Source organism: Diabrotica virgifera, chromosome 3 (assembly GCF_917563875.1).
Source record: "Diabrotica virgifera virgifera chromosome 3, PGI_DIABVI_V3a".
In the NCBI taxonomy this organism is placed as follows: domain Eukaryota; kingdom Metazoa; phylum Arthropoda; class Insecta; order Coleoptera; family Chrysomelidae; genus Diabrotica; species Diabrotica virgifera.
This window is the reverse complement of record NC_065445.1, coordinates 93,643,102-93,931,459: the sequence shown is the minus strand read 5'-3', so window position 1 is coordinate 93,931,459 and position 288,358 is coordinate 93,643,102. Positions and strand designations below refer to the sequence as shown.

At 33.2% G+C, this 288,358-nt stretch overlaps 7 protein-coding genes and 1 long non-coding RNA gene across 10 annotated transcripts; 5 read left to right on the top strand and 3 right to left on the bottom strand.

The window, feature by feature from the left end:
• The first annotated feature begins 2,913 nt into the window (after positions 1-2,913).
• LOC126882539 (uncharacterized) lies at positions 2,914-3,726 on the top strand. Its single transcript, XM_050647507.1, has one exon. The coding sequence runs from the start codon at positions 2,914-2,916 to the stop codon at positions 3,724-3,726; it is 813 nt and encodes a 270-aa protein (XP_050503464.1).
• A 59,374-nt stretch (positions 3,727-63,100) lies between these two features.
• On the top strand, positions 63,101-117,392 carry LOC126881941 (transcription factor ETV7). 2 transcript variants are annotated; one of them, XM_050646677.1, is made up of 3 exons: positions 63,101-63,273; positions 104,254-104,417; positions 112,426-117,392. In XM_050646677.1, the coding sequence occupies exons 2-3, from the start codon at positions 104,306-104,308 to the stop codon at positions 112,644-112,646; spliced, it is 333 nt and encodes a 110-aa protein (XP_050502634.1). In that variant the 5' UTR covers positions 63,101-63,273; positions 104,254-104,305; the 3' UTR covers positions 112,647-117,392. The 2 variants fall into 2 exon arrangements, with proteins under 2 accessions (XP_050502634.1, XP_050502635.1); XM_050646678.1 differs by lacking the exon at positions 63,101-63,273 and adding an exon at positions 70,776-70,896.
• Positions 117,393-123,185: 5,793 nt separating this feature from the next.
• LOC126881939 (zinc finger protein 227-like) lies at positions 123,186-186,827 on the bottom strand. Of its 2 annotated transcripts, XR_007697062.1 has the most exons (3): positions 186,152-186,827; positions 137,685-143,405; positions 123,186-123,479 (listed from the first exon to the last, which is right to left on the bottom strand). XR_007697062.1 is itself a non-coding variant. In XM_050646675.1 (2 exons), exons 1-2 carry the CDS (start codon positions 186,738-186,740, stop codon positions 142,675-142,677), a joined length of 1,320 nt encoding a protein of 439 aa, XP_050502632.1. In that variant the 5' UTR covers positions 186,741-186,827; the 3' UTR covers positions 137,395-142,674. The 2 variants fall into 2 exon arrangements, 1 of the variants encoding a protein (XP_050502632.1); XM_050646675.1 differs by lacking the exon at positions 123,186-123,479 and having other exon boundaries at positions 137,395-143,405.
• LOC126881940 (uncharacterized) lies at positions 125,160-131,185 on the bottom strand. The gene has a single exon (XM_050646676.1). The coding sequence runs from the start codon at positions 129,883-129,885 to the stop codon at positions 128,584-128,586; it is 1,302 nt and encodes a 433-aa protein (XP_050502633.1). The 5' UTR covers positions 129,886-131,185; the 3' UTR covers positions 125,160-128,583.
• Positions 186,828-188,381: 1,554 nt separating the features above from the next.
• On the top strand, positions 188,382-259,633 carry LOC126881936 (protein RFT1 homolog). The gene is made up of 10 exons (XM_050646672.1): positions 188,382-188,587; positions 200,593-200,795; positions 203,271-203,460; positions 207,469-207,774; positions 208,793-208,968; positions 217,335-217,422; positions 223,945-224,198; positions 246,532-246,660; positions 258,910-259,030; positions 259,400-259,633. Exons 1-10 carry the CDS (start codon positions 188,528-188,530, stop codon positions 259,553-259,555), a joined length of 1,683 nt encoding a protein of 560 aa, XP_050502629.1. The 5' UTR covers positions 188,382-188,527; the 3' UTR covers positions 259,556-259,633.
• Positions 188,603-192,239, top strand: LOC126881937 (uncharacterized). The gene is made up of 2 exons (XM_050646673.1): positions 188,603-190,237; positions 190,565-192,239. Exons 1-2 carry the CDS (start codon positions 190,080-190,082, stop codon positions 191,052-191,054), a joined length of 648 nt encoding a protein of 215 aa, XP_050502630.1. The 5' UTR covers positions 188,603-190,079; the 3' UTR covers positions 191,055-192,239.
• Positions 259,634-262,948: 3,315 nt separating the features above from the next.
• LOC126881938 (uncharacterized) lies at positions 262,949-275,887 on the bottom strand. Its single transcript, XM_050646674.1, has 3 exons — positions 275,492-275,887; positions 275,377-275,438; positions 262,949-263,706 (listed from the first exon to the last, which is right to left on the bottom strand). Exons 1-3 carry the CDS (start codon positions 275,524-275,526, stop codon positions 263,528-263,530), a joined length of 276 nt encoding a protein of 91 aa, XP_050502631.1. The 5' UTR covers positions 275,527-275,887; the 3' UTR covers positions 262,949-263,527.
• A 1,419-nt stretch (positions 275,888-277,306) lies between these two features.
• Positions 277,307-279,152, top strand: LOC126881935 (uncharacterized). Its single transcript, XR_007697061.1, has 2 exons — positions 277,307-277,994; positions 278,870-279,152. It is a non-coding gene; the product is annotated as an uncharacterized LOC126881935 (long non-coding RNA).
• The last annotated feature ends 9,206 nt before the right edge of the window (positions 279,153-288,358 follow it).

Sequence of the window (288,358 nt, the reverse complement as noted above, 5' to 3'; positions counted from 1 at the left end):
TGTATATAGTGACCAGGAAGTCTTATACGGACACGCCAAGCTACGAGAACATATGGCGTGCTCTAACTAATTTGAAGAAAATGGTCTGTAATTATGACATCAAAGATTTGGCTTTACCAAAAATTGGCCATGCAGTAGAAAATCTGGATTGGAAGATTGTGAGAAGCATGCTGGAAGTGATCTTCAGAGAAACTGGCGTACGGATTACTGTGTGTTGCATGAACCCGAAGATGTCATACCCTTCAAAGACAGTAGACTGTTACTTCTTTTCTAGGGGTGTATGCAGAGCTGGAGAATCCTGTAGATTCCGCCATCCTGGGCCATCTAGAGTTGCTGATCGGGACGCTCAGATCTTAAGAGGGGAGCAGTGTAACAAAATAATTATTGACCTACCCTCGTATACCAGCTCCCGTCTCCGCACAGACAGAACACTATCGATGTTTCGAGATACGCCGATGCAGCGCCGATGACGTGCAAGCGGTCACATGGACATAGCTGGAGATATATAGATATTTCTGGAATATCTGTATCGCATATATAAATAGGACATATTTGTAAATAGAGTTAGTCTTAAGCTAAAGTTTGTAAAGTAAACTTGTATAAATAAAAAAATAAAGTCGTATATAAATTACGAACCGCTAGTTTTATTGTAATTAGAAGTAATTACAGTAAATAACCGCTACAATAGTTTCATTCAGTTTCTCACTTTCAGGACATCTCATGACCTGGTTCTCCCTCTATCCCTCTATCAGTGAACCAGTATCAACACCTAGAACCTGATATTGTTTAATAATTTCATCCACTCAAATTATTCTTGAAAATAATACATGGTAGTATAAATAAAAAACTGGAAGAAGGAATAGATGAGTCAGTTTAGGTTCAGAAACGGACTAGAAACCAGAGAGGCGTTATTTGCTTTTAATGCGTTAGCTTAAAGATGCATGGATATGAATGTGGATGTGCATGTCTGTTACGTTGATTTTGAAAAGCATTTGACAAAGTAAGACATGAAATATTAGTCCAAATTCTAAAGACAAAAAACATAGACAAAAGGGACTTACGAATAATAACACACCTTTACTGGAATCAGAGCATAAATTGCAATAGATAACGAACCCAGTCAAAGAATTGAAATCAAGAGAGGAGTTAGGCAGGTGTATATTATGTCTCCTATTTAATGTATACAGTGAAGCCATTTTTGAAGAAGCACTACTATCTAAAAGTGGAGGAATAATAATTAACGGAAGATCTATTAACAACATAAGATATGTAGATGACAGCGTGTATTGGTAAGCTCTACTAAACAACTCCAATTACTGCTAAGCAAATCAAACAGTTTCTGTGAAAAATATGAACTAAAAACGGATATAAAAAAGACCAAATACATGATAATAGACAAGATAACAAAGATAATAACAAAGAAAACAAGATACAAACAAACATGCTTTTGGGAAATATACCGATATAAAGGATTGATAAATACATATACCTAGACTAGAGGGAAAGCATAGGCACAGCAAGAAAAGCGTTTGTAAAAATGAAAACAGTTCTCTGCAACACAGACCCTAGATTAGAACAGAGAGTAAGAGCTCTGAGATGCTACGTCTTTTCGATACCGCAATATGGACTTGAAAGCTGGACATTGAAGCAAGTACACATAAATAAGCTAGAGTCCTTTGAAATGTGGTGTTACAGGAGGATGCTTAAAATAGCATTGACACATAAGAAAACTAACACGGAATTTTTGCGAGAAATGGGCAAAGAATATGAAAATCATGAACACAATAATAAAAAAATATTGAAAAAAATATTTTTAATAAACGCGTTTTTATTTAGTTACGAGTGACTAAAATTAAACATATTATAAAAAAATCTAAGACATTCGTCAAAGAAAAGCGTGGCGCGTCTTCATCGAATAAACGGTTTTCGCCCCACGCTTTTCTTTAACGAATGTGTTAGATTTTTTCAATTTTGTTTATTTTTTGCTTTTTGGTTGATTTTTTTATAATATGTTTAATTTAATGTTATCGTTATGTTTATTAAAATATGTATAAAACATATATGATGTACAAAGATGAAAAGTAGTCGGAATCAGCAAAAAATTTGAAACTTTATTGTTTATTTATGAGGCATAACGTAAACAATTAACGTAAAAAGTGAAATTATGTATAGTTCATATCATTAGCTACAATCGGTAAAAATTTCAAGTTTCTACATTGTAAAAAAACAAGAGAATTTAAGAATTTTCCATTAAAGTAGTTTTTTTTATTTAAACAATTAATAAACATAAAAAACATGTATGTACTATAGCGATACGCTTTAATTACTATTTTTGCTAATTTTAATTTTAATATTTTTTCTCAAAAACGAAACAACGTTAGTCATTCGAAATGCACATTCAAATACAAATGTTAAGAGACATGGCTTTACCCTGTCACATCTGTTTTTCGTCTGTGCGGTGCAACAAGCTGCACCCTCATTAATTAAGTACTTTATCAGACAATTATTGTGTCAACAACTCACTTAATGCAGTCGAAATTGTTTTTCTTAAAACTGCAAAAGTAGACGCCAGACCTAGTGATTTATTTGCTCATCTGGTCAGGGGAAAAGGAACACAAACATTATTATCGTTTGTGGTTTTTTTTCTTCAGTCACTACACAGCACTTGAACGATTCACACACACACACACCGACTCGACCCTCTCCGAGAGACCTAAACGAAACACATTTTCGTTACAACAATAAAATTACCGTTCGTTTTATTATATTCATTTTTAATTAAATTCCGGCAACTCACCCATCGGAATATTGGTGACCCCCGCGAGTATTTTAAACCGCCGCGAAAATTAAAAAAAAAAAGTTAGTGTTAATAATATACTTTTGCCGGTTAATAATATACAGTGAACATCGAAAATGACGGACGCTAACACCAGTGCCAATACCAGTGCTTCAGTTGATCGGATTTCAGTTAAAATCCCACCTTTCTGGCCCAACGATCCTGAAATATGGTTCCTGCAAGTAGAAAACCAATTTACACTGGCAAATATAACAAGTGACGCAACCAAATTCAACTATATAGTTGCCAATTTAGACACAGCCTACATATTAGAAGTTAGGGACATCATTGTTTCACCACCAGCCACAGAGAGGTATGCAAAATTAAAATCAGAATTAATTAAGAGACTTAGTGCATCACAGCAACAAAAGATTAAAAGACTACTCGAGCATGAAGAACTGGGCGATAGAAGACCTTCGCAGTTCTTACGACATTTACACTCTTTAGCAGGCACAACGGTACCGGACAATATTGTAAGGTCTCTGTGGTTAGGTAGACTGCCAGCGTCTACACAGGCTATTCTAGCTACTCAAGCTAAAGCTAGTTTGGACGCCGTTGCCGAGCTAGCTGACACAATATCTGAAGCGATAGCTCCTAGGGCCCAAATTTCAGAAGCTTCTAACGCTCGTGAAAGTACCATAGAGAAATTGACAGCCGAATTAGCTGAAATGAAAATCCAGCTATCTAGCTTGGCAAATGCTCAAGCACAAGCTAACACATACCGTCGCAACCGCAGCAACTCAAGACGAAGACCATATCCTAGAGACAGTAGCTACAGTAGGGAACATAATAGTGACATATTATGTTGGTATCACTACCGTTTTGGTGACCAGGCTAAAAAGTGCTCTCCTCCGTGCAAGCATCAGGGAAACGTCGCGGGCAGTCGGTGAGCGCGGCATCCGATCTAAGCCCAAAGTCTCGCCGCCTTTACATAACAGACTATGATACAAAAAAAAACAGTTTTTAATCGACACCGGTGCCGATCTGTGCGTTTTCCCGCGGAAATATGTACGGGGTGCACGCGAAAAGACTTCATACGAACTATACGCGGCCAATGACACTAAAATCGCGACATACGGCCACCGATACGGCTATGTGAACTTCATTAAACATCGGACTACGGCGTGATTTTACGTGGCGATTCGTAGTGGCGGACATTTCAAAGCCCATTATCGGAGCTGATTTTCTTTCCCATTTCGCGCTCCTAGTGGACATTGCTAACCAGTGCTTAGTAGACAGTACGACAACCGTTAAATTAAAGAGAATTAAAAGAAATAATAAATAGAAAAAGACAAAATGAATGGGAAAATTCAACAAAATCTAGACGTTTATACAATTTTATACCAATATTAGAAAACATTCCAAATTATTTTAATCCAAAACAAGGTTTAGTACACTTTTTAACAGGACATGGACCGTACCCAACATATTTGGAAAGATTTAACTTAAAAGATTATGCATATTGTGAATGTGGAGAACTAGGTACACCAGAACATATAGTGTTACATTGTGAAAATACTATAGAATAGAAAATGAAGAACATAGAGAAATGAGAAGAAGATTAGAAAGAATTGAAATAAGAGATATATTACAAAATGAAGAATATTAAACGACCTAACAGAAATAATATCTAAAAAACAACAAGAAATTTATAATAATAGAAGAAGACAACAAATAATCCAACCCTGATGAAGTTGAGTAAGATAAAGTAAAATAAATAAAATAAAATATAAATTCAAAAATAGATATTCACAATTATAATAATAATAATTCAATATAAAATAAATAAATAAAAATAATAATTCAATAAATAATTCATTAAATTAAAAAAAAACTACCAACTCTCTTCTGAAAATAGAGGGACTGTCTTTATAACTTAGAAGGGAGTTGATAGTACCAAAAATATTTTAACAAATATATATTGTTTCTTTAAATTTGTTAAATATAATTAATAGATTATGGCAAATTATGAATTGTAAAAATAGATTTAGTAGTTTCGTGAAAAATGTAAAAATATAAAAAAAAATATCTGTAATCCCATCAGGAAAAAAACGACCTGGATTAGTCACTAGAGGCCAGGTCATATGTATGAACAATAAATAAAAAAATAAATAAAAATAAAAAAAAGTACGACAACCCTTCGAACAAAGGGACTCGTTAAAGAGTGTTTCGACGGCAGCGTAAAGACTATCGCGGAAGCGTCGCGTTACCACGAACTGCTGCTACGATTTCCGGAAATCACGCGACCCGCCGGTATCGTGAAAGACATTCAGCATCAAACCAAGCACCACATCGATACAACACCAGGTCCACCCGTTTTTTCGAAGCCGCGACGATTAGCACCTGACAAACTGCAATGGGCTAAAAAAGAGTTCGAAAATCTTCTACGACTAGGCATCATAAGACCATCGAAAAGTAACTGGTCTACTCCACTGCACATGGTCCCGAAGAAAGGTGAGGAATGGAGACCCTGCGGAGATTATCGACGTCTAAATCAAAAAACAGTTCCATATCGATATCCAATTCCGCACATCGAAGATTTCGGTCAGGCGCTAGCTGGTAAGACAATTTTCTCTACAATAGATTTAGTGAGAGCATACAACCAGATACCAGTAGCCACCGAAGACATACCAAAGACCGCCGTTACTACACCATTTGGGCTGTACGAATACTTATATATGCCTTTTGGTTTACGAAACGCAGTACAGACATTCCAGCGTTTCTTAGACGAGATTTTACGTGGTCTAGACTTCGCCTACGTCTACATCGATGACATTCTCATTGCATCAGAATCCGAAGAGCAGCATATGACGCATTTGGAAGAGATTTTCAAAAGGCTCAAGCAGTTTGGCGTTGTGATAAATCCAGCGAAGTGTCAATTCGGCAAAAACGAGATTACCTTTTTGGAATACACAGTATCAGACGGAGGACTCACACCTCCACAAGAAAAAGTAGCAGCTGTACAAAATTTCACTCAGCCAAAAACAGTGAAAGACCTACGCAGATTTCTAGGTATGTTAAACTTCTACCGAAGGTTCATACCCAATGCAGCTGAGCTACAAGCACCACTACATGATGCCCTAAAAGGTAATGTCAAAGGAAAAGCACCAATCGAATGGACACCACAGCGAATCCAAGCCTTTGAAGACTGCAAAAACAGTTTAGCTAACGCTGCTTTACTGAACCACCCTGTAAACGATGTTGATATCTCCATCACTTGTGACGCTTCTGATTTTTGTGCGGGAGCTGTACTACAACAAAAAGCGGATACAGGTATGAAACCTTTAGCTTTCTTTTCTAAGAAATTCTCACCTAGCGAAAAGAAATATAGTGCATACGACAGAGAACTATTAGCTACATATCTAGCCATAAAACACTTCAGACATATGATCGAAGGCAAGGACATAACGATATACACAGACCGGAAACCAATCACCTTCGCCTTTACTCAGAAGCTAGATAAATGTAGTCCTAGACAGTTTAGATATTTAGACTATATAGGACAGTTTTACAAATATTGTGGCAGACGCACTATCTCGAGTCGATAGCATCAAGAAAAATATCGACATCACTGACTTAGCTCTCGCACAAGAAACTGATCCAGAACTGCAAACTTTTTTAAGTGAGAAAACATCACTACAAATGAAGAAAATACGCTTTTCCGAACAAAACGTGAGTTTGTACTGTGACATATCAACATCTACAGCCAGACCATTTGTACCGAAACCACTTCGAATGGCAATTTTTCGCACCATACATAACCTAGCACAGGGCTTCCTAAACTTATTCGTACTGTGGCGCCCTTGAGACTTTGGAATTTTTTGCGACGCCCCTCAAGCCAACCCCCAATAAAATTTACTAATTTTAGTAAGTACTAGCCTAGTAACAGGTTATAGTTATAACAAATAAAAACTATTTGAACATTTATATTTTTATTAGAAATTAAGAACGAAATCAAAAAATAAGCCCAAAAATAAAAAGGGATATTTTTTATGTAACTGGCTGGTTAACGTGACGGATGTGCTTGCTTTTTTAAACACAGCTTATGAAACCGGGGCTCCAATTTGGAAATTGCCACTCTCATTTCTTTTTCTAAGTTTATGTTTGACCTGTACTTGTTTTTAATTACTGTCACTGCAGAAAATTCCGTTTCGCATAAGTACGAAGTCGCAAATGGTAATAAAACCTTTAATGTTGCAGTGCTGATGGCATGATATTCATGAGAAACTGAGCTCCAAAATTCAAACAGTGTGTCCTTGTCGTATTGAAGCTTTAGGCTGGAATCACAGGACAATTCTGGCAGTTGTTCTTCTTCCTCTGTTGAAAGTGTCGATAATGTGGATAACTGGAAAGGGTTTCTCACCCAGTCATATTTCTCAAAGTGTTCGCTCAATGATAACAAGTGTTGTGTAAACATATTTTTTAAAGAGGGATCTAGGATTTCTATCCAGTTTTCTTGTAGAATACCTTGTAAAGCAGGGAAACAGTCAATTTCTTGATCTTCTAATTTTCTCTTCCATAAGAGCAACTTATTCTGAAACCCAGTAATTTTATCTGCCAATTGCAGGATATGAGTATTGTAATAACTATATTTTCTGTATTAAAATCCGCTCTGACACGCGACGCCCCTGGGACAACTCGGCGACGCCCCAGGGCGCCGCGACGCACAGTTTGGGAAGCCCTGACCTAGCACATCCCGGAATCAACAGTTCTGTGAAGATGATCACACAGCGATATGTTTGGCCATCCATTAAATCAGATGTGAGGAAATGGACTCGAGTGTGTCTACAGTGCCAAAAATCGAAAATATCGCGCCACATTGTTTCACCTACTGGAAGTTTCCTACCACCTTCCAGCCGATTCGAACATGTCCACATAGACATTATAGTAATGCCGGTTTCAGAAGGAAACAGATACTGTTTAACATGTATCGATCGTTTCACACGTTAGCCAGAAGCTTTCCCGATGCCTAATCAAGAAGCAGACACAGTAGCCAGAACATTTTTTTCTGGTTGGATAGCTCGTTTCGGCACTCCCAAGCGCATCACAACAGATCAAGGCCGACAATTCGAATCGCATCTCTTCAAATCAATATGCAAATTAACTGGAACTACCCATTTAAGGACAACCGCCTATCATCCGCAAGCAAATGGTATGGTAGAAAGGTTTCATCGACAGTTAAAAGCAGCAATTCGATGTCATGAAAACATCCGATGGACCGAAAGCCTACCTTCAGTGTTACTGGGCATACGAGCAGCGTGGAGAGAAGATTTAGGTACTTCAGCTGCCGAACTCGTGTACGGAGAACCATTGTGTTTGCCAGGTGAACTATTGTTTTCGTCACAAAGAAACACCGACGACAATGCTCACATTTATTTAAAAACGCTTCGAAACCATTTCGAAAACCTCCGTCCTACGCAACCGTCGCATCATGGATCCAAAAGTACCTTCATTTTCAAAGACATGAAAACCACCTCTCACGTTTTCATCCGCCGTGATACAATCAAAAGCAGCTTAGAAAACCCATATCACGGTCCTTTTCCAGTTGTTAAGCGAGGTGACAAGACTTTTGTCGTCCGGGTAAATGGAAAAGAATCAACAATTTCCATAGACAGATTGAAACCAGCGTACGAGCTTCACGACTCTACCCATCACGAAACAAAAGAAATGACAGTATCCAGCAAAAGAAACAACAGAAGAGCAAGATTTACCGGAAGCTACCAAGAAAGTGTTAATTCACAGTGAATCAAGTGATTTTTTTTCTTTCTCCTCGTATAAACTTCGCATTATTATTTTTTTTCTTCCTATTTTCAATTTTCATTATATATAATGTGTATATATTATGTATTATCTATCGTCTTAGTCTCTCAGAGGGGGGTGTATAGCGACACGCTTTAATTACTATTTTTGCTAATTTTAATTTTAATATATTTTTTCTCAAAAATGAAACAACGTTAGTCATTCGAAATGCACATTCAAATACAAATGTTAAGAGACATGGCTTTACCCTGTCACATCTGTTTTTCGTCTGTGCGGTGCAACAAGCTGCACCCTCATTAATTAAGTACTTTATCAGACAATTATTTTGTCAACAACTCACTTAATGCAGTCGAAATTGTTTTTCTTAAAACTGCAAAAGTAGACGCCAGACCTAGTGATTTATTTGCTCATCTGGTCAGGGGAAAAGGAACACAAACATTATTATCGTTTGTGGTTTTTTTTCTTCAGTCACTACACAGCACGTGAACGATTCACACACACACACCGACTCGACCCTCTCCGAGAGACCTAAACGAAACACATTTTCGTTACAACAATAAAATTACCGTTCGTTTTATTATATTCATTTTTAATTAAATTCCGGCAACTCACCCACCGGAATATGACTATTCGTGTATTGTTCCCGCGAATGCATATGTCTGCAAATTTTCATTCATTTGCATTGAAGAAAAGTCAGTCAAATTAACGTCTAAAGATTTGCAAACTATTGAAGTAAAGAAAAGCGTTTAAAAATGAGCAAGTATAGAGGGTGTCCCGAAAAGATTGGTCATAAATTATACCGCACATTCTGGGGTCAAAAATAGTTCGATTGAACCTAACTTAATTTAGTACAAATGTGCTCATAAAAAAGTTACAGCCCTTTGAAGTTACAAAATGAAAATCGATTTTTTCAATAAATCGAAAACTATTAGAGATTTTTTATTGAAAACGGACGTGTATGATTCTTATGTCAGAAACATCTTAAAACAAAATTAGAGTGAAATTTGTCCACCCCATAAAAATTTTATGGGGGTTTTCTTCCCTTAAACCCCCCAAACTTTTGTGCACGTCCTAATTAATTTATTATTGTGGTACCATTAGTTAAACACAACGTTTTTAAAACTTTTTTGTCTCTCAGTATTTTTTCGATAAGCCAGTTTTTATCGAGATGCGGCTTCTTTTTTAATATATTTACATAAACATTTTCTGTGGGTTTTGCTCCTTTAAACCCCCCAAATGTTTGTGTACGTTCTAATTAAACTATTATTGTGGTACCATTAGTTAAACACAGTATTTTTAAAACTTTTTTGTCTCTTAGTCTTTTTTGATAAGTCACCTTTTATCGAGATGTGGCTTCTTTTTCAAAATATACATAAAAATGTAAATTATAAATAAATTTTCAGATTATTAACAGTTCTCTATAATCGTACTTAACCATATACAAATATGTGGTGGATTCGACAAATATTCAAAATATCTCGATAAACACTAGCTTATCGAAAAAGTACTAAGAGGCAAAAAAGTTTTAAAAATATTGTTTTTAACTAATGGTAATGCAATATTAATTTAATTCGAACGTACACAAAAGTTTGGGCGGGTTTAAGGGAACAAAACCCCCATAAAATTTTTATGGGGTGCACAAATTTCACTTTATTTTTTTTTTAAGATGTTGCTGCCATAAGAATGCCACATGTCCATTTTCAGTAAAAAATCTTAGAGAGTTTTCGATATATGAAAAAACATCGATTTTCATTTTGTAACTTCAAAGGGCTGTAACTTTTTTTGTGTGCACTATTGTATATAGGTACGTGAGGTTCAATCAACCTATTTTTGACCCCAGAATCTGTGGTATAATTTATGACCAATCTTTTCGGGACACCCTGTATATCTGGGACACATAATGAGGGGACAGCGATATGAACTGCTAAGACTGATAATACAGGGAAAGATAAGAGGAGGAAGAGGAAGGAGTATAGAAAGAGGGAGAGTTTCTTGGTTGAAGAATTTAACGGGCTGGTTCTAAAGAGTTAAATTCAGTTCTATAGAGCTCTTCAGAGCAGCGCTAGATAAAGTAAAGAAAGTGATGATGATATCCAACCTCCGATTGGGAGACGGCACTTTAGGAGAAGGGGTTTGTTTACAAGCCCCTGATGTCGCTGATAAGTCAAAAACTCATAAAATATGAAATATGAAATGTCAAATACAACGGGTTTTTTTATTCAAAACGTAAGTACAAAAAGATTTTTGCAGGTATGGCTTATTTGGAACAATAAATATTTAAACTAGTATCCCACAAGAAAACATTTATAAAAAATAGTGTGTATAACCTACCTATTTTATATTTTCAGCGGGCTGTTTTACAATTTTAAATAGTTTATTTTAGCTGGCTTTGTAATAAATTTGTTATATTTAGTACCTACTACGAGGTTACTTACTTGCGTCAGTTCAAATTTTAAATAAAAAGCAGTCGATTTTGTAAAATAAACGTTCTCATCTACTTAACGATTGTTTCTGTTACACAATCCGTTTGTTCACATTTCAGCTTTTGGCATATTTTATTGGTAATTACTACTTCCTCTACGAGCAATGGTAAATAATTTTACGAGTTATATCCGCTTCTGCCCACAGATAGCAAAACTCATTTCGTTTTCTTTATTCCTGTTTGAAAAACAGGAAATGTCGGCGTGACTTGGGTTCTTCCGTGGGAGGTCTTCCTTTCTTTCTTCTCTTCGTCGTTTGTGACTGACTGAAGAGCCTGCTGTAACGATGGTCTCTTTTAAAACAATGATTGTATAATATAACGAATTTAAGTATGTGTAACATAAAGAAATATTGGAAAGTCCAAATGGCGAGATATACAGTATGATGCAAAAGTATGGAATCCTAAATTCATTATTTCAAAAACAGATGACTTTCAAAATAAATTTTAGTTTTTGAATAGCCATAAATTGCTATAAGTTTTGGACATTACGTCATCAGTGTTGGCGTAAAGTTGATAGACGTCTATCAATTACTCTTTTCTATATTTTCATGGTGTGGTTAAGCAGTTTTATAGCCCTGTAGTTTGTACATTGTTGTATATCTCCCTTGTTTTTGTAAACAGGTACCAGTATACTGCTTCTCCATTCGTCTGGCATTTGTCCAACTTCCATAATTCTATTAAATAGACCTGCTAGTCACCTTGTCCCTGTCTCTCCCAATGCTCTTCATACTTCCCCAGGAATATCATCTGGAAGACGGATACGTGAAGAGACCGAAATATCCGAGAATCAATTTGGCTTTATGCAGGGCAGATCAACAACAGATGCAATTTTCATTATAAGGCAGGCAGTTGATGGAAAAATACAGGAGTAAAGAAACAAACGCTCATATGGTATTCATTGATCTTGAGAAAGCATATGATAGAGTTCCTCGAGAGATTCTGTGGTGGTCACTCAATAAGAAAGGAGTCCCTGGTGAATATGTAAATATTGTGAGGGATATGTATGAGGGAGTAACGACTAGTGTTAGGACAGGTGTGGGAGAGACTGATAAATTTCATGTGAAAGTAGGATTGCACCAAGGCTCTGTGCTTAGTCCGTATTTATTCTCATTAGTTTTGGACCAGATAACAGCGAAACTACAGGGTAATATTCAATGGTGCTTAATGTATGCTGATGATGTCGTGTTAGTAGGAAATAGTGAAAGAGACTTAGACAAAAACTGGAACAGTGGAGGCAAGCTCTGGAGGAAAAAGGTTTAAAACTTAGTAGGACAAAAACAGAGTATTTGGAATGTTCATTTAAAGATGGAGTTACTACAAATAAAATGGTATCTTTGGATGGTGAACTGATTGTAAAAAGCAATAGTTTTAAGTACCTGAGATCGGTATTACAGAGTAATGGAGAAATATATTGAGATGCATGCAGTAGAATTAGGGCTGGATGGATGAAGTGGAAAGAAGCGAGTGGTGTGTTGTGTGACAGAAAAATTCCAATGAAGCTGAAGGGAAAATTCTATAAAACAGCCACAAGACCGGCTATGATGTACGGAACTGAATGTTGGACAGTGAAGAAGAAAGAGGAACAACGAATGCATGTGGCGGAAATGAGAATGCTTAGATGGATGAGTGGAGTGACAAAGAAGGATAAAATTAGAAATGAGTATATTAGGGGAAGTCTAGGTGTGGCACCAATTGATGCTAAAATGAGATAGCATAGGTTAAGATGGTTTGGTCATGTTCAACGTCGAGACGTTAACCACCCAATACGAAGAATAGCTGAAGTGCAGATTCCTGGAAGGAGTAGGAGAGGAAGACTAAAGAAGACCTGGGGGAGACGATAAGGCAGGACATGTTGGTAAAGGGGATTGACATTGATATGACCCAAGATAGAACTGTGTGGAGAAATGCAATTAGGAAAGCCGACCCCGCATAGGGATAAGGCAAAGATAATGATGATGAACATCAGATCGAAAAACTGCAAAATACAGTTTCAAAATGTTTTTCAAAAATCTATTGAATGGTACCAAACACGACCCCCACGGAGGGAGGTGGGGTGGAGGGTTATATTAAAATCTTAAATGGAACCCCCAAATTTTTATTGCAGATTTGGATTCTTTACGTAAAAATAAGCAACTTTTATTCTAGACATTTTTTCGAATTATGGATAGATGGCGCTATAATCGGAAAAAACGATTGTTGGAAATGGAAAATTAAATCAAAAAATGGAAAGTCCCACTAAAATGGAAAATTTTACTGAACTTTTTTTGGTTTTAGGACCTAATAATCATAACCCAATGGTCCCCATAACGCTCGAGTGACTGCAAGCATACTTTGCTCCCCTTCCACAATGTAGAAACTTGAAACTTTTACAGATTGTAGCTAATTATATGAACTATACATAAGTTCACTTTTTACGTTAGGGACCGTTCAAGTATTACGTAACGCAGGTTGGGGGGGGTCAAGAATCTTCAAAAATTGCGTTACGCAATAGTTAAACTCCCATAAGAGTGCGTTACGTAGGGGGGGTTAAAACTCTTCAAAAATCGCGTTACACGATATTTGAACGCTCCCTTAATTGTTTACGTTATACTTCATAAATAAACAATAAAGTTTCAAATTTATCCAGTTTCTGTCCGGTTTCTATCCAGTTTTCAGCGAAAAAAAGTTATGGCACCGCAGAGAGACGAATGCTGCCCTTGTATTGTCATGGGCTTTGACTGTCCATAAAACGGAAGGTTCCACTGTTGACTACGCTGTCGTGAACAGGACCCCCGTAAGAGGTACTGGCGCCTGTGTGAAAAAAAGGATTTGGCGCCTCCTTAAGGCATTTTAAATCACGTTTTTTATTTATTTTTTGAAGGTAGGTAGGTGCTTGAAATAAACCAGCAAACTGAACTTTAGAATGTGAGTTTCGCCGCTTCTCGCGGGTGAAAAAACATACGTTCAAAAAAGTCCGGAATTGGATAAAATGACTAATTTTAAATAACTTTTCTTCTAGAAAGATTTTTCTCTGTCAATAGTTTTCAAGTTAGTCAATTTATGTTCATTTTTCAACAAAAAAAAAACAAGTTTTTAGACGGATTTTCGCAAATAACAAAGTAAGTATTTTATCAAAAAAACATAGCTTATAAAAAAGTGAAAAAAAAATGGTGTAAGTACCTATGAATTCTGCAGACCCAGTAGAAGCAGAGTTCTAGCTGATGAAAAGGAGGTCCTTATTCGTCAAATTACAAATCAAATATTTCAACATAAAATAACCAAAAAATCAAGCACTTCTCAGGGAAAAGTGCTATTTTTTTAACATCAAAAATAAGTATGTTAAAAATAATGTTGGTCCCTTTTTTTGGTAAAAAAATCATAAAAACCACCCCCTAATTAGCACTCCAAATTAAATTAATCGTTACCGCTTCACCACAAGTTAGTTTACTTATGTATTGTTTATATGATCTGAAGTATCATCGGTTCAAAGTGCTTATTTTTGAAAAGGCTGTAGTTAAAAGGCGAAAGGGCTGAACGAGTCACTAATAATGAGTGTATGCAAAATTTGAACCGCCATATCTTCCAATTTTCGTCTTGCAGGAAAACAAAACATCCAAAATATCCAGAAAAGCAAAATCTACATTTTTTTTCTGTTTGAGATTTTTGGTATCACTAATTAATTTTAAAGTTATTTGGAAAAAGAAATATTTTCAAGATTTAAAAAAAAAACTACTTAAAACCAAATTTTCTTAAAAATGAGCACTTTAAACCGATAAACTTACAGATCATATAAATAAAGCTCTTCTTAAACATTTTAAAGAAGTAGAGTTTTCCCCGAACAGTGCTTATTTTTTGGTTATTTCACATTGAAATATTCGATTTGGAATTTGACGAATAAGAACCTATTTTTCATTAGCTACAACTCTGCTTTCTATTGGGTTTTGCAAACTTCATATTATTATATGAATTATTATTTTCACTTTCTTGCAAGCTATATTTTTGGTAAGAGTATTTTTTCGATAAAATAATTAGTTTTTAATTGCGAAAAAGCCTCTAAAAACGGTTTGTTTTTGTTGAAAAATGAACATACTCGCTCGCAAATAACTCGAAAAGAATTGACTTAGTGAAAATCTCTATACAACAAAAATTGGCTAAGAAGTCAGTTTATCCAATTCTGGATTTATTTTGAACGACTGTTTTCTTACCCCCGAGAATACCCCCAGGTATTTTCGGGCATATTCCCCTGAGAATATCCCTTTTACCCCCAGAGTAAAAGCACACATCGGCACAGTAGGTAAAATCATTTTTTATCACTTCTTGTTAGCTATGTGTATGACAAATTTTATGTCAATATAAGCGGTCCTTTAAAATTTACAACAAAAACCGTGAGTAAATGGACTATTATTAGTAGGCTAAAATATAAAAATGGAACAAACAGAATTAAAGCATAATAAAATAAATTAAAATGCCTGACTTCTGATATGTTCTCGCAAATGGGAATCGGCAGTAGCTGGATGATATACTAATTAAATTTCCTGTGTGTTTAAACTGAATCCTATTTAATTTATCAACTTTTATTTTAAAATTAATTTTTGTTTTTTTTTTTGTTTCTTTGCTTTTTTGCAATTTTTGACCCCGGGTTTTGGCGCCCCTAAAGGATGGCGCCCGTGTGTATTGCACACTTTGCACATATGGTAGCGGGGGCCCTGGTCGTGAACTTGGGCCCGAGCCCGAAAATGTTTGCGTAAGGACAAGCTTGCGTTGCATTGAGCCGAGTGCGACCATTAAGGTACGTATCCATACAAGGGTGAACCCCGCTTGGTGTAGCTGCTCAAATGGATAGGGCATGCGCTCCCCTACATATAAACTGCAAACCGGTTGAATCGAAGAGGGTGAGCACCGAGCGGTGATCACCGACGTATCCACTATGTGGAGCTGCTACACCGAGCGAGGTTTAACCTTGTGTGCTTGTATGGATACGTACCTTTAGACGGCTTGCGCATCTAAGAACTGCATTGCGAGTAATTAACGTGGTCTACACCGTGCAATAGTAGGTAAAGCATTAGAAGAGATGGAAAGACTGCGAAAACTGTAATAGGTGTAAATAATGATTTTGATTTAAGAAATGTATGCAGAAATTGCAGAAAATGTACAATGTATGTATCAAAAGTTGAAAGAAAATGCAAAAAATGTGTCTATCATATACTTACATCCTTTTTTAACATGACGATAGGATTTTAATGTTTGAAAAGTGTAAGACTAAAAATTAAAAAATATGGAAAAAACAGTTTTAAGAAACGCTTTTCTTTAGTTATGACGTTATGAGTGACTAAAATTAAAAATATTATAAAAAAATCAACTAAAAAGCAAAAAATATCAAATTCGAAGAATTATTCGAAAAAAAACGTTCGTTAAAAAAATGAAAAATTCTAACACATTCGTTAAAGAAAAGCGTGGGGCGCTATCCTCAAACCGTTTATTCGATGAAGACTCGCCCCACGCTTTTCTTTAACGAATGTGTTAGATTTTTTACTTTTTTTAACGAACGTTTTTTTTTTCGAATAATCCTTCGAGTTTGATATTTTTTATTTTTTGCTTTTTAGTTGATTTTTTTATAATATTTTTAATTTTAGTCACTCATAACTAAAGAAAAGCGTTTCTTATATTTTTTTTTCATATTTTTTTATATCTATAATAGTTGACCGTTTTCGGGTTATAAAGAATTTAAAACTAAAAAAACCTGAAAAATAATCTCAAATCTCAAAAACGCAAGTAGAAAATATTATTTTGAAATCACCAGTGTCTACTAAATTCAAGTGCAAACCTTCTATCAGCTTCCGATAAGAATTTTTGGCAGTAAACTAAGTGAATCGGAATTTGATTAAGGTTTCCGTTTCATTTTTTAGCTGTAAAAATTCTTTCACAAATTCTATTGAGTAGACTTATTAGCATTCGATGATTCAACAGATAGGAAGGTCCCTTCCTTCCGGAAACATGTTTTATTATAAACTCATATACCAATAAAATTTCACAAAGAACTTCCTTTTCTTAGAAAACTTTTCGGGATACTTCCGTTCGTCAATAAGTCGTAACAGAATCTGTCAGTGTGTCACTAATTCGTTTACAACTCTGCTGTCTAGTTCAATATAAAGGTATTTTTATTTCTATTACCATTTTACGCTTGACACCTGCCGAAAAGAGCATGAACGTTCAAACTGAAGGCAAAGTGTTAAGTGTTGTGGCGTTTTGCGCCAGCGAGCATTTGTAATTCTGTATCACAAATACATCAGCATCAGCAAGTAGCTACTAGGCATGTATATACACAATTCATAAGCTTTTGTTTTTCAGTTTAGTTTTTTAATAATTCCAATTTCATGAATTTGTGAACAATTTAACTAACTGTAGAAAAACCTACAAAAAAGCTACAGTCATTGAAATGTGATGTTACAGGAGAATGCTTAGAATAGCATGGACACAGAAAAAAAACTAACACGGAAGTGTTGCGATAAATGGACAAACAATACGAAATTATAAACAAGATAAAAATAAAAAAGTTATCTAGGACACGTAATGAGGGGACAACGATATGAACTACTAAGACTGATCATACAGGGAAATATAAGAGGAGGAAGGAGTATAGGAAGGAGAGTGTCATGGTTGAAGAATTTAAGGGACTGGTTCAAGTGCAGTTCAATAGAATTCTTCAGAGTAGCGGTAGATACAGTAAAGATAGTGATGATAATATCCAACCTCCGGTTAGGAGACGGCACTTAAAGAAGAAGTAGAAAAACCAAAAAATGTTAAAAATTTACAACAACGCCCCTTGGGGCACCAGGACAAATCCCAAATCTCATTGGCTAAGTATGGCTCATTCTTCTTCGACTTTTTCTCATCATGAGTTCGCCGTTTTCATCCTCCACAGCACTCTTTTCTCCCAGTCACATTCTCTGAGGTCTCCATCTATCATAGCCTTGTCCCATGTACGGTTTCCATATCATGGCAGGTTTTCTTCTCAAATCGTCTTCCTGGCGGGTCGCAGTCCAATATTATATTTGGTCACCTGTGTTCTGGCATTCTTTGTACATGCCCGTACTACTATATATAGAGCTCTGTTTTTGAACTTTTTTGTAATTGAACATTTTACTTCCATTGAGTTCTGTATTTTCTCTGTTCTTATTCTATCCTACCTGGTAATTTGTAGACACCTTCTCATAAAGTTCAAAATTCAACTATTCATATTTTATTTCGTATTTTTATTGTCATTTGCCCATATAGTGTATGTGTGACGAACTCCAATTCAGTCGAATTCGGGACAAAGCGGAAAAAACACCTGAAATCCGTGACTTTCCAATGAAAATCGGGCCATTTTTTTTATTATAGAATTTTAATATCATTTTTTTATTGATTATTTAACATTTTTATGTTGACAACGATTATTTTTGATGGAATTAAGCCACAATTGGTTGTAATGATAATTACGTTTGTGTTAGCTTTTGGCGTTTCGACTTCCAATCCGGAAATCATTCTCAAAAAAGGAAAAATTTTAAAATCAACTGATGTTGGATTTCCATGTAAATATAATCTTACGTTAATATAAAAATGGAATTATCATTACTTCCAATTGTGGATTGATCCCATTAAAAATAATTGTCAAATATGCCACAAGAAAACAGCTTCAGAACATTTTTATGTTTACTTCTTACTATCATATTTGTCGAACGATTGAATTTGTTTAAAAATAAGAAGAAAACCTTTAAAAACTAATCAATCAAGTTATTGTTTTTGAATCGTTTTTTCAGAAGACGATAATTAAAATATAGAAAAGAAAAAAGTTCGAGTTTTCGTAGAACTATAGTACCACGAAATAAAATGCATGCATTTTAGAGGTGGTATTAGTATTACACTCTAGAAATTGTCGACTTTTTTCGTCCCACCAATTCAATTTGATGTGAATTCTTAGAAGAATAACGTATTCAAAATTTGTCTGGGACCCTTGTCTGGGACTCCGGCACACGACTTCGTAATTCGGGCCATGTCCCGGATTTTTCGAACTACATAGTTGGTCACAATACTGGGTAATATTCAGCACTATGCTCTGAAAGAACCTTTTTTATTTTCTTTGGCTAGAGTGTTGTTTCATATCACTCCATGGAGTGCTTTCGTGACCTGTCTTCGTTTCTATTGTCATTTCTATATCTTTCATACACATACCATCTCGGTTTATTATTGATCCTAAATACTTTAAAGTCTTACAACTCTTAACAGTATCTTCTAAACTTAAGCTCAAATCTGCAACATTGGATCCAATATTAAGTATTCGGACTTACACATATTTATCTTAAGTCCGCATAGCTCATACTCTTTCTTTAATTTCCTTATCATATATTCCATGTCCCCCTTGTCTTGTGCAAAAATGACTTTATCGTCAGCGAAAAGTTGTGAATATAATTATTATGTCCATAATTTAACCTACATAATTTACATAATTTAGAACCTGTATCAAAAATAAAAAAGTTTTGTTTGTCTTTCGTTTGGCCCCTAAAGACGACTAAAAATTCAACTTATACCAGCCACCCCAAAACGCGTCGTGACGTCACTGGGTTGTATGTTTACATTCTACACCAATTGTATAAATTTTGGATTAGACATTATAAACGTCAGTAGAAAATACAGTTATGTGACGTTACAAATGTTTTTGATCGTTTGAACTACATATTCATAGAAAATTTGTACTTTTACAAAATGGTTTTATTTTCAATAGTAAACCTTCTTTCCTTTCCTTCAAAAACTGTATCAAACTGCAATCTCAACAAACTGGTATGTTTTATTACAGTGACATACGATAAATGTCATTAGAATATAAATATTTTTCCTTTATTCCCCGACGACGATCTGGCTAAATACCCAAGTAGGTGGAGGCCAATAAACTAAAGAAGAAGAAGAAGAATATACGTAAATATAACCATAGACTGAACCACATAGTCAAACTCTGTGACGTCACGGGTCGTTTGAACTATTTTAAGATAAAGAAGACTTTAAATTTGTACTTCTAAGTTATTATGAATTTTTGAAGCGTGAAATTTTAAAAATCTCATTTTTATACAAAACGGAACATTATTATGTAATAAAAAAAATGTGCAAGTTCCCTATTATATGTGACCTTTTGGGTGTCCAAAAAACATTTTTTAATTACATAAATTAATTGATTACATTGTTTTTGTTGTTTGTTTGTTAAAATTTTTATTTGACAAATAAACACAGCTTTTCGCTTAAATTAAATGTTCAAGCTACCAAGAGGCAGGTGGGTGGCAGCTTGAACATTGAATTTAAGCGAAAAGCAATGTTATTTTTTCTTTTTACGGACAGCAGCAAAATGTATTTTCAATTAAATAAATTACAAACATTCTTCTTTTTGTATCAATTAATTTAATTCAAAAAACAATTTTTGAACACCTTTTATAAATAATTATGTTACTGTTGATATTACTGAACAATTTCATAACCTTTCAAATGAGCTAGCACACGACCCCTATTCTCATTTAAAAGATCATCGATAACATCATCACGCCCAGATGTATGATGTCATTAGTATGATATAAAGGCGCGTTTACATGTATCCAGTAACTGGCGCCAGTCGCACTGGAACGACAGTGCTGGCATCATGTAAACACTTTTTTGTTCCAGACCAGCGCTGTCTGCCAGCGCTGTCTCGAATAGAAGGCTGGTCTATTTTTCGTGCCAGTGGCACTCGTCCGCGTCCCCTCTAACCCCGTGCCAGTGGTTGTAGACACGTGTAAACACAGCGTTCCAGTCGCTGGCGCTGTCGTACCTGTGGTTTCAGTGGCCGTATTAGGATTTTTAATAAGAGTGCCAGTGAGATTGGCGCCAGTTACTGGATACGTGTAAACGAACCTATCCAGCGCTGTCTTAGTCAAGCACTCGCATTCCAGTGAGACTGGCGCCAGTTACTGGATACGTGTAAACGTTACTTAATGCCAGAAAATCGTAATTTAAAAATAAAATCGACCTGTTAAGAGTAAACAGTAGCAATCAACAGGTAGCAACAAAATATAACGTCGAGAGATAGTATCATAAACTTTGGCAACAGTGGTAATCTTTGACATTATCTAAGATTAATATTTTGACAATATCATAGTCGCGCTAAATGGAAGTATGTAATAGAAAACGATTTTATTATTAATAAATAGATATTTATAAAAATAAACCAACATGGGTGAAAATTTTATGTTAAGATAGGTATTTAGAAAGGTATTTGCATGAAATATCTAATAATAAAACAATAATAAATAATCATTGTTTGCTGTGAAGCGAAACAAATTTCGATTTTCGCATAATTTTGGCACGGTTTTTAATGGACTTTTTCTTGGAAGGTTTCACTTTATTTTTCGTTTGATTTACATTTTCCATTTTGTAAACTATTGATAATATTTTGAGAATAAAAAATCCTCCTAAAACTTTATATACTCGCATTAGAATTCGAAATATTTTTACGTAAAATATACTTACCTACCTACATATAACTAAAACTCACAATTAACAACTATCTATTCTTTCAAAGAGGCCAACAACTTATACAACAACAACAAGCTGAAAGTGGACAGCAAAATAATTCAGCAAGAAAGAAGTATCAGCTACGCGGGAGTGCTAATGCACAGTTATGGAGACACAGAAGCGGAAGTTGCCTAACAAGTAAACAAAGCCAACAAACACACTATAGGAGACAGAAACAAAGGTCAAGATCTGTAGGACAGTAGTTAGGCCAATTATGACTTACACTGCGGAAATAAGACCTGACACTGCAAGGACAAAAAGACTGATGGAAACGTGTGAAATGAAAATAGTCCGAGTCTCGGAGTCCGAGATATCACAGGAAAATCATTATGGGATAGACAACGTAGCACAGACTTCAGGCAAAGCTGTAATATAGAGAATATAAATGACAGCACACTGAAAAGAAAAAAAGAATGGTATAGCCATATAAGCAGAATGGGAGAAGGAAGACTGGTAAAGATTGCACGAGATAGATCGCCAAACGGCCGAAGGAGTATAGGAAGGCCAAGGAAGAGATGGAGTGACAACCTGGATATCTGATGAGGAGGCATCCGAAGATGGAACAGGCGCGAGCCTATTAAGGAATCAGGAAGAAGAAGAAAAAGAAGAAGAAGATTCCATTTGGATTTGCCACACTGGATAATAAAGCAAATACCTACTATCTTTAAATTGTATCTACTATCTTTAGAAAAATTATATTATCTGAAAAATGTTTGATCTATAAACGCCACAACACGAGTTTTTGCTGGAACCACTGGTGGAAAATATTATTTTTCAAACCCGAACAAGTTCCAGATGTTTCCGGCTAATAAAAGCCAAAAACATACAAAATATGACAAAAGATCTAAACATAAAATTATTGCGGCACGTTTACAGTTTGCGGCAAAGTGACATTTATAGAATCGGTATTCTGTTTAGCTGTCAATTGATGACATATTTACAATAATATGTTGGTATTTGAAATGGAAACAACTAATTTTATTGGTACTAGCTGCCGGCACTAATAAAAGTATTTAACAATAAAACACTGAAAACGTTTGTTTTCTATACTTCCACAAAATTTATTATAACTAAGTGACTACAGCTGTTTCGGCGGAGTGCCTTTCTCAAGTGATATAGTTTACAATGTGTTTGCCTTTTTAAGTCTTCAACTGAAGAGGTTGAGGAGTGGGGAGCTGTTTGTCTCGAGTTGGTCATTCAGAATTATATCTGTATTTTTCAGTTTATTAATTTCCATAGATTCTAAAAAAGATAGCTTAAGGCCTTTATTTTGAATATGTAGAATTTGAAACTCTTCATTGAAAGAATGATTATGATCTAGAAGGTGAAGTGCGTATGTAGAAGTGTCTGTTTTTGTATTGTTGAAAGCCCTTTTGTGTTCTGCTATCCGTTTGTCAAAAGTTCTGCCAGTTTGACCGATGTACGTTTTCGGACAGTCACCACAAGTTAGTTTGTACACACCACTCTGTAGTTGCTTTCTCTTTCGACTTTTATTGTTCTTAATATATTTGCTTAAGTTGTTGTTAGTTCTGAAAGCTGGTGTTATTCCTTTCTTTTTTATGTATCTGGCTATTTTTGTTGTTATCTTGCCAGTATATGTGAGAGAGCAGAAGGTACTGGGTTCTTTCTGTGGTGGTGGATACACTAATTTCAGGGCTTTCTTATGGAGTTTTTGGTTTAAAATTTTGTTAACTGTTTGTTCGTTATAGCCGTTGTTTACTGCTATTTGTTTAATGATGTTTAGTTCTATCTCGAAGTTATTTTTTGTCATGGGAATTTCTGTCAGTCTATGTATCATGCTATGGTAGGCTGCTAATTTGTGTTGTGTAGGATGGGATGATGAATTGTGTATAGTTGTGTCAGTATGGGTAGGTTTATGATATATGGAGAACTCATGTTTGTTGTGTAGTCTGGAAATCGTTACATCTAGAAAGTTTATGGAGTTATTCTGTTCTGTTTCTATTGTAAACTCAATATTATTATGAAGTGAATTAATATATGATAGGAATTGGTCAAGTTGTCTGTTAGTTCCTGTAAAGCATACTAGTATATCATCCACGTATCTCCACCAATATAAGAACTGTTTAAATACGGGATGTTTAGAAATTGTTGTTTCAAGTTGGTTCATAAATATATCTGATAGCAATGGGCTTAGAGGATTACCCATAATAAGTCCTGCACTGTTGTTTGTGTGTATTTGATTATTGAATTCAAAATAGTCTTGATTTATGCAAATTTCAAGAAGGTGTAAAATTTCAGATGCAATGATCGGATTTGTACTATTATGGTCTAAAAGATTCTTAACTAAAACAAAAGTTTCTTTAGGAGGAACACTAGGAAAAAGATTTTTTACGTCAAATGAAATTAGTCTGGAGTTGTTGGGCAATTGAAAATGTTGTATTTTATTAACTAGTTCTAGTGTATTTTTTACGGTGAATTTAGGTGAAAATTTAGTGTATTCTGTAATAATATCTGACAGTTTTTTTGAAAGTTTATATGACGGAGCTGTATAAAAAGAAACTACAGGTCTTATTGGGTGGTCAGGTTTGTGTAGTTTAATAAAAGAGTATAATTTAGGAGGTTGTGGGTTCATAATATTAAGGTATTTCTGTTCTGTTGGATTTAGTATTGATTTTGAATTTTCAATGGCTAGTTTAATTTGTTTTCGGTATTTTTCTGTGGGGTCTTTGTTTAGTTTTATACTGTTTTGGTTAGTTAAAAATTCCATTGTTTTGTTATTATAGTCTCGTTTGTCGATAGCAATAGTAGTGTTACCTTTGTCTGCTTTTGTAAATATTATGTCATGTTTTATTGATTTATTTTTAATTGAAACGGCTATTTGGTTTTCTTTGAAACAGGAATTATTAGTTTCACTACATACATCAGTAATAGATTTTGCAATGATGCTTTTTTCTATGTTTTTGGCAGTTTTGTTTAACGCTACTTCACATTCTACACCTAAATATTCTAAATTTTTTTGATTATTATGTTGAGGCAAGTTGTGTTTGAATCCTTTCTCTAAAAGTTCTATTTCACTATTATTGAATTTAGTATCTGTTAAGTTTATAAATCTATTGAAAAAACTATGATTTGAAAAATTTGTTGTATGAGTATTGAGTTTTTTACTATTGCAAATTAGATTATTCAGTTTTTTACATTGTGTATTAAATTTTTTGTCTAGTATATTATCTACTTCAGTTCTTACTTTAGAATCTAGGATGTCAAATTCTATATTATCTAATCTATAATGTAATTCTGAATGACATACCTTAAGATAAACAGCTATAATATCTCGTTTTCTGTATTGGGTGCTCCTATCCCGTTTCAGCCATCTGGTTTGACCCTGGTGGATACCTGCTATGGCAGCGGCACTGCGGTTGTCATATGTTGTATGACATAATATTTACAAAAGCAGACAAAGGTAACACTACTATTGCTATCGACAAACGAGACTATAATAACAAAACAATAGAATTTTTAACTAACCAAAACAGTATAAAACTAAACAAAGACCCCACAGAAAAATACCGAAAACAAATTAAACTAGCCATTGAAAATTCAAAATCAATACTAAATCCAACAGAACAGAAATACCTTAATATTATGAACCCACAACCTCCTAAATTATACTCTTTTATTAAACTACACAAACCTGACCACCCAATAAGACCTGTAGTTTCTTTTTATACAGCTCCGTCATATAAACTTAAAAAAAAACTGTCAGATATTATTACAGAATACACTAAATTTTCACCTAAATTCACCGTAAAAAATACACTAGAACTAGTTAATAAAATACAACATTTTCAATTGCCCAACAACTCCAGACTAATTTCATTTGACGTAAAAAATCTTTTTCCTAGTGTTCCTCCTAAAGAAACTTTTGTTTTAGTTAAGAATCTTTTAGACCATAATAGTACAAATCCGATCATTGCATCTGAAATTTTACACCTTCTTGAAATTTGCATAAATCAAGACTATTTTGAATTCAATAATCAAATATACACAAACAACAGTGCAGGACTTATTATGGGTAATCCTCTAAGCCCATTGCTATCAGATATATTTATGAACCAACTTGAAACAACAATTTCTAAACATCCCGTATTTAAACAGTTCTTATATTGGTGGAGATACGTGGATGATATACTAGTATGCTTTACAGGAACTAACAGACAACTTGACCAATTCCTATCATATATTAATTCACTTCATAATAATATTGAGTTTACAATAGAAACAGAACAGAATAACTCCATAAACTTTCTAGATGTAACGATTTCCAGACTACACAACAAACATGAGTTCTCCATATATCATAAACCTACCCATACTGACACAACTATACACAATTCATCATCCCATCCTACACAACACAAATTAGCAGCCTACCATAGCATGATACATAGACTGACAGAAATTCCCATGACAAAAAATAACTTCGAGATAGAACTAAACATCATTAAACAAATAGCAGTAAACAACGGCTATAACGAACAAACAGTTAACAAAATTTTAAACCAAAAACTCCATAAGAAAGCCCTGAAATTAGTGTATCCACCACCACAGAAAGAACCCAGTACCTTCTGCTCTCTCACATATACTGGCAAGATAACAACAAAAATAGCCAGATACATAAAAAAGAAAGGAATAACACCAGCTTTCAGAACTAACAACAACTTAAGCAAATATATTAAGAACAATAAAAGTCGAAAGAGAAAGCAACTACAGAGTGGTGTGTACAAACTAACTTGTGGTGACTGTCCGAAAACGTACATCGGTCAAACTGGCAGAACTTTTGACAAACGGATAGCAGAACACAAAAGGGCTTTCAACAATACAAAAACAGACACTTCTACATACGCACTTCACCTTCTAGATCAGCGATTCTCAATCTGTGGTACATGTACCACTGGTGGTACATTTCATTACTTGCGGTGGTACACAAAACACAAAAAAATTAAAATAGTAGTACTTAGTAAGTCTTCATAATACATTATAAAAATACAGGGTGTAACAAAAATACAGGTCATAAATTAAATCACATATTCTGGGACCAAAAATAGTTCGATTGAACCTAACTTACCTTAGTACAAATGGGCACATCAAAAAAGTTACAGCCCTTTGAAGTTACAAAATAAAAATCGATTTTTTCCAATATATCGAAAACTATTTGAGTTTTCTTATTGAAAACGGACATATGAAAATCTTAAAAAAATATATAGTGAAATTTTATGGGGGTTTTGTTCCTTTAAAGCCCCCCACCCCCCAAACTTTTGTGTACGTTCCAATTAAAGTATCATTGTGGCACCATTAGTTAAACACAATGTTTTTAAAACTTTTTTGCCTCTTAGTAATTTTTCGAAAAGCTAGTTTTTATCGAGATATTTCGAATATTTGTCAAATCCACCACATATTATTATTTGTATACTGTTAAGTAAGATTTATATAGAGACCCGATAATAATATGAAAATTTATTTGTAAATTACAGATTGAGGTATATTTTTAACCATGTTAAAAAAGAAGCCACATCTCGATAAAAGGTGCCTTATCGGAAAAATACTAAGAGGCAAAAAAGTTTTAAAACACGGTGTTCAACTAATGGTACCGCAATAATAGTTTAATTGGAACGTACACAAACATTTGGGGGGTTTAAAGACACAAAACCGCCATAAAATTGTTTTGTAAACATATTAAAAAAGAAGTCGCATCTTGATTAAAACTGGTTTATCGAAAAAATACTAAGAGGCAAAAAAAAGCTTCAAAAACATTGTGTTTAACTAACGGTACCACAATAATAATTTAATTGGAACGTACATAAAAGTTTGGGGGGGTTTAAGGGAACAAATCCCCCATAAAATTTTTATGGGTGCACAAATTTCACTATAATTTCCTGCCATAGTAATGCCACATGTTCATTTTCATTAAAAAATCTTCAATAGTTTTCGATATATCGGAAAAAATCGATTTTCATTTTGTAACTTCAGAGGGCTGTAACCATTTTTGTGTGCATATTTGTACTAGGGTAAGTTAGGTTCAATCGAACTATTTTTGGTTCCAGAATATGTGATTTAATTTATGACCTGTATTTTTGTTACACCCTGTATATGTGGTACCAAAAATAATAAAAAGAACTGTAGGTGGTACACGACTCAAAAAGTTTGAGAACCGCTGTTCTAGATCATAATCATTCTTTCAATGAAGAGTTTCAAATTCTACATATTCAAAATAAAGGCCTTAAGCTATCTTTTTTAGAATCTATGGAAATTAATAAACTGAAAAATACAGATATAATTCTGAATGACCAACTCGAGACAAACAGCTCCCCACTCCTCAACCTCTTCAGTTGAAGACTTAAAAAGGCAAACACATTGTAAACTATATCACTTGAGAAAGGCACTCCGCCGAAACAGCTGTAGTCACTTAGTTATAATAAATTTTGTGGAAGTATAGAAAACAAACGTTTTCAGTGTTTTATTGTTAGATAAAATGAACTTCCATCAAGTAACGGTCGAATCCATCAATAAAAGTATTGTTAGTGGATATGCATAGATGGTTTTTTGTAGTGATTATCTTTTACAACTTTGTTAATAATATATGTTTTGTTAATATATTATCTTGTTTTGAAAATGTCTACTGTGCAATTTTTACAGAAAAGAATATGTAGTACCTACCTACTGATGTGCAAGATTCATATAATTATTATTTAAATGAATATAGAAACATTCTGCACCAATTCCGATAAAAATGACAAAGGTCGTTTATAATCAAGATGAAATAAGAGATCTAGAGAAGATCGGCTAGAAAATCAAGGCTGGAATGCTTGAAAGAATACAAAATGATCAAATCAGAAATATATTGGGAGTCAACTGTCAACTCAACCATCAAAGACGAAATTCAAATGAGACAACTGATCTGATATGATCATGTAGAAAGAATGGACGACGACAAGTTGCCAAAACAAATTTTAAAATGGACGCAAAGGAAGAGAGGAAGGCCGGAACAATCCTGGCTAGGTGACATTCAGAAGGCAATGTCTGAAAGGAAGAAGGAAGCTTCACCCTGGAGAATAGGGATGTTCACTAATTTTTAAATATAGTTAAATTCAATAGATTACAAGGTATATAAAAACGTAACAATCATAAAACTGCTTAAAAATGTATATTTTTTAAGATAAATGAGTTCATAATGTTGATTTTCTTGGAGGCTAGAAAAACGGTACCCTGTAGCGAGGCTACGGTCTGTGACGTCAGCAGTCGTAACGTCTTTGATCGACGACTAGTTTTGTATACCTACTTATTTACGAAATGTATTTGAATGTGCGCAGTTTTTTACGTACTTGATTATTAAAAATGAAGCCAAATAAGTGGTGTTTTGTTCCTGGGTGTGTAAATACATCAAAAAACAGTTCTGACAAGATTTTTATGACCGTTCCAGACAATTTAAAACAGAAAAAGAAATGGTTTGTTGCAGCTATAACTTAAAATAACTAACTTAAAGAACTAACTTAATAAAATAAACACTATAGAAGTTTTCCAGAGACTTTCGGCCCTTAGTCCTGTCGCCAGGGGGTGTACAACGGCCTCCTTAATTCAGATGGACTTACCCAAGTTTTTTTTATATATTTTGACCCGTAGAATACGAATCTTTTGGGTAACAGTTGATCCGGATGTCGATAAGATTGTTATAGACAAAGAACTTGAGGAATTACATAACAGCGATTTCTCGCAAAACAAAACATCTTTTTGTATTTTTTGGGTCATTTTAAGCAAAAAATATTCCTACAAATTTTTTCGTAGAATGCATAGTTTTCGAGATAACCGCGGTTGAACTTACAAAAAATCGAAAAATTGCAATTTTTGAACCCTAATAACTTTTGATTAAAAAATGAAGTAGCAATTCTGCTTACCGCATTTGAAAGTTTAAGTCAAATTATATCGGTTTTGATTAGTTGAATTGCTAAAAATAATTTTTTTTATTGTTAAAGAAATCTATAAACACATAGTGTTTCCCGTACCTAATACATGCGTTTTAACGCATGCTACGTAGAAATTGCCTCGCTTGCACTTGTAGCTACTCTACCTACTCGTTCGATTTTAAATGAGAAATCATTGAAAACATCACTCACATACTAGGTGTTTATAACTTTGTTTAACAATAAAATAATAAATTTTTAGCAATGCAAATAATCAAAACCGATATAATTTGACTTAAACTTTCAAATGCGGTAAGCAGAATTGCTACTTTATTTTTTAATCAAAAGTTATTCGGGTTCAAAAATTACAATTTTTCGATTTTTTGAAAATTCAACCGCGGTTATCTCGAAAACTATGCATTCTACGAAAAAACTTGTAGGAATATTTTTTGCTTAAAATGACCCAAAAATACAAAAAGATATTTCGTTTTGCGAGAAATCGCTGTTATGTAATTCCTCAAGTTCTTTGTCTATAACAATCTTATCGACATCCGGATCAACTGTTACCCAAAAAATTCGTATTCTGCGGGTCAAAATATATAAAAAAAACTTGGGTAAGTCCATCTGAATTAAGGAGGCCGTTGTACCCCCCCTGGCGACAGGACTACCTTGGTAATAATGTAATTGTTCTTTCTGCATTTACATTTTTCAAAAATACTTATTAGTTTTCTCAGAATTCGAAAAAAATTAATGAATTTAAATAGAATTAGACCAAGATTTTGCACCTACCCCCTTAAGGAGTAAATGAAAAAGTTTCGGGACCTCAAATTTGTATTCCTTAAACTGGGATATTCCTAAAACGGGATTCTAATAATACATACAGTAAAAGTAAACCTTGAAATAACTACATGTGGATGTAGGTATGACTTTATATTATATTAAAATCATTAATAATTTAGTGAAAAGATTGGTTGAAATGAAAATGTATAATACCCAAGTTCAAAAATATTTTTTACCTTGGAACAGTTGTCAACTCGAAATACGAAACAACCGAAATAAGATCTAGAGTTGAAAAGGACAGAGCAACATTTAACAACATGCATGAGAAATATTTTCACCCATTGCGACATAATATCTCTTTCACTAAAAATGCGGCTGCTAAAATGTTATTATTTCCGGTCTTGCTATATGGCGCAGAGGCCTGGACAATAATGGAAACATTAATGAAAAAGCTAGAGGCATTCGAGATGTGTGTGTACCCACGTATCCTCAAAATATCCTGGCGACCCACACCAACGTACAGGTATTGCGTCGAATGAGAAAACAAAAAGAAATCTCTTTTACAATTAAGAAACGAAATCTTAAATATTTCGGTCATCTCATGAGGCATGATAAATATCGTATACTCCAACTGATAACGCAAGGTAAAATAGAGAGCAAACGCGGACCCGGAAGAAAATACACTCATGACTTAAAAACTTACGCCAATGATTTGGACAAAAATCGATCAAGTTATTCAGAAACGCCGCAAATGAAATTAAAATTGCCATGATGATAGCCAACGTCCACAACGGACAAGGCACATGAAGAAGAATAAAAATAGTTTTAATACACCTAACCAAGGTAAGGTAATAACCAGCCAATGTATGTATACAATATGCATGCATACAATGCATGCATACAACTTTCTCTATTTTTTTGTGGAGTATTAAGCATTTATTTTTTTAGCTTAAAGAAGACATGGAAAATTATATGGAATATATACTCAGTAAAGCTGTGGTAGATTTATTTTTTTACAAGATGCCAATAAATCATACACCATTGTTACATCTACACTACAGTCAGTAGTTTATACTAGTGATGTTGAAAAAGTAACTATTCGTTACAAAGTACTCGTTACTTACGAATACCGAAAGTAACGATTACTATACAGAGAGGCAAATCGTGATTACTTCGTTAGTTCGTACCAATCGTATCAGAGCGAGTAACGACTATTGTATCTACTTTGATTACTCTGATTACTTCCTTAGTTCGTACCAATCGTATCAGAGCGAGTAACGACTATTGTATCTACTTTGATTACTCTGATTATTTAGTTACTTCGTACCAATCGTATTAGAGCGAGTAACGACTATTGTATCTATTTTGATTACTTTGATTATTTCGTTACTTCGTACGAATCGTATCATAGCGAGTAACGACTATTGTATCTACTTTGATTACTCTGATTACTTCGTTAGTTCGTACCAATCGTATCAGAGCGAGTAACGACTATTGTATCTACTTTGATTACTCTGATTATTTAGTTACTTCGTACCAATCGTATTAGAGCGAGTAACGACTATTGTATCTATTTTGATTACTTTGATTACTTCGTTATTTCGTACGAATCGTATCATAGCGAGTAACGACTATTGTATCTACTTTGATTAGTCTGATTACTTCGTTAGTTCGTACCAATCGTATCAGAGCGAGTAACGACTATTGTATCTACTTTGATTACTCTGATTACTTCGTTAGTTCGTACCAATCGTATCAGAGCGAGTAACGACTGTTGTATCTACTTTGATTACTCTGATTATTTAGTTACTTCGTACCAATCGTATTAGAGCGAGTAACGACTATTGTATCTATTTTGATTACTTTGATTATTTCGTTACTTCGTACGAATCGTATTATAGCGAGTAACGACTATTGTATCTACTTTGATTACTCTGATTACTTCGTTAGTTCGTACCAATCGTATCAGAGCGAGTAACGACTATTGTATCTACTTTGATTACTCTGATTATTTAGTTACTTCGTACCAATCGTATTAGAGCGAGTAACGACTATTGTATCTATTTTGATTACTTTGATTACTTCGTTATTTCGTACGAATCGTATCATAGCGAGTAACGACTATTGTATCTACTTTGATTAGTCTGATTACTTCGTTACTTCGTACCAGTCGTATCAGAGCGAGTAACGACTATTGTATCTATAACCAGTACACTTGATTACTTTCTAGACTGACCGGAGAAATGTGGAAATGATAATGTTTCTACAATATGATCAACAACTTTAATTTTGTATGTATTGCATTGGTTTTATTAGAACTAGACCAGGGAATTTAGGGGGACATACAAAATACCTACCTATTGAGAAATACGATTTTCGATATGATTACCGGTACTCAAATACAAAAGTAACAAAAGTAATCATAGTAATCAAAGTAACGATTATTGTAAATGATTACTTGTTATATCGGAATACCTATACAAAATACCTACCTACTGAGAAATACGATTTTCGATAATATCATGATTATCTCATATTATGATTACCGGTACTCAAATACAAAAGTAATCATAGTAATCAAAGTAACGAATACTGTAAATGATTACTTTATACAGAAGTAACGATTTGTACTTTATACAGAAGTAATGAATACTCGAAAGTAACTATAATCAACATCACTAGTTTATACGAATCGGCTTTCTGAAAACCTTCTTCCATTTTATTTGTTTATTTTTGTACCACCCAAAATATGTTCTTACAAACAGTCTATCCACTTTAAACTAAACAAATTCACTATAAAACTCCACTTTAACCCTGATAAAGCAAGAAGAGAACAAAATAAAATGACCTGAAACGTCAAACAGGTAAACAATAACACTATGAGAATGGCGCGCGCTTGGGGTATGCAACTAGTGACGTCAGGCCAATAGAGAAGCGTTCTTGAAATTTAAAATAATGCTAGATTTCTAATAAAGATTTTTTATAGAAAGACTTTTTCAATTTTGTTGAAATTTTGGACAATTATTCCTAGGGTGTTTCTTAATCGTTTTACATGTTTGAAATGACTTTTTAATTTTTTGTGAACATCCCTATTGAACGACCGACGAAGCTGGAAACGGAACCGGAAGGCGAAGAACGCTATAAATAACTAGGATAATAATAATAAAATGAATAAGAGATATAAACGCCCTTTATTTTTTATTGTACATCTTCCATTCGTGTAACCTTCTGGCTCATGTTTTAGTGCTAGTGACTGTTTACGTAGCCAATAATAGTATTCTAAGCGCTATATCGCTTTATATACAAATAAAACATAATTTTGTAAAGTGCCACATATTCCACATATTTGTATGTGTATGTTAAGTTAGCAACCTGAATAGACCTAAAGCACTTGAAGAGTGAGTCTATCGAAGAATGTTTAGAATACCTTGGACTGCCCATACCATATCATACCACCAACGCGGGTTGATCAAAATCAATTGGGACCGGACCGTGCAAGTTCGGAAAAGCGACACCTGGTTTCATAGCTCAGCAACATTTTTCGCACTTTTAATTATATTGGCCAATCATATTGGTCCTGGTTACTGGACAATTGTCAAGGTCATAGTCCAAAAAAATTATAAGAAGAAAAAGTAATATTAAGGTTATGTTATTAAAATGTAAACAATTGCATGTAGTAAATAAAATTAATTATTAAAATGCACTACTACAAGCAAAATACGAGTACAATTAATTAAATTTACTTTTATATAATAATTGCATATCATATCAATATTGTGCAGCAACATATAATTTTTCTTCTTCATTGAGAGTTGATATGAAATATACGTGTCAATTTGACAATTTCAATTGACAATATGAATTATTTAAGAAAGTTGCAATATTTCTCCGCTATTCGCGCACGATCGTTTCTCGTATCCCCTCCAAGTACTTGCACACGGCGAATAATTATTAATAATTTAATGAGATACAATAGATATCACTTCCTTCAACTTATAATAGAGGGTAAGATCGAAGATAAACGAGGACCAAGGCATAAACCGTGATCGTGACTGAAGAACATTTACATACGAGATTAGACAGGCTTGGGTCTCACACCATGGTTGGGGAACCGCTGAGAACATTTAAGCTAGAAGAAATGGAAGACGTAGATGCAGGTCGGACAAAACTTGAGAACATGACATGTTATACATTGTGGCGGAAGAAACAATCGACAAAGAAAAGAAACATAAACGGGATGACTGACAAGAATATTGGACTAAGAGAAAAGAACAAAAAACATCACAAAAAAGAAAGTACACTTATTACCTAAATCGAAAAATGCAAGTAAAAAACCTTAACTTAAATATAAATTTTTTTATAGCGCAATGTCTCAGTGGGAGTGGTGAGCTAATACCAACCAACAAAATATATTACGAAACGATGGGTGGAATACTTTAAGACGTTATTAACCCTTAAGAGGAAATAGTAGCGATCAACAGGTAGCGAAAACGCGTTCCAAGATTGCGGCTGTAATTTTGAATATTTTTTCGAAATATTTGGCACACGTATTCGTAATATAATAAAGAATGGCGGTCAGAGCCCAATTTGAAAAATATATTAATATGTGGAAATTACTCTGTAATTAAATACAATATTAAAAAACGAGCCTGTACCGCCATTAAGAAGAACAAAAAAATACACTTTATTCAAATAAACTTTTTTATCCGATGCCTAGATTTTGTGTCATTTTGGAACTACTAATGAAATAAAAAATTTTAGTAGTTCCAAAATGACACAAAATCTAGACATCGGATAAAAAAGTTTATTTGAAGAAAGTGTATTTTTTTGTTCTTCTTAATGGCGGTACAGGCTCGTTTTTTAATATTGTATTTAATTACAGAGTAATTTCCACATATTAGGGACCGTTCAAGTATTACGTAACGCAGGATGAGGGGGGGGGTCAAAAATCTTTAAAAATTGCGTTACGCAATAGGTAAACTCCCATAAGAGTGCGTTACGTAGGGGGGAGAGGAGGGTTAAAAATCTTCAAAAATCGCGTTACGTAATACTTGAACGCTTCCTTAATATATTTTTCAAATTGGACTCTGTACCGCCATTCTTTATTATATTACGAATACGTGTGCCAAATATCTCGAAAAAATATTCAAAATTACAGCCGCAATCTTGGAACGCGTTTTTGCTACCTGTTCATCGCTACTGTATCACCTTAACTACTGACGTGGATGTTTCAGGACGTAGACTCTGACATGCGGTATGTCATAACGTTGCCTATTCTCCTTTGTTTTCAATATGAATTTGTCTTATATCCAGGGTCGGATATAATGGGGGCAGGCTGGGCACTCTGGGCAGTCCCCACAAAGCCCCAAACATAAGAGGTTCATTTAAACAGATATTGGCAGAAGATACAGGAACTCGACAATGTATGACAAGTATAAAATGAAGGAGCGTAGGAGTGATGATATTACATTGTTCATATTATAGTTATGTTTTTCACCTTCCACCGGGTGAGTGTATTGCTTCGTTTGTAAATTCTTATCAAGTGTTCGTACACATTTTAGCCACAGAGAATTTTGTGATTGGAAACATGCAGATAGTAGGCTTATGGATCACGAAATATCTAAAGCACACGAAAGAATTGGGCGTATTGATACTGAAATAGCAAAACAGGGCGAAGAAGTAAAGAATTATTGGAAAATGGTAACTCAAAGATTAATTATTTTAGTGTTATAAAGTTTATTTGTGAACGAGATTTAGCATTTCGCAGCGAAAATGAGTTGTCGAGTTCATCACAAAATGAAAATTATTTGGGAATACTTCAGTTATTAGCTGAATATGATCAATTTTTGAAGCACCATATTAATTTTAATAAATATTCAAATCCTGGAAGCGGACATGTCAACTATCTTTCATCAACCATATGTGAGGAAATTATACATCCGATGGGTCAAAACGTATTAAATGAAATAGTTTCAAGGATTAAGAAGTCAAAATATTATTCAGTTCATACAAATCAATTAACTGTGATATTTCGTTACATACAAGGTTTCACTTGAAAGGTTTACCATATTTTTGCCAAATCGCGGTCATAAAGCAGAAGATATATTTACCTAATTCTCTAATGACATTTTTGCAAGAACATGATATCGATTTGAAAAACTGCAGGAAACCGTCTTACGTTAATGCGTCAGTTATCAGTGGAAAATACAATGGTGTTCAGGCTGAAATTATAGAACAAAAAGGTACATATCCATACGTGGGTGCTCCGTGCTCGGTGTAGCTGCTTAAATGGATACGGCATGCGCTCCCCTACATATAAACAGCAAACCGGTTGAATCGAAGAGGGTGAGCGCCGAGCGGCGATCACCAACGTATCCACTATGTGGAGCTGCTACACCGAGCACGGAGCACCCATGTATGGATACGTACCTTAATATCTTGGAGTTGTGAATTCCTTGTGTCGCCCACTCTCTAAATTTAGTTTCAAAAGCTGCAACTGAGTGTTATCATGCATTAGCATAGCACCGCATTCTTTAATTTCTTAGAAGAACTAGCTACATAATATATGTATTTTCCACTTCCTCTACATATAGATACAACTTAACAGAATGTTTAAAAGCTGCGTCTTAAAGCGACAGCAATGCAGACCGTGGCAAAAATATTATTGTTCTTAAAAGAGCAAAAACTACTAGATGGTCATGGAGGTAATGCCGCAAAAGAACTAGTTAAAGGTTGTAATCAGATTAAAGGAGCATTATCCAAAATGTGGGAAGACTATGAGCAACAATTTAAAACTCGTAGCATTGCAAATGGTTTGTTGTACTTCGAATGTGTTTACTGGAAACAGAGAGGATATTAGGGAGGACAAACAGCACAAGTCGTATTCTTCAAGATCCAAATTTTGACCTTAATTTAGGAGTGGCAGCACTTAGATCACTTATATACATAAATTTCGAAAGATATAAGAACATCGGAGAAGTTTAGAACTCAAAATTTTATCACTATTATAGATCACTTCATTACGTCTAAGTCAGAGGCTTTCTGCATATGAATCCATCCATTCCAATTTTGGATTTTTACATAATTTTGGAAAATTGGAAAATTTAACTCTCAATGAAATTGAAGCTCACTCACTAAAGCTTACCAACATTTATAGCAATGATTTAGATGAAAACGTATGTGTCCATCTGGTACAGTTTGTAAGATTCTTCAATTCATTTAAAGATGAAATTGGCTCATCATATATAAGCAAAGAACTTCAAATGTACCAACTGAAAAAAAAGGAATATGAATGATGCTTTTCCAAATGTTGCGGTGACACTTTGTTTATATGTATTTAGTTCTGATGCTAAATAACTGCAGTGATTAGAGATCATTCTCAAAATTTAAGTTAATTAAAAATCGACTTCGGTCTATGATGGGCCAAGAGTGTTTGACTCATCTCTCTACAATGAGCATTGGCCACGATGTCTAAATTCAACTTATGTCCCACATAATCAAAAAATTTTCAATTAAAATATTTCGAAAAGTTCCTGGACTTTAACCATACATCTTACTATTATTTTTAATATTTTACTGTAACAAGCTACTTGTACTTGTACTCTTGTACTTTTTATTATTTAAAATTATATTTATAAAAGTAGATCAATATTTTTTTAATGTTAGGAGATAGGGCCCCCACACCAATTCTGCCCAGAGCCCATCAATTAAGCCCCCACTGGCTTAAATCCGGCTCTGCTTATATCACTGTTTTATTTGTTTTTTACATCAACTACGGAATGATTTTTCACACTGCTGTAGAATCAAATACTGCTCCAAATAAAATAAACTTTATTTTTCAAGAAAATCATGAACGCATGCATATTAAAAATTGGTGGAGGTTCTAACAAAATCCTTTATAATCTGAATTATAAAAAAAAGAATGTGTGTGTACTTTGTACGCACGTAAGAAGATATTCTTCTATTATATAATAGGTAATTTAAACGAAGTAAATATACTTAAAAGGTTATTTGTATTTTATTTAAAAATCAAACTAACTTTCTTATCTATCACTTTCAAAAAAATTTTATTAAAACAACCAAAAATATGAATCGTCCAGGAATTGAACCCGCCACCTTCCAATATCAGTGCTAACGCATTTCCCACTACTCCAGCGAGGCCCTGGAAATATACATGTAAGTTTCGGATATAATTACACAACACAGCGACATATAGTGTAAAAATGTTATGCTTACATAATATTTTATTATTTTACTACAGGGAAACACAAATCCAAAAACACAAGAATTATAATAGGTAAATAATACATTTCCTAAAACCACTAATATATTCTTTTAATGACTTATTTGCACGGTTACATATACATACATACCTATCTTGAAATATTAGCAATGAACTACATACTGTCAGAACTACATACTGTCAGTGTGCGCAGGCGCGCGGATCATGTACAATTTTACTCTCAATCGATTCGCCGCTAAAGAAGAATATCTTCAAAAACTTAAGTATTGGTAACTCATAGTAAAATAGTGCTTTAAACTTGAAGGTAGAACAACTGGATGAAGTTGCTGCCATACTAATAGCGAAAGAATACACTGGGCTGCTTTTAAGTATAGAAACATAAAAACTGACATGCAATACTTGATACCGCAAGAAAATTTTATGTCAAACGTAGCTCAAAAACTAAACCATACTAAAACTGCAGCAGTTGCAGGGAGCAGGTAGGGGAGAGTTGGACAAAACGGGATACCATTCTTGTTTATTTTTATTACGGAAAATATGTTAAAGAAATTAACATATTATTATTTTTTATAGGTATTATAACATTTACTGAAGCACACAAAAAACATATTTTTAGCTATTTTTAATGACTGGAAAATAGTAAAAAAAATATTTATTAAAATCCTACACGTCCCGTTTTATCATACCACGGTTGGATAAAACGGGATAGGTTCACAATATTTAATTTTTTGTATAAAATTTTCTAAAAAGTGCAATTAAGTAGATATAAAACTTCAAAGTCTGCAAAGCAAAATTTTCTCTTGAAAGAACAATATCTTCAGTATTCAGAAACTTAAAAATAGGAGTTTTTTGTGTTTTATTGCAAAATGGGAAATAAGGCCTTTTATTTAGGACTAGGTACGTATATCAGAACAAAAGTCACATAAAAATATGTTGTTCGTTTCGGTGGTATGAGAAAACGCTTCATATCGCTATTTAAAAAAATAATGGGCCAACAAATAAATCGGTGAGTAAAACGGGACATAAGAAACTATATCCCATTTTATCCAACTTATAAGTGACCCGTTTTGTCCAACTCAGTCATTTTTCAAAACAAAAATGGCTGCTGCCTAAATGTGAAAGTAAAATTAGAGAGACTATACATAAGAAGATTCGTTAATGAAAGCTTAATTAAATATAATAGTCACAGAAAGTATATGTTTATATATGTAGACAGTATAATGTAGAAAACAACGCTCTTAAAACTACAAAGTAGGGGAGAGTTGGACAAAACCGGGTAGGTTGATAAAACCGGGTACCCCTTAATTCTTCTAACTGTCTGCTGCTATTTATTAGACAATGTTAAAATTAGTCTCCCTTTACCACCAACAGTCGTGTGTATTCATTTCTACCTCATTTGAGTAATCCGTGCCGGAGCAGTAAGACCTCACCTGTTTTTTGATGGAGGAAACTCGATTTTTAAGGTAAGTTTAAGGTATTTTCTCCTCTAATGAATAACTAATGGCCATTTCAAAATTTAATACATGTACATAACTTAAAAATTTAAATAACATTTAATGTCTTGTTTACGAGTTTGACAAAACCGGGTAGTCCGAAAATCGACAAAACCGGGTACCCGATTTTATCAGACCTGTTGTTACTTCCAGTTTCTGCAGTGTTTTTTTGCTTTTAGTTAACTACAACATGTGGCTTCTTCTGTCGAAGAAGCTAGTAAGAAAGCTAGTAGGAGAAATTAAAAAATATCTCCAGTAGTAAACAGATTAAAATAAAATGAACTGGACAAAAAAAAAGAAAAAACGTGGTAAAAAGGGCTCCACCAAAAACAAAATTTTGGAGAGTTTGGAGGAAGAAGATAATAATGACAATGCGTGTCTATATTACAATTAACTATTTTCAAATTATAATGCGAAGGAAGGCTGGATAAAATTTGTGTCTTGCACCAAATGGGCTTATGACGCCTGTAGTGCCTATGATGATATAGATGAAGTTTTTATTTGTGACTTCTGTTCATAGATTTTCGATTTTTGTTCACATACTTTTAATAAATATTTTATTTTCTGCCCATTAGTCTTTTTACATGGTAATTAAGTTACTACCCGGTTTTATCATACCGGTTGGACAAAACCGGGTATTTTGCAATATTTTCATAAAAATTAAAAAAACTAAAAATCTAAGAATATTTTTAAAAATTGACATTGGCATATCAAACTTAAGTCATTTGAGAATATTTCAATCTGCAGCAAAAATTTGCTACTCTCACATAGCAAAAGATACAGACGGTTTTTGGAGTGGTACCCGGTTTTGTCCAACTCTCCCCTACCAAAAAAATAGAGCCAAACAATTCTAAACACAACAACTTTACATCAAATAGTGGCATCGAGGTAAAACCAACTGAGAATGTTAAAATGACGACTGATAACAAGTTTTCGTCGTTGTTCGATTGATAGCAGCACTAGTTGAGTCTCTATGCTAAGTATCCCGTTTTATCCGACTATCCCGTTTTATCCAACTCTCTCCTACAATTACACAACACTGTGTCACCATTTGAAGGTAAGTACACAGATTTTAAAAGAAGTGTTTTAAAAATCTTTTATCTACTCTATGTCATATTATGTATAAGTTTTTAGTTTGTGAAAACTGTCATTATAGATAGCAGTGCGTGAAGCATTTAAACTGTGTGTGAAGTAACAATGTATTTTAAATGGGACTTACTTTTTCGCACTGTTTTTAACTTTCGCGTTGTCATGGTGATGACAATATGAGCAATGACTTACAACAAAAGTTTTGACAGTTTTGTGGTTTGAAAGTAGTTAGAATTTTTAAATGTCATAGTTCAAAAAATTGTAGAATAGAAATGAATTCCAGTGACGAAGAGTTACAGCTTTTTTATTTGTTTATCGTAGATAAAATATTGTATGAAACTGTGCGTGAAGTACATTTTGCGAACTTACGCGATTTATAGCACTCACTCCGTTGTCGCTCGTGCTCTAAAAATCGCGTGCGTTCGCAAAAAGCATATTTCACGAACTGTTTCATAAATAACTATTATAAGACACATTTTACAACAAAATATATTTTCGGCAAAGTATGACATACACATACCGCATGTCAGTGGTTAGGGTTAAAATAAGAAAGTCACCTACAGATACCACAATATAGTGACTACCACCAACGTAAAGAAGAGATACAAATTATAAATTATGTTAAGAGCCTTCCATCCTTTGAATAAGTAAAACAAGCGACAAATAAAGTCGAAGTACAAGAGCAATAGACGACCAGCACGCTCACAAAATAAACGCTTATTTCTCGAGATACTGACCACGGTGTGGTGAATGGCTAATTTTGGTCATACTTTATGTTTTTGATGGTGCCGAAAACGAAAATGAGGTTTATTTTGAATTTTATCGGAGGGAATATTGCCAAAATTGCAATTTTACCATAAAAATAAATAATCACGTTTTTAGGTAGGTCAACGGTTATTTTATCGCATTATTTTTTTTGTCTTTAATTTTTAAAACATTTTTGGCACTAGATTAGTACTAAAAATTACTCTTTCTTTAAGTCGGTAAAATACACCTTTTTTTAATTTTTTCAAATTCAAAAAACGAAAAATTTTCAAATGGATTTTTCTAGCAAACGGTGTAGGTAGGTGTAGGTATACTATACCGACTTAAAGTGAATACCTCACAACAATAATCCAGTGTCAAAAATGCTTAAAAGTGAAAGAAAAAAAGTTATGCGATAAAATAACCGTTGCCCTATCCCAAAACGGACGGCCTATGACCGGTACTAGAAATTCGCAATTTATGGAATCGATTTATCTTTGGAAGATAAATAGGCGTATCAGTTTTCGTTTTTCTAAGTAGAAGTGTTCTGGGTTTTAAAAGAACTAATTACAAGACGTTATCTTCAAATGAGCCTTAGAAGGTCTCATTTTAAAGCTTTATTAAAAGGCTTCCAAACAGAGTTCATTAAATTACTTGATCTTCATTTGTTTTACCCATTTGAAGTAATAATTTTCTTAAAACAATTGTACATTCATTTGTTTATAAGGATTTCAAGCAAACTTAAGCTATAAACATTTATACTTTAATTAACAATAATGATAGAACTCAAAAAGAACATTTTGAGGTTACGAAAATGTTTGTATGTTTATTTTTGGCCAAGATATCGATATTTTAATAGTGCGCTCTGATGCGTAAGATCGGCTCACCGCGTAAAGGTTCACGCGCTAACTTCTCGATGCAAATTATAATTTCTATGTATATACAGGGTGAGTCATGAGGAATTGTACATACTTCTACCTCGTGTAGAGGCTCCTATGGGGAATAACAAATGATCTCTAAAAAGTGTCTGCTCCCATTGTTTAATAATATACAGGGCGAGTTTCGTATTTTGACAGAAATTTGTATTCGTCATAATTTTTGAACGGTCAGATCGATGTGTCTCTTATTTTGGTCAATCGTTACACTATTACCACCTAATCAACTGATTTATTTTAACTAGAAAAAAATAAGGTCCGGCTTCAAAAAAATAGATCGTTTGGGTCATAGAAAAAATTTCACCCTGTATACGCTTTTTGAATTTTTCCCCACACGATTACTTAATTTTTTATAAAAAAATCAAATTTAAGTATGAATTAAAAGTTTGGTAAAATGAACCATAGATTTAAAAAAATAACTTTTATTACAAAAATTAATTTTTTTGGAACAAATATTTAATTTATGTTACCACCCAATCAACTGATTTATACAAACCAGAAAAAAATCAGGCCCGGATTTAAAAAATTAGTTCGTTTTGGTCTTAGAAAAAATTTCACCCTGTATACGCTTTTTGAAAGCTCTAATATGAATTTTACAAATTAGACAAATAGGCAATTAAAATGGCATATTTATTTTTTCCCCACACGATTACTTAATTTTTTATAAAAAAAACAAATTTGACACTGAATAATTAAAAGTTTGGTAAAGTGAACCATAGATTTTAAAAAATTAACTTTTATTACAAAAATAATTTTTTTTTTGAACAAATATTTAACTTATGTTACCACCCAATCAACTGATTTATACAAACTAGAAAAAATCAGGCCCGGATTTAAAAAATTAGTTCGTTTTGGTCTTAGAAATAATTTCACCCTGTATACTCTTTCTGAAAACTCTAATATGAATTTTACAATTTAGATAAATTGATTTTTTATTAAAAAATCAATTTGTCAAAATCGGAATTTTAACCTAAAACTGAAAAAAAAAATGAAATCACGGTTTAACTCGCTACAACTCTGTTCCATTTTAATATTTTTTTTTCTGAAATTTTACAGCACATATCTCTTACCATTGTGAATATGAAAATTGTTGTAGACTTTCCGTCTTCTTCTCATAAAAGTTATGAATTTTTAAAAATAAAAGGTGCAGATTCGTGAATTGCAAAGTTAAATCGCAAAAATTAAGTGAAAAAATTTAAGATTTATCTATTTGATCACGTCTATGTTAAACTATGGAGTCCAAAGAGAAGTGTTAAGGGTTTTAGGTCTAGACGTGGTATAGAAAAACAAATGGTGAAGCTTGTAATTTTGAGAAAAACGTTGTTTAATTTTTTTTATTTTTATGGCAAAATTCCGATTTTGACAGATTTGATTTTTTTTTTATAAAAAATTAAGTATAGTCCTGTCGCCAGGGGGGGTACAACGGCCTACTTAATTCAGATGGACCTACCCAACTTTTTTTATGTATTTTGACCCGTAGAACACGAATTTTTTGGGAAACAGTTGATCCGGATGTCGATAAGATTGTTATGAACAAAGAAATTGAGGAATTACATAGCAGCCATTTTTCGCAAAACAAAACATTTTTTTGTATTTTTTGGGTGATTCTCAGCAAAAGTTACGTCTTACAAGTTTTTTCGTAGGATGCATAGTTTTCGAGATAAACGCGGTTGAACTTTCAAAAAATCGAAAAAGTGCAATTTTTGAACCGGAATAACTTTTGATTAAAAAATAAAATAGCAATTATGCTTACTGCATTTTAAAGTTCAAGTCAAATTCTATCGGTTTTGATTATTTACATTGCTAAAAATTAAGGTTTTATTTATTAAACAAAGCTATAAACACATAGTGTTTCCCGTGCCCATTGCATGCGTTTTAATGGACGTAATATACGTAGAAATTCTGTATGCGCGCCTACTAGCCCAATAAATGACCGTTTTGAAGTGTAATTTCCAGGGGCAACTCCGAATTGCATGAAAATTTGGATTTATCTTCTACTTACCCTTCACTTCAATGTTGAATTTGTGCCGTTGGTTGCTTTTACTTGGGGGGTGACATTTACCCCTTCCCGAGGGGTGAAAAACGCGTGTTTAAAATAAGGCCGGAAATGAATAAACTGGCTTATTTTAAGCACCTTTTGTTCTATAAAGTTTTTTACGTAAGTCAATACTTTTCGAGTTATTCGCGATTTGAAATGTTGATTTTTCGACAAAAGAACTACGTTTTCAGACCGTTTTTCCCAAATAACTCAAAAAGTAAATATTTTATCGAAAAAGATACTTTTAGTAAAACTGTAGCCTATAAAAAAACGAAAAAAATGGTGTACCTGTAAAGTATACAAATTGAGTAGAAGCAAAGTTGTAGCTCATGAAAAATACGTTCTTATTCGTCTAATTTCAAATCGAATAATTCAACGCGAAATCACCGAAGAAAGAAGCGTTTTTCGGGAAAACCTTATTAACACTTTTAAAGTATCGAAAAAAAGCTTATTATTTGTTTTTACAAAAGTTTATAGCATCAAAAATAAACGAGTTACACTGAAAAAAAAAGTTGGCCCCCTTTTTTTTGGTAAAAAAAATCTTGAAAACCTCCCTGTATTTAGCACCCTAAATGAAATTAATCGTTTGGCTTTACCATCTATTTTAACTGTATGTGTATTGTTTATATGATCTGTAAGTTTGACTGGTTTGAAGTGCTTATTTTTAAAAACATTTGGTTTTATATTAAAAAAAAAATTCTAAAAATTTTTGAAAAATTTTATTTTTTCAAAATAACTTAAAAAGTATTAGTGATAAGAAAAATCTTAAAGAGTAAAAAAATGTAGGTTTTGCTATTATAAATATGCTAGTTTCAGTTTGTTTCTCCGTAAGACAAAAATTGGTTAAGATATGGCTGTTCAAAATTTGCATACACTCGCGATTAGTCACCCATTCAAGCTTTCTCAATTATTACCCTTTCAAAAATAAACACTTTAAACCGGTGAGACTGATAGATCGTATAAAAAATAGATAGGTAAGTAAATTGTTTGTAAAGCGGTAGTGATTAATTTCATTTGGGGAGCTAAACACGGCGAGATTTTCATGACTTTTTACAAAAGAAAAAAACTTTATTTTGAGCTTAACTCGCTTATTCTTAATGCTAAAACTTTTGTTAACAATTAAAGCAAAGCTTTTTATAAACACTTTAAAAAAGTTTAAATGGGTTTTTCCCGACAAGTGCTTAATTTTTCGGTGATTTCACCTTGAAATATTCGATTTGGAATTAGACGAATAAGAACGTATTTTTCATGAGCTACAACTTTGTTTTTATTTGATTGATGTACTTGACTGATACACCATTTTTTTGGGTTTTTTATAAACTACACTTTGGCAAAAGATATTTTTTTCGATAAAATATTTAATTTTTGAGTTATTTGCGAAAAACCGTCTGAAAACATAGTTTTTTTGTCGAAAAATCAACATTTTCAATGGCAAATAACTTGAAAAGTATTGACTTACGTAAAAAACTGTATAGAACAAAAGTTGCTTAAAATCAGTAATTTATCCATTTCCAGTCTTACCTTGAACGTATGTTTTTCACCCCCGAGAAGGGGTGACTGTCACCCCCCAAGTAAAAGCAACCAACGGCACAATTTCAACTTTGAAGTGGAGGGTAAGTAGAACCTAAATACAAATTTTCATGCAATTCGGAGTTGCCCCTGAAAATTACACGGTATCGCCGAATTTCCCGTTCATTTACTGGGCTATACTCGTTCGATTTCAAATTAGAAATGCATTGAAAACATCATTCAATCACTACGTGTTTACAGCTTTGTTTAACAATAAAAAAATTAATTTTTAGCAATGAAAATAATCAAAATCGATATAATTTGACTTGAACTTTCAAATGCAGTAAGCAGAATTGCTATTTTATTTTTTAATCAAAAGTTATTCCGGTTAAAAAATTGCACTTTTTCGATTTTTTGAAAGTTCAACCGCGTTTATCTCGAAAACTATGCATCCTACGAAAAAACTTGTAAAAACATTTTTTGCTTAGAATGACCCAAACTATACAAAAAAATGTTTTGTTTTGCGAAAAATCGCTGTTATGTGATTCCTCAAGTTCTTTGTTTATAACAATCTTGTCGACATCCGGATCGACTGTTACCCAAAAAATTCGTGTTCTATGGGTCAAAATACATAAAGAAAACTTGGGTAAGTCCATCTGAATTAAGGAGGCCGTTGTACCCCTACTGGCGACAGGACTAGTAATCGTGTGGGGAAAAAATAAGTACGCCATTTTAATTGCCTATTTGTCTAATTTGTAAAATTCATACTAGAGTTTTCAAAAAGCGTATACAGGGTGAAAGACCAAAACGAACTAAGTTTTTAAATCCGGGCCTGATTTTTTTCTAGTTTGAATAAATCAGTTGATTGGGTGGTAACATAAATTAAATATTTGTTCAAAAAAAAAATTCATTTTTGTAATAAAAGTTAATTTTTTAAATCTGGTTTCTAGTAAATATTGTTCACTTATCAAACTTTTAAATTTTCATAGTCAAATTTGATTTTTTTATAAAAAATTAAGTAATCGTGTGAAGAAAAAATAAATATGCCATTTTAATTGCCTATTTGTCTAATCTGTAAAATTCATATTAGAGTTTTCAAAAAGCGTATACAGGGTGAAGTTTTTTTTAAGACCAAAACGAACAAATTTTTTAAATCCGGGCCTGATTTTTTTCTAGTTTGTATAAATCAGTTGATTGGGTGGTAACATTAGTTAAATATTTGTTCAAAAAAAATTAATTTTTGTAATAAAAGTTATTTTTTTTAATTTATGGTTCACTTTACCAAACTTTTAATTCATACTCAAATTTGATTTTTTTATAAAAAATTAAGTAATCGTGTGGGGAAAAAAATAAATATGTCATTTTAATTGCCTATTTGTCTAATTTGTAAAATTCATATTATAGTTTTCAAAAAGCTTATACAGGGTGAAATTTTTTCTAAGACCCAAACGAACTAATTTTTTTAAAGCCGGACCTGATTTTTTTCTAGTTTGAATAGATCAGTTGATTAGGTGGTAATAGTGTAACGATTGACCAAAATAAGAGACACCTCGATCTGACCGTTCAAAAATTACGACGAATACAAATTTCTGTCAAAATGTGAAACTCGCCCTGTATATTAATAAACAATGGGAGCAGACACTTTTTAATGGTCATTTGTTATTCCCCATAGGGGCCTCTATACGAGGTAGGAGTATGTACAGTTCCTCATGACTCACCCTGTATACGTTATCTTCATTTTTCATTTTTGAAGATCCTAATAAAATTTTATCATATAATTCTTATAATTAAATCGTCATACTGTACCTCGTATCACCTTTCATTCTATTTACATTGTCTTCTATTTTTTGTACTAAATGAGAAAAAAACATTAAGAACTAATATTTCAGAAATAGAACTAAAAAGTAAGTTGATATTATTTATTATTACTATTTTTACAAACTTTTTGTTTCATGCATCTGAATCGAGATATACAGGGAATCTCAACTTTTTTACATCTGCATAAGTTCTTAGAACAATTTTTATAGTTACATGGTGGTACTAACTCTGTTCTTGTAGGCAGTAAAACTAAGACTTTCTGTAGCTTCAGAGTCTAATTATCTATATGATATAGATATAATCTATATCATATAGATATCCAGTTAATAGTGGATAGTATCCATATAAAGTGGATCTAGTTCTTTTGCAGCATCATCAAGGCCCGACAATTGTGTGTATGCCGCCACAACCTAAATGCTCGTTTTATATGCAATGATGATGCTGCTAAATAAGTCGATCCATTTTATATGGATATCACCTATTGGCTCATTTGCATGCGTAGAAGCCGAGTTACGATCGATAAAGCGTCGAAAAATACTTGAATGTGAGCCGATGTTGCACCTCATAGCGCACCATTAAAATATCAATATCTTGACCAAAAATAAACTTACGAACAATTTCTTAAGCTCAAGTTATTCCTTTTGAGGTCTTCTATCATTATTGTTACCTGAAGTATAAATGTTTGCAGCTCAAATTTACTTGAAACCCTAATAAACAAATTAATGTATATTTTTTTTAAGAAAATTATAACTTCAAACTAGTATAATTTTAAAACAAATGAAGATAGAGAAATTTAACAAACTTTGTTTGGAAGCCTATTAATGAAGCTTTAAAATGAGACCTTCTAAGGCTCATTTACATGCGTAGAAGCCGAATTACGATCAATAAATCTTCGAAAAATACTTGTTTTGCAATTTGCAACTTGCATTGTGCACCAATTTTACCATATCTTGAGTTATAATTGTTTAATTTAAGTTTAGTAAACGTTTTTTTCTTCGTTTTTTATTAACGAACAAATTTTATTTAAAATATTCTTTTTTATCTCTTTTAGTTTATGAGCCAAAGCCTTATAAACAATTTATAAACAATTAATTAAATTGTTTACAACAATTTTTTGACCACTCGGATCGAAATCCACCCTCGAAATTCGTAATCAGCAGCCAAAAATCCATAAGAATCCATTGAGTTTGTCCATCAGAATTGAAAAGGACACGGTGACCCCTCTGGCGCCTAGACTATAGCTTGTAACGAGGTGAAATAAACTTGTACTTTCAGTCAAGTTCTACTTCGAGTTGTCCGATTGTAATAAGTACACGGCATATTAATTCCAACAACTTCAATGGTCGATTTTAACCTGTTTCACCTGCACCATTGTAAAACATTTTGTCTTAAAATTTCTCCATGAAGTCACCTCATTTTCTTTGCTTTTAAACCACAAAGCAGCTCCGTTTTTTAGATGGGCTCTTATAATTTCTTTGCAGTCTTCGAAGTTCTGCATATGTTGGAATTTGTTTTTTAATAATTTAATGGAAGGTATTGTACTGGATGTCGTTTTCTAATATACCCGCCAAATTGGATTCTGCTCTCATTAGAGCTGTATATAATTAGTTCTCGACGGTCTCCTCCTTTTTTAAATGTTCCTATCTTAAATTTTTCTTCCACTTTTTCCATATCGAATTTTAACGCATTCTCGAATTTTTCTTCCACCTTTTCAACTTTCTGCATCTTCTCAGCAATCTGGTTTACCTCTTCCTGCATTTTCTGCAAATAAAACTTCATATCTTCATATTTTTTCAACTCCCAACGAACAGTATCGTTCGTTGGGACGCACTGAAGTTCTCATACCAATCTGAAATATGTTCCTCGAAAGTCACTCTAAAACTTCTCAATCCAACATGCTGGGCTGGAATATTTAATGCAGTCAATACATTGAAACACAGATTTTGCGATGCTTTGAAGTGCCTTTCAAGTCTAGTTTTTACAAGTAACAAAAGAAATGAAAGAGACGAAGCAACACAACTGAAAAAAAGAAACGAGAATCATTCAAATTTGTTTTGTTACTAGTTGTGCAAAATAAAATCCTTGAAATCCTCAAAGTCTCGAAAACACGGCAATCAAAATCTTTGGGCCTTTTTATAGCTTACAGTTTACTTGAAGAGAGCCTCCTAAAACTAACTGAAATGAGAGGACAATTTGAAACCTTCTTTGAAGATGAAAGATTTCAAGATCACAAGTAATGCTTTAGAGTTATCGTGTTTTACTCAATGATCGACACATTATGCCATCAGCTAGACACTCTCTTTCAAAGAATGAAAGCAAAGTTAGACGTATCGAATTGTTCAACCTGATTTTATGTTGAATGCAAACGAACAAGACGTTCAAAACGAAGCAATCAACTTCATAAAACGTTTCCCAGATGATTCCAGATGAGAGATGGGGGTTTACCCCCCCTTCCGATGGGGGCAAACCCCCGACGAGAGCCCTCGGTAGGGGGCCCCCAGATCACGTTTGCCCCCAACATCGTACTTGGGCCTGTAAGAAATCTACAGTTAAAAGATTTCCAATTACTAATGGAACACCCTGTATACCTACGTAGAAAAAAAATCTAAATTTGTTTCAGACAGGACATCTTCCTACCCACATCCTCATTGACTCGCAAGGTGTCAAGTGTTTGGGCGTCAGTCCAAATCCCCAAATTAAAACGGGACCCAATTATGAGGAACAATTATAGTCTTTATTAACCGATATTTTATAACATCCTGTGCAGTGTGCGCAACGTCGTTCTGAATAGCTAATGCTAATGGTCTATTAATCAAACACGGTGTTCCTTCACGACGTTTTTAATAAACAGACAAAACGATGCCGGCCGGCCGCTTGCTTCACCGGATATATTCCACACGCTATAGTTGATCCGAATTCAGGATGCATCCAAGGTCAAGGACAAGTAGATATCCGAATCAGAGGAGATTCAAGTCGATATTTTCCTTATTTTATTAGGTATATTCCCAAGTACATATTATACAGGGTGTAACAAAAATACATGTCATAAATTAAACTACATATTCTAGGACTAAAAATAGTTCGAATGAACCTAACTTACCTTAGTACAAATATGCACAAATTCACATAAAAGAAGTTACAGCCCTTTGAAGTTACAAAATGAAAATCTATTTTTTCGAATATATCGAAAAATATTAGAGATTTATTATTGAAACTGGACATGTGGCATTCTTATAGCAGGAACATATTAAAGAAAAATTATAGTGAAATTTGTGCACCCCCTAAAAATTTTATGAGGTTTTGTTCCCTTAAACCCCCCCCCCAATACTATCGTGATAACATTAGTTAAATTCACTATTTTCAAAACTTTTTTGCCTCTTAGTATTTTTTCGATAAGGCAGTTTTTATCGAGATGTGGCTTCTTTTTTAATATGTTTACATAAACAATTTATGGGGGTTTTGTGCATTTAAACCCCCCAAATGTTTGTGTGCGTTCCAATTAAACTATTACTGCGGTACCATTAGTTAAACACAGTGTTTTTAAAACTTTTTCCTCTTTGTATTTTTTCGATAAGGCACCTTTTATTGAGATGTGGCTTCTTTTTTAATATGGTTCAAAATATATCTAAAAATGTAAATCATAAATAAATTTTCATATTATTACCAATACAGGGTGTTTGGTAAAGAATGGGCCATAGCTTAACCTTAGATTCCTGAGGTTAAAATAGGTCGATTTAAGCTAACTTACCCTAGTACAAAAGTTGATAATAACCTAAATTACAGGGTGTTAAAGTTAAACTTTTATTTTATTTATTATTGAATATTTCTGACAGGCATGAGAACAACAACACGAAATTTGGTAAGTGCTGCTGGCATTGTACAATTTACTAAATTATGTTAAACAAACGTTTCTGGCTACTACCAGAGGCGTACGACGGGGGAATATGAATGGTTGACCCTTCCCAAATTCTACGCCACTGGTGGAATTGCTATTTTAGTGCAACTTTTTGATTCTCCAATACTTTCTATGTAAAAAATATACTCTTTATTCGTAACGATAAAGCCATTAGTTTTTGAGATATTTGAAGCTAAAAACGAAGGAGCATAATACATTAATCAAAATACATAAGTGTGCCTTTTCATTTTTAACTTCAAATATCACGAAAACTAATGACTTTATCGTTACGAATGAAGAGTATATTATTTGCATAGAAAGTATTGGAGAATCTAAACATTATGGTAAAATAGCAGTTTCATCAGTGGCGTAGAATTTGGGAAGGGTCAGCCATTCACTTTCCCCTGTCGTACGCCTCTGGTATTAACCACAAACGATTATTTAACATAATTTAGTAGGGTGTACACTGTGTACAGTACCTACACTTTCTGCCAAGTATCATAAGGATATGTCAAATAGTTTTATAGTACCGGGCACACATAGTTCTTATAGTTTTAAATAAAGAATAAATTATTTAAAAAAAAAACTTTAAAATAATTTGACATATCCGTGTGATACTTGGCAGAAAGTGTAGGCACTGTACACCCTATTAAATTATGTTAAATAATCGTTTCTGGCTACTACCAGAGGCGTACGACAGGGGAAAGTGAATGGTTGCGCTTCCCAAATTCTACGCCAGTGATGAAACTGCTATTTTAGTATAATTTTTAGATTCTCCAATACTTTTTATGCAAATAATATAATCTTCATTCGTAACGATAAAGTCATTAGTTTTCGAGATATTTCAAGTTAAAAATGAAAAGGCACACTTATTTTGATTAATGCTCCTTCGTTTTTAGCTTCAAATATCTCGAAAACTAATGGCTTTATCGTTACGAATAAAGAGTATGTTATTTACACAGAAAGTATTGGAGAATCAAAAAATTGCATTAAAATAGCAATTCCGCCAGTGGCGTAGAATTTGGGAAGGGTCAACCATTCACGTTCCCCCGTCGTACGCCTCTGGTAGTAGCAAGAAACGTTTGTTTAACATAATTTAGTAGATTGTACAATACCAGCACCACTTACCAAATTTCGTGTTGTTGTCTCATGCCTGTCAGGAAATATTCAAAAATAAATAAAATAAAAGTTTAAATTTGACACCCTGTATTTCGGTTGTTATTAGCAACTTTTGTACTAAGGTAAGTTAGCTTAAATCGACCTATTTTAAGCTCAAGAATCTAAGGTTAAGCTATGGCCCATTCTTTACCAAACACCCTGTACAAGTCTCCATAATCGTACTTAAACCATATACAAATATGTGGTGGATTTGACAAATATTCAAAATATATCGATAAACACTGACTTTTCGAAAAACTACTAGGAGGCAAAAAAGTTTTTAAAACATTGTGTTTAACTAATGGTGCTACAATAATAATTAAATTGGAACGTACACAAAAGTTTGGGGGGGTTTAAAAGAACAAACCCCCCATAAAATTTTTAAGGGGTGTCCAAATTTCACTATATTTTTTTCTTAAGATACTACTGCCATAAGAATGCCACATGTCCATTTTCAATAAAAAAATCTCTAATAGATTTAGATATATTGGAAAAAATCGATTTTTATCTTGTAACTTCAAAGGGCTGTAACTTTTTTTATGTGCACATTTGTATTAAGGTAAGTTAGGGTCAATCGAACTATTTTTGGTCCCGGAATATGTGATTAAATTTATGACCTGTATTTTTGTTACACCCTGTATTATTTCAAGATTTCAAAACCACATTATAGTCCATGTTGTGAGGCTGCTCCCGTATGAAAAATTTTCTGATTCGGTTTCTTTGCGGGCTCCTGCTCAAAATGGAAAAATGTCCCTTTCTTTAGTCCATTCACTCTCGGTAGAATATTGCAAAACCTCCAAATTTTAAAGTACCGCTTGGATTGACATGAAATTTGATATACTCATTTAATACACACACAACATGTAATTTACACGTACAACAGTAGTTAACATGTCAAAGAAAAAAGTGATATTATGCTGATGTGTGCTTTTGTTCTAGGTGTGAAAAAATGTACGTTCAAAATAAGTCCGAAAGTGGATAAACTGACTAATTCTAAGCAACTTTTGTTCTATAGCGTTTTTTCACTAAGTCAATATTCTTCCAGCTATTTGCGAGTGTACAGGTATGTTCATTTGTCAACAAAAAAAAAACACGTTTTTAGATGGTTCTTCGCAAATTACTAAATAAGTAGGTAAGTACATATCTATATTATCTAAAAAACACGACGAGCAAAGATATAGCTTATAAAAAAGTGAAAAAATGGTGTATGTATGAGGTCTGTAGAAGAAGCAGAGTTGTAGCTCATGAAAAATAGGTTCGTCAAATATTCGTCAAATTCCAAATCGATTATTTCAACTTGAAATAACCAAAAAATGAAGCACTTTCGGGGAAGATACATTACAACTTCTTTAAAGTGTAAAATTTTATTTTTGCTTTTTTAAAAAGTTTCTAGCAACAAAAGTAAGCAAGTTACGCTCAATATATATCTTATTATGTTCTACATAGGTGTCTTCTTCTTCTTCTTAACTCAGGCGAGACTCGTTAGTCTCTGGCACTTGGTCATAAGACCTTTGTACCAAACCCTGTTCTTCTCCTTAAACTTTAATAAGTCCTGTGGCCTCAACGAAGGCCAACAGTTTTCTTATTGGTAGTTTTAGGATCTCTTCTGGTTCAAACCTCATTTGACCAGTGAAGTCCTGCCTTACATCACACCACCTAGCACACTGCAATGGCATAGTATGTGTATGGCAGTTTCTTCTTCTATTTCGCACTTTCTGCACCATGGTTCATTCACCTTAACTAGTTTGTATAAGGTGATTTCTTAAACGGCAATGTCCAGTCACCATTTCAGTGACCGTTTTGATCTCTCGTTTATTGAGGTTCATTAAACTGTTCGAGAGTTCTTTACCAATATTCTTGATTATTTTTTTAGTCTGGATTTGCCCTTGAGTGGTTCTCCATTTATTTTGATGATTCTTTATCAGCCATTTCTGAACCTCGTTTTCCATAGCATCTTTAGTGATGCCACAGAAAGGTTCTGGGCTTCAAAAGTTTCTCTCGAGCCTTGTTTCGCTAACATATCTGCTCGTTCGTTCCCATGCACCCCTTCATGACCCGGCACCCATATTAAAGACACTTTATTGTCTTTTTCCAGGTTATTGAGGAGATCTTTGCAGTTTCTCACCAGTTTTGATTTGGTGAGAGGGTTCTTTATAGCCAGAATAGCCGATTGACTATCTGTGTAAATGTTGATTCTCTTAGCTTTAGGGTCTTCATGAATGATTTCATCAATGCAGGCCACCAAAGCAAAAACTTCAGCCTGGAACACCGTTGTATGTTGACCTAGGCTGTAAGATTTATTATAGTTACACGTTTGCCCAAAGACTCATGATCCATCAGTGAACCATATTAAGTCCTCATTAATATTTGGGACTTTTTGTTCTCTAGATGGTATAATTGTGTTAATCTTCTCAGTGAAGATTAGTTCTGGTGTCATCATATCTAAGTTCATCATAAAGATGGATTCCTCAAGTATAGTCCCAGTAATGTTTGTGTAACTATTGAATACATAATTTGACCTCCAAGTATTGTTTGCTTTGAGTCTCAGGATGGTCATAAAGGCTACCGCCGAAATATATAATTACAGCGGAGGGAGACCTGTGATAGCCTCTAATGAAGCCGTTCCTGTACTATTCAAGGCTCCTGTTATATTAATACTAATACGCGCTTGTCTTTGTAGAGTGGTGAGAGTGGTCACACAAGATTGCAAAGCCGTCTTTCTCCACCAGAATTCTGACCCATAAGTGACTGTCGGTCGTATCACTGATGTGTACAACCAACATATCACCTTTGGTTCAATCCCCAGGTTTTACCTACAACTCGTCTGCAGTTCTAGAAGAGTCGCTTAGCCCTATTGGTTATATTGGTAATATGAGTATTCCAATTGAGTTTCGAATCCAGGGTTACCCCTAGATACTTAACCTCATTGGTTCTTTCCAGTACCTCTCCAAATAATTTCAGCTCACTCAGTCCAGTAAGCTTCCTCTTATTTGTAAAGGCTACCAGTTTAGTTTTAGAAGGGTTCACGGAGAGGTTCTCTTTCTACATAGGTGTCTATTTTATTTATATTTTTTTATCCTTAGTCTCAGCATCCGTTATGGCTTGCAAATTGTAGAAACCTCGGAGGTGTTACCAGAGAAGGTTCCTATTGTTTTCAGTCTGGTAGGATGTAGGATAACATTTTTGGATGTTGTTTTATGTGCTATTAGATTGAAAACTTAGTTTTTTTTTTGCTAGCAGTTGCCGCTAGGGCATAGACAGCAACATATGTGCCTCCTGATGAGAGACTAATAAGTTTCGAAACCGGTAGAGGTGCTTGCTGCACTCTCTGATTGAACTGGAATAATGATGCGGCTGTAGTTTCGTGTTGCAACGAAATTGAAAATGGTTATTCATTTTTGATTTATATTTTTTTATTAAAAATAATTGTGAAAAATTTTTTTCTCGAACATTCCATTTTTGTGAGTTTGAGAAATGTTTCCTAATGTGGGCTCCTAAAAAAATATTAGAGAAAATTTTAGGAAAAACTTAAAAATAATAACCCTAACAATTTAAATGAACCAAATTATAATTTTACATTCAAAATTTATTACTTGGCAGTCAAGTACAACAATAGTCGTATATGTAGTTGTCTTCTTCTGCCCCTGCACACTCAACGTGAGCCCAGAGGGAACACATAAGGCATTTAACTCAACGCTCTCCTTTGCAGTCATCTAACAATTTAACACAGCAAAACAAATACTCCGCATCCTCTTCAGCTGTGACGGAAGATACACCTGGTGGAATTTCTAACTCAGAAGAACCTAAGGATATTATGGTGTCGTTCGAGTTTCAACGGAGCTAGATTATCCTTTGAACTTAAGATTTTTGTTAGTTTTCTCTTTCCTTTCCAACAGGAGACATTTTGAACCACGACCTCTACCACGTGTCGGTTGTTTAGTGGCCTTAGTTACTTTCTCCTCTCTAATTGTTGCAACCTCTTCTAATGACAATTCGTAAGGAGAAGTTACAGTAGAACGTCAATAATCCGGATTAAGTGGGACCGGACCCCTTCCGGATTATCAAATTATCCGGATTATCGAAATTACCTCAAAAAAAAGGCCAGTATACACATTAAAGTACAAAAAACGTTTTAAAATTTTATGTTTTCTCTTGTACAGTAAAGTGTCTAGAGGTGAAATTAATCAAAACATTTTTTTATGTTTAAACACTGTATTGTACCTAATTAATTTATAATAGCACCATGTGTACATTAAAAACATCAGACACTATTTGGGCTTTTAAAAAAATGTGTAAAATATTTTTGAACTGCGGTAGAGGTTCGTTTTTCGCAGCGAAGTTCTTAATTTATTTTAAAAGAATCAGATATTTTTGCTAGATACAAATCCGGATTATTGACGGTCCGGATTTTTGACGTCCGGATTATCGACGTTCTACTGTATAAGTGCTGAACTTCTATCCTCTAGTAGAAGCTCGTTTCTCAATTCTTGGTATAGGGTTGATACGACATGATATCTGCAAAATATTATCTATCAATTTCAATTTTACAAGACAAAAAAGGCGGGTCCACATTAGGAAATTTTGGGGGGCCCGGATTAAGCAACGCTTAACTAAAATTTAAATATCAAATTTCTTATTTTAAAAGTTAAGCAAAGCCAATTGTTACATCGTAAATCAGTAGCTTGTAATGTCCTCTTTAAAATAATATAATGGTTAAATCACTTACCAATATAATATTAAATCCCGGCACGGCAACACAAGATTTAGCTTATTCACTAGACTAGATATACCTAAAACGAGTTACAAACAGCGACTGCAATGGTCGGCCCGCCGGCCGTGCTTTGGTCTCACAAGGGGCTTAATGTTTAACAGTGTTGCCGCTTTGCAACTGTACCGTACCTATATATCAACCTAGGGGCCCGCTATAGGATTGGGGCCCGGGTTTAGGCAAGTTCCTCTACTAAGAAACTATTTCCCGGCACAAAAATGGTGATGTTTTAACAATTTCTGCTCAAAAATTTCGCTCGGCCCCCTTCTTCCGATTTGTTTAAAAAAAATTGATCAAAAAGATTTGTTTCCGAAAATGTTCCATTGTGACAATGTTAGGTTTATTTTTGAACAGGAATCCGCAAAGAAACCGAATCATACGGGATCGGCCTCATAACATGGTCTAATACAACAAATCAAAATGAAAAAAATGTCTGGCTAATTGGCTCGGTCATAGGCCATCAAATTTACAAAATAAAATTAAAAACAAAACGTGTTTAAAAAAATCGGATATATTATGATAAATTTTCCGAGAACACAATTACCACACTTTAAATGCGAAATATACTGCGCCGCATAAGTTAGGGATAGTGTCAATAAACTATTATAAACAACTTTATTCACTATAATTTTTTAAATTAAACATATTTTATCGTTATTTACAAAAAATATTATTCCATACAAAAAATATCTATATAAAAAGAATTATTAAGTATCCATAAAAAATAAAAGTCAAATTTTGAATTGATAGACATTGTGCCCTACCTAATAAGTCGTACATCCGTCATCAGCATCAATTATTGCTTGACATCTACGTGGCATACTATTGGGACCGTGCAAGTTCGGAAAAGCGACACCTGGTTTCTACGCTCTGCACTTTTATTCGCACTTTTAATTATATTGGCCAATCATATGGTCCTGGTTACTGGATAATTGTCAAGGCCATAGTAAAAAAAATAATAAGAAGAAAAAATAAGATTTAGGTTATGTTATTAAAACGTAAACAATTGTATGTTGTAAATAAATTTAGTTATTAAACTGCAGTACCGCAAGCAAAATAAAATTAATTAAATTTACCTTTATATACCAGTTGCATATCATATCAATATTGTGGAGCAATATATAATTTTTGTCCTTCAATGACAGTAGTTATGAAATGTACGTCAATTTGACAATTTCAATTGACATGAATTATTTAAGAAAGTTGCAATATTTCTCCGCTATTCGCGCACGATCGTTTCGCGTATCCCTTCCAAGTACTTGCACACCACGAATACAGAGAACAGAGAGGTTCTAAATTATGAAATAAATTCATTTTTTCGACAATAGGCCACTTTGGAGAAAAATCCCGAGACAGGTCGATTTTTATTTTTAAATTATGATTTTTTGAATAGGGGTCGTGTGGCAGCTCATTTGAAAAGTTATTCAATTCTCTATTCAGTTCAGTAATATAAATATCAATATCAACAACACTATTTTAAGTTGCTGCAAAAAGGAGAATGTATGTAATTTATTTAAATAAAATTACATTTTACTGATGTCAGAAAAGAAAAAAAAAGGTTTATTTGACAAATAAACATTGCTTTTCGCTTAAATTAAATGTTCAAACTGCCAAAAGGAAAGTGGGTGACTATTTGACATTTAATTTAAGCGACAAGAAATGTTTATTGAAGTTATACTTCTTTAGGCGCGATTGGGAGTGAATTTTTATTATTCTGCGCGCATGCGCACACAGACAGTATGGCGTTAGTTGCTAAATCTTGCAAGTTATGTATATATCAGTGAAAAAAAAGGTGTGAAAAGAATATATTAGTGTTTTTAGTAAATATATTTATTATAATTTTTGTGTCATTGGATTTGTCTTCCTCCGGAGTAAGATAAGTATTATTAAAACATTTATATATTTATTATACTTCACTTCATCTGTTTGTTATCGTGAATTGTCATTATGTTCGAGAAACTATAAAAACAGAGAGGTTGTGGCGTTATTGGTAGAGCATTCGGCTACAGATCGAGAGGTCTTGGGTTCAAGTCCGGACCATTTCTATTATTTTTTTATTTTTGCAAAGTGGTGACTGGTAAGCATTAAAATTAGTTTAATATTTAAGTAAAATAAAAATAAACTGTTTAAAGTATATTTATTTCGTTGAAATCATATAATAGAAGTATAACTTCTTACGTGCGTACAAAGTATACACATTCTTTTTTAGGAAATAAACATTTTTTTTTATATTTTCTGACTTCAGTAAAATTTTGAGTTAGTTACATACATTCTTGTTTTTGCGTCAATTAATTTAATTCAAAATTTATTTTTTGGCAAAAATTTTTATGGCATATATGTAAAAAAAATCATAATTTGAAAATAAAAATCGACTTGTCTCGGTATTTTTCTCCAAAGTGACCAATTTTGAAACTCTGTATATAATAAATTATCAAGAGATTCTTGAGCAGTCTCTGCCCATGACTGTGGTAACAGTTTTTGAAGTTGCTGAAGGATCTGGCGAGGCGGTAGGTATGTGATCTGTAAGCCTGCTTTGTAGCATGTCCCAAGCATGTTTAATGGTATTAAGTTTATTTATTAATTAAGAGAGCGCGGGGAATTCCATGGAAAACTCTACTTTCTTCGACAACTAGTCCAGAGAAATAAGATTTTTCTCGTGACACATCCCCCTCAAGGCCGAAACCAAATTTTTTAGGGTAGTATGGACATCTATATTAATAATCTGTAAGTTGCCTGTAGCCGATTTTGATGATATACATAGTTATAAACAAATAAAGATCAAAAAACGGTAAATTTTCGCCTTTTTCGTCTATTACCAAAAAGTTAAGCATTTTAAACAAATTTGAGAGTAAGAAACTCATAAATCGTATAAAAAACTTCAATATGGCGTTCGCTAAATATGTCTATGTCTATCCTTATTGGTTGCTTAGAAAATTGCAAAATAAATCATAAATTTGACTTTTTATAAATATTCATAACTTATGTAAAAATCAACTAGAACCTTCTTATTACACGAAATGCTGAGACTTCTGGTGCTTAAATCATACACTAAATTTCAAAGCAATTGGTCAAATAGTTTAAAAGTTATTTAATTTGTTTATCCCAAATTCATTTTTTTTGCAACACTATAAGTCAGAAAATTATGAGGTTACAGTAATACTTCGGACAGTTTATAAGAGAAGATCATTTATACTATTACCTTAATTAAAAAAAAATGACAAAAAGTAATTTTAAACAGTGTAAAATTTTTTTTCTCTGATTTTGGCCTTGGTTTAGAACTAGAACCTTTAGCCACGTAATTGTATAACTTATCACTAGCTCAGGTGTAATGTGTAGTGTGTGTGTGTTGAGTAAGTGTCTTGTTACTTTGCAAAGTCGACGTCATTGTCTTTGCAAAGTCGACGTCATTGTCTTTGCAAAGAGACTCTAATTGTATCCGAACGTCTGCGGTCCCTCCGGTGAGTACCGATCCCACAAGGACAGAAACTATTTTCATTTATTAATTTATAATAAATGAAAAAAATCCTGACCCTGGTGAGATTCGAACTCACTACCATTCGGAACTTTCGATCCAAAGGTTAGGCGCTCTTCAGTGTAAAATTATTTTGCAAAAACATGTCGATTTTTTGCTTACGTAAAAACAATTAGAATAAATTTTTAACCGTTACCCGTAGAAAAATTATTTTTTCATATTTAGAAAGATTGAATTTTTATACACATTTAGAAAGAAAAGCAATTGTCCTAGGACAATTAGGGACGAAGTTAGCCTTCCCTTTTTTTAATTCACATGTTCTTGCAAAAGAATTTTGCAATATTTAGAATTATTTTGTGTCATATTTTTTTAAATAAATTATTAGTGTAAATCTTCTTCTTCCATAAACTATCCAAAGTATTACTGTAACTTCATCATTTCCTGACTTATAGTGTTGCAAAAAAATTAATTTGGGATAAACAAATTAAATAACTATTAAACTATTTGACCAATTGCTTTGAAATTTAGGGTATGATTTAAGAACCAAAAGTCTCACCATTCCGTGTAATAAGAAGGTTCTAGTAAGTTGATTTTTACATAAGTTATGAATATTTATAAAAACTCAAAATTTATTATTTATTTTGAACTTTTCTAAGCAACCAATAAGGATACGACATATTCAGCGAACGTTATATGTATTGAAGTTTTTTTATACGATTTATGAGTTTCTTACTATCAAATTTGTTTAAAATGCTTAACTTTTTGATAATAGACGAAAAAAGCGAAAATTTACCGTTTTTTGATCTTCATTTGTTTATAACTATGTATATCATCAAAATCGGCCGCAGGAAACATATTATAGATGTCCATACTACTCAAAAAATTTGGATTCGGCCTGGAGGGGATTGAGTCACCAACAGGATATTTTTTTCCTTATTTTTCTGAACTAAACTGCAGATCTATGTGGTCGAGCTTGATCGTACAATTTAGTACAAATTTGTTTTAGTACAAATTTTCTACAGTACAGTCACAACATGGACTAGCAGGCGAAAGAATGGCGCAAAAAGCAAAAATTTTCGATTGTTTTAGATATTGTTAAATACAAAATTAAGCATAAGGTTTACGACTAGTCTCCTATGGAAAATGTCAATTATTATAGTCTGCTTTTCGATAGATATCACCTGGACTACGATTTTGATTTTCCTATATATTTTTTATATGTTCTCGGAACCATTGATCAAGTTTCTGTTTTTTTTTTTAATCTATTCTTGGCAAAGAACTTAGTAAATACAAAATGAATTAATTTATTGTTAGAAAATAATGTTATTATGTATATTAGATAATATGTAAAAAGAATTAAATTGTAAAAGTACTTCAATCATTTCACGAACCGTACTGCTTGGCTTGGGGGTAAATTCCACCCCTATACAAATACAAACAACTTCCTCCTCCCATCGACTGAGTTGGTCATTCAAAAATCAACAAACACATTGCGCATTGCGTGCTGCGTGCGCCGTCAATTTCGAACGTTCGGCACAGATTAGGTTTGTTTACGCACCCTCGCACGCACCTGGCTGTTTAGACCGCACCGCGCGGCGCGCACCAATTCAGTTTTCATTTGTACCACGTGTAGAGAGGACTTCTTCTCTATACAGAGTGCGCGTTTGTATTTCGAAAAAAGTACAAAATAGTATTTTAATTTACATTCTCATCTATGAAAAGTAGTACAGTTTTTTACGTACTGAAAGTTAATGACTTGCTCTTAATTGGACTAGGAAAAAATTAAGGTAAGGAGAAATTGTTTACCTATATGTAATCATGTTTGTTTTTTTATTTCAAATTTACTTGTTAATTTGGTAAATTGATTACATTCAACGCAAACTTTTATTTATTTTGTTGACCTTATTAAAATACAAAGTGTTTGGTATTTGTAAGGTGATTCCGCAATCACGGTTTGCTATAGTCGGTTCGCTAAACTCAGAGACAACTCTCTAATGATTTTAGTAAATAATTTTTGGCAAAAAAATAATTACTAAATAGTTAATAATTACTAAGTAGTTAGTAATTTTGGCAAAATTGGCCAAAACCAAAAAAGTACCGACTAAAATCACTAGCCAGTTGTGTCTGAGTTTAGAGAACCGACTATACTAGACTATATTTCTGGTAAATGATTAAGAATCGTGTTGAAAATAACTTTCACTATTATATTGTTTTTAATAATTTTAACAGTTTGAACTATTAATAATAAAATGACTGTTTACTTGATTGATTTTCAACAATTACTATACTTACTTTTTCTTAAAATGTTCTCTCCTCAACGGAGTTTGGTTACTACAATTGCATGCAAACTCTTGTTTGTCTTCAGCTGTTCAAAATTTAGCCCTGATTGTCGAATGTTTGTTAGCAACGATAGTCTTTTCCTTCCTTTCCTAGTCTCTTTCCCTCGATCTTTCCTTTCACTATTAGTTGAGCATATTGGTAGGTACTTGGGTACTATATAGTATTTTATTATTTCTCAGTATGTGGCCTAGGTTAGGTATCATGTTCTCTGTGTTGTTCTGAAGCTATTTTCTTGTGGCATTCAATGGATTATAGATCTTGTGCTTGTGGCATCAATTACTTTTAATGGGAAATAAGCCACAATTTTACCAAAAAAATGATTTTATTAACGATTCGAAGCCCAAATCGGGTTTCGTTGTCAAAATACAAAATACTAGTAAAATAAACAAAAATGTTGTTGCTAAGAAAAAAAAATTCTTCTAATAATTTATTTAATCTGACTCATTTATATTGGCAATGGCAATTCAGACGTATATTATACATTTTGAAGTAGAAGACTTTAAAATGATATCGCCAATATTTATGAGTTGCGTTCCTGGGACGACTTTACTAAAAGATAGTTCATTCGATTTCATAAAATCAATCCCAACTCAAGAATATCCGTCACAAAAAAATCATAGCATGTGATCTCGTGATCTGTCTTTAAAAAGACAACCAAATGCAACGATTAAAAGTAAACGATACTAAAATTCTCGCGTTAGAGAGTCCATAGTAAATGCGAACAATTTTATTTAGGTGAAACATCAAGACCATTAAACGTTATAATAAGTGAACATCAGTCTTATATTAAAACTAGAGAATTTGATAGATCTCAAATATGTCAACATGCATGGGATAATGAACATAGAGTTCAGTGGAGAGATTCAAGTATAGTCCTGAAAGAATCAAATAGTAAAAAGAGAAAAATCAAAGAAGCGGCTCTAATTATGATAAATGAAACCAATTGTGTCACAAATTCCTCGGTAGAATGCAGTAAGATGTGGTTACCCATACTGAAAGAGGAAGTCAATAGAAAGAAAATACCACGATTAGTAAGTCAATAACATATCGAGTTAGTACAAATTTTATATTTAGTATGATTACTTATTGTATATCTATGTATTATTAATATTATTTATAATTTAAACATATTAAAGTCAGAATTTGGTATTAGTTTTTTGAAAGTAAATTAAATGTAAGACCAAATACTTACGATGTCGAGATAATATCACGAGGTTTTTTCCTGGTTTTCCCTCGTGATTTACTATGGAATCTCTAACGCGAGAATTTTACTGTCATCGTTGCATTTGGTTGTCTTTTTAAAGACAGATCACATGCTATGATTTTTTTGTGACGGATATTCTTGAGTTGGGATTGATTTCATGTAATCGAATGAACTATCTTTTAGTAAAGCCGTCCCAGGAACGCAACTCATAAATATTGGCGATATCATTGTAAAGTCTTCTACTTTAAAATGCATAATACACACACACCCAAACTTATATGGAATCATCTGATATTTCTTACTATTCCGTGCGAATTTAAAAAACGAACACACGAAGTCAAACAATATTTATTTTAAAGAATTTAATAATAAATACATAACAATTAAATGAAACAATAAAGTATTTAACAAACAAATTGCAAGTAGTTGTTTTAAAGTCAATAGCATACAAAATTTCAATGTAAAACGAATAATGTTTAACTTGTTTTTATTTTTTTTTTGTATTTTGTGGTAGTCAGTGTTATCACCTCTAGTCCTTATGCAAGCTTCAGTTTGCGTGGGCGCGCTCCTAATCAAATTATCAACATTTTGTTGTGGTAGGTTGCTCCACCCTTTAAAAGCAGCTTGTACTAGCCGCACGGTGTTTTGTGGATTATTCCGGCGAGCTCTAATTTTTCCTTTAGGCATATCCCTTAAATACTCTATAGGATTAAGCTCGGGTGAGCAAGCAGGCCACTCCAAACAAGGGATACCTTCTGCTTCGATGATGTTTGTAGTCACTCTAATGGTATGTAGAGGTCCATTATCATGCAATAAAATAAAATTTTCTTCTGTTGCACCTCTTCAGAGCCTGACTACAGGTTATCAACATACCTGTGAGCAGTTAAAGTTGATTGGATGAAAATTAAAGGAGTTTTTTTGCGGATCACAATTCCTCTCCAGAACATTACACTTCCCCTTGTATATTTGTGAACAGATCTGACAGTTTTCGTTCTTGCTTGTCTTCCTCGACCTCTAAGTACACGATTTCGTGGATCATCTGATTTTCCATCTGATTACATTAAATCCTGACTGGTTTTGAAAATAGCACATTTTGTCAATTCCCAATGTTCCAGTTTTGGTGGTAAAGACACCAATTTAGGCGATCAATCTTGTGCTGCCTGGATAACTCTGGAACCCATAACTGTCTCCTGCTGTATACTTCTTGGTACCAACTCTTCTTATCGTTTCAACTGAAACAATTAAACCTGTAGCTTCCAAAAGCTGCCTTTGGAGCTGCAGGTGAGAAATGGTTGGGTGTCTTCCAGCTGATTGGACAATTAAACGATCGTGGAGAGCCGTTATTACTTTTGGCGACTTTCCCTTGCTTTATTTTTGAGCTTTCCTAGTTCCTGTTACCTAGCATAGGTTTTTGACAGAACGCCCTGTGTTACGCATAGCTCCTGTGTTACAGCGGTGTCCCTATGAGAACATCCCCTATTCCTCGCAACAATAACAAGTATTTTCAAAAGAAATAAATATTACTTAGAAATACATGGTGATTCCATATAAGTTTGGGTGTGTGTACGTCTGAATTGCCATTATAAATGAGTCAGATTAAATAAATTATTAGAAGAGTTTTTTTACTTAGCAATAGCATTTTTGTTTATTTTAGTAGTATTTTGAGAACGAAACCCGATTTGGGCTTCGAAACGCTATTAAATCATTTTTTGGTAAAATTGTGGCTTATTTCCCATTAAAAGTAATTGATTATGTTCTCTGTGTTGAAAAGTTCTCGATCTTTGCCTATCCTAATATGCAGTATCGCAGTATGCACTAGTATGCAGCACTTCTTCGTTTGAGCGATGTTCATGAAATTTTGAAGATTCTCCGGTAGATCCACATTTCAAAGGCCTCCAATTTATTTACGGTTGATGTTTTAAAGGGTCCACGTTTCAACTGCATAGATAAGAGTCGACCAGACCAGACGTAGCATTTTGTTCGTTCACAGATTGAGTTGGTCCTGTCGATGAGTTAACAGACATGATATCGACTATACTTAGAAGAGAGAACAGGAATAACTTCTTTCTGTTTAGTAAGATAATACGCCTGTTTATTCAATCATTTCAGATGTTGTGATGCTTTTCATGTTTTCATACTACAAAACAGCTCAGGCCCCACTTGCCCCACTAGTGATTTTAAATCACAAACTTAAACGCTCAACTTATGACATTGTGCCCTACGCCCTACGTAATGACATCATACCTTCCCGTTCCTCATTGTATCTTCTTTCCAGTGGCGCACCGAGAATTTTCCTCTGGGAGGGGTTGGCTTGGACACCGATTTTTTTTGTATTGTTTGTGAATCACAAGTTACATTTTTCTGTAGACGAGGATATAAAGCATTACGTTATGCAACCTTTTGCGTTCGATTCGAGAGAGCATTAGGATTCTTGAATGCTCGGCATGAGGGACAAATGAAAATTGCATTGTTGTAAACGAAAAATGTATTTTCCAAAGTGCTTCTTAAAGTGTCAAAAAATAAAAATTCAAAACTCAGAAAATAATCATGGAAATGAGTTATATTTTTATATCGGGGGTTTTGAGCTCGCTAAACAGGAATATGGGTTCGGCGAAGCTGTAAGAGGTACCTGGTGCCCGGTATCACAGTAGGCACTATAGTAGTCTCCTGGAGTTTTATGGAAATTCATTATAAAAATCATTAAAACTAGTTCCGAGGTTTTTGAGGTCGCTGAACACGAATATTGCTTCGACGATGCTGTACGAGGTACCTGGTGCCCGGTATCTATATTATCTCCTGGAGCTTTGCAATAAATATTGCATGGAAGATGCTGTATGAGTATGAGTTACCTGGTGCCCGGACTCTACTTCGTCTTCTGGAGTGTTATAGAAATTCGTTATAAAATTCAACGGTGAGTAACAATAACAGTAAGTTATTTTATTTCAGAGCTCAAATTATGAAAAAAAATAATTCGATATTTTTTTTTCACTATTAATAAAATTTTTTTTAGATATAGGGATGTCAGAACCTCGAGTATATGATTAAAACTCTCAGTTACCTTAAAAACCCCGGAATAACAAGTTGCAACAAATTTTATTACGAATTTTCATACAATTCCCAGAGACGACGTAGATACAGGGTACCAAGTATATCGTACAGCATCTTCGTTGCAGTATTCGTGTTCAGCGATCTTAAAACCCCGAGATAATAAATTATTTTCAATAACGAATTTCTATAAAACTCCAGGAGATGACGTAGATTCCTGGCACCATGTACCTCTTACAGCTTCGCCGACCCTATATTCCTGTTTAGCAACCTCAAAATACTCCGAATATGAAAATTGAACTCATTCTCATGATTATTTTCCAAGTTGTGAATTTTTATTGTGTAAACACTTTGAGATGCGCTTTGTAAAATGGATTTTCCGCCTAAAAGAATGCAATTCTCATTTGTAATTATTCATGCCAAGTATTCAAAAATTTTCTCTGAAGCTCTCCCGAATCGAATGCCAAAGGTTTCATAATCCGTCTTACTTTAAAAAAGTTAGAGCTTAGGCGATTTTAGTGCTTTACTACTATTCTTTATATAAGTATCTTTGTTATATGTCCTGGGAGGGGTTTTAACCCCCAAAACCCCCCCTGGGTGCGCCACTGCTTCTTTCCATATCTAGTGCTTAGCTGGACCAAATTAACTACTTATTCTAAATTTTTGTGAGTACTTACTGTCGTTTGTCTTGTTCGCCTTCTTTTCATTTCTGATATTTGAATTCATATAGGTAATCTAATCTGTGTTTCTACAGTATGTCCCTGTAAGTTGTATCCATATGGAAAACTTTTTTATTATTAATTTTACGAAAAAAAGTTATTCTTGATAAAAAGCTCTGCATGGTCCAAAACCTAAGATTTAATCATCAAATATCAAATTTTTTAAATATTATACGAGGTATGTCAAAAAGTTTGAATTTCACTCAACAGTAAAGTAGCTTTATTTTTCGTAATACATATTGGAAATTGCTATTAGGAAAAGTTGTTTGAAATTAAAAACTATATTCTAATATGTAATTACATCTTTCTAATTGAAATTTTTTTTTGTGAAATTATGGATAACTATGATTATTTTTTCAGATATTTCAATTCTGATCACTCTTTTATTATTAATTTTACGAAAAAAGTGATTCTTAATAAAAAGTTCTGGATGGTCTAAAAACTTAAAATACAACCATCTTAATATCAAATTTTATCAATTTTATACGAGGTATGCCAAAAAAGATAAATTTAGATCAAAAGTAAAGTACCTTTATAGTTCAGAATATTTCAATTAGAAATGTAATTACATATTAAAACATAGTTTTTAATTCTAAATAACTTTTCATAATAACAATTTTCGATATTGTGAAAAATAAACGTATTTTACTCTTGAGCGAAATTCATATTTTTTGACATACCTCGTATAAAATTGATAAAATTTGACAAAAGATAGTTGTATTTTAGATTTTAGACCATGCAGAATTTTTTATTAGGAATCACTTTTTTTCGTAAAATTAATAATAAAAGAGTTATCTGAATTAAAATAACTGAAAATAATGTTACGTTATCCATAATTTTTCAAAAAAAAAAAATTTTCAATTAGAAGGATGTAATTGCATACTAGAATACAGTTTTTAATACCAAACAACTTTTCATAATAGAAATTTTCAATATTGTGAAAAATAAAGCTACTTTACTCTTGAGTGAAATTCAAACTTTTTGACATACGTCGTATAATATTTAAAAAATTTGATATTTGATGGTTACATCTTAGGTTTTGGACCATGCAGAGCTTTTTATAAAGAATAACTTTTTTTCGTAAAATTAATAATAAAAAAGTTTTCCATATGGATACAACTTACAGGGACATACTGTATATTTGTTCTTCCAGGTTAGTTAGGTATCCCTTCTACATATCTCAATATCCTGGCTGGTTTATTTGCATATTTTTTTTTCTTCTGCTTTTGTCTATTACCTACATGTTATATCTATTAAGGTAAAGTTCATGACTTGTTATATTTTATGTTTTTTGGTCATTATTTTAAACTTATTGGAGATCTGATGATTGGATCTTTTTAGTAAAATATTGACATATTTAACAGTTTTACTATTTTAGTAAATAAATGTAGAGTACAGTTGCGCACCTAGAATTTTGCTCTGGGGGGGGGGGAGCAATTTGATCTTGTAGATTAGGTGTATTTTATTGTTTAAATAAAAAAAATTTTGCATTAAAAGGTTTTACTACTACTTTAATGTTATCTTCGTCTATTAGCTTCAGCAACTCAGTTGGTGTGTCATCTGGACCACAGATTTTGTACAGTTGTAGGTAATATTCTGTCATGAAAACAACTATGCTATCATGCATTACCAAATCGAGTATAATAATATTGTAATAAACACCAGTATACTAACTTGTGCGGTATTATAGCAAGCTGGTTATATAAAAAATCAAATAAGTAAAAATCCGGACATATCATTACCCAATTGAATAATATAATTTTATAAACAAAACAGGAATTTTGTATTTAAATGAATAAAACGGAAAAATGATAATGGCAATTGAAAATCGGTGATAATATGTTTCCTTTTCCTGTTATATGGCTTTTATATGGACAAGGATACGGATATCCTGTCCTGACTACACCGACGTCCTTTATGTGTATGTTTATATTTTCGATGATGCTTTCGTTTGAATGTAAACAGACGAATATACAACGCTTAGCGATTCCACGCTACCGCTGAGGTCGCGAAATTCGTAGGTAGATACCAAAACTGTCATATTTTTTGTTATTTTTGCTGATAGCGCAGCGGAAGTGATATACCGATATTATTTTTTTGAGGTGAGTTATTTGTTCAACCTAATACAGACTGACAAACACTGGCTTATTTTTAATCTTCATTTTTTACACCTACAAATAAACTTCCTTTTTGTTCTATTATAGGCCAACGATATGGTAAAATTCCAGGAAAATCTTACATGGATTTAATTTTTTTTTAATATATCTTTAGATACCATTTCTTAGGTACCTACTTTTTAATTCTGTAGATATATAGGGTGAGCCAGATAACTGGCCTATTAGAAATATCTCGAGAACTAAAGGCAACAGAATCATGAAAATTGGAATAAAGGGGTTTTGAAGGATGATCTATTAAATGAAAATATTTTCATCTCTTTCCTCGACACCTAATGGTTAAAGAGGCAACCGATTATGTATGTATGTATTTTCATCTCTTTGCAACTTCCGGTTATACCGGAAGTTGCTTATACCTTCGTTTTTTTAAATGGGACACCCTGTATATTTTTACATTTTTGGATTCTCTTCGATGTCTTCTTTCTTAAAATATAAGGTTTTGTAATATTATACAGGGTATTTTAAAAGATAATTACGTTTTTTTTATTAATTTCGTAGCAACATTCACACCCTGTAGAATTGTAGTAGTTTAACATCTAAATCTCTACTTACGTTCAAATGATTTTTAATATACTCTACTATTGTTAAGAATCATTAGTATAGCTAAATTTTTAATTTTAGTATACAGGGTTGGTCGAAACTCGCAATGAGTATTTTCTGAGTTTTCTTAAATGGAACACCCTGTATTTTTGTATTGTAGTGAAATGATATTTTATAGTACTTTTTTATTTCTTAAGCATTCCCTATACCTAACTGCTTTAATTTGTGAGTTATTGGTGATTCAAGCTAAACATTAATTGCAACAAAAAATACGTAAAATTTTATTAGGTTGGCCGTGAAAATACTCAATCCCAAATAATTTTTCCGAAATAAATACATATTAATCCAGACTGGTCCTTAAAATTACCAATAATGGTTTAGCTATCGAAACACCTTCTTAGTTAAGATTGTTGGTGCGATTAACAATTAAGCAGAAATTAAAGCAGTTAGGTATAGGGAATGCTTAAGAAATAAAAAAGTACCATAAAATATCATTTCATTACAATACTAAAATACAGGGTGTTCCATTTAAGAAAACTCAGAAAATACTCATTCCGAGTTTCGACCAACCCTGTATACTAAAATTAAAAATTTAGCTATACTAATGATTCTTAACAATAGTAGAGTATATTAAAAATCATTTGAACGTAAGTAGAGTTTTAGATGTTAAACTACTACAATTCTACAGGGTGTGAATGTTGCTACGAAATTAATAAAAAAACGTAATTATCTTTTAAAATACCCTGTATAATATTACAAAACCTTATATTTTAAGAAAGAAGACATCGAAGAGAATCCAAAAATGTAAAAATATACAGGGTGTCCCATTTAAAAAAACGAAGTTATAAGCAACTTCCGGTATAACCGGAAGTTGCAAAGAGATGAAAATATTTTCATTTAATAGATCATCCTTCAAAACCCACTTATTCCAATTTACATGATTCTGTTGCCTTTAGTTCTCGAGATATTTCTAATAGGCCAGTTATCTGCCTCACCCTGTATACAGGGTGTTTGGTAGGGCCATAGCTTATTAACCTTAGATTCCTGAGCTTAAAATAGCTCGATTTAAGCTAACTTACCTTCGTACAAAAGTTGATAATAACCGAAATACAGGGTGTCGAATTTAAACTTTTATTTTTGAATATTTTCTGACAGGCATGGGACAAAAACACGAAATTTGGTAAGTGGTGCTGGTATTGTACAATCTATAAATTATGTTAAACATTAAACAAACGTTTCTGGCTACTGCCAGAGGCGTGCGACGGGGGAACGTAAATGGTTTACCCTTCCCAAATTCTACGCCACTGGTGGAAATGCCATTTTAGTGCAATTTTTTGATTCTCCAATACTTTCTATGTAAAAAACATAGGTACTCTTCATTCGTAACGATACAGCCATTAGTTTTCGAGATATTTAAAGTTAAAAACGAACTTAATACATTAACCAAAATAAGTGTGCCTTTTCATTTTTAACTTAAAATATCTCGAAAACTAATGACTTTATCGTTACGAATGAGGAGTATATTATTTGCATAGAAAGTATTAGAGAATCTAAAAATTATGCTAAAATAGCAGTTTCATCAGTGGCGTAGAATTTGGGAAGGGTCAACCATTCACTTTCCCCTGTCGCACGCCTCAGGTAGTAGCCAGAAACGATTATTTAACATAATTTAGTAGGCAGTACAGTGCCTACACTTTCTGCCAAGTATCACACGGATATGTCAAATTATTTTAAAATATTATTTTTTTTTAAATAATTTATTCTTTAAAAAAAAGATTAAGTTTTCACTCTAATGGCATATAAAACAACATAATGCTATTCTACATCCCACCAGAATGAAAACAGTGGGAACCTTCTCTGGTTACACCTCCGAGGCTTCTACAATTTGTAAGCCATACGGATGCTGAGACTAAGGAAGATGAGGGAATTCTACAATTTACAATTCACGTCCCATCTGCTCAGCGCGGTAAAGTTCCAACGAGAATGGTTCCCTTCATACTCCACAATTTATTCTTTATTTAAAACTTTAAGAACTATGTGTGCCCGGTACTATAAAACTATTTGACATATCCTTATGGTACTCGGCAGACTGTACACCCTACTAAATTATGTTAAATAATCGTTTGTGGTTAATACCAGAGGCGCACGACAGGGGAAAGTGAATGGTTGACCCTTCCCAAATTCTACGCCACTGTTGAAACTGCTATGCAATACAATACTTTCTATGCAAATAATATACTCTTCATTCGCAACGATAAAGTCATTAGTTTTCGAGATATTTGAAGTTAAAAATGAAAAGGCACACTTATTTTAATTAATGTATTATGCTCCTTCGTTTTTAGCTTCAAATATCTCGAAAACTAATGGCTTTATCGTTACGAATGAAGAGTATGTTCTATACATAGAAAGTATTGGAGAATCAACATATTGCACTAAAATAGTAATTCCGCCAGTGACATAGAATTTGGGAAGGGTCGACCATTCACGTTCCCCCGTCGTACGCCTCTGGTAGTAGCCAGAAACGTTTGTTTAACATAATTTAGTAGATTGTACAATACCAGCACCACTTACCAAATTTCGTGTTGTTGTCCCATGCCTGCCAGGAAATATTTAAAAATAAATAAAATAAAAGTTTAACTTTGACTTATTTAGGTTAATATTAATAAATACGTATTTAGGTTATTATCAACTTTTGTACTAAGGTAAGTTAGTTTAAATCGACCTATTTTAACCTTAAGAATCTAAGGTTAAGCTATGGCCCATTATTTACCAAACACCCTGTATATGAGGTGAGGCAGATAAACGGCCTATTAGAAATATCTCGAGAACTAAAAGCAACGGAATCATGAAAATTGGAATGAAATGGTTTTGAAGAGTGATCTATTTAACGAAAATATTTTCATATATTTTCTACTTCCGCTTAAACCGGAAGTTACTGATAACTTCGTTTTTTAAATGGGACACCCTGTATATTTTTACATTTTTGGATTCTCCTCGATGTCTTCCTTCTTAAAATATGAGGTTTGAGAATTAACATTTACACCCTGTAGAATTATAGTAGTTTGACGTCAAAAACTATGCTTACGTTCAAATGATTTTTAATATAGTCTACTTACTATTGTTAAGAATTATTAGTACATATAGCTAAATTTTTAATTTCACTAGGTATACAGAGTTGGTCGAAACTCGGAATGAATATTTTCTGAGTTTTCTTAAATGGAACACCCTGTATTTTAGTATTGTAATAAAATTATATTTTATGGTACTTTTTTATTTATTAAGCATACCATATACCGAACTGCTTTAATTTGTGTGTTATTGGTGATTTAAGCCAAAAAGTAATTGCAACAAAAAATACGTAAAATTTAATTACGTTATTTATTTTATTAGGCGAAAATAATTTTTCGGAAATAAATACATATTAATCTAGACTGATCCTTAAAATTACCAATAGGTAATGGTTGAGCTATCAAAATACCTACGTAGTTAATATTGTTGGTGCGACTAACAATTAAGCACAAATTAAAGCAGTTAGGTATAGGGAATGCTTAAGAAATAAAAAAGTACCATAAAATATCATTTCATTACAATACTAAAGACTAGAGGATGTTCCATTTAAGAAAACTCAGAAAATATTCATTCCGAAGTTCAACCAACCCTGTATACTGAAATTAAAAATTTAGCTATACCTACTAATAATTCTTAACAATAGTAGACTATACTTGAAATCATTTGAACGTAAGTATAGTTTTTGAGGTCAAACTACTACAATTCTACAGAGTGTGAATGTTGCTACGAAATTAAGAAAAGAACGTAATTATCTTTTAAACTACCCTGTATAACATTACAACTTACAACACCTCATATTTTAAGAAAGAAGACATCGAGGAGAATCCAAAAATGTAAAAATATACAGGGGGTCCCATTTAAAAAAAAACGAAGTTATAAGCAACTTCCGGTATAAACGGAAGTACCCTTTCATTCCAATTTTCATGATTCTGTTGCCTTTAGTTCTCGAGATATTTCTAATAGGCCGTTTATTTGCACATTATTTCTAATAGGGTTTCCACAGTTTTTTTAATATTCCTTCACTCAACCGTTCTCTTCAGTTCTTTCTGTTTTACCAGTCCCCTTCCTGCAGATTTCTGTTTTCCATTGCTTCGTCCACTTCATCTCTGAAAGATTCTTAGAAAGATCTAGAGAGTCTGCTCTTCTGCCTTCTGACATGTCCGTATAAGGTTAATCCCTTCTGTTCTATGTAGTATATTATATCTGAGTTCATTCCCATTCTTTTCTTAATCTCTAATTCCTTACATAAACAAATATATTTGTTTACATACCATTTTCAACGAGGCGCAAAAACACTTTGACTGAGAAGGCGCCTGACAACATTGAGACTAGTAGATGTGGCAAAATGCAAACTGTATGAAGTAGACTTCCCAAGGTTCCTTAGTGTTACCTTGGCAAGTCTACGTCCTGACCATTCTTCCCATCTTTTCAGGGTTTGCGTGTGGGAAATTGCCAAATCTAGGAAATTTGTCAATTTCCGTGATTGTTGTAGTTGACCAGCCAAAAAAATCACCAGGCCCTAAGAGTCTTAGGCTTACTGCCTTCCTAGATAGCTGATCAGTAATGCGGTTGCCTTTATTTCCTTTGTGTCCTTTAACTCATCTCAGGGTGCTGTTGTTATCATCCGAAGTTTTGACTAGTGACTCATGACACTCCATTACTAACCCTGCTCTGGCACGTGGTCTATTCAGAGCTAGTAGCTCTCGTCTGCTGTCTGTGCATATTATTATGGTTTTACCGGCTACACCTTTTCTGGTTATCTCCTTTGCGGCTATGGAGATACCAGCCAGTTCAGTTAGGACTACGCTGCCATTTTTGCCCATATCCCATTTTATATTAAGGTTCAGTGATCTGGAGTATATCCCGCATCCTGAGCCTTCTTCCATTTTGGAGCCACCGGTGTATATTATGCAATAGGTACGCATTTGCCACGTTTGACTCTCTATGTTGTCTTGTTTCGATTTTATAGGGTTTATCGAAGGCAAACGTAGGTTCAATTGAGTCGCAGCGCAGCCTACATGTAGCAGAAGTAATCCAGCTTACAAACAACGTCCAACGTCTCTTATTTTCATTACATTTTAACTGCTCGTCTTGGGATTTTCGTAGTTTTGATTTTATGTGATCCTTGCTTTTGTGCCAAGTAAGATAAATTTTTACGATTATTTCATTTATAGAAGATTCTGACGAATAGAAACCTACAAGAATAAAAATTACAGCGGTAATTTTTTTCCATAATTTCCCGCCGTCAAGTATGACGTCAGATGCCCTTCGTTGCTACACAAAAATGAAACTCCCCTTCGGATCGTGAAATGAAATCTGCCAAGGTGTCACCCGGGATACAAATCGATAATTTTAGAGTTCTCGTGTAATTACTACTGACATCTACAAAAACTTTTAATAAAACAGTTTTAATTTAGTCCTGAATTGTATTAGTATACTCAAATAAACTCCCAAAGTCAAGGATTTTTTTCAGCTCTATCCGTCTATTTTTAGCAAAAAAATAATATAATTTAATTCCTGTTGTTGACTTAACCTTTGTACGGCGTCGTGTAAGATATATACACTATCACTTCCGTTAAATGGCTCATCGTTATCTATAAAAAAAAACAGGTGGAAATTGCTCGATTTTCTATAACAAACACAGGATGTTTCGTATTTACAGAATTATTAATGTTACATGTATGTTTGTTTATACTGTCAATTCTAGGAAACTCACAATTGTACCATTGACAAATTTTAAGTTTTAAGCAATAATGAATATAAATACACTAGCCGACAAAAAAACGACCCATCAAAACTGTTTCCCAAAAAAATTGTAGGTAATATCTGTGTCACCGCTGCTTTTATGCTAATTGACAGTTTTTTATTTTTTGTTACCTAAACAAATCACAATTAAAATAAAACAAAATTTTTTCTGTGACAAACAAGTAGTAGGTATATTTCAATCCTTGGTCATTTAAAGAACTTTTGCACTTGACCCGTTTTTGCGTTAATATCTTATATGATCTACATTTTCTATTTTTGTAAGTATATCAGTCTGCTCATTCGTTCTGTTATTAGTATCTATTTTTGATTATGAGTAGTTTCCTTCGTATTTTATTTGTCTTTTAATTACCCTACTAGACTTAGTCTGGCATCTACAATATTATATTGACCATCGCTTAATCGGTATGCGTGGTCAGATTCCTTTATTACATCTCTACATAATTTTCTATCTTTGACCATGTCAATATTAATCCCCTTCATAGACATGTCTTCTCTAAGCATCTTCCACCTGGACCTATTTGGTGTTCATCTATTATTTCTTCAAGGAATATGATCCTTCATGTATATTCAACAATGTACAGCGTGTCTACTTAAGTTGGTCACATAATATGGGAAACATTTTTATTATTAATGGTGGTATTATAGGTTTTTTGGGTCGCTGAATTCCATGGAAGTGGTCTGGAAGCCCACATATGGTGCGTTTAATTATTATTAACAAATTATTGTAAAATTAGGTATTTTTCAGGAATTATTAAAAGCCCTGTAAATAAATTGACAGTGTTAAGGTCTTGTCTGGTATATTTTCGGTCGCTGAATCGAATGCGGCTAGTCGCGATTACTCAAAATATCAAAATATGTTCTTATTTTGTTAATAACAAAATAATTGTTTATTCGCCGAAAAGCTCGAAATAATGCGCTATCTACAGCAAATTTGTAGTCTTTTTCGTAGTACAGTAGACTCGCGATTCTCCGAGGTAACTGGGACCGTGACTACCTCGGATACGGAAAAACTCGGTTAACACTGAGATTGGTTATATTGATAGAAAAACACGTAAATAATCATAACTGTGGATATTTTAATGACAAAATTAATACAGTACTGTCTATAAAAGATAAAAACATTTACCTTATCAATATTACTGTTTAAAAAAGTATTTGATTTTGCATAAGCTTTATTCCTCTTTTTGATTTTGAATCGGCGATGTTGCGTCAAGGTTGAAAATTGTAACTCACCTGTTATTACTTTTGCCTCGGTTAACCGAGGGGCTCGGATGACCGAGACTCGGATAATCGCGAGTCTACTGTATTTTTATACGCTATTTCGATTGCCACTAGTCGTAATAGCTTAAACCACGTTGTAACTTTATTGTTAATAAATTATTGCAAAAATAGCGGTGTATAGTAAGTTTACTCACGGTTTTTGCTCTAAATTAAAAAAAAACCACTTGGTTTGACATCAAATTTGGCATACACGAAGCTAACATGTCAAAACAAGGGATATTGTGCCGATGTGTGATTTTACCCTGGGGGCTACTTTCACCCCTCTTCGGGGGTGGAAAAAGATACCTTTAAAGTAAGTCCGGAAGTGGATAAACCGATTAATTCTAAGCAACTTTTGTTCTATAGATTTTTTTACTAACTCAATACTTTTCGAGTTATTTGCGAGTGAATATGTCTCCATAAGTATTTTTTCAAAAAAAAATTTTCTTAGCAAAAATGTAGACTATAAAAAAGTGAAAAAAATGGTGTATGTGTGAGGTCCGTAGACCCAGTAGAAGCGGAGTTGTAGCTAATGAACAACAGGTTCATATTCGTCAAATTCCAAATCGAATATTTCAACATAAAATAACCATAAAATGAAGCACTTTTTGAGGAAAACTCATTACAACTCTTTTAAAGCTTTAAAAAAACTTTATTCTTGTTTTTTGAAAAAGTATCTAGTATCAAAAATAAGCTAGTTACGCTCAAAATAAAGTTGGTTCCTTTTTATTTGGTAAAAAAAAAAAAATAAAATCACCCCCTAATTGGCATCTCAAATGAAATTAATCATTACCGCTTCACAAGTTGCTTCTGATGTTGTATTTATATGATCTGTAAGTTTCATTGGTTCGAAACCCTATAAAACCACTAAAAAGGTGGTTTTTTGTTGAAAAATGAACATATTCACTCGCAAATAACTCAAAAAGTATTGACTTGGTGAAAAAACTCTATAAAACAAAAGTTGCTTAAAATTAATCAGTTTATCCACTTCCGGACTTATTTTAAAGGTATCTTTTTCACCCCCGAAAAGGGGTGAAAGTCGCCCCCAGGGTAAAATCACACATCGGCACAATATCACTTGTTTTGTTTGACATGTTAGCTACGTATAAGCCAAATTTCATGTCAAGCAAAGTGGTTTTTTTAAATTTAGAGCAAAAACCGTGAGTAAACGTACTATAAACGGTTATTTTTGCAATAATTTATTAATAACAAAGTCGGAACGTGGCTTAAGTTATCACGACTAGTGGAAATCGATTTAGCGTATAAAAACACTATGAAAAAGACTACTAACTTGCTGTAGATAGCGCATTATTTCGAGCTTTTCGGCGAATAAACAATTATTTTGTTGATAAAGGCATTTGATATTTAATTGCCTTCATCTAATACGGTTTTACTCACGTATTGAGTACTAGGAGACAGGTTTGTTGATCTTTGCCTCGTTGAATTGATGTGTTGTGGAGTGCAACTATATAGACTCCCCATATCTCTGCATTCATCACCCTTTATTCCTTGCAAATTTTAGAAGGATGAGGAATAGGTAGAAGAGAGAATCTGTTTCCGAATTAAGAAATCCAAAGATTTTATTTTTAAATTATTTATTTGTTTGAAAATGGAGTCGCTTGGGTTTCGTCGTTAAATTATTTTGTTATTAACAAAATAACAACACATTTTGAGTAATCGCGACTAGCCGCACTCGATTCAGCAATCAAAAATATACCAGACAAGACCTTAACACTGTCAATTTATTTACAGAGGGCTTTTAATAATTCCTGAAAAATACCTAATTTTACAATAATTTGTTAATAACAATTAAACGCACCATATTTGGGCTTCCATACCACTTCCATTGGATTCAGTGACCCAAAAAACCTATAATACCACCATCAAATCACAGTGAGCTAGAATTTCCCACGGGACCCCTATGTTGCGACTAGACCCATCATTTTTATTTATTACAAATATGGATAACTCTTATTATTAATTTTACGAAAACAGTTATTCTTTATAAAAAGCTCGTAAACAGATGCAGCCATTAGATATCAAATTTGATCAATTTTGTACGAGATAGTCAAAAAATATGAATTTAGCTCAAGAGAAAAGTGCCTTTATTTTTTGTAATATTGAAAATTAAGAAAAGTTGCTCAGAATTAAAAAATATGTTTCAATATTCAATTACATCCTTCTAACAATTGAAATATTGTGAAATATAAAGGTACTTTACTCTTAAGCGAAATTAATATTTTTTGGCATACCTCGTATAAAAAAATTGATAAAATTTTATATCTGATGGTTGCATCTTGGGTTTTAGACCATGCACAACTTATTATGAATAATAACTTCTTTCGTAAAATTAATAATAAAAAAGTTCCCCCGTATGTGGCCAATTTAAGTAGACACGCTGTATATAATATATACATTTGCACTCCATAATTGAAAGGTCAGTTGACTTATTGCGTTTCGAACAGTAATTACACGAGAGCTCTAAAATTATCGATTTGTATCCCGAGTGACACTTTGACAGTTTTAATTTCACGACCCGAAGGGGAATGAAATTACGTCAAAGTGTCACGAGGGCAAAACAAATCGGTAATTTTTAAGGGCTCGTGTGTAATTTGGTAAGATTATTTCATGAATAAAACTGTCTTTTTAAATCATTTAAACTAATATTTTATTGATATCTTTGCCTGAATATTTGCTAAACCTGTTCCTTATGTTCTTTGACAAGTTGTAAAACATTAATTGTCATTAATTTCACTGAATTTTCATTTTTTCGTAGCAACGAAGGGCATCTGACGTAATACTTGACGACAGGAAATTATCTAAAATTATCGTTGTAATTTTTATTCTTGTAGCTTTCTATTGGTCAGAATGTCTATGAATGAAATAATCAGTAGTAATTACACGAGAGCTCTAAAATTATCGATTTGTATCCTGAGTGACACTTAGTCAGTTTTAATTATGTCAAAGTGTCACGAGGGCAAAACAAATCGATAATTTGTAGGAGCTCGAAAGTAATTCGGTAAGATTATTTCATTAATAAAACTGTCGTTTTAAATCATTTTAACTAATATTTAACTGATATCTTCGTCTGAATATTTGCTAAACCTGTTTCTTGTTGTTCTCTGTGACAAGTTGTAAAACATTAATTGTTATTAATGCCACCGAATGTATTTTTGCGTAGCAACTAAGGGCATCTGACGTAAAATACTTGACGACGGGAAGTTATCAAAGATTATCGGGTATAATATCAAAAGAGAGTGAGAATAAATTGAAAATAATGCGACAGTTTTTCGAAAATTTGTTGTCTGGCAATAGACACGAGAGCCCGCAGGGCTCGAGTGGCTATTGCCCAATGACAACAAATTTAAGTAAAAATGAAGCATTATTTTCTTATTTAATCTTACTGTCGTGTGATATTCGTAAGATTATTTTTTAATACGTATATTATGGATATTTTCTTAAATATGACAGTTGTCAAAACTAGGAAACTGGTTGCCATTAAACAGAAACAATCTACTTAAAAAAATTCTATCGGTAATTTTCTACAGTAGATAATTCTCAGTATAATTTTAATCTGATTGGACAGTTCTGTAGCTTTCCATTGGCCAGAATCTCTATGAACAAAAAAATCGAAAAAATTTCCGCTGTAATTTTGATTCTTGTAGGTTTCTATTGGTCAGAATCTCTATGAATGAAATAATCACTCATATTTATTTATAATTTTTTCTGCAAATTTTATTTGATTGCGAATAATATGAGGTACCTACCTATATGAGTCAAAATAATCAAAATAATTCTTAAATTATTCTTAGGGAATTTTAAGTATGTAGTTAGTTTTTAATAAAATATTCTGCCACATCTTCGTATTCCGTCGATAATAATCAGGTAAACGGTAAACCAACATTATTGCGGATGTCGGCTTTTTAATACCAAAAGGGAAAAAGACCATTATGGCTTTACCAAAGAGCACCTTTTTACGAACGAGCGAAATTCGAGAAGGCCTTAATTCAACGTGCTTGTTTCCTCAAAATAGAAAAACAAAATTATGACCGGATTTCGGCAGAACTGACGGAAATAGCACTGTATCGAAGGAAACACCCCTTCCTGTCTATTTGAAGACGATAAGGGATGACGATTTAACCCCCGGTTGACAGACATATATCCTGTTGTAACCAATAATGGCCGTTTAGTTCTTGGGTTTTTATAATTGGACGGTAATTGGGGTGTTTCCTTCTTTTATATGTGTTTAAAAGTTTGAAAGGAATTCGCATCTTCTTGGCCCATTAAAGTTGTTCCGACACCGATATGAGTAAATTGGCACTTTTGTGATTTCTATCACTTCCATTTTAAGCTCGTAAATTTTGAGTCAAACTGGTGCTTACCTATTTACATAAATTGGAAATGGGAGGGTAATTTTTGTCTACTCAAATCAAATTGCTTCTTATTATCACCATTATGGCCGGTTTCACCAACGACAAAATTTGTCGTTTACTATTTAATAGTAGTTTATTCTATGAATAATGTTATTTGACCAATAAACTGACATTTTTCCATTTTACTAACGTCAAATAAGACTTATTTTATTAATTTATCAAATAAATACTTCCTCTTCGAATAGATTGGCAAGTTAATCTCGTTGTAAATATTTATAAGAAAGTAAATTCGCCAGTTTAACTTTAAATTATCAAAATTATATTGAAACAAAATATAAATATAAACTTCTAATAAATTATATTCGACGAATAACTATTCATTGATTTATTTGTTGTTGGTGAAACCGGACCTTTTTTTAATACATTTTAGAATAGTTTCGTATTCTTTTTTAGTTATTTTTCAATTGTTCGTCCCATGAATGCATTGGATTTATTTGTATTCTTTAACTTTCCATGTCTTCCGTGTTTTACTTTCATATACCATCATCATCAACATCAATCAGCCAATCGTGTCTACTGTTGGACATAGGCCTCCCTCGGTTCTTTCAAGTGTAATCTTTCAGATGTGAGCTAAATGAACAATGGGTCTGCAGCTTTGAAATAAAACCACGCATTGAGATGGTCAAAAGCGCTTTAAATTAGATGAAAGCAGTAGGTACCTACATATTAGGGAGCGTTCAAGTATTACGTAACGCGATTTTTGAAGATTTTTGACCCCTCCCTCCCTACGTAAACGTAACGCACTCTAATGGGCGTTTAACTATTGCGTAACGCAATTTTTGAAGATTTTTGACCCCCCCCCCCCCACCCCACCTGCGTTACGTAATACTTGAACGGTCCCTTATGTAATGGAAAACTGAGAATAGAAATTAGAACTAGAGTATTGAGATGCTACATGTTCTCTGTCCTTTTGTATTAAGTTAAAGCCTGGACAATTACGGACGCAACTGAAAAAAGACTTTGAGCTTTGATATGTTGTGTTATCGAAGAATGTGGAAAATATAATGGACACAACACGTAACAAAACACGGAGATATTAAGAAAGATGAAAGTGAAAAAAAGAAATACTCAACACGGGGAAGGAAAGAAAAATGAGGTACGTTGGTCATATAATAAGAAATGAAAAATATGAGTTGATGTGAATGGTTGTCCATAAAACATAAAACTCTACTCAACAATAAAACTCTTCATAAACACTGCAGACAGAGTAAATTGAGACGTGATGATCGTCAATGTCCTTAAAGGATGAGGCACACGAAAAGAAGAAGTCAATCGTAGGTTGGTAGAAGAAAACTTGGTAGATTTTTTTTTGCCCAAGGCAATCAAAAATACTAGAACGCAGAGAGAATGCAGAACAAACTTAGGTACTTCTTTCTTAGAAGTCTAAATCTTCTGAACTAAAAGGTAGATATAGAAAGTGGTTCCATGCCATCTCGTAACGCGACAGTTCGTAACCGGACAAATGGTAACGGAAAATTCGTAACAGCGACAGTTCGTAACGACGACACTTCCTAACGGCGACAGTTCGTAACTATACAAATTCGTAACGGACAATTCGTAACGTCCAAATTGAATTATTCTGTTTATTTTTGTTAACTTGGAAACAAACTGTAATTACAGTTATAAATGAAATTTCTTTATCAATTTAACGAATCAGTATCAGGATAAATATTTTAAAGGCATTTCATATTTTGTAAGGCATTTAGTAAGGTAATTATAATCTTTCCTTTACAAAATGTTTACTTAGAAAGTTGGGTGGGAATGTCTAAAGACGGTTGTCGGCTTAAAGATTTCACGAATTACTTCATAATTCTTTTGTCTAGGTATATGCAAATTTAAGGAACAATAAGAGGGATAAACTTTTAAAAATATTGTTAAAAGTTTTTATGTATTTAAATATTTTGTTTATGTTCAAAGATTTTTAATATATATTCTGAAACACGAAATATAAAATGTGTTAAACTTGTTTGTCCCGGTATTGATTCGTTAAATTGATCAACATAATTTCAATTATAACTGTAATAACAGTTAGTTTCCACGTTAACAAAAATAAACAGAATAACTAAAATTTTGACGTTACGAATTGTCCGTTACGAATTTGTGTAGTTACGAACTGTCGCCGTTACGAAGTGTCGCTGTTACGAACTGTCGCCGTTACGAGTTGTCCATTACCACTTGTCCGGTTACGAAAAGTACCTGCACAAAATATATTTTGTGGTCATAGTGTGGAAAAATCTACGAGGATGAAAATTTCAGAGCAGAGCAAACTTTCCTCTTTCTACTTTTTTAGAAGTCTAAATCTTCTGGACTAAAACGTAGATATAGAAAGTATACAAAATATTTTCTGGAATCATAGTGTGGAAAGATCTATAGTTTATGAAAAATACAGTATAGAAAAATACTTTTTATGTATGTACACTCTAATTTTTGTGATTTTCTATCCTCTTTGTCCCAACTTTTATTAACTAAAGATTTGAATGCGATGTTGATGTTCAGCTGTCATATCATCTCTTAGGAGGTATTCCCAGTGGTCTTTTTGTATTGTATCATCATACCCATACGATACATCTATTCCGAGGCAGTTGAAACTCATGACTTGCTCTATTATGCGTTCGTTAATCATCAGTTTACACCTGATGGAGCTCTTGGCCATTGACTGAATGACTGATGAACCATTGACTGGGTCTTATCATGGGATATTAACATGTTTAACCTGTGTGCTGTTATATCGAATCTGTAAAGAAGACTCTGGAGGTCATAGCAAATTATACTCGAAGCCCGATTTTCCATTTTCTATTATAGTGTAGGAAACAGAGGTTGAACCTTGCAAAATGGACACAAGTCCGGTTTTATTTTTTTTCTGGCATATCAAGGGGTGCTTATTATAAGACAAACTTTTTCTGAAAAAATTTCGCCCCGGAACCCCCCTTTTCACCCCTTTAAAGGGGGTAATTTATGGTTTTTGCAGAACGTAGCCCTTCCTGTACCTTTTACAAAAAATTTCTTTTATAGAAATATGAGGAGGACTATATTTTCTACGATTTATTTCCGACAGCATCTCTCTATCATCCGACGTTTAGCAAGGGTGGCGCCCCAAAGTTGACAAGTTTTTAAGAAAGATGTTTTTAAAAAATATATATTTTTCCCTAACTGCAACGGAAATTAAAAAGAAATGCTGCGGAGATTATTCACAAATAGATGATTGATTTTTTGGTATAGGTTTCACTTAAGGGTAATTGCCCTTTTTTTAATTACAGGGTGTTACATTTTAAAAAACCCCTCTTTATACCATCTGAACCGTTTATGCTAGAGTAAAAAGACTTTCAGCGATTACCCATGTACTGGTGTTATTTACAAATTTGTATAATGCACCCCATTTTTTCCCCGGAACCACCCAAACAAAAAGAAGAATTAATAAATAAAGTGATTTTCTTGGAATCCTTCACACACAATGCCCTTCATTAATATGCTTCATATATCATTTTGTGCAAGTTATTATTACCCATGCATGGACACTAAAAGCGATTTCCTAGTGCAACCACTGTAGCCAAAAACAATAAATAAAATGGGGGGTTGAAATTTTTTCTTTGTTTTTTGCTTTTTGATCCATATGGGCATATGCTTCATCAATAGTGCTTTTCAAAAATATATATGGTTATTGCAACATCCCTGCGCAAACCACCCCTATCCTTGAAAATATACTGCAGAAACTACCCCTATACCTTATCCAGCATGTTTTTACGATTTTCTCATTACCTATTCATTTTTTTTTTAAAAACTTATACAAGGTTAAAGACCACTATTTACTCTAAAAATTAGGTCCTATTCATTTTTTTCGTTTAAGCAACCGTTACGGCACAGTGGCGCCGTAAACCTCATATATGCTTTGACTGGCTCCAGTTTTTGTTGATTTTTTCGTCATCTGTTTGTTTTATTGATAAAGTACTTATGTAAAATAAAACAACACAGTGTAACCTACAAATCATGACCTATGCACATTTTACATTCTTTGCTCCCCAAAGCTACAGTGGTGGCCCAAAATAAATTTTTTCATATTTTCGCCACCTACACGCATTTTATTGCGTTAATGCTACCTTAATAGCACAATATTCACCCCTAAGTGGTCGCTAAGCAGTGGCGGATCCAGGGAGGGGTGATGGGGGCGATCACCCCCACCGCTCTCAAACCAAGTGATATTATATTTGAAGATTATAAAAATATTCATTTATTTTTATAGAAATACTTATATTATATTAATATTATTTTTATAAGAATGACTTTTTATGCTTTAGCGACAGTGGCGGATCCAGCATCGTTAAGAGGGGGGTGCCAATGGGTTAAATTTCTATAAAAATAAATGAATATTTTTATAATCTTTGAATATAATATCACTTGGTTTGAGAGGGGGGGAGGTGATCACCCCCATCACCCCTCCCTGGATCCGCCACTGCGTAGCGACCACCTAAGGGTAAACATTGTGCTGTTAAGGTAGCATTAATGCAATAAAATGCATGTAGGTGGCGAAAATATGCAAAAATTTATTTTGGGCCACCACTGTGGCTTTGGGGAGCAAAGAATGTAAAATGTGCATAAGTCATAATTTGTAGGTTACACTGTGTTGTTTTATTTTGCATAAGTACTTTATCAATAAAACGAACAGATGACGAAAAAAAAAACAAAAACTGGAGCCCGCCAAAGCATATATGAGGTTTACGGCGCCACTGTGCTGTAACGGTTGCTTATACGAAAAAATGAATAGGACATAATTTTTAGAGTAAATAGTGGTCTTTAACCCTGTATAAGTTTTGTTTAAAAAGAACACATAGGTAATAAGAAAATCGTAAAAACATGCTCGTCAAGGGATAGGGGTAGTTTCTGCAGTATATTTTCAAGGATAGGGGTGGTTTTCGCAGAGATGTTGCAATAACCATATATATTTTTGAAAAGCACTATTGATGAAGCATGTGCCCATATGGATCAAAAAGCAAAAAACCAAAAAAAATTTTCAATCCCCCATTTTATTTATTTTTTTTTGCTACAGGGGTTGCACTAGGAAATTGCTTTTGGTGTCCATGCATGGGTAATAATAACGTCCACAAAATGATATATTAAGCATATTAATAAAGGGCAATGTGTGTGAAGGATTCCAAGAAAATCAATTTATTTATTAATTCTTCTTTTTTTTGGGGTGGTTCCAGGGAAAAAATGGGGGTGCATTATACAAATTTATAAATAGCACCAGTACATGGGTAATCGCTGAAAGTCTTTTTACTCTAGCATAAACGGTTCAGATGGTATAAAAAGAGGTTTTTTAAAATGTAACACCCTGTAATTAAAAAACGGGCAATTACCCTTAAGTAAAAGCTATACCAAAAATCAGTCAATTATTTGTGAATAATTGTCGCAGGATTTCTTCCTAATTTCCGTTAAAGTTAGGGAAAAATATATTTTTTTTAAAAACATCTTTTTTAAAAACTTGTCAACTTTAGGGCGCCACCCCTGCTAAACGGTGGATGGTAGAGAGATGCTGTTGAAAATAAATCGTAGAAAATATAGTCTTCTTCATATTTCTATAAAAGAAATTTTTTGTAAAAGTTACAGGAAGGGCTACGTTCCGCAAAAACCACAAATTACCCCCTTTAAAGGGGTGAAAAGGGAGGTTCCGGGGCGAAATTTTTTCAGAAAAAGTTAGTCTTATAATAAGCACCCCTTGATATACCAGAAAAAAAATAAAACCGGACTTGTGTCCATTTTGCAAGGTTCAACCTTTGTTTCCTACACTATTAGTCAATTTTAGTTTCATTTACGCTTTCTATGTTCTTGCTGTTGTGTTAAATATCTTTAGCATATTAAAAATAAAACTTTGTAGACCAGTTTGGTCCTGGATTATAAAGAGGTTCCCTGTCGGATCATCCAAAAGAATCTATGTTATAACTTCTCGTAACACTACAACCCGGGGTGGGTCTTGGCTGACTGCACAACTGGCTTCCATCTCGATCTCGAATGATCTTCCATGGTATAGTCGGTTCGCTAAACTTGGACACAATTGGCCAGTGATTTTAGTAAGTAATTTTGCCAATTTGATAAAATTGGCAAAAAATTGGCAAAAAAATAATTACTAAATAGTTAATGAACAGGCCACATTCCACATCAAAATCAAAGAAGACGAAAAAACCGAAAAAATACGCCTTGGTAAAGGTATTAGACAAGGTGATACTATTTCACCAAAACTTTTTACCTTAGCATTGGAAAATGTATTCAAACAGCTCGACTGGGACGAAAAAGGTCTAAACATTGATGGTGTACGTTTGAGTCATTTAAGGTTTGCGGACGACATAGTATTATTCAGTACAGATATCAAGGAACTGGAGCAAACGATGAAGAAATTAAACCAGCAGTCAAATAAAATAGTACTCAAAATAAATCTTCAGAAAACAAAAATAATGAGTAATGTACAAACTAATCTCGTTATAGACAACGTCAGTCTTGAAAATGTAGACCACTATATATATATATCTTGGACATACCATTAAAATCGGCAAAGAAAACCAAATACCCGAAATAAAAAGACGCATACAATTGTCTTAGGTAGCTTTCGGCAAGATAAGAAGAATAAAGATATACCAATGTATCTAAAACGTAGAGTTTATGAAAAATGTATCTTGCCTGTAACTACATATGGACTGGAGACCATGGCCTTTACAAAGAAATCCTTAGAGCAGCTCAGTACAACCCAAAGAGCGATGGAGAGGGCCATGCTAGAGATTAGTTTGAGAGACAGAATTCGAAATATCGACATTCGTGAGAGAACAAAGATTACTGATGTCGCAGAACGTATAGCAAGGCTCAAGTGGCAATGAGTCGGACATGTTGCCCGCGATAATCCCGAAAAATGGACACAGAGACTAACAAACTGGAGACCAAGAGAGAACAGGCGAGGAGTAGGCAGAACTCAGAAGAGGTAAGATGATATCAAACAAGTCGCGGGCAAGCAGTGGATGAGAATTGCCAAGAGTAGAAATGGATGGAAGTAAATGGAAGAGGCAGTGGACGAACACAGGCTGAATAAGAAGAAGAAATAGTTAAGAATTACTATTGGCAAAAAACAAAAAAACACCTACTAAAATCACTAGCCAGTTGTGTCTGAGTTTAGCGAACCGACTATAGTTGGGTCAGTGGATAGTTCCATTGGTCTTAAATCTGACCATATATTGTCTCTCCATCGCATTCGTGGGCGTCCTAAGGGTCTTCTTCCTGTGGGGGCTTCCTCCCAGATTCACTTGGCACGGCGGTTATTAGGGAGTCTGCGGAGATGGCCAGCCCAACACATCTTAGACGTTGGGATTTAATTTCTTGGACTACGTCGCTCGCCCTATACACATCTGCTTGACAGCATAATGCATAAAAAATGCAAAAATTTCCAATTTCGCATATTTTTATAGAAGTGTGCATAAAGTGCATTATAATTTTAAATTTTGGTTGTAACTGTAGATATATTTTTATATTACTGTAACAAGTAGTTTGGAACTCTCAATATTTAATTTTGTTTTATAATCCCTTGGTACACATTCAAATTTTGGGTACCTGAATGTAGTAACTAATAAGAGCGGCTTATTATATACATATATTATGTACACAGTTCTGTCACGTTTTGGTTACAAAGGTTCTAAAATCAGCCAGTTTATATCTCTAGGTAAAAATTTTTATTTTGACGGCCCATTTCGCTTTTGTTGTAAAATAAGCCGTGAACACGTGTCTTTGTAATTGTGAATAATTATTGTGCTTGGAAAATGCCGAAAATAAACAGTTCAGTGTCGTGGTGTCATTCATAAAATCAAACTATAGTTTTGTTCAGAAAACTATTACTCAGTTAGAATCCTCCAAATAATTATTATTGTTAGACAGTACATTTTAAATAAAAGAATTTGAATCATTGTTTTAAAACGTTAAAAGTAATACATATCGGATAGGAAATTTTTCAAAAATTTAAAGCAACCATGGAAAAAAACAGTGGTTATTTTACCAGATTCTTTGTCAAGTGGTTCAAGCACTAGCTGGGACATTTTTCGAACCACTTAATTTAGAACCAATTATTATCGTAAATTTGAACAATGCCCCAATTACATCAGTTAATCTCGAAAGAAGTTTTTCTATGTAATCAGATAGAAGCCATAAGTATTTGTTAGAAAATTTTGAACAACATTGGATAATTATTTATTGTTACCACAATTCGAAATAATATCAATTATTTATTTGTTAAAATACTTAAATACTTAAATATTTAATTAATTAGCTTAGTTTGTAAAATACATACATGTTAATTAATACACCATGTGGAGATATTGTAAATAAAAAAATTCTGTAAATATTTTTTTTAATTACATGCATATTTTCTAGATAAACGTGCATATTTTTGGGTAAAATACTGCATATTTATGCGCATAGTTCATACCTTTTTATTTCATATTTGCCTAAGTCTAGTTATAACGAATTGATCTTATTTCTAAAGTACATACTAATAATACTAATATTATTTATGTCCGTCCGCTATAACTTTTCCCATGCGGTACGATTCATTTTCAATCAAATTAAGTCAAAACATAAATTGAAACGAACGTCGATGTGTATATACATTTTGTATACTGTATACTACTACACACATCGGCGTACGTTTCACTTTCTGTTTTGACTTAATTTGATTGAAAATGAATCGTACCGCATGGGGAAAGTTATAGCGGACGGACTATAGGTCTAAATCTGTTTTATTTCAGATTATTTTAAAATTTCTTCATTTCGCCACTGGTAAATTTTGTTTTAAGTGTTGCTCTGTACTTCCTCACTTTTTTCCTTGCCACATACCACACTTTTGAATCGTTTTAGTCTAATTAATTAACTGATAATGCCCTATATAGGGAATGGTAAAGACACTTTTGATACGTTTATTCCATTTTTGTCAAAGCAAATGTATGAATGAGTAAGTGCATACGCACACCTTGAATTATTACTATGTAAGTATATTAAGAACTACCATACATTTTGATATGACCGTGACACCAATCTGATTTATACCACACTTTTGAATCGTTTTAGTCTAATTAATTAACTGATAATGCCCTATATAGGGAATGGTAAAGACACTTTTGATACGTTTATTCCATTTTTGTCAAAGCAAATGTATGAATGAGTAAGTGCATAACGCACACCTTGAATTATTACTATGTAAGTATATTAAGAACTACCATACATTTTGATATGACCGTGACACCAATCTGATTTATCCATTTCCGGTATCTCTAAAAGCTTTTTTTATCACGCCGTTCATCCATCAAGACGCGAAACGAAAAATGATTTATTTCGGAAATTACGGGAAAAGAGGTAAAGCAGCTGTACATTGCATTAGTCTGTTACAGAGCAGCTGGTTATATTTTCAACCGTTATCTTCGATCCTCCACGGAGTTTCTTCCTGTTGAAAGAACGGCGGGCGGCGGTAGGCAATCGTACAAGGGTGTGCTAAAACGGTTATTGTCGATATTATTATAGTAAGGACGTGTGTTCTCAACCTACAGGGTCGTAATGGCAACGTGGTAGGTACCAAAAATTTATCGATCTTATCTAGAAAAAGTACACGGTGCTACTATAGTATGCGATCTACCCCGAGGATGATATAAACAAATAGAATATCTCGGGAAATATTAAATTAAATTATGAAAACGGTATTGGAAAGAACCTGGCAGTACACTTTTTTAAAAAGAAAAAACGTTTAATTACGATGAGTGGTTTCTGAGATACAACCGGTCAAAATTAACCGGCATGTACGGCGAAGGTATAAACAATAGGATGCTAATTTTCAAGCCATCACCTTTTTATTTCGGTCCTGTTTCTCCACACAAATTTTCATATCTTTAAAAGACTCATAACATTTTATATATTTATAATAAAAACTATCGGTATTACAAATGGAAAATACGAAAAATGCCAAAATTTCAATAAAAAATCAGGTTGGAGAAATTAGAATGTCAAAGTTCAAAATCGGTATATTTAAAAAAAATGCATTTTCTGGGCTTCCCATGGAGCAATTCTCTTCATTTTTTTTGTTCCCAAGTAACTTGAGTAGAGCCACCTAGCTAACGCATTATTAAACGTCAAATGCTTTTGTTTTGTTATAATAAATTAATTTATTTATTACAACCAAAATTTTAAATTTGTTTAAACAAAGATTATTTAAATAATTATACAGCTTTCAAATGAGAATATTTGTATTTTAAACGTTAAAAGGTACACTTGTGGTAAGAGTATCTAAAAAAAGTCTGCAACGGAAAAAAATATGTAGTTTTATTTTCTTATAAATAAATAAATTTATTATAACAAAACAAAAGCAACTGTGACATTTATTAATCCGTTAGTAAGATGGCTCTACTCGAGTTACTTGGGAACAAAAAAATATGAAGAAACTTGCTCCATGGAAAGCCGAGAAAATGCATTTTTTTAACGTATACCGATTTTGAACTTTGAGATTCTATTTTCTCCAACCTGATTTTTGATGGAAATTTTGGCATTTTTGGTATTTTTCACTCGTAATACCGATAGTTTTTATTATAATAATATATGTTGAGACTTTTAAAGATATGAAAATTTGTGTGGAGAAATAAGACCGAAATAAAAAGGTGCTGGTTCGAAAAGTACCATCCTATTGTTTATATCTTCGCCGTACATGCCCGTCAACTTTGATCGGTTGTATCTGAGGAACCATTGATCGTAATTTAACGTTTTTTTCTTGTAAAAAAGCGCCCTGTCGCGTTCTTTCCAATACTGTTTTCATAACTTAATTTAATTTAATATTTTACAAGATATTCTATTTGTTTATAAGCCAAAAAATTGTATATAATTTTAAAATATTCCCGAGGCCGCTTAAATAGTCCCATGTCAATTCTTTAAAGTACATTAGATATGTATAAGGCCTTTTTATACAAAAATCATAGATATTCTTCATCATCATCATCTTGGTGCTACAGCCCTTAGAGGTCCTCGACCTTCTCAAGCTTTCTACGCCATTCTGTTCTGTCCCTTGCTTGCATTTTCCAGTTGCCGACTCCAATCTTCTCGGCATCTTGTGTTACCCCGTCCATCCACCTCAGCTTTAGCCTACCCCGTCTTCTCATTCTCATAGACATTCTTATGCCTGCATCATAATTATTATGGTTATTACAGCGACCGTAAATTTTTAATTATCAGTAGTAATTGCACAAGAGCTCTGAAATTAGGTATTGAATTTTTCCCGAGTGACACTTTGACAGTTTTAATTTCACGAGCCGAAGATGAGTGAAATTATGTCAAAGTGTCACGAGAGCAAAAATTCTATATTAATTTCAGAGGTCGAGTGCAATTTGTTGCGATTATTTCATAAATAAAACTGTTCAAAACCAAAATTTTACTGTAATTTATTTATGTAAGTACCATTAAACACACAATTTTTATAAATATTTGACGATTGAAAGTCATCACTTTTATAATTTTTAAAACATTAATTGTCATTAATGTCACTGAATGTATTTTTTCGTAACAACGAAGGGCATCTGACGTAATATACTTAACGACGGGAGATTATCAAAAATTATCGATTTAATTCAGATTTCTGTTGCTTTCTATTGGTCAGAATCTCCTATGAATGAAATAATCAATTTAATTGTTGCTAAACTGTTCATTCAATTTCATCGGCTTCTGGAAATATAATCTATACCAAAAGAGCTTTAATATCACCAAGTTATTTAATTATTGAAAAATAATTACTTACCTAAAATTTTTGTTGAAAATTAAAGTTTTGTTGAAAAAACCTGCATTTCCCGGGAAAAATTTTCGTCGAAGTAAATCGGGAAAAACCCATCTCTATGCAGAAGTTAATTACGGTGAATTTTTATTTGAGTGTTTTTGGTGTAAAGTTAAAATCTTTGGAGTTATAGAGCAAAAATTGGAAAAAATACGATTTTCGTGCGCCATTTTGTTTATAAAAAAAGTAGCACACTATCTGCAGACTTTGCATACCTATATTATTAATACATAGAATCATAATATTCGATTCCAGCAAGAAAATTGCCGGTAAATAACTTTTCCCAAAAATGGCCTATTCTCCGATAATCTGCCCAGACTATGTTTGTAGTAGAGTTAGAGTCGAACCCACATCCTTCGCTACCAATGCTGACACTCAGCTATGACCTACTTGAGCCAGCAATTTGGTTATTTAAATTTTTCTGAGAGTTATTTTTCACTTTTACTAGAAGGTTCTGTCTTTGTTTTGTTTTTTTTTATATCGACTCAGTTAACTATTCTAAACTATTATGGCTGATTTATGTTAGGACGGGGCGTGCACGATACATGCCGTAGAACAATAGAAAACGCACGTCGCAGCCCGTCCCCGGAGTCATCCCGTTCCGTTGCATGAAAAACTAGACAATGCTTTTCACATCAGACGATTCTTCAACGTGCCTCGTAAGACAACCGTGTCGTCCACGTCCACGTCCCCGTCCTAACATAAATCAGCCTTTATAATCAATATAAATACTGTTGTTCATTTATTCAGTTGAAACATGAGTCTGCCTCTTTGATGAGGTTTTGGCACTTATTTTAAATGCTCCACTACTAGACAGGACGAAAACGGCGGGTTAGTTGGGAAAAATATTCCCATGAGATTTTTTTGCATAATTACATTCGTGAGACATCCCAGAATAAAGTTCAAGAAGTCGCCCACGTGAAAAGTGGCCCAAATTTTTTTTAACAATTTTTTTTAAATCAAATTGCAAAAATCAATATTTTTGGCCCGGGCCATTTTTTTGTAGGTTTTTTGGACAATTCTGGATAAAAAAGGTCTCTACTAATTTTTCTCTAAAGTTGATCGTTTTCGAGTTATAAGCAATTTAAAATTGAAAAAACGAAAAATGGCGATTTTCAAGGCTTAATAACTCGGTTAAAAGTTATTATTATGAAAGTCAGAAAGTGACTAAATCAAAGTTTAATGCCCCCCCCCCTTCAAGATCCCGAATTTTGTCATTATTTTATTACTAAGCTGTTATTTTTAAGTAATAATATTGAGCGCCATGCACGTGGTAGCCGGCCGTAAATGCTGAGTGCGAGAGAGATGCCATTCCGGCAGCCCAATTGTGCATCTTACTTACACTCACATTTACGGCCGCCTATTACCACGTGCATGGCGCTCAATATTATTACTTAAGAATAACAGCTTAGTAATAAAATAATGACAAAAATTTCTTTGGGATCTTGTAGGAGGGGCATTAAACTTTGATTTAAGCCTTGAAAATCGCCATTTTTGCTTTTTTTTCAATTTTAAATTGCTTATAACTCGAAAACGATCAACTTTGGAGAAAAATTATAAGATACCTTTTTTATCCAGAATGGTCCAAAAAACCTACAAAAAAATTGTCCGTGCCAAAAATTATGATTTTTGCAATTTGATTTAAAAAAAATTTGGCCCACTTTTCACGTGGGCGACTTCTTGAACCTTATTCTGAGATGCCTCACGAATGTAATTATGCAAAAAAATCTCATGGGAATATTTTTCCAACGAACCCGCCGTTTTCGTCTTGTCTATACGGCCCTGCTTATGCTGGTTCGCTCATTCATCAAACCGCATAATGCACACATACGGATCCATATGTTTCATGATTAAACAAAAGGCAGACTTCGTGTAAGAAACTTGTCAGTTTACGCAAAATGATTTTACTGTAAACAGAGTCAATGGGGAAGCAAACCGTGACGTATTTAAGATCCCGTTTTAGGTGTCATGAAGTTTGTGGACCAGAAAGTTCACAAAATCGGTAAAGGTCTTGTCAAAATGTGTACAACACGTATGAGGAGGATGCGACTTTGTGGACTTTAAAAAGTTTTTGAAATTTTGCCGAATATTTTAAAAATGTCAATGACATTGTTATATTAGTGCAAGGACTTGCTACCGCCAGATTGATGGAATAAGATAAATAGTCAGAAATATGTTAAGTTTGAGACACCCTGTAAGGTAAGGTGACCAACTGTACTCATTTACTGAGGTTTGTACTTTTTTTTCGCAAACCGTACTCTTTTCAAATCCTGTACTCTGAAAGTACTCATTTGTATAATTTTAAACTCATTGTGAACGGATAGAATGGATAGTGAACTTTAGAGCATTAATTTGTTTCAAATGGACCCTTCTAAACAGTAAAATTGAATGGAAAGAATTTTCTTCAGCAGTCGAATTTGTAATGAAGGAAGTAAAAGATATTGTTATTAATGACCATTTTCGCTTTGAAGAAATTCGAAGAGTAAATTTATATTTAAATGAAGAAAAATTGAAGAAATGGAACAATGAGAAAATAGAACTTGAAAAAAGATGGGCAGAAATCTTTCGGCATTTTAGAGTAGAACATATCCCACATGAAAATTTATAAATTTTAATAGAAATTTGCTTATGTTGTCCAGACCCAGACCCTAATTATAATGCTGTTGTTGAAAGGGCATTTTCACTAGGGAATGATTATTGGAGCAGTGAGAAGTCGCAACTCTCTGTAAAAACATTATCTGCCGTCTTAACAGTCAAATTTAATATGCAAAATAAAAGTTGTTCGGATGTGGCTACATTATTATAGGAACATCCTCATTTAGCAAAAAAATGCACTCCAAAGAAAATATGTTTTTAAAAGAAAATAAAGTTTTTATCCTTTTTTCTTCTTTTTTTGTTTCGCATATGAAATACAGTAGACTCCCTCTATAGCGAGAACTGAAATGGCGGCCTAATTACCTCGTTATACAAGGATCTCGTTATATCAGACAACAGTAATATTGAAATGTTTTGATATCTCTTACGTAGTTTATTAGGGGTCGATGGTGAACAATGAGACCTCGCCATCGTAAATTGTAAATTTCCTACAATAATCAATATCGGTCCATACACAGGAAGAAGTTTATGGTAGGCGGCGAAGCATATTACAGCACTTGCCTCGATAATAACACAGAGGTTAGGAATTTCTATATACAGCCAGTTGGGGTGTTTATTTAACGCCATTACTGCCCTAAAAACAGGTAAAAAACATATTCTTCGGTTTCATTTTTCCTCGTTATAACCAAATATTCCTCGTTATAGAGGGTTATAGTTCAATAGGAATTTCATGGGACACCTAATGTACCTCGTTATAAGCGAAACCTCGTAATATCCGTGTTCGTTATAGAGAGAGTCAACTGTAGTTGCAAAGTGTATACTCTTTTTGAACAAAAAATAGTTGGTCACCTTATGTAAGGACGAAGGACAAGGTACAGGTACAAATGTGAGTATACATCGGGATCGTGTATAATATGTACTTACTTATTATGTTTTGTAAACAGCAGTGGCGACGCGTGACTTTTTCTAAAGTGTTACCAAAACCAGATGCAAAAAATCTTATTTAAAAAAATGAAGATATGGCTAAATACAGTGCTGTTTTTGTGACGGTACGCCGTACCGGTACCTCTTGGGACAAAAAATAAAAAAACAACAAAATTATAGACAAATTCCTGAATTTTTGCCTTGCTCCCAAACAGCTTTAAAAACCCTTATTGAAGCTGAACTTAAAAAGATTTCCCGAAGGTGAACCCCCCTTATGAACACTCCACAGACCCCCCGGAACATTGCGTAGGTACCGGAACCTTAATTGTTCCAAAAACAGCACTGGCTAAATGTATATATAGCTTCAATAATATCATTTTGTATATCACTTGAAACTCTCGAAAAAACAGTTGATGTTTCTAGATGTTGGCAAAATTTTTGATCTTTTGTGGCAATTAATGTTAACAATTCCCTGTAATTGCCTGGATTGTCAGAGTGGTCGCCCTCAAAATGACCACGCAACTCTAATTATTGTTTGGCCAAAAAACATACGGTATCCATTATAAGTGTGCTAAGGATATACCTATCTATTTTTTCAACAAACTCATTATGTTTAGTAATATTTGCTTTAAAAGCTTGGTTAAGAGAACTTTCGATTCTTGTTTTGTCAAACTGAATCAAATTGGGTATACATCTTACATGTAGGTAACGGAGAAATTTCATGCCTCCTTATTAAAACTCTAAAACTATTTAAATCGTGAACCTGGTCCACCCATTTTTCTGTAGAAACCAGAAGACATGGCCAACAATAGTCTATTTTTCTTGCAACCACATAACCAAGGATTTTCACTGTACCAACTAAATTTAAAATATCGAACTACTTTTTTGATTCCTTTTTTAAATTGTTTAAAATAGGTCTTTCAGTTTCAATAATCTCATTTTTTTCTTCAAAATTATACAAGGAGAATTACTTTTCAAGTAGTTGATCGATTACGCAGCGACACTCATCCATGGTGAACTGCACGCACACTTTTTATAGGTACTGTTACTGTAACCAAATTTAAATCTGGTAACAGGGCTACTCATATACACAGCGCGCTTACGCCCGTCGCTCCTTCAAAATTTTCAGACACTAGCCGGTCCCGAGCGAGAGCGAGGATGTAGCCATTGTAACCACAAATGAGACTGGTAACAGAGTATAATAAAGTGCAAGTGAGTCACATAAACTCGCCAATATTTTCGTGTGTCTACGAGTAGTTGGCTATTTACTGAATTAGGTACTATTAACACATAATATAATAATATATTTCTATTGGTAAAAATATTGGTAAATGGAATTATTCATCGTCATAAAATATTTATTTGCAAGATTATTAACTGTTACCAATGGTAACAGTGGTTACATGGACGCTTCGCCAGTGGTGAACAGTGAACTAGTGAACATTTTGTTTTTTGAACGTCCCTGATATCTTTAGAAACAAAGAAAATAGACGGTTTTATTCGTTAACATGTGTTTAAGTTGAAACAAAAGGTTGACCTACCTATACATCGAAATTATGTTATAGTCTCATATTTTGCGATCATTATAATTATGTTATAGTCTCATTTATTTTTTTATTTTTCTGGCATCTTTAATAACGAAGAAGCTAGACGGTTTTACTCTTTAATATGTGTTTTAAGTTGTACGTGAGGAGGCCATGTCTTATCATACCACTAATAGCCAATTATTTCCTATATCTAGTGCGAAAGAATCGGAGTGTTCAAAGAAAAAAATCTGTGTTGTGCATCTCGCTATTTAAAGAATATCCGCGTAGACACCAAATCCTTACTTACTCTCAAGGAAATTCCACCCCAAAACATCACAGAGCCTTTATTAAACAATCTCGTCTCTCTTATGTTGCGCTGTGCATACCACTTACCTGGTCGACAAATAACTACTATTTGTCGATCAAAACTGTTTACGTTATCGCCTATCTGTTTTTAAAGTTTTGTTAACTGTTATTCATTCAAAAAGCAAAATGTTCAGAAAACATAATACTACAACACGATTTCGATTTATATTATAACTTATAACCTACACTTCTACCTTGTCCTCCCTACAGGGTGTCTCAAACTTAACAAAAGAAAAACATTTCTTGAAAGACATTTCTTTTCTTTCATCCGGTATAGGTTCAAAAAAACGTTTGAGTAAATGTTTGCCCAGCTGTGTAAGTACCAAAGAAAAATATAAAATAATAAAAAAAATTTAGCAGAATCCATTATTCTTTTCACGAAAAAAATCAAATATGAAAATGAACATAATTTTCTATATCCCAACTTATGCCTCGCAGTTTATGTATATGTATACAAGGTTCCTCCACTTGTTTTATTTTACAGTTTTCTGTAACAGTTCATAAACTATATTATTAAAAAAACTACTACAATATACCTAATGTTTCGTTGTTTTCTTTTTCTGAATGTATTTGTGAGAGTCGAACGCGGAATCGGCGGTTCTCAAGCACAACAGCAATTTTTTCAAAGACAATCTCAGGAAACGTATGACGTCCGCAAGCAATCGTCTTTTGTTAATTTTTCCTTAATGTAAACTGAGGAAGTAGTTAATGAACGACGGCATGTTTATAATGCCTTATTATCTCTAACAATGAACAAAAGAATACTGGGTACTACCTTGGTGAATATATTTAATAACTATATCTATTTGGAAATTCACATGATAGTATTTCGTTCGTTTTATTCTAAATGAGTTGAACCACTGAGAATTAGAGTAGATAATACAATGCGACTTTTTTCCTGATTGTTTTTGAGATAACCTAACTAAATGATTGGTAACCTAAGAAATATTTCTAGATAATATAAAAGTAGTAGGTATGTTCAATACCAAAAATATATTATTTTTATTTTTAACAATTACTATCTCCTTTACATGCAGGATATGTCATTATTGTGGTTTAACCCAAATCACCATATACCTAGCCCAGTAAATGACCGTTTTGGAGTGTCATTTTCAGGAGAATTTTTTGGAGAAAATTTGGATATAGGTTCTACTTACCATCCACTTCAAAGTTGAATTTGTGCCATTGGTTGCTTTTACTTGGGAGGTGACATTCACCCCTTCTCGGGGGTGAAAACGTGCGATTAAAGTAAATCCGGAAATGGATCAGTTGAGTAATTATAAGCAACTTTCGTTCTATAGAGTTTTTTACCTAAGTCAATACTTTTTGAGTTATTTGCGATTAAAAATACTAATTTTTCGACAAAAAACGTTTTCAGGCGATTTTTCGCAAGTAACTCAAAAAGTAAATATTTTATCGAAAAAAAATTTCAAAGCAAAAATGTAGCTTATAAAAAAACGAAAAAAATCGTGTATTAATGAAGTCTATCAACTCAGCAAAAGCAAAGTTGTAGCTTATGAAATATACATACGTTCTTATTCGTCAAATTCTAAATCGAATATTTGAACGTGAAATCACCAAAAAAAGGAAAAGTTTTCCTGTAGTTGGCTGTATACCATGTAATACAAAAAACAATAAAATCCTTTATAAAAGGTATATATTTAAAATCCCTAAAAAAGGCTAAATCACAGAACTAGTTTTCGATTGGTTGATCAATCATCATCAGTGCTTACGTGAAGTTTATATGCTAACCACCAAGATGTAAAACTATATCAAAAAATGAAGGAAAAACTCGATTTTTTCTTCGTTTTTTGATTATAACTTTAGAAGTATTCATTTCTGAGAAAAGTTGCACCAACATAAAAGTTGCGTAATTAAATTTCCTACAATATAGGTTTGGTTAAGAATTTTAAAAATTGTCACCCTTGTTGCAAAATAGCAGTAATTTCGAAAAAAACCATAAAAAAAACAAGTATTTGCCTTTTACGTTTTTCAACCATTTCTGCTACACTTAGGACCTTCATATTTCACCCAGAAAAACGTTATGATATAATAAAACAAAACTTATAAGTTTCATTAAGATCGGTTCAATAGATTTTACAAAATAAATTTTGCAATCCAGGTTTCGCAAAAAATGCATTTTTTTAATGTTGCAGGACTGAACATAAAGCAGATAGGAAGTTAAGTTGTTTTTTTACATATAGAAGAATACTGTACCTTTTATTTGCAATTTGCAGAATTAAAATCGGTTAACTACCACGAAGTCAGGATTTTTTTTAAATAAACATTAATTTTTGGTGCTACGAGCAGGACAGCGGATACGTTTGCTCTGATTGGGCATTCCAATGACCTGTCAAAAATTATCGAATATTGCGGTTGTAGACAAACAAATGTGTTGTTGTTAATAATTGTTAAGTTGGTGTTTTAGTTTTTATTGTTTTGAGAACAGAGACAAAAGTAAGTTGATACTTGTAGTGACTTTTTAAATAGTTTTTAAAAGCAACAGGTACTTAAGTGTAAATATTTTAGCATTGTAATGAAAAATTATATATTCTATTTGAAAAATGTTCGATCCACACAAGTTGATTTCCACCAAAATTTCGACTAATCTTTATCTAATATATTATTTTCTTACTCTATATTTTGTTGTATTTTAATTCCACAAAAATCAAACTAATTTGATTATTGTTTGTGAAATATTGTTTAAACAATTGCATATGTTTAAAAATAATAAACTTTTATTCTTTAAGTTAAAATATATGAAAAAAAAGTATTATTTCAAAGGACAGGGTATGTGTTTTTATTTTGCAATAAACAAATTTATTTATTTATATTGAAATGTACTGAAAATTAAAATTTATCAATCATTATCAAAGGTCATTGGAATGCCCAATCAGAGCAAACATATCCGCTGTCCTGCGCGTAGGAACAAAAATTAAGGTTTATTTAAAAAAATTCCTGACGCCGTGGTAGTTAACCGATTTTAATTTTGCAAATTGAAAATAAAAGGTACAGTATTCTTCTATATGTAAACAAAATTTAAACTTACTGTCTACTTTATTTTCAAACCTGCAACATTTTGAAAAAATGCATTTTTTTGCAAAAGCTGGATTGCAAAATTTATTTTGCAAAATCTATTGAACCAATCTTAATGAAATTTACAGTATTGTTTTATTATATCAGAGTTTTTCTGGGTGAAATATGAAGGTCCTAAGTGTAGCATAAATGGTTGAAAAACGTAAAATGTAAATACTTGTTTTTTTTTATGATTTTTTCGCAATTATTGCTATTTTGCAACAAGGGTGACAATTTTTACAATTTTTAACGAATCCTGTATTGTAGGAAATTTAATTATGGAACTTTTATGTCAGTGCAACTTTTCTCGGAAATGAATACTTTTAAAGTTATAATCAAAAAACGAAGAAAATATTCAAATTTTTTCCTTCATTTTTGGACATTTTGATTATTTAAACAATGTTTAGGGCCTTTTTGAGTGGGAAGATAACCCAAATATTATTATATGAGTTATTTTCAAGCAATTTCTGCAAAAAAATATGGAGTCCAAAGTATAAATCCAAATGTAAGTACTATTATTTTTACAGATGCGCCATGGTCTATTTTATATTGTCGGAAGACTTCTCATTGCTTTTAATATTTTTTCTTAGGATTAATACATGATTAAGGTGAAACCATCATATTTTGACATAGAAATTGTCCTATTTACCTACACATGATAATGAAACATCTTATGTAAATCCTCAAAATATATGTCTCATAAACTATGTATAATAAAAATATAAATACTACAAAGTGTGTAGACAGCTTTTCCGTTCCGGAAAAGACAGCTTTCCGAAAAGTTATATCCACCCTATATTATAATATCATAGAAATCGATACCTACTACTGCTACCAGCTGACTTAACCTAAAACAACATTCCACATACTCCTAAGATATCAAATTGATATTTATTTTTTCTTGCAGGTGTTGACCAAGTAACGTTATCAAAATAGGCTACTACGATAGAAACATAAAAATGACACTACAAGCATCAGGCGCACCTGTCAGATATGCTATCACTTCCGAATGGGAAAGGATACCCTATTACAGAAATGTACATCAGTCTTATGATGATGAACTACCAAGAGGTAAGATTCTGTGATACAGTTGATAAAAGAATATAACTACCATGTATATTTTTTTTTATTTAAAACAAAAATATTTTAAATCTTTTCTTCGATAGGTAATTTTTAGGTGTAATCTACATAATATACAGGGTGTTAGTAAATAAGTATGAAAAATTTTAAAGGATAATTCTACATGAAAAATTAATACCACTTTGCTCTATAAACATATGCCCGCAAATGCTTAGTTTCGGAGATACGGGGCGTTGAAATTTTTATTTCAAACTGCCAATTTATTTATTGCTCCAAGACCAGTTGAGCTATGAAAATGAAATTTGGTGAGTTTTAGGAAGTAGTTATTACGAATTTTTTGACATACAATTTAGAATTTTGTATTCATCATTGGCGCGCCTACGGGCAATGGTATGAATTTTTTTAAAGAAAAAAATAGTACGCCACTGAGATGTTTCGAATTAAAAATTATTTTTGAATTCCACGTCGAATTTATGATAAAAAACCTTTCTTGCCTTTTTTCATATGATGCACCGTTTTTATGCAGAAAAATAAAACATCTTGGGGCGTATTTTTCATTTCTTAATACATCATCAAGAACTATCCAATATAATAATACTAAACTAGAACAATAACAGAAAATATTACTAATAAGATTTCAACTAGCTGCAAGAAATGTTTAAAATGATCTCCTTTACAGATAGCAGAAGAATTTTATATTCATCATTGGCGCGCGTACGGGTAATGGTCTGAATTTTTTTAAGAAAAAAATAGTACGCCGCTGAGATATGTCAAACTAAAAATCATTTTTGAATTCCCCGTTCAATTTACGACAAAAAATCTTCCTTTCCTTTTTTTCATACGAGGCGCCGTTTTTATACAAAAAAATAAAACATCTTAACGCTTACCAAGTATTTGAGGTAGTTTCCATATGCATAGAAACTTAGTTCAAATACTTTGTAAACGTTAAGATGTTTAATTTTTTTGCATAAAAATGGCGCCGCATATGAAAAATAGGCAAGAAAGATTTTTTGTCGTAAATTGAACGAGGAATTCAAAAATGATTTTTAGTTTGACATATCTCAGTGGCGTACTATTTTTTTCTTCAAAAAATTCAGACCATTACCCGTACGCGCGCCAATGATGAATATAAAATTCTTCTGTTACCTGTAAAGGAGATCATTTTAAACGTTTCTTGCAGCTTTGCACCTAGCTGAAATTGTATAAGTAATATTTTCTGTTATTGTTCTAGTTTAGTATTATTATATTGGATAGTTTTTAATGATGTATTAAGAAATGAAAAATATGAGCCAAGATGTTTTATTTTTCTGCATAAAAACGGTGCATCATATGAAAAAAAGGCGAGAAAGGTTTTTTGTCATAAATTATACGTGAAATTTAAAAATAATTTCTAATTCGAATTATCTCAGTGGCGTACTATTTTTTCTTTAAAATAATTCAGACCATTGCCCGTAGGCGCGCCAATGATGAATACAAAATTCTTAATTGTATGTCATAAAATTCGTAATAACTACCTCCTAAAATTCACCAAATTTCATTTTCATAGCTCAACTGGTCTTAGAGCAATAAATAAATTGGCAGTTTGAAACAAAAATTTTAACACCCCGTATCTCCGAAACTAAGCATTTGCGGACATATGTTTATAGAGCAAACTGGCATTAATTTTTCATGCAGAATTAGCTCTTAAAATTTTTCATACTTATTTACTAACACCCTGTATATGTAGGCCTATATCCGTTTAATTTTTTCCATTTTTCTGTGTCGTTTTCTTGTCTTTGTCAATTCTTTATTTCTTCTTACTGACCTCTTGTACACACGCTCACCACCACCTTATTCTTGGGCTACCTTTGCATCTTAAATTAATGCAATAGTTTCTAAGAAAACTTTCTCTTTCCCTCACTTTCTTTCTTCCTCTATTACTTTTTCCACGTACACTTTTTCTCTATCTGTCTATCTCTCGTGAATTGTATTTAAATGTTTCATTTTACAAGGATCTGTGTTTTCTTTTATATGATCATATTTGTTTTTAATGTTGAAAGAATTGTATTTGTTAGTGAAAATGTTCTTCAATGTTCCAATTTTTTAGACTAGTGTATGTTTCTAATTTATTTATATTATACTTTATAACGTGTGCTGTTACCTGTTATAAATATCTCTATGTATATCTCCATGTTTATCATACCAGGATGAAACACAATTTGGCTTCAGAAATGGACTGGGAACCCGGGACGCACTCTTTGCACTAAATGTGTTATTGCAGAAATGCCGAGATCAAAGGAAAGACGTCTTTGCTGTATTTATTGACTATGAGAAGGCCTTTGATCGAGTACATCACAAATTAATTAAAATATTAAAGGATAAAGGAGTTGATAGTCAAGATGTGCGAATCATAGAAAAATTATACTGGCGTCAAACAGCGACAGCTTGCATAAATGGAAAATCAACAGAAATATGCAAAATACAAAGAGGTGTCAGACAGGGTTGTATACTGTCCCCACTGTTGTTCAATTTGTATTCAGATAGAATATTTAAGGAAGCGCTGCATAATTTGGAATGGGGTGTGAAGGTTAATGGAATTCTGATAAATACAATCAGATATGCAGTAGTGATGTAACGAATATTCGTATTCGCATTCGCGAATATTCGCATGTTTTTGCATATTCGCATCCGCATTCGCGAAAGTTGTGCGAATGTTTTGCGAATATGAAAACCAGAAAAAAAATTATTTTAAGATAATATTAGGTTAATAAAATCAAAATCTATTCACTTCTCATCTTTTTTTATTAAGAAAAGGAGAAAAGGAACCTCAAAGGAGAAAAGGTTTACTAAGAAAAGGTACCTCAAACATGCAGCTGCTCTCAAATAGAAATATGCAGGACACAACAGCAGACGAAAGATGGAATGAAGCGATAACTCACTGGAGACCTTAGGACTACAAAAGAGAAAGGGGCAGACCACAGACGAGATGGTTGAATGACCAATGACCTAAAAAGATACGCAGGGACCAGATCGACAGTATTAGCACTGAACCGAGAAGAGTGGAAAAATAAGGGGGAGGCCTACGTTCAACTTTGGACAAATGAAGGGCAATAGATAGATAGAACTCAACCTTGTATAATCACATTATCAGCCTTCACTTTTTTTATTTGGTATTATTTAATAAAGCTTAAGATTCAGATTGATTTACACTAAATATCAATTAACTTTTCATTATAAATTTAGGAAACATTACAAAACTAGAAACATATTTAAAAAATCTGAATATTCGCATTCGCATCCGCATTCGCGAATGTCGGTAGCAGATATTCGCATTCGCATTCGTATTCGCGAATGTTCAAAAAATGACATTCGTTACATCACTAATATGCAGACGATGCAGTTATTTTAAGTGATGATATGAACGGATTACAACACCTTTTAAATGCCATTGACACAGTGGGAAGAGAGTTTGGCCTAAATATAAACTGTTCAAAAACAAAATACATGGTATTTAGCCGTTTGGCCCATCAAGATTCACGTTTATATGTTGATGGTCATATAATTCAAAGAGTACCCAGTTTTAAATATCTTGGTTGTCATAAACTAGATCCAGATAAAGAGATAAAATGTAGAATCGAGATAACCCGCACGACATTTTTAAAAATGAGGTCAATCTTCTGTAATGATACCTTGCAACTTCAACTTCGAAAGCGCATGATTAAATGCTACATTTGGTCAGTCCTCTTGTATGGTGTCGAAGCATGGACATTAAAAATATCCACGATTAACCGTTTCGAGGCCTTTGAAATGTGGCTGCACAGACGTATTCTGAAAATACCATGGACGGCTATGCTGACAAATGTGGCAGTCCTTAAGAGAGCAAATGCTACCCGCGAGCTGCTTGATAACATCAAATATAGAAAGATGGCCTATTTTGGACACGTAGTAAGGGGAGACCGGTATAATATTTTTCAACTTATTATGATGGGTAAAATCGAAGGACGCAAAGGAATTGGTAGAAAGCAGGCCTCTTGGTTGAAGAATATCCGGGAGTGGACAGGAATAAAGAAAGCAGAACACCTATTTAGAATAGCTCGAGACAGAGACAGTTTCGCCATGTTAATCGCCAACGTCAAGGGGACTTGATAGGGCACGTTAAGAAGAAGAAGATGTATATCTTTGAGTACACTTTTCTTTTATTGGACTTTTTTTAATATCTGATTCTGATTTAAATAACACTTACGTAATGTCTCTTAGGTATTTTTATTTAAAGATTACTTCCTGATTTCTTTAATATCTATTGTTTATGTTATTATTCCTTGTTTGGTATCTTCAATGATTTAATGTTTACCTGTATTATTTCGGAAAATTATTGATAAATGTGATTTAATACTTTATACCTATTATTTCAAAAAATCATTCCATATAATTTTGCAAGAAGCTTCTATTCTGGTAGACGGCAAAGAAACAGACAAAATTTGCATTCAAAGAGGTGTCAGACAGGGTTGTGTGCTATCTCCAACTTTGTTTAACGTTTAGGTACTCACAGAAATAATTTTTAACGAAGCCTTGGAAGGGGAATGTGGAGTTCGAATGGGGGGAGAAACTATTAACAACACCAGATATGTAGATAACACCACGATCATGGCTGAAAGTATCGAAGATCTTCAATTCCTTATATATCGAGTCACTAGAGAATGCTCTAATAACGGACTTATCATAAATACAACAAACACTAAGTTACTTGTGGTTAGTAAACAAGACGTCGGCCCTATGCAACTAATTGTCAATCAGGCGCGGATCCAAGGGGGGGGGGGTCAATAGAGTCAATTGCCCCCTCCTTGAGACCTCGCCTGGCGTCTACTGACACTGTTTTTAAGAAAGAGATTACGATTGAACATAAATAGAGAATTTTGTGTCTTGTTAACTGAATAACTGAAACATAAATATGGCAGAATTCCTTGGAATCGAAAATTAATAAAAGTCTTTGGGACATAATAAATGAAAAAGTCCCACAATAAATCTGTTTATTGCCATCTATTCAATTCAATGCCAGAGACCAGATAAAAATAGTAATTGCCGGTGCTATGTAATGGTAATTTGATAATTTAATAACCCCTACAACTACCCCTACTAACTGCTATACATCGCGTAAGTTCACAAAAAAGTACTTCACACACAGTTTCATACAATATTTTATCTAGGATAAACAAATAAAAAACTAACTCTTCGTCACTGGAATTCATTTCTATTCTACAATTTTTAGAACTTTGACATTTAAAATTTTTAACTTCTTTCAAACCACAAAACTGTCAAAACTTTTGTTGTAATTTATTGCTCACATGTCATCCCAATAGGGCTTTTCATTCACAGTCATTTGTTTCGAGCTTCTGTCATATGTTGTATAATCCGTGTATATTAATATTTTACACAGATTATACAAAATATGACAGAAGCTCGAAACAAATGACAATCGATGAAAAGCCCTATAGGGCTTTTCATTCACAGTCATTTGTTTCGAGCTTCTGTCATGTGTCACATAATATTAATATATCTACGTCATACGTTATTGATATATACCAATGATACAAACCAAAGACGTATGACGTAGATATATTAATATTATTTGACACATGACAGAAGCTCGAAACAAATGACAGTCGATGAAAAGCCCTATAAAATCCCTTTTAAAATACATTGTTACTTCACGCACACTTTAAATCCTTCACGCACTGCTATCTATAATGACAGTTTTCACAAACTAAAAACTTTTATAAATAATATGAGATAGAGTATGTAGATAAAATATATTATGATACACTGCGTTCGAGGTTTATATACCGTAGTTTAAAATTGTTTCTTTTTAACGTTTAGTGGTACGTCTTCTATAATAATCCCCTATTGCCTTATTCCTAAAGTTACTAGTTTTAAAGTTATAAGCGATTTAAAATGCGAAAATGTGTTTTTTTTGTCATTTTTCGGATTTTAAATCGCTTATAACTTTAAAACTATTAACTTTTGAGAAAAATGTCAAGAAACTTATTTTATTTAGAATGTCCCGAATCTAGAAAAAATATTTTTCGGTGGAAAATAGGAGATTTTTTAAAATAGTGCGCACCGGCAAAAAAACCGGATGGACACGCATAATTAACAATTAAAAAACTACGGTCTAAATTGAAGTTAGACCCCATCACTCTTCGGAATCTTGAAAAGGAATGTTTAAACTTTAATCCAAGTTATTGGCACCCTTAAAAATACTAATTTAAATATGAGTTTTTAAGTCTCGAAAATGCGTATTTTCGCATTTTTTAGATTTTAAATCGCCTATAACTCAAAAACTGTCAATTTTTGAGAAAAATCACGAGATACCTTTGTTGTTTAGAATGACCCAAAAAACCTAAAAATATTTTTTTGGAGCAATAAAAGGTGATCTTATGTATTTGTTTAAACAATTTCTGCCCAAAAATTCCGTCCGGCACCCTTCAGATTTGTTTAAAGTGGACATTTTTGAATATGAATCCGCAGAGAAACCGAATTAGAAATGTTTTTCAGACGGGAGCGGTCTAACCACATGGACTATAAGGTCTGTCTGTCTTTTGCGGCATCCAAAGCTCGCCAGTGTTATTTATGCCTGTCCAGTTCTTTATATCTCGTAGCCACGACATTTGTTTGCGACCTACTCCCCCCTTGCCCTCAATCTTTCCTTAAATGATTAGTTGAGGGACTTCGTATTTTTCTCCTTTCAGGATATGGCACAGGTATCCAGTTTTTCGTAGGGACCTGTATAACGTTGAGCAATTCTCTCTCACTATTTGCTCTTTTTAACCCTCCGTTAGTCGCACACGGTGTAAATAACTTCCTGTAACTCTGTTTGTAATGGAGATTTTGAATTGCTGCTGCATATACCTCTTCAGTCGTCAGTTAACTGTGGCTGAAGTCCACGTGTAGTGTAAAAAAGAGTATTGTACTTTTATTATTAGGCAACACGGTGCGGTACACCGGGTGCGAGCATTTGTGCATAAATTTTTGTGTTTAAATCAGATATCGATAGTTGTATTAGTGAAGTAATTTAAGATCTTCTTCTTATTTTCAATGTTTATATTATATTTGTTTATTTATATTTAAATATGCATTACGAGAAGGAGAAGCAAAGATTATTAAAATTATATGAGGAAGTATCGACTGACGAGGAAACGTATAAAGAAAATGATGAACAAAGTTACTTTTGATTAAAGTAATATACTGTTGACACAAACGCATATCTACAAAATTATATGATCATATATTCATTAAGTAATATAATTGTACTCAATTTTGCAAAAAATTTTTTTTAAATATGTAACGCTGAACCATGTTTTTGGACCTGGTCTTCTGCACCGTGCGCGAGTATTCGATCACAAAAAATTGGGGCGAGTAACGGAAGGTTGAGACTTCCTCGTTTCTCACCCTATCTTTCCATGATATGCGGAACATTCTTCGCAAAGTCCACATTTCGAAGGCCTCCAGCTCATTAATGGAAGACATTTTCAACATCCATGTCTCCATGCCGTATAACAATATGGAACATACACTCATACACAGCACTTAACCATTCTGTAAGAGAAATTGAAGGAATGATTGCGGTTACAAAGTAGCTAGTGTTTTAAATTTAATAAAATATTATCTTGCTTGTTCGGTACGGCATTTTATTTTTTGTTGAGGATCCGTTGGTCATTCACTATCATTCCCAAGAAGTTGAATGTTCTCGCTTGCTCGATTGGAGCATTATCTACTATTGCAGTAGGTAGTTGTACCTACTATTAAAAGTGCGCCCTTTCTATCGCCCTGCATTTAGGTTTTTCCCCATCGTCTACAAATTTTGAAAACAAAGTACTGTTAGATATACAAGACGTATGCTTACATTTCATGACAAGGTACAATATTTTTTAACACAGAAAATATTTTTTAGTATCTACTTTTATGTTTTCTTTTAATCTAAATCGCTAATATTGTTTATTAAAGAAAATCTATTTTTTTGCAGATCCTAGGCAGTGGACCAGAGAAAATGTGGCCCAATGGCTTAGCCAAGTAACTTCACTGCACAATCTTCCAGAGATTCCATCTTCAAGGTTTCTTATGAATGGTAAAGCTCTTTGCCTTATGTCTCCCAGCATGTTTCTTAGCAGAGTTCCTCTAGGCGGTAAACTACTATACAAAGACTTCCAGCTGAGGTTGTGTGCAGCCTTGTACTCTAGAAGCTAACTGAGTTAGTTATTATATAGTGATAAATCCTTAAGTATTTACTTGCAAACCAGAGTAGGTACAGTTGCCATCAAGTTATTGCAGCAAACCTAAATCTTAAGCTTATTACAAAGTCATTTGTATTTGAGTGGTGTGGTTAAGTTTCCGGCACAGGTAAAAAGTAATAAAATGTTAATTTATTGTATTACTTGTCAAATATAGGAAAGAGTTTGAGAATCTCACAATCGCCATAACACCGCGTGGCGATTGTAAGATTTTCAAACTCTTTCCTATATTTGACAAGTAATACCGGGTGTCCCAATAAGAATGGCTCTCGGCCATATCTCAGGAACCGCTTATAATACAGCTTTGAGAAAAAAATATTTATAACTAAAGTTGCCTCGGGAAAAGCCTGGAAATTATTTTCATAATTGTAGGTCCACCGCTAGAGGCCGTAATTGAATATCAAAAATTTAAAAATCAAAATTTTACAAAATTTACCTAATGAAAGGGCACTGGAAATTCAATAATCGTATTCTTCTCATAAAATTCTGCGCATATTTGATTTCACAAGTTTCAAGTCTACCTCGCAAATAAGAGGTGGGGGTGAGTGGGAACCTTCTTATGAAAAAATGACTGTAAGTCCGGTTCTGCTAAATCGAATTTTGCATACTTATGGTCTTGTTAAAAACAGCTCTTTTTCGTCAATATAAGTCTCTTATTTTCGAAATAGCCTAATAAGTAATATGCAAGCTAGGAGGCGTTATTTAATTATTTTCAGATTGAACAGCAGTCTCAATTTTTGCTTTCGCAATGCTTTGAATGGCGTTTCGTACTCTCTAGATTATAGATAATGTTTTCTCGAGTAGTGGGCCTAGCGGCAAAAACAAGGTCTTTAATCCGTCCCCATAAATAAAAGTCTAAAACAGTTAAATCTGTCGTTATTCAATCTACCCTTGAAAGAGTAAATGCTTGCATCGAAAATGATGGGCAACAATTTGAACATTTAGGCAGTCACTAAGACATAACTAAGTAGTTGCTTTTATTTCTTTGTTATATTTTATAGTGTTGTTTGTCTTATTGTTCTTTTAGTTAATTATATACGTTTACATCTGGAAAATGTTTCTGTGTTTTTTCCATAGCACACTACTTTTCCTTAACTTCGTTTAACGGTGACATTAACAGTTGTTTAAAATTTACACGTTTCTTAAGATATCTCGAGATAGAAAAAAGGTATCGACATGCGGTTTTCGGTATTGTGTTGCTAATTTGGTCTAATTTTGTAATAGAGGATTAAAAATGCATACTTGTATTTAATATTTTTAAAAGAAAACTAGATTTCCGAAAATAATTAAATATCGCCTCCTAGCTTGCATACTACTTATTAGGCAATTTCGAAAATAAGACACTTACATTGACGAAAAAGAACTGTTTTCAACAAGAGCAATTATTCAAAATTCGATTTAGCAGAACCGGACTTACAGTCATTTTTTCATAAGAAGGTTCCCACTCACCCCCACCTCTTATTTGCGAGGTAGACTTGAAACTTGTGAAATCAAATATGCGCAGAATTTTATGAGAAGTATACGATTATTGGATTTCCAGTGCCCTTTCATTAGGTAAATTTTGTAAAATTTTGATTTTTTAATTTTTGATATTCAATTACGCCCTCTAGCGGTGGACTTACAAATTATGTAAATAATTTCCAGGCTTTTCCCGAGGCAACTTTTGTTATAAATATTTTTTCTCAAAGCTGTACTATAAACGGTTCCTGAGATATGGCCGAGAGCCATTCTTATTGGGACACCCGGTACATTTAATTATTATACCTGCTATTCAGTATGTTCACATCTTGAAACTGAACGACACCACTCAAATACAAATGATTTGTAATAGACTTAAGATTAGTTCTGCAATAACTTGATGGCAACTGTACTCTAATGTACTTATAGTATTTAAAAAACGATGGCATCTATTAATTAATTTTATGTAGACATATGGATACTTCTTTAGACTTTGTTATACTATCACATTTGGATAACCAATCTATAAACAGAGTTATAGACCAGGACTAATCTGTAAAAAAACGTGTATTTTTGGATGTGAGAGGTGGCATTCGGATTTTTGCAGATGAAGTTAGGTGACACCTTCAGTAATAATAATTGACTTATGCTCCTTCTCAAATATGCCCGGAACATTAATAAAAAAATTAAAATATTTAAAAATTTCGAAAAACATCGATTTTTTCTGCTTTCTTTGCTTATAACTTTAAACCGGTTCGTTTTGAAACAAAGTTGTAAAGAAATAAAATAAAGATAATTGAATTTTGTATGATATACGACTGGCCAAAAATGTCTTAAGGTATTACCTTTTCTGCAATATAGCAATAAATACAAAATAAGGGGGCAAAATACGTCCGTTGTTATTCAATGTTTCTTAACCACTTTGGTGGCACTTAGAACCTTAGTAATTCGCTTAGAAAATTCTTATAACTTACTTAAATGGTCTACCAAATTTCATTAGAATCGACCTAATAGATTTTGCTTAATAAATTTGCAATGTAAATGTTTTTAAAAAAGTTCAAATTTTTTAAAATCTTTCTGAACAAAAAGTAGACCATTTAGAAGTTGGCTAATTAAGAGGTGCTCTACCTATCTAATACACTTTACAGAATTAAAATCGGATCATTTAAGGGGCCTCAGCAATGTTTTAAAATTATAAACAATTTTTGGCTTATAAACAAATGGCTTTGTTTAATGATAAAAAAATTAATTTTTAGCAATGCAAATAATTAAAACCGGTATAATTTAACTTAAACTTTCAAATGCTGTCAGCAGAATTACTATTTTATTTTTTAATCAAAAGTTATTTTCGTTCAAAAATTGCAATTTTTCGATTTTTTTAATGTTCCACTGCGTTTATCTCGAAAACTATGCATCCTACGAAAAAACTTGTAAGAACATTTTTTGCTTAGAATTACCCAAGAAATACAAAAAAATGTGTTATTTTGCGAAAAATCGATGTTATGTAATTCCTCAAGTTCTTTGTTTATAACAATCTTATCGACATCCGGCTCAACTGTTACCCAAAAAATTCGTGTTCTACGGGTCAAAATACATAAAAAAACTTGGGTAAGTCCGTCTAAATAAAGGAGCCCGTAGCACCCCCTCCTGGACACAGCACTAATTTGTTTATAAGCCAAAAAATTGTTTATAACTCTAAAACATTGCTGAGGCTGCTTAAATAATCCGATTTCAATTCTGTAAAGTGCATTAGATAGGCGGAGTGCTTCTTTATATGTAAAAAAATTGACAAATCTTTGTATGTTCTAGTTTTTGTTGTGGAAGATTTAAAATTTTAATTTTTTAAAAAAAGTTTCAAAATTATTATGCAAAATCTAGTAAGTCAATTTTAATGAAATTTGGTGGACGGTTTTAGCACATTACAAAATTTTTCTAAACGAATTAGGAAGGTTCCAAGTGTAACCTAAGTGATGGAAAAACATTGAATAAGGACAGGCTTGATTGCACCCTTATTTTATATTTATTGCTATTTTGCAGCAAGGGTGTTAAATAAAGACATTTTTAACCAATCGTATCTGATAGAAAATTTAATTATCTTTGTTTTATTCCTATACAACTTTGTTCCAAAATTAATCGTTTTAAAGTTATAAGCAAAGAAAGTAGAAAAAAAACGAAATTTTTTGAAATTTTTAAATATTTTATTTTTTTTATTAATGTTTCGGTCATATTTGAGAAGGAGCATAAGTCAATTATTATTAACGAAGTTATCACCTAACTTTATCCGCAAAAATCCGAATGCCACCTCTCACATCCACCTAAAAAACAGATCCTTCCTGGTCTATTAGGTAGGTATATTATGTGTAGAATCAGATTGAAGATCTTTAGATTTGAAGTAATATTGAAAAATATTTGAAAAGTTTGTTTGTTTATCTCTACGGAAAAGGAAAAATTCGATAGTTGTCAATATTCAATATATTTTATAAAACTTATAGAAAAGAAATATTACCTAATTAAGCGTTTTGAACATATTAGAACAATCTTGAAACTAAAAAAAAAATACTTCATATCAGAGTACCTACCCCACAGGTGGGCTACAATGTTAAACAGTATTTTTATGAACGACAGTTTTATGGACTCCATAAATGTTATTTCTATAAATTTTAATTACAATTTACGCCGTTATTAATCAAAATTCAGAATTGGTGCAATTATATGAAATGATTGTAATTTCGAGACGAGTCTATTCATGCAAATTTTATTTTATTTGAGTGACATTTTTTTGAAAATACGTACTAAATCTAAGTCTTCATTAAATAATTCTCGTTTATTTTTAATGTGGTTATCCATCTTCAATATAATCATTACAGTATCCAAGTGTGTCTACGAAAGAAGTATGAGTATCTAGAGACTAAATAATACACTGTTTCCTATTAATTACATAAGTATTTAGGTTTCATATAATTTAACAAGTCACTCACTGCAGCTAAAGATGGGGTTTTCATTTACTTTCAATGTATCTTTATCATGTTGTGTATTATTCATTTACTAGATATTCCTAAATTCTTGTGAGTGATCTACCTCGTATCTTATGAAATTTGTTTTATTATGTAATAAAAATATGTTGTAATATTTACGACTGAATCTAAAATGTTTGTATTTTTTATCATTAAGTATATGTTATATTTGTATATTTTGTTTTGCCTAGTCATGTACATAAATCAGAAAATAAAGGGACGATAAATTATGTGTTCTTATTATTTATAATATATTTAGGTGACTTGTAAAGAATAATAAACGCAACCAAAAGATCTTTTCGTTGCGTTTATAGACTATCAGAAAGCTTCGACAAAGTTAAACATTCTCACGGAATGTCTAAAGCGAAAAGAACACGACAAAAATGATATTAACATAGTGAGAAATCTCTGTTGGAACCAACAGGCTGTGGTAACTTTAGATGGAAATAGCATGGATGCGCAACGGATAAGTAGAGGAGTGAAACAAGGCTGTGTACTTTTACCATTACTATTTAATATACCGGGTGGTGAATTGGAAAGCGGGCCATAGGAAACTCAATGTAAAATTCTAAGCTGTTAAATTCCTGCTTCCCTAATTATTTTACATCAAAAGTCATCAGAAACTATTTGTAGAGAATTGAAATCTCTATTGAAAACAACTGTTAATATTGTTCTATGAACAATAATTATTCAAAATTTTGTAAAAATATAATACAATTTTCAGAGTAATACGCCAAAGCTAGGCCACACACAATACAATAATGTGTATAAGATTGCATTTGTTGACAATGAATTTATTATATTAACAATTAGAACTGTCAATTTTTTAAATTATTTTATCATTTTTTGTTTAAAACACAATAAAGTTGATAAGATACCCTTAGTTAAGGAGAAAGTATTAATAATAAAGATATTTTCTTCAGTCAATAATGTGCTCACTGTCAGTTAAATAGTAACGTGTGGCCTAACATACCCACACATACCTACTGCGGTAAATACATTATATTTTTCAAAATTTTGGAATGTGTTTAAATCGTAGAACAATTGTAACTTCTGTTTTTAATACAGATTTCAATCCTCTACAAATAACTTCTCATGACTTTTGATGTAAAATAGATAGGGAAGCAGGAATTCAACAGTTTAGAATTTTACATTGAGTTTCCTATGGCCCGTTTTCCGATTCACCACCCGGTATACTCCGAAAATTTATTTACACAAGCACTTCAAAACTTTACAGAAGGAATCGAGCTAAATGGTGAATATATAAATAACGTACTGTTACAACTTCTTTAAAATACTTTATTTAACTTCAATTACAATACAAACTCAATGACAACTATCAACTTTAAATACTCAATTACAACTGAACTGTAAAATGTCAAACACGTATGTCTATATATATTTCTGACGTTCTGGACATAGAGTTAAATATTAGCATAGAGAGAGTGTCATTCAGAGCGAAGTGACGACACCATCTTTTTTATTTGGATGAGTGCTGTTTCACTCTTACGCATAGTAAAGCTGCTACAGTTGTCCTCCTCTTCCGTGCCTATATTCACACTGAATGTCATTATAGATTCTCGATACAATGTGTTAGAAGGAGATGCAGCAAACCAGTCCCTGAGATCTTGTCGTCAGGAAGCGCGGAAGGTAGGCTCCCTCTATGTTAATATATACCTCTATGGTTCTGGACGTCACCAGACATTTCTGGGTTATTCCATGACATCCAGAACATTCTCGTACGTGACTACTTCTTCTTTTACGTCAAGGGACTTTTTCAATGTAGGATCAATCTACGGAACTGTCATAACACTGCTCCCTCCTTTATAGTTATTCGCCTCGAATAACTGGTCTATCAGGGTCTGGTTGAAGCCAACAGGGTGGATCAGTTCCATGATATGGGGCTAATCTCTCAATATGAACTACCTTGGGTTTACTTCTAGCTGAAAACTGGATGCGGTAGACTAGATAATTTATTTTCTTAGCATGCATATTCAGTAGCATGCATATCGAGCCTGGACTTTTGGCTCTATCACTTTGGAGCTTCAAACTTTTACGAGCAAATTCATAGACTTTTTCCAATCTTTCTTTTAAGTTTTCAACGTAGGTCAGGGATGAAGGTTCTTCTTCGCAGGGAGGCAATCTTCCGAAAATAAGATCTTGAGGAAGCTTCATTTCTCTTCCGGCTATCATCATCGATGGAGAATAACCAGTTGCTTCATGTTCGGAACTTCTATAGGCTAACAAGAACAGAGGAATTAGGGTATCCCAATCTTTTTGATTATCAGCAACAAACATTGAAAGATATTGACAAATAGTTCTATTATGTCTTTCGATCATTCCGTCTGATTGTGGATGGAGAGGCGTAGTTCGAGTTTTCTCAATACCCAAGATTTTCATTAATTCTTGCCATAATTCTGATTCAAAATTTCGACCTTGATCAGAATGCAACTCTAAAGGAACTCCATGTCTTGATATGACGTGTGTTATAAATGCTTCTGCTACTGTAGTCGCTTCTTGATTAGGAAGGGGTGCAATTTCAGGCCATTTCGAAAAATAATCCATTGCAACCATTAAGTACTTGTTTCCTCTCTCTGTCAGCGGGAGTGGACCGAGAATATCTACTGCAAGTCGTTCAAAAGGCTCTCCGGAAAGATATTGTGCCATTTTACCACGACTTCTTGTTCTAGGGCATTTTCTTCCGTTACATAAATCGCATTTCTTACACCATTCTTCTACATCTCGGCGACAATTGATCCAATAAAATCTGTCTCGAACTCTGGCCAGTGTTCTTTTTACTCCAAAATGTCCTCCAGACAGGCTGCTATGAAGGTCTTCCAACACACTTTTAATGTGTGATTTTGGCAGTACCACCTGTTGAACTATACGTATTCCATCGGAACTTTCCCACTTCCGATATAACAAACCATTCGAAAGATGCAAGGATTCCCATTGAGCCCAGTACGCCTTTATAGTTCGACTGTATTTAGATATTTCCTGCCAAAGAGGTCTTACTCCATTTTTAAGCCAATCTCGTATAACTCTTAAGTCGTTATCTTTCTTTTGACTCTTCTTAATGTTTTCCAGAGAAATCTGGTCATTATCTTCTTGCTGTTCAACTGTGGTCATCCGCAGACTAACTTCTTCGGTTACATTCTCTTCTGTGCTAGCTGACGTTGGCTTTGAACTTGTAATTCATTTAGTGCATTTTGGTATTCTTGAAATTGTTTATTTAACACATTCTTCTCTTTCATCAGTTTTTGACATTCGTTTTCCAGATTGGACTGTGTAGTTTTTGCATTATTTTGAATTACCTTACACTCTTCTTGCAATATTGTCACCTGTTCTCTTAATCTTCCTATTTTATTTTTACTAATCGCTAGTTGTTCCTTCAAATGGCTAACTTCAAATTCCAGTGTATTTTCTTCCTTTCTATGGTCAGTTGTAGGAAATCTGTTTCTTAGTGACCATCTACCATCATTTCTAGTGAGACTTTGCGACAGGCTTCTGGATGTCGAACTAGGCGACCTTCTGATCTCATTCTTGTATTCTTCTTTTCGTGCTTGGGATCGGCTTCTGCAATTGGATTTTAGATGTCCCATTCTTCCGCAGTTAAAACATCTTCTGTTTTCATTTCGAGGTTTTTGTTGGATATTTTGTAGTAAGCTTAATATCTGGGATAAAACTAGTTGTTCATTATCTGTGGTAGTGACTTGCTTATTTTCTGTAAATCTTATTTCTTTTAATTGTGGAAGAGATCTAGAAATATTTTTCGCCGCTTCGTACTCCTGAGCTGAGATTAGTGCTTTATCTAGCGTTTTGTGGTATTGTAATCGCAGAGCCTGTTGCATTTCGATATCATGCAGTCCATCTATGAAAGCCTGTATACCGATTTGTTCCAGAAAATCTCTTGGTGCCTGAGGATATGCCAAATGTAATAATCTTTTAATATCGGCTTCAAATTCTTGCAGGCTCTCATTATGTTTTTGATATATCGAACTTTCAGCTGACTTTGAAAAACCTGCTTCAGATGTTGCTGGCCATACCTTGTCTCTAAAGCTTGTACGAGAGAGGTATAATTGGGTGCATCCTGGGGAAGAAATTGCAAAACGGTCGCTGCCTGACCTCGAAGCGACACCACCAAGGAAGCTGCCATTTCGTTCTCATTCCAGCCATTTGCTCTAGCTGCAGCTTCGAATTGAAAACGATAAGTTTCCCATGCTGTTTGGCCATCAAATGTCGGTGGTTTTAAGGTTTTGCTCGTTCTGACGGTACCTGGATACACTATCGAAGATGAAGGGGCTGTTTGTTCAGAGTCGATATTAGTTACTGAAATATGTGATAATGAAGCTTGGGTATTAATTTTGGTTTGTAACTCAACTATTTGTCTTTCTAAATTAGATTTCAAATCGTTTTGTTGTTGCTCTAAATTAACTAAAGAATTTTGTTGCTGCTGTATTTTATTGACTAAAGAGTTTTGTTTTTCATCTAATGTGTCTATTCTATTATTAAGTTGGCTTACCTCTAATTGAAAATTTTCATGAATTTGGGTTAAACTATTTATCATTTCTACCTCTGATTTTCTACGCCTCTCCTCCTCTTCTTGTCTAAGCTTCTCCTTCGTCTCCCTACGCTTCTCCTTGTCCTCTTTCTCTTCTTGCCTACGTTTCTCTTCATCTGCTTTCATTTGTAAAAACCATTTTGGGGGTCCGGACTTATCCATTTCTTTCTTAAATTCTGTTGATCTCGTATTAACCATTCAAAATGTAGTTATGTCTTAAATCCCACCGCTGTCACCAATGTTACAACTTCTTTAAAATACTTTATTTAACTTCAATTACAATACAAACTCAATGACAACTATCAACTTTAAATACTCAATTACAACTGAACTGTAAAATGTCAAACACGTATGTTTATATATATTTCTGACGTTCTGGACGTCACCAGACATTTCTGGGTTATTCCATGACATCCAGAACATTCTCGTACGTGACTACTTCTTCTTTTACGCCAAGGGACTTTTTCAATGTAGGATCAATCTACGGAACTGTCATAACAATACGTTATGCTAACTATGCAGTCATTGGGTGCGTTCGGACGACCATAGCGGCTGGCTGGCAGCAGAAATCGGCTGAGTGGTTGCATCCAGCCGTGATAGGGAAAGCTTAGTAAATCTCTCAGCGGCTGGCTTCCAGCGGTGACGTCTGACAGCTACTGCTGGCTCAGCTATCCAGCCGCTGTGGTCGTCCGAACGCACCCAATGTCGCTGAAAGTGAGAAAGACCTGCAGACGCTACTAAATACAATTTGTCATACTGGGGAACAGTTTGGTTTAATAATTAACATTAAGAAAACAAGAGCCATGGTTATCAGTAAAAGGGACAAAATCATTACAAGAATCCAGATAAAAATGAAGATATTGAACTAGTCGACAAAATGAAAGGCGTCTGGATTGCGGGAGATCTAAATCCGAAATCAGAAATTCAATCAAGAATATAGCAATCAAGAGCTGCCTTTTTGAAGATGAGGATATTCCCGGATAACCAAAGACACAATGTGCAAATCCGATATCGGATGGTAAAATGTTATATCGACTAAAATATATAAGTAGGTATTGATCGAATTTTTTAAAGAAGACATCAGTGAAGAATTGATAGATGAAATTTTTCATTTAAGATCTAAGGAATCTTAGATAAGATCTAAGGATCTTATATACAAGGATAATATTCGTGAATCTTAACTCTTCCAATGGATTTACTTAATAAAATTAAACATCTCACATTGGAATCATTATTTCCTAATATCCGGTGACAGTCACAGGAGCGGAAAGATCCTTTATACATAGTTGTTTTTTTCGCATAAAAAATGGTATGAGATTTACAATGAAGAAGGATCGGTTAACTGGCCTCAACTTTGTGCATTGAGAATGAATGATTTGGTAAAATTATGTGATTTTTCCAAAATGATCTACATAATTATGTGCCAATCAGAAGACTCGAAAAGCACTGCATTATAAAAATATTTTCAATATTACAAATATATTTAATCAAAATTTTATAAAATGTATATTTGAAATGTTTCTTATTATTTATAATTTTATTTCTATAAAAATTAAACAATTTATTTCGTTCGTCACTTTTTTCCGGAGGCCGCTCTTCATTCGTTACCGGGGCCCGTTCATCCCTCTCGGCGGCCCCGCTCCCAATTGAAACTCCCAGGGTAATCTACTCTAACGGAGTAGAATGATGTAAGCAGCTTGAGAATGTTGGGGCCCTCTAAGGGTATCAAAATTATCCAAAAGCACCATTATGATGACTGTAAAAAACTATACCAAACAATAAAATATCAACTGAAAGAAGACAAATTAAAACAAAAAAGAATTATATTGGATCAGAAATTAGTAAATGAACTATTCAATAAAATAAAAAATAATAGAGCTCCTGACAATCCAGCATGGCTACAAATGTTAAATAATGGCACTAGATTATATACCAAAAGTAGCATAGCACTAGGTCGTATACCAAAGATTTGTACAGCTATAAGACCGTACTGTGTGACTTTATTGACAGCAGCTCTGAATAATGATATATGTGGTCGATTTTCCATACCTAGACAGTTCCATTAGATTGATTATTTCATTCGTAAGAGATTCTGACCAATAGAAAGCTACAGAAATAAAAGTGATTCTTTTTTAATGATTTTAACTTCCAATCGTATAGTAAGATATTTGATCACGTGTTTAATTCTGTCCAATCAGATTAAAATTATACTGAGAATTATCTACTGTAGAAAATTACCGATAGAATTCTTTTAAGTAGATTGTTTCTGTTTAATGACAACCAGTTTCCTAGTTTTGACAACTGTCACATTTAAGAAAATATCCATAATATATGTACGTATTAAAAAATAATCTCATGAATATCACACGACAGTAAGAATAAATAAGAAAATAATGCTTCATTTTTACTCAAATTTGTTGTCATTGGGCAATAGCCACTCGAGCGCTGCGGTCTCTCGTGTCTATTGCCAGACAACAAATTTTCGAAAAACTGTCGCATTATTTTCAATTTATTCTCAGTCTCTTGTGATATTATACCCGATTATTTCATTCATAGGTGATTCTGACCAATAGAAAGCTACAGAAATCTGAATTAAATCGATAATTTTTGATAATCTCCCGTCGTTAAGTATATTACGTCAGATGCCCTTCGTTGCTACGAAAAAATACATTCAGTGAAATTAATGACAATTAATGTTTTAAAAATTATAAAAGTGATGACTTTCAATCGTCAAATATTTATAAAAACTGTGTGTTTAATGGTACTTACATAAATAAATTACAATAAAATTTTGGTTTTGAACAGTTTTATTCATGAAATAATCGCAACAAATTGCACTCGACCTCTGAAATTAATGTAGAATTTTTGCTCTCGTGACACTTTGACATAATTTCACTCGCCTTCGGCTCGTGGAATTAAAACTGTCAAAGTGTCACTCGGGAAAAATTCAATAATTTCAGAGCTCTTGTGCAATTACTACTGATAATTTTTGATAATATCCCGTCGTCAAGTATAATACGTCAGATAGCCTTCGTTGCTACGAAAAAATAAATTCAGTGACATTAATGACAATTAATGTTTTAAAAGTTTTAAAAAATGACGATTTTCAACCGTCAAATATTTATAACAACTGTGTGTTTAATTGTACTAATTTGTACTTTCATAAATAAATTACAATAAAATTTTGGTTTTAAACAGTTTTATTTATGAAATAATCGCAGCAAATTGCACTCGATCTCTAAAATTATTATCGAATTGTTGCCCTCGTGACACTGACATAATTCCACTCCCCTTCGGGTCCTGAAATTAAAACTGTCAAAGTGTCACTCGGGAAAAATTCGATAATTTTAGAGCTCTTGTGTAATTACTACTGAAAATTAACTTTTGCAATATTCTTATGTGTATATGCCATGTTATATAAAAACAAAACACAAGGTTATATTAAATTATGTATTTTCAAACTAAACTTTACAAACTGAAAAATTATACTAATGTGAAAAATATATATCAATCAGACTTCATTTTACAAAAGTTTACACTTTAGCTACCACAGCCATAGAGCCATAAATACAGAACAAAGGGTTTTCATGACGCTCAAACTGTCTACATGGCTTTCTATCAGAAAATGGATTTCTATGCAATATACATTTCTATATAAAAGGTATTAGTAAATAAGTATAAGAAACTTTAAGGGACAAATCTACATGAAAAAATAATGACAGTTTGTTCTATAAATGTATGTACGCAAATACTTTGTTTCTGTGATACGGAGTGTTGAAATTACCTGTTATTACCTATTCTTGCCAATTCACTATTTACTTACTGCTCTAAAACCAGATGACATATGCAAATGAAATTTGGTGGGTTTTAAGAGGTAGTTATTGCGCATTTTTTGACATACATTTAAGAATTTTATATTCACCATTGGTGCGCATATAGGTAATGGTCTGAAATGTTTTCACGAAAAAAAATAGTATGGCACTGAGATAGGTATTTGAAATTAAAAATGATTTTTGAATTCTTCATTCAATTTGTGACAAAAAATCTATCTTCCCTTTTTTATCCGACACGCCGTTTTCATAAAAAAAAACAAAAATATCTTATCTATGAATGTATATAAACTTACGTCGAATACTTTGTAAGCATTAAGATATTTTAGCTTTCGCATGAAAACGGCGCGTCGTATAAAAAAAGGGAAGATAGATTTTTTTCACAAATTGAATGAGGAATTCAAAAATTATTTTTAATTTGAAATATCCCAGTGGCATACAATTTTTTATTCTGAAAAATATTTCAGACCACTACCCATAGGTGCGCCAATGGTGAATATAAAATTCTTAAATGTATGTCAAAAAATGCGAAATAACTTCCTCTTAAAACCGACCAAATTTCATTTGTATATATCAACTGGTGTTAGAACAATAAATAAATCGCCAACTTTTAAGAGTCATTTCAACACCCAATATCTCAGAAACAAAGCATTTGCGGACTGTTATTATTTGTGGACTTTATAGAGCAAACTGTCATTATTTTTTCATGTAGAATTACCCCTTGAAATTTGTCATACTTATTTACTAACACCCTGTATTTAACAAAATTATATAACATATTATTAAACTAAATTTTACGAACTGGAAAATAACTAGTTATATAAAAATATATATATATCAATCAGATCTCATTTTACAAAAGTTTACACTTTATCTACCACAGCCATATAACCACTAATAAAGAACAATGGGTCTTCTTGACTCTCAAACAGTTTACATGGCTTATCAGAAAATGGATTTCTATGCAATATATATCTCTGTATATATAACAAAATTATTTAAACTAAATTTTACAAACTGAAAAATAATACTAAATATATTCGCAATGTTGTCACAATGACAACCTGTCGTGGATTTTGGCAGAACTAGTTTCATGGAGCTTTTTAATGTCAAATCATTGCCAAATTTTGAAATTTCAAATGCACGAAAAAGTATTTATTGTTTGAGTTTAAATGCCAGGTTTCTCCAAAAACAAATAGTAGTTTATTCTATGAATAAAGTTATTTGAACAATAAACTGACATTTCTCTATTTTACTAACGTCAAATAAGACTTATTTTATTTATTTATCAAATAAATATTTACTCTTCAAATAAATTGGCAAGTTAATCTCGCTGTAAATATTTATAAGAAAGTAAATTCAGTTTAACTTTAGATTATTAAAATTGTATGAAACAAAATAAAAATATAACTATTACTTAGAAGTGTGTACAAGTCATACAGTCTTTTTAAAAAAAAAATATAAATGTCTAATAAATTTTATTCAACGAATAACTATAGTTGTTGGTGAAACCGGACATAAATGTTTCAAATTAAATGTTGGGTAATATTATTATTGGGTAATTGTTACACAGGGTGGGCCAAAGAAAACTGTCCACCTCGATATTTAGCAGTAATATTAGATTTTAAGAAATTGTCAAAAGAGGTCGATGTTTATTTTTAAATTTCAATTTTTTGATAAATATTTCATATTAGTGACTTCGTCCATCTGGGTGTGATGACGTAATCGATGATTTTTTTAAATGGGAATAGGGGTCATATGGTAGCTCATTTGAAACAGTGTTTATTTTTCGATTCAGTCATTTACATAATTATTTATACAGAGTGTTCAAACAAATTTTTTTAAATCAAATTATTTGACAACAAAAGAAGAATTTATGTAATTTATTTAATTCAACATACATTTTACTGTTGCCCAAAAACAGAAACAAATGTTTATTTCACAAATAAACATTGCTTTTCGATTAAATTCAATGTTCCAGCCAGCTCTCGCCAGCCACCTACCTCTTGGAAGTTTGAACATTTAATTTAAGCAAAAAGTTAATGTTTATTTCTGACTTCTGATAGCAATAAAATGTATTTTGAATTAAATAAATTACATAAATTCTTTTTTTTGTCAAATAATTTAATTTAAATTTTTTTGGACACCCTGTATAAATAATTATGTAAATGTTTATATTACTGAATACAGAATTAAACACCCTTTCAAATAAGCTACCACATGACCCCTATTCCCATTTAAAAAAATCATTGATTACGTCTTCACGCCCAGATAGATGACATCACTAGTATGAAATATATATCAAAAAATTGTAATTTAAAAATAAAAATCGACCTCTTTCAGCATTTCCTTAAAACCCAATAACTACTGCTAAATAATGAGGTGGACTGTTTTCTTTGGCCCACCCTATATATTATCAACTTGGAATCTTCACTTTGGAAAAGTAATCCCATCGATTAATCAAAATCATTTGAATTCTCAAAGTCTGTATCTCGTGAGAATGGGTTAATTTATTAAATGTATAGGTGAAAAGATGTATAGGTACAACATATGACTGAAGCTCGAAACAAATGAGAATCGATGAAAAGCCCTATATAAATTACTTACTTGCAGTAATGAAATTGTCCTTTTTAAAGAGGTCACTGCAAGTATAAAAATTCTTGTAATATTTTAAAATAACTTCTAAACCACAAGCTTAGATCAATAATATTTGCTCCATTTTTTTTAAGTAGAAAAGAATGGAATTATTTTACTCTATGAGCAGATTTTATTTACATTTTTATACAACATTGATGCCAACTTTTATTGAAATGAGAAGATTCCATGTTATTAATTTTATAGTAGGTACATAACAATTAATTTAAAACATGTAAACATAAACAATAAATATTTTTCAGGCATTTGAAATTTCGAAATTTGGCAATTAAATACTCCACGAAACTAGTTCTGTCGAAATCTACTAGAGGTTGTTAGAGATTTAACATCGTGAAAAACAAGTATATAGAGAATCAGATCTCATTTTACAAAAGTTTACACTGTGGCTAAGACAGCTGTATAGCCATTAATAAAGAACAATGTATCTTCTTGACTCTCAAAGTCCCTGCATGGCTTTCTATCACAAAATGGATTTCTATGTGGTTCAACTAACACCTTTACTTCAGATTTGGCATGATCCTTAACAGCTTCGATATCTTTTGTCAGCTCTTTCAAAATATAAGCAGTTAGTATCAAAGGTACATTTTTATTATGAACCAAGTATTCAATGCTTTCTTTCCACAAATATTCAGGAAGATTGTCATTCCTGCTTAAAAAATTTTCTACCTGATTACCATGTATACCACTATTAAGGGCTACGACTACATCAGGTTTTTTCAATTGGGCCACCACGTTGTGATAAAGCTGGGTATGAAATGTTACGGTTGTTTTACATTTTCTCTTCTTACACGATTTGCACAATTGAAAAGTAAATTTATCAGTGCTGCCATTATGGTTCAGGTTAGGTCCTATTACAATAAAATCCAATAAATGTAGATTCGGTATCCAATGAAATATAAGTTCTGCCATATGTAACCACAATCTACCAATTTCATACATGTCACCTCCAACAAAATGAATGTTAAGCGCATCTTTCTCAATTTTTCTATTAGATATTGTTCCAATTTTTTCAAGTCCATATAGTATTGTGGCAACTGGTGACAAACAATTGTATTTTCTAATTTTAGTCATAAAATCCCCTTTTGAGAACTTTTTATCATATAACTCAGTTAGCTCTTCTAGAGTAGATGGTAAGATTGAAACGCTGCTGGAAATTGTGTTTGCATCTAATTCAACTGTAAGAACATCATTAAATATTGGATATAGTCCAATTTCCAGATTCAGTTTAAAACTCTTACAGAAGTTCTCGTGTTTACTTTGAAATTTGAGCTTGTGATCTTCGGAACAAAAGAAAACACTTCTACACTTCTCACATTCAACATGGACATCACTTGTGTAGCAGATCTCACAAAATCTTGGGAACATCCATATTTGATGTTCATAGTTAGATAAACCACGATTTAAATATTGGCACAATAATCTGTACTTCATCTTCTTTACTGTAAGAAACTCCTCAAAATTTGTTACATCAATGAAAGAGCACTCATCGTTGACTTTTGTCAAAGCCGAACAAAAGGCTTTGTGATATTTCCAATCAATTTTCTGATGATCTTTTGAGCAATATGCTACACTCTTGCATTGAGCGCATCTTTTCAAATGTTCTATTCCTTTGCAAACATGACAAATATTAGCATGAAAAAATAGACAATACTCGTCTACACTCAAATGATTATTCATGATATTGTGTACGTACTAATTATCTTATATAAATGAAAATAAACGTACACGTACATACACTAAAGTCGTTGATCGATTAAATTATACAAGTTGAGAGTTATCTTTCAACCATAGATATATAATACTCTAGATTGCGCCCTGCGATCTTAAAATGGGTGACGGTTGCGACAGAGATAAATGAGCCTATTTGGTCGGTAGTCTCTTTTTAATTTAAGGGGAATATCGACGACGTGAATATCCCACTTTATCGAGTAATATATGTTGACAGTTGGAGCGGGTGGTGACGGGAAATGGTCTTTGGTCTTCGGACGTGGATAATCGTGGTTCGAATCCCATACCAACTCTACTTTTTTTTATTTTTATTTAATCAATATTGCGTTTATTAGATATTTTTACATCTGAAAAATGGACCTAAGTAAATCTAGCAGATAATAAATGTATGTATAGTACGTTAATATTGGAATACATAATTTGTGAACTTCATAGTAAAATAAAAGTCATTCGTTATTAATATAAATTCGTCCTTATTCGAATGATGTGAATGTTTGTTTTGCTTCTACTTTTTTAAAAAATTGTAACAATAGTTTCATAAATAAAAATAATGTCTAATTACTTATAATTGAATCGGTCATTTCAAAAACAGCAAAGTCCACAATTTTCAGAAACTAACTTTTTGAGAGGAATAGACTCCTTTAAGATAAACGTTGTGTGCAAAAACGACACCAGTCCAATAAAAACATTAGGAACAAAACTACAATATAACTCTGAATTTTGATGTCATCCATTTCATCCATCTTTCGACTATATAGTTAGTTTTCTTTGCTTTTCTGTAAAATTAGGAATATGTGACTCATGTTGTTTTTGAAATGACCGATTCAATTAATAAATCGATGGTACATTATGTTGATATTAATTATTGGTAATTTTTTACGAATATTTTTAACAATTACTTTATACTATTCTACAATTAACTTATTAAAAAAATAACATTGGCTTCTATATTGTTAAAAATCTATAGGTACCTACACAGTTTTTCTTATTTGTTATATATTTCTTTGCATAGATTTACTTTAGAGATGTAATAATATCTAATAAACGCAATATTGATTAAATAAAAAATAAAAAAGTAAAGATTGGTATGGGATTCGAACCAGGATTATCCACGTCCGAAGACAAACGACCAGTTCTCGTCGCCATCCGCTCGAACTGTCAAACCATCTAAAATACTCGACGACAGAGTAGGATAGTGACGTCGTCGATACTCCCCTTGAATTAGAAAGAGACTACCGACCAAATAGGCTCATTTATCTCTGTCGCAACCGTCACCCATTTTAAGATCGTAAGGCGCAATCTAGAGTATTATATATCTATGCTTTCAACCAACTGCAAAATTTTCAAATTAAGCTTCGTCGATTTTTAGGTTAAGTATGTTCTTCTTCTGCCGCTTCCTTATTTACGTTAAATACCTTAGCTGCTAGGGCTATGCGGCCATGATCCAAGGTTCTCTAGCCATTGTCCCATGATCTCTCTAGCCTTGTACTTGGACATAGCCACCTTTACTTTACAAGCCATGAAGTTGAAACTTGGCAACATTTAAGCGTAGACCGGTTAATTCTGACAGTTCTCATTTATTTTTAAATGTTTTTAAATAATATTCACTGTATTTACAGAAAAACTCAAACATTTTACAATATTTCGTGCTCCAAATTATAAAGAATATTAAAAGGTATGTATTAAGATGATTTTAGTTCAATATAATATATTTTTATATAATTTATTTTATAGTATAATATTTTTTTATATAAACTTACGTGCATATAGAAATGCGTCCACTTAAAATTTTTGTCATTTTTGATGTCTTATATTTACTAAACCTGTTGGCCGATTCAAGTGATTTTTTTAATATGTTATAGCCTGATTCTTTAACAATACCGCTGTAATAATATTGTTGCTAAGCAGTTAATTTTTTATTGTATAACGGGCATTTATAAAATAGTGAAATTAAAACTCAACTATAGCCTCAGGTTTTCTTAACATTCTGTTTTTTATTCATTCGCTTATGTTGGATAATAAAAAAAAGTTAGCTACTTTAACAACTAGATAATATGTCTTTTATCAATACAGGGTGTTTCTAAATAAGTGCGACAAACTTTAAAGAGAAAGTAACAAAATTCAAAATTTTGACCCCTGTCAAAATTTTCAATGTATTTTAAATGTAATCATTTTTTTCGAATCTTGAAAAATCTAATAAGTATTTTTGAAAAATTTAAACGCAGAATGAAAGATTACTTGATCACCGAGGGCCCAAAGTCCCTTAGAATGAATATTCCATAGGGTGATGCGAACTTTGAAAAAAAAAGACAGTTTAATTCGTACACCCGGTATATATACAATGAAAATTTACTTATTTAGCAACAATATTATTACAGGGGTATTGTTAAAGAATCAGGCTATAACATATTAAAAAATCAATTTAAATCGGCCAACAGGTTCGGGAAATACGAGACATCAAAAATTACCAAATTTTTGAGGGGGCTGATTTCTATGCACGCAAGTTTATATAAATTTCTTTAAGTTTGGTATTTTACATACGGCATACCTACTTATAATTTTTGTTTTTGTAGATGCCAAGCCGTTGCTGTGTGCCAGAGTGCAAAAGCAATTACGATAGCAGTCTTAAAAAGAATGAACAACCAGAAAGCACTTTTTTATTTCCAAAGGATCCAAAGCTGCGAGAACTTTGGTTACAGTGTATCCACAGGAAAAATTTTGTTATTGGAACATCAGCGGTAGTATGTGCCAAACATTTTTATTCTGATGACATCGAGAGAGTTAGAGAATGGGTAGATAAGGAAGGCAACAAACATGTAGAAAAATTAACGAATCCTAAGTTAAAACCTTCTGCAGTTCCTCGCATTTTTCCAATTCAGGATGTTTCTAAATAAGTGCGAAAAACTTTAAAGGGAAAGGAACAAAATGCAAAATTTTGACGCCTGTCAAAATTTTCAGTGTATTTTAAATGCAATCATTTTTTCGAATTCTGAGAAAACTAATAAGTATTTTTGAAAAATTTAAACGCTGAATGAAAGATTACTTTATTACCGAGGGCCGAAAGTCCCTTAGAATGAATGAAAGGTTGTTTTTGAATGACATATTTGAAACTAAAAGTCACACTAAATTTTCTTAATTTTTCGCCCCTGTAAGTTATTAAAATAAACATAGAAGTTTTCAGGGACTTTCGGCCCTCGGTCCTAACGTAATCTTTCATTCTGTGTTTAAATTTTTGAAAAATACTCATTAGTTTTCTTAGGATTCGAAAAAAATTAATCCCATGTATATTCTTGTTATTGGTTTTTTTTTGTATAATAAACGTTACTTACAAGGAAGTACTTTTAATTTTATTTTGTACAAACTTCTAATTAATAATATTTTCTTGTTCGACTCAAAAAATACTATAAATTTTACCATAATTTCTACTTTAAAATTGTGTTTTCAAAAGCGGTAGTCCGAAAGTCGGACTACGCACGTCATCAATTGCGATGTTGCCTTTTTCTCTTCATGGCTTGTAAAGTAAAGGTGGCTATGACTTGGAACATGCTTGGAACCTTATGGAATTATAAGATAAACTAGTCCTGTCGCCAGGGGGGGTACAACGGCGTCCTTAATTCAGATGGACTTACTCAAGTTTTTTTTATGTATTTTGACCTGTAGAACACGAATTTTTTGGGTAACAGTCGATCCGGATGTCGATAAGTTGTTATAAACAAAGAACTTGAGGAATCACATAACAGCGATTTTTCGCAAAACAAAACATTTTTTTGTATTTTTTGGGCCATTCTAAGCAAAAAATGATTTTACAAGTCTTTTCGTAGGATGCATAGTTTTCGACATAAACGCGGTTAAACTTTAAAAAAATCGTAAAATTGCAAGTTTTGAACCCGAATAACTTTTGATTAAAAAATAAAATAGCAATTCTGCTTACTGCATTTGAAAGTTCAAGTCAAATTCTATCGGTTTTGATTATTTGCATTACTAAAAATTAAGTTTTTATTTGTTAAACAAAGCCATAAACACATGTTTCCCGTGCCCAATGCATGCGTTTTAATACTTAATCCACGTAGAGATTGTATGTATGCGCGCCTACTAGTTCGATTTCAAATGAGAAATGCATTGAAAACATCATTCAATCACCATGTGTTTATAGGTTTGTTTAACAATAAAAAAATTAATTTTTAGCAATGAAAGTAATCAAAACCAATAGAAATTGACTTGAACTTTCAAATGCGATAAGCAGAATTGACATGTTATTTTTCAGTCAAAAGTTATTCGGGTTCAAAAATTGCAATTTTTCGATTTTTTGAAAGTTCAATCGCTTTTATGTCGAAAACTATGCATCCTACGAAAAAACTTGTAAAATCATTTTTTGCTTAGAATGGCCCAAAAAATACAAAAACATATTTTGTTTTGCGAAAAATCGCTGTTATATGATTCCTCAAGTTCTTTGTTTATAACAATCTTATCGACATCCGGATCGACTGTTACCCAAAAAATTCGTGTTCTACGGGTCAAAATATATAAAAAAAAACTTGGGTAAGTCCATCTGAATTAAGGAGGCCGTTGTACCCCCACTGGCGACAGGACTAAACATTTCACAAAAATTTTTAAATTTTCCAAAAATTGTTAGCGCAATTGGTGAAACTAAGGGATAAATTTCAAAATAAAACGAATATTTTTAAATATAAAATCATAACACAAAACATATTTTTCCTAAATTTAGCTTAAACAACAGAACTTAAAATTAAATAAAAAAATACTTATACATTATGGAAAAACCTAATTAACTTTTATCTTTTTTTTGTATTCAGAAATTAATGCCCTCATATTTTATATTTCTGATCCTGGTTTGACATCCACTTATAGGCAAATTCAATTTGTTGAGATGTTTTAAAACACTTGAGTTTATATTAGCTTTAATATAAAATACACTGGTTTGTTTACACCTATATTTTTCATTTCATTGAATCTATTATGAATAAAAAAGATGCAAGAATACTTACATGATACCGTGTACCTACTGCACAACACTACAGGTTAGACTGAACGGAGCTCTGTCACTACAAGGACAGAGGAGTTTTGCCTGCAGAGACATAATATGTACCTGCAACGACATGAACTGCTCCAGTAGATACAGGATTCCTCTATACTCTATACAGTAGGTACAGAAGATATCGCAGCTTTTCCCCATGGCAAAATCAAATATATATTTAACCAAATATTGTATATTACCAATTACCTTTTTATTGGTTCAAATTAATTACCAAGCCTATGTAGGTCTAATTTTAGTTGGTAAGGTCGTTAAGTACTAACTAGTTTTTTTTTCAATTTATGTGATGAAAATTTCCTGTTATTTTCGGAACTGCTAAATATGAAAAGAGTAAATATTTAATAAAATAGTACAAATTTGTATTCATTGTAAAATTTGGTGAAAATACATTAACTTTTATTTAATTAGACAGTTTATTTTAATTTTAATTACTCTGCCTGCAAACGCTCAAATTAATGATTTTTGACCATTTTCTCAAGCCTGTAACTCCTATATATTGTCCTTTTCATGATCATTTTTCAGTGCGTAACAAATGATAGGAAAAAATGTAAGTCCGTGATAATACACATTTATTCTAACATGACATTTTAGTTAAATCTGACAGTTGTCACATTTTATTTTCAATTTGGAATAAAAACAAATCAAATGTGTTTCTTGCATTTATAAAATGGTATTTTCTTTGATTTGTATAGTCTTATAAATTATACAGATTATATTTGTAATATTATTATCTAATTTAAAAAAAAAAAAAAATTTTTTATTATGGCGCCATCTATCGACAACTAGAATAACTAGAATAAATGTTATAAATATCACCGACGAAATGTAATCACCGACGCGCCTTTTTTTATGTCACATACAATTTAATGCGTTAGAAAGAAATCGAAAAACTGTGACGCACTGAAAGATGATCATGAGAAAAAGAATACCTTAAGTCTACAACTCCAAATTTTTACCACTTATTCTACTTGTTATGAGCTAACATTCAACCAAATTTTAATTTTTTACATGCGTGCCGATCAGAGATAAAAGGGCCAAACTTTGAAATTTTTCAAAAATTTACATTTTTGAGTTTTTTTGAAAAAATCTACTTTAGTCTCAAAGCTCAAACTTTTCTCATTTAAAGTAGGTATGGATGTTTTTTCCAGAAAAAATTACAAACCATTAATGGAATTTTTTCATTAATTAAAAAATGCTGAAAATGGAATTTTATCATTTTACCTTCTCAAACTTTGAGGTCCAATTAAGGCCTTAAGGGTAGTTTGTAATTAAATAATGCACTAGACCATTTTTTAAAGCATACTTTTCTAAAAAGTTTGGTTTTTGATTTATTGTTCTAGGACAAACCCAAGTCAAAATATTGGCTAAAGAGTGAAGCCATGTTTTCCGTGAAAATGATTGATATGCTGAAACAAAAATGGCGGCCATCGGCAACATAAATTAAAAAAAAAATAAACTAAGTTATCAATCGAAGTAGCGCAGAAAACGACAATAAATATCGCCTCCGTACCACCAAATTGACAACAGATGGAATACTTTCTTTGGTTGCACCTCCTGAGATTTTCAAAATTTATAAATCATACAGGGTGCCGAGGAAATTAATATGAGAGAATTTCAAATAATTCACAACTCATCTACCCAGCGTGGTAAAGCTCCAACAAGAAAGATTCCTTAATACTCAAACAAAAGAGTAAATGAATTAAAATGTATAAACACTCTCAATTTCTTTGCAAAACGAAAATGCAGCAGCTGCATAATACTCTGGTTAAAGCGGAGAGTGCAGGAAGAGTCTATACCGGTTTCTGAGATCTTTTTCCCCTCATCAGTAAACCCATATCCTCTTCTCTCCGCTCTAACCATTTACCATAGCTTGGGCCTTCCCGAATTGCAAAGAAAGAAATGTCACGGATGAACTAGGGCCATCTACCGAAAAACAAACTAAGTTATCAATCGAAGTAGCGCAGAAAACGACAATAAATATCGCCTCCGTACCACCAGATTGACAACAGGTGGAATACTTTCTTTGGTTACACCTCCTGAGATTTTCAAAATTTATAAATCATACAGGGTGCCGAGGAACCAAAGTATTCCACCTGTTGTCAATCTAGTGGAACGGAGGCGATATTTATTGTCGTTTTCTGCGCTACTTCGATTGATAACTTAGTTTGTTTTTCGGTAGATGGCCATAGTTCATCCGTGACATTTCTTTCTTTGCAATTCGGGAAGGCCCAAGCTATGGTAAATGGTTAAAGCGGAGAGAAGAGGATATGGGTTTACTGATGAGGGGAAAAAGATCTCCGAAACCGGTATAGACTCTTCCTGCACTCTCCGCTTTAACCAGAGTATTATGCAGCTGCTGCATTTTCGTTTTGCAAAGAAATTGAGAATGTTTATACATTAGAAAAAATAAAATGTATGCAGTCTATAGACTGATGTTTCAAAGATATAAAAATAAAAAAAATTAAAAATAGTCAAGCAATCACCTTTGGATCACTTGGTTTGGATTCACCCACTTTTTTCCAGTGTGTACCTTTAAATGAAAAATACCAAGTTTTTTGTAAAAGGTATATATTAAAATACCCTAAATAAGGGTCACAATACAAAACGTTTTAAAACTAAAATTAAGTATAACCTAATTAATTTAGAGAAAAGTTTAAAATTGACAGAGGTTTTAAAAACAATAGACCATACTTACAAAAATTGCATGCCTGAGCCACCAAAATGTATTGGGTAAAAACCCTTCAAATGTAAATGATATGGTTGTTTTACATATTTATATAAAGATCATCTGATGTTAAAGATATGCCTGGATGTTACCCAGGGCAACACAGGACTCTTCCCACGTGGTTGGAATTTTTTTTGGAGAAATCCTCACATATTGAATTTCAATGACCAACTGACAACTTAATTCAAAAGCAACCCAAAATGACATTAAGAACTGTCAATGTAACCTAGTTGTATTATTACTTCAGCCACAACGTTTAAAGATTATTTTGAATGTTTAAGATAAAAAACAGTATCCAATTTACATATATTAGAATTAAAGATGTTCGAAAAAAGATGGAAAACATTTTTTTCCTTAGAAATAATCCATTAATTAAGTATTCATATAGGAAAATAAAATGTTTACGTTACCAGAAGTTATGCAGTCAACAATACCAATAGGTGTTGTATTAGTGGTGTGAAATTATCAGTAGTAATTGAACAAGAGCTCTAAAATTCTATATTAATTTTAGAGATCGAGTGCAATTTGTTGCGATTATTTCATGAATAAAACTGTTCAAAACCAAAATTTTATTGTAATTTATTTATTTAAGTACAAATCAGTACAATTAAACACACAGTTGTTATAAATATTTGACGGTTGAAAGTCATCACTTTCATAATTTTTAAAACATTAATTGTCATTAATGTCTCTGAATGTATTTTTTCATAGCAACGAAGGGCATCTGACGTAATATACTTGACGACGGGAAATTATCAAAAATTATCGGGTATAATATCACAAGAGAGTGAGAATAAATTGAAAATAATGCGACACCTTTTCGAAAATTTGTTGTTTGGCAATAGACACGAGAGCCCGCAGGACTCGAGTGGCTATTGCCCAATGACAACAAATTTGAGTAAAAATGAAGCATTATTTTCTTATTTATTTTTACTGTCGTGTGATATTCCTAAGATAATTTTTTAATACGTATATTATGGATATTTTCTTAAATATGACAGTTGTCAAAACCAGGAAACTGGTTGCCATTAAATAGAAACAATCTACTTAAAAAAATTATATCGGTAATTTTCTACAGCAGATAATTCTCAGTATAATTTTAATCTGATTGGATAGAATTAAACACGTGATCAAATATCTTACTATACGATTGGAAGTTAAAATCATTAAAATATAATCAGTTTAATTTTTATTTCTGTAGCTTTCTATTGGTCAGAATCTCCTATGAATGAAATAATCAATACAATTAGACAAATAATGGGAAAGGCCTTATACGTGTGGACGTCTAGGAACACAAAATAGTATGTAATATGTACATATGTGTACGATTCTAAGAGTATTAATTAAAGGATAATTGTTTGATTATAGGTCTGGATCCCGCGTATGAAAAAAAAGTTGATTAATAGCAAGCTGAAAATTTGTTAATAGCTTAAGGGTATCTAGTCGAATAAACTTTGATATATGGGAACACTGAAACAGGGGCAGTTTTAATTGTGGAACAGTTTAAAAATTTGGAACGGTCACAGCACGAAAACGGCACATTAATTTTGTCCGACAGAACAGACTTAAACTCTCCAAACAGAGATTAAACTCTCATGAAAAAGTCAGACTGCTATTTATTACCTGTCATAATTCCTGTCATTTGACATATTCTACATGTTCCACTCATTAAAACTCCCATTTGGTGATAAATAGCAGTCTGATTTTTGCATGAGAGTTTAATCTCTGTTCGAAGAGTTTAAGTCTGTTCTGTCGGACAAAATAAATGTGCCGTTTTCGTGCTGTGACCGTTCCAAATTTTTAACCTGTTCCACAATTAAAACTGCCCCTGTTCCAGTGTTCACACATATCAAAGTTTATTCGACTAGACACCCTTAAGCTATTAACAAATTTTCAGCTTGTTATTAATCAACTTTTTTTTCATACGCGGGATCCAGACCTATTACTGATAACTTGCTTAGAAGTCGACCCAACATAAATTGGATAATGATGGAAAAAGTGATATGATAATTATAGAAATACTGTTTTGTTTTTTATCTGACTGAGAATGAGACTAGAGTAACTTGATGAAACTCCAGAGACCTGACATCAAATTGGTTGTAAATGAAGTGATCGTAAAATATGGGGGGGAGTTGGAAGGTATGAAAAGTCTGACAGAGTATGTTGTGATATTGGACCATGGAAGATGTGTAGTGTGTTGTTATGATATGAGAGTTATCTAATCGATAAGCTATGAGATAAGACTAAGAAGAAGAGGTTGACTGGAATGAGACTCAATCTGATGAATGTGGTGGTATATGTGATGTAGGAGCTAAAAATTTTTTTTGGAAAAGTAAAGCTGGTGTAAAATAATGAGAATGTGGGAGGATGAAGTACAAATGAATATTAAAGAGTTAAAGTAAGATGTTGCTTATCGACAATTGGGAGTGAAATAGATGTAGGTGGAAGTCATGAATGGTGAAGCAAAGAAAAGAGAAAATTGTATCAGATGTGGTTTATGAAAAAAGTTGACGGTTGGTTGAAAATCTCGGTTAAATGACACATGGCGATTGACACAGGACTTCTTTGCTTCTCTTTAACTATTTCTAAGTCTTCATACAGGTCCAATTTTAGGAAGTTTTTTTGTGAAATATTATGTAATAATGAGACATCTTCTGGGATATTAAGGGTATGTTTGTTTTGTACAAGATGTTGTGAGAAAGTAGAAGTGTTCTCTCTTTTGGTGTGCCTAAGGAGCGAGAAGATAGGGATCTACAGGTCCTACCTATATATGTAACGTCACAATCAGAACATTGTAATCTGTACACACCACTACGATCCATGTAGTTGATAGAGTCTTTAGAATTGGTAAGACACTGTCCTAGATTGTTGGATACTTTGAAAGAAATGTGAGTATTGTCAACTGCTCTTTTAAGAATATATCTAATGTCTCCAGAAAGACGTTGATGAAAATATGGTAAGGAAGCATGAGGGTTTGATGGTCAAGTCTCTAGGGAAAGCAGTCTCTCTCAAGACTCTAAGGTGTCTCCTTTGAATAAGTTTGTAGACAAGATTAGGATCGTAACCGTTGTTAAACGCTATTTGACGAAGTATATTAAGTTCTTTATCATAGTTTGGTGGAGATAATGGAATAGTTTTAAGTCTATGGATATAACTATGGAAAGCAGCATATTTATGTGACATAGGGTGATTATAGGATAAAGGTATGACATGATCAGTCTGTGTTGGTTTCCTATAGATACTTAAATCGAAATGGTCCTCTAATCTGGTAATAGTGGATTTGATTGATTTTAGAAAGCAAAAGGTCAGCTAAATTAGAATTACCGGAAATGAAAAGCAAAATATCGTCTACATATCTAAACCAATGGAGTATTTCCAGATTTTTTTATAATATGAGTGGATTCTAAATGATCCATGAAAATATCAGCTAAGAGAGGGGATAAACAACTACCCATGGCTAGGCCATCAGGTTGTCTATAAAATTTATTATTAAATACAAAGAAGTCTTGAGCTAGACAAAATTGTAGTAATTGGATGATGGAATTAGTAGTAGACGTAGTAATAGAGTTGGTTCTTAAAAGAGAATGTACCAATTAATAGTTTCATGTTTAGGGACAGAAATGAAAAGGTTGCTAACATCAAGTGAAAGCATAGTAATGTTGGGACGAAGGTTTATTTGTTGGAGATTGTTGACTAGATGACTGGTGTTTTTGACTGAGAAGCGAGGGGTGAAATTCGTCAAGTTGTTAATTAGATTTAATATGAATTTTGATAGGATAGATACTGGTGTGTTTATGAAGCTAACAACTGGACGGGTGGGGGATGCCCTCTTTATGTATCTTAGGTAAACCATACAGTCTGAGTGTCAAAGGATTGCTTGGTATTTTATAGTGAGGAGCAAACTGTTCTGAAAAAAATTCTGCAAAGGGTTTCAGGTTGTCTCAGTTTATTGATGAACTTTTTTGAAGGATCGTCTGTTAGTGGAATGAAGTTATTGTTAAAAAGAAAAGTAATGACCTTGTCATTATACAACGTTTGATCTAGGATTACTAAGCAGTTACCCTTGTCTGCTTTGCTGATGATTAGATTATGGGTTTTGATTTTGTTTTTGATTGAATTAAGGGTTTGAAGATGAATATTCCGTTTGTTTTCAGAGAATTGAGGGAAAGATGAATTGTGCAAAGAGTTTTGAGAAGTAGAGGGTAAATTGAAGGACAAGTTACTAGATGTATTCAGTGGGATGATGTGATTAGAAGTGTTAAAAGATGTAGAAGATGAAATATTTTTGTTTTTGAATTTATTGATAGTTATGAAGCAGGAATTACGAATAGAGGTTTTTTGATTTAACGGAACAGAAAGATTTTGAATAATGATATCTAGCTCAATGGAGAGACAATGGAAGACTGAAGGTCTTTTACAGAAACTTTTCTTGGAATGGAGTATTTGAGTCCTAGATTTAGTAAGTCAAGTTCATTTTTATTAAAGACAACTGAAGAGAGATTTTTAAGTCTTGGGTGGAAAGAAAAATTGGAAAATTTGGTATTGTTCCTGTTATTTTGATTTAGTGAAATAGATTTATTACGAATGAGTTTATCAAGTTTAGATTTGAGTGTATTGAATTTAATAAAGGTTACATTGTCCAGTCTGTCCTGAACATCATTCAAAAAGTTACTCAGGTTATCAAAGCCTATAGAATGAAGTAAAGAGTCATATGTTACCTTAAGCTTACAGTTTAGGAAGTTAAGTTTTCCATAATGGTTACAAATCTCCTTTTTTAATATTTTAAGCTGGAAGGTGTTCTTTAGGGTGACTGGAACGTTTCCTGGTGTTTTTACTTTACAGAACTTTGGAAATACATTGTAGTTAATGCATTGGGAGATAAACCATATATCCAGTTTTAGTTCCAGTTTTTCCACCTAGTAAATTGCTTAGAACAAATTTCACACTTGTAAGGCATCTCTCAAGTGTGTATTCTCAAATGTCTTTTTAAAGTTCCTGCTTCTCTAAATCGTTTCAAACAAATTTCACACTTGTAAGGCATCTCTCCAGTGTGTATTCTCAAATGTCTTTTTAAATTTCCTGCTTCTCTAAATTGCTTCAAACAAATTTCGCACTTGTAAGGCGTTTCTCCAGTGTGTACCCTTAAATGATTTTTTAAACTTCCATCATATCTAAATTGCTTAGAACAAATTTCGCACTTGTAAGGCGTTTCTCCAGTGTGTACCCTTAAATGCGTTTTTAAATGTCCATCTCGACTAAACTGCTTAAAACAAATCTCACACTTGTAAGGCTTTTCTCCAGTGTGCACCCTTAAATGGTTTTTCAAATTTACTTCTTGACAAAATTGCTTGGAACAAATTTCACACTTGTAAGGCTTTTCTCCAGTGTGTATTCTCAAATGTTTTTTCAAATTTCCTGCCCCTCTAAATTGCTTAAAACAAAATTCGCACTTGTAAGGCTTTTCCCCAGTGTGTACCCTTAAATGCGTTTTTAAATGTTCACCTCGACTAAATTGCTTAGAACAAATCTCACACCTATGAGGTTTTTCTCCAGTGTGCACCCTTAAATGATTTTTCAAATTTACTTCTTGACTAAACTGCTTAGAACAAAATTCGCACTTATAAAGCTTTTTTCCGGTGTGTTTTACCAACGATTTTTCGAATTTCGTTTGAATCTTATTCTGACGTAACCCTAAAATAAAAATAAAAATATAAAACTATTGTAAGGTAAATCCGGTGGTAAATAAGATAAATTTTCAATATTTAGTAGCTAGTAGTAAAAGAACATATCTTTACTTTATGTACAACGAGTTTATTCTGATCTCTAATTCGGTTCTTTTCAAATATCAAAATGTCTCCTTGCAATCACACAGGGGCTGCTTATTCACGATTAAAAACAAAGTATCTGACTTCTGGTGGAATAAATTTAAACTACTATAAGTGGTATAAGTATAAACAAACCAGAAAACTGTTGATTAGAATGGAATTTGGTCACTATTAAAAAATTTATAGTAAATTTCAGCATTATGAGTACATTAAAATATTTTAAATCAAATCGGTATTATTCTGTTCCTCAACTGAATGTTTGTTTACTAGTGATGTTGAAAAAGTAACTATTCGTTACAAAGTACTCGTTACTTACGAATACCGAAAGTAACGATTACTATACAGAGAGGTAAATCGTTACTTTGATTACTTTTATTACTCTGATTACTTTGTTACTGCATACCAATCGTATCAGAGCGAGTAGGTCTGGATCCCGCGTATGAAAAAAAGTTGATTAATAGCAAGCTGAAAATTTGTTAATAGCTTAAGGGTGTCTAGTCGGATAAACTTTGATATATGGGAACACTGGAGCAGGGGCAGTTTTAATTGTGGAACAGGTTAAAAATTTGGAACGGTCAGACCACGAAAACGGCACATTTATTTTGTCCGACAGAATAGACTTAAACTCTCCGAACAGAGATTAAACTCTCATGCAAAAATCAGACTGCTATTTATCACCTGTCACAACTCCTGTCATTTGACATATTCTACATGTTCCACTCATTAAAACGCCCATTTGGTGATAAATAGCAGTCGAATTCTTGCATGAGAGTTTAATCTCTGTTCGGAGAGTTTAAGTCTGTTCTGTCGGACAAAATACATGTGCCGTTTTCGTGGTCTGACCGTTCCAAATTTTTAACCTGTTCTACAATTAAAACTTCCCCTGTTCCAGTGTTCTCCTATATCAAAGTTTGTCCGACTAGACACCCTTAAGCTATTAACAAATTTTCAGCTTGCTATTTATCAACTTTTTTTTCATACGCGGGATCCAGACCTAGAGTACCTATTTTGATTTTGAGTATTGTATCTACTCGGATGATATCGGAGTCGGACCGGTATTCCACGAGTGTTCGGTATCAAGTACAGTTAACTAAAATTTTATCTATGAAGGGCGAAGGCTATGAAGAGTTTTATAGGATTACAGGGCGCTGAGAAGTAGCTGAAACAGAGGGAGGTATATCATTTAACAAGGCATGCACCCAGAAACAGATGTCTATACGATTTGTCGAGGTAGATAATTCACAGAATTTCACAGATGTTAGTTCTTTTGAAAATAAAAATGAAACACATTAGATTTTAATAGATAATAAATATACACTATTCTTAACGTTGTTCTGAAGCTATTTCCTTGTGGCATTTTTATAATTAACTATTTAGATGGGAAATAAGCCACAATTACCTTGAAAAAAATTTGTATAAATATAATTGTGGCTTATTTCCCATCTAAATAGTTAATTACACTATTCTTATCAGGCCTAGAAAAAAAATGGTGTCGTTGCAGATGCGGTCGTAGCATTTGCGATCACGGCTATTATCGTTGCATTTGCGGTCATACAAAAATATGTTGATTTTATCGTTGCATGTGCGGTCATTGCCTAATAAACAAATAATTTTTTTACCTTTTTCTACCACTATCACATGAATAATTCTATAACCAAATTTTTGTAAGATTTAAATAATATTTACCATAGACGTTGATAAGAGGAGAAAATGCTTACTAATAATTTTATTACGGCAAAAAGTATTTTGATATAAAAAAACTTGATTCTTTTGAGAGATTAATGAGATTATGTGCACTAACTTAAAAAAATGAAGATAGTTGATTTAATAAACCTTAATGTCACATAAATAAAATATTAGCGAATTGTTGATTATTTCTATATAAATTGAATACGTTACTGTTTGTGTCAAATGTTAAAAAGTATTATAAATTTAAAAATGGGAGTTCCTTCCCTAAGATGCTTTCATGTCTTTTTTATATTTAACGTGTATTAGTTAAGTACAAACATTTAAAAAAATCCTTCACATTTTATCCAGACTTAGGACTGGCTATGATGAATCATAGGCATGTTTAATTTTTTTTATTTTTTTATCTTTTTTTAGCTTTTTTTATATATTTTTTCTGTTTTTTTTTAGTTAAATTTTTGAATATTTGCCACGGACACCAAAAATGATTTTATATCATAAGAGCGCTGCAATAGTTCTGTTGCACTCTTTATCCTATTATCCAGTTGAATATACATTTTCTTTCGTTTCTTATTGTCTACGTTTAAGCCCATTCTATTTAATCTATTTCAGTAGACGACGCTGGTTCTGGTCCGACACCAGTTTGTAAATGTCTTGAACGACAAAGTGTAGACTTACGTGAGGCATACAAAGGAATTTCAGTTAGAAAATGGAGTCCTTTTGTAAATAGTTTTTCGAACTCTTCCCTGTAAATGTCTGGGGTTGGAGTGTCTTCTTCTCGAGCTCTCCTTTTTGAAATTTACGTAACCTTTTTACTTCTAAGGAAGCTCTCATACCAAAAGCGATATCCGAACGATATTTGTAACAGGCAACATCCCATATAGTCCAGACTGTATCGTCGCCCCCGTTAGGTAAATTATTCCGATCATTTTTTTTTTGCACAAACGTTTTTCTTAAAAAGAGGTCCTTATAACAAATACACAGAGTGCCGGGAGGTGCCGCGGTCGGAAAATTGTTTAAACAATTTTTTTTAAACAAATTCAAAAAATCAATTTTTTCACTTCGTACCAATTTTTTTTAGATTCTTTGGAATATTATGACCAAAAAGGGTCTCTTATGAATTTTGTCTAAAATTAATTGTTGTCGAGTTATACGCGATTTAAAATTTGAAAAACGCGAAAATGGTCATTTTCAAGGCTTTAACTCTGTTAGGAATTATTATTATGAAAGTCAGAAAAAGACTAAATCAAAGTTTAAAGCACCCCCTACATGATCCTGAAGAAATTTGTGTCAATAATTTATTACTAAACTGTTATTTTTAACTATTAGCGCTAACAGCGTATGGAGGCGGCCGTCAATGTGAGTGCGAGTAAGATGCACGCCTCAATACGCTGTTAGCGCTGATTAATTAAAAATAACAGCTTAGTAATACATTAATGACAAAAATTTCTGCAAGATCATGTAGGGAGGGGGGGGGGGGGGGGATTTAAACTTTTATTTAGTCACTTTTTGACTTTCATAATAATAATTTATAACCGAGTCATTAAGCCTTGAAAATGGTCATTTTGGCGTTATATATATATATATATATATATATATATATATATATATATATATATATATATATATATATATATATACAAAATATGCATAAGATGGAATGCAACCACAGACACGTGTTTCTGACTATTAGTCGTCATCAGTATGGTATAGCCAAACAGGAGCAACGCAACCAATTTGTGGCTGTAATGTTAGAAGACCCTCAGGATTCGAGAGCAACAACCAACACATCCACGGAGGAAGCTACAGCTACCTGAGGAAAGTAATGCCAAACGTCTAAAACGTTTTAAAATCAAACAAGGAGAGGTTAACGCGAGTTAGTAGATATCGGCATGGCTCGCAACAATGAAAATACAAAATATGCATAAGATGGAATGCAACCACAGACACGTGTTTCTGACTATTAGTCGTCATCAGTATGGTATAGCCAAACAGGAGCAACGCAACCAATTTGTGGCTGTAATGTTAGAAGACCCTCAGGATTCGAGAGCAACAACCAACACATCCACGGAGGAAGCTACAGCTACCTGAGGAAAGTAATGCCAAACGTCTAAAACGTTTTAAAATCAAACAAGGAGAGGTTAACGCGAGTTAGTAGATATCGGCATGGCTCGCAACAATGAAAATACAAAATATGCATAAGATGGAATGCAACCACAGACACGTGTTTCTGACTATTAGTCGTCATCAGTATGGTATAGCCAAACAGGAGCAACGCAACCAATTTGTGGCTGTAATGTTAGAAGACCCTCAGGATTCGAGAGCAACAACCAACACATCCACGGAGGAAGCTACAGCTACCTGAGGAAAGTAATGCCAAACGTCTAAAACGTTTTAAAATCAAACAAGGAGAGGTTAACGCGAGTTAGTAGATATCGGCATGGCTCGCAACAATGAAAATACAAAATATGCATAAGATTGTGGTTGCATTCCATCTTATGCATATTTTGTATTTTCATTGTTGCGAGCCATGCCGATATCTACTAACTCGCGTTAACCTCTCCTTGTTTGATTTTAAAACGTTTTAGACGTTTGGCATTACTTTCCTCAGGTAGCTGTAGCTTCCTCCGTGGATGTGTTGGTTGTTGCTCTCGAATCCTGAGGGTCTTCTAACATTACAGCCACAAATTGGTTGCGTTGCTCCTGTTTGGCTATACCATACTGATGACGACTAATAGTCAGAAACACGTGTCTGTGGTTGCATTCCATCTTATGCATATTTTGTATTTTCATTGTTGCGAGCCATGCCGATATCTACTAACTCGCGTTAACCTCTCCTTGTTTGATTTTAAAACGTTTTAGACGTTTGGCATTACTTTCCTCAGGTAGCTGTAGCTTCCTCCGTGGATGTGTTGGTTGTTGCTCTCGAATCCTGAGGGTCTTCTAACATTACAGCCACAAATTGGTTGCGTTGCTCCTGTTTGGCTATACCATACTGATGACGACTAATAGTCAGAAACACGTGTCTGTGGTTGCATTCCATCTTATGCATATTTTGTATTTTCATTGTTGCGAGCCATGCCGATATCTACTAACTCGCGTTAACCTCTCCTTGTTTGATTTTAAAACGTTTTAGACGTTTGGCATTACTTTCCTCAGGTAGCTGTAGCTTCCTCCGTGGATGTGTTGGTTGTTGCTCTCGAATCCTGAGGGTCTTCTAACATTACAGCCACAAATTGGTTGCGTTGCTCCTGTTTGGCTATACCATACTGATGACGACTAATAGTCAGAAACACGTGTCTGTGGTTGCATTCCATCTTATGCATATTTTGTATTTTCATTGTTGCGAGCCATGCCGATATCTACTAACTCGCGTTAACCTCTCCTTGTTATATATATATATATATATATATATATATATATATATATATATATATATATATATATATATATATATATATATATATATATACATATATCTTAGCTTAGCTATATCTTAATCTTAGCTTTGATTCCAGGCCATACTGGAGTAAAGGGGAATACAGAGGCTGATAAATTGGCAAATATAGTCAAGACTTTAAACATTTCTGCAGACATTGAAATATATAAATTTCACTTTTTACCTTTTATTAAACACAAAATTGTAAATGAGTTTAAAGTTGAATGGACAAAACAGTTTAAAACTAAAGTGATTTTTCTACAAACCCTTGGTTCCACAAATTCACATTTGGGGATCGAAGGCACTTGACATCAATTATTAGAATGCGTTTGGGTCAATGCCTCATACCAGATCATTATTGGTTTAGAATCAATTGTAGTGATACTCCTTTTTGTGAATGTGGACAAAAGTATAATTCATATGTTACTGAATATGTTACAAAATAAATCAACTTGACCTATATCAGGAACTTGTTAATACAGGAAGTCCAACCCCCATTTCAATATAAAATTGTCTACATAATATTAATGACCAAATCTTAAGAACGATCAATCAAATTAAAATATAAAATAGTTATTTGACAATCATAATACAATGAATTTAACGAAGGGAATATGGAAAAATCCAGACCCCTTGAAAAGAGTATTCCCTTCCAATTGCAGTCTAAATACGAGAACTGGCCAAGTACCTAAGAAGTGGAAGCCAAGAAACTAAAAGGAGAAGAAGTGATTTTGGCGTTTTTCAAATTTTAAATCGCGTATAACTCGAAAACAATAAATTTAAGAGAAAAATCACAAGAGACCTTTTTTGTCCATAATGACCCAAAGAATATAAAAAATTTACGAAGTGAAAAAATTGATTTTTTGAATTTGTTTAAAAAAAATGTTTAAACTATTTTCCGACCGCGGCACCTCCCGGCACCCTGTGGATTTATTATGAGGACGTCTTTTTCAGTAAGTTTGTGCAAAAGAAAACGAATCCGAATAATTTACCTAACGGGACCAAAAATACAGCATGGTCTAATAAATATCTGCGGTTAATTTATGTCTTCAATGCACTTAAACTACCTAGAATTCTTTAAAAGCTCGTTCGGGATCGGATTCTCAAAAAAGGGCAGTATAGTGTGCTGTGTGCCAAAGGCCCAGATGTGTGTATTTGGGATTGAGGGCGTACAATAAGAGGGATAATAGGGCATTATAATTTTTGATATAATAGGTTTATTGGTCAATTATAGGTCAATTTTTTACAATAATTTGTTTACTTACATAATAAACTTAAAAAAGTCTTAAAAGCATAGACATGCTTGTTGACTTATCTATATAATGTTTACAGATTAATATTTACAGTTTTTTTGACAAATCAATTTTTTCTAGTATAATTTAAATTTGTTAAATTGGTACACAAATCCCTTTTTTATTTAGTCCAAGTAGTATAAATAATTTTATATATATAATCTATATCTAAACCTTTCTTAAGGTGTTCGAAAAATACATTTCATGCATCTATATCAATTATATCATATACAAATCGTCTCCACTCTTGCTTATTCTTGGACCTTCGTTTCGCTTCAGTCGAAGTTGTATTTTTCTTCTTCAGAATCCTTACCACTTCATCGTTCCAGGTTTTCTTTGGTCTCCGTTTTCCTCTCTTGTTTTGTGTACTTTTGCCTCCCATACGCGTTTTACTTGTCTATTGTCGTTCATTCTACACAAAAGCTAAAAGGATTTAAGCTTGTTCTTATCTAGTATTTGTGTTTTTGGTTCGACTTGTAGTTCTTTTGTTACAATGCTGTTTCTTATTCTATCGCGTCTTGTAATTCCTTTTACTTTTCATGGGCACTTCATGTCCATTGAGTTTATTCTATTTTTCGATGATTGTGTTAGCACCCAGCTCTAGGTAGTATAGGTGAGAATCGGCCTGAAGATCATTTTATATACCCCCATCTTCGTCCTGCTGCTTACTTCTTTCTTTCCAATGAATGCTCTGTTTAAGCTGTAGTACATTCTGGAGTCATGGTTATCCTTTCGTTGACTTCTTCTTCTGATCTTCCTCCATTTTCTATTTTCATACCCAGGTATTTATGTATATGTTGTTACTTGTTCTAGTTTTTGGTTATTTATCTCTATATTTCCTTGAGTATCCTCATTTCCCATGACCATTATCTTTATTTTCTCCATGTTTATTTTCATATTTCTTTCTAAGTGATATTTTTAAAGTTTATGGGCAATTGATAGTCCGTTCGCTGACGGTAAAATAATGCAAAACCTATAAATTTTAAAGATCCGCTTAAATTGGCATGAAATTTGGCATATACATATTATGTAGGTAGCATGGGGACCCAGCTTCATCCCTTCTCGAGAGTGAAAAAATATACGCTCAAAATAAGACCGGAAATGGATAAACTAACTAATTCTAAGCAACTTTTGTTTTATAGCATTTTTTCACTAAGTTAAAATTTTCGAGTTATTTGCGAGTAAATATGTTCATAAAAAACACATTTTCAGACGGTTTCTTGCAACTAACTAAAAAAGTAAGTATTTTATCGAAAAAAAAACACTCTTAGCAAAAATATATCCCATAAAAAAGTGAAAAAAATGGTTTAGGTATGAGATTACCTAGTAAAAGAAGAGTTATAAGTAATGAAAAATACATTGATACTCGCCAAATTTCAAATCGAATATTTCAACGTGAAATAACCAAAAAATAAAGCACTTTTTGGGAAAAACTCATTAAAACTTTTTTAAATTGTTTAAAAAAAACTTTAATTTTGTTTTAGTAGCAAAAGTAAGCAAGTTACGCTCAAAATAACGTTGGTCCCTTCCTTTTTTGGTAAAAAAATTGTGAAAATCACCCCCTAATTAGCATCCTCAGTGAAATTAATCATTACCACTTCATAAGTTGCTTTACTCGTGTATACTTATATTATTGTTTATATGGTAAGTTTCACCGGTTGGAAGTGCTTATTTTTGAAGGGGCTGTAGTTGAGGCTTGAACTAGTCACTAATTACGAGTGCATGCAGCATGCACATTTAAATTTTTCAAAAATTCTTATTAGTTTTCTCAGGATTAAAAAAAAATGAATCCATTTAAAAAGTATTGGACCGAAATTTTGCGCAAGTATTGTATATTTTTGTAATCAGTATTTTAAAAGCTTTTAAATGAGGTGTTACATGATGTACTTTCCGATTCAAAAAAATCTTAGTTATGACTGTCACACGAATATACTATGATTGTTTTAAAAATCGACCTGACCGATTTGCATATTATGTCCTAAAAGTAAATAAGTTAATATGTTCAACCTCAAGTCAAAATTCATCAGAGTATTACCCTTGGGAGGTAAATAGAGTCGTTGCAGAGGATTATCCAAAAATATTAACAACAATAGTGTAGCATGAACATGCTGAACCCATTTTTTTTCTCTGACGTCTTCTTAAAAATTGCCAAGCTACAATAACGTATTCTTCGCTTGAAGACATTTCAAATACTGATATTTGATATACTTACTGAAGTTCCAAAATTATAGCACGCTCCTGTATTCTACATTATATAAAATGTGTGCATGCGACGTTATCTCTGTTGAGTATAAACAGATGTACGCTATTATGAAATAAATGTGCAACATTTTACGTATGTATTTTATCGTATGTGTTGCATTTGGTTTGCGAGCTCGCTAAGAGAGCTACATCGGGGACACAAGTGTGTTGGTTGACTTCGAGTAATTCCGTCAGATTTGTCTTCTTCGCAGACCAAATGCAACACATAAAATAAAATTCATACGTAAAATGTTGCACAGTTGATAATAGCGTACATCTGTTTATATTCAACAGAGATAACCTCGCATCACACATTTTATATATGTAGAATACAGGAGCGTGCCAATTTTGGAACTTCAGTAAGTATATCAGTATTTGAAATTTCTTCAAGCGAAGAAGACGTTATTGTAACTTGGCAGTTTTTAAGAAGACGTCAGAGAAAAAAAAGTAAAATGCGTCGGTATTGGATTCACCCGCTGAATGCATTTAACATAATTCATAGTCCAGCAATTGTTTTAAAAGAACAGTTAAACCTTTATTCTGAAAAATTTAAGGAGTATTTCTCTAATTTAAAGAGGATTTATTTTTACGAAAAAAGGAAGGGACCAACGTTATTTTGAGCGTAACTTGCTTACTTTTGCTACTAAAACAAAATTAAAGTTTTTTAAATAATTTAAAAAAGTGTTAATGAGTTTTTCCCAAAAAGTGCTTTATTTTTTGGTTATTTCACGTTGAAGTATTCGATTTGAAATTTGGCGAGTATCAATGTATTTTTCATTACTTATAACTCTTCTTTTACTAGGTAATCTCATACTTAAACCATTTTTTTCACTTTTTTATGGGATATATTTTTGCTAAGAGTGTTATTTTTTCGATAAAATACTTACTTTTTAAGTTAGTTGCAAGAAACCGTCTGAAAATGTGTTTTTTATGAACATATTTACTCGCAAATAACTCGAAAAGTTTTAACTTAATGAAAAAATGCTATGAAACAAAAGTTGCTTAGAATTAGTTAGTTTATCCATTTTCGGTCTTATTTTGAACGTATATTTTTTCACCCTCGAGAATCATGAAACTCGCCCCATGCTACCTATATATGTATATGCCAAATTTCATGTCAGTCTAAGCGGATCTTTAAAATTTATAGGTTTTGCATTATTTTACCATCAGCGAACGGACTATCAACTGCCCATAAACTTTAAAATATCACTTAACTTAATTTGTATAAAAAATTATTTTTTTTGTATTATTAGGGAAAGAAATGTGAAAATAAACATGGAGAAAACAAAGATAATGGTCATGGGAAACGAGGATAATCAAGTAAATATAGAAATAAATAACCAAAAACTAGAACAAGTAACAACATATACAGAAATACCTGGGTGTGAAAATAAGTCAACGAAAGGATAACCATAACTTCCAGAATGTACTACAGCTTAAACAGAGCATTCATTGGAAAGAAAAAAGTAAGCAGCAGGACGAAGATGGGGTGTATAAAATGATCTTCAGGCCGATCCCCACCTATGGTAGTGAGAGCTGGGTGCTAACACAATCATCGAAAAATAGAATAAACTCAATGGACATTAAGTACTCATAAACAGTAAAAAGAATTACAAGACGCGATAGAATAAGAAACAGCACTGTAAGAGAAGAACTACAAGTCGAACGAAAAACACAAATACTAGATAAGAACAAGCTTAAATCCTTTTGGTTTTTGTGTAGAATGAACGACAATAGACAAGTAAAACGCGTATGGGAGGCAAAAGTACAAAACAAGGGAGAAAAAGGGAGACCAAAGAAAACCTGGAACGATGAAGTGGTAAGAATTCTGAAGAAAAATACAACTTGGACTGAAGTGAAACGAAGGTCCAAGAATAAGCAAGAGTGGAGACGATTTGTATATGATATAGATGCATGAAATGTATTTTTCAAACACCTTAAGAAAGGTTTAGATCAGGCCCGGCCCTAGGGATTTTGCCGCCCTGGGCAAGATGGGCAACTGGCACCCCCCTCCTTGGTAGACCCATGACTCACCACCTTCCTTCAGTCATCACCAAGATTGAATTTTTTGTTGTGTGCATTGTGCTAAATTATTTAATACGCCATTTTCCACTTTATTTGAACGATACACGCTTAAAAACATATATATTATATTTGCAATATTATCATGAAATTGTACTACATTACTATATTAACATGTTTTAATATCCAAAAACTCACTATCCATATCCATAAATACACACTTACTTTTTTAAGTAACACCCTTCTTGCCTTGGTACGGGAAATGTCTTAATAATTCTCCAAGATCCAGGGACTCAGCTATTTCGTGTTTAAGAGAGATTGTCGTTAGAGCACTCAAACGTTGACATAGTTGATCTTAAGTAATTTTTTATTAGTTTCAGCTTTGAAAAGCTTCTCTCTCCAGAGCCCACTGTCACTGGTACGGTTAATAAAATCCTCAAAGAAACACTAACGTTGGGTGCGAAATCAAAATCATACTCTCTAATCAATTTCAGGGTCTTTAGAGGTGTACTCTTGGGCTTCACAATCGTAGAAAGAACTTTGAGTTCATCTTTGAGATCAGTATAATTTGGATTTTTTGACTCATCAAAAGTTAAAGCATCACATAGCTTAAAACGTTTATCTGATAAATCACTAGCAGTTATATCCTTAATTTGGTTTATGTCGTACAAAAACTCAAAAATTTCACCATGGCTCTTAATTTGCTGAAATATATCACTTAATACATTAACGGCTGTGTCTATAATTTTTAAAATATTAAGTCATTTTAGATATAATAAGTTAACCTTATATCGTGTCTCTGAATCCTAGGTCCATACTTTTATCTTCAGCTTCATAGCCAAATTGTCTTTTCACTTTCCTGTTTCTTGCTATTACTGTGCGTCCGATTTTCGGGTCTCAATTTCTAACTTTGATGCTAGCTCTTTTGTGTCTGTCAAATAGCCCTGGAATTTTAAATCACTTCTGAGAGACTTAAAATAGATTTTCGTTTTTTCTAATATATTGACAGCTTGATACATTCCCATATTAAATACTCTGCAGTGATTTGCTGACTACGTTGACGTAAAGTAAAATGTCATGCCATATTACCACAGAGCAAAGAAAAGTAAAGTCACTGATTTGTTTGCCAAAGAGATTCTTCATGAGCAACCATTTTATCGTTGTTTTTATTGACAGTGATTTCTACAAGAGCATCGTAGATTTCTTCAATTTGGTATCTAATCGGAGTAATTGCATCAATTCTATTTCCCCATCTAGTTTCGGACATAGACTTCAATGTTATGCTAGAAATATGATTTTTCAGTATAGCTCAACGTTGAATAGATGCTGAGAAAAAGTTTTAAATTTTTGACACTAAGGAAAAGAAAGAAACTGCAAACTGTGATGCTTTAGCAGCATCGTTCACGACTGAGTTGGGTGAATGGCTAGAACATGGGACAAAAAGTTCTTCCCTTTCATGTTTGCCCCATTATCATACCCTTGTCCTCTCATATCTTCCAAAGGTATTCCCAGTTCATTCGGTTTTTGCAAAATAACTTCTGTAAGTCCCAAGCCAGTGATTTCCAGTACAGGCACAAATACAAGAAAATATTCTGCAATTTTTACACTTTGTGAATAGGAACCTAAATCAACAAAACGTACAAAAATAGTCATCTGTTCCACCCCAGAAATATCAGGTATACAATCTAAAATTATGCTCTAATACTTTGCTGATTTCAAAAAGTTTAAAATTTTATTTTTGGTTTGGTCATGGATGAGTTAAATAATTTCGTTTTGAATACGTTTTCCCAAGTAGTGATGCTGCTTGTTACTATCATTCGTTGTTCTCCTAATTTGCTCTTGTAAAACATAATCAAATTTTCCACAGAGCTCAACAAGCTTTAAAAAATTAACATTGTTGTGATGGAAAAGTTTATCAGAATCGCCCCTCAATGGAAGACAATGTTGTGCTAAGAACTGTATTATTGACATAAGTCGTTCTAAGCCAGTTTCAAAATTGGCTGTCCTCTAAAATTTGCCACCCCTAAATTTGCCGCCCTGGGCGGCCGCCCAGTTCGCACACCTCTGGGGCCGGGCCTGGTTTAGATATAGATTATATATATAAAATTATTTACTACTTGTAAATATTAATCTGTAAACATTATATAGATAAGTCAACAATCATGTTTATGCTTTTAAGACTTTTTTAAGTTTATGTAAGTAAACAAATTATTGTAAAAAATTGACCTATAATTGACCAATAAACCTATTATCTCACCTCTTATTGTACGCCCTCAATCCCAAATACACACATCTGGGGTTCTGACATGGCACACTCGCCACACGGCATACTGCCCTTTTTTGAGAATCCGATCCCGAATGCTGTTTCAAAGAATTCTAGGTAGTTTAAGTGCATTGAAGACATAAATTAACCGCTGATATGTATTAGACCATGCTGTATTGTTGGCCCCGTTAGGTAAATTATTCGGATTCGTTTTCTTTTGCACAAACTTACTGAAAAAGAGGTCCTCATAATAAATCCGTGTTATTCGTGTTAAAAGTTGGTGTGAACACAAGTTGATTTGCTCTCTGGTGAAAAAAGTTGTTTTAGTACGGAAGTAAACATTGGTTTTTGGTGAAATTTTCATAAAGTGTGTGGTGAATTCAACATTTCAACTGTAAGTCATCTTTCTGTTAATTTGATGCACGTAAGAGAGGAGATTTGCAATAATATTATACAGAACAATATTTTTTTAAGTTACAAATACAACAAACATTGAATATAACAAAAACGTGTATAATTAAACATTAATGAATATTTAATTACTGAAAGCCATAAATAAATTAGCAAACAGAAGTACGGCCAAATATTCTGCGACGTTGCCGGCGTGTGCAGAATATCTGAGACCTTACCAAAACGTAATTAAAAATAAGAAGATAATAATAATAATAATTACTATTAGACACAGGTTACATTTTCCTATTTTTTGTGTATATTATAAGCTTTAAGTGAACTAAAAATATATTTTTCTCGCATTATATTGATAAAGATTTTCAGTCTAGAAAACAAACAACAAGACAAATAGATGAACAACGAAGAAAATAAAAAAGAAGGAAAAAGACACAAACCGGAGCACGACAGCTCGATTGAAGAAGACAAAGAAGAGCAACATAAAAGCAAAAAAGCTCCAGACACGCGCATAAAAAAAGTAAGTACAATATTAACGGACATGGAGGAGATTAAGATATTGCTGAGCCAGATGAGGCAAGAAATTAAAGAAGATATCCTGGAAAGCAAAACAGAGATTAAAGATGAAATCAAGGATATGAAAAACGAACTGGAAGATATTAAGCAGAAGCTTAAGCAAAACAAAGCAGAAACAGAAAATTTAAAAAGAGAAGTAGAAAAAAAAGAACAAAAATGGGAGAAAGAAAACGAAGAACTCAAAAAAGCGTTAACACTCATGGAGAATAGATTAGAGAAGATCGATAAAGAAAAAATACGCAATAAATTAATCATAACAGGAATTCAGGTAGATCTGGAAGATGAAGTTAGACTAAGAGAAAACATACAAAAAATGATGGAAACAGAGCTGCAACTGAAAATAGAAGTTAAAAGTGCGTTTAAGATAGGATACAAGAAATGTATAATAGAAACGAAGAGCTGGGAAGACAAACAGAAAATACTGCAAGAAAAAGGTAAACTCAAATACACAAGAGACTGTAGAGAAATATACATAGATGCAGCGCTGACGTTCAAGGAAGCAAAGATACAAAAAGAAATCAGAGACATAGCAAAACAACAGAGAAGCAAAGGAGCAAAAGTAAAAATCAGATACCAGAAATTAGAAATAAATGACAAAGTGCTAAAATGGAATGCAAGAGAAAATAAACTTATAGAAATTGAAAATGTCCCAAAAAACTAGACAAAAGAGAATGGATGGATGAAAAGGAAACAGACAATGCAAACGAAGAGGTAAATGAGTCACGGTATATTCAAAATAATAAGAAAAATACAAAAAAAAGGAAGATAATTAAAAAAATGACAAAAAAAATTGGAACATGGAACGTCAGGACACTGCTAGAAGAGGGAAAAATGGAGGAGCTAGCGACACAGTTGAAACAATACAATATAGATATTGCAGGAATTCAAGAAACCAGGTGGGGGGGACATGGAAAAATCGAAAAAGAAAATTATACAGTATGGTATGCTGGAGAAGAAAAACAAGGATATGGAGGAACTGCTTTTACTGTGTTAGGGGAAATGAGGCATAAAGTTATGGAATTTAAACCCATAAGTCAAAGACTATCATACATAAGAGTAAACAGCAAACCGAACAAGTTGTCCATAATAAATGTCTATGCACCCACAGAAAACAGTGATGACTTAATAAAACAACAGTTCTATGAAACACTAGAAGAAAATGCCGAAAAAATCCCGGGAGAAGATATATTAATTATTATAGGCGATTTCAACGCACAAATAGGTAAAGAAAAATGCTTTAGGGAGGTTGCAGGGGAAAACTCATTACATAGCACAACAAACAATAATGGAGAAAGATTATGTAATTTAGCAGCGGCATTAAACATGGACATAAGTAGCACGAGATATAAACACAAAAACATACACAAGATAACATGGATGAGACCAGGCAGTCTGGAGGGGAATCAAATAGACCATGTACTTATTAAAAAGTCACACAAACAGTCGATAAATGACGTGAGATCTCACAGAGGGGCAAACATCGATTCGGACCATATGCTAGTGATTGCAAAATGTAAAATAAAAACAACAAAGAATGAAAGACGAAAAGCACAGGGAAGATGGGACGTAGATAAATTGAAAGATAAAGGAGTAAAAAGAAGATTTGTAAAAGAAGTAAATGTAGAGATGCAGTTCAAGGAGGAACAAGAAATGGAGGAGCAGTGGAAAAAAATCAAACAAGGAATAAACACTGCAGCAGAGAAAGTAGTTGGAAAAATGCAAAAAGAAAGAAGAAACAATTGGTTTGACGAAGAGTGCAAACTAGCAGTGGACGAAAAGAATAAAACAAGATTGAAATGGCTAAGCACAGGTAAAGAAGAGGAACGAGAAAAATACCAAGATCAAAGGAAAAAGACAAAGAAATTGTTTAAATCAAAGAAAAATAAAAAAGTAGACGAAATTATGAACGAGATCGAAACAGAAAATAAGAGACACAATTCAAAACCACTGTACCAATACTTAAAGCTAGGTAGTAGAAAACGGACAGCTAATGTAGCCATAGAAGCAGAAACATGGCAGAAGTATTTCGAAGAAATGTATCAAGAAACGGATGTAGAAGAAGAAAGAGAAACAATAATGAACCCGGAACAAGGTGAAGAAGAAGAATTGACCTATACAGAAGTATTGTACCCTCGGAGATCCGTGGAAAAAATTTACGCCCAAAATAACAAAATTCAGTTTGGCAACACTGTGCGAATGTTGATAGTAACATATCCTTTTTAAGATAAACACAACTGTAATTTAGTCCAAACAAATTAATATATTTTTTTGCCAACAAAAATGAGATTTTTCAACCAAATAATGTGTCAAATATGATGTGCAAAATAATTTTTAATTGGGTTCTGCGAATGGGCTTGCTTTTTTGTCATTAAAGTAAAAAAAAACTAAATTTTACTCATTAAATCAATGTTGTCCGGTTATCGTCTTAATTATTTTAACTGTACTAATATCCGTTGAGTATTTATGAATGATAAATAGGTCATTAAAACATTTTATCTCTAGCGGCTTCTGGAATATCTTAAAAATATCGAATTTCATTGATAAAACGCGCATATTCCACCGATCTTCGCTTCGACAATAAAAGATACAATATGCAAACTGAAAAACGGGAAAACAGCGGGAGACGACGGAATATGTGCAGAACTTATAAAATACGGGGGTGAAGCACTATACAGAAAGATTTATGAACTAATACAGAATATATGGAATAAGGAAACAATGCCCGAAGAATGGAAGAAAGGAATTATTGTGACAATCCCAAAACAAGGAGACCACAGGATATGTAAAAACTACCGAGCAATTAATTTACTGAATGTAACATATAAAGTACTGACTGGTATAATTAGAGACAGACTAACAATATACACAGAACAAAGCATAGGAGACTACCAGTACGGTTTCAGAAAAGGAAGATCCACGATAGATGCTATCCATACACTAAAACAAGCGATAGAGAAAACACACGAGTACGACGGAGAAGCACATATACTTTTTCTAGACTTTAAACAGGCTTTTGACAAACTAAGTAGAAGAAAAATGATCCAAGACTTACAAGAGAGCAAAATACCAAATAAAATTATAAGAATGATAGAAATGACAATGCGAGATTCCCAAGCAACAATAGACACCGGAAGAGAGAGAACAGAAATAATAAAAATTAAAAATGGAGTAAGACAAGGAGATGCGCTCTCAACTGTACTATTTATTCTATCATTAGATAAGATAATAAAAAAGTTGTCAAACGCAGGAACTATAAATAAAAATACAGTACAAATAATTGGATATGCGGACGATATAACCATAGTAGCAACAGATAAAAAGGCATTAAAGAAAACCTTTCAAGAAATAGAAAACGAATCCAAACTAAGAGGACTGGAAATAAATGAAAATAAAACAAAATACATGAATGTAAGTAAAAAAAAGAAGACGCAACTGACAGAAATGACAATAGACGCACACAGCTTCGAAGAGGTTGAAACATTCAAATATTTGGGAGTATTAGTCAACAGAAGAAATGAAAGTGTAGATATGAAAAGAAGAATTCAAGCAGGAAACAAAGCATTCTACAGAAATAAAAAAATTTTCAAAGATAAGAAGATAAGCCGAAATACAAAAATGAAAATCTACAAAACGACCATAAGACCAATAGTGCTATATGCTTTGGAGACATTCACATTAACAGCAAGAGAAGAAGAGCAGCTGAAAGTTTTTGAGAGAAAAATTATGAGAAAAATTCTGGGACCAAAGAGGGAAAACGAAGAGGATGCAAGGCAATGGATGAACCACGAAATACAAGAATGGATGGGTCAAGAGAACATAGTAAGAGCAACAAAAGCACAGAGAATTAGATGGTATGGACACATAATGAGAAGAGAGAAGAACAATCCGTTAAGAGTTATAACCGAATGGATACCACCAGGTACAAGAACCAGAGGCAGGCCTAAACTCAGATGGAGACAACAAGTGGAAGAAGACTTAAGAAGTATGGAAATTAGAAATATAGGAAGCAAAATCAGAGAGAGAGAAGAATGGAGAAAGGTAGTGGAAACAGCGAAGTCACACCAGCAATTGTAAAACCAAAGTCAGAATGGGATGATCCCCCACAAAAAGGATCTTCAAGTGAAAACAGCTTCAGCTTCCTCGGGAGCGTACAGCTTGTATATATATATATATATATATATATATATATATATATATATATATATATATATATATATATATATAAGTAAACAAATTATTGTAAAAAATTGACCTATAATTGACCAATAAACCTATTATCTCAAAAATTATAATGCCCTATTATCCCTCTTATTGTACGCCCTCAATCCCAAATACACACATCTGGGGTTCTGACATGGCACACTCGCCACACGGCATACTGCCCTTTTTTGAGAATCCGATCCCGAATGGTGTTTCAAAGAATTCTAGGTAGTTTAAGTGCATTGAAGACATAAATTAACCGCTGATATGTATTAGACCATGCTGTATTGTTGGCCCCGTTAGGTAAATTATTCGGATTCGTTTTCTTTTGCACAAACTTACTGAAAAAGAGGTCCTCATAATAAATCCACAGGGTGCCGGGAGGTGCCGCGGTCGGAAAATAGTTTAAACAATTTTTTTTAAACAAATTCAAAAAATCAATTTTTTTACTTCGTAAATTTTTTTATATTCTTTGGGTCATTATGGACAAAAAAGGTCTCTTGTGATTTTTCTCTAAAATTGATTGTTTTCGAGTTATACGCGATTTAAAATTTGAAAAACGCCAAAATCACTTCTTCTCCTTTTAGTTTCTTGGCCTCCACTTCTTAGGTACTTGGCCAGTTCTCGTATTTAGACTGCAATTGGAAGGGAATACTCTTTTCAAGGGGTCTGGATTTTTCCATATTCTCTTCGTTAAATTCATTGTATTATGATTGTCAAATAACTATTTTATATTTTAATTTGAAATGTTATTATAAATTGATTGATCGTTCTTAAGATTTGGTCATTAATATTATGTAGACGATTTTATATTGAAATGGTGGTTGGACTTCCTATATTAACAAGTTCCTGATACAGGTCAAGTTGATTTATTTTGTTGATTGGGCATTCAAGTAATGAGTTATACTTTTGTCCACATTCACAAAAAGGAGTATCACTACAATTGATTTTAAACCAATAATGATCTGGTATGAGGCATTGACCCGTTCGCATTCTAATAATTGATGTCAAGTGCCTTCGATCTACAAATGTGAATTTGTGGAACCAAGGGTTTGTAGAAAAATCACTTTAGTTTTAAACTGTTTTGTCCATTCAACTTTAAACTCATTTACAATTTTGTGTTTAATAAAATAGTCCTGTCGCCAGGGGGGGTACAACGGCCTCGTTAATTCAGATGGACTTACCCAAGTTTTTTTTATGTATTTTGACCCGTAGAACACGAATTTTTTGGGTAACAGTTGATCCGGATGTCGATAAGATTGTTATAGACCAAGAACTTGAGGAATCAAATAACAGCGATTTTTGGCAAAACAAAACAATATTTTGTATTTTTTGGGTCATTTTAAGCAAAAAATATTTCTACAAGTTTTTTAGTAGGATGCACAGTTTTCGAGATAAACGCGGTTGAACTTTCAAAAAATCGAAAAACTGCAATTTTTAAACCCGAATAACTTTTGATTAAAAAATAAAATAGCAATTCTGCTTAGCGCCTTTGAAAGTTCAAGTCAAATTATGTCGGTTTTGATTATTTGCATTGCTAAAAATTTATTGTGTTATTGTTAAACAAAGCTACAAACAACTAGTGCGTGAGTGATGTTTCTATGATTTCTCATTTAAAATCGAACGAGTAGGTAGAATAGGTACTAGTGCAATCAAGACTATTTCTACGTTACATGCGTTAAAACACATGTAAAAGCACGGGAAACCCTACGTGTTTATAGCTTTGTTAAACAATAAAAAAATAAATTTTTACCAATGGAAATAATCAAAACCGATATAATTTGACTTAAACTTTTAAATGCGGTAAGCAGACTTGCTATTTTATTTTTTAATCAAAAGTTATTCGGGTTCAAAAATTGCAATTTTTCGATTTTTTTAAAGTTCAACCGCGTTAATCTCGAAAACTGTGCATCCTACGAAAAAACTTGTAGAAATATTTTTTACTTAAAATGGCCCAAAAAATACAAAATAGTGTTTTGTTTTGCCAAAAATCGCTGTTATTTGATTCCTCAAGTTCTTGGTCTATAACAATCTTATCGACATCCGGATCAACTGTTACCCAAAAAATTCGTGTTCTACGGGTCAAAATACATAAAAAAAAACTTGAGTAAGTCCATCTGAATTAACGAGGCCGTTGTACCCCCCCTGGCGACAGGACTAAAAGGTAAAAAGTGAAATTTATATAATATTTCAAATTTATATACTATTTCAATGTCTGCAGAAACGTTTAAAGTCTTGACTATATTTGCCAATTTATCAGCCTCTGTATTCCCCTTTACTCCAGTACGGTCTGGAATCAAAGCTAAGATTAAGATATATAATATAACGCCAAAATGACCATTTTCAAGGCTTAATAACTCGGTTATAAATTATTATTATGAAAGTCAAAAAGTAACTAAATAAAAGTTTAAAGCCCCCCCCTCCCTACATGATCTTGCAGAAATGTGTGTCATTAATGTATTACTAGTGCGAAAGAGATGCACCATTCCAGCAACCAATGGTGCATCTTACTCGCACTCACATTGACGGCAGCCTCAATACGCTGTTAGCGCTAATAGTTAAAAATAACAGTTTAGTAATAAATTAATGACACAAATTTCTTCAGGATCATGTAGGGGGGGCTTTAAATTTGATTTAGTCTTTTTCTGACTTTCATAATAATAATTCCTAACAGAGTTAAAGCCTTGAAAATAACCATTTTCGCGTTTTTCAAATTTTAAAGTGCGTATAACTCGACAACAATTAATTTTAGAGAAAAATCATAAGAGACCCTTTTTGCTCATAATATTCCAAAGAATCTAAAAAAATTGGTACGAAGTGAAAAAATTGATTTTTTGAATTTCTTAAAAAAATTGTTTAAACAATTTTCCGACCGCGGCACCTCCCGGCACTCTGTGTATTTGTTATAAGGACCTCTTTAAAAAAAAACGTTTGTGCAAAAAAATGATCGGAATAATTTACCTAACGGGGGCGACGATATAGTCTGGACTATATGGGATGTTGCATGTTACAAATATCGTTCGGATATTGCTTTTGGTATGCGAGCTTCCTTTACAGTTGTGGTGACGTTCTTTTACACATACCCAAGTTACAACATCTTCATTCTTCCTATATTTTCGATACTGATATCCAGCGTGAAGAGCTTTTCCCTTGGTGGTTTCAATCACTTCAAAATTTTCCATTATTAAAAGTTGTTACGTACTGCACTAAACAATCTCTCAAACTAAAAATATACAAATAATATGCATTTGTTTTTATATTTAGATTTTGGTAATTCTCCCCCCAACCTTTATAATTAGGCAAATACAAACTTTCCAAAAATCCGTAATGAGGGGATTATTGTGGTTTAGTCATTACTGTTTTCATTACCTATTGTTCGAAATATAGATAATATAAATATAAGCGGAATAAAATATTTCAATAGGGTCGACCGGGCCTGCTAATAACTCGGGTGGTTACTAATTTACGACCTTCTTACCTTTCTAGCTTTTAAGTAAAATGTCTGATCGCAAGTGCAACGTTACCTGCCAAAATATTTTGGATTGACCGCTTTTGCAACGAAAATTACCTTGACCGCATATGCAACAACCGCATCTGGACCCATTTAAAAAAAAATAGCTTAGATTGATCGGAAAATATGTAGAAAATTTTTCTAGACTATGCTCATCAACTTAAATTTTACATGTAGGTATGGCATTGTTTTTATTAGACCAGGGCATTTAACACTAAAAACACAGAAATAAATATATTTTTAAATATAGTAGGTACATAGAGACTTGCAACTTTTTGCATTGTATTTAGGATTAGGATGACGTCTGGAAAAAAGTCTACAATACAAAAATAGGTGGAAATGCATTATTACATTTTAAAGTGTATAAAACGCATCGAAAAATGCATAAACATATTAAAATCAGTATATTAAGGGCCAGATTTTCGTATTTCGAGTTATTTGGGGTCACTGAGCACGAATTTGCAAACAGAACCGACCTCCGAAGCACCTGGGTGCCCAGGGTTACTGCTAATGTACCTACGTCATCTAGAGTTTCGAGAGTTTGTTTTTGGCACTTAATTGATGCAAACAGATTACTCGAGATTACTGATATTGTGGAGCAGCAATGACAGAACAATTACATATCATTTAATTGCTATCCATTAAATAGATCGGTGAAGGTCGTTACATCGGATCTTATACTTATACGAAATACTGAGAAATGCGATTCTCGATATGATTACCGGTACTCAAATACAAGAGTAATCAAAGTATCCTACTAATACTAATACAAAGTATGTACTGAGAAATGCGATTCTCGATATGATTACCGGTACTCATATACAAAAGTAATCAAAGTAATGAAAGTAACGAATACTTTAAATGATTACTTTATACAAAAGTAACGATTTGTAACGAATACTCGAAAGTAACTACTATAATCAACATCACTATAGTTTACACCATTTATATCGGCCATTTTACTGCATTCGTCCTGCCCTCTATATTCAGTTTTAATTGCGAATTCACCAACTGTCCCTCAAGAATTAGCATACTTCATATTTTCAAAAATAATGATACAATTACTTACTCGATATTACACAATCTTGGCCCAGTTCAATATTAAATAATATTTGATATTACGGAATTTGTGTTAATAGCTTGTATGCGACTAAAATAGTAAGCGCCAACTATTCCAACTAATCTTCTTCTTACGGTGCCTTATCCTTAAGAATGCTGGGCAATTACAAATGCAGTTACAAATGTAACTTTGATCAAATTTATCAAAATGTAATATGTTTTAATCCTAAAATTTTATTATTGAGTGAAACTCGGACAACACGTGATATTGAATATAACGAAATATAGTATGGTATAACCAGACCCAAACCCAGACATCCAAAGTGAAAGTTATCCTCTAACACCAAATTATTATATATGGTCCACACAATGTTCAGAAAAAAGTCACACCATTTTGAGCGTCGGGTTTGGGGGGGGGGGAGAGGGGGAAGAAATCAGTAAATTCGTAGTTTTTTACGTTTTTCGTAAATTTTTTAAAACTATACGATTTAGCATAAACAACCTTCTATACAAAAAAGTTCTACATTAAATTTGAAATAAAAAGGCCCTATGCATAATCCTTCTAAAATGAACGGTTTTAAAGTTACTGAGGTAGTATAGTATAATTGGTCCAAAAAAAGGCCTAACCTAAAAATTCTAAGTAAAAGTTTTCCTCCAACACCAAATTGTTCTATATGGTCCACATATTGTTCAGTAAAAAGTTACACCATTTTGAGCGTCAGGTTGGTGGGGAAGATGGGCGAGAAATCGGTAAATTAGTAGTTTTTTTACGTTTTTCGTCATTATTTCTAAAACTATGCTTTACCGTAAACAATGTTCTATACAAAAATGTTCTACATAAAATTTAAAACAAAAAAGGTCTGACACATAATTGTTATAAAATCAACAGTTCCAGAGTTACGGAGGGTGAAAAGTGGAGGTTTTCGATACTTTTTATATGTCTTGGGCAATTCTCTACTGATTTTCTTTAACAGGATTGTGTTTTATAAATCAAATTTGCTATTTCAGTGGCCGATGGTATGTTAGTGATAAGCCCTTGAAGAAACGTTAACCTCACCACCCAAAATTATCATCAATTTCCCAAAAAATATAAAAAGTATCGAAAACCTCCACTTTTCACTCTCCGAACTCTGGAACCGTTGATTTTATGACAATTATGTATTGACAACATTTTTGTATAGAACATTTTTTATGCTAAAGTATAGTTTTAGAAATCTTCTTCTTCTTAACGTGCCCTATCAAGTCCCCTTGACGTTGGCGATTAACATGGCGAAACTGTCTCTGTCTCGAGCTATTCTAAATAGGTGTTCTGCTTTCTTTATTCCTGTCCACTCCCGGATATTCTTCAACCAAGAGGCCTGCTTTCTACCAATTCCTCTGCGTCCTTCGATTTTACCCATCATAATAAGTTGAAGAATATTATACCGGTCTCCCCTTACTACGTGTCCAAAATAGGCCATTTGCTCTCTTAAGGACTGCCACATTTGTCAGCATAGCCGTCCATGGTATTTTTAGAATACGTCTGTGCAGCCACATTTCAAAGGCCTCCAAACGGTTAATGGTGGATATTTTTAATGTCCATGCTTCGACACCATACAAGAGGACTGACCAAATGTAGCATTTAATCATGCGCTTTCGAAGTTGAAGTTGCAAGGTATCATTACAGAAGAATGACCTCATTTTTAAAAATGTCGTGCGGGCTATCTCGATTCTACATTTTATCTCTTTATCTGGATCTAGTTGTTCAGTAATATGGCAACCAAGATATTTAAAACTGGGTACTCTAGAAATATTGACGAAAAACGTAAAAAAACTACTAATTTAAAGATTTCTCCCCTATCTCCCCCCCACCCAAACCGGACGCTCAAAATGGTGTAACTTTTTACTGAACCATATGTGGACCATATAGAACAATTTGGTGTAGGAGGAAAACTTTTATTTTGGATGTCTGGGTTAGGCCTTTTTTTGGACCAATTATACTATACTACCTCCGTAACTTTGGAACTGTGACGCCTCACAACCCGGCCTAGTTATTCTTGAATCTTCTCGGCGTTACGAGTAAAGGCCAGACCTTCCACGGCGATTCGAGACGACCGCTGTCAGAGTATTTAAGAACAGGAATTCGAGCACAGGCCAGTCAGTCAATGAACGAGCCGCGACGCGTGATATAATTGTATTCGAATCGGATTTAGTGAAATGTATTTATTAGTTCTGAAGCTATTTTCTTGTGGCATTTTTATAATCAAGTATTCAATCAAGACATTCAAATGGGAAATAAGCCACAATTTTACCTAAAAATGATTTTATTAACGTTTCGACGCCCAAGTCGGGTGTCGTTGTCAAAATACAAAATAATACTAAATAAACAAAAATGTTGTTGCTTAGTAAAAAATTTTTCTAATAATTTATTTAATCTGACTCATTTATATCGGCAATTCAGACACGTATTATACATTTTAAAGTAGACGACTTTAAAATGATATTGCCAATATTGATGAGTTGCGTTCCTGGGACGACTTTAATAAAAGATAGTTCATTCGATTACATGAAATCAATCCCAACTCAAGAATATCCGCCATAAAAAATCATAGCATGTGATCTGTCTTTAAAAGGACAACCAAATGCAACGGTGGCAATGAAATTCTCGCGTTAGAGATTCCATAGTAAATCACGAGGGAAAACCAGGAAAAACCTCGTGATACTATCCCCGACATCGTAAGTATTTGGGTTTACATTTAGTTTACTTTCAAAACCAATACCAAATTCTGACTTGATATTTTAAATAATACTAAATATGTACTAACTCGTATGTTACTGATTTACTAATTGTGGTATTTTCTTTCTATTGACTTCCTCCTTTAATATGGGTAACCACATCCCACTGCATTCTACCGAGGAATTTGCGACACAATTGGTTTCATTTAGCATAATTAGAGCCGCTTCTTTGATTTTTCTCTTTTTACTATCTGCTTCTTTTAGGACTATACTTGAATCTCTCCACTGAACTCTATGTTCATTATCCCATGCGTGTTGACATATTTGAGATCTATCAAATTCTCTATTCTTTATATAAGACTGATGTTCATTTACTCTAACGTCTAATGGTCTTGACGTTTCACCTATATAAAACTGTTCGCATTCACAAGGTATTTTATAAATACAATTCTTTGTTCTTTCTTGTTCACTGTTAGGTTTAGTTTTAGATAGAATAGATCTCAATGTGTTTGCTGTTTTGAATGTTGTTGATATGTTGAATTTATTTCCTATTGTTTTAAGTTTCTCGGATAGTCCTTTTACATATGGTATTGATATTTTCCTCGTATTATTTCTTGTGAATGTTGTAGGATCCCGTTCTAAGTTGTTCTGTTCCATTCGATCCAATCTTGACAATTCCTTATTTATAAACGATATGGGATAATCATTTTTTAATAAAACAGATGTTAACAATTGTTTTTCTTCTAAAAATGAATTTTCGTTAGAACAAGTAATTTTGGCTCTATCATATAAGGATTTAATGATTCCCTTTTTAACGTTGATGTTATGATTTGATTTGTAATTGAGATATCTGTTGGTGTGTGTTGGTTATAAATGAGTCAGATTAAATAAATTATTAGAAGAATTTTTTACTAAGCAACAACATTTTTGTATATACTTTAAGCTATACCAAGCTTAAAAGCAGCCTTTTAAAATAACAAACATATTTTGCATAAAAATAGATATGTTCTAATAATATACCTATCGTAGAAATGGGACAAAAATAGTATCAGAACGATATGTTTTTTACCATATCATTATTGATTCCAACGAAAAAGTATGTGGTAGGTATACATATTTTGTATTTTGACAACGACACCCGACTTGGGCGTCGAAACGTTAATAAAATCATTTTTAGGTAAAATTGTGGCTTATTTCCCATTTGAATATACTTGAGTATTTATTAGTTATCGTAATTATTATGTTTAGTTAATTAAATCATAAATTTGAGTTTGTAAATAAATTAGATGTGTTAGTTGGTGTTATTTGTAATTATTAAAATAAATAAGTGATGTAAATAAAATAATATAAGTAAGTCTTCCTTTATTTAAATTAAACTTAGTGCCTAAAGATATAAATAAATAAAATAGTAGAGTCAATCGCGTAACAAATGGTGCAGAAGTAGGGATACTTGAAATAAATAAAATTAATTCACGTAAATACAGTGTGGAATCTTTAATAATAACTAAATATAAATCGTAATAAATAAAGAGTGTGCCCATGTCTTCACAGTGTAAGCCGAAACTTTCTGATCTGCGCCTTACGGAGCTCAGAACAGAACTGGAAAATCGTGAGCTCGACGCAGCGGGGAAAAAGGCTGATCTAGTGGTTCGTCTGAAGATCGCACTACAGGAAGAGGGTCATGATCCAGAAACCTACGTGTTTGAGGACAGGCAAACTGCTTTAATTTCGTCAATTTCTCAAGTTTCGACAGACATTACATCGTTAGAGAGCAAGGTTTCTGGTGAAATCTCCCAAGTTTCCTCGGATGTTTTGAAAGTTTCTATAGACATTACATCGTTAGAGAGCAAAGTTTCTAGTGAAATCTCCCAAGTTTCGACAGACATTACATCATTAGAGAAAAAGGTTTCTGGTGAAATCTCCCAAGTTTCCTCGGATGTTTTGAAAGTTTCTACAGACATTATATCGTTAGAGAACAAAGTTTCGAAAGTTTCGGGTGATATTTCATCCCTTGAAAACAAGATGACTAACGAAATCTCTAAAGTCACTTCGGATTTTGACGACAAGATATCGTCCATAAAATCTACTTTTGAAGAAAAGATCAAGGAAATAGAAAAGAAAATGGAGGAAACGGAAAAAATAGACAAAGGTATGGAACCCATCTTAACAGACATTAAAGATGATGAAACCAAATACAAGTTGGAGCCACAGTCGATAGTTGAAGGGAGTGTGAGTCTTGCTCGTGTTAAGGTGTCAAATTTCGACGGAAAGTCTTCCTGGAACAGTTATGTGAAACAGTTCGAAGCAGGTGCAAGAGCGAACGGATGGTCTGAAAAAGACAAAGCTGTAAACCTGGTTATTGCTCTTCGAGGGGAGGCTTTAGATGTACTTGAGACCATAGCAGTAGAGGAAACTAAAGATTATGAACAACTTATGAAGAGACTAAACATGCGCTATGGGCAGGAACATTTGGAGTATGTCTATCAGGCGCGGCTTAAAAATCGACGACAAAAGAAAGATGAAGCTCTTCAAGAATACGAGGTCGATATTGCCAGGTTAGTACGGTATGCATATCCAACAGCTCCCGAAGACATGATGGAAAAGTTGGCTGTTCAAACATTCATTGATGGCCTTCGTGATCATGAAATGCAAAGAACACTGCGGTTAGCTCGTCACAAGACGCTGGTCGATGTCTTGTCTGCCGCCCTCGAATACGAATCAGCTACCCAGGCCTCTGGCGGGTACAGTAAAGTTAGGACCGTGAAAGAGGATGAAGACAAACTTGACCAGCTGGTAAATATGGTGAAGGACATTACATCGAAGAAAACGAAGACCATGAATTGCTGCAGTTGTGGCGAAAATGGGCACGCACGGAGTTTAAGTAAGAACGCAAATCAAGAAACTCGCCAGCAGGAAATAAGAGAACGGACAGACCCTAGGGGGGCAGCGTCGACTCAGAACTTCTCTAAAGACCATCTAATACTAATAGCTTCTTTGAACTGTCGTGAGGATAGTGTATATGTAGATGGAGAAATAAATGGTAAAAAGTATACATTGTTGGTGGATACCGGAGCGACCAGGACCATTATACGACCGTCAGTTATAAACAGTCGTAAGAAACTCTTACCAACGAGGTTGCGACTGCGGACTGCCACAGGTGAAAATGCCAACATCCACGGAGAAATCCAGATACAAATGGGGATTGGAGCAGAAAAGTTCGTCCATACTGTCATAGTTGCAGACATCGAAGAAGATGTTATATTAGGAATGGACGTAATGAATTTGCGTGGATTTCAATTGGATTTTAAGAACAGGGTAATCAAAGTTGGCAACGAGGAGGTATTTCTTCATCCACATGATGACAGCACTGTGCTAGCAGCCATTAAAGAAGATACAGTTGTGCCTGCGAGGAGTGAAACGATCATCGTAGCGCGGCTACAGGGAATTGTAGAAGAAGGAACACCTGTTATGATGGAGCCATGGAACCACGACGAGGAGGTTGGCCGAGGAATCATAATTGGAAAGGAATTGGTTACTTCTGCTAAAGAAATTCCCGTGAGATTGATTAATGTCAATGACTACCCGGTGACCATCAAGAAGGAGACAAAAGTAGGAACTTGTGTACCCGTGACGTCCATAATCCGTCAGACAACAACATCAGATAATTCCAACGACAAGTTCGACCAAATGGTTGCAGTTGCAGGCCAATCTCTAAATCAAGTGGAGAAAAGGAAATTAAGGGAATTTCTTCGGCAATATCGTGACATATTCGTACCGAAAGGAGGAAAGACAGGAAGAACGACAGTTATCAAACATAAAATTGACACTGGTACCGCTAGGCCAATTCGTCAAACCGCTCGACGATTACCACAGGCGAAGAGAGAGGAAGCTGAAAGGATTGTTCAAGAGATGAGGAAAGACGGGGTGATAGAACCTTCTACGAGCCCATGGGTCTCTCCGGTGGTCCTGGTCAAGAAGAAAGATGGAACTACGAGGTTCTGTGTGGACTACCGTTTGTTGAATAATGTTACCAAGAAAGATAGTTATCCTCTGCCTCGGATCGACGACACGTTGGACACATTGGCTGGAAGTAAATTGTTTTCTACGTTGGACTTGAAGTCTGGATATTGGCAGGTAGAAATGGATCCAGTGGACAAAGAGAAGACGGCCTTTACGACAGGATCTGGATTATGAGAATTCAACGTTCTGCCGTTTGGACTCTGTAACGCTCCTGCGACATTTGAGAGGCTTATGGAAAATGTGTTGAGAGGGTTATCTTGGAAAACGTGCCTGGTGTATTTAGACGACATAATCGTTTTGGGAGAGACGTTTGAAGACCACCTGAAGAATTTAGAAGACGTTTTTAATCGACTTAAAGCTGCCCAGTTAATGTTAAATCCCAAGAAATGCCAGTTATTTCAAAGTAAAGTCAATTATTTAGGTCATATAGTCAGCAAAGAAGGAGTGGCCGTGGATAAAGGAAAAATCGATTCCATTAAGGAATGGCCTGAACCAACTGATAAACATCAAGTGAGAAGTTTTCTGGGACTATGTACATACTACCGGAGATTCATTAAGAAGTTTGCAGATATTGCTAAGCCATTAACGCGAAGCAGAGGAAGCAAGGGATTATTGCTGGGATGGAGACTGCCAAACGGCCTTTGAAACTTTGAAGAGGCATTTAATTACAGCGCCAATATTAGGGTATCCACTGCCAGAAGGAGAGTTCATCTTAGATACGGATGCAAGTAATGTGGGAATTGGAGGAGTGCTGTCGCAGATCCAAGGAGGACACGAACGAGTCCTTGGATATTTTAGTAAAGCGCTTTCAAAACCTGAACGAAATTATTGCGTCACGAGAAGAGAACTTCTAGCAGTAGTAAAATCAGTGGAACACTTCTATCAATACCTCTACGGAAGGAAGTTTCTAATCCGAACCGACCATGCCGCCCTTAAATGGTTAATGCAGTTTAAGAATCCAGAGGGTCAGATAGCCAGATGGATTGAACGACTTCAAGAATATGATTTCAAGATCGAGCATCGGGCCGGAGTTAGCCACAGAAACGCTGATTCTCTATCTAGAAGACCGTGTCCAGCAGAATGTTCCCATTGCAACAAAACAGAGTCGAAGGAAGCAGCAGTACTAAGAACAACAGTGGTCAACGACGAGTGGACGCCTACCAAGATCAAGGAAGAACAAGAAAAACATCCAGTTTTACAGAAGATTCGAAAATGGAAAGAAGAAAATCGTCGACCATCTTGGCAAGAAATATCAAGCCTAAGCTCAGTAGTTCAGACGTATTGGGCCCAGTGGGACTCATTTATCTTGGAAGACAGCTTGCTTAAACGAGTAATAGAAAATGATGATGGTTCAGTGAGGAGAAAACAGTTGGTGATTCCAAAAAGCAGAGTAGCCGAAGTACTTCGTCAGTTACACGACAGTCCATCAGGAGGGCATTTTGGTGTAAAGAAGACCCTTCAGAGAATTCGGGAACGATTTTATTGGATGAATAGTTCCGACGATGTGAAGGACTGGTGTAAGAAATGTACTACCTGTGCTACAAGTAACGGACCCTACCGGAAAAGGAAGGCTCCTATGAGACAGTACAATGTTGGAAGTCCGTTTGAAAGAATAGCTTTGGATATTGCCGGGCCATTTCCAGAAAGTGACAATGGATGCAAATACATGTTGGTGGTAGTGGATTACTTCACGAAATGGGTTGAGATCTACGCAATTCCAGACCAGAAGGCCGCCACTATTGCAGATGTGTTAATCAAAGACTGCATCAGCCGATTCGGAGTGCCTCTGGAGATCCATAGTGACCAAGGAAGGAACTTTGAGAGCGATCTATTTCAAGGAATCTGTGATAAACTAGGCATGAAGAAGACAAGAACCACGGCCTATCACCCGCATTCGGATGGAATGGTGGAGCGTATGAATACGACAGTCGGCAAGTATTTGACAAAGATGGTGTCCAATCATCAACGAGACTGGGACCAGTACCTTCCGTTCTTCGCAATGGCCTATAGATCTGCTGTTAATGAATCAACTGGCCAAACACCAGCAAAAGTCCTATTTGGACGTGAGATGCGTCTACCCTGTGATCTAGAGTTTGGATGTCGACCTGGAGAAGATGTTGCTGGTGAGGATTACGTGAATGAATTAAGAAGAAGAATGGACGATATACATGAGTTGGTCCGTTCTAATCTTCAGATCGCTAGCGACCGAATGAAGAAACGATACGATACCCAAGCCGAGAAGGGATGTTTCAGGGAGAACGACAAAGTCTGGCTTTATAATCCAAAGAAGCGAACAGGTTGTTCTCCCAAGTTGCAGCAGTTCTGGGAAGGTCCGTATCTCATTGTCAAGAAAATTAATGACGTTATCTACCGAATAAGCAAGATTCCTAGGGGAAAGCCGATGATAGTCCACCATAACCGGTTGGCGCCGTACGAGGGAGACCACGACGTAGATGAAGAAGTGGAAGTAAACCAAGTTCGAGAAATACCTGACCTCACGTTCGAGGAGTTCATGGGGGCCTATGAATGGAGGTACCGGTAAAGCGAGACATGGTGTTACCAATGAAGAAAAGCGAGATCTACTCGCACTTCCCGATGACTATTCACTGGCCCATACCATCCCGGCCAGTATCAAAGACGCACGAGGGTTGGCATCCGCCTTCCGAAGGAAGTTTGGTCGAGTTGCAGAACTTCAATGCCAACTGCCAGCTCCTGGCAAAGCATTGAAACTCCAAGATGCATCACGTTACCTATTCTATCTGGTAACAAAAGACACTGACCGTGACCAACCTACCTACCAAGATGTATGGGATGCATTAATTCAATTGAGAGAGCACGTGTTGGAGTCCGACGTGCAAAAGTTAGCCATGCCAAAGTTAGAATGCAGCCAATTAGACTGGAGAGTTATCCGAAATATGGTAGAAGAAATTTTCCAAGACACCGAGGTCCAGGTGTTAGTCTGTTGCAATCCGCATAGTTACTGGTGCGGAGAGAAGACCGTCCCCTGTCACTTTTATACAACTGGGAGTTGTAAAAGAGGGTCCAGTTGCAGATACCAGCATCCAGTTCCAGTCCCGACAAGGTTCCAGGAGGAACCATCTTTTAAGGAGGGGGCAATGTGACGCCTCACAACCCGGCCTAGTTATTCTTGAATCTTCTCGGCGTTACGAGTAAAAGCCAGACCTTCCACGGCGATTCGAGACGACCGCTGTCAGAGTATTTAAGAACAGGAATTCGAGCACAGGCCAGTCAGTCAATGAACGAGCCGCGACGCGTGATATAATTGTATTCGAATCGGACTTAGTGAAATGTATTTATTAGTTATCGTAATTATTATGTTTAGTTAATTAAATCATAAATTTGACTTTGTAAATAAATTAGATGTGTTAGTTGGTGTTATTTGTAATTATTAAAATAAATAAGTGATGTAAATAAAATAATATAAGTAAGTCTTCCTTTATTTAAATTAAACTTAGTGCCTAAAGATATAAATAAATAAAATAGTAGAGTCAATCGCGTAACAGAACCATTCATTTTAGAAGGATTATGCATAGGACCTTTTTTATTTCAAATTTAATGTAGAACATTTTTGTATAGAGGGTTATTCATGCTAAACCGAACAGTTTTGGAAATATTGACGAAAAACGTAAAAAACTACGAATTTACCGATTTCTCCCCCCTCTCCCCCCCAAACCCGACGCTCAAAATGGTGTGACTTTTTTCTGAACATTATGTGGACCATATAGAACAATTTGGTGTAGGAGGATAACTTTCACTTTGGATGTCTGGGTTGTGCCATCTTTTGGATCAATTCTATCATAAATAAGGATTGAAAATTATAAATGCATAAGATGTGATTCTCAAAGCCGTCATACTGGAGGTGTTGTTCTATATATTAAAAATTGTTACACTTGCGTAAATATTAAGTCATATGTCCTTGAAAGGAATTACTGGTGCAAACTGGTAAAAATACATTTTCCATCTTCAGTCTGGATAGTGGGGTGTCTTTATCATTCTCCCTCGAGTTCAAATGCTCAGTTTTTGGAAGATTTTGAAGATATTTGTGATGACATTGTTTGTAAAGTTAATAAATTTGTGTTGATTGGTGATTTTAATTTAAACTTTATGGCTAACGATTTTTATGTTAATAAAATGAGAGATCTGTTATCAAATTATGGCATTCAACAAAAAGTTATTACACCAACGCGAATAACTAATAATAGAAGTCTTTAGTTGATTTAGTCTTGACAAATGAAGATAATTGTATTGCATAAGTCCATGATATTCCTAAAATAGGTGACCATTCAGTAGTTTCAGTTAATTTTAGCAATTTAAATAACACATCTAATATAATTAGTAATAGACCAGGACTAATCTAAAAAAAACGTGTATTTTTGGATGTGAGAGGTGGCATTCGGAATTTTGCAGATAAAGTTAGGTGACACCTTCAGTAATAATAATTGACATGCTCCTTCTCAAATATGCCCGGAACATTGATAAAAAAATTAAAATATTTAAAAAATTCGAAAAACATCGATTTTTTTCTGCTATCTATGCTTATAACTTTAAAACGGTTCGTTTTGGAACAAAATCGTACAAAAATAAAATAAAGATAATTGAATTTTGTATGATATACGACTGGTCAAAAATGTCTGATATTACCTTTTCTGCAATATAGCAATAAATACAAAATAAGGGGTCAAAATACGCCTGTTGTTATTCAATGTTTCTTAACCACGTTGGTGGCACTTAGAACCTTAGTAATTCGCTTAGAAAATTCTTATAACTTACTTAAATGGTCTACCAAATTTCATTAAAATCGACCTAATAGATTTTGGATAATAAATTTGCAATGTAAATGTTTTTAAAAAAGTTCAAATTTTTTAAAATCTTTCTGAACAGAAACTAGACCATTTAGAAGTTAGCTAATTTTTTTACATATAAAGAGGTGCTCTACCTTTCTAATTTCTAATACACTGCTATTACAGTGTATGTAAAACTATGCATCCTACGAAAAAACTCATAAGAACATGTTTTGCTTAGAATTACCCAAGAAATACAAAAAAATGTTTTATTTTGCGAAACATCGATGTTATGTAATTCCTCAAGTTCTTTGTTTATAACAATCTTATCGACATCCGGATCAACTGTTACCCAAAAAATTCGTGTTCTATGGGTCAAAATACATAAAAAAACTTGGGCAAGTTCATCTAAATAAAGGAGCCCGTAGCATCCCCTCCTGGACACAGCACTAATTTGTTTATAAGCCAAAAAATTGTTTATAACTTTAAAACATTGCTGAGGCTGCTTAAATAATCCGATTTCAATTCTGTAAAGTGCATTAGATAGGTGGAGTGCTTCTTTATATGTAAAAAAATTGACAAATCTTTGTATGTTAGTTTTTGTTGTGCAAGATTTTAAAAAATTTTAATTTTTTAAAAAAGTTTAGATTGCATAATTATTATGCAAAATCTAGTAAGTAAATTTTAATGAAATTTGGTGGACGGTTTTAGCACATTACAAAAATTTTCTAAGCGAATTAGGAAGGTTCCAAGTGTAACCTAAGTGATGGAAAAACATTGAATAAGGACAGGCTTGTTTTGCCCCCTTATTTTATATTTATTGCTATTTAAAAATTTAATTATCTTTGTTTTATTCCTATACGACTTTGTTCCAAAATGAATCGTTTTAAAAAGTAGAAAGTTAAAGTTGCTGATAATGAATCTCCTTGTCTCACGCCTCATATTCATATAGTCTGATCCTGAGGCTTTACCATTACGGCTGCTATTAATAATTTCCTCAACTTCCTCTTTTGTTGGTATTTCTAGCTGGTTTCCTAACGTCATTGTCTCTTCTTCTAAGTTTTCATTTAGGTCTTGATCTTCTTGTTCTGTTAATAATTCTTTAAAATAGTTAGTCCAAATTTCTTTATACTCTTCATCGTTTTCTGATACTTTTCCATTTTTAAAATAAAATAAAAAGGAAAAGATTCCTCTCACTGGCTGTATACCATAATAAAAAACTTACTAACGAAGTAAAACTTCACTTGTAGGTAAATGGTATATAAATTTTATCTAAATAAATTCTATTAGCTATTAAATAAATGAGTGAGAAAATTTCTCACTGATTTACTTAATAACTAATTAAATTCATTTATTTAAAAAACCAATACAGAAGTAAAAACTTCGAGATGTATTCTGGTATAAAATCGTTTATTTAAAAACTATAAAATGTCATCGATTGCAGAACGTTTTCGTTCTAAACAGAACATCTTCAGTGCATCCTGCCGAGTATTTTGAAACTAGCACACCGTAAATAGTGTTAACATCATCAAAAGTTGGTCTGTGCCCATTGAATTGGCAAGTACCTAGTATCTTCGAGCAGGGAACCATGGCATCCTTTTAGCATGTGTTCCACTTTATCCATTAACATCGACTTGTAGTCATAACATTTTAACATATTACATTATGTAAACCATATATGATGATGTTAACACTATTTACGGTGTGCTAGTTTCAAAATACTCGGCAGGATGCACTGAAGATGTTCTGTTTAGAACGAAAACGTTCTGCAATCGATGACATTTTATAGTTTTTAAATAAACGATTTTATACCAGAATACATCTCGAAGTTTTTACTTTTTTTTTTTTTTTTTACTTCTGTATTGGTTTTTTAAACTATGGTATACAGCCAACTATTGGGATTTTCCCATTGATTTTTCATTTATTTAAGTAATAATATTTTTGCATTTCTAAAATACAAAATAACTGCATACACATAAAATTCCCTACCTAGAAGGTCTTGTCAATTTTCGTTTAATGTCATATTTCAGTCTGTCAGTTTGAAGCCAAGATGAAGACCACATTATAATAACGCTGCATTTTTAAATCCTTTAAACATCAACTTATTGTTGACATTGTGGTAGCCAAAATGGCATAATTATTGTAAAATGAAGATCTTTTGACCTATCTATGTAGCTAGTTTCAACTACTTTGGATCTAAAGTAAGTAACCACATGTTCTAATTTTCCTAACTTTCAAACAGTCAAAATTTCATCTTGGCCTTTTTTAATGCAGTGGTTTGCTTATTTTAGGTTTCCACCACCTGGTGATGGACTGATTGGTCCGAAAACGTTTGTGTGATTTTGTAGTATAGATGTACCCACTTTTATCCAATTTGGATTATTTAGTATGGTATAGTTAGACCCAAACCCAGACATCCAAAGTGAAAGTTATCCTCCAACACCAAATTGTTCTATATGGTCCACATAATGTTCAGAAAAAAGTCACACCATTTTGAGCGTCGGGTTTGGGGGGTAGAGGGGGGAGAAATCTGCAAATTCGTAGTTTTTTACGTTTTTCATCAATATTTCTAAAACTAAGCGGTTTAGCATGAACAACCCTCTACACAAAATTGTTCTTCATTAAATTTGAAATAAAAAAGGCTCTATGCATAACCCTTCTAAAATGAACGGTTCCAAAGTTACGGAGGTAATATAGTATAATTTATCCAAAAAAAGGCCTAACCCAGACATCCAAAGTAAAAGTTTTCCTTCAACACCAAATTGTTCTATATGGTCCACATATTGTTCAGTAAAAAGTACACCATTTTGAGCGTCCGGTTTGGGGGGGACATGGGGGAGAAATCGGTAAATTAGTAGTTTTTTTTACGTTCTTCGTCAATATTTCTAAAACTATGCTTTAGCGTAAGGAATGTTCTACATGTCATTTAAAACAAAAAAGGTTCTATACATAATTGTTATAAAATCAACGGTTCCAGAGTTACGGAGGGTGAAAAGTGGAGGTTTTCGATACCTTTTTATATTTACCAATTTCTCCCCCCCCCCCCCCCCCCCCAAACCCGACGCTCAAAATGGTGTGACTTTTTTCTGAACATTATGTGGACCATATAGAACAATTTGGTGTTGGAGGATAACTTTCACTTTGGATGTCTGGGTTTTTGGTATAGTTATATCATAAATATTGCCCAAAAAATATAAACAGTATCGAAAACCTCGACTTTTCACCCTCCGTAACTCTGGAACCGTTGATTTTATAACAATAATGTATAGAACATTTTTTGTTTTAAATTTCATGTAGAACATTTTTGTATATAACCTTGTTTACGCTAAAGCATAGTTTTAGAATTATTTTTTAGAAAAAAACTACTAATTTACCGGCTTCTCTCCCATCTCCCTGCCAAACCGGGCGCTCAAAATGGTGTAACTTTTTACTGAACAATATGTGGACCATATAGAACAATTTGGTGTTGGAGGAAAACTTTTACTTTGGATGTTTGGGTTAGGCCTTTTTTGGACCAGTTATACTATACTACCTCCGTAACTTTGGAACCATTCATTTTAGAAAGATTATGCATAGGGCCTTTTTTATTTCAAATTTAATGTAGAACAATTTTGTATAGAGGGTTGTTCATGCTAAACCGCATAGTTTTAGAAATATTGGCGAAAAACTTAAAAAACTACGAATTTACCGATTTCTCCCCCCTATCCCACCCAAACCCGATGCTCAAAATGGTGTGACGTTTTTCTGGACATTGTGTGGACTATATAGAACAATTTGGTGTTGAAAGATAACTTTCACTTTGGATGTCTGGGTTATGCCATCTTTTGGATCAACTATACTATACTATATTTTAGATAAAATTTTAATAAAAATTTATATACCATTTACCTACAAGTGAAGTTTTACTTCCTTAGTAAGTTTTCCATTTTTATCTTTTATGCCTTTTATCTTTCCTTTAAGGTGATACAGTAGCGTTCAACAGGTAGCCAAAACGCGTTCCAAGATTGTGGCTGTAATTTTGAATATTTTTTCGTGATATTTGGCACACGTATTCGTAATATAATAAAGAATGGCGGTACAGAGCCCAATTTGAAAAATATATTAATATGTGGAAATTACTCTGCAATTAAATAAAATATTAAAAAAATGAGCCTGTACCGCCATTAAGAAGAACAAAAAATACACTTTCTTCAAACAAACTTTTTTATCCGATGCCTAGATTTTGTGTCATTTTGGAACTACTAATGAAATAAAAAATTTTAGTAGTTCCAAAATGACACAAAATCTAGGCATCGGATAAAAAAGTTTATTTGAAGAAAGTGTATTTTTTTGTTCTTCTTAATGGCGGTGCAGGCTCGTTCTTTTAATATTGTATTTAATTGCAGAGTAATTTCCACATATTAATATATTTTTCAAATTGGGCTCTGTACCGCCATTCTTTATTATATTACAAATACGTGTGCCAAATATCTCGAAAAAATATTCAAAATTACAGCCGCAATCTTGGAACGCGTTTTGGCTACCTGTTGATCGCTTCTGTATCACCTTAAAGGTTTTGTTCTGCTCACTAATTTTCTTATAGAATTCTTTTGTGTTTCTGTTCTTACTTTCTTTTTCTATATCTTTTATCTTATCATCCAACCAGTCACGTCTAATTTTCCTAATTTTTTTCTTACATTCATGTCTTATTCTATTGTATTCTTCCCTATAATCCTGTCTATTTGTTCTTATCCACATTTGTCACATTTCTACCTTTTTAGCATGTTATGGCATTGTTTGTTATACCATTCTTGTCTTTTTTTGTTTCTTTTTATCCCTATGTGTACATCCGCTGTTTCATTTATGCATTTTTTTATTTATTTATTTATTTATTTATTTACGGGAAACCCCCATTAACAGTACAAAAACATAAGTTAAATTTTTTTTATATTTCTCCAATTTGTTTCTATATCCTTTGTAGGTTTAGATTGTTCCTGCAGTTTTTTGTTCATGTCATCAGCATACTTAATCCTTATGTCTGGAGCATTCAGTTTTTCTACATGCCATTTATTTTTTGTTGTCGTGTTTTTTAGAGTTCTTTTGACTTTTTGTCTTACCTTTGCAGTCACCATAAAATGGTCTGTGTCTGCATGTGCACTTCTGTAGGTTCTCACGTCTGTTACCAATGTTTGCTTCCTTCTTGTAATCAGTATAATATGGTCTATTTGTGACAATGTTTTTTGGTCTGGGGAAATCCACGTCACTTTATGGTCTTTAGGATGTTCGAATTTTGTACTAACGATAGTCATATTGGTACTAGCTGCTAGGTTACATAATCGTTGACCATTGTCATTAGTTTTTTCGTATATTGTGTGCTTACCTGCTACTTGGTTAATGTAGTCTTCCTTACCTATTTGGGCATTAAAATCTCCCATTACCAGTATTGTGTCTTCTCTAGGTAAATTCTCTATTTCTCGTTCGAGTTCCTCATACAATTTGTCTTTTTCCTCCGCAGCAGCACTTTCAGTTGGGGCATATACGTTTATGATTGATATATTAAATGGTTTGGAAATATAATATGGTTGGAAGCCATACGTTCATTTATTGGTTTAAATTGCATAATGTTATTTTTTATTTTCCCCATAATTATGAAAGCAACTCCATATTAACCTTGTTTTTTATGTCCCAAGTACTCTGCCGTGCTTAGCAAAAACGCTGTATCTGCAAAAATCTGGAAAAATGAAATTTTTTACTTTTTTCTAACCCAAATGTGCATATCTATCTTATTGCATTTACTTACTAAAAATGACGCAAGTTAAGCCAAAACACATTAAACACACCTCATCTTATGCAGTATCCTGTGTAAATGTATACGAATTCTTAAACTAAAATCGATTTTACTCGAATATGATGTCTCTGCAGATACGGCGTTTTTGCTAAGCATGGCAGTACTGTAGTGTGTAGTTTTTTCTGTATATTTCTCCTTGACCTGCCCATCTAATTTCTTGAATCACTGCAATATCAATTTGGTATCTTTCTAGTTCTGAGACGATCTCCTGCATTTTTCCTGGTTCAAGCATTGTTCTGATGTTCCACTTATACCCGCTTATACGACCTTATGTACTTATATGACCACTGAAGATGCTCAATAATTATTACAGAAGTTATTAATTCCCAATGTTGTACAAGCTAGAGTTGAGACTGATAATTTGATTAGAAGAAATTGTCAATGGAGAAGACTTCATAATCATGATTTTGCCAAGTTTTCTGTTTTCGACTTAGAATACCTAAAAGACCTTACGATTGAGATATATCAAATTAAACTGGCACTGTCTTACATACAAGATAAAATAATTAGAGACAATGACGAAGAGTTTCAAATTGATGAGAATATGGATGACCCGGGATTAATAAAATTTTGAATATTTTCTAGGTTTCGGCAAGCTACAAAACACCAAATATTTATTTCCTATACGGTTGATGAAGATGAGTCCAGTGTATAACCAGTGTGTTATGGTTTTTAGGATTTGCAAGATATCAACCCAATGTTAAGTATCCTGATAGGTCATTATTTATGACGACATATGATGCATCTAACTGAAATCAGCAAAATTTTAACGTACAGATAATCGAAGATAAGTTAAACCTGATTTTTCCATAGACAACTGTAATTAATATGAAGGGCCGGTATTTTCAACCTCACTTAAGCCAAAGCTTACTTTAAGCCTTTGCTTAAGCTTAGATGCCTGTATTTCCACTTCAATTTGAGGCTTAAGCCTAGGCTTAAACCAAATAATTTTAAGCTCGCGCTGGAGTTGGTTTAAGCCTTTGCTTAAAATTTGTTTTCTGTTTTTTGAGGTTATTTCTATAGATTATTAATTATAGAGTTGTTTTGAAAACCAACTTTTAAGTAATAACGTTATTATTGGATAATTAAATAATAATCTATTAATTTATTAATCGTAATAAAGATTATTAAAATTCTTACTACTTTTGGAAGGTGTAGGCACATGAAAATTGTTTATTTCTACAATGCTTGGTAGGTATATTTATTTTACAAAAATAAACTTACATTCCAATTTGACATTTTAAGGAATATATCCAATAAACAAAATTACAAAGACGGATCTATTGCTTATGCAAAATAACAATAAAAATATAACCAGAGAAAATATAGACAATAAACTAAAAACACATGTACCATGTACACAAAATTAAGTGAAGTAAAAATAACATTGATACAGATGACAAGATAAAATTAAATGTCAACAGTAGTGGTTTTTACCTCTGGCACTTTGACGTATTCAGAGGTACCAAACCAATTAACTTTACAGCCGAGCATCAGTTTAGTTAAGACAATGATGGAAATACGGCACCCAGCTTAAGCTTCTCCTTAACTTTTGACACAGGCTTAGCTAAGCAAAAGCTTAAGTAGCTATTGAAATACCGGCCCTTAGTGTTTACTGACTACCAGGTACTTTGTTTTATTGAGATCAAGTCCATACTCTCTACTTATCTTATATCTGATATGCGGGACAAGTTTCATATCAGCTAATGTATTTTTTATGTTTCGACATATTTTTCTTTAGTTCTGGACTGTGATACGGGCGGAATTCCCCCATCCCCCCTAGATCCGCCACTGTTCAGTGGTATTTTAAAGATAAGTCAGAACTGCAGCTTTGCTAGTACTGCATAAATGTGAAGCATTCATGAAAACATAATTCTCATATCGCTCTAGTAACACATTTTATATCACACCTTTTTGGAGGTTTCCTGAAGACTAAAATATGATACATCTATTTTTGACCACGAATTCATATACAAGGCGCAAGTATCCATGAAGAAAATGAGTCTCTCTTCTTAAGTCCAGTCGGAAAAATGAAAGAATACCCATGAACGAACATATAAAACATGCTGTATTTTCCTGTCACCGTGTCACAAAGAAAATTGACCAGTGCAAGTTCATGTAATAATAATTATTACATGTATTTGCGCTGGTCAATTTTTTGTGTGACACGGTGACAGGAAAATACAGCGTGTTTTATATGTTCGTTCATGGGTATTCTTTCATTTTTCATACTGTAAGTAAGGTCACATGGACTTTTTTAATGTACATATCAAGAAGTATCATTGACCAAACTTTCGTTAAATTTGACCGTGACCACTTTTCCATAAGGAGTGTTGTGGGGTCCCTTCCCCCTTCCTAACAAGGTCCAGTCTCTCTCTGTGTTTCTCTCTCTTAAATAACGCTTTTCTTTTGTTTTCTACCAAATTTTTGATATTTTTTACTTCTAATACTGTTTTTTCTATGCTTAACATTAGGTATTGCAGTGTGTCCACTCATATAATCTTATGAGGCATGGATACAGGAGGGTTAACTCTATAAATAGACTAAAACTTACTTTGTTTGCCAATGGTGGACAGTAATTTTGATGTTTTCATGCTTCTACAATGTTTTTCATGATGTATGTCAGTTGAAGTTCCTATCTGCAATTTTACATCTTTTTCAGAGTCTAATTCTTTTGTATTATGAGTGTCACACCCATGATTTACTCCTAAATTATGTTCATCCAGTTCTTTTTTGAGTTCTGTCTTTACTTCTTGCTTCGAAATGAGGGGGAATGGGCTAATTATTTCACATTGTAATATATGTTCTTCTATTTTAATATCATCAGAACAATACGAGTCTGACAAGGAATGTTGTGTATAATTACTTTCAAACATGCATTTTTCCGATTCTTCCAGTTCTGAAACTAGTACTTGTACATTAACATGTTGCTCTAAAGAATCTCCATCTTTGTCGCATTGTAACACATGTTCTTCTATTTTAATATCGTCGGAACAATAGGAGTCTGACAAAGAATCTTGTGTGTAATTACTTTCAAACATGCATTCTGATTTAACTTGTACATGTTGCTCTTGAGAATCTCCATCTTTGACACATATTAAAACATTTTGTTTTCTTTTTATAGAATCTTCACTTAACTCCATTTCGAATTTAAACTAAATTACTGGTACTGGTTCCAATTTCCAATTCCAATGCAGAATATGCAAATTTTTCATAAAAAAAATATATGACAAAACGGACAAGAAAAGACAAATGACTTGACTTATTTGTTATATTATGACAGTTATGACAAATGACAACACATCACGGCATAAAGCAAAAGTGACAAGTGCCACAGCCACCTTTACTTTAGCCATTAAGTTGAAACTTGGCAACATCTAATGGTAGACCGGTTAGTTAGTCTGTCAGTTCTCATTTGTTTGTAACACACCATATTTACAGAGAAACTGAAAAATTTTACAATATTTTGTGCTACAACTTATAAAGAGCTTTAAAAGTTATATTATTAAGATGATTCTAGTTCAAACAGCTTGTTTTTTGCAGTAAAGGAGAGACAACTGGAGCAGATTACTATGATTATTTGCAAAGGGATGGTTTGTGCTTATAGCAACGGATTCAGTAAAATTTATTTATTATCACCTTTGTTTAACATTTGAATTTATTATTAACAATCCCAATCTTAAAAAATTATTTTTGCAAAACAATTATTGTCAGCTGATGTTATTCTTTGGTAATGAAAAGTTTACAACAGCATGAAGGATTTCACTTAAATTTTGAATTTTAGTGTGAATGTGGGGAAAATGCCTTCAAAGTTTATTCTGCTGTTATAAAAATTATGTATAATATTGTTTTAAATAATTATACAAAAATAGCAGCCATCAAAGTAATGGGAATCTTCAAAAAAGTATAAAAAGAAAAATAACGCGATATGGGCGATAACAATAAAGAAAGTTATCTACTCTAACTAAACCCTAACAATGCATATCAAACATTGTGAGCAAATGTTTTTATAGTTATTTCTAGCGATATTTTGTATATAATTTAAAATAAGATATTATTTATTTAAAATAAAGTATTTTACACATATTCTTGTCATTATTTGCTTTTTTTGTATAATAAACGTTACTTACAAGGAATTACTTTTAATTTGATTTTGTAAAAGCTTCTAATTGAGATATTTTCCTGTTCGACTCAAAAATTACTATAAATTTTACTTGAATTTATACTTTAAAGTCGTAGTTTCGAAAGCAGGACTTGGATTCCGTGCACTGTAGATATCTACATGTCGCTTTCTATTGGTGTCAATTTTCGTAAAAATATTTGAATTTTAGCTTTAATTGAATTATTTTCTAGTTTTGCTAGGTTATACTCTAATTGATGCTGAAGTGAGACTTAGTAAAACAAGAAAATATTTGAATTAAAACTAAAAATTCAAATATATTGACATTAATAGAAAGCGATATGCGCAGTGTCAATATATTTTAATTTTTAGTTTTAATTCAAATATTTTCTTGTTTTACTAAGTCTCACTTCAGCATCAATTAGAGTATAACCTAGCAAAACTAGAAAATAATTCAATTAAAGCTAAAATTCAAATATTTTTACGAAAATTGACACCAATAGAAAGCGACATGTAGATATCTACAGTGCACGGAATCCAGGGCCAGTAGTCCGAAAGTCAAACTACCGACGTCATCAATTGCGACGTTGCCTTTTTCTCTTCATGGCTTGTAAAGTAAAGGTGGCTGTGACTTTGTCTGGCCAAAAGGCTGAAGTCGAGGCCAAAATTAAATCTAAGAACAGCAAAAAGAAAAAGAATAAGTTATTAACCTTACTATTTGTTGGCAACTCCTACAGATGATGATGTTTTCTTGGCTTTATCGAAATCTTATCTTAAAATAAGGATGATTTAAATTATTAAATAACAAATATGGGGCGCAACGTTCTAAAAAGTAGCGTTGAAAACGCTTCTTTCAGTATAATTTTTCAGGTAATTAGTACTTACAACATTTAAGGATGAACATAGATGTTATTCATATTCATTCATATTTTTCATCCACCAAATCAATTAAAATTGTTGGCATTCGAATATTTAAATTAATATGTATGGAAATTGGATTAAGACAAACTTCCCTTATACAGGGTGTTTCTAAATAAAAATGACAAACTTTAAGGGGTAATTCTACATGAAAATATAATGACAGTTTGCTCTATAAACATATGTCCGCAAATACTTCGTTTCTGAGATAAGGGGTGTAAAAATTGTTCTTACAAACTGACAATTTATTTATTGCTCTAAAACCCGTAAAGATATGCCAATGAAATTTGGTGGGTTATAAGAGGTAGTTATTGTGCATTTTTTGACATACAATTAAGAATTTTATATTAATCATTTGCTTGCATATGGGTAATGGTCTGAAATTTTTTAAAGAATCAAATTGCACACCATTCAAGGCTAACACTAAGACATAAATATAATACATTTTCATAAAAAAGTTTGAAACCGGTTTGGAGTAATATTAAGAAATTTAGATTTATTTTGTAATTTTAACACCCCGTAATTTTTTTCTGGATGTTCTTTTGCATATAGAGAAGGGAGGCCAAATTGACTTATGCAAGTGTATGTACAGAGGTGTAGAGATATGAACAAGGATGTCTGCAAATGCTTTGTGGATTACTCAAAGGCCTTTGACAATGCAAGACATGATATGACCAACTAATTGAAATTCTCCAAAACAGGAATTGATGATAAGGAAACAGAATTGTGACAAGTCCGTACTGGAATCATACAGCCAGGATAAAAGTTGGCAATTTGTTCACAGAGCATTGAGACCAGAAAAGATGTGTGGCAGGGATGTGTTTTTCCCCTCTCCTTTTTAATAGTCATCCTGAACTAATTTTTAAAACAGCACTGAATGAAACAAATGTAGGTATAAAAATCAATGGGGAAGTGACAAAAAATATCTGATATGCATACGATACTTGCCGCAGTACTTGACGATACGGTACTTGTCAGCAGTATTGATAAACTTTATTTATTTATTTATTCACGGGCAAGCCCTATTCAGATATAAATGTTACAGTGTTATAAATTATCATAATATAACATAACAATGTGGTTTGAGAAAAATAATTCTATGAGTAGTACAGTTACAAAAAAAAAATAAGATAACATATCGTTAGATTAGAATGACAGGGTTCCAACTAACAAAATCGCATATTTGGAGTTATTAGTGTGAAAAGGTTCCAACTGATCTTGTTTATCTTTTGATCTGACAACAGCGCTGTCTAACAACGTAATTCTGACTTATTACAATGCCAAGGTTCCATCTGTGAACATAAATAAAACAAAACTAGAATGACATGGTTTCAGGTGACACATGAAACCTTGTCACTCAACCAATAATTAAGATTTGCATGTATTCGTTTGACAATGTTCCAACTGCAACAGCTGTTCATGTTCACTGTCTAGTATTGAGGTTATGTTTTCATTGTTGTTTATAACAATGACGGAACTAAATGAGTTGGGACGACTTATTACTGAGTTATTAAGTGAGGATGAAGAATTAGAGGACTCGGGTGATTCTTACTCCCCATCATCAGAAAGTTTAAGCGATGAAAATGAAGAAATTACTGACAGGTAAGCTAACCTCTATTTTTTATTGTTGAAACCTTTACTTCGTGGAATCTAGTCATTTTTTTTAAATCAAAGTACAAATAACGTTAAAAATTCCATAATTTATTATTTAAATCCACATGTTTCAAAACATTAAAGTTTTATCGCTTTAGTTTAGTTTTTTTAAATAGCCTACTTTTCAAAAGTTCTATTGCACATAATCAATTTTTAAACTTCCATTTGGAGAGTAAATAGACTTATGGTATTTCAAATGATTCATTTGAGGTTTTTAAACTAGTATATAGTCATAGTCATACTATTTTAGCAGCTAATTCTAGTGGTATTTTGCAGGCGACCCAGAAATAAAGCCAAGAAGCGTGTTCCTGCAGATATTTCAACAACGGCAACCAAATCAAAACCAGCGTTGATGCCCATTGATCTCCCATCAACTTCAACCGCTGGCGCTCACCAAACTACTTCAAATGATGAGGTCCATTTGCCTATAAATCCGGTTGGGGAAGAAGTTATTATTGATCAGGTAACAAACACTAAACCTCCTCCTGTTAAGAGAAGAAAAAGGGATGTTTCTTCTTGGAAAAGCCAGAAACGTTATATCAGCCATCAAAAAGGGGAATCTTATGTGAGTCGTAGAGGAGTTGTAGAGCCCGCTAAAGAAGTTAAAAGTTTGAAGGACTGTTTAAATGACTGTAAATTCAAATGTGGGGTATCTATTAGTGAAAATGAAAGACAAGCTTTGTTTAAGGCGTTTTATGGCATGAATCAGAATGGAAAACATCAATATCTTGGGTACAACCACAAAATATCAGTCAGAAAGACCTAAAGATAGGAACAGAGAATCATACGAAAAATTCACTTTTAGGTACTTCTTTGATGTTGGTAACCAAAAGGTACAAGTCTGCAAAAAATTTTGCTTAGGAACGCTAAGCATCTCACAAAAACCTGTCTATACGGTTCATAATAACAAAGATGAGGTCACCAATACACCCAAGCCGGACGGTAGGGGCAAAAGTGCCCAAAGTTCAAGACGCCTCAATGAAGAAATAAAAAAAACTGTGAGAAATCACATAAAATCTTTTCCCAATGTTGAGTCTCATTACTGTAGGGCCACAACACAAAGAAAGTATCTGGATTCAAACCTCAATTTAGCTAAAATGTACAAACTTTACACAGATAAGTGTAGGGAGGAAAATGTTGTGCCTGTTAAGCTAAGTATGTATCGACGTATTTCATCCTCTAAAGTATTAAATTTTCAGTTGGTCCCATTCATCCAAGTTTCAGTTTTAGAATTCGCACAATCCCTGCATTTGATCTCATTCAAAACCTCTTTTTTGGAAGAGAATGCAGTGACCGTATCTTGAGGTTTGTTGTATTGGCATCCAAGAAAGGAAGAGTGACACAAAAAAGCACGCAAAGACAAGCCGAAGAAAACGCACCAATCTAGAAATTGATAAAACCCAAACACCTAGTGAACTCCAAGGCAACACTCTCGGCGAAAAAAATAAAGGATATCAAGTCAATGTTACAGTTTATGCCCTTGCAAGACACAGCGTTCTACACCACATTATTAAAACTGTGAAAATGTTGACATAGGTCAAAAACACTTACTGTACCTTTCTTTAAAATAAAGTCATAGTAATTGAAATTTATACCAGTGTAATTATTTCAGAATCCTACTAACTATACCTATGGATCAGACTAAATAAATCATTTACTTTGGTATGAGAAGGTTCCACCTACCACATAGAACCTTGTCACACATAAAATGTCAAGTTTAAAAAGTGACAAGGTTCCAACTGTAAACAAAAAAAAATTGTAAATTTCTTACTAAGGAGCATTTTTTTCTTTTTTACCAGCCAAAACCTTGTTATGTATATAACTAAGAAGTGTGTACACAAAAATCAAACAATATATCAAAAACACTTGTGTGGTGTCAAGGTTAAACTTTGGGGACTGTTTTCTCAAAACTAGGTTGTGGTTAGTTGGAACCCTGTCATTCTAGCCTAACGATATAGGTCAGTACAATTACAAGCAATAAATCAATTCAGACATGTTCCAAGGTATAACGGTTTTGAGTTATCTAATACATACAGGTCATGTAACACTAATCACAATACAAAAGCTCTGGCCGAAAGTAATAAAAAGTTAAGAAGTTAGGGAAGAAATATGATTTTTAAAGCGGGAAACTGATATATTAAAAATTTCGAGGTTATTTAATGAGTTAGCTAATCGAAGAGTTCTAGGAATAAATGTGTTGTAGTGCAGCCGATATGTGAAACAATTATGCATTTAATGATAGAATTATATAATTTTGACCACATATACTGCACATATAAAAGTTCAAATTTAGATATGAGGCCATCTCAGATTTTGCCTTTTACAAAAATGGCGGGCATTTAAAATGGCGATTATACATACCGACTCATCCAGCGAAGACTATACTAACTCATTTTTTTAAGTTTTCGAATAAAGCAAGATAAAGTTTTGATTCATGCAAAAAATCAGGGGTTCTTATTTACTAAATTGTTTTTATATTTATCCATTGTGTTTGCCGTATTGTTCCACTTGTGCTTTTGAACATGTCAATTTTTTTTCTTTATATGGTTTTTGAATGAGTTAGTACAGTATTCGCTTGAAAAAATCGGGAAAATCCTGGATAGTACATCCTGGATACTTATTTATACTTATAAAATGCACCTTCTATTCACATGTATTATTTTTAATAATAGAAATTTATACGCTGTACAACTTTTATAACGTAAACAAAGTTGTTCATGTAGGCGTACTTTACTTAACCTTAAAATGCGAAAACTATACTAACTCACGAGACAACGACGTTTCCGTTCAGAATGCCGAGGAAGACTATACTAACTTTGAGATAGGATAGTTTTCGTTGGATAATGTAAAGATATAGAAGTTAGTACAGTATCAAAGTGCAAAATTGGTTGCCTAAACGTGAACAAATTAACTTAGAACTTTGTTCGTTGAAAGGCATCACGGTTATCTAATTTTTCAGGGGTGTAACTCAAAAACGCCAAAAATTGAGTTAGTACAGTCTTCGTTGGACGAGTCGATATGTGACTAATAGCACGATAACTTTTGAACCAAACGTCTGATTTCAACCAAATTTGGTATATAGGTTCTTTTTTTGATGTATAAGATAGGGCTATTGAACCAAAGGAATCGGTTTACTAGAATTTGTGTTTTTCCTGGTTTTTTAAGTAAAAATATGTTGTCTGTTTTTCAATTCTTTCACCCTGTATGTATTAATTTTTCAAAAAGGTAATACCGCCATTGAAAAGAGCGGAAATATTTTGAACTTTTTAGTTATGTTAATTACAATTTAATAAATGCATAAAGTATATTCACATGTACATATGTGCGGCAGATTCGTGCAAATATTATAAGAATTGTGCATTTAATGATAAAAGTATATAATTTGGAAGACATATACTACAAATATAAAGGTTTAAATTTAGATATGAGGCCGTCTCAGATTTTGCCTTTTACAAAAATGGCGGGCATTCAAAATGTGACTAAAAGCACAATAACTTTTGAATGAAAAGTCCGATTTCAACCAAATTTGGTATCTAGGTTCTTTTTTTGATGAGTAAGATCAAAGTCTTGAACCGGAAGAAGGGGTTTACCAGAAGTTGTGTTTCTGTTGGTTTTTTATATAAAAATATGTTGTTTTTTTTCAATTCTTTCACGCTGTATATATTAATTTTTAAAAAAGGTAATACCGCCATTGAAATGAGTGTAAAAATATTTTTTAGGAATATTTTGAACTTTTTAGTTATGTTAATTACCATTTATAAATGCATAACGTATCTTCACATGTACATGTACCTATATGCGGCAGATTCGTGCAAATATTTTAAGAATATCCGCCATTTTTGTAAAAATTTTGTTCTGAAGCTATTTTTTTGTGGCATTTTTACAATTTTTACAAATAAAAATCATTTTTTAATAATATTGTGGCTTATTTCCCATTATAAATAGTTAAAATTTTTGTAAAAGGCAAAATCTGAGATGGCCTCATATCTAAATTTGAACCTTTATATGTGTAGTATTAGTGGCCCAAATTATTTGCTTCTATTGTACCCTCGGAGATCCGTTAAATGCACAAGTGTAATAATTCTTATAATATTTGCACAAATCTGCCGCTCATAGCTACATGTGAAGATACGTTATGCACATAACTAAAAAGTTCAAAATATTTCCTAAAAAATATCTTTACGCTCTTTTCAACGCCGGTATTACTTTTTTGAAAAATTAATATATACAGGGTGAAAGAATTGAAAAAATAAAACAACATATTTTTACATAAAAAATCAGGAAAAGCACAACTTCTGGTAAACCGATTCTTCCGGTTCAAGATCTCGATCTTATGCATAAAAAAGAACCTATATGTCAAATTTGGTTGAAATCGAACTTTTCGTTCAAAAGTTATCGTGCTATTAGTCACATATGTATAGTCGCCATTTTGAATGCCCGCCATTTTTGCAACAGACAAAATCTGAGATGGCCTCATATCTAAATTTGAACCTTTGTATGTGTAACATATTTGGTCCAAATTACATGCTTATACCATTAATCGCACAATAATAATTCTTATACTATTTGCACGAATCTACCACACATAGGTACATGCGAAGATAAGTTATGCATTTATTAAATGGTAATTAACATAACTAAAAAGTTCAAAATATTTCCTAAAAAATATTTTTACACTCTTTTTATTTCCAGTATTATCTTTTTGAAAAATTAATATATACAGGGTGAAATAATTGAAAAAAAAAACAATATTTTTACGTAAAAAATCATAAAAAACACAACTTCTGGTAAACCGTTTCTTTCGATTCAAGATCTCGATCTTACACGTCAAAAAAAGAACCTAGATACCAAATTTGGTTGAAATCGGGAGTTTTCATTCAAAAGTTATTGTGCTTTTAGTCACATATTTTAGTCGACATTTTGAATGCCCGCCATTTTTGTAAAAGGCAAAATCTGAGACGGCCTCATATCTAAATTTGAACCTTTATATTTGTAGTATATGTCTTCCAAATTATATCGATACATCAGTATCAGAGTGCACCAACTCAAAAAACATAGTTTTTCACAAATCAGCTTTAACTTATTTTTTCTGGGAGCAAATATTTTTAATCTGTTGTAAATGGTCCATTTGTTTTTCAAATGGAACAAAATTTTGGAATTAGATGTTTATTTTATGGTTCTTTTAGATGATAATTTTTGATTAATTTTTTTTAAAGAATTTAGATTTTTTTTTGAGTTGGTGCACTATGAAACTGTTGACACATAATTTTTTAACAGTTAGTGCATTTTGTATAGGGTATTTGTATGGAAATCAAATAAAATTATTTAAGTATTTTTTTTTCTTATAATAGCATTGTTGTTTCCTTATTATGAAAAAATATAATAAAATCAAAATAATTCTGAATTGTCACTTTCTTCAGCAGCGGCAGAAGTTGGTAAGTTCTGGAATTCTTCATAAGCCATGCTCGTTCTGTTTTATCGAATATTTATGACGTTATAATTTTCGTCCAAAATCAGACTTCTTTTACATTATTTTGTGTGGCTGGTTTTTCTCAACTCTTAGATTCTCTCCATTTTATTTTGTCTCCGGCTTCATTTATATAAAAATTTTCCCAATTTTTTGTAAATTTTTACTTTATATACTTCGGCAATTTCTTCTGTATCGTACCAGGCCGTCCAGTTTTATTCTTCTCTTCTTCTTCTTTTTGTATAGATATGACTCTGTCTGTTTTTTCAATGTGCCTCTAGTAAGTTGTCGTTTTCTATCGTTTTCGTGGTCTTCCCACTGATCGTCTTCTTATTGGAGAACCGTCTCTCGCTGTCCTGACTACTATATTTGTTGTCATTCGGCTTATGTGGTCATTCCATTCTATTCTTCTGTTTCTTACCCAGTTATTAATGTTATCCACCTTGCATCTCCGTCGTATATCTGCACTTCTAGCTCTGTCCCATATAGAGTCTTACCATCGATTTTTCGAAGGGTTTTCATCTCCGCTATTTCGAGCAATCTTTTGTCCTCTCTGTGTCGGGCACTGTCGGGTAGTGTTTCTGCCGCGTATGTGATTATTGGTCTGATGACTGTTTTGTAAATTCTGCCTTTCATTTCTTTTCCGATATTTTTATAGGAAGTTTTCTTAGCCATGCTAATTATTATCGGTACCATTTGCGATAAAATATAGAGCAGCAATATAAAATCAAGCAAGCAAAGAACTTTTTTTGTTTTGGCCCAGGCAATTATCGGAGTAAAATATGTGCTCATATTGAGGTCGCATGGTTCTTTAGATAATTTCAAAGACACGTACTTATTTCATTAACACCTCTGCTTGCGATACGTTCGTGCCACAAAAAACTATAGCTATGTTTGTGAGAAATATCAAATATAGTGAAGTTGTAACATGATAGGCGTCTCATGTAAAAAGAAAATCACTCCGATCTTCATTTGGTAGTGATAATACAACTTGGAGATGAAAGCAACAAACTACAGTACTGTCATCTTCCTTTGAATCCTTGATATCCAACTCCTTCTCTAACCGGATCTAATTTTTTGTCTCTAATGTGTGCATCATACTTAAGTTGTTGTAATACTTTTTACAACGCTGGTCTTTTTTGGCTGAAAAAAGGCCATATTAAATTCCCTGTTGAAAATCTTGGTGTAATAATGGAGTTTTACGGGAATTTTCAGTTCTCATCTACATTTTTCTTGGTACAGTCTGTACACGGTGGCTAAGTTTAGAGATTTAATTTTTCTTGCTCCTCAATAATGAGAACCATTTACTGGAAAAGATTTGATGTGGGACCTCACGAATTCTTTTTCATCATCTAGCACCCTTGGTCGCCCAGCATTTTTTTTCCTCCGCGATTCTCATGCTGCACAGACACTAGCTCTGTTTTTTTTTTCAATTGCTGTGCATGCTTTTTCATTATTATCCTATTCGAAATGTTTAAAGTATTCATAAAGAAAACTTTACATACTCTAATTTTTTCATTTCTCATCTCAAAATAATAAGCTATATTTTCGCTTCTATGACTCCCTTCTTTCTTATATTTATATTTTGGCTTAACCGGCATTACATTGTTAACTATATAATCTCGCTGCCTATTTAAATCACCAAGACTCCAGTAGTAACTTGACAGTTCTTCTCGTTCTGTATCACTAAATTGTTTCGAACATTTAATTTAGTAACGGTCAGTGCAAGCAGCTTTCACAGACCATTTTGAGTTAGTAGCTGACAACAGTTATACCGATCAAGTTTCATTATGCACTAACTCAAAGTGATGCGGTATGAAACTAGGACGTTGTAAAAAAATATTCGATTTTGCATGTTGACAAGTCAAAATTTTTACAATGGGGTTGGAATTTTGAGATGGTGTAATTTGAAACTGATAAATAAACATATTTTAACCATTTCCTCATACTTATCTCAATATTGAAAAATTTTGAGTTGGTGCAGTCTGATAATGATGTATCGATATGCTTCTATCATTAAATGCACAATTCTTATAATATTTGCACGAATCTGCCGCACTATTGTAAGAATAATTGAATCTATGAAAAGAAACAAAAGGTTTGCACCTGCTTAGTCGAACGACTGGGGACAAATAGAGATATTTTGTAGAGAAGCTCGGGGCAGTTACACAGCCCGTTGATAATTTTAAATAAAAGTATTAAGTCTCTTTGTTTTCTGCGTACCTCAAGAGGAGGTAAGTTCAGTATGCGCTCTAATGCAGAATAGTCGTAGTATACATGCATCTTAGTGGCAGTATATCTCAGAAAATTATGTTGGACAGCCCCAAGTTTCAGTTTATGAGTAAAGTAATAGGGGGACCAAATTGTGGAACAGTAATCAAAATGAGATCTAACCAGGGAGAAATAAAGGGATTTAATAGCTGAGATGTTAGTAAAGTCTCTGGTAGTTCTCTTTATAAAGCCAAGCATCTTCATAGACTTCTGTGTTGTACTGGAAATGTGTGATTTATAGCTAAGGGTGGAGTCAAGGATCACACCTAGATCCTTAGTTTCAGAGGCAGAATGTAAGGTCAGATTATTTATGCTATATTCGAAGATGATTGGATGATGAGTTCGATGAAAATGAAGAATATGGCATTTGGATGCATTCAAACACATACCATTTTGCATACACAGTTAGATAGGCGATCAATATCACCTTGTAGACTTAGTGAATCAGCCTCACATGTGATTATTTTAAAACATTTTAAATCATCAGCGAATAACAAAGTTTCACTTACTTGGAAACAGGGTATTAGATCATTGATAAATATATTAAACAACAGAGGTCCCAAGTGTGATCCTTGTGGTACACCTGAGGTAACAGAGATGGTATGAGAATAGTAATGATTAACCCTGACAATTTGCAATCTTTGCGTAAGATAGCTCTTGAGCCACTTCAACATAAGGCCATCAACTCAGTATAAATAAAGTTTATGAATCAATAGCTCATGATTAACTTTGTCGAAAGCTTTAGAAAAGTCAGTATACACAGAGTCAACTTGTAAACCCCTCTCAAGAGCATCTGTCAAAAAATCAACATATGTTATGAGACCCAATTCTGCTGATTTTTTGGATGTAAATCCAAATTGTTGGGCCCCTATAATTGGCGAGCAGTCATAACTTAAATAATCGGAAATAATGCTCTCAAAACTTTAGGAATAGCACTAAGAATAGAAATGGGACGATAGTTACCTAATGTTGTTCTGAAGCTATTTTCTTGTGGCATTTTTACAATTTTAACTATTTATAATGGGAAATAAGCCACAATATTATTAAAAAATGATTTTTATTAACGTTTCGACGCCCAAATTTTTCGACAACGGCACTCGATTTGGGCGTCGAAACGTTAATAAAAATCATTTTTTAATAATATTGTGGCTTATTTCCCATTATAAATAGTTAAGATAGTTACCTATCCTATATCCGATTTTCGACCTGATTTATATATTGGAGTGACAGAGTTTTTTTAGTATTCTGGAAATTCCCCTGTTAATAGAGACTTATTAAATATATAAAAAAGTGGGCGCGATAGAATTAAGCTGAATGTTTTAAGGAAAGTAGGGGGAATTCCATCAGGACCAGGACCTTTGTTGGTATTAAGTTCAGACAGTTTTTCGTAGATTTTTGAAATTTCAATGTGATAATTGGACACATTAACCACAGGTGAAACTTCAGCATATTATGGACAGGGCACAAAGAGCAAGTGAAGAAAGTGGACTTAACCTCAAGATAAATAAAACAGAGTGGATGCTGGTGAGCAAAACTCAAAAACCTGGCAGACAATTGAAAATAAAAAACCAATAAATTCAACACGTAGGCTCATATGTATACCTTGGAACAGTGTCAACTCGAAATGGGATCAAACAACCGGAATATGATCTAGAGTTGAAAAGGCCAGAGCAACATTTAACAACGTTAGAAATATATTCACCCATTGCTACATGGACGGTTCAGAATACAAGTGAACCAAGTCCACTTTTGTATTTTTTGGGGTAATGACATGAAATTTGTTCCAGTAGAAGTTATTTGGGGCCAATAAAAGCAAAGTAAATGTCTAAGTTACTCCTCGATTTTCTTAAATATGGAATATATTCTTTTAAAAATTTTAACAGGTAATTTTGTTATGAAGCTTTAACTTTAAACTTCTGTAACTCAAATTTAGCTAAAGTGGACTTGGTTCACTTGTATTCTGAACCCTTGACATATCTCTCCCACTAAAAATATGGCTGACAAAATGCTATGTATTTCCAGTCTTGCTGTATGGCGCAGAGGCCTACACAATAACAGAAACATTAATGAAAAAACTAGAGGCATTTGAAATATGGTTGTACAAAGGTATCCTCAAAATATTCTGGATGACCCACACAACCAATATAGAGATATTGCGCCGAATGGGAAAACAAAAAGAAATCTCTTTCACAATTAAGAAACGGAAACTTGAATACCTTGGTCATATTATGAAACGAGAAGTATTGTATACTTCAACTGATAATACAGGAAATAGAGAGCAATTGTGGTCCCGGAAGAAGAAGACATTCATGGCTTGAAAACTTACTTACGCCAATAATTTGGACTAACATCGAACGAGTTAACAAAATTAAAATTGTTATGATGATAGTCAACCTCCGCAACGGACAAGACATATGGAGAAGAAAAATCTTCTTGTGACACCCTGTATATTTTACCTGCAGTTACTTGATAATGGAAGGTCCATTCATTATTATTGAAATATTTGAATATTTTTGTTGTTATTTTAACTACTTTGTTAATTTACTATGTTATTTTAAATTTTTAGGTATTTTTTAGATGTATTACTTTTGTTTTAAATGCTTATATAATAAGGACAGTTGGCCAGGAAATCCTGGGTATTATGAATGTGAGACTGCTTCTCCTGGAATCGACTATTTTGTTTTTATCAAAAGAGCCCATTTTAAAAGCCTGTCTAACTAATACTAGTTCAAGAAATTGGGCACAGGTTATCAATCAAATTTGGTTATCGTAAGTTATATTTTATTTATTTTTGTATAAGCTTGTTCAATTGAAACATATCTTTGGTCAGGTTAGCCTTGGAAACAATTATTATTGTAATCATTCAACTGACATTCTGAAATGTTTATTTATTTATCAACTGGCAATCACCCAATAGGGATGTTCACAAAAAATTAAAAAGTCATTTCAAACATGTAAAACGATTAAGAAACACCCTAGGAATAATTGTCCAAAATTTCAACAAAATTTTTAATAATCAAGTACGTAAAAAACTGCGCACATTCAAATACACTTCGTAAATAAGTATACAAAACTAGTCGTCGATCAAAGACGTTACGACTGCTGACGTCACAGACCGTAGTCTCGCTACAGGGTACCGTTTTTCTAGCCTCCAAGAAAATCAACATTATGAACTCATTTATCTTAAAAAATATACATTTTTAAGCAGTTTTATGATTGTTACGTTTTTATATACCTTGTAATCTATTGAATTTAACTATATTTAAAAATTAGTGAACATCCCTATTAAAATACATTATACAGTAGACTTCCTCTATAACGAAAACTGAAATGGCGGACTAATTACCTCGTTATAAGTGGATCTCGTTATATCAGACAACAATAATATTGTACATACCACCAGCACTGAAATGTTTTGATGCCTCTTACGTAGTTTATTAGGTGTAGATGGTCGATCTCAAATTCTCAACAATGAAATTTGGCCATCGTAAATTGTAAATTTCCTACGATTCAATATCGGTCGAGAGATAAACAAGAAGAAAGAAGTTTATTACCGGCGCGGCGGTGGAATTTATTACAGCACTGGTCTCAATAAGCACACAGATGTTGGGCATTCCTGTATACAACAGGCAGTTATGCTATTTATTTATGGCAATCACCACGCCAAAAACAGGTAAAGAAACATATCCTTCGATTTTATTTTTCCTCGTTATAACCAAATACGCCTCGTTATAGAGAGAGTCTAGTGTACATTATTAATAAATCACAGGAGATTTTTAACCTAACCTACATTAAATTTAAAAATTTTAATCATACAAACTAGGAACATTAAATAATAAACATTAACAAAAAATGTACAAAACACAAGGACATCAAGCTATCACACACAGTTTTTAAGCTGAGCTTTAAATTCTTTTGGAAAACTATAGCAATCTAAACTTTGGGAATATTGATTAGCAAACCTTGGTGTTCTAGACATGAAGGAGTTGTGTCCATAGCTTGTGCGATGGGGTCTAATGTAAAAGAGTTGATTTAGCCTCGTTTGTCTACTGGGAACATGGAGGCTAATTTTCTCCAATAGTTGAGGACCAAAATTATTGGAGTGCAGTATACTCTAATGTAAAAGAGTTGATTTAGCCTCGTTTGTCTACTAGGAACATGGAGGCTAATTTTCTCCAATAGTTGAGGACCAAAATTATTGGATTGCAGTATACTCTAATGTAAAAGAGTTAATTTAGCCTCGTTTGTCTACTGGTAACATGGAGGCTAATTTTCTCCAATAGTTGAGGACCAAAATTATTGGAGTGCAGTATACTATAAAACATTGTGAGATCCTTATGCATGAGTCGGATTTGGAGAGAAGTTATGTTGAGAGACTTTTCCATATTTGAATAGTTAATTTCATCAACCCTCTGGTTTTGTTTAAATGCAGCAAATCTTAAGAACTTGTGTTGAACTCTCTCAATAGCTTGAATATGTTAGGTATGTTTGTACATGTCACACTGATCAGTTCCTATTATTTGTATTTGACTACTATTTTAAGTATAGTGACTTCAAAATGGCGTTTGTTGTTAACAATCCGTCCATGTCATGTTGCTGAAGAAGTGAAAAAATCTACAACGAAAATAAGAGTGATCACGCTGTAGTTCCGATTTATCAGTCTATGTTTTTCACATCTTTGGGCCACTGAAAATGGCATCATTAAACGGTAATCGTTTTCAAATGGATGAAGAAATACAAAATGCCGTTAAAGAATTTTTCCACCTACAGTCACAAAAATTCTTTAAACATGGTGGAACAATGGAATACAGTGAAACCTCCGTTAACCGAAATAATTGGGGGAAGGCCGTTTCGGATAACAAGAATTTCGGTTAAAAATATCATTTGTTTTTTGTATTATTCTTATATCAAATTACATGGTATTGGAGAGATATAGCTTCAAAACATCTTGATAAAAAAAACACAAGAAAATAGCAAATTTCTTTAAAAAACACTCTAACATGTTCATTTTCCTTAATTTTATTGCTTTTTTTAAATTCACTTTTTATTGACGAACTTTTTGTAACTGTCAGCCATTTCGGTTAAGCGATGTTTCGGTTAAAAGGGTTTCGGTTAACGGAGGTTTTACTGTATGTTAATTGTAGATATGTTTTCTGTTAAATTTTTTCTGGATTAAAGATATGTTTCAATTGAACAAGTCTAATATTTTTATATACGTCTGGCACAATTGGTGTTTGTTTTTAGAGTTCCATTATCTGTTTTTATTAACATATTGTTGGTGTATGTGTGGATATATGTATTAACACCTATAGAAGACAAATATCTACATCAATATATACTCGGTTGCTATGCTGTCGCATTATCTTGTATAGTTGAGCAAATGTCACAAGTTGTAGTTCTTGTCTCCCAGAACTTCTGTTTTGTCAGATTAAAGGTAAGCGTAGTTTGCTGTAAATAGTTGTTGATTTATATTTTACTGTTTTGTAAATATGCTCCAGTTTTAACTAGATAACCAAATAATATACAGGGTGTTTCATTGGGAAACGAAAATACTTGTTTTACAAAAACTTTTTTGTAAAACCTTGTAATTTTTGAGATATTTATGAAAAACCGCTTTAAAACATGCATTTTTTCAAGAAAAATTAAAATATTTGGTCTTTAATATCTTAAAAAATATTCAGTTATTTTAATACATAACTTGATACATATAATAACATATTTTAATAACATAACATAACATAGCATATTTTACTTAGAATTTGTCCCTTTATCGATTTATGGGGTTATTTGGTAATGGTTATGGGGTTATATTTGGTCTTTAATATCTCAAAAAATATTCAGTTATTTTAATACATAACTTGATACATATAATAACATATTTTAATAACATAACATAACATAGCATATTTTACTTAGAATTTGTCCCTTTATCGATTTATGGGGTTATTTTTAATAGCATAATTTTCACCCCCGACAAGGGGGTGCGATTTTACCCCCAGGGTAAACGTGCAAATTGGCACTGTCACTTTTGTTTCTTAAGGTATCCTCTAACTACCTACTCGCCAATTTTCATGAAAACGATGAAAGTTCAACGAAATTGGAGATGAAAACATTCAGTGACTGCACTGCAGAAGATTTTAGAAAAAGAAAAGAACTATAACAAAATATGTATGTATATTGGAGATGATTTAGAAGATCAAAACGAGAGTCGGCCGGTATTTGTGTATAATCACACTTCAACCAGTGTGATACTCAAAAACAAACTCTGGCCTATGGTGTCCCTCAAGGCTCGGTTTTGGCAGTGAACACTGTTTTATTTGCTGATGACACTACTTTCTATGCAAGCTATCACCCTTCTGAATTCGACACCTTTGATTACCAAACATCTGAAAAAAAACTTATTTGATTGGTTTTTAACTAACCGTCTCTCTTTGAACAACTCAAAATCATAAAGTGTTTATTTTACTTTAAGAAATGACATTGGTATTGTAAACATTGCTCTACCACAATGTGCAACTGAGGCGAAGTTTCTGGGGGTACATTTATGTGCAAGATTAACCTGGGAACAACATATAGTTAATCTATCGAAAAAGCTTTCCCGAGAACTTTTCCTTTTCAGGAACCTTCTACAAGTGACTTCCAGGGAAACTATTTTAACAGCTTATCATAGCAATTTCCATTCTCATCTTACATAATATGCTATTCTCTCCTGGGGGTCACTCTTGTCATATTGATAAAGTGTTTGGGCAACAAAGAAAGTGTGTTCGTATTATCTCTGGGCTCGGTTATAGAGCAGATTGTAGAAAACTCCTTTTGAACTTTTAAAATTTTAACTTGAGTTTCCGTATATAATATCTAGTGTTTGTTGCACATTAAACAAAATCTTAGCTAATATAATGTGCATGAAGATTTTCACAATTATCCTACCAGATTCAACAATAATCTTTTACCAGAATTTGGTCGACTTGAGAGATCCAGAAATGGTTCAAGGTATTTAGCCATAAAATTTTACAATATACTGCCAGCTAGAATAAAATTAAGTTACCTTATAGTGAATGCCTTTTTTTCGTTTGAGGAGTATTTTACTCCCAATTTTAATTTGCTGTGATTGTTAACTGTATTTTATATTTATATTTGTGTGTAGGTATACAGGGTGTCCCGAAAAGATTGGTCATAAATTATACCACAGATTCTGGGGTCAAGAATAGGTTCATTGAACCTCACTTACCTATGTACAATAGTGCACACAAAAAAAGTTACAGCTTTGAAGTTACAAAATTAAAATATTTTTTTTTCATATATCGAAAACTCTTAGAGATTTTTCATTGAAAATGGACATGTGGCATTCTTATGGCAGCAGCATCTTAAATAAAAATTAAAGTAAAATTTGTGTACCCCATAAAAATTTTATGGTGGTTTTGTTCCCTTAAACCCCCCAAACTTTTGTGTACGTTCCAATTTAATTATTAGTGTGGCACCATTAGTTAAACACACTGTTTTTAAAACATTTTTGCCTCTTAGGACTTTTTCGATAAGCCAGTGTTTATCGAGATATTTTGAATATTTATCGAATCCACCACATATTTGTATATGGTTAAGTACGATTATAGAGACCTGTTAATATGAAAATGTATTTATAATTTACATTTTTAGGTATATTTTGAAAAAGAAGCCACATCTCGATAAAAGGTGACTTATCAAAAAAAGACTAAGAGGCAAAAAAGTTTTAAAAACACTGTGTTTAACTAATGGTACCACAATAATAGTTTAATTGGAACGTACACAAACATTTGGGGGGTTTAAAGGAACAAAACTCCCATAAAATTTTTATGTAAATATATTAAAATATAAGTCGCATCTCGATAAAAACTCGCTTATCGAAAAAATACTAAGAGGCAAAAAAGTTTTAAAAACGTTGTGTTTAATTAATGGTACCACAAAAATGAATTAATTGGAACGTACACAAAAGTTTTAGGGGGGTTTAAGGGATCAAAACCCCCATTAAATTTTTATGGGGTGGACAAATCTCACTATAATTTTGTTTTAAGATGATCCTGCCATAAGAATGATACATGTCCATTTTCAATAAAAAATCTTTAACAGTTTCGATATATTGAAAAATATCGATTTTCATTTTGTAACTTCAAAGGGGTGTAACTTTTTTTATGAGCACATTTGTACTAAGGTAAGTTCGGTTCAATTGAACTATTTTTGACTCCAGAATGTGTGGTATAATTTATGACCAATCTTTTCGGGACACCCTGAATATTGACATTTTTGTATTTATACAGAGTCTGTAATTTGGAATAAATTCAATATCTCAAATACTAACTGTTTTTTTGAAAAATACTCGGACCCGTCGATTATTATTTCAAATTGTCCTTTTTGGCATACAATAATAATGTATACAGGGTGTCCCAGTTTAGATATATTATGGCGTCATCGTTGATTTTCTTAAATGGCAACACTGTCATTTTGATAGCTATTTTGATAGGGTGTGTAAAGTTAAACACAACTGCAAAATATCAAATTTTTATTCTTTACCATTTACAAGATAATAGAAAATAAAAAGTTATATCTGTAATTTGGAATAAATTCAATAATTAAAATACTAATTGTTTTTATAAAAAATGCTCAGACCCGTCGATTAGTATTTTAAATTGTCATTTTTGAGATACAATAATAATGTATACAGGGTGTCCCAATTTAGAGATATGACGTCATTGTTGATTTTCTTTAATGGCAACACTACATTTTGATAGCTATTTTGATAGCGTGTGTAAAGTTATACACAACTACAAAGTTTCAAATTTTTATTCCCTACCATTTACGAGATAATAAAAAATAACAATGTTATGAAAAACAAGTAATCAAATAATAATTGAATTTAATTATTTCAATTAATCAAATGCTCATAACGTTGCCCATTGACAATTTGACAATAATTGAGGGCAACATTATTAGTACATATTTGCTTAATTGAAATAATTAAATTTAATTATTATTTGATTACTTGTTTTTCATAACTTTGTTATTTTTTATTCTCTTGTAAATGGCAGGTAATAAAAATTTGACATTTTGCAGTTGTGTATAACTTTACACACGCTATCAAAATAGCTATCAAAATGACAGTGTTGCCATTTAAGAAAATCAACGATGACGTCATATCTCTAAGTTGGGACACCCTGTATACATTATTATTGTATGTCAAAAAGGACAATTTGAAATACTAATCGACGGGTCTTGGCATTTTTCAAAAAAAAAACAATTAGTATTTGAGATATTGAATTTATTCCAAATTACAGACTCTCTCTGTATATATTTGACTTGTAAAATATACTTTTGTATTATTATCAATAAACTATCAAAAAAAAAAAATTAAATTAACAAATATCAGTAACTTCTCTATTTCCATATAATAAACTATTTTTCTTTATTTTAGGTCATATTGGATACACTTTATGTAGTTAGTCGCACCATTATATTTGTTTATTATGTAGAAACAGATCCAGATTATCCTTTAAATGCATTTTCCCTGGCTCAGATCATTTCTGGAGTGATTTTATGTCTTGCTTATTACTGTTTCTTTGTTTGGTACATTCCAGCTTTAAATAAAGTCAAGGAAAGAAAACAACAAGAAAGTAAAGAAAAAAGTGAAAGTAAAGAGGTTAAAACTATATTTTCTGATATGGCAGATTTTCCATTCACTTCCTTTTGGCAGCTATTTCCAGGAATTATGGATAATACGGTAATTTTAACATTTTTTAAAAACTTTCCATATGAGGAGAGGGTATATGGTTTGAAATCAACATTTCAAGCACATTTTTGTGATTTTATAATAGCAAATTATATACTACGCAAGTAGCAAGTATATAATAGGGAACTTGCATAAAATTTTAAATTCGAAAATAATGGTATAAATCACAACAGAACATAATTTAGAACCTGTATCAAAAATAAAAAAGTTTTGTTTGTCTTTCGTTTGGCCCCTAAAGACGACTAAAAATTCAACTTATACCAGCCACCCCAAAACGCGTCGTGACGTCACTGGGTTGTATGTTTACATTCTACACCAATTGTATATATAATTTTGGATTAGACATTATAAACGCCAGTAGAAAATACAGTTATGTGACGTTACAAATGTTTTTGATCGTTTGAACTATTCATAGAAAATTTGTACTTTTACAAAATGGTTTTATTTTCAATAGTAAACCTTCTTTCCTTTCCTTCAAAAACTGTATCAAACTGCAATCTCAACAAACTGGTATATTTTATTACAGTGACATACGATAAATGTCATTAGAATATAAATATTTTTCCTCTATTCCCGACGACGATCTAGCTAAATACCCAAGTAGGTGGAGGCCAATAAACTAAAGAAGAAGAAGAAGAAGAAGAATATACGTAAATATAACCATAAACTGAACCACATAGTCAAACTCTGTGACGTCACGGGTCGTTTGAACTATTTTAAGAAGAAGACTTTAAATTTGTACTTCTAAGTTATTATGAGTTTTTGAATCGTGAAATTTTGGAAATCTCGTTTTTATACAAAACTGAACATTATTATGTAATAAAAAAAATGTGCAAGTTCCCTATTATACGAATGCCAAAAAAATTAGAGAGAAATTGGAAAAAAAAGATGACGTCCAAAGAAAGCTGGAAATATATTTCGTAGTACAGCGAAGATATTACAACCTAAATCGTGTTTAAATAGTTAGCTTTTAGTTATTAATAAATTGTACAATTTTAATTTCTTTTAGGAAAACATGTTAGATACAAAATTATGTCTCTTAACAGTTAGTTTTCTTAAACAATCTGTAGTTAAGCAAGTATTAACTGAAGGTGAAAGATATGTTATGACAATATCTCCCGTACTGACTTTCAGCCAACAATCTATGTATGATATTGTTAATAATCTGGGAAGTTTGGCTGCTAGGTAAGTAGAATAAAATAAGTAAATATGTAGGTATGATTACACATTCCTAACTAAGAAAATACATGATTATTTCAAACAGTATTGCTGTAGTATAGTTGTCATCATCATCAACAATCAGCCATTCTCGTCCACTGCTGAACATAGGCCTCCCTCAGTTCTTTCCAGTGTTCTCTTTCTCTACACTGGGCCGCTTGTAGACAGGGACTCGATTTTTGACCCTTCGCTTCGTTATCGAACGTATTCGCTTCGTATATGTTTAGTATACGTAGCGAATACGTTCGATAACGAAGCGAAGGGCCAAAAATAGAGGCCCAGTTTCGCTTCTTCTTCTTCTTCTTTTGGCATCATAGCCCTGCATGGGTCTTTGCCTGTCTGGCTATGTCCTTCCATTCAGATCTCTCTTGGGCCCTTCTCCTCCATTGTCTTATATTCATGGTTTTCAGGTCGTCTTCCACGTTATCCAACCATCTCGTCCTGGGCCTTCCCTTTTTCCGCCTTCTTACCGGTTTCCACTGTAACATCTTCTTTGTCGTCTTCGTGTCTTCTTGTCGCTGAACCTGTCCCAGCCATGACAGTCTTTGACTTTTCACAAATCTTACAATGTCATACCCTTCATTCAGATCATTAACCTCGTCATTTCTCCTGATTCTCCATTGCCGTCTTCCTCTTGCACCGGGCCATATACCTTTCTCTCGAATATCCTGAGTTGGGCTTCATCTTTTTTAGTCATTACCCAGGTTTCACAACCATAGGTTACTACGGGTCTAATCAATGTTCTGTAGATAGTCATTTTGGTTCTTTTGTCTAATAATTTCGACGTCATCAATCTTTTATTAGCATAGTATGTACGATTTCCACTGGAAATACGTGCATTAATTTCACTATTTACGGAATTCTTCTGATTGATTTCTGTGCCCAGATATGTGAAGGCATCCACACGTTCAATAGTATAGTTGTCTATTGTTATATTATTTTCATTCTCAGGAGTTCTTTTGATGGTCATGTATTTAGTTTTTGTTTCATTTATTTTAAGCCAACTTTTTTGTGCTTCAGGATCAATTTCCTTAAACGTTTCCCTTAGTCTTGTCTTGCTTCTACTGATAATGGCGACATCGTCCGCATATGCAGTAATTTGTACTAATTTGGTGTTTATATTGCCGGTTACATTGGTTTTTCTGATGACTGCTTCAAGAACTAGGTTGAACAGCATGGTTGAAAGTGCTTCTCCCTGTCTCACCCCCATGTTGATGTCAAACAGGGGTGACAGTTCTCCATCTAGTCTAACTGCGGCTTTTGAACCCTGCAACGTCATTTTTATGAGGCTGATATATTTTTTTGATATACCTAGATTTCGGAGGTCTTCCAGCATTTTGTCTCTTTTCACACTATCAAAAGCTTGTCTAAAGTCTATATACATATTATATAGTTCTATGTCGTATTCATAAGCTTTCTCTTGTAATTGTTGTAAGTATGAATATGTTGTCTGTAGTGGCTCTATTTGGTCTGAATTCATTTTGATAATCACCAATTATATTTTCGGAGTATTCTGACAATCTAGTGTAGATAATGCCAGAAAGGATTTTGTATATTACATTTAGCAAGTAATTGGTCTGTAATTCTGGCATTCCCTCTTATCTCCTTTTTTATATATTGGCTGTATAAGACCAACTGCCCGGCTCCGGCATTTGCTCCTTGGTTCATACCAACTTTATCAGGTAATGGATTCTTCTCCAGAGTTCGGGTCCTCCATATTTCAACAATTTTGCCGAAACCCCGTCCGTTCCTCGCGCTTTACTGTTTTTTAGTTTCTTTATTTGAACTACTTCTTCATAACTCGGATTTTCAATGTGCTGCTCCGCCGTAAAATACATATATTGTCTCGTTTTGATAATTTCCATTGTCTGCATTTAGGTTTTCCTCAAAGTATTCTTTCCATCTCATTATAATTTTTTGTTTCTCTGTCAGTAGTTCTCCGTCCTTGTCTTTGCATATTGTCAGTTTTGGTCTAAATGTCTATGTGCGTTCTTTTATTCTTTTATAGAATTTTCTGCTCCCGTGTCTGTTGTTATAGTCTAGGATTTCTTGTACTTGTTTTTTCAAAGCCTCTCTTTTTTTTCTTCTGCATATTCTAGTCGCTTGTATTCGCTTTTCGTTATAAATTTCTCTGCTATTTCTTGTGTTTCTTTGAAGTTGATTAAGCCTAGCTTGCCTTTTTTCCTCTACTGCAGTTCTGCATTCATCATCATACCATTCCGCATTTCTTTGCCTTTTGGCTTTTCCGACAGTTTCCTCTGCAGATTCCGTTATTATTCTTTTTAATTGTCTCCATTCTTCCTCTGCAGTATCTTCCTCTCTGATTCCGTTGAGTTTTATTTGGAGAGTATTTTGATATTCTTGTGTCTTTGTTTGACTTTTGAATCCTTCAACATTCCATTTTTTAATTTGGCTATTTTTCCCTTTTGCCACTGTTGCGATTTTCTGTCGCAATTTTGCCCCCACAAGATAGTGATCTGAGTCAGAGTTCGCCCCGCGATACGTTCTGACATTAGTTATGTCTGTTGCCCATCTTTTTGAGATGAGGATGTGGTCAATTTGATTGGCTTCATTGGTTCCAGGTATTTTCCATGTTCCTTTATGGATATCTTTTCTCTGGAAGTTAGTGCTGACAACTACATAATTATTTGCTGTTGTAAATTGTGCAACCCTAAGTCCATTTTGACTGGTTTCATTATGCAAACTATTTTTCCCAAATATGTTTACGAGAGTTTCTTCTTTCCCCAGCTTAGCATTAAAGTCGCCAAATGTTATAACAGCCACTCTACTCTTTTTATATCGTCGGTCCATCTAGACGGTGCACAGTGGTGAATTTTGCAGAAAACCTGGCCAAAATGCAAAAATTTAAGTTTATATATTCCGAGAAAGGTTTCTGAGGATCATAAACGGCCATTGAGGGTAGAACAATACAAGCATATCACATATTTTTATTACTGTAAAGTTGGGATTGAACGAAAGCGGACCTAATAAAATTAAAGTGTGTTATACAATTGAGGCATTGTTAGGTTTTCGTTTAAAACTATAGACGTGCATTATTTTGTTATTTTATAGTGGATGCTATTTCTGGAGGTAAGTGGAGTATTTCAATATACTTTTTAGATTCTTTTTCCTAACATAAACTTTATTTACAACATATTTACAAAATGATGGCAAGAATGTTCAATCGTTTTCTGTTTACCAAGTTTTAAAATGGGAAAAGTAAAAAAGTCAGCTTTGGTCAGCAAAGATTTTTTGCTTAATAAATAACTCAATATGTATATAAATATTCCTTAAGAAATCATCTGCAACAAGTTGCAAACTTAGCGGAATTCTTCATTTTAAAAAACTGTAACATGCTGGAGAATTTCTACATTAAGAGTTATGGTCAGTTAATAAAGTAAGAACAAAATATGAAGCAGCTGATTTAGTAAATTTACAGTTTTTTTGTACACAAGAAACGCCGTTTTTTGTTCATTTTTGTGCTTTCTTCTTCTTTTTTTTAATCTTTAAGTCCTTTTACCTTTATGTATGGGTCTATCTTTTTTGCTTTCTTATTTTTATACTTTTTAATAATTTTGGCCGTGTAAGTCAAAAAATTTTGCCTTTTTTTAAATAAAATGCATAAACGATACTTTATATTAAAAAGTCAAAAATAGGAAGGTCAACTCTTAATACATCTTAATTGTTTTGTAAATGGATCCGATTAATTCTAATTATTACCTACCAATGTGTGGCTTCTTAACACAAAGTTTCGTTTATGCATTTCATTTTTAAAAAATTAAAATTTTTGACTCACACGACCAAAATTATTAAAAAATATAAAAGTAAGGAAGCAAAAACATAGGATTATACATAAGAGTAAAGGGACTTAAAGATTAAGAAAAAGAAGAAGAAAGCTAAAAAATAACAAAAAACGGCGGCTCTTGTGTAAAAAAAACTGTAAATTTACTGGATCAGATGCTTCATATTTTGTTCTTACTTTATTAACTGACCATATAACATTAAAGTCTCTTAATGTACAAATTCTCCAGCATGTTATATTTTTTTAAAATGAAAAATTCCGCTAAGGATGCACCTGGCTGCAGATAATTTTTTGAGGCATATTTATATACATTTTGAACTATTTATTAAAAAAATATCGTGTGTGTGTGTGTGTGTGTGTGTGTGTGTGTGTGTGTGTGTGTGTGTGTGTGTGTGTGTGTGTGTGTGTGTGTGTGTGTGTGTGTGTGTGTGTGTGTGTGTGTGTGTGTGTGTGTGTGTGTGTGTGTGTGTGTGTGTGTGTGTGTGTGTGTGTGTGTGTGTGTGTGTGTGTGTGTGTGTGTGTGTGTGTGTGTGTGTGTGTGTGTGTGTGTGTGTGTGTGTGTGTGTGTGTGTGTGTGTGTGTGTGTGTGTGTGTGTGTGTGTGTGTGTGTGTGTGTGTGTGTGTGTGTGTGTGTGTGTGTGTGTGTGTGTGTGTGTGTGTGTGTGTGTGTGTGTGTGTGTGTGTGTGTGTGTGTGTGTGTGTGTGTGTGTGTGTGTGTGTGTGTGTGTGTGTGTGTGTGTGTGTGTGTGTGTGTGTGTGTGTGTGTGTGTGTGTGTGTGTGTGTGTGTGTGTGTGTGTGTGTGTGTGTGTGTGTGTGTGTGTGTGTGTGTGTGTGTGTGTGTGTGTGTGTGTGTGTGTGTGTGTGTGTGTGTGTGTGTGTGTGTGTGTGTGTGTGTGTGTGTGTGTGTGTGTGTGTGTGTGTGTGTGTGTGTGTGTGTGTGTGTGTGTGTGTGTGTGTGTGTGTGTGTGTGTGTGTGTGTGTGTGTGTGTGTGTGTGTGTGTGTGTGTGTGTGTGTGTGTGTGTGTGTGTGTGTGTGTGTGTGTGTGTGTGTGTGTGTGTGTGTGTGTGTGTGTGTGTGTGTGTGTGTGTGTGTGTGTGTGTGTGTGTGTGTGTGTGTGTGTGTGTGTGTGTGTGTGTGTGTGTGTGTGTGTGTGTGTGTGTGTGTGTGTGTGTGTGTGTGTGTGTGTGTGTGTGTGTGTGTGTGTGTGTGTGTGTGTGTGTGTGTGTGTGTGTGTGTGTGTGTGTGTGTGTGTGTGTGTGTGTGTGTGTGTGTGTGTGTGTGTGTGTGTGTGTGTGTGTGTGTGTGTGTGTGTGTGTGTGTGTGTGTGTGTGTGTGTGTGTGTGTGTGTGTGTGTGTGTGTGTGTGTGTGTGTGTGTGTGTGTGTGTGTGTGTGTGTGTGTGTGTGTGTGTGTGTGTGTGTGTGTGTGTGTGTGTGTGTGTGTGTGTGTGTGTGTGTGTGTGTGTGTGTGTGTGTGTGTGTGTGTGTGTGTGTGTGTGTGTGTGTGTGTGTGTGTGTGTGTGTGTGTGTGTGTGTGTGTGTGTGTGTGTGTGTGTGTGTGTGTGTGTGTGTGTGTGTGTGTGTGTGTGTGTGTGTGTGTGTGTGTGTGTGTGTGTGTGTGTGTGTGTGTGTGTGTGTGTGTGTGTGTGTGTGTGTGTGTGTGTGTGTGTGTGTGTGTGTGTGTGTGTGTGTGTGTGTGTGTGTGTGTGTGTGTGTGTGTGTGTGTGTGTGTGTGTGTGTGTGTGTGGGTGTGGGTGTGGGTGTGTGTGTGGTGTGTGTGTGTGTGTGTGTGTGTGTGTGTGTGTGTGTGTGTGTGTGTGTGTGTGTGTGTGTGTGTGGGTGTGGGTGTGGGTGTGGGTGTGGGTGTGGGTGTGGGTGTGGGTGTGGGTGTGGGTGTGGGTGTGGGTGTGGGTGTGGGTGTGGGTGTGGGTGTGGGTGTGGGTGTGGGTGTGGGTGTGGGTGTGGGTGTGGGTGTGGGTGTGGGTGTGGGTGTGGGTGTGGGTGTGGGTGTGGGTGTGGGTGTGGGTGTGGGTGTGGGTGTGGGTGTGGGTGTGGGTGTGGGTGTGGGTGTGGGTGTGGGTGTGGGTGTGGGTGTGGGTGTGGGTGTGGGTGTGGGTGTGGGTGTGGGTGTGGGTGTGGGTGTGGGTGTGGGTGTGGGTGTGGGTGTGGGTGTGGGTGTGGGTGTGGGTGTGGGTGTGGGTGTGGGTGTGGGTGTGGGTGTGGGTGTGGGTGTGGGTGTGGGTGTGGGTGTGGGTGTGGGTGTGGGTGTGGGTGTGGGTGTGGGTGTGGGTGTGGGTGTGGGTGTGGGTGTGGGTGTGGGTGTGGGTGTGGGTGTGGGTGTGGGTGTGGGTGTGGGTGTGGGTGTGGGTGTGGGTGTGGGTGTGGGTGTGGGTGTGGGTGTGGGTGTGGGTGTGGGTGTGGGTGTGGGTGTGGGTGTGGGTGTGGGTGTGGGTGTGGGTGTGGGTGTGGGTGTGGGTGTGGGTGTGGGTGTGGGTGTGGGTGTGGGTGTGGGTGTGGGTGTGGGTGTGGGTGTGGGTGTGGGTGTGGGTGTGGGTGTGGGTGTGGGTGTGGGTGTGGGTGTGGGTGTGGGTGTGGGTGTGGGTGTGGGTGTGGGTGTGGGTGTGGGTGTGGGTGTGGGTGTGTGTGTGTTATATTCCCACCTATCTGACTCAAATTGTTTTTTTCAAGTAGTTTATGAGTAATTTAAATATTTCCATTTTATGACAACTTAGTATATATTCTATACTAATTGGAAAATGAACTTGTGTTTGTCGTAAATTGTAATACAATTGATTTATATATCTCTTGTTAATTTTGCATTCAAAGAAAATATGGTTCAAATCTCTAATCGAAACATTATCACAAAAACAGACTGATGAATTAACTATTCCTAATTTGTACAGATGTGCCTCATATTTTCCGTGTCGAGTTTTTAATCTGACGATAGTAGAAATATCTTGCTTTGGCAGGTTATACTTAAATATGTATTCAGGTGGCGGAGGAAGTTCTTGATGTAAAGAAAAATATAAAATTTTTGATATGCTTGAAATATTTTTCCATTGTTTTTTCCATATTTTATTTATTCTATCTTTGACGTCATTTATTGCATCTGTCGATAAGATCTGAGTTAGGATCTCACCATTTTTTATTGCATCTTTGGCCAACTCATCCACTTTCTCATTACCCAGTATACCGGCATGCCCTTTTGCCCATATAAATACTACTTCCACTTTAGACAAATTATTTTTTATACTACATAAAATTTTTGATTTGTATGAATTAAAATCAGTGCTATCACAGCTTTTTCAATATTATTCTCTTTGATCCATTCTAGAGCTTTTTCGATGGCTATAATCTCAGCTGTAAAAATACTACTAATACTAGATAATTTATAATTATTATGTTGATGGGTATTTTGCACATACATAGCACATCCTACTCCTGTTTGATTTTTAGAACCATCTGTGTAAATTACTGTATAATCCACACTATGAATTCTACACTATGCAATTCACATGCATAGTGTAGAATTCCTTCCCTGTCGTCTTCACTGCAGCATCCATTTGACTTGCAAATTGTAGAAGTCTTGGAGGTGTCACCAGGAAAGTGTACCAATAAGTTTTCAATTTAAAAATCTTTTAGTAATATTTTTAATATTTTCAATATTAATAATTTACTATTAGGATTGAAAACTACTTCGTCTTTCAATGCCAGATGGCGCTAGCCACCTACTATCATCACTTAGTTGCAATGGGTGGGAAAACCTCTCGATACGAATCAGTTAAAATATGGAGAACAGTGCCTACGTTCCTTCCGATGAAGGCTCCAATAAGAGCCGAACATCGCGGTTCAAGGGACTGGACTGCACTCCGTATTCTAATTGAAAAGTAAGATTGTTTTGCCTTCGCATTGCAACTGAATAAAAATGGTATACATTTTTATTTTATAGTCGTATTACTCCGTAGAGTAACTAGGTGCATTTTTCCGTTGGAACTTTACCAGCTGCAGACGGGGGATGTGAATTGCATAGTGTAGAATTCCTTCCTTCTCGTCTTCACTGCAGCATCCATTTGACTTGCAAATTGTAGAAGTCTTGGAGGTGTCACCAGGAAAGTGGACCAATAAGTTTTCAATTTAAAAATCTTTTAGTAATATTTTTAATATTTTCAATATTAATAATTTACTATTAGGATTGAAAATTACTTCGTCTTAAATTTTTTACATTTTGGCCAGGTTTTCGGCGAAATTCACCACTGTTGTCATCGGCTTCTTTTATAGTTTCTGGGCCTCCATTCCATGATTTGTCTTGTCCACCGTCCATCTTGTATACTAGCTAAGTGCTCTGCCCAGTTCCACTTAAGCGTCGTGATTCTTTCGCTGACGTCTTAAACTCCTGATCTTTGGCTGATTTGTTGGTTTGTTTTGTGGTCTCGAAGGCCTACGTTCAGTATTGCACGTTCCATGGTTCGTGGTGTAACTCTGGAATTTATTTTTTTAGTCTTTCATATATTTTAACATATCATTGTTTTAGGTTCATTTTTAGACCAATAGAAGAATCTGCGTATTTTTATTTTACCCAGATGATAAAAAGGGATGTGATTCTGAAGAATCAAAAAGAAGTAAGTAACGATTTTATAGTTATTTTTCAATGGCAAATCAAATTTATTATTTATTTATTAAGCTCAACAGGCCTTGAAGACCTAGGGCTGAAAGATTTAATTTTTTTCTTACAATTACTATTACATTATACAGAGAAGGGCTAAATTATGGAATAAATTAATTTTCTCTAAAATGGACGACTTTGGAGAAAAATCCCGAAACAGGTCGATTTTGATTTTTAAATTAAAATTTTTTGGCATATATTTCAGACTAGTGACGTCATTAATCTGGGCGTGATGACGTAATCGATGATTTTTTTAAATGAGAATAGGTGCCGTGTGGCACCTCATTTGAAAGGGTGTTCAATTCTCTATTCAATAATATAAACATTAATATCATTATTTATACAGGGTGGCCAAAAAATAAATTTTTGAATTAAATTAATTGACGAAAAAAGAAGAATGTATGCAATTTATTTAACTCAAAATACATTCTATCACTTTCAGAAAATAGGAAATAATGTTTATTTGGCAAATAAACATTGCTTTTCGCTTAAATTAAATGTTCAAACTGCCAAGTGGTAGGTGGGAGGCTGTTTGTGATTTAATTTAAGCGAAAAGAAATGTTTATTTGTGAAATAAGCATTTTTTTCTATTTACTGACAGCAATACAATGTATTTTTAGTTAAATAAATTACATACATTCTTCTTTTTGCGTCAATTAATTTAATTCAAAAATTATTTTTTTGGTCACCCTCTATAAATAATGATATTATTATTTATATTACTGAATAGAGAATTGAACACAGTTTCAAATTTGGTGCCACACGACCCCTATTCCCATTTAAAAAAATCATTGATTACGTCATCACGCCCAGATGGATGACGTCACTAGTATGAAATATATGCATAAAAATTGTAATTTAAAAATAAAAATCGACCTGTTTCGCGATTTTTCTCCAAAGTGGTCCATTTTAGATAAAATTAATATATTCCATAATTTAGCCCCTCTCTTTATATTTATAACACTATATATCCTATACTACTATACTATATATACAATATTACATTCATTTATATAAAACACTTAATATTCCTTATAGTCTTTCCATACATTTCTTGACTACTTCCTTCCATTGTTTTCTGTCCAAAGCTTTTTCTTTCCAGCTCACAATATTACTCTTTTGTAAGTCTTCATATACGCTCTCTTTCCATCTCCTTCTTGGTCTACCTATTCTTCTTTTTTGGATTGGCTTACGTGATAGTACCATTTTTGGCATTCTTTCCCTTCCCATTCTTTCAATGTGTTCTAAATATCGGATTCTCTGTGCTTTAATTGCCGTCGTTATTTTTGGTTCGTTATATAGTTCTTCAAGTTCCTTATTATTTCTTCTTCTCCATTGACCATCTATTTTCACGCCTCCATATATTGCTCTTTGTATTTTTCTTTCCCATTTTTTCTAAAAGGTCTGTTTCACATGCATATGTAGCTGTATTTCTGATAACGGTTTTGTAGATTCTTATTTTTGTTTTTCTTGAGACATATTTGGATTTCATTAATGATCGCAATACCCCATACTTTTTGTTTCCTTTTGCTATTATTGCTTTTATCTCCCCTTCCCCATGTCCCTTTTCATCTATTTTTACACCCAGATAAATAAATTCTGAAACTCTTTTAAACGAGCATGAATTTTCTCCTTCTACCTCCAATGTGAAATTGTCCTCTTTTTCTTTATCTGTTTCTCCCATTATCATGTATTTTGTCTTTTCCTTATTTATGAGGAGACCAAACCTTTTTGCTTCTTTTATTATATTTCTCATTAATTTTTTTAGCTCTGTCTTACTTGTCGTTAATAGTGTTAGATCGTCTGCGAATGCTATATATTGATGGCCATTTTTAAAAATCGTTTCCTGTGTGTTTATTTTACTTTTTCTAATTATTCCTTCCAGTATTACATTAAAAAGAGTCGTTGACAGTGGGTCTCCTTGTCTTAAACCTTCCTTTGTTTCAAAATTATTTGATTTATGCCCCTTCCACGCTATTTCGTTTGTGGTGTTATCCATAGTCATTTATACCATCCTGACGATTTTACTTGGTAGGCCCATCTCTTACATTAATTCGTATATCTGTTGCCGCTTTACCGTATCGTAGGCCTGTTTAAAGTCGACGAACAGAACATGTACTGCTATTTTATGTTCGTAGCACGTAGTCTGAATTTCTTTTAATGCAGATATTTGGTCTGTCGTCGACCTATTGCCTCGGAATCCTTTCTGATATTCGCCCAATATCTTTTCCGTGTATTTATTTAGCTTTTTTCTTATGATGTTTGTCAAGATTTTGTAAACGACTTCTAGCAGCGCGATACCTCTATAATTTTCACATCTCATTGTGTCACCTTTTTTATGTATGGGGCATATCCTTGCTATGGCCCACTCTCCTGGCATTCTTTCTGTTTCCCATATGCTTTTTATCAGGTTATGTGTTTCTTTGTGTAGTCTTTTTCCTCCTGCCTTTATCATTTCCGCCGATATTTCTGTTATTCCTGGGCTTTTATTGTTTTTTAGTCCTCTTATTTCATTTTCTATTTCTTCCCTCTTAGGTGTTTCTATTACTAATATGGTCATCGTCAATTTCCTGAATTGTTCCCCTTTCTTCTTCGTTTTTGTTTAGAAGATGTGTAAAGTAAGTTTGCCAATTTCTCATTATTTCCCCTGGTTCATTTATTTATAACCTGAAAATTTTATTGAGCAGTTTGGAGATATTATTCAAATGAATATTTCTATACCTCGTTTTTAAACTACGAGGAGTAATTCAAATTTATCGCGCTGTAATGTTTGTTTGTAATTGTTCCAACCGCAGGTAAGTTTACTCCACTGTTATAAAATTTGAGACTATTGACATTTATGAAATTTTGACACTAGTGGCATGTCACAGGTTAATTAAGGTATATCGGCAATTTGCGGTTTTCTGCGTTATTCCTTTAATTTTTAGATTTTTAGTCTACATTTACATAAAAAAACAGTTGTTTTCAATCCATTTAATATGTGAAGTTGTTCAATACCTGACATGGCCAACTAAAAAATAAGATGAATCTGGTGATTTTTCATGCGACATTATTGTATGTGAATCTGTCTTTTTGAGTGTACTCCTCCTATACCCTCTTTTTAAACTAGGAGTAAACTCAAAAGATGGATTCACACCCAATAATGTCACTATAAAAATCACCAGATTCATCTTCTCTTTTGGTTGATCATGTCGGCTTTCGACGTTAATCCCTAAATATTATATTATAGGGGTAGGGGGGGCATAACCGGGTAGCTAAGGGAAAGTAGAGTCTATTTATATTTATTAAATGATACTTAACTATTACATGGTTTAACATAATAACTAAACAATGAATTGCGTTTAACTATATAAAAACCATCAGAAAATCAAAAACATAAAAAAATTGCATTCGCTTTTAGAGTTATGCCCCTACCCAAGGGGCAGAGCCGTATGGTAATTGGGTCACAACCGGGAAATTGGATTGTATTATATTATTGGCAATTTCCGCACACAAAGTCGTCTAAATCGTCTTCTGGCCATTCTGTGCAACCTTCGTGTGCCCAGTTATTACACATGTTTGAACATTTTATCCATCCATCAACTCTGGTGGTATGTGCATATTGCTCCTTACAGTATACGCAGAAGCTATCATCTTGTGATCTTGTAACCTCTCCTTCTCCTTCTGAACGGAACACTTGTAATTTTTTTAGTGAGTTTTTTTTGTTTTCGTTTTGATTCATAACCTTTCTTTTAACTTGTTGGATTTTGGAGGGAGTCATTTTTACTGCAATGCTGTTTTCAAGTTCCTTCTTATATGGTGACTCCGTTAGGATTGCGGTTTTTCCTCTCGTGCGTTTAGTTTTGGTTATGTTTCGAGCACCACGTGGAATCACTAATATTTCAGTTGGAGAAACAGCAAATGAAGAAATTTTGTTCTTTGTATAAAATCTATCAGCGTTAATAATAAAGTTAGACAGTTCCTTCAGGATAGTTTTTTTTAGGTGTAATTGGGCTTCCTGCTCGGGATAATCCATCATTAATATCAACTATATGATTTTCTCCAGGCCTTTGAATAAGGTTTAGTCCACTTGGTCCAGCTACAGGAGAGGGGCTTCTTACAACAGCAGGCATTTGTGGGATTGGAATATTGTTTGTCACTTTTTCCTTTTTTCCGAGGATAATTCGCTCAAACATATTCTAGATTGCTCAGCTGTAGGAGTAATGCTTCGCAAAAGTGTTGGTTGAGGTGTTGTTTGGGGTAAAATAACGTTAACTGACTGCTCTTCACGTTCTGTAGTCTCAGCCGGAGCAAAGTCAACCTCACTAAAAACATTTCTATCAAGTGGATAGATTCCTGTTTTTCTAAAACCTGAAATGGCTGTTTGGATAGTGGCTGCTCTGTTGTATGCTAGCCCAAATATTTCGGCTATTTGGTATTGTGTTACTACCCTCCCAGGATTATTTCGAAGCCAAGTTTTTACTTCTTGGCTGTAAAACTTACTTAGTGGTGCCATGAAACTTACATCCGCTGGCTGCAGTCTGTGGGTGCAGTCTGGAGGAAAGCATAGTAATATTACTCCATTATTTCGTGCACAGTCTATCAATTCGATGTTTTTAGTATGTGTAGGGTGACCATCTAAAAGAAGCAGAACTGGATCTGCATGTGACGGCTTAACATGCTTAATAAAATGTTTTAACCAATCAACAAAAATAGTTGATTGCATCCAGCCACTAGGATGACATGCAGCAACTTTTTCAGCGGGTGCACCATTCAGCAATTCAGCTTTCATTCTGACACGTGGAGAAATCAATAAAGGAGGCACGTAATGACCTGCAGCTGAGAAAGATATAACCGCAGTTATCAATTGTCCACGTTTTGCAGATGTTAAAGTTCCCACTTGTCTGCGGCCTTTCATGGCAATTACCTTAGAATGACTCTTTGGAACTGTCGTAAGACCTGTTTTATCGACATTATAAACTCTAGTTGGCCGAAACATATGATTATCACATAAACCTTGTAAAAGATCAAAGAATCTTCCACATACCACTTCATTAAATCCCATCGCTCGAGCTGCTGATGTAGGTTCTGGAGATCTTAATGATAAATCTGGGTGTCGATTAAGGAATCCCTTGAGCCAATCTAATCCACCTTTTTGATTCTCAATATTAAATTTGTTGTAGTTGATTTCGCTCGGCCAACTGGAATGCGACACGTCTTAATTCAGTAGTGGTTAGTCCAATAAGCGACTTTCCATGTGCTTGATATATTCTACTAATTCTTCTTCTTGTTCTTTAACGAAAACACATTTAAAATTACCCATTCCTAAAAGACGTCTTATTAATTTTAATCTATTTTTATTACCTTTTATTAATTCAATCTACCTTTAGCAGCAGCAGTTTCCAAAGGTACTCCAGTTCTTATCTTTTTAACCCTATCCTCCAGAGTAGACTGTGGAACGTTATAAGTAATGGCTGCCTTTTTGTAGCCCATTGTTCGAGAAATAACGTCGTTAATTGCTTTTTTTCATGTCATCTTTTGACCAATTTTGACAATATGTTTCCCGCTTATATGTACGCACCATATTATTCACAACCTACAATAAAAACCAACCCTTTAATATAAATATTTATAGATCTAAAACTTTTAACTATACATAACTAAACTACCCGGTTTTGCCCCACATGGACTGTCCGGCTGTGGCCCACAGCTCATTTTTTAAACAACCTTAAATAATAAAAAAAATATATGCGCATCTGGACAAAACCACTCTGTTTCTTGCAGCCAAATAACTGTTAAATCACTTTATGTATGCGAGATAATCATAGTATAGAGTTAAATGCATCTGTAGGTAATAATAAATAAAGACAAAATAAGATTACGTACCTTAAATTCAACTGACTCTGCAACACACTAGTAAACAAACACGCCACACAAATGCAGACTAAAAATTTAAAATTTAAAGTAATAATTCAGAAAACATAAAAAGTCGCAGATATAATTTAATTAACCTATGAATTTTAAATGCTAATAGTGTCAAAATTTCATAAATGTCAATAGTGTCAAACTTTCATAATTTAGTGGAGTAAATTTGCCTGCGGTTGGACCAATAATTACAAACAAGAATTCCGGCGCGGTAAATTTAAATTACTCCTCCTAGTTTAAAGACAGGATATAGTATAGATAAGTTCAATTTGAACAGGTAATGAATAATTGTCAAAATATAATTGGCCCATCAAGTGAGATATTATAAAAACTACTGCTGTATTTTAATTAGTGTATTAAATCTTATAAACATTAGTCAGATTTATTTCTTTCGTATATTATGTAAATTGATCTCCTGTATATGTTTGTTAACAGTGTAATGTTTAATAATTAAAAGTGCTTATTGAAAATGGCAAACAGCCTAAATGTTTAAGCAAAATCAAGTGTTTTATTTATAACAGACCGCAAACCCAGGAATTAAAAACCAGCTATTTAAATCTTATATATTTTTTAGAAAAACATTTCAGAATCTGCCGAAGTTTTGAGCCAATTGTGTAAGATAGTGGTGACTATTGGGCTTTTAGTTGTCACATTTGGCCAAGCATATAGCTACTCGTTTTTATTCTTGTATGGAGGATACAAATTAGTAGAGAATAATTTATCTGTAATACTGTTAAGGTTCCATAGTTTTGCGATAGTTCTCCTTGCTATAAATGGCGTTACTGAAGGATATGTTTTTGCCACAATGAATAATCAACAATTAGATAGGTAAGATGTTCTTTAAGTAATTTTTATGTAATAAATAATCATTTCGTTGTGAACCGAAGCAAGACCCGTCTTACTTTAGTTAGTTCAGAGAGCGCCAAAAGCACTCTAACTAATGTCAACCCTTATTGGGGTTTTCTCAGAGAGCGTATATTTGATTCTCTCCAAAAAACTAAAATTCAGGCCGCCAGCCTGGCTCCACAAACGAAATATCATAATGGCATGGATGTCGTGGCGGCATCTGCTAAATTCGAACGAAAGTTTTACTTTCAATATTAACAATATCAAAAATAAAACTTTATCAGAACTAATCTTCTGGTTACACCATTGGTTGCTTCTATAATTTGCAAGCCAACGAATCGCCGGAGCAAAGAAGGCCGAAGGAGATCTATCAAGTTGCATCTCACTACCCGCCTGTCTAGCACGGTAAAATTCCAACAAAGATTAGTTCCCAATACTCAGAATAGGAGTAGAACTAATAAAAATAATAAATAATCATTTCGTTGCGAACCGAAATAAGAGCCGTCTTACTTTAATTAGTTCAGACCAAAAGCGCTCTAACTATTTTCTACCCTTATTGGGATTTCCCAATTTTTATGTGTTGGTAAACAGAATTAATAATCCAATACTGTACTAAAGCACAGTATATAGAAATTCCACAGTAAAACCACTCCTCTGTCGGCGCTTTAATCTCAAGAAGTAATACCGGCAGTACGCAATTGGTCATTCACCAGTGGTGGATGCGGGTTTTCCCTGTTAAAATCCGTACGTTTCTATGCGACTAGCAATGCGAGAGTGGGGCAAAAGCGACTAAGAACATTGCGCGGTCGCCATGCGCGACTACAGATTTTACTTCCAATTTTTCGGAGAGTGGTTCTACTGTCCCTCTTTATACTGTGACTAAAGTATGAATAGGCGAATAGAACAGTTCTTTACAGAACGTTGAACTTGTTACGATTTTCATTGACATTTGGTTATACTTTTTTTAAATACCCTGTATAACACAAAACAAAGTGTGTAATAATAGAGTGTCCAGAGTACACTTCAGCGAAGGCGATATTCAAGATACCCAACAGCCTGAAAGAAGCACTGGTTACAAAATTCAATAAAGTTCTGTCTTTTTTAAATAATTGTAAACTGTATAACAAATTAAGATTTACTTTTTGTAAATTGTAAATAATTATGTTATCACTCATATCTTCTAAAAAGTATCCTTATTTTCTCTATTTTGTATTATAAATCTACCGCTAATAACCAAGTGGTTGATGCGGATAAAAAAAATGTGTTCTTGTAACGAGGAAGTTAAGTGGATTTTAAATTTAAACCAAAATACAGGTTGTTCCGTTAAAAAAACATCCGTTATGAAAGACTGTATATTTGTAATTAATTTTAAAATGAGAAGCTTACAGCTATCTCCTATTTTTGTTAAATAACTTTTTGGTGTCTCCCATAATATCATATACAAGGTGTCCCGAAAAGATTGGTCATAAATTATACCACAGACTCTGGGGTCAAAAATAGGTTGATTGAACCTCACTTACCTATATACAATAGTGCACACAAAAAAAGTTACAGCCTTTTGAAGTTACAAATTGAAAATGGACATGTGGCATTCTTATGGCAGCAGCATCTTAAATAAAAATTAAAGTGAAATTTGTGTACCCCATAAAAATTTTATTGGGGGTTTGTTCCCTTAAACACCCCCCAAACTTTTGTGTACGTTCCAATTTAATTATTAGTGTGGCACCATTAGTTTTTTTTTTGGCTTAGACTTACCGTCATACTGCCAGACACATAAGGAATACAAGTTATCAAGTTATACAAAACAGGTTTAAAGCAAAGATAACAACTAAAAGGTATTAAGTAACCCTAAGCTTAACAGCTAAAACAACTAACTGCCAAAGGTATTAATTAAAAATGTTTAAGGGAATTATAATGATTATTTCATTCATAGGAGATTCTGACCAATAGAAAGCTACAGAAATCTGAATTAAATCGATAATTTTTGATAATCTCCCGTCGTTAAGTATATTACGTCAGATGCCCTTAGTTGCTACGAAAAAATACATTCAGTGACATTAATGACAATTAATGTTTTAAAAATTATAAAAGTGATGACTTTCAATCGTCAAATATTTATAAAAACTGTGTGTTTAATGGTACTTACATAAATAAATTACAATAAAATTTTGGTTTTGAACAGTTTTATTCATGAAATAATCGCAACAAATTGCACTCGACCTCTGAAATTAATATAGAATTTTTGCTCTCGTGACACTTTTGACATAATTTCACTCGCCTTCGGCTCGTGAAATTAAAACTGTCAAAGTGTCACTCGGGAAAAATTCAATAATTTCAGAGCTCTTGTGCAATTACCACTGATAATTTGCTGTCTTTTAAAAAGTTAATTAAAGAGTTGTATACATCTACAGAACCAAGTGATAATAAATATAGTATATTCCAAGGAGTTGCATTTGCCAAGGACTTTACATTTTACTAAATCATTTATTAATTTAGATGAGTAAATTGTATTTTTAGAACAACCAAAAAAGATATGATCTAAATCACTTTCCTCTTCACAATGCTCACATTTATCATTATCCAAAACCTGTATTTTAAATAAATGCTTTGGATAACATGCGTGCCCGAATCGTACTCTAATAATAGAAGTTATGTACTTTCTAGAAGCTCTACAAGACTTGTACCAAGGAAATTTGGGAATATCGGGCTGAATTAACGACTATCTATTTTTATTCACAAAAGAGTATTCCTTCCACTGGTAGCTCCACTCCCGATGCAGTGTTGACTTGAAAGAGATTATACTATCAGTCAGTGTTATTTTATGTAGAATACTGGTATCAGATGAAACGCTTTCTTTGGCTAATAGGTCGACATACTCATTATGTTCAAATCCTGCCTGTGCTTTAATCCAGATAAAATGTACATTGATTCCTTTGGTTAAAAGATTTTGTTTAATATGTTTAATTTTATAAATGTATGGGCAGTCTTGGATGTTTGGGGGTCCATATTTACCAAGAGATTTCAATACTGCTAAGGAGTCAGACAAAATTATAATATGGGCGAAATCAAATTCAGCTACATATAGTAAAGCTTCATATATTGCAATAGCCTCTGCTGTATAAATCGAAGTCTCCGGTTTCAGTTTGAATTTCTTTTCTATATGTCCCGATGGTATAAAAAAGGCGCATCCAGTTCCATCTGCAGATTTAGACGCATCTGTATATAGAGCTATTGACTCATTGTAATTGTTCGTTATGGATAAAAGAATATTTTTATTTAAATACATATATGTTTTCACTATAATTTGGTACAATAATATCTGTAGGAGAAAAGAAAGAAGAGTACGCGTAGTTTTTGAATAAGTCGTTCGTTTTACCTATATTTTTTAAGAGTACTATATTTTGATTATAAGCTTCACACAGTAAGGGAGATTTCTTTTTTTGCCAATATTTATTGGTTAGATCATGGCAACTCAAAGTCACTATTTTTTGGTATAGAAGTGGGTTAAGTAAGTATACTTTCATTAAATATTTTTTGGACAAAAAACTTCGTCTTAGATTTAAAGGAGGTTCCAAGGCTTCCAAATATAAAGCTTATACTGGAGTGGATCTCATAGCTCCTAGACATATTCGTAAGGCTGAATTCTGTAAAACGTTGATTTTGTTTAGTAGTGCATTACTTGCTGATCCATACAAAACACTGCCGTAATCTAAAATAGATCGTATGTAAGCTTTATAAAATAATAAACTTACTTCAACATCCGATCCCCACCAAGTTCTATTAATTGATTTAAGAAAGTTTATTCCCTTATTACACCTGTTCAACATGTCGTCAATATGTAACTTCCAGGTCAATTTTTGGTCGAGTATCATTCCAAGATATTTAATTTTATTTTTAAAAGAAAATTTATGCCCACCTAAGGTGATTGTGCTAATATTAGGAAAGTTATGTCTGGTAAATAAACAAACTTGTGATTTACTGCATGATAATTCAAAGCCATTTTCAATAAACCATTTTTTATGGAGACCATAGTAGTCTAGGGCGCATCTGTTTTGAGATGGACGTTGAGAGGTGACTCAAATTTTTTTGCAGAAATTGCTTAAAAATAGATCAAATAATAATATTTGAGTTATCCTCCCTCTCAAAAAGGTCCGGAACATTGTTTAAATAATCAAAATGTCAAAAATTGAAGGAAAAATTCGATTTTTTTCTTGGGTTTTTGATTATAACTTTAAAAGTATTCATTTCCGAGAAAAGTTGTACTGACATAAAAGTTGCGTAATTAAATATTCTACAATACAGAATTGGTTAAGAATTTAAAAAATAGTCACCCTAGTTGCAAAATAGCAATTATTGCGAAAAAACCATACAAAAACAAGTATTTGCATTTTACGTTTTTCAACCATTTATGCTACACTTAGGACCTTCATATTTCACCCAGTAAAACTTTATGATACAGTAAAACAATACGGTAAATTTCATTAAGATCGGTTTCATAGATTTTGCAAAATAAATTCTGCAATTCAGCTTTCGCAAAAAAAATTCATTTTTTCAAAATGTTACAGGACTGAAAATAAAGCAGATAGCAAGTTGAAATTTTTTTTGCTTATAGAAGTGTACTGTACCTTTCATTTGCAATTTTCAAAATTAAAATCGATTAATTACCACGGCATCAGAAAATGTTTGAAATAAACAATAATTTTTGGTGCTACGCGCAGGACAGTGGTGTTCGATTCACACAAGTTGATTTCCACCAAAATGTCTTCCAATCTTTATCTAATATATTATTTTCTTACTCTATATTTTGTTGTATTTTAATATTTTAATTCCACAAAAATCAAACTAATTTTATTATTGTTTGTGAAATATTGTTTAAACAATTGCATATGTTTAAAAATAATAAACTTTTATTAAGTTAAAATATTTTTTTTTTTTTGTAAGCATTTATTAGCAATCATAATTACATATTATATAAGCTAATTTGATAACAAGTACAATAACATATATCAATGTATTATTGTACACTAAAATGGCGTTATGAGGTACATCACCCAGCGGTTTCACCTCAGTTTCAGCGAAGATCTATGGGCCATAATCTTCGCAATCTTCTGTTGTTTAGTGGCTGCAGTAATGGTAATATTAATTGGTTGGGGTGGTCTTCCAATTTCTCGTGATGTCTGTTGGCTCTTTCTTGAATTACTGTGCTGACTAACGGGATGTTTAGGTCTGTATGAAGGGTTTGGTTGGAAATGTACCACGGGGCATTTGCGATGGTGCATAGAATTTTTGATTGAGTTCTTTGGATAATTTTTGTGTTTGATTTGCTGGCACAACTCCATAGTTCTATACCGTACGTCCATATAGGTTTGATGACTGTTTTATAAATCAGCAGTTTGTTCTCAATTGAGAGTCGAGATTTTCTACCTATAAGCCAATTTATTTCTTTCACTCTCAACTCAATTTGTTTCTTCTTCTTTAAAATGTGTTGTTTCCAGTTTAATTTAGAATCAAGATGAAGCCCCAGGTATTTGACGATGTTCTGTTGTGGTATGTTGACTTGATTAAGGCTAATATTTGGGCATTGGTCTTTCCTTAGTGTGAAAGTTATATGTGTTGACTTAGTTTCGTTAGCTTTTATCTTCCATTTCTTTAACCACTGCCCAATTTGGTCTAGGTGTTCTTGAAGTTTTAATACTGCAGCTCTTGGATCCTCTTCAGTTGCAAATATTGCTGTGTCATCAGCGAAAGTTCCAATGGTGGTTTGTGGAGAGGTTGGTAAATCGGATGTGTACAGTACATAAAGAAGTGGACCCAATACACTACCTTGTGGGACTCCTGATTGAATTTTGTTACGGTTTGATAGTTCATCCTCCACTTTAGTTTCAAGTTCTCTGTGATTTAGATATGATTTTAATAAGTCAAAGTATTTGTTGGGTAGGGATTTTTTGATTTTATAAAGTAATCCTGGGTGCCATACCTTATCAAATGCTTGGCTAATGTCCAGAAAGGCTGCTGTGCAATACTGTTTATTGTCCAAAGCTCTATTAATTACATTTGATATGCGATGGCATTGTTGCACTGTAGAATGACCTTGCCGGAATCCAAATTGGTGTTCTGGGATCCAGTTTTGGAATTCTAGGTCGCTCATAATTCTTTTAAGTAACAGCTTTTCAAGAAGTTTTGACATTATTGGCAGTAGACTTATTGGGCGGTATGATGAAACATCCGTTAAAGCTGTACCAGGTTTCGGTATCATAATTACTTGGGCAATTTTTAGTGATATAGGCCAATAATTAAGTCTTAAGATTGCATTTAATATGTACAATAACTTCATGATACCTTTTTTAGGAAGTTGTTTTAGCATTGTTGCTGTTATGAGATCAGTGCCTGGTGCCTTCTTTTCATTCAAATGATTAATTTCATCTTTGATCTCCTTCGGTGTAATTAAAGTTAGTCGCTCTCGTTGATTAATTGGTAAGGCTAGTTCCTGCTCTACTTCTTGTACTTGGTCATTGTCGTGTGGCTTGAAGACTTCAGTTAGATGTTCAGCAAATAAATCGGCTTTTTCTTTGTTGCTTTTTGCCCATGGTCCTGGTGGTAATGAGTTTTTCCGAATTGGAGGTGAAGTATTTATTGGTTTATTTTTGTTTTTGATTGGTTTCCAGATAGAGTTATCTTGACGCGAAAGGTTTGATACATAGTTTTCAAATGAGTTGTTTCTCATCTGTTCTAGAGCTGTTTTTAAGTTTCTTGTTTTGTTATTATAAACTGTCCTGTCGTCTGGTCTGTGAGTTCTTTGCCAAATTGATCTGGCTTTTCGTTTTTCTGCTACTAGTCTTTTTATTTCAAGAGGAATGTTGGTTGAAAATTTTTTTTGTCCAGGTTGAGGGGTAGACTGTTTGGCAGCATTTTGAAGTAAGTTGATTAGATTATTAGTTTCTGTTTCTATTTGTTCGGGAGTTTGCAATCTCACTAGTAGATTTACTTCCTGTTCTATGATTAGCCGGTATGTGTCCCAGTTTGTTTTGAAGTTATGCAGTCGAGGTGTTGGTTTTTTGATTATCACCGTTGTGCTAATTGTGGCAATTATGGGACTATGATCTGATGATAAATCAAAACTTGGTACTACATCTGTATATGATTGAGATATTCCGTTTGTAATAAAGAAATCCAATAGGTCTGGTGTTTTATTTGGATCGGTTGGCCAATATGTCGGTGATCCCGTCGATAGGAATGAGTAGCTTTTATCCTGGATAACTTTTGCTAGCTCTCTGCCTTTGGTGGTTGTTAGGCGTGAACCCCATAGCGTATGTTTACAGTTGTAATCTCCACCTGCTATAAATTTTGGCCCTAGAGTTTCGAAAAAGGGTAGAAGATCTTCTTTTGTAAGTCTATGCCTGGGCGGACAATAAATTGCTGTGACAGTTATATCATATGGAAGAGTTTGTATTTTTATCGATGTTGCTTGAATGTGATTTGTTTCGTATTTTAGCATTTCATAATGTTTTATAGTTTCTCTTATCAATATGGCTGAACCTCCGTGGGCTGTACCATCTGGGTGATTTGTGTAATATAATTTATACTTAGGTATCTTGAAGTAGGTTCTGTCTGTAAAATGGGTTTCACTTACTAGTAGTATGTCAATGAAATTTTGTTCCAGAAATAGTTTTATATCTTCTTTATGATTAGGAAGACCATTGGCATTCCATTGGGCAATTCTTATGAACTTTGACGTTGTTAGTTTACTTTATTTACTAGCATGGAAATCATGTTGAGCACCATACTGTTTTGTTGCATTAGCTGGTTAAATAAATTTTTAAACTCTTCTAGAAATTTGGTAAGTATACTCGCTGTATCTTCGTTATTGTTCTGATTATTTGCTGCAGCTTGAGCGTAACTTTCATACTGATTCTGAATCCTGGGTTGTGTATATATTCTGGGTTGTGTATGTATTTGATTTATTGCTGGATTTAATACGTTTCCTCTGTTATGATACCTGTTATTAATATTATAAATTTTTTGGTAATGTTCACATCCTTTATAATTTGCGGGGTGATCCCCACCACATAATGCACATTTTGCTGGAGTTTCTCTAGTCTTCTTACAAGTTGTGGTATTGTGGGCTCCTCCGCATTTGACGCATACAAATGGTTTATTGCAATATGACTTGGAGTGACCGTACGATTGGCATCTCATGCATTGTATTATGCGATTTTTGGTTGTTCGGGGAGGTTCAATTTCAATAACTCTATTCTGTAGCCCCCTTAAGTTATAAATATCTTTGTTATTTGCTGCCGGTTCGAGATCCACGAAGAACAAATTAAGTGGCTCTTTAGTAATTCTGTGTTGTGCATTTATTATATTTCGAACTTTATGACCCAGTTTTAGGAGTTCGTTTTTTATATCCTCGGTGTTTGTAGAGTGGTGAAGGTATTTTATTACAACTCTATAGGCTCGATCCTGTTTTAACTGATATGTATGGTGATAAATGTTATGTTCATTAAAATATCTAACCATTTTTCTATATGTATCTGGCGTGCCACAACTTAATTTTACGACATTGTTAGTTAAACTTTTTGTATGATATTCTTCCCTTTCTGCTACATCCTTAATTTTTTGTACCATTTTTTGATAGTCTTGTACACCGTGTATGAAAATTGGTGGAGGGTTTGCTGTGTTGTTCTCCTTGGGAGGGATTACTTCATTTTCTAGCGCTTCAAATCTATTTTCTGTTACAATAATATTTGTACTGTTTGCATTGTCTGTTGTTTTTCTGATTTTTCTTCTTTTTGAGCTTCTAATTTCTTGCCAATCGTTGCTGCTAGCTGGTTCGTTGTTTTCTTCCTCTTCTTCACTGGTGGATGGCAATCGTTGTAATTGATAATTTGAAGCAGAACTATGATATGTGATCGGCACTAATGGAATTTGTGTCTGTGGTAGTGGAGGGTACAAGTTAGGTGGCATTGGTTTAGTTGGTGCTGGTTGCGACATCGATATTAGATATGGCGTGGTTTGTACATTCATGGCTAGTTGCCCTTGTGTGTTGACTTGTTGATACATTTGTGGGTTGGTTATTGAATTATTACTAAACTCTGTATTTATCCCGGATGGAAACATATTTTGACAAATATATTTATCATCATTTGCGTACCTGTGTATTAGTTTTCCTGGACTGGGCTTGTCACAGTCTCGAACAGGGTGTTTTTTGCTGTACTAAATTACTTCGATATGTCGATACAAGAATGGACTGAACAAATTTTATCTACGTTAAATAATCTGTGGTTAAATCACAAAATTCGAAGAGAAACTTTTTAAGTTAAAATATATGAACAAAGAAAGTTTTTGCTAATAAAAGTGTTATTTCAAAGGATAGAGTATGTGTTTACATTTTGCAATAAACAAATTTATTTATTTATATCGAAATGTAACAAAAATTAAAATGTATCAATCATTATCAAAGGTCATTGGAATGCCCAATCAGAGCAAACTATCCGCTGTCCTGCGCGTAGCACCAATAACTAATGTTTATTTAAAAAAATTCCTGACGCCGTGGTGATAATCGGTTTTATTTTTGCAAAATTGCAAATGAAAGGTACAGTACACTTCTATACGCAAAAAATTTTCAACTTGCTATCTGCTTTATTTTCGGTCCTGTAACATTTTGAAAAAATTAATTTTTTTACGAAAGCTGGATTGCAAAATTTATTTTGCGAAATCTATTGAACCGATCTTAATGAAATTTACAGTGTTGTTTTACTGTATTATAAAGTTTTTCAACGTGAAATATGAAGGTCCTAAGTGTAGCATAAATGGCTGAAAAACGTAAAATGTGAATACTTGTTTTTGTATGTTTTTTTTCACAATTATTGCTATTTTGCAACAAGGGTGACTATTTTTTAAATTTTTAACCAATTGTATATTGTAGAAAATTTAATTACGCAACTTTTATGTTGATACAACTTTTCTCGAAAATGAATACTTTTAAAGTTATAATCAAAAAACCAAGAAAAAAATCGAATTCTTCCTTAATTTTTTGACATTTTGAATATTTAAACAATGTTCCGGACCTTTTTGAGAGGGAGGATAACTCAAATATTATTATTTGATTTATTTTCAAGCAATTTCTGCAAAAAAATTTGAGTCACCTCTCAACGTCCAAATGTACTAATATTTTTACAGATGCGCCCTGGTCTAATAGACACTATTCAAGTTTTCAATGGATTGCTGATATTTCTTGTGTTCTGTGTACAAACAGAAATCGTCAGCATATTGTACAATATTAAATGCAATATTGTTAATAGTGATGTTGTGTAGATCTGCTGTGTAAATGTTAAATAAAATAGGGCTCAAAACGGAGCCCTGGGGTAATCCTTTATTATTTTATTAAGTCTAGGGCCTATAAGAGTATGACTATTTTTTAAATAAATTATTCTATTTTTATACAGGTTTACAATGTTAGAAGCAAACTGTGATGGAATATTAAAAAATGTAATCATTTTTTCTTGGAGAATTGAAAGAGAGACAGAGTCATAAGCACCTTCGATGTCTAAAAATAAAGCGGGCACATAACTGTTCCTGGAAAAACTGTTCTGAATGTCTACAACAAGAGTTGTTAAGGAATCTAAAGTTCCATAACCTTTTTTAAAACCATGTTGGTTAGCGGGTAAAGGATTTTGATCCCTTAGCCACCAATCTAACCTAATCTTAACCATCCGTTCGAGAGTCTTCAATATACATGATAATAATGGGTGCGTTCGGACGACCACAGCGGCTGGACAGCTGAGCCAGCAGTAGCTGTCAGACGTCACCGCTGGAAGCCAGCCGCTGAGAGATTTACTAAGCTTTCCCTATCACGGCTGGATGCAACCACTCAGCCGATTTCTGCTGGCAGCCAGCCGCTATGGTCGTCCGAACGCACCCAATGATATCGGTCGGTAAGCTTCAGCTAATTTAGGGTCTTTCCCCGGTTTGGGAATAGGAACGACTATGATACGCTTAAAATCTATTATTCTGTTGCCTTCAATAATTATCTGGTCAAATATATTTAAAAGTAATTGTTTTGCGTTATCTGGTAAATGTTGTATCATAGGCAGTGCTGTTTTTGTAACAATAGAGGTTCCGGTACGCAATGTTCCGGGGGGTCTGGTGAGGGTTCATAAACGGGGTCTGCCCCCGGGAAAACTTGTTAAATTTAGCCTCAATAAGGGCGTTTTAAAGCTATTTGGGAGCAATGAAAAAATTCAGGAATTGTTTTTTTTTTTTTATTTTTTGTCCCAAGAGGTGCCGGTACGTCGTACCGGCGCGTACCGTCACAAAAACAGCACTGATCATAGGATATTTGATTGCATTGTATCCTGGTGAGGTACTAACGCGATTATCAAGGGTAAATTCTAATTCAGCTCTCGAAAAAGGTGTAAGGAGAAAATGATTCTGATCAGATGGAAGCGTTTTAGATTTAATAACATCTAACTGGTTATTTACGTAAGGTGGAGCTATTTTATCGAAAAAATCGTCTACCCATGAGTTACTTAGAGGTAATGAAAAATTAACTTTTTTCCTATTCATTTTTCTTGCTTGATTCCAAATAAGACTAGATGGAGTTTGTTTATTTAATTTTGAACACCATTCAACCCAACTTTGTTTGGCCTTTAATTTCAGGAATTTTTTGACACGAGCATTTACTTCTATGCATTTACAAAAATTTTCAGGAGAAGAATTGTTTTTATAGTTTATTAATGCCTTCTTTCTTTCTGCAACGGATTGATCACATTCCGAATCCCACCACGGAGGGGGAGTCCGTTTGCATTTAAATGGTTTATATTCAGAAATAGATTGTTTAGAAGCTTCATTAATACAGTCAATAAGGAAATTATATTCAACAAGCTGAGAGTATAATGACCAATTTGCTTTTTTAATGTTCCACTTACTACTGGGATAAATGGTATTAGCATTAGTTCCCAAGACATCGATCACAACCTTTATAACGAAATGATTTGATCCCAAGGTATCAAGATCTACAGACCACGAAGTTTTATCAAAAAGGGATGGTGAGCAAAACGTGACATCAATCATGGAATCTGAGTTTCCTGGACTCGTTTGGCAAGTTGGTTGTCCATTATTCATTACTACATAATCTAAATTCTGAATTGTCTCCACAATTTGATGGCCTATATTATCATTTTTATATGAGCCCCACAGAGAATTATGTGCATTCATATCTCCTCCAATGATACAAGGGTGTTTTAGTTGAGAAAATAACTTATCCCAATCTTCGGTTTTGGTTTTAGTTTTTGGGCACCTATATACAGAGAGTAAACTTAAATAACTTTGTTTATAGTTGATTTTAATACCACAAGCAAGCAAGTCTTGAATATAATTTTTTTTAATTGTTATGCGCTCAAAAGGAATACCAGTTTTAATTAAAATAGCAACTCCAGAATAGCCGTCATCGCGATCTTCGCGTATCACATTATAACCTCTATAAATATATACAACATCCCGTTTAAACCAAGTTTCACTTATTAAAGCTATGTCAATATCTTCGGTTATTAACAAGTTAATAAGGCTGTTTTTGTTAGCAACAGCTGATCGAGCATTCCATTGTATTATTTTGAGTTTAGATTTGTTTGTCATTAGATGAGTTATTTTTTAAAATATTATCTAGAACATTATTAATACCTTTGACTAACAAATTCATGTCAAGTGATTTTGCCTCTTCTAAACAATTAATATTTTGAATAAAACTTGAGAAAAGAAGTACTAAGGAATCTACTAACTTATTTTTATCATTGTCTGTATTAGAAAAACTTTCCTTGTTTAAGGGAGGTAAAGGTTGAGACGGTCCAAATCTGAAAGGGATGAGATATGGTGTAGGATCTTCGGAAGTTGGAGATGATACTTTTCTTTTTTTATTTGCACTATACTCAGTGCTTGATGTACTACAGCTTGGTTGGCTAAAATTTTTGGGTTTCTGTAGATGAGGCCTCAATGGCTTGAAATAAGGAGATGTACTAACTTCAGAGGAGTTAGTTAATTTTGGAAATTCTTTGTCTGAATTTGACAATATTTCAAATCTGTTATTAGAAATAAGACCAGAAAATGATGAGTCGCTCAAATTTTTTGCCTCCAAATATGAGATTTTATGTTCCATCATGATATTTTTTATTTTTTTTTTATGTTCTAAAAAAGGACAGTTTTTAGAGATCGATATATGCTTATCAGTTTTACAGTGTATGCAATACTTTCTTGTTTTATCACATGTATGTATGTCATTTTTAATTTGTCCACATTGTATACAGTATTCCTGTGTACCTTTACACTGTCTAGAAATATGACCATATTTGAGGCATTTATAACATTGCGTCACTTTACCCAACAATTTTTCCACTTGGAAAAATACATAATCACAACATAGTTTGGCAAACAATTGCCTTCAAAAGTAATTATAACATTACGTCTATGAGACGTATTCTGTATTTCCATCCTTTTCTACTTTCCTGTGCATTCTTTTAATATCAACAATTGGTGAACTAGAGCTCATATATTTCTTCAAATAGTCAATATTACATTTGGTATCAACATCGCGTATCAGTCCTTTGATTTCCAAGAGGTGATTTGGAATGTACGCTTTTAAATTATCGTCTTTTGAGTGACTATTATTGACTAAATTATTTGCATCCAAAATAGATTTGAGGATTACTTTAACACGGTTTCTTCCTATACTTTTAATTTGCTTAATATTATTAATCTTTAATTTTTGATGTAAAATATCTGCAACAACCATTGGGTGCAAACGGGAAATATTCTGATCATTGATCTTCTCAACATAAACACAACAATTTTGAAAGTCGTAACTATTACAATTAATATTAAAAAGTTTTACCTCCCTTGTAGCAGAAGAATTTGTGGTGATAGTTCCTGTATCCATGTCTTGATTACTAACACTAATAACTTCAGCAGTATTTAGTTCGCACACTGGCGTCTTTTTTATATTCTCCCCCATCTGGGGAGAATATTTTCACTTTTGTATCACTATTCTACAATATGTAAATGTTTTTACCCACGATGAAATTTAAATGTTTTAATTGTTACAAAAACTGCGAGCTGAATGTCAATATTTAGGTACGTTTAACTGTGGCCAAATTTTAAACTGTTCACACAAAAGTTAAACACCGTGAAAAGAAGCCTAGGCTGTTTAACCCATAGGTCAGATACTTCTTATCAGTGATAATTAAAACCACTATAAAATTAATTTAAGTTAAACTACTAAAAAATTAATTTTTTCTAGAGCTATTTTAGATGCAACCGTATTTGACGTTTATTAATGTCAAAAGATGGCACCATTAGTTAAACACACTGTTTTTAAAACATTTTTGCCTCTTAAGACTTTTGCGATAAGCCAGTGTTTATCGAGATATTTTGAATATTTATCGAATCCACCACATATTTGTATATGGTTAAGTACGATTATAGAGACCTGTTAATAATCTGAAAATGTATTTATAATTTTCATTTTTAGGTATATTTTGAAAAAGAAGCCACATCTCGATAAAAGACTAAGGAAAAAAAAAGTTTCAAAAACACTGTGTTTAACTTATGGTACCACAATAATAGTTTAATTGGAACGTACACAAACATTTGGGGGGTATAAAGGAACAAAACTCCCATAAAATGTTTATGTAAATATATTAAAAAAGAAGACGCATCTCGATAAAAACTGGCTTATCGAAAAAATACTAAGAGGCAAAAAAAGTTTTAAAAACGTTGTGTTTAACTAATGATACCACAATAATGAATTAATTGGAACGTACACAAAAGTTTGGGGGGGTTTAAGGTATCAAAACCCCCATAAAATTTTTATGGTGTGGACAAATCTCACTATAATTTTGTTTTAAGATGATCCTGCCATAAGAATGATACTTGTCCATTTTCAATAAAAAATCTTTAATAGTTTTCGATATATTGAAAAAAATCGATTTTCATTTTGTAACTTCAAAGGGCTGTAACATTTTTTATGAGCACATTTGTACTAAGGTAAGTTAGGTTCAATCCAACTATTTTTGACTCCAGAATGTGTGGTATAATTTATGACCAATCTTTTCGGGACACCCTGTATATTATAACGGACTTTTTAACAAAAGTTGACTACCCTGTATATATACAAACAAGTTAAAAAAGACAGTGTTTTAATGGAAAGAAATAACATCCACGGCGTTAGGTGAACATAAAAAATTATATTAAGAAAAGAAATTTCAATGAGGAAAATTATAATCACCTATGAAATAGATATTTTTACAATTCGATGAGAGGGTTGACATGGAGAGGATATGACATGTCGACAGTGCTTCTCATGGTGGCATAATTTGTAAGCCGTCCCCCACGGGTGGTAAATTCAGCTCGTTTTCTTCATATTTTCTTACCTTAGTAATGGAATCCACCTCTTTTTTTTCAACCAGATCCCTTGGAAACACAAAGAGTTACATATATCTCTTTCACTATATTGTTTACAATCCGGGGCAAAGCACATTACAATTTTTATTATACAAGATACAATGGTTCACAAAAGTTCCTCACCTTTGCTTGATGAATATCTAGTGTTAGAAAATTATCGAGAATGAAAAATCGGATAATATTCTCGAGAATATTCTTAAGAATATTGTCGATATGGAGAATTTTTTGAGAATGAACCCTATGACGTGCTTAGGGATACTGTTAAAGATGAAATAGGGTATTAAAAATCATGAAATTATATACAAAATTATAGACGAAACAGCGCTGTAAGAGCAGTAAAAAGAAGCACGAAAAGTGGGTCCCGCGGTGAGTGTAGTGGATGGCCAGACTATGCTGTAAAATATCGCGCAGCAACGTAGGGTACGACCCATTTTTTGCGCTTCATTTTACTGCTCTTACAGCGCTGTAAATTGTCGCTTGTCTGGTCGTAGCCTTACCAGCCCATTCAGCAGTAAGTCGGTTTCTTTTAGAGGAGTTACCCCAGGCTGTGGGTGAAAAAAACGTGATATAATTCAGGAATTTTTGAAACCTATCAGGTGGACGATGCCAGGAATAACTTCTACTAAAATGTAACCAAAAATATTGTGCTAATTCAAGAATTTTTGAAACCTATCAGGTGTTGTAAAGGACGATGCCAGGAATAACTTCTACTAAAATGTAACCAAAAATATTGTGCGCTTTTTTTATTGCGATTTTCATTTGTTAAATTTGTAATTTTTAATGATTTTTAATTTTGTAGCTTAAGATATTGATTTTAGAGACAAACTTTTTAATAGAAAGTTGTAGTAAATTAAAAAACCTACAATTTGAGCCATGGTAAGTTTAATTTCGTTAATTGGTTATTGCAAAACAGCCTGCGAAAGGTCCAAAATGGCCGTTTTTTACAATTGCATTATTTATTGTACAAATATTTTTTTTTTATTTTTTAAAGCTTTAAAATGAAGATCTTTCAATTCCAAACATAAAAAAAATTGTAAAGCCAGATTAACGAATTTGTTGCTTAGATATTATAAATTGTTTATCCCAAGAGGTCAAATGTCGAAGGCTATAACTTTTTGAAAAAAAAAATCGTAGAGAGTTGGTGAAACATCCAATCTCCTTCTAAAGAGTTATATTTTCATATTCTGATGAATGGGTAAAACATTTTTAAACCTCTAATTTTTGGGCTTGAAAATAAGGGGGCAAATTTCGTTATAAACATTTAGAGCTGAAGCGGCCCTGTACATCCTATGAGTTTTTAACTTACAGATTATTGTTACTGAAGATAAAACGAAGATTTATAAAAAAATAAAAAATTTCTACGACCAACTGAAGCTGAGATAATTTTAGGGTTTGAAAATAAGGGGGCAAATTTCGTTATAAACGTTTAGAGCTGAAGCGGCCCTGTATATCCTATGAGTTTCTAACTTACAGATTATTGTTGCTGAAAACGAAACGAAGATTTATAAAATAATTAAATTTTTCTACAACCAACTGAAGCCGAAATAATTGTTTTTTTTTTTCTTAAATCGTATTGCCTTTATTTATAACAATTAAGAAATTATTTTACAGTCATTGACTAAAGAAATACGTGTATTATCTTAAAATAAAAATTATTATAAAATATAATTACATTTAATTATTAAAAGTTATTTTTTAAATCGGTGCTTTTGGAAGCGGCCGAATTTTGCTTCAAATCCGCGCGCTCGGAAAATTTTTACGTAACTTGTATTAAATTTTGACAGAAAACAATTTAATAATATTACCATTATAATATACAGTCTATTTACCACTGTATTTGTTTTTCTTGATAAACTTTTATATGTGAAATCCAAAAAGAATAGTCATTACAAGAAGAAAAAGTTTTATATTGTATATTATAGTAAGAAGTAACATTATTATTATTTTATTTATATAACAATAAAAAAATTAAAAATATAGTTATATATTTCATATATATGTATCATTTTTGTACATGATAAAAAAGATTCTAACAGATTCTAAAATATTATTAAATTGTTTTCTGTCAAAATTTAATACAAGTTACGTAAAAATTTTCCGACCGGGCGGATTTGAAGCGAGCCGGGCGGCATATTTACAGATGCTAGCGTGTGTAGGCACCAGGGTGTTGAAATCAGTTAGGGTTTGGAAAAACAGTACATTTACAGATGCTAGCTTGTGTTGACACCACGGTGTTGAAATCAGTTAGGGTTTGGAAAAACAGTACATTTACAAATAGGCCAGGGTAATAAGACAAAAATATACCCTGTTCGTGACACTCGAGCAGCCAGGGTACTGAAGCGTTTTTTCGACAAGTAATACCTTTAGGAACAAATTGTAACTATTTCCTGCGTAGGATCCGGCGGCCATTTTTATTTATAAACAATTAACTGTCAAAAAATGGCATTTCTTCCTTTTTTTTTCAAATCAATGGAAAACAGTGAAATTTATGATTTTTTTAGTACAAATATCTTTGAGATTATGAAAAAAGCTTTAAAATGACATATTACAAAGTTTGATACACTCATTTATTGTTATTATATTTGCTAAAAAAGGTCGGAATTGCAAAAAAAAAATATTTTCGCAATAACTATTGTAAAAATTAATGCACAGGTTTGAAATTTTTGTCAAATGAGGGTTCTTTGATGCTTAATATGTGATTAAAATTTCAAAGCGATTAATTGAATTGTTTAAATTTTATTCGAATTCTTTATCCCAGAGAGCATTTTTTTTGCAAAAACATAAGTCAGAAAAAAATGACGTTAGAACCATTCCACAGGTGTCAAATGGAAGAGCATGAGCTACGTTTTCAACTTGGTTTAAAAAAAGCGAATAAAAAATGCATTTATTAGTAATAAATAATTATGCAAAAGTATCGTAAATCTTTCCTTATAAACTTTTTTGATAACTTTTTCCAAAAAAAATTAACATTTTTACCCTGTTTTAAGTTCACAACTACCAAGTAATGTTATTTATATCATAATTGATAAAAAATTGTAATAAATATATATAATTTCTTATATAACAAAATAAAAAGTTTACAAGGAAAGATTTACGGTACTTTTGCATAATTATTTATTACTAATAAATGCATTTTTATTCGCTTTTTTTAAACCAAGTTAAAAACATAGCTCATGCTCTTTAATTTGACACCTGTGGTATGGTTCTAACGTCATTTTTTTCTGACTTATGTTACTGCAAAAAAACTGATCTTCTCTGGGATAAACAATTTGAATAAAATTTAAACAATTGAATGAATCGCTTTGAAATTTTTATCACATATTAAGCACTAAATAACCCTTATATGACAAAAATATCAAAGCTGTACACTAATTTTTACAATAGATATTGCGAAATTATTTTTTTTTGCAATTCCGACCTTTTTCCGCAATTATATTAACAATAAATGAGTATATCAAACTTTGAAATACGTTATTTTAAAGCTTTTTCCATAATCTCAAAGATATTTGTACTAAAAAAACCATAAGTTTCACTGTTTTCCATTGATTTGAAAAAAAGGGGAAAATGCCATTTTTTGACACTTAATTGTTTATAAATAAAAATGGCCGCCAGATCCTACGCAGGAAATAGTTACAATTTGCTCTTATAGGTATTACCTGTCGAAAAAACGCTTCAGTACCCTGGCTGCTCGAGTGTCATGGGAAAAACCTTATTACCCTGGACTAAAATACTAACAGATTTGAATACCAGAGTGTTGAAACCAACTAGCTTTTTTAGTGGTTATACATGCATATATGCTAACGGCTATTGACATTGAATTTATATAATTTATATACCTACTGGTGTGGAAAAATATTTAAGTGATTTAGGTATTAATAAATAATTAAACGTTGTTGGGATATAAACAATAATATATTAACACAAAAGAACATCATAAAAAATGTTGTTCTGAAGCTATTTCCTTGTGGCATTTTATAATTAACTATTTAGATGGGAAATAAGCCACAATTAAATTGAAAAAAATAATTTTTGTTAACGTTTCGACGCCCAAATCGGGTGTCGTTGTCAAAATACAAAATAATACTAAATTAAACAAAAATGTTGTTGCTTAGTAAAAAATACTTTAAAATGTATAATATATGTCTGAATTGCCAATATAAATGAGTCAGATTAAATAAATTATTACAAGAATTTTTTACTAAGCAACAACATTTTTGTTTAATTTAGTACTATTTTGTATTTTGACAACGACACCCGACTTGGGCATCGAAACGTTAATAAAATTATATTTTTCAATTTAATTGTGGCTTGTTTCCCATCTAAATAGTTAATTATAAAAATGCCACAAGGAAATCATCACGCCTCAGAACAACATTATTTTTTATGTTGTTCTTTTGTGTTAATATATTATTGTTTATATCCCAACAACGTTTAATTATTTATTAATACCTAAATCACTTTAATATTTTTCCACAGCAGTAGGTATATAGAATCAGTGTCAATAGCCGTTAGCATCTATGCATGTACTCGTATAACCACTAAAAAGCTAGCTGCTTTTAACACTCTGGTGTCCAAATCTGTTAGTATTTGTAAATGTAGTGTTTTTCCAAACCCTAACTGAATTCAACACCATAGTGTCAACACACGCTAGCATCTGTAAACGTACTCTTTTTCCAAACCCTAACTGATTTCAACACCGTGGTGTCAACACGCGCTAGCATCTGTAAATGTACTGTTTTTCCAAACCCTAACTAATTTCGACACCCTGGTGTCTACACACGCTAACATCTGTAAATATGCAGCCGGGCGATTTGCAAAATTCGGCCGCTCGCAAAAGCACCGATTTTAAAAATAATTTTTAATAATTAAATGTAATTATATTTTATAATAATTTTTATTTTAAGATAACATAAGTCTTTCTTTAGTCAATGACTGTAAAATAATTTCTTAATTGTTATAAATAAAGGCACTACGACTTAAGAAAAAAAACAATTATCTCGGCTTCAGTTGGTCGTAGAATTTTTTTATTTTTTTATAAATCTTCGTTTCATCTTTAGCAACAATAATCTGTAAGTTAAAAACTCATAGGATGTAGAGGGCCGCTTCAGCTCTAAATGTTTATAACGAAATTTGCCCCCTTATTTTCAAACCCAAAAATTAGAGGTTTAAAATGTTTTACGCATTTATTTACATCAGAATATGAAAATATAACTCTTTAAAAGGAGATTAGATGTCTCAGCAACTCACTACGATTTTTTTTCCAAAAGTTATAGCCTTCGACATTTGACCTTGGGATAAACAATTTATATTATCTAAGCAACAAATTCGTTAATCTGCCTTTACAATTTTTTTTATGTTTGGAATTGAAAGATCTTCATTTTAAAGCTTTAAAAAATAAAAAAATATTTGTACAATGAATAATGCAATTGTAAAAAACGGCCATTTTGAACCTTTCGCAGGCTGTTTTGTAATAACCAATTAACCAAATTAAACTTAGCCTACCTCAAATTGTAGGTTTTTTAATTTACTACAACTTTCTATTAAAAAGTTTTTCTCTAATATCAATATCCTAAGCTACAAAATTAAAAATCATTAAAAATTACAAATTTAACAAATGAAAATCGCAATAAAAAAAAGCGCACAATATTTTTGGTTACATTTTAGTAGAAGTTATTCCTGGCATCGTCCTTTACAACACCTGATAGGTTTCAAAAATTCCTGAATTATATCCTGAAATCGACCTATTTTTCACCCACAGCCTGGGGTATGTGGATAAAACCATAAGTACTGAAACTTCTTTCAGTCGTTGCACTGGATGAAGGCATGCTTAATATATCAACTGCTATTTTGGTTAATTTTGTCCCGAAACATGTACCTTTCCACCATATGATTGGGTCTAACTTTTGAGTTGATTTTACAACGTATGATTTTCCAAAAAAATCCCTCCCTAGACCGATAAAGTGCCAAATCTGCCATTAGTTCAGCCGAGTCATCACCGTATTTAAAAGTTGCTAAATTATCTATAAACGCAGTTCCCTCAACTTGTTCTTCTCTGCTTAAGTGAACACCATTAAACTTAGGATCCAATATATTCGCTGCCAAATGAATTGAATGTACATATTGCCATTTGTTTTCTTTTAGAGACAAAAATTTTTATTGCTTTTTCTTCTTGTTTCAATTTTCAATAGTGAACTTGACGATAGTAGTTCTTTGTTTATATGATTTTCTAAGTTAAAAAACATTCAGTTACGCTTATTCAGTAAAGCTTTTAACGTTTTGGCGCTTTAAAGAAAATTCTCGCCGAGAATATTCTCTTTTTACATCATTATGAATATCATTAAAAAATTGTATTTCATAGAAGTTTAAGATCGAATTATGGTGGTATTATCTCAAAAACACTATACTTACGCAGAGGAAGCAACACTTCAACTTTATAGGAAGTAAAAAGGCTTGAAATTGTACAAATCCTAGCTTTTCAACTTTTGTTTACAAAGTGATAATAACAATATGACAGTCGTGACGTCATACTTCGGCTGTCAGTCTTAAAAATCTTTTCGTATTTTTCTATATTTAAACTATATTTATGTATTATATCAGACATTTCTGCCATATAGAGTATTTCTAGCAAATTTAGATTAATGTGTTAACACATTAGCACAAAATTAATAGTAAAATTATAAAATAATCTCTTATTTTTGTAAATCACACATAAAGCATACACATAAGATCGTCCCCCGCGACGTCAGTGTACCACGTGACCTATAATCATAGTTAACGCTACCAGCGGATACAGATACATAAAATAATGTAGAAATATTTACAGATATCAAAATTTTAATATTCTATAATCAAATTTATATTTTAGGTACAACTACATAATGGTGATATTTTCCATATCGTTTTTAATAATATCTTATTTATTTACTTATATATTTGGACCAGTGGGATTCATTTTAGCCAATTGTATTAATATGACAGCCAGAATCATTCATAGGTAAGATAAAGAATATTATTTACTATTAAAGAATATTATTATTTACAGTTGCCAGATGACGCTAGTCACCTACTCCATACACGTCAGTTGCAATGCGGGGATAAACTTTCATGCTTTGGTCACTTCGAGCAGAGAGCAGCAGGCGTACGCCTCTCCGATGATGACTCCAATAAGAGTCGAAAATCGTCGATTTAGAGTGCTGGACTGCGCTCCCTGTTCTAAGTGAAAAATAAGATTGTTTTGCCTTCGCATTGCAACTGAATAAAAATGGTATACAATTTTATTTTAATATTATTTACTATTTTCGAGTTGAATTAAATTAAATATTTTGTTGAACTATTTGAAACCTTTCAAATTGTACAAGATATGTTGATGTACCTACAAGTAAAAATGTAAGAGTTCGTCATAATTAATGTTATATTCTCTTTTATTGATTCGTTATTCAAATATTAACCTTTCTATGCAATTCTTCTTTTTTACTGGATATAAGTACATAAGTACAATGTTTTCAGTACATCGCAAGTGATTAAGGTATTGTGTCTCTCCTCTGGTGTACTTCGTTTAGTAACTTTCTAAAGTACTCATACCATATTTGCTTTATTTCAACATCCGTTCTTAACAATCTTCCATGCGCAGTCTTAATCTGCCGTACGTGAATCTAGTCCTTTGATGGCTTGTCTGTGCTTTGCATTGCTTTATCACCTTTTTATTCTCTCGGGTGTCTCCAACTCTTGACTTTCCCTACTATGGTAACATACTGGTCTTTTTTGTGAACTATGGATTTATTGAAGATAAAATACGCAAATTTGAACTTTAAATAGTGACGTTTTTATTGTGTGTGTTTGTGTTTTATTGGCACTGGTTTAAGCAACCAACTGGCCAGTCAATGTGTTTTCAGTTCTCTCTTTTACAAAATATATGCTTAGTATCTAAATTTAAAACTATTACTACTACTAAGTTTTTTACTTAGTTTTTTTTTTATTTTTTTTTGTATTATATTTTTTATTTATTTTTTTTTATTTAGTTTTTTTTGTTTTTTTTTTCTTTTGTTTTTATGTATATTTTTTTACTACGCTAAGACCTAAACCCGATTCAACACCTCGGAGGTTTAGATCTTCTTAGTAACTTTTTATTTTATTTTAGTATTTTTTAATATAATTTTTTTATCAGAGCTTTAATTTTAAACAATTAACATGGTTGTATAAAATTTTATAAATATCTAGATTGTTTGATTGTAAAAGGTATATAACAGGGGTGGCCAAGCTTCTTAATAGTCCGAGCCACTTTTCACAAGTTGAAGTTTTTCGCGAGCCGCAATAAAATACTTATTCAAAAAGTATCTATGTATAGAAGGTATTTACAATTTTTTTAACAGAACTTTTACTTACTGAAAACCCAAATACAATTACGAAATATTTAAACTTAATTACATTTTTGTTTTCCTTCTTTTGATAATTCTTTAGAATTTGGTGATTAATATGTGACTTCTCAGTAATTCTTTTAGATGCTGGTTAGGTAATATTGATCGGTGTTAGGATTTCACGAATTATAAAATGGAATAAAATGGTCCACACAAGTACGTTGTTCCTAATATGGAAATAATTCGACAAGCATTCTTTTTTAGGGTACCTTCTTGGATTCTGGTACAAATTTCCAAAATTCGGTATTCGGCATCGACTTATAGTTTTATTTTCGAGCTTGATCTTCTTGCGTCTCTATTAATTTTAATTCTCCAGATGTTGTTTGGGTCATATATTGGTAATAATAAAAAATTCACCTTATGAACTATGTTCATTTCAAATGAATTCGGAAAAAAATGAAGAGACGATTTAACATATTTTAAGTCTTCAAATCTATTTTGGAGTTCGGTCAATATTCCTTCCGGATTTTTTATATACCTACTCGTTAAGTTTTTCTAGTATAATATGGTAAAAAAAATTTCTAAGTCGAGTAAAATGATCTAAATGCAAAATGTGTACCTAATACAAATTACAAATTACATCTGTAGCAAGAGTTATACAAAAATCGGTCTGGATTCGGTTGATTACTGACATTTACATTGCGCCACTCTTATGTAATGTTCGTTAGCGCAGTTTTCGATGTGTCATATCATTCTTATCTTGGATGGAAATGGAATTTGTTACAAAGTCTTTCATGTTTGTTGTCAGTAAATTAAAAGACATTTTGAAACACATATTATGGAACGATAATAATTTTTTTAAATCATATCTAATACAAAATTGAAAAATAACTCAGGTACAATCGAGAGCCACAAGTAATCCTTCAAAGAGCCGCATGTGGCTCGCGAGCCGCAGTTTGGCCACCCCTGGTATATAAGATTAAAAGGAAATTGTACATTAACTTGAACTAGATTGGTATAGAAATGTGATATTTCAATAAAATGTAAAGGACATTCTAACAGCATATGTTGTAGATCAGCTAGCTCTCCACATAAACATTCATCATTATCTACAAGTCCTATTTCTCTTTTTTAGACTGGAGTCAGACAGTGATTGCTTCTTATTCGACAAAGTTTTGATAAAGCCTCTGTTGGAAACTTGATTAAACCATGTCTTGATGGGAAGTGTAGGCTGGATTTTTTTGTAATACTTTCCTTTGTCTGAATTGTTGTATTGTTCCTGCCATTTCATCCGTTTGATAGACCTGATAATAGAAATTATGTCTCTCATAGGAAGTTGATAGGTTCGCAGAGCGGATTTCTTCATTGTTGCTTTTTTAGCCAGATTATCTACTATTTCGTTGTTTTTTATACCAATGTGTGCTTTTATCCAGCACAATATTATGTTTTTGCCCGATTTCAAAGCTTCACTGTTCATTGCTATGATGTAACTGATGATATAATTTTCTTCAAAATTATGTACATTATATTTCAGTTTCTTTACAATGCTTTGGCAGTCTGTAACTATAACATAATTGAGCTGTTTTTGATTAATACATATTTTATATGCTTCTTTGATTACAATGAGTTCAGCTGTGAAAATTGTCATTTTATCAGGTAATCTGTTGTTTATTTTTATACTTTTTTATGGGTAATATATAGCATATCCAACTTTTCCTTCCATTTTTGAACCATCCGTATATAATTTCTGATAACTCCCCCAGTTGTTTTGTACACACTGAAGGTGGTCTATTTTAGTAAGGAAGTCTGTCGCACGAATATTACTTAAATGGCAGTTAACTGGAGATAAATAATCTTCATAATTTAGTTTCCGAGACGAGCTTTGTTCTATTTGGTGTATGTCGCCAATGGAATTGGAAACGTTGAGAAAGCTTTCCACAACTAAAATCAGTTTCTTTTTTTCCCCAGTAATAATGAGTTAGGTATGAGGTGGTTAGTTGAACAATTTTATTTAATAGCAGTTTATCGTTAACCGCCACTTTAACTATAAATTTCTCACGTAGGTATTCCCTGCGTAATGAAAGTGGAGGTTCATTATGTTTTTATTAAAATTATCTGAATGAAAATTATTATATGTCACACTAACAGTGACATTAATTTAATACAATTTGAAAAACCTTATTCGCGATGTTAAGTCACAACGACGACCTCTCGTGGATTTCGGCTGAACTAACATTGAGGGTGTTTTCAGTGTCAAACGCTGACCGCACATGCATTTGAAACAAGTAGGTAATTATTTATTATTATTATTTATAACATTATTTATTTTTACATATATTATATACAATATACAACCTCGACGCCAACTTTTATTGAAAGCTAAAGATTCCATGTTAATCATTTTATATTGTCCAATAATTAATTTAAACCATATAAAAATAACTAATGAATATTACCTACTTGTTTCAAATGCATGTGCGCTTTAGCGTTTGACATTGAAAACACCCTCAATGCTAGTTCAGCCGAAATCCACGAGAGGTTGTCGTTGTGACTTAACATCGCGAATTAACACTAAATTTCAACAGCCTTCATCCTTCATAAAGAACGTATTAACCACAGACGATTCAGTTTTTAACGATGAAGGTTCTAAATTATACATGCTTTTCCCAAATTTAAATCCAAACTTTTGTAATGTTACTATGATAGACAAATACTAGATTAGGTCTGGATCCCGCGTATGAAAAAAAAAAGTTGATTAATAATAAGCTGAAAATTTGTTTATAGCTAAGGGTGTCTAGTCAGACAAACTTTGATATATGGGAACACTGGAACAGGGGAGGCTTTAATTGTCGAACAGGTTAAAAATTTGAAACGGTCACACCACGAAAACGGCACATTTATTTTGTCCGACAGAACAGACTTAAACTCTCCGAACAGAGATTAAACTCTCATGCAAAAATCAGACTGCTATTTATCACCTGTCATAATTCCTGTCATTTGACATATTCTACATGTTCCACTCATTAAAACGCCCATTTGGTGATAAATAGCAGTCTGATTGTTGCATGAGAGTTTAATCTCTGTTCGAAGAGTTTAAGTCTGTTCTGTCGGACAAAATACATGTGCCGTTTTCGTGGTCTGACCGTTCCAAATTTTTAACCTGTTACACAATTAAAACTTCCCCTGTTCCAGTGTTCCCATATATCAAACTTTGTCCGACTAGACACCCTTAAGCTATTAAGAAATTTTCAGCTTGCTATTAATTAACTTTTTTTTCATACGCGGGATCCAGACCTAATATAAAAAAGTAATTTCACGAAAGTTCCCTACATAATAAATAAAAATCTGTTACTATGTTATTTATTTAGGTATGTTATTTTTTTTCAACGAAAACATTTAAAGTGTGTGTGTTATTGCGTTGCCGCTCCTGCAATACTCAGATCAGATTTATCGATGGATTCTTATGTAGTTTTTTCTTCTGAATCCAAATCTGAAAACGGCATTTCGATATTTCTAACCATCTTCGAGATAATCGACCTTAAAGTCTAAAATACGTCACAATCGTTTTATTTTCTTCCGACACACTACATGTCCAGCTGAAATCGTTGCTATTAAGTAGGCTAGTTTTTTAATCTCGATTTGTTAAGCAAAGCATAGGTTATTTACATTTGAGTTTGACACTTCGTGAATGTCAAACTAAATTTTAAATTAAGTACAGTGGAACTCCGATAAGTCGGCCCCCGATAACCCGGAAGTCCGGCTAACCCGGACCGACTTTTCTCAGACAAACATTTCATCAATAAAAATGTATGTAATATAATATTCGGAACATAATGGGTATTTGTGTAATTTGAACCAGATATACCATAGTAAAAATGACTCATGGCACACAACGTTCATTGTCAGGTTATCGAAAACAACAGGCACCTGTAGTATTTATTTCAAACTGTCTTAGCATTGTTTAAAAAGACTATTAAAAAATTATTTTTTTAAACAATGGCCTTAGTCTTCACTGTTATTAAATAACATAACATCGGATTGAGAGGGTATTGTGTGTAGTGTGTAGTACAGTTGTATTGTTCGCTTCCGTTCTGTACTCGTTCGTAAATCTATCCACATTTTGTGTTTGCGTGTTTTTTTTTTGTCTACGTAATGGCAAAAAAACATAAAAATGTTGTAGTGACAATGGAAAAGAAACTAATTCTTGATATAGGCGTAGTTTAGATGTGTACTGTGCATATATATTTCATGTTATTTCAATTATAACGCAGTATATCTGTAAGTATACCGTATTTTATTAATTTTTACCATTTTCTCCGACTAACCCGGATCGGCCGCGGTCCCGATTAATCCGAGTTAACGAGGTTCCACTGTATTAATAAAACATCAATGACATTTGATAGTGAATTTAATTATTATATAAAATAAATAAGATGTTCAAAAATACAATTCGAGTATATTTTAAAAGCAATAATTTATTAACAGCTTTAAAAAGTAGTATTTAACAGCTTTATTAACAGCTTTTAAACGAGTATTCGGCCTCCCCTTTATGATAAATGGACTTTTCCATTTGCTATGAAATTAAAATATAGTCGGTTCGCTAAACTCAACACAACTGGCTAGTGATTTTAGTAGGTAATTTTTTTGTTTTTGCGAATTTTGCCAAAATTGACAAAATTAGGTACTAATTATTTAGTAATTATTAACTAATTAGTAATTATTTTTTTTGCCAAAGTGGCAAAATTATTGACTAAAATCACTAACCAGTTGTGTCTGAGTTTAGCGAACCGACAGTATATTATGAAATAATATTGTTTGGTATAAAAAATTATGGTCTGATATGTCCAATTACATCCTTCTAATGGAAAAAAATATTTGAAGATTTTTCTCAAATTATGGATACCAACAACATTTTCATTTATAACTCTTTTATTTTTAATTTGACGAAGAAAAGTTATTCATAAAAAGCTCTTCATGTTCTAAGATTTAAGATGCAACCATCATATATGTAAAATTTTATTCGTTTTATACGAGGTATATAAAAAATATGAATTTCGATCAAGAGTAAACTACCTTTATAGTTCATAACATTTAAATTAGATTGATATAATTGCACGTTTTAATGTGCATAATTATTTATGTTATATTTAATAATTATTAATTCTAAACTACTTTTCATAATAGCAATTTTCCATATTATGAATTAAAATAATAATAATAAACTCAGAGTAGTTCATAGTAAACCAAACAGTAAACACGTATTATTTGTGGCTCACATTGAACATTTATTTACTTGAGTTATACAAGTCAGTTTTAGTGAAATTTTCACAAAGTGTTCATTATTACAAGATACACAACCGTGAGTACCTATTTTTATTGGTTATCCTATGTGAATCCCGATATATGCAATAATTAATTATATTGCCGTTTATATCAGCACACAAACAAAAAAACTGGTCTAATTTATCATTTGTCGAATATCGAATATCTACCTACAAAATATAATTGCCATTTAATTGATTTTTAATTTTGGTTTAAATTGTAAATTGGACGAAGAATTAGTTATACCTGTGTGTATAAACTGTAAACAATCTACCAATAACACACAATTTATAAAATGTTCGGGATGTATGAATTCTTTGCATACTTCTTGCATTTGCTTACAGGGCGATGATGCTAGTCGGATCACACGAATGCGTAGTAAAAATGTAAAAGTACTATGTAATACTTGTAGTAATGGAGAGGACAAGCTCGATCAATTGAAGCAATTTTTAACCAATATTGTGGAAACGAAATTGCAAGAGTTGGAAAGAAAGATTGCTAATATTAACACTACTATACATTCCGAACATCAGGAAGATATAATTGAAGAAGCCATGGACCGTATTAATCGATCACATAATATCATTTTGTATAACGTCCCAGAAACTAATTCTGCTGTGGAAGACAATAATAAAGTAAACGAGATTCTAATTACAGTACAGGGTGATAATGTAAATAAGATTTCTTCAAGACATGTGCACAGAATTGGTAAACGTTCAAATAAGGCTCGTCCAATCAAAGTGACCTTTTCCACACCCGCACAGGATAAGTCCTTTTTGCGTACCAAGAATAAATTAGCCACATCTACTTTTTTTACCATTTCAATCTCTGATGATAAAACACCTCGGCAGAGAGAATACATGAATAAACTTCGGACAGAACTGAAACGGCGAACAGATCATGGAGAACAGAATTTGACGATTAAGTATGTAAGGGGCAGACTTACTCTAGTCAGTAAAACTGATGGCTCTTTAAACTAAACGTGTCCAGCAGTTCCAAATCAAGTAAATCCCAACACGTTGAACTTACATGTTACTACCAAAATGTACGTGGTCTAAATAGCAAAGTTGCATTATTTAATGCATTAGTAATTGTGAATTCGACATCATAGCATTAAGTGAAACGTGGTTGCACGGTGATGTTTCGAGCATGGAACTCTTTCCGAATAATTATGTAGTATATAGAAAGGACCGAAAATTCCATGTGGTGGATAAGGTGAAGGGTGGTGGTGTAGTGCTTGCGGTAAAAGACTTCATAAAATCCGAAATATTGGATATTACGGCTTTCGATGCTCAATTTCCATTAATTGATCTAATCATTGTCAAGTGCCAGATTGGTTACAAACATTTTTATACAGTTGTTGTTTATTTACCGGATAGGTTAAGTTTAGTTGACTTTGAATATTTTTTCGATTGCTTAGGGCAACTTGATTATTTATATAATAACTCCATATTACTAGGCGATTTTAATGTTCCAAAGTTCATTGATAATGATATGTCTGATTTCCAAACTTCTGTAGTTTTAAGTTTTACGGGCTCTACTGGACTTAGACAATTTAACAATGTTGTTAATCATTTGGGTAGACTGCTAGATTTAGGGCCGGTACTTTATGTCCCGGTTAAACCTCGGTTAGCTAACCGGGGTTTAATCGGGACAGAAAAGTACCCCATAGGGCCTCTTGCGTTGTAATAAAAGCAATTATAATTATTATTATAATTATTTATGAATATAATAATAAGTATAATTGCGTTTATGTCTATGTTATGCATATATTTCTGTCCCGATTAAACCCCGGTTAACTAACCGGCTGTTAACGGAGACATAAAGTACCGGCCCTAAGTCTTATCGCATTTCAGTTGTGAAGTGAAGCATGATGACTCACCTCTGCTCTATGAAGACTCTCATCACCCAACTCTTCAAATTACATTTACGGATATATTTGTGAAAGAGCCTATATTTAGGTATGGTTCTGAGCAAATAACTTGTAACTTTAAAAAAGCAAATTTTCCTGCTTTATATCGAGAACTGTACGAAACGGATTGGAATTTTCTGGATACTACTAGTGACGTTAACGTAATTTTAAGTAATTTTTATGATAAAATGTTTTCTTTGTTTAATACGTATATTCCAGTTTATAAAAATTTTAGTCATAAATATCCACCCTGGTTTGATGCTGACATCATTCAGAACATCAAATTAAAAGCAAAGTTTCGAAAAAAATTTAAAAGATTCAAAAATCATTGTGATTTGCTTGAGTTTCAACGGTTAAGACACCTTGTCAAATCAAAAATCAGTTTGGCATACAATGTGTATGTCGATAACATTCAAATATCTCTATCCATCAATCCCAAGAAGTTTTGGTCGTATGTTAATGCGAAAAATAATAGTTCAAGAATTCCTGGTGTAATGAAATATAATAGCATTACTACCTCCGAACCACAAAATATTGTGAATGTTTTTGCAGAATTTTTCAATAGTGTTTTTCTGTCATCTGATATTAATTTTAAAGCTAACTCTTCATCAGTTAACGCAGATTACTTAAATTTTTATCCTATTGTAGAATCTGAGATAATTTCTGCTAGTAAGAAATTGAAAGACAAAATGACGTGTGGACCTGACAATATACCATCTTTTCTGGTTAAGGATTGCATAGGTGCCTTAACTGTGCCACTATTAAAAATTTTTAATTTATGTCTTCTGAATAAAGAATATCCAAGTCTCTGGAAGGAGTCAAAAGTGTGCCCAGTATTCAAAACTGGTGAAATGGATCAGGTAGAAAACTATAGACCAATTTCCATAATTTGCAATCTGTCGAAGGTTTTTGAAATAATTTTGTATAATCGTATTTATTCAAGAACTCGTAATCAGCTGTCTCAATACCAACATGGTTTTGTCTCCAGTCGGTCCACTGTAACAAACTTATTAATGGTCACACAATATATTTCAGAGGCCCTAGATAATAGAAGTCAAGTTGACGTCGTCTATACCGATTTTTCGAAGGCGTTCGATAGAATTCACCACGGAGTATTGCTTTCTAAATTATACCACTTTGGTATTTCTGAGGATGCTGTTACTTTTATGAGGTATTACTTGTCAAATAGAACGCAGTTTGTTTCTTACAATGGTTACAAATCGGCAAAGTACCTTGCTTCTTCAGGGGTTCCACAAGGTTCTAATCTAGGTCCATTATTGTTCTTGTTATTTATTAACGATCTGTGTGAATCTATTTCTGCACCATGTTTATGTTATGCTGATGACTTAAAGATTTATTCATTGATAAGCGACCTTAACGATTGTTATTTTCTGCAGAGTGAACTGAATCTCGTACATGAATGGTGTAAGGAAAATCATCTGAATCTTAATGCCAATAAGTGCAAGGTGGTTAGTTATTCCAGGAAACAGTCTACTATATACCATCCTTATATTATTGATGGCAATGAACTGGAACGTTTGACTAAAATTAAAGACCTTGGAGTTATATTTGATCACAAACTCACTTTTGTTAAACATGTTAATATAAAGGTTAGAGAAGCACTTAAATCTTATGGATTTATAATTAGAAATAGTCGAAATCTCACTAATACTAAGGCCATTAAATTACTGTTTTACACTTTTGTACGCTGTAAACTGGAATATGCCTCTATCATTTGGTCACCGTTTTATGATGTACACATCCAAATTATAGAACGGGTTCAGCGTAAATTTTTAAAATTTTTGTCTTATAAAATTAATGGTATATATCCTACGAGGGGTATATATCCTACTTGGAGAATATCAAAGTGGTTGTAGGCCTGGTCGGTCAACAACAGACCAGATCTTTGTGCTAAGACAAATACTGGAAAAAACCAATGAATTCAATATCGACACATACCATCTTTTCGTAGATTTTAAATCGGCCTATGATAGTGTCCTAAGAAATAAATTGTATGAAGCCATGGATGAATTCCACATCCCTGACAAACTGATAAGATTGGTTAAGGCTACAATGCGTAAAGTCGTTTGCAAAGTCGAAATACAGGGCGAACAATCACAGGCGTTTGAAACGAATATTGGGCTGCGACAGGGAGATGCGCTGGCGTGTCTCCTCTTCAACATAGCTCTGGAAAAGGCGGTCAGAGATGCCCGAATAGACAACAGAGGAAATATTTTTAATAAATCATCCCAAATTTTGGCATATGCCGATGACGTGGACCTAGTTGCCCGCACAACACGCAAACTAGAAGAAATGTATAACACCTTCTCAAATGCCTCAAAAAATATGGGCCTGACAGTAAACGAGGAGAAAACTAAGATGGTGGCATCAACACCCAACAATAGAGCCATAAACATCGGTCACCAATTCTCTGTTGATAACTCTACCTTTGAAGTGGTGGACAAATTCACATACTTAGGCTCCCTGATCACCAAGGAAAACGTCATGACAGAAGAAATCAAGCGAAGGATAATCCTAGCGAACAAATGCTATTTTGGACTGAGTAGACATATGAGAAGCAGAAACTTAAGCCAAAAAACAAAAATAACCATATACAAAACCCTTATACAACCAGTGTTGACATATGGATCGGAGACATGGACCATCTCCAAGGCAGATGAAAACCTTCTGCTTATATTTGAACGAAGGATCCTGAGAGGCATACTCGGTGGCATCTGTGAAAATGGTATTTGGAGGAGGAGGTACAACTACGAGGTATACCACAGATATAAACATATATTTGGTGGAAAAGACGTAGTATCTCTTATAAGAATAGGACGACTAAGATATGCAGGACATCTAGCAAGATCACAGCATAACAACCCTCCTAGAAGAATCCTTATGTCACAACCTGTGGGAAGTAGAAATAGGGGTAGGCCAAAACTTAGATGGAAAGATGGTGTAGATGAGGATGCGAGAAAAATAGGCGCAGCAAACTGGCAACGGTTGGCAATGGATAGGACTGACTGGCGTAATAGACTTGGGAAGGTCGAGGCTCTTTCATAGGGCTGTAGCACCATTGATAATGATGATATCCTACGAGGGGTATCAGCAATGAGTTATGTAGCGGTTTGGACGTAGTTTCATTAGAATCTAGACGAATTAATGCCTCCCTGGTATTCCTGTACAAGCTACTACATAATCTCATTGACAGCCCCGATATCCTTCGACAAATAAATTTTAACATTCCGTCTTATCCAGTAAGAAATTCGATTACGTTCAGAAATACACAAGCTAGAACTAACCTTATGTTAAATTCTCCTCTATTCGTCATGTGCAGCTATTATAATGTCTTAAGTATTTACTGCGATATATTTAACTGCAGTTTAAAGCAACTGATTTCTATGGCCAAGATCTACCTAGGTGATTAATAATTTATTTCTTTAGGTTCAAATTTAGTTTTGTAAAATTTTTGTTATATTATCGATACCTATGAATTACTAATATTTTATTTAATTTTTTATTTGTGTAATATTTTGTCCTGCAAATGGATTCTGTTGGACAATAAACGCTATTATTATTAAAATACGTAAATAAACAAAGTTTTCGTTATGATAATGCTCGCATTTTCAGCTTGTTATTTATTTATTTTCAGTTTAAGGTTTATTAGTAAACAGTACAAAGACACGAAGTATAGACCTTTAGACGGCCTAATTCCAGGAAAGAAGTTCTTTTTCGCTCTCCTTATATCAGGCATCGCAACAAGGTTGTCAGAGGTATTGTGCTTTTAATATTGTTTAAATTATTTATAATATAATTAAGTTGTAAAGTTTGGAATAGGAGAATGCGCAAGAGAGACAATCTTTGTAAATGGTGTATTTAACGCAACGCAATTGAATTGTATGAAATGGTAGTTTTATTTATAAATTTTTGTCAGCTGCAGTCAAAATAGCGGGCGAGGAATGTATGTAGGGTTAAAAAATAATTATTTTTCCTTTCTTACTTTCCTTCATTAGTTTAGGTTTAAAATATTACAAGTTTGGTACTGCTCTCCCGTATTCCATCTGCTAATACATATATGCGTATAAATTTATGCTAGTCAATAGGTCTAGCATATTTCTTTATTACATGTTTCTAATTTTTAGATGTACCTCCTACAAAAATCCTTAATTATCCACATTGGAGTAGGTGCAGTATTTTTCTTTATCACAATTTCCATATGGGCATTAGACAATGTTGTGATATTAAGATTAGCCCTAGACAAGTTTAAGGAACGAAGAAGTTCGCTGAAAGTTGATTAACTTTCCATTAGGTATCTTAAAAAGAATGTGATACATACATAGTTGTTATTTTATAGTAATATATTAATTGTTTTCCAAGATAGTGATTGTTATTTTTACAAGTTTTCTAGTTTTCAGGTGTGTAGGTACTAAGGAAGCTAACAGTATTGTTACGCCAGTTCCGTTAGATTGATACCACATAGAAAAGTCCCTTGACTAAAATGAAGAAGTATACTTCATCTAATTTACTTACCGTTGCACGTCATCCGCGTCATAGCCCGTGACGTCACATAATACCAACACGAAATATTTAGGCGGTAGGTGTGTTCTTTTTTAGAATCCTTTTGCCGAGTACACTGGAATTACAGCCACTAGACATATTTTATTATATACGCGTAGAAATAATATTTGAAGATTTCTATTAATGTTAACTTAAAGAAATATACGTTAAAGAAATATAATTTTCGTTTAATTTGAATAAATCGATTATAAAGCGTTTTTATGAAGCACATTTTGTTCGGAACACACTGTAACTGTAATAAATGGTTTGTTTTTAAACCAGGAGGAGTGATTCAAATTTACCGAGCTGTAATGCTTGTTTTTAATTGGTCCAACCGCAGGCAAGTTTACTCCACTGTTATAAAATTTTGACACTAATGACATTTATCAAATTTTGACACTTTTGACATTTCATAGGTTAATTAAGTTATATCGGCGATTTTTTGTGTTTTCTGCGTTATTCTTTTAATTAGATTTTTAGTCTGCTTTTACATAAAAAGCGGTTGTTTTTAGAACTCTTTAGCGATGTATTAATATAATATAATATTTATGGATTACTGTTGAGGGCTGACATGATCAACTAAAAAAGAAGATGTATTTGGTGACTTTTCTAGTGACTTTCTTGGGCGTGAATCTGCCTTTTTAGTTTACTCCTCTTGGTTAAAAAATAAACCATAGTGCTTTAAAAAAATTTTAAGGCACTGCAGTTCGTATTGACCGTATATGCAATTTTGATGTAATGTCAAAAAAATATAAAATTGGAATGTCAGTCAAGTTCAAGTAAAAGTTTTTGTAGATATTGTCCTGTAATTACGTTTGTAGAAAAAATATTGTATGATATGCGTGATAAAAAGTACATTTTTAAGGCACTCATGTGAATTGCAGAACTCGCTTTCGCTCATTCTGCAAACTTTCACATGCGTGCCTTAAACATGTACTTTTAACACATATCATAAATAATTGTTATTGTTTTTATTATTTACTTTAAGGTAAGATTATAACTCAATTCTAGTTTTCTATTTCTAATGTTTTTATTTATTTACATTGAATATTAATTTGTTTTATTGTATAATCCAAGTTTGCAATAATTATGTGATCTATTTGATTGAAATGGATTCAGGATTTTTTTATACTTTGGCAACAATGTCAACTTAGTTCTCTGACATAGATAATGATGTGCAACGGTAAGTAAATTAGACAAACTGTATTAAAGTTCGACAAAATTTGAAATGTTGAGATGTAGTATTTGATATTTTGAAGTATACAGTGATGAGTGCGCTAAGAACGTCCAAAATAACGCAAAGGATGGAAAACATAATACATTGTGAATAAAAAGAGATGAAACTAGTAGAGATGGGAAGTCATCGATAGAAACCTATAAATTTACATTACCCCTATCGATAGTTCCCCACCTTTTGATGTTAGCTTAAGAGCTAGTTGACCTGTCATAATTATACATATCGCCGGTCCGGAAGAAGAATGACTTACTGCAAAAGACACCGCACACATCTTATGGAAAATATAATGTCACTCAAATTCAATAAAATTTACATGAATAGCTTCGTCTCAAATTAATAGTCAATTCATATCATTGAGTCAACTCTTAATTGTGATTATGTATGGCGCAAATTGCAATTAAAGTTTATCGAAATCACATTTTTGAATTTCATAGAAGTGTCAGTTACAATCACTATTACTCTGGGTGCTATTCAAAACAGCTTAAACCCCGCGGGACCTAAGCGGATTAGTGAAACTATTATAATAATGAGGCTTAACAGCCGAAAAAGATTTATGAAGTACCGATAATTTGGGTATTTTAAAATATTTTCTCTCTCTCTAACTTATGTACGTACCCATTTGATTTCAGATTTATTTATATCAATTTATGCTCTTATTATTGAAAATTCAGAGTTGGCTCAATGATATGAAATGACCGTTAATTCGAGACGAATATATTCATGTAAATTTTATTGACTTTGAGTGACATTATATTTTCCATAAGATGTGTGCGATGGCCTTTTGTCAGTTCCTGTTAATTGCGTAATTAACTTCTAAAATACTGTGTACAGATGATACAAAAGCGACAGAACTGTAACTATGTACTGAGCCACTACAGGGTAGTTGCGTCGTTATTGAAATACTCGCCATTTTAGACCTCATTTCAGATGAATAATGACTCAACTGTAAATAGGGTCGAACATTTGGGGGGATTAAATTAAGATAATGCATTTTGGACCAGTAGGGATGAAAATAAAATCCATCGCTGTAAGAATAAACGGCAATATTTAAAAATCGTTTTTTGTACATAAAAATATTAACATGAAAAATGACGCAACTGCAGATAGGGTTGAAAATGGGGAGATTAAATTAAGATAATGAAATTCGAGCCAATAGGGATGAAACTAAAAGCCATCATTCTAAGAATAAACGCCATATCGATACTCCTAGACGGTTATTCTTTATTTAATCACTATTTTATAATAATAAATTACATAAATGCCACAAAGAAATAGCTTCAGAACTATTTTAAATATTTAAAAATTTTTAGATGAATAATGACACAACTGTAGATAGGGTTGAAAATGGGGGGGGATTAAATAAAGATAATGAAATTCAAACCAATAGGGATAAAAATAAAAGCCATGATTGTAACAATAAACGCCATACCGATGCTCCTGGACGATTACTCCTCATTTAATCCCTATTTTAAATATTCAAAAATCGTTTTTTTGCTCTCTTGAGAAATTTGGATTTTTGCAATTACGTCATTCTTCTTCTGGACCGGCGATATGACGTTTAGTAAAATATTTTAGTTGTGTTATTTTTATTATTAGGTTGATTGATAATCAAAATGGCTACTAATTAAATTAATGTTTTTTACTAGCATCTTCTTAATTTATTCAGTCATTTGTTCTGACATGGGAAATTAAAATAAAATGTTTTTAACGTCATATATGTCTAATTATGACTGAAGTCAACTAGTGAAGTATAAGAACTAGAACTATCTCACAACTTAATATGATATAAAATGTTTCCATCTTTTGCCAGTTCTTAGCATACTCATCACTGTGTAGTTGCCATAGTCTTGTGGTGCAGTAGGTAGATAAGTTGGAGTTTAAATAAATTGATTGTAAAGCTGTTTAACAGTATATTTTATTTTTAATGAATTACATTATATTAAAAGACTTTTATTTTGCCTTATAACTATCATATATCATTCTACAATATATTTACAAAAATATCCTAAAAAATTTCTATACCCTATTTTTAAACTAGGAGTAATTCAAATTTACCGCGCCATATTGCTTGTTTGTAAATGGTCCAACCTTAAGAAAGTTTACTCCTCTGTTATGAAATTTTGACACTATTGACATCATAGGGTAATTAAGTTATATCAGCAATTTTTTGTGTTTCCTGCATTATTCCTTTAAAAATTGTTATTTCCAAAACAGTTGTTTTTAGAAGTCTTTAGCGACGTATTAGTAAATACAATATTTATGGATTACTGTCAAAGGCTGACATGATCAACCAAAACAGAAGATGTATTTGGTGATTTTTCTAGTGACATTATTGGGTGTGAATCTGTCTTTCGAGTTTACTCCTCCTGGTTTAAAAACAGGGTATAGATATACTCAAAAAATAAATGATTATGCGATATTTAAAAAATTGCTGTAAAACAGATATTTTATATTGTATTAAAATGAGTCCTATAGTTTAGTTTTGTAAATTCTTGAAAATAGCTCCAGTTATAGTACCAATCCTTTGAATAGTACATGAACGATTATCATTTTCAAAATGTATAACTGGAGGTTTACTATTTGGTTCTATTTTTAAGGCTTCCTCTGCAATTGCACCAATAATGCCAGCACTGTTTGTTGAAGTTTCTCCTTTCACTACAAAAGTAAAAAGTTAAATAAAATAAAAAAAGTTAAATTATATAACAAAGTGCATGGCCAAGACTCAGTATTTATAGAAATGAAAGTGGTGTTTGACAGGAGTACGTTCCCATGTTCATACTATTTCTTAATATTGTTCTGAAGCTATTTTCTTGTGGCATTTTTATAATCAAGTATATTCAAATGGGAAATAAGCCACAGTTTTACCTAAAAATGATTTTATTAACGTTTCGACGCCCAAGTCGGGTGTCGTTGTCAAAATACAAAATAATTATTATAATAATAATAATTATTATAATAATTATTTTGTATAATAATAATTTTGTATAATTATTATAATAATTATTATTATTATAATAATTATTTTGTATTTTGACAACGACACCCGACTTGGGCGTCGAAACGTTAATAAAATCATTTTTAGGTAAAATTGTGGCTTATTTCCCATTTGAATATACTTCATACTATTTCTGTTTGTGAATAAATTTGTTTTTTTTTGCTATCAAGAAAAAAGATGAACAAAACTGATGATTTGAAAACAAATATAAAATATATCAGTTAAACATATATTATGTTGATAACATAAGTTATACCTGCATACTGAGAGCATACAAGGAATCAGCAAAAGTTCAAAAGTATTAACAATGGATCTACGAGCCCTAACAACTATATGTTGGAACAAGCAGTTATTTGGTGAATAAAATGCCAATTTACCGAAATTCTTTTATTTAATTTTTTTTAAATGTAATTATGAAATTAACAACATTTTTTATGATGTATGGAATTATTGCTGCCGTTTAATTATATATTTTGTATTGATTGCTGTTCAATTAATTGTTTAATAATCGAAAACTGCTGACAACTAAATATTGGAACAATTTTTAATTTTCCTCGCATTTTAGCGTGCCTGGCTAGAAACGCGTGAAGTTTTATCAGCTTGACGGAAAGAAGGTTTTGAAATCAAACATACGAGTAGCTAGTTTGTTGCCAACAATAATTATAACGCGTCATTTGAGTATGAATAAAATAACAACTGTCAGTTTTATTATCAGTAGTAATTACACAAGAGCTCTAAAATTCTATATTAATTTTAGAGATCGAGTGCAATTTGTTGCGATTATTTCATGAATAAAACTGTTCAAAACCAAAATTTTATTGTAATTTATTTATGTAAGTACAAATTAGTACCATTAAACACACAGTTATTATAATTATTTGACGGTTGAAAGTAATCACTTTTATAATTTTTAAAACATTAATTGTCATTAATGTCACTGAATGTATTTTTTCATAGCAACGAAGGGCATCTGACGTAATATACTTGCCGACGGGCAATTATCAAAAATTATCGGGTATAATATCACAAGATAAATTGAAAATAATGCGACAGTTTTTCGAAAATTTGTTGTCTGGCAATAGACACGAGAGCCCGCAGGGCTCGTGTGGCTATTGCCCAATGATAACAAATTTGAGTAAAAATGAAGCATTATTTTCTTAGTGTCGTGTGATATTCGTAAGATTATTTTTTAATAGCTATATTATGGATATTTTCTTAAATGTGACAGTTGTCAAAACTAGGAAACTGGTTGCCATTAAACAGAAACAATCTACTTAAAAAAATTATATCGGTAATTTTCTACAGTAGATAATTCACAGTATAATTTTAATCTGATTGGACAGAATTAAACACGTGACCAAATATCTTACTATACGATTGGAAGTTAAAATCATCAAAAAATAATCAGTTTAATTTGTATTTCTGTAGCTTTCTACTGGTCAGAATCTCCTATGAATGAAATAATCAGTAAAGTACAATAATGGCCCGTGGAAAACCTACTGATCCAAAAGTGCGAGAAATTTATTCATCAGCCAGGGAAAACAATGCGCGAAAATCTCAGTGAATTCACTGTAACAACAACTACTGTGTTTAATATAATTAAGAAATATGGTGAAACTGCCAGTATTGATGTTCGCGGCAAAAGCTCAGGCCGTCCAAAAGCTGTTTCTCAAAGGAGTTTAAGACATTTAATCAGAATATGTAAGTCGGGAAGAAAAAATACACTAAGAGAAGTAACTGCTAGATGGAATAGAGAAACTGGGATGAATGTTTCCAGAGAATGCTATCGCAAATAATATATCCACAAAAGCGGTCTTAGTTTTTATAAGGTATGTTTGATAGGTTCTTATTTGCGATATAGATTTTCTATTTTTCTATTTATTCGAATAGGCCAAAGAAAAACCATTGTTGACGGAAACTCAGAAAAGGAATCGTTATATTTGGGCTAAATCAAAACTTTCGTGGACCAAACTTTACTGGAACAAAGTTATCTATAGCGACGAAAGCAAATTTGATGTCTGTGGGGAGATTACCAAAAGCGTGTGATTAGGGAAAAGACAGATGCATTCCATAAAGAGTGTCTCAAAAGGATTGTAAAGTTTCCGCAGGGCATCATGGTGTGGGGTTGTATGTCGGCCAAAGGGGTGGGAACTTTACATTTTATTGGAGCCATAGTAAACGCAGCCAAATATCAAGATATCCTTGAACATTCATTTTTACTAAGTGCGGCAACCTTATATCCATCCGGAGATTTTATCTTTCAACAGGACGGAGCCTCATGCCATATGGCTAAATCTACCAAAAAATGGATGGGAGAACATGACATTAAAGTTTTGTCACATCCTTCTAGTAGCCCGAATCTTAATCCAATAGAGACACTTTGGCACAGAATGAAACAACGCCTAAGAAATAACCCTCAGGGTACTTTGCCACAACTACGTACTAAATTGCAAGAAATATGGGATAGTTTCACCCATGAATTCTATGAAGGCCTAGTTGATATAATGCCTAATAGAGATCAGGCTGTTATTCAAACTAAGGTCGACGTTACGCCTTATTAAATTTTTATTTTAATTTGTTAAAAGCCGCTTGTTCCAATATTTAGTTGTCAGCATTTTTCGATTATCCAATAATTAATTAAGTAGTAATCAACATAAAATATATAATTAAATTGTAAAAATAATTCTACACACCAAAAGAAATGTTGTTAATTGCATATCTACAATTAAAAAAAATTAAATAAAAGAATTTCGGTAAATTGCTATTTTATTTGCAAAATAACTGCTTGTTCCAACAGATAGTTGTTAGGGCTCGTATTAAATATTCAAACAAACACAATGGATCTATCATTAAGTTTTCAAAACAACTTTTTAATAAAATGAACTTACACAAATTCATTTATTTATGGTTTCTTATTAAAGTTATGGTCTCTTAAGGGGAACGGAGTAAAATGCAATATTTTGACACATGTCAAAATTTTCAATGTGTTTTAAATGTATTCATTTTTTTCGAATCCTGAGGAAACTAATAAATATTTTTGAAAAATTTAAACGCAGAATGAAAGACTACATTATTACCGAATGCCGAAAGTCCCTTAAACTTAACAGGGGTGAAAATAAAAGAAAAAATTTAGTGTGATTTTTAATTGCCAATATTTCATTCAAAAGATACTTTTTAGTTATTCTAAGGGACTTTCGACCCTCGGTAATAAAGTAGTCTTTCATTATGCGTTTAAATTTTTTAAAAATACTTTTTAGTTTTATCAGGATTCGAAAAAAATGAATACATTTAAAATTTAAAGCACATTGAAAATTTTGACATGCGTCAAAATTTTGCATTTTGCTCCGTTCCCCTTAAAGACACAAACCCTACATAATTTTAGTTGTTGTTAAGTGTCCCTTTGATAAGTGATAATTAAACAATAGTTATTTCCTTAAAAGAAAAAGTTTTTTCATAGGTCATGTTTTGTTTTGAACAATGCCTAACTGGTTTAGAACATGTTTCAAACATATTCGTAAGCTTTTAAGGGCACCCAACGTCCCATTTAACGACAATGTAAACATTATGTCATATTACATTATGTTACCAAATGTTACATTATGTTACATTATGTTAACATTATGTAACCAAAGCACTTAGAGACCTAATTTTTGTTTTATTTTGAAACTACATCTATTGTTTCGCCCCGCGTAGATTTTTGTAAAATTGTTTAAAATACTCTTACAAAAAAACCCAAAAAAGTTTCGATTTTATTTTTTATTTTACTTGTTTTTGTACATTTTTCAATAAAAATTTACGCGGGACTAGATATTATCTATCTACAATTACTGTAAAAATTTGGACCTTCTATCATCTAAGGAACCAGAGATATCTGACATCAAAAGCTAAAAACGTAGTATTCGGGAAATCGCAAAAACATAAAACACTCTAATAGGCTATTGGGACCGTGCAAGTTCGGAAAAGCGACACCTGGTTTCTTCGCTCTGCACTTTTATTCGCACTTTTAATTATATTGGCCAATTATATGGTCCTGGTTGCTGGATAATTGTCAAGGCCATAGTCCAAAAAAATAATAAGAAGAAAAAATAAGATTCAGGTTATGTTATTAAAACGTAAACAATTGTATGTAGTAAATAAAATTAGTTATTAAAATGCGATAATGCAAGAAAAATACAATTAATTACATTTACCTTTATATAATAATTGCATATCATATCAATATTGTGGAGCAATATATAATTTTTCTTTTTCATTGACAGTAGATATGAAATATACGTCAATCTGACAATTTCAATTGACAATGAATTATTTGAGAAAGTTACAATATTTCTCCGCTATTCTCGCACGATCGTTTCTCGTATCGCCTCCAAGTACTTGCACACCGCGAATAAAGCTATCGGTACACGGTAAGTTGAGTGCAGACGTTCAGAAAACAAATAGTTTTGTAACCATGGATATTTTATACAGGGCCGGATTTACCACTAGGCCGACTAGGCACTGGCCTAGAGCGCCAAATTCGTTAGGGCGCGGAACAGGATTTTATTCGGTGCACCACAAAACCGGGAACCAACATCATCAAAGCAGCACTATCCATCAGATAAAAAAGACAGTGATTTAACTGATAAGCTATTTTCTCGTAAACTTAAAAATGGAGAAATGATAAATAGAAATTGGATGTCATTTTCTCAGAGAAAAGGGTCTGTGTTTTGTGTTCCATGCATATTGTTCAGTAGCTCTGCTAACGCAAATACATTTACAACCGGTTTTAATGATTGGAAAAATGCTTCACAAAGAGTGGTAGACCACGAAAATTCTCCTTGTCATAAGTCAAACCAGAAAACGTTAAAATTGAGAGATCAAATAAAAGGAGATGTTAGTTCAAGTCTTGCTGATCAGTTAAATAAGGAAACTAAAAACTGGAAGAATGTTCTTAAGCATGTTGTTTCCACTGTAAAATTTCTATCCACAAAAGGATTAGCTTTTCGTGGTAGCCATGAATATTTAGGACTGTTTGATCAGGGCATTGACTCCTTTCTTGCAGAGCAGTTGAAAGTATATGGCGATGGAGGTTCAGGTACAACTTCATACATTTCCTAGTTAACATATGAAGTATGGCTGAAAATGTTCGAAGACATATATTAAATGAAGCTAAGGAAGCAAAATTTTTGGGATTATGGTAGACTCCACTCCAGACATATCTCATATTGACCAATTAACATTGGTACTAAGGAATATAACTAGAGATGGCATATCCGTAGAACGCTTTTTGTGTTTTTGCCTAACGTCGGACACAAAGCTGAACAGATTGTAAATGCTTTATCGATGCTTGTGATAAATTCGATTTGGATATCACAAAAATGCCGTGGTCAGTCATATAACAATGCCAGTAATATGGCAGGGGCTCAGATGTTCAAACCAGAATCAAAAAACTATGTTCTCAGGCTAAGTATGTCCCACGTGCCGCTCATTCCTTAAATCTGATAAAATCTGTGGCCGTTAGTTCATATGTGGTTGCTGTTTCTTTTTTGGTCTACTTCAAGAACTGTACAATTTTTTCACAAGTTCAGCACATGGATGGGACTTATATTTGAACCAAACTGCTCTGTGGTACTTCAAAGCCTATGTAAAACACCTTCATACCCGTACACCTTCATACACCAAGAAAAACCTTCATACCGTAGTGATGCATCTGCTCTAAGATTAAACCTTGAATCACTAGAGACAGTATTTTTGTCCATATTTTGGAGTACCGTTTTAAAACGATTAAAAAAAGTCAGTACCTACTAAGCTTCAGTATGAAACCACAACTTTAAGTAAAGTGAAAGGATATTACCAGTCGTTGGCTGGTTTTTTTGGTAGAGCTGGGTAAAGCTAAAAGTTGGTTGGTTATAACGGGGTTAGGGGGAGGGGCAGAGCAAGGTGTAGAGCGCCAGAAATATTAATGCCTAGTAGGGTTCAACATGTAAATCCGGCCCTGATTTTATACTATAATGTGTTATATATCGTTGGAAAGAGAAGATTTCAGAGAATAATTTTCAATCATAACCCAAAAAACTTAAAAAATTCAATTTTCGAACTTTGGCTGCCCTTTAAAGATCATGACCAGTTCAGAATGAATTCTTCTTCATGTGCCTCATTCTTTAAATTCTTTAAGGACATTGGGGATGATCATGGCCCATTTTACTCTGTCTACAGCCAGCAGTTCTGAAGAATTCTATTGTTGTTTTTCCACTCCACTGCTTTAAATTTTTCAACCAGGACATGTGTCATCTCCCCATTCCTCTTGTTCCTTCTACTGTCCCTTGTATAACCAATCACACCAACTCCTATTTTTCAGTTCTTAGTATATGACCAAAGTAGCTCATTTTTTCCCTTTATAGTGTTGAGTATTTCTTTTTCATCTTTCTTAATGTTTCCACGTTTGTTATGCGTTGTATCATTTTCCATATTTTTCAATAACACCACATCTCAAAGCTGGCAAGTCTTTTTTCTGTTGCATCCGTAATTGGCGGGTGTATGTGAAAAAGGATATAAGTCGAAAAATGCGAAAAATGAGCTAAGTACACCATACATTCCAAAAATGGATATTACACTTAGAAAAAAGAGATATAAGTCATTATACACATATTTACGCGCGATTTGGTACGTGTAAAATGATATAACTGACTAAAAATAACATTTTTAAAGTAATACGGGCTTGTGAATACTTATATGTCAAAATAAATGAAATATTCTATGAATAGAGGTATATGTTCACATATGATCAAAAGCGTTCCAATTTTTTTCTGATTTGCGTTTGGGTTAATAGATAAGTCAACATATATCACATAATTTTGAACAATAATTTAATGACAACAGCAATATGTCGACTTATATCTTTTTTCACAAGATTTGGTAAAAAAATTTAACGTTCTTAGCGACAAACAGCTATTGCATACTTATGCTTGTTTACACATTTTTAACCGGTTGATAAATTGTTACAAGTTGAATACTTTTGCACGTATCGTGTGTCGTTAGCATCTATTTTTTACATTTTATGGGTTTTAAGCAGTTTGCTGGTATCAATAATTGTAAATAAATATTAAACGGAATAGTTGAAGTGTTTGTCATCACGATCGAAGAGGCTTTGCAACATCAAGCAAAATTTCAGATTCGGATAGGAATTTGGTAGAGCAACATATTAAGTCAATACTTTCTTATGAAAGTCACTACTGTAGAAAAGATACAGGTATGAGATATCTTCCTTCAACTTAGACGCTTTCTGGACTTTATCAGGAATATAAAAAATGGATTCCTGTTGATAAACAACCTGTTTCACAATTTATTTACGAAGGCGTCTTTCATTCGTTAAACTTAAAATGCCCAAAAAAGACACATGCGCCACATGTGATCGATATAATATGTTAATTAGAGAGCTGCTGAGGTAGACGAAAACTTAAAAAACACAAAAAAAGATTTAGATGAACACCAGCAACAAGCTGAAATGGCTTATAATGACAAAAAAGGCAGACAAAGAAAGCTCACGTCAAGACCCTCCAAAGTTAGTATATAGCTTTGACCTTCAGCAGTGCCTTCCAACTCCGAATCTACAGACATCGGTTGCTTTTTACAAAAGGCAACTTTGGACATTTAACCTTAGCCTCCACAGATGCAAAGATCAACAAGCTTTCTGTTATATGTGGCACGAAGCCATTGCCGCAAGAGGCGCCAATCAAATAGCATCGTGTCTAAGCAAACACATTAAACAGCTTCCATCCACGACAAAAACAATTACATTTTATTCAGATACATGTGCTGGACAAAACAAGAACTGTTATGTATCTATCATGTTCATGCTTGCGTTAAAAGAACATTCCAGTCTTGAACACATTGACCATAAATTCTTAACTCCTGGTCACACTCATATAGAGTGTGACAGCGACCACTTGATTATCGAAAAAAAGATATCCTTGTCCCATTAAACATCCAAGAGATTGGATGAATCTCGTAAGGCTTTCTGGTGTTAAAGACCCTTGACGTAAGTGAAATGGATATTTCCAACTTTTTTGAATAATATGTACTCTGTTCTTCTCAAATCAGTTTTCCAGCAAAGAAAAATAAATGAAGATGGGCAGAAAGTTATTTGGAAGGACATTAAATGGTTACGATATACCAATGTTCCTGGCCAAATATTATACAAAACATCCCTAAGAGAAGAAGAGCCATTTCAATCTTTAAATTATTTACGAAAAGGAAAAGAGTGGCTGCGGCATGTTAACATACCAATGTCTTACAAAAATGGCAATCCGATTAGTAAAGAGAAAAAAAAGAACCTAATTGAGTTGTCGCCATATATAAATCAAACCTTTCATGACTTCTACAAAAATTTGCCTACTACAGATAGTGTAAGGAATATTTTTCCAGATGCATCTGACCACGGGGATAAGTAACAGAGGGTAATGAACAATAATAAATTACTATTTAGTAATAATAATTATTACTATTGGGACCGTGCAAGTTCGGCAAAGGGACCCCTATTTCTACGCTCTGTACTTTTATTCGCACTTTTAATTATATTGGCCAATTATATTAGTCCTGGTTACTGGATAATTGTCAAGGCCATAGTCCAAAAAAATAGTAAGAAGAAAAAATAAGAGTCAGGTTATGTTATGAAAACGTGAACAATTGTATGTAGTAAATAAAATTAGTTATTAAAATGCAGTACTGCACTCAAAATACAATTAATTAAATTTGCCTTTATATAATAATTGCATATCATATCAATATTGTGGAGCAATATATAATTTTTCTGCTTCAATGACAGAAGGTATGAAATATACGTCAATTTGACAATTTCAATTGACAATATGAATTATTTAAGATAGTTGCAATATTTCACCGCGACTCGCGCACGGTCGTTTCTCGTTTATCTTCCAAGTACTTGCACACCGCGAATAGTAATTTATTATTGTTTAGACGTTTTTAGATTAGATATATGTTTTGTTTGTACAGTAGAACTCCGAAAATCCGAACTAATTGGGGGGACAGCCTGTTCGGATTCCGAAAAGTTCGGATTATCCGAAAGTTAATAATTCAAAGCTTTCGTTGTCATTGATTTTTAAGTCACTGCACCTGTCTCACTCTGTCCCTCTTCCACCCATCTCAGATGGATATCACTGATGCAGACCAGTGTTATTATTTGTGTTTAGTCGCTAACGCACTGGCTAGATTTACAATTTGAAAAAGTTCCATTTTTCCACACTCCAATACAAGATGGCCTCCTAGAAGTCGCACAACAGGATGAGAAAACGAAGAATAAAGTGCAATTACAGAATGGATTGAAGCTGACGATAATGGGCACCAAGAATTTATAGATGAGGACATTGTAGACTTGGTTCAACCTCAAGGCAACCCCAATGAAGATAAAGTAAGCAAGGAAGAAGTTTCCCTGTCATATCGAGTGTCACACGCAGATGCCACAAAGCTCTGGGTGAGGCTCTACGTTACGTGGAGCTGAACTCTGCTGCATTACAGGTCGATGTAATGTTTATGCGTAAATGGTTTAACATCGCTGCGTCAATTCGCTATACATTCATGCGTCAGAAAAAAATGACCGACTTCTTTACAAATCCTCCTTAGGGCTGCAAACGTTTTCGCATGAGTGTGGACAATATTTTTGGACTCAAATTGACTAAAAGAGAATCGACGTATGGTTATGTTTTTAGTCTGTATAGTAAACATTTTTGTAAGTTTTTGTATTGAATTTTTAAATTTTTTTTACTTTCCGTTTGTTCTGATTTGCCGAACCTTCGGATTAGAGGGGTTCGGATTTGCGGGGTTCTACTGTACGACTAGGTTTTCACATACACCCGCCAATTGTCCAGGCTTGAACTCCATATAAAAGGAGAAAGAATATGTATCATCTCAATACTCTAGTTCTATTGTTTATTCAACTCACATCCCAAGTAATTTTACTTTCTCTAAAACTCATCCTTTAATATAGATTGCTTCGTCTTCAATCTTGTTGCTAAGAATCATGCTTTTTGTGTTCAGTTCCATTCCATACCTCTCGCAGTACTGTGTAGTACCATCAACCAAAATTTGCAACCTTTCTCTGCTGTCCACAAGGAGTACCCATTGTATCGTCTGCATACCTGAGATTATTCACTAGCGTTCTGTTAATTGATATGCCTTCATTGCTGTATTCTAGTGCCTCTTTTAACATCTCTTCTGAGTGAGCGCATTGTTAAAAAGTAGAGGGGATAGTACACATACTTTTCATACTCCTCTTCTTATTGGAATCTCTAGATTTTTGTTGATTTATCATATAAATTTGTAATTATTGGCACACGTTAAATTATGACGCATGGGTAAAGAATCATGGGGTGCGTTCACCAGACCAGTGGGCTATGTCAGAGCTTTGAAACTATTTACGTGTTGACGAAGCGGTCGCCATTTTATTGAACGTAGTATTTGCATCGCTTCAATCTTGAATGTGTTTAAGAAATATATTATAATGGCACGCTGATTTGAAAATATTTACTTTTACAATGGTTTTACTTATAAAGTAATTGAAACTTAGGAGATACATAATTGTATACGCTCACGAAATTGTAAATTTGTGTATTGAGAAACAATATTTTCAACATAATTCATATTTCTCGTGATAATTATATAATTTATTTATGGTGGGAATACTTCATCATGATCCAATGGTTCTGCCAAGTCCAGCACAGCCAGCAGCACTAAAAATTATTTCTTGTTCATGTCATTATCAAACAACAATAAAGGTAGTATTTATTATCCATTTTTGAATTAAATTTGTGTAAGACATGTCATCGTGTCAAGTTATCTTTATCAAGTTATCATTGAATGATAGCACGATATAAAAATAAACAAAAACAACGAATCTCGTTTTAGGTTAAGTTCATAATTCATAAAACATGCGAGAACACAAAACAAAACCAAATATGAAAGTGTCAAACGGAAAAATACCATTCACCAGACTGAACGTAGTTTTAAAGCCCTGAAACACAGCTGTTCAGTTGAAACTTGAACCGATTATTTCTGGTGAACGCAGCCATGGACTCAAGTGTACCTACATCAAATCTACAAAAAAGTCAAAATTGCCATTTTTTTCATCACTTATTATATTACTCCAGCATCTATAATAATATCACCTATTAGTTCAAGATTTATGTACATAGTGATATTTCCAATATGATTTAGTGATTGATCCTCAATGAATCTTTAGGTTTTTTAAATTACATCTTCATCTTGGTTTATGCTTTAGTTTATTTACAAAGAAATAACTGATTAATGAATGTTTTTCAATAATACAAAAAACTTACTTCCCAAACAGAGACCATGTCTATCTGCAAAAACACATCCATACACTCCTGGTGTGTTGATACTAAAAAAATTAAAACGTATTAATTCATACTTAAAAAAATTGTATCTACTTACAGTTGTCCCATTGAATGCTCTAAATTTTTTTCCATTTTATTTTTGATTTGTTATCAAAATACAAAAGCCAGTTCAAGTTTCTGTTTCTCTCAGCTGTTATTCAGTTGACACTGACAAGTGACAACTGACTGACAGTTCGTTGCACTGACAGCACATTGACACTACTGACAGAGAAGTCAAAATTCTTCTTCCGCATAAGCTATATTAATGTCTTTACTTATTCATCCACTGAGTTGTTTCCATGGAACGCATTATTTCGAGTCGAAAGTAGACCAAGTTGCTGCTACAGATGGCTACAGGAAAACCTTTTCCCTTGTGGATTTAATTAAATAATTGTTTTCTATTCCGTGACCAAAGCGTGTGTTTAGGTTTAAAGCAGCTTTACATCTAGATCTAGGTTATGTAAGTCTCATGCTATGTAAGCGCTTGTTCACAATGGACGTAAAACGTAATTTACGCATAATGCATCCGTAATTCATAAAGTTGAACATGTAGAAATCAAACGTAAGTATTCACAATGGGCAAACGTAAAATTTATGGTTATGGTTGTCTTACGTTTAAACGTAAGGATTACATAAAGTTGAGATTGTTTCAACTTTATGTTCGAATTACGTGAATTTTAAGGATAACTAGTATTTTTTGTATTTTAATGTTGGTGATCAAAAGTTTGACATTTCAGACGGGTGGATTCTGTCAGTTTACTTATGGTTTGTTTTTGTTTACCCCATTACTCTATTAATCTATATTTATCTCACGTTTTGGTAATATAAATTAAATAAAATGGAGAACGTGGATATTGAACTTTTAATTCAGCTTGTGCGTTCAAAGCCCTAGCCCTAATTATAATATAGTAAGGGTGAAAAACATTTTTAAATTGTATATAAAAATCCTTGTGTAAGTAAAAACCACTGTGCATCATACAACCTCATTTCATTCATAAGACTCCTAACCTCTCCTTTTTTCTTTTTGGTTTATGTATTTGTTTTTTAAATTACCCGTAACAATACAATAAAATGGTAAGCAGGTCACAAGCCAAACCAGCTGTATTCATATTTCTGTTAAATAAATGCACACAAATTCAAAAACAAACATGTAGGTATTTACATCAACCCATAAATAACGTTTTGACAATTGACAATCAAAATACCTGTTTTGTTACGTAAAATTTAAGTCTATTGTGAACGCTGCATAAAATTATGTACAAATTACGGTTTACGAAATGATAACGGTTTACGTTCACCTTATGGTTACGTCCATTGTGAACAAGCGCTAAGTCCGTCTATTCTGACCTTTTTACCGTGCTTTTTACATCTGAGCCCACTTTCATTGTTGCCAACAAAAGAAATATACCGGAACATTAACTTTAGATATTTCACATGTAAATTCCAGTCCAACATTAAATATATTCAAGTATAAATCACAAATTATTATTATTTTCAATAATTAATATTTAAATTTACACAATAAGGTTATGTTTTATTCTAAACTGTAAATTTTGTTATATTGGCAACATGAAATTTGACAACTTGCATCAAAATAGCATGAAAAATAGAACATGTTCTAATTTTTCGTCTAGCACAGGAATTACCATAGAGGTATATATTGACATAGAGAGAGTGTCATTCGGAGCGAAGTGACGACACCAGTTTATGTTATATTAATATAAATTATATAAACACCAGTTTATATTAAGCCCTGGGGCCCGGATTACGTACACTCGATACGCATCGTATCCGCCATGTTTTCCCATAAGGCGCTACAGTAAAACATGGCGGATACGATGCGTATCGAGTGTACGTAATCCGGGCCCATCTTTTTTCTTTGGATTAGTGCTACTTCACTCTTACACATAGTAAAGCTGCGACAGTATGATAAACGTCATTTTTAAGTTAGGAGAAGTACGAAGTTAGCTGATGTCTTTCCTGTTATTTTTATTTAGTCACTGTTTACATTGGACATTTATTTGTAGATGTTGTTAGACGAATATTCTGTTTGGTTTTGTTTTTTATTGTTAATTGTGCAGCGAAATTGTGATAGTAAATTAAATATAAAGTTGTTTATAGCCTACAGAACTGAATTATCCCATAGTAATTATCAGTTTGTGTCAATTTGTTTGTGTGCAAAAAAGAAAAAACACCTTTCCTTGTGTTTGACCGACTTGTAGCAAGGGCTTTCTTGAGAAGCCTGTAAATTGCGGGAATAGGACAGACAGGGATAAAATCCTCACTTTTTACTGTTCCCAAGGCTATACATTTCCCCCATGCAATACATTTAAATGAATTTTATCCAAACAAAGGCAGGAACATTGGATAAAAGCAATAAAGAGAACAGACCACAAATTAAAATATGAGAGTATGTAGTAAACATTTTATAAGTGGCAAGTTTAAAGTAATTCAACTAAGTAATAAGTTTTGAAAATGTCTACAATAAAAATATATATGTACTTTCCAATTCGGTTCTAGTTTAGAACAAGGGTTATGTAAAGAAAATCATGCTTGACCATGTAAGATATAGTGTATTACAATATGGTTAAATGCAAAGCTTAATAATGCCTTAATGCATATAGCCTGCCTAAACTGTCCTTAAATCTTCTTCTTCTAATGACACTACAACCATTTGTAAATCTTTGCCTGCTTAACAGCATTCTTCTATTCTGCCCTGTTGCTACTTTCCTGCACCACTGCCTGATATTTATGGTTTTAAGATCCTTCTCTACATCGTCTATCCATCTGTTACAGGGCCTTCCTCTTGTTATATTTCCTTGGGGCTTCCATCTCTGACATCACAGCTCGATTATCTGACATTTTTGCTAAGCAACCAAGAAAGTTTAGTCTTTGACACTTTACAAATCTAACAATATCTGCGCTCTGCATTAGTTCATTCAGCTTGTGGTTCATTTTAATTATCCATGAACCATCTTTACAATGTGTTGGTCCAAATATGTTCCTTAGTATTTTACGCTCAAATATTCTCAGTTGATTTTCATTAGTGGTTGAGATGGTCCACATTTCACATCCATATGTGACCACTGGTGTAATTACTGTTTTGTAGATTCTAAGCTTATACTCACGATTCAGTAACAGTAACTTACTTTTCATTACGTCTTTGTATGCATAAAAACACTTCTTATTACCGATAAGAACCCGTTGTTATATTCCATTTAGGTATTTTTTTTTACTTTCTTTAATATATAGACCAAACATAGCAACTTCCTGTTTCAGCTCTATAGCTTTTTCGCTTAATACATTTTTGTTGTGGCTTATTATGGCAATTGTCCTTAAATAATGTTAAAATACTCTTGTGATATTTTGTCATATTTGTATGATTTTTTTATGGTATACAATTTAGAGTTTTTATTTATGTATTTGTTGTTTTTAGGAATAAACACCAGCTATTTTAAATGTAGGAAAAGGAGAAACTGCTGGAATCTAATTTTACACAAATGTTTTTGACTATTGAAGATTTGGATAAACAACAGAAGTTACTTTGGGCTATAGCTATGTGCAGATTTATTTCCTTGTGGATTACTATGTTTATTCTTTTTAACTATACTTCCTATATTGTTTGTGAGATTAATATTATTATTTAATTGATTATATTAATATTTTGTAATAATAATCAATGCTTTGGTTTAACAAATAGACAACTTAGAATAGAAAAATGCTTTATTGTCATGGAAAATTGTACAATTTATACACAAAACTTACAGAGTCATAAAAAACAATAATAAACTAAAACAATAACAAAAAAAATGTTAGGATATAAAGAGACTAACGCTCATAATTGTATTGAAGGTTTTTATATCCTCTTTAAATCCTAACATTTACACAATGTGCTCATACCAGCAACAAGTTTTTATACTTGTGTAATATGAGTCCTATTTGAGAGTACCAGTAGTAATGCAATAGGTCTATAATTGCAGGCATTAGATTTTTCACCACCCTTATGAAGAGGAATAATGATGGCTGTCTTTAGGCAGCTCTAGAAATTTACCTTTCTTAAGGGGCTATCCTAGTGTAAAAGTATGAAATTCATATACTTTTTTGGGAATTTCTAAAATAAAAAGTACTGTACCAATTATTTTGAAAATTTTTTGCTCAATTAGAAATCCAATGAAATCAATTAATTTGTGGTCATCTGATTGAATACAACCAATAAAACCAACATTATACTGAAAACAGATCCCATGGGCTGTTTTCACTCAATCATGTAGCTATGGATACCTACATTTCGTTTCATTTCAAATATTCAATATTTCAAAATGTCACGATTTGGTTGTAATACTGATGAGAATATTAATGAAATTATTATTAATTTTATATCAGCAAAAAATTTTCTATCCGAATAACCCTCGAACATTGATAAATGCTCAAAAATTTTTTAACAACTTTCTCAAGCTTGTTGCTTACAGGCAACAGACCTCCGCCTACGGCGTCGGTCTGTTTCCAAGGAACAAGCTTTCGAAATCTGTTATAAAAATTTTTCGAACAATTATCAATGTCCTCTGGTTATTACTACTGAACATTTGTTATAAAAAGTACATGTGAAACAATTTTCATAAAAAAATATTGAAAATTAAACGATTTATTCGCCATCTACTAGCACCGTGAAAATAAAAACATAGCTCCACTGTTGCAGTGATTGGGACTAAAAGAGATCCTGAAACATAAAATATCAAAAGTTATTATTGAAATATAGGTTATTTTCTATACCATCAAATAGGGATTTTTTTAATCGGATAAAAAATGTCAATTTGGTGGTTTTTGAAACTGAAAATGTTCTAGCTAATTTAAAAAAATTTCAACACTTCGTCATTTTTCCAAAAATCCTAATTGATGGTATAGGAAATAACTAATATTTCAATAATCAATATGTATTTGCAATTTTATAATTCAGGATCTCTATTAGTCCCAATCGCTGCAGCAGTGGAGCCATGTTTTTTATTTTCACTGTGCCAGTAGATAGGGCATAAATCGTTAAATTTTCATTTTTTTTTTTTGTATGAAAATTGTTTTACTTGTACTTCTTTTTATAATAAATAGTCATGCAAATTTTCAAAACAATTGGTACAGTACTTTTTATTTTAGATATTCCCAAAAAAAGTATGTGAATTTCGTTCTTTTACACTAGGATAGCCCCTTAAAAGAGTCATTAGTGGGATGCGGACTCCCAACACATTTTCTGGGAGATTTGAGACAATTTTTATGGATAGTCCATCAGTACTACAGGAAGATTTGCTTTTGATACTATTGATTGTTTGGATCAGTTCAGATTAATCAACTAGTCTTATAAATAATGAATTTGAGACCTTTCTTGAATTAGGGAGATAGGAAATCGGATCTTAACAAAATTGATCTCTTGTGACAAAATAGTTGATGTTATAATTTTACTCACATTAATAAAGTATTCATGGTCTGGAAGGGAAAATGTTTGAGCTTTGTGAGTTTGATTTCGAAGAAGATTGTTTATTATGGACCAAATTTCTTTTGCAACACTTTTAAAGCTTCTCAGATGATTTTGATAGTTTAATTTTTTAGCTGATTTTTTAAGTTTTAAATAGGTTGCCCTGTACTTAGTGATATATTCAGTAACAGAGACGTTGGTAGTAAATTTCTTGATGTACAGGGTTATTCAATATATTTTGCCCCCCTCATATATATTTTTGACATACAGTAGAACCCTGCAAATCCAAACTAACGGAAAGTGAATTTTTTTTTAAAAATTCAAGACAAAAACTTAAATACATGTTTATTATACAAAGTATAACCAGAAAATTGAACAATATTGGATTCGTAGGACTTTCGACATTTAAAATTTCTTAAAAATAAATACGTAGGTACTTTATATGTAGTGCTTATAAAGGTTAAACATAAATTTACTTCGGTTTTCTCATAGCCAGGTTACACGTTTTGCAGGAGAGCTTTGAATTACTGGTTAGGCTGACTTTCGAATAATCCGAACTTTTCAGAATCCGAACAGGCTGTCCCCCCAATTAGTTCGGATTTTCGGGGTTCTATTGTATACAACATACTAGTGACGTCATCCATCTGGGCGTGATGACGTAATCAAATATTTTTTTAAATGAGAATAGCCAATTCATGAATCTGACAAACCATGTACAGCTTTTGAGGAAAGTGGATGCCTTTACCAATTTTGTCGTATTCCTCTTGGGGTGACCAATGGAGTATCATATTTTTAGAGAGCCATTGATTCTATCAATAAAAAAGAAAATCTACAAGGGGTTTACGCTTATTTAGATGAAGTAACAGTTAGTGGTGAGGATCAAGATAGCTATGATTTGAAGTTTTTAAATGCCGTTAAAAAATATGGGTTAACTTTAAATCAAAATAAATGTCACTACAATCAAAAGCTATAAATATTTTGGGATATACAATATTGCACTTCTATGGACAGTAATTAATGAAAAATAAATTCTCATTGTTGAAACAGATACATGAATGAATTTGCTATTGCTATCATGCTGAGTCAATCTGGAAGACCCGTTACTTTTTTCTCACATATCCTCACAGATTCTGAACAAAAAAAAATTGATGAATTTTCAAGATTTCCATGCTAAGATACGTCCAGTCAGACAGGACTAGCTTGACTTACCAAGAATTTATTAATTACCTACACTCTAAAGGAATATCTTCAAGTAGAACAACACCATATTGAAGGAAATGGTTAAGTTAAAAGATACAATGGAGTTATATGGAAAGCAGTGAATCTAGCATTGAAAACCAGAAATTTAGACATCACTAAATGGAAAAATGTTCTATATACCAGATGCTCTGCACTCTATATGAAGTTTACTGTCTACAGCAACCAATTGTACACATCATGAACATGTGTTTACTTATCAATGAAGATCAACTAGCAGAAATTCTATTTCTTCATGAAAGATTCAGACAAAGTATTACTAAGAAAATTTGTATAAATGAGTAAGTTTGATCCTTTAGTTGAAAAGGATTATCTTTTAGAAGCCAATGTACATTATGCCTTAATGCAGTATCCAAACAGAAAGAAAAGTACAGTTGCAACGAAGTACTCAGCTCCTAAAAGTGACCTAAAATTATTGAATCACAATAGTGATTAAGATGAAAATGAAAGTCCAAATAATACACTAAAGAATTCCACTACCAAATCAATATCAGATGAGACAGAAAATTTACCTGTTTAAGAACCGAATCAAGTCCCTGATGATAATCATGAACCAATATTAGAAAATTCAGATTTTCAATCTAGCCATAAATAAGCTAGAACTAAAAATAAACTAAGATATTTCCAACATTTTGTTCAAAAATAGAAATAGGGCCGGATTAAATTATTTGGGTTATGTTGTCTTTCACTTGTCATAATAATTAAAGAAAAAAGAAGAATAAAGTAATTCTCCTTATTTCACTTGCCGTCCCGTACCCCCACTTAGTTTCATGTTATGTTTCTCGATACATTGTGCTAGAAAGAGATACCGCAAACCAGTCGAAGAGATCTTGTCGTCAGTGGTGGCGGAGTGAGGGCTCACTCTATGTTAATATATACCTCTATGGGAATTACATGGAAATAGCGCGTGGCATGCGCAGTTGCATGACTCTTGCCTAGCCTGAAAATAGCATAATGTAAAACTGTCTTTAGGGATACAACCAATGAAATGTCAACACTGATGGAATGGCCCCGTCCCATTCCAACAGTGAAGCGAGATAGGCGCCAACATACAAGAGAGAGGTTCTAGCACTTCTAGAGAGACATGAGAGAGACAGAGAATTTTCAGGTAAAATTTGCTACAACTACAACGTACCTGACTAGCACTGTCCGATTATCTTCCCTCCTTTACCTGATTATCTTCTATCTCATCCTGGCACCATTAACTTCGTTTTATGGCGATTCCATCAGTGTTGACAGTTCGTTGGATACAACTCATGTTCTCGGTTAATAGTTATCCAGTTTCATCGGTTTTAAGTCGTTTCAATTTTATAATGCAAATTTTATATCAAATTCCAACCACTGTTTGATTCTGGGGCTATTTAGTAAGTAAAATTAATTAACTGAGGAAAGTGTTTGAAGTTCAAACTTTGAAGAGGTATATTAAAGGCAGAAGAAGATAGCGAATGTGACGATTAGATAGCAATAACTCCCGAACCATCTTATGATTAACTAATGATGACTTGAATTTAGTTTAATTAAAATTATAAAATATCAAAATTATTATCTACCCAACTTTTCTTGTAAAACAACCGTTTTTTATATATAAAAATACATATATGAAAATTAAATTTTACATTGAAATTAGTTAATTTATACTTATACCGCCGCAGTCTGGATGGAGTGTTTTCTCTGCCATATCCCTCCCGTGGGCAACCATATACACTTTATTCCCTGAGGTATCCCCCACTTCATTTTTATTATGTTATTATGACCTGATCTTTTTTTTGGAATGAGGTGAAAAGATTCGTAAATCGACTAGGGAATGTGTGTCCCTAGTACTGTTGGATTCAACCAAACCAGAGACATACGCCGACAGCACGGTGTCAAACTAAGTCACAGAGGGCCCCATTCGGACACATCCCTGCCACGTCGCCTACCAACTAAAACCACCCCCTCTTCGACCCGAGGTATCCCTGGACGAGTTCATTAGCGAACGAAACATGGGGATACCCCGCGCAGACCGGATTAAAGGTGCCCTTAGAGACATTTATTATATCTACAGCACTTACCTAACAGCGGTGTGCGTGTAGGGAAAAAACCTAGTTCCCAAGCGGAGGAACTTGGGAACATTGAAAAAAAAAACAGGTTAACTCGATACGTTTTTAAACAATAAAGAAGAAAGAAATAAGGAAGAAATTTTTTTTACAGTTGACCGCTATGAAGGAGGTAGACTCCCTCACCCAGCTTGTTCTACTCTTTCCATTATAGACTTCCTTTTCATGATGCTTGTTATATGGTCGATTATACACTCGAAATTCCTTTGCTGGTCATTGCATGATGTTGTTGGATGAGATAGCGCCAAACCTAGTCTGCAGCCTTTGTTGTTTTACGACGAAAACATTACATCGGAAGATGCAATATGTTCTGCATCGTCCCTCTCGTGACACGTGGTGCATATGTCATCGTTGGTTTTTTTGATGCCATATGTGTAAGACCTAAAAGATCCATGACCCGTCAGGAATTGAGTAAAGTAGTTATTTACCCGTTTAAATTTACAGTTGTTGTAAGTACCAAGCTACAACATCGGAGATCAGCGTTTTGGTCCAGCGAGCCTTCGTGGTCTGTACCTCCCATTCCCTTTGCCATTCCATTAGCATGTTTATTCGTATGGTCCTTCTTACCTGCGGTAAGTGGCCATCGTGGGCTTCATACAGCATTTGTCTCTCTTTGGCTAACAGGTGAATAGGGAGCGTGCCCGCTATCACCTGTAAGCCCAACGTAGAAGTGGTACGGTACGCGCTCAGCACTTTTAAAAGAGGCTTCCTTTGGGCTCTTGTTATGATATCTTTGTACTTCTGGTATTTTAGTACGTTGATCCAGACGGGGTTCCATATAGAAGGGTCGACTGCACCACTTGGAGGTACAAACTTCTCTTGTTGCTGCTGGGCCCTCCATTGTTAGGTATTATTCTCTAGATAGCTGCCGTCCGTTCGTCTGCCTTCTTAACCACTCTTAATAAGTGTTTCGTGTATCTTAGGCCTCTGTCCCGGTCGATGCCCAAATACCTCGCACAGTTCGTCGGCTCTAGTTGACTACTACCTATTTGGAAGATCAAGTCCGGCCAATTTCTTGGAGCTTTAAGGATGACCACTTCTGTCTTGTGACCTGCAAGTTCAAGATCATTATTTTCCATCCACCTGTTCACTTTCTCGCAGCATTCGGTTGCGATTTCCACAAGGTCCCAGTACATGTCTTTGGTGACCAATATAGAGGTCGTCTGCATAAACTACTGCCATGTTGTCTCTACCATAATCAATATTTAAAACCCCATTGTACAAGACATTCCACAAGGTTTGACCTAGTACAGAACCTTGCGGTACGCCGGCTGTTAGTTTTATCTCAACATTTCTGGCCACTGAAACATGTCTCTCGCTTAAATATCTTTTTATAATATTGATCAGATATCTCGAAACTTTAGCGGTTTCTAATTTAGTAATAATATGGGCCCATTTGGCCGAGTTAAATGCGTTTTTTACGTCAAACATTACTAAAACGGACCATCTTTTTCTGGTGTTCTTCACAGTGTCTGTAATATGCTTGACCGCATCTATAGCAGATTTTCCTTTCCTGAAACCGTAATGTCTGGTTGAGATGATGTCTTTTTCTCTCAGCTCTCTTTCAATACGCTTTTTAACAATATTCTCATACAACTTTCCTAGGCAGTCGGGTAGGCATATCGGTCTATAGGCGGTGGCTTCTTCCGGATCTTTACCGGGTTTGAGTATTAGAGTTAGTCTCGCGAGCTTGAGCTGGTTAGGAAACTCTTGTCTTGTCAGCAGCCGGTTCAATATGGCTCTGATAGCTTCTGATTGTGTTTTAACTATTAGTTTTATCGCCTCTGGTGGCACACGATCGGATCCAGGGGATTTACCTACTTTAATGGACTCTGCGGCTTTGATTAGTTCCGCATTACTTATCTCCTCCGGACAGATATGTGTATTGTACGTATGTTTAATGCAGGGCTTGTTGGGAAAGAGAGTGTTAGCTATTTCTCTTCTTTTCTCATCGCACAGATTGTATGGGATGTTCTAACATCAGCGTTTTGGTGGCTATTCTATAGGCATCGCCCCCATACGTCATTTTCCAGCGCCTCGCACAAGTTTTACCAACATGTGCGATTTGCCCTCTTTATAAGTTTGTTTAGTTCGTTCTTGACGGATTTATATTCCTCTTTTGTCTGCTGGGTCATGTGTCTCTGGGCAATTCGCCTGAATCTAAGACATTCTGTCCGTTTCGACTGAATTTCGTCATTCCACCAGTAGGGTACGGTGTATGAGGCGGTTTTGCTCCTACTGCTTAATTTGTATGCCCTAGTAATGGAATTCCTGAAGGTGGGAAAGTCAGTGGTTTCCTCCTGTAGATTACTAATCAACTCTACAAATCTTGCTTTGTTGAAGTCAAGTATCTTCCCGACGTTCTTTTTTGTTACCTTTGTGCCAATCTCGAAGAAGATGTACAGGTAAAGATGTGATCATCTAGCACGTCCTAAGTCGTAATATTTTTAGCGTAGTTTTTGTATGCCAGGGTAATATCTATGGGGCTCCGCGATTCACCTCTTTCGAACGTGTGTTTCCCATCATTCATCACTACCATATCGGTAGAGGTAATCCATTCGTTCCATATATTCCCTTTGACGTCATTTCTTGGGGATCCCCACCATATGGACTTGGCGTTTATGTCGCCAGCAATTATAATATAATGCTTCTTTGTTATTGCCGCCTCTATGATGTTTTCGACCTTCTCTTGGTATTGTATGATGTTGATGTTTGGTGAGATATAACAGGCTATAATAGCTACATCATTGAGTTTTAACTTGATAAAGCTTTCTCTCTTGGTGATTTTGCTTATGGACAGGTTCTTATTCACCAAGAAGATGGCGACGTCAGCCCGCTTATCGGCGACCCAACCAAACTTTTTAGAGATGTTTTTATTAGGTTCAGGGACTATAACGAGGTCTGCTTTTATTTCCAGAGCTTTGGCGTGAATCAGATCATGTCCCACCTTGGCCCTTCCGATATTTACTTGTAATATTTTGAGACCTGATCTACAAGGTTGCTCAGGTTTTCTTCTAGTCTATAATATCCCATTCTCTCTTCCAAACTTATAACGATGTGCAAAAAGTGGGGGGTCCGGTAGAACCTCAATAGCTGCTGTTGGATTGCTCATCATACTGTTTGATTTCAAGACAAGCAAGTCGTTGGATCTTGTCTAATTTGAAGATGGCACTTTTTTGTTGCACCTTTGGCCACCATACCACTGATGAATACGTAATTGTAAGTTTTACCACCATCCGTAACCAGATTCGGGTATTCTGGTGTACCTGCTGATTACACGTAAGCCTCGAGTCTAATATTATCCCAAGGTACTTTACTTCACTCACCAGATTTAGATTTGTACTATTCATGTTTAGAGAACCTGATAGCTCTAAATTCCTCCTGCTAAATTGCATCATTTTGGATTTCTGGGTGCTTACGAGCCAGGTCATCCGCATATTCCAGGACATGATGTCTGTCAGTAGTAAGTCTTATCAGCCCATCTATCACCAGATTCCATAAGAGATCCTCGGAGGACAGCCTCTGGCTACCTATGCTACACTGTATTCCTCAATAACGTTGCGTATACAGGGTAGCGAGAAAGTATGGAAACACGGTAATTTTTCGGAGACCGCTGAAACGATTTTTATAAATTTTGGTAGATAAGGGTTTTCTAATACGGCCGATATTATAGTGGTAATTGCATTGTTGTCAAATATTCCGATTTTCTGGAAATCTAATGAACTTTCTTATGTCAAATGGAACACCCTGTACCTATATTTTTTGCGTTTTGCATTTCCTATACCTAATATGCCATAATTTTGGAGTTATTGCTACATTTATTCAAAAAATTTTTTTTAAACAAATAAAAATCAAATTTTTCAGCCCGGATAGACATTATTTTAGGTTCTTTGCATCATTGGGAACAAAAGATCTTTTGTAATTTTTCGTTAAAGTCAACCGTTTCCGAGTTATAAACAATGTAAAACTGAAAAAAATCGAAAAATTACGATTTTAAGATTCAAAAACACACGTAAAAAAATAATTTTTGAAATTACGAAGTACCTTAATTCAAGCTCAAACCTTCTTTTATGAGCTCCCTATAAGAATTTTTGGCACGTTTTATTCTTAA

Excerpts from the sequence above, each read along its gene's own strand:
- LOC126882539 (XM_050647507.1), top strand. The coding sequence starts at position 2,914 with ATGACGGACGCTAACACCAGTGCCAATACCAGTGCTTCAGTTGATCGG.
- LOC126881941 (XM_050646677.1), top strand. The coding sequence starts at position 104,306 with ATGACACTACAAGCATCAGGCGCACCTGTCAGATATGCTATCACTTCC. Across the intron at positions 104,418-112,425 it reads TGATGATGAACTACCAAGAG|ATCCTAGGCAGTGGACCAGA; the intron begins GTAAGATTCTGT and ends ATTTTTTTGCAG.
- LOC126881940 (XM_050646676.1), bottom strand. The coding sequence starts at position 129,885 with ATGAATAATCATTTGAGTGTAGACGAGTATTGTCTATTTTTTCATGCT.
- LOC126881939 (XM_050646675.1), bottom strand. The coding sequence starts at position 186,740 with ATGGAGTTAAGTGAAGATTCTATAAAAAGAAAACAAAATGTTTTAATA. Across the intron at positions 143,406-186,151 it reads GTCCACCATTGGCAAACAAA|GGTTACGTCAGAATAAGATT; the intron begins GTAAGTTTTAGT and ends TTTTTATTTTAG.
- LOC126881936 (XM_050646672.1), top strand. The coding sequence starts at position 188,528 with ATGGGGCGCAACGTTCTAAAAAGTAGCGTTGAAAACGCTTCTTTCAGT. Across the intron at positions 188,588-200,592 it reads CTTTCAGTATAATTTTTCAG|GTATTTTTTAGATGTATTAC; the intron begins GTAATTAGTACT and ends TTAAATTTTTAG. Across the intron at positions 217,423-223,944 it reads TTCTGAAGAATCAAAAAGAA|AAAAACATTTCAGAATCTGC; the intron begins GTAAGTAACGAT and ends TATATTTTTTAG.
- LOC126881937 (XM_050646673.1), top strand. The coding sequence starts at position 190,080 with ATGTTTTCATTGTTGTTTATAACAATGACGGAACTAAATGAGTTGGGA. Across the intron at positions 190,238-190,564 it reads AATGAAGAAATTACTGACAG|GCGACCCAGAAATAAAGCCA; the intron begins GTAAGCTAACCT and ends GGTATTTTGCAG.
- LOC126881938 (XM_050646674.1), bottom strand. The coding sequence starts at position 275,526 with ATGGAAAAAAATTTAGAGCATTCAATGGGACAACT. Across the intron at positions 275,439-275,491 it reads GAGCATTCAATGGGACAACT|TATCAACACACCAGGAGTGT; the intron begins GTAAGTAGATAC and ends TAATTTTTTTAG. Across the intron at positions 263,707-275,376 it reads ACATGGTCTCTGTTTGGGAA|TGAAAGGAGAAACTTCAACA; the intron begins GTAAGTTTTTTG and ends TTACTTTTGTAG.